Below are 288358 nucleotides of genomic sequence, written 5' to 3'. Positions count from 1 at the left end.
TTCAGTGGGCATTTCCCCTAGTACCAGCAAATGTAGTAAAGGGCTGAATTGGAAAAAGTTAAACTAAAATATCTAGACTGGAAATGTTATATACATATCTGAAAAGCAGCACATTAGACATCGGTGTAAACAAAGGTAGAAGATACTATTTACTCAAGAATTGTTCATGGTTGATCCTGGATAGTGACAATTACTTTATTGAGAGAGGAGATGTTGGCCAAGATACCATCATTCTATGCTATTCTTTACAAACAGAGCCAGGCCCAGCAGAACTTGAGCTTCTATCTGGACAAAGACAAGGAGAAGAGACCTCATTCTAACATTGTCTCTAATACAAGAGTGTTATTAATCTAGGGGGAGTGGTTTATGTACCACCATGTAATTGCTGAAGAACAGTAAGTAATGACAGTGAAGTTTTCCTGCTTGTACCATCAGCAGGGATGGGTGAATTATTCTATTTTATAGAGAGGTTAGCCTTGATAGCGGAAGGAGCTAATTCCATGGCTTAGGAGGTACAACCTGGCTTGGTCAGCCCTACTTTTATGATAAACTTTAAGATGATTACAGCAGTGTATCGAGGTGGGAGAGGTTTTGATTTGTGGTGAGTAAGTGTTGGCTTAGTGTTTTATAAAGTGCTTATTACTGTCGTAGCATAATGCCTGGAGAATAAATGGATTACTGACTTGCTCTAGTACAGTGTTTCTCAACCTTTTTTTTTTTTTTTTAATAAAGTACCCCTTTTTTTAAAAAAAAAATTATAAGTACCCTCAGTACCTATAGTTTTCAGACACACAATTTTTTTTCTACCATTGCAACCCATTTATTTAAACAACTTAATCATAGCCGGCCAGGCAATGACATTTTTGGGTGTAAAAAGTACAAAAATAATAAAGCACTGTAAAACTTAACACAAAAATTCAGTTTTTTCCAATTTCAGTTGTGTTGACATACCCTCCCGCCCCCAGACTTCTCTCAAGTACCCCTAAGGGTACTTGTACCACTGGTTGAGAAACACTGCTGTAGTAGGTCATCACATGAGACAAAAGGGTGTGGCCATTTGAAATCACCTAAGTCCATACTGGCATATTGTTTAATACCCATACAGCCTGGCTCATTTGGCCAAAAAAAAAAAAAAGAGATGTTACTAATTAGTTAAGGAAAAACACTATTCATTGCCAGGCTAGAAAGAACATTGCCACAAATAATATAACAAACTTCTCTTTGAGTGACAGAGGAATTTCAAAGTACTGAATCACTAATCCAGGCAGCCAACAACTGACCTTTCTGCTGGGTTTATGATAATAAATACACTGAACATGTATAGTGTCTCTGCACTGTAGAGCAATAGGGTATGTTCAGTACATTAAAATCTGTCCTTGGAAACTAATTTCTTTTAAAATGTTCCTTTCATGGGACTTGAGTTCTACATTAAAATAATATATTTAGAGTGTCTTGTCCTAAAATCCCCAAATATATCACCAACTATATACCCACAGAACCACTTTAAAGTCTTCATCAAAACAAGCAGAGTAGTCAAAGACTGAAGATTAATACTTCTGTTTTCTAATCCTTGCTGTAACACAGACTGGTTGTGTAGGGATGGCCAAATTACTTAACTCTTCTGGGCCAGATCTTAAATTCAGAGATAAACTGGCAGGAATTTCAAAATCTTCACAGGAACTAAATTTAAGATGTACAAATGCAGATTTTGATACCCAACACACAGGCATATTAATCAGGGGTCAGGAATGTTCTTTATCTGACCATACACAAAAACTCAGCATATCTTAACCAATGATTCTGTCATAAATTAATCACAGGATATTGGTTGTAAATATTGCATAGAGTTAAAAAAGGCAAACAAAATATCAAATGGTTTCTTAATAATGAATAAATCTGAGGAAGTCAAAGGGCTTATTTATAATCTGCTGAATGAATAAATAATTTGCTACAAGTTATTCACTCACTTCCACCTATTAGTGACACAGCATTTTTTTACAGAGATTTGAAATGCTGACAGAATCTGCAGGCATAAATATTGAAGGCAAAGTATTTGACCATTTGCAAAGTGGCTGAATGTGGATCACAGGATGTGTTTTGAAAGACAACATCATGTCTGTCTGTCTGTCTGGTCAGTCACATATCCAGTTTCACATGTTTTGTGGTTTTATTTTCAGGGACAAACAAAAAATCTTAAGGCACCCTCTCCAAGTACACAATTTTGTCAGTTCCTGACAAACGAAGGTAAAAAACTAGCCCTCTGTTATTTGTAGTTTCCAGCTTTTCACACACATAGGCAAAGAAGGTATATAAAGACATTCTAAGAAAGAGATTGCGTTTCATACCCTTTAAACCGTGTCGTAATCCATGTGACTAGAGGAAGTAAACGGCTTAACATTTAACACTGCCACTGGCAGAAATGGGAGAAGTCATGAGATGCCTATAACCTGATGTCTAGTCAGTGTGATACGTGCCGCTTGCAGTGAATAGCTGAATTCCATAAATTTGTGATGCTGCAGCACAACACACATTTAACTATTAGTCTTCTGAATAAGTCACTGATGCAATTATTCCCCCCAGGAAAGAAGTTTTCTGAAAAACCCATCTGAGGCTAAGGCAAGACTTGGCAAAATATAGCCCGTGGGTTGAATGTGGCCTGCTAAGCCACTGGATCCAGCCTGTGGGAAGATGTCAATTTTGATGATTTTTTCCAATTTTTAAATGGAAAATTAAAAAAAAACAATAAAAATATCAGACTATTTTGATTTATCATTTCCAAATAAAAAAAGTTTGGAACTTTTTGCGCTGCAAAAATATTTGCTATAGTAACTCAATACCTCTGCCAGGTATTGTCAGTAGAAAGGAAAGGGATTCAACATCCAGTGAGCCAGTACAGGAGTTGTTTGGAAAATGAAATTTCAGAACAGTAGGAAATTCCAATATTTCAATGTTATTTTTTAGCCCCAAAATAGGAATAAGTTGTAATGATGTAAATCCTGTGTCCTGAAGGCCTAGAAAACTGGGACCTTGCTACTGACTCCATTATGAAGAACAACCCAGAGCTATAGGAGGGATTCCTTTTGAAAAATTAAACACTGATTTGAGCTCCTACCCAGAAACCTGAGAAACTGTATTACACACTCCATTGGTTCAGCTCACTGCCTTCAACCCATCAACTATCTTGAAGTCACCCTTTACAAATTGTTCAGGAGAGTGGAATCAATGGTATCTAGGACCCTTAACATAATTCTTTCTACCGCCAGAGAAAGGATCCCTACAAAAAAAATGAGCCTCTCTCACTGGTTTTTACTTGACCAAGCTCTTGTACCCAACTGTATTTGACTGCAGTCACAGGACAGAGCATATATAGGGTCAATCTTTTGTTTCTTTATTTCCCAACAGGATAAATAAGATTTTATTGCCCCCGAACTCAAAACTAATCTGGATTTTAATCCAAACGCTATACGTAGACACCTAACAAAAATGCAAATGTGCCCTGACTTTGTGCTGGTATGCTTAGCCTTAGGCCACATCTTCACTTGCTGTGCCGGAGATGGATCTTCTGGTGTTTGATTTAGCGGGTATAAGTTAAGACTCGCTAAATCAAATGTTGAAGGTGGTTCCAATCAGCACCAGTGTTCCTGGTAGTCATGAAGAGTAAGGGACGCTGACGGAAGCATTTGTGAAGATGGCACCAATTCAACTTAAGGTAAATTGACTCCAGCTACGTATTTTATGTAGCTAAAGTTAAGCACCTTAATCTGCCCTGCCAGGTCTAATGTAGGCCTGGGCTTACTCTGTGACTAGAGGCCGAGTAGTCCTGATTTCCAACAAACGCTAGCAGAGAGCTCCCTCCTGAGTCCTAGGACAGCTCTTTGCCATTCCTCTCTATTCACCAACAGGTGTCAACCTGGAACTCCTTATTCTCCAGGGCTTCAGGCCAGGGGTTTTCATCATCCGGGCTCTACAAACTGCTGTTTCTACTCGCCCATGGCGAGTAGATTTCAGCCGGTCACTCTGTGTGTCCCATTCACTGGCACTGCGCGCATGCGCAGAGCCAGTCTGGCGCATGCGCGGTGAGGGGCTGGTGAGTAGCTCTCGCCGCAGTTTGTTGAGCTCTGTTCATCACTATGACTTTTCTTCCAAGTTGGGAGATTTAAACCAGATCCTGAAATATTGGAATTTTCCACAGGATGGAAGTTCCATTTTTCTAAACAGCTCTCCTAGTGGGTCACCGTGTTTGTATGTTGAATCCCTTTCCCCACTCCATGCTTGTTTACTCTTTGGGGCAGGGACTGCATATTCCCTTGGTTTTGGAAAACACATCATATAGACTGAATAATACTGTAACATCTTATTAATGATGCTATAATCATGCAGAGGTCCAACTACGATCAGGCCCCTATTACACTAGGCCCAGAACAAACAGAATAACAGACAGTCCCCGCCCCAAGTTGATTACAATCTAAATAGACAGGACAGACAAAAGACGAGAAAAAAGTAGGATTATCTCAATTTTACAGAGAGCTGTGTGCATCTCTCATATATTTGACACTCTTTTCACATGTGGAAGTTGTATTGATGTCCAAGGATTACACACGCTGATTCAACATACAATATATATTACAGATTCCCCAAGGCAGACCTAAGAGGGGAGAGTTTTATCCAGTATGTGTGATTAGCAGTCTTGATTCCAAATTCCATTGGGGAAGTTTACTGAAATCCCCACATTTCTTAAAATAGTCTCTCACTGAGGCCTGTAGGTACTACCTCAATACAAATAATAAAACAACAATTAATAACCCGTGTAAACTGTTCTGTCACTTGTAATACAAGCAGCACAGTCACCTTTTCATATTGCTCCGTGGAATGAATAACTGCGCCCAGCATTGCAGTGATGCGTTCCTTCTCATGTTGAAATCCATCATCACCACCATCCATCATGCATAGTCATGACCCAAAGACAAAGTGTTATTGCAACATGATGCTACAAATAAAAATGAGATTCTTTAATTGGCCTGTAGATTAAGCTTGCAAAGGTGCAAGGATTTCCCAGGAATTTCAGAAGCCTGGCACTAGCAATCTTTTAAGCTACTTGTAATGGGTTGGACTCACCATCGTGGTGCCTCCTGCTGGTCACTCTGGGAATTAACTCAGTCAGTTGAGTGTGCTACCTCTGGCAGCAGCCTCGCATTGCCTCCTTCCCTCCCCTTGCACCTCAGTGTTCTTGGGCCACTACCCTACGACCTTTGCATCTTCTCCACCTTTGTATCAAGGGCGCAGTTCGGCAGACATCAGGCTGGAGCTTCTCCCTGGCTTCCCTGAGCCTGCCCAGCACTGCTCTGTCCATGGTGCTGCTGGTTCCATTACATTCCAGTCTAGACCCTCTCCTACTGGGACCCAGCTCCTGCTCCCTTGCTGGTCAAGCCAAGCATGTGCTCCCCTCAACTCTGCAGCCTTCTATAGGGCCCAGCCTGGCCCTGATTGGCTGACTGCATCTTGTCCTGACTGACCAGGTTTGCACAGACTTCCTATGGCCTGCTTTTTAACCCTCGCCCTGCTGGTGTGCGATACAGCACCACTACACTACTACAGTCAAACAGTCTAATGAAAAGAGTTCACAAGTGCACTTTCATTATGTATTTAACTTTCCAGGTGATTTAAGACTAAAACAAGGGAAGGAATAACTTCCACAAAGAGAACACCGTGGTTACCAGGTGTCAGTTTTGAACATGTGGTTGAAAAGATACCCGGCAGCTCCAGTCTGCATAGCTGACCAGGCCACTAAAAGTCCAATTGGCCACAACAACTGGTTCTTCACAGCTCCTGGAAGTGGCTGACATGTCCCCCTATCTCCTAGCTGTAGGGGTGCCAGGGGGGCTCTGTGCACTGCTCCCACATCGAGTGCTAACTCTGTAGCTCCCATTGGCTGGGAACCCTGGAAAATGGGAGCTGCATGGGTTTTGCCAATGGACAGGGGCAGTGCACAGAGCCCCCTCTCTGCCTCTGCACCTAGAGCTGGAGACACATGCTGGCTGCTTCCAGCAACTGCCTGAAGTAAGCATCGCGCAGAGTCTGTACGATGAACCCACTCCCACTCCCCAATAACCTGCCATAGCTCAGAACCCTCTTCCCCACCCAAACTCCCTTCCAGAGTCTACACCCCACACCTCAATCCTCTCTCTGAGCCCTGAGCCCCTTTCTGAACTCTGAGCCTCTCATCTGTAGTCCCACTCCACAGACCACAGCCCCAACCAGAGCCCTCCCTCCTTCCAACACCCCTACTGCTGCCTCAGCCCAGGATTCCCTCTTGCATCCATACGCCTTCCTGGGACCTGCACGCTGCATCTCCTCCCATACACCCACACCCTGACCCTGCCTGGACCCCTCCCCACCCTGAACCCCTCATTTCTGAACCCACCTTGAAGCCTACACTTCCAGTACAGAGTCACCCCTCCCACTATCTGAAGGCCTCAGCCACACCACCAAGCTGGGGCCCTCTCCTGCACCCCAAGTCCCTCCTCCCTGACCCAATCCCAGAGCCTGAACCCCCAGACAGAGCCCTCACTCCCTCCCCATACCTTAATCCCCTTCCCTAGTATGGTGAAAATAACTGAGTCAGCAAGAGTGGGAGAGAGTAAGTGATGGAGGGAGTGAGGGTGGAGTGAGCCAGAGCAGGGCCTTGGAGAATTGGCAAGGCTTCAGGAAAGGGGCAAGGTAGAGGAAGAGCAGGATGTTTGGTTTTCTGTGATTGGAAAGTTGGCAACCCTAAGTAAAACATGAGTGAGCTCCAAATAGGAAGAAAAATATCACCAGAAAAAAATAGGATATTAAGGGAATGAAGAAAGAGGAACCTGTGTCGTTTCTGTCCATAGAGCTAATAAAACTAGATCAAGAAGATTTAAATCCTCCCAAATCTCTCAAATCCTTTTAGTTCGTCACATTTGTTACTCAAAATTAGCCAATGAATTTTTTGTATCATTTTTATTCTAAATACTGTGAAGTGAGTGTGTTCTATTCTTTTTGCTTGACTGTCAGTCTCAAAAATATCAGCATTCTGAGGATTAATAAAAACGTGCATTTTTGCCTATCTCTAGATAAATACCGGTGTGGGTTCATTGCAAATACTGTAAAATATGACCTTTAATTTCACTACAGTGCTTCCTTCCTCTTGGGGGATAACTGTAATGGTAATGCTCAGTATATTCTGTAACTTTTTTGTGGAATAAAAGACAGCTAGAATTGCTGGGTTCAATGTAATGTGATCTTTTAAAATATCATTTTATATAGGTCAATGGGTTATTAAATATGGGCTTTTTTTCCCTAACATTCAGTCTATACTTTACACCATTCATAGCACATCAGAGCATCGCCCTGGGTAAGTATTAATAACTCTATGCCTTTCCACATCATGTACTTTTGACAGGTTTCCATACACCTGCCACAATATTGCACTAATTAGAACTCCATATTAGATTGTTTCCCTCCCCCCATTTCATCCTGTCCCTTTTTTTGTCTAATTAACCAGCTGTGTGACTCAGGAAGACACTCTAATCCTTTCTATGGTGAGTAGGTTTCACTTTAGGCTATTTGTACATTTATGGCACCTTTCGGCCATTTTAGAATTAAAAAAAAGTCTATTTAATTGATCCTTACTGGAATCATTAAAATAAATAAAGAATGATAGTATGCCTTTTCTTTATTGTCAAGATAAAGAAATGCTTTTTTATGCTGTCATCTTAATCTAAATAAAATCAATTAAATAATTGTACAAAACCACTAGTAGGAATCTAAATAAATAAATAAATGTACAAAGTCTTAGTGACAGAGGAATAAATGAGATGTGTGTTATCTACCACGCATTTTCCATTTTTCAAGAAAACCATTCTTGTGTGTAGTTAGCTCAATTCTAAATAAATTAAGTACACACAAATAGGATTAGTAACAAAGAAATACACAGAAAGAGTTAATTCAACTATATTTAATGATTTTTTTCTTTTTCTTTCATGGGAAATTATTTGTTTATGCAATTAATACAATTCTAAATCATTTAAATTAATGTAATGGCCAAAGGCTGCAAAGCATCAGTGATAGATAAAATATGCCTTAGAGTCACTTATATATGGACAGGTTTCAGTTGTCTAAAAACATTTTTAAAAAGTATAATTAAGGGGGGAAAGTCAGAGAGAAGGGGAACAATGAAGAGTCCTGTGGCATCTTAAAGACTAACAAATGTATTTGGACATAAGCTTTTGTACGTAAAAAATACTTCCTCAGATGCAATGAGAGAGGAGGAAAAGCCACAAGTGTCGTGAGCTAAAGAAATCTTAATTCTGGGAGCCTGGGAAAAAACTGCCTCATTTATTGAACCAGTCAGAAGAGATTCTTTAACCATGTGATCTTTTACAGAATTATACAGCATAAGACTATTTGGATATTAGGAAAAACTATTTTACTAGGCGGGTGGTGAAGCACTGGAATGGGTTACCTAGGGAAGTAGTGGAGTCTCCATCCCTAGAGGTGTTTAAGTCTCAGCTTGACAAAGCCCTGGCCGGATTAATTGAGTTGGAATTGGTCCTGCCTAGAGCAGGGGGCTGGACTTGATGACCTTCTGAGGTCTCTTCCAGTTTTATGGTTCTATGATTAAAATATACCACATTTTCCTGAGCTACTTGGAAGGTTTTCTTTAACTCTATAGCCTTTTATGGAATTATACGCCACAACCAAAGTTCCCTGTAATTCTTTCCACTCATATGCAGAATACATTTTGTTAAGTATGCTGAAAGAAGTGTGGATATGTACCACCAGTAGAAACACATGCGGCTGGCTGTAGGCGCTCTGCTAATCAGCTCGGCATCATTAAAATCTCTCCTGGGTTGCTTCCCAAGCACTCAGCTTATAGGGAACACAGATCATAACCTACTAAGATGCTAATTAAAATTAAAATACCAATCTAAAGGAGTTTATTTTATGAATCTTTTTAATAGAACCTACATAAATGTATCAATTAGCCTTATTTGTTCTTTAATTCTGGACCAGGAATAAAATTTCCTCTTTCTATGCAATCCTTCTAGCAACTGTGTTTAAAAACTGATAGAAAACCCTTACTAATATTACATGCCTAACCTTTATTCCAATGTTATCTGTTCCATTTACTCAAAGAAATTTTTTCTTCATAATGTCTTTTATCTATTAGAAATTAGTATCTGTTAGCTTAAGCTGTATAAGACAGTTCTTAATTTAAGTAAAGTTTTATTTGAATGAATTACCACACATTCTTAGCTTTTAAAAGTTATTTCAGAGAAAGAAAAAAAAGACTCATGATATCGCACCACATACATGCAAAGTTCATAAATACCATTGTAGATGCATTCAGTAGATGAAGATCCACTGCAAAACACTTGCACCTTCTCACACACACACACAGCCTAACAAAGAAAATCTAACTGTGTAAATGTTGCTATTATACCTATGTACAAGACAAAACGCAGGCCTAGTTTCAAATGTTCTATATAAAGGAGTTTGACTTATTGTTTTTCTCTCTACAAGCTATCTCCATTTTTCGAAATGACATTTTGCAAAATTAAAGGTTTTGGAGATTGTTCTAAAATCTAAAGGAGTCACCCATCTCTCATTAAAATCATTTAATGTTTAATTCTTTAGGGAGAATGAACTTTCCAGTTGTGAAACTGACCCAAATCATGAAGCATTTGAGATGTGGAAGGTAGATTGAGGCCAAGATTTCTTGTCCTGCTGCTACTGACACCACTCAGTAGAAGTGGCCAAATCAACCTCTTTGGGCTTCATCATCCTCATTTCTGAAGAAGGTCAATGATTGTTGCTGGTTTACCTACCTCACAATGGTGAGGCAGTGCTTAGTTAATGTTAAGTACTTTGGCTTGTGGAGGAAAAGTGCTATATTATTAAACCTTTGGATGTGTCTATGCACTTAGATTGCTTTTAGTGCTGCTGTGCTCAGTTTTACTGTGTGGCTGGAGTAGTCGTGATTCCTGTTACTGCAATACAAAATGACTTTTCTTTTTAGTGGTTACGCCTCCTCCCCACTCTGAAATTGTAAAACATCTGATATTGGGCAGAATGTTCACACTTGGGAGTCTAAAGGTAGGCCCCCTAAAAATAAGCTGCCTAATGGTCAGAGATATTGAGCATGTACAATTCCATTGACTTTGAGTGGAAATGCATATTCTTGGCCCTTCCTGACATCAGATCATGTATGTAGAGGCTTATGTATGGATTTAGGGGGGGAGAGGTCTTGCTGCAGTGCTTTTCCTTTTAGCATTCTCCCCTCTTATTTGCACTGCCTGTCATTCCTTTTCTGTTAATGTAACGGGCAGAGTGCAAACTGCGCAGATGCTGTTCTATGAAGGCACAGGATTCTTTATTACTTGAGGTAGTACAGGGACCTGTACTGCACAGCAGAGAGTGACTCGGGGGTCTGCATGAAACAGGGCTCAATGAAAATATCTCAAACAGATATTAATATGGCTGAACAAATAAATTCAGTAGCCTTCTGATGGAACATATGAGCCTCACACTGGTGAACTAAGGGTTAAAGAACAGCTCTGGATCCAGAAGGCCCTACCCAGCCGCACCTGCTGGGCATACTCATGTTGGTGGCTGGACACAAAAGGGAGTGGCTCAATTTAGTCTATGTGGACAGAGAAGGGGAACAGTTATGTGTTGCAAACTCCTGAAGAAAAGCTGCTGGGTCCACACCGGCTCCTCACTCCACAGTGGCTGGAAGTGATGGGCTGTGGTTCACAGAGAGAGGCCCTCTGGGGGTGCAATCAAAGAGAACTCTAAGGGAATTCTGAAACAGACCTGGGGCACTGACTGAGGCACTGGTGCAGGGGTAAGAAGTGGCCCATGGAGCAGATATACGGTCGCTTGTCCCTAGGTTGCATATCTGATCTATTATTCACAGGGTCCTGGTTTGGAACCTGGTGGAACTGGGAGGGTTTGGCTTCCCCTATTCCTGGCAGCTGATTCTCACTAGTGGACAATATGGCTGCTGACTCTTGCCATGGGGTGGTGTAGCCACATTCAGACTCCACCTCTCTGAGAAGCCTAACCCTTCCCCCCCCCCCCGCCAAAAAAAAAATCCAATGAGCCCAATGGTCTACGTTTTCTTGCACTTTTACGATGCATAGCGTCCAATGCCTGGCTTAACACACAGAAAAACAACCAAATACAATTTATTTCCTGTAACCACATATTCCTAGTAATTAGAACCACTTTATATTTTGGCAAGAAATATTTGAGAATTCTTCAAAGCACAAACTCATAGCATACACCTGGGTTACAGAGTAGAGACACGCTCGGGGACTTGTATGGAACCGGGGTCAAGGTAAAATATCTGCCCCGCTACTACAACAGCCACAGCCAGTAGTGATAGTGTGTGTGGGAAACACAGAAGGAAGGTGGTTCAAAAAGTTCAACCACTGGGAAAACTTTAGTTATGACTGTAAGATCATAGCACTCCCTTCTGTGTGTTCCTTATGCTCACTGAATAATACATAAAGGTGTGCTGAGGTAGTGATAGATTTAACTCTCCTTTGTGGAGTGTAGCACAGAATGAGAAGCATGCGTAAGAGTCTGCTGAAGGTCAAACTACACATGTTCTCTTCTGCCTGTTCCTCTGACCCTTGTTACGCTGGAGAAAACATTTAAAAAATTGCAAACTCTAGTTCAGTGCCACCAAGGTTAACGATGTTGGAAGCCCTAGGCTACGTCTAGACTGGCATGATTTTCCGCAAATGCTTTTAATGGAAAAGTTTTCCGTTAAAAGCATTTGCGAAAAAGAGCGTCTAGATTGGCACGGACGCTTTTCCGCAAAAGCACTTTTTGTGGAAAAGCATCCGTGCCAATCTAGACGTGCTTTTGCGTAAAAAAGCCCCGATCGCCATTTTCGTGATCGGGGCTTTTTTGCGCAAAACAAATCTGAGCTGTCTACACTGGCCCTTTTGTGCAAAAGCTTTGCGCAAAAGGACTTTTGCCCGAACGGGAGCAGCATAGTATTTCCACAAGAAGCACTGATTTCTTACAGTAGGAAGTCAGTGTTCTTGCAGACAGGGGCGGATATAGGGCAGGGCGAGCGGGGCGGCCGCCCCGGGCCCCACGCTTCAAAAAGCCCCACGCATGCGCCATGGCAAAGGGGGGGCCCTGCGGAATTATGCTGCCCGGGGCCCCACAAAACGGTCATCTGCCCCTGCTTGCAGAAATTCAAGCAGCCAGTGTAGACAGCAGGCAAGTTTTTCCGTAAAAGCAGCTGCTTTTGTGGAAAAAACTTGCCAGTCTAGACACAGCCCTAGTGTTTGGCTCTGCAGTGTCAAAGCTAAGAAGAGGCACACGGGGTAAAGGCTCCGCCGTATCAGCTGTAGTTGCCATCACCATGTGGATTCCTCGGCTGGCTCTCTCCTTCCTTGACCATATCAAGTTCAGTCTTCTTGCCCTCGCCTTCAAGGCCCTTCACATCACTGTCACCCCCACTTGTCTGATTTGGCTGAGATTCAGTGTATAGTACAGAATTCGCAGCCCTGGAGAAAAAGGGATTAAGTCTGTTTTTAGTCACCTTTGTACCTGCTTGATCCTAATTTAGGTAGCCATGGGGACTTGTCCAGGGCTGAAGTGTGGTCTGGAATCACTGCATTGCTACATTCAGTTGCCCCCATTACTGACAGACCTTCTGTACCCAGTACAACCCCAGTATTTGTACAGGTTGAACCTCTCTAGTCTGGCACTCTCTGGTCCGGCAACATCCGTGGTCCAGCATGATTTTAGTTAGCCAGAAGTCCACTTATCATGGGTGTGGCCAAGTTTCCCGTGGTCCCATAAAGTGTGTTTACAGCCTCCAGATGTTTTGTGCTGTTGTTTAGCTCTAATTTACCCTTAAATATCTTCTAAGAGACCAGCAAAGAGTGGAAGTATTGATAATGCTGGTAAACAATATTGACTTCCCATGGTTTGGCAAACTCTCTGGTTCAGCACTTGTCAGGTTTTGAGGGTGCCAGACTAGAGAGGTTCATCCTATATGGGAAGAGTCTTTCTGTGGAGGTGCAAGAGATTTTTAGAGCCCCTTTACATAGTTGCTGTGTATGTAGGTCAATCAGGTGCAGTAACACCTGTTCCAAAAACAGGCAGGGCCACTATTAGAGGGTAGCAAACAGGGAAATTGACTGAGGCCTCATGCCACATACAGCCCCGAAGGGCTCAGGATTTGGCTTCAAACCCACATGAGTCAGTAAAGGAGGTGGAGTGGGAGTCCAATTCTTAGTTTCTGCCTTGGGGCCCAGTGAGTTTAATACCATCCCTGAAGACAGGCTCAATAAGACAGAGTTAGGTTCCTCCCCCACTCTGGGGCAAGGAGTCAAAATGCATCATTAATTGAACAATGAAATAGGATAGTTGTTCTAAGCCAGCACCTAATCCACTGGTGATTCTATCACAATACAAATCAAGTGCAGGCATAAATTATAAGTATTTAAGTGCTAACTACTTGCTGTTGCTTACATAACAAGTAGATGAATAGTCTCACCTGTGTCCACAATCAAATTATGGGAACAGAATTAGAAACCAGACTGATGACTCTTTCAAAAGGTGCTCCTTAGCAGTTAATTATAGGCTAGCTATTTTTACTCGGATCTTCATTTTCTATCATTCTGGGTTTGGTCTGACAATGACATAATATGGGAGGGCTCATTTTTCTACTCCAGCCCCTCTTTTCCCATGTCTAGACTTTCTGCTTGAGCTCAATTCCTCTGCTAAAAGAAATTTAAATAAATAATCATTTTATGGTACATTTTATAGTACCATACTGTGCTCTCATTTCCCATCCCCACTTCCCCATATTTAAAAAAGTCAGTGCAGGCTCATTAAACCCTAGCTTTGTCTTCCTCCTTGTTTTCTTTGTTGCCCAGCCCTGTTATGTTACTTATCGGTATATTGTGCATGGAAAAGGGAATTGCATTGCAGAGGTTTTCTAGAAGTACCCTGCAGAAGCTGCAATCAGAAACGATGGAAATTAGCGTATTGGTTCTCCCTCTGGTGGACTGAGAAAGGAATTCAACTGAGAAGAAATTGAAAGCCTACCTGTGTTGATCACCACCGTTCACCACTTTGATAATATGGTTTAATAGCTACTGGAATTACGGATGCGGGGGTGCTATTGTACCCTGTGGGTTAAAGAGATTTCCATCATACATGGGGTTTACAGTTTGGTTTAATGGCTCTCAGTTCCCCCCATCTCGCACACAAACACATTGTATACAAATTGTTCCAGGACCCTTACATGGTTTATCATTTAAAGCACACACACTGTAGAATACAATGGGGAGGGGAATGTGCAGTCCCAATATTTGAGCTGGTTTGTAGAACAGCAGCCAGTGGGAAGCTTTTGAAACTGTTTAGCCTGCTTATTAAAGATTTGGTTTGATGAGAGTTAAGATCCATTCGACAGGCTGCATTTTCATCACTGTACCAGGATATTGCTTTAAAAAATCTTCTTGCAAAGCTCTGTGGCATTTAAATCAATTCCACAAAAAGATCCTTTGTAAAGGTGGTATTACTCTTAGTCTAATAAATAAATAATCACTCCAAATACTTCAGTGTGGCTAGTGTAAACATAGTTTTGACTAATTACTATAAAGTACTGTTATTTTTTAAAAGGAGTTCAATGGCTGATTTGCTATAATAATTGAATAATACAACTTGCACTTGTGACTGGGTAATATTTACTTATACGTAATTAATTATGATTGATTTTTATCAGCTTTATGTTTAACTCTCATTGTGTATTGAATTAGCCATTTTGGTTGCTATCAGTCTGGTTTGACATAAGTAACTTGCTTCATTTCTTAGTTGGCATGATTAGGAAAAATGGAAAGTTAAATTGTCTTAACATTCTGTATTCTGGAATCAGGATGGCTAGCTAAGATCAGCAAGAACATCCTGGAATTAGCACACAAACTTAAAGGCAAGGTAAAGATCAAATTATGCATGAACAATGTATGGACAGAGCATGCAGTACAGGGATCGGTTCCTACAACATACCCAAGCCAATCTCAAACATGTGATGCTGTGTACAATAAATACAATGTCATGTATAAATCTATATAAAGGAAGAAGTTTTCTGTGTAACTTTGGATGTGTAGAACTTCCTATGTCCACTTGTTACACTTGCGCCTGATCAACTCAATGTGGCTTTGCTGTATGCATATAAAGACAGCTGTGTGACAAAATCTGGAGACAAACTGAGTCCCTCAGAAGCTGAGTAGAAAGATGTTTCAGAAGGAATCCCAACAATTGCTTATAATTGTTCAGTACCCTGACCAGGGGAGGTACTTCTTCACACAACACAGAGTCAACCTATGGAACATGCTGCTGAGGGAAGTTGTGAAGGCCAAAAGTAAGGGTTCAAAAAAGAATTGCTATTAGCCAACATGGATATGGACGCAACCCCATGCGCTGAGTGTCCTTAACCCTTTCAGTGCCAGAAGTGATGACTGGATGACGGGATGGATGGATCACTCGATAATTGCCTGTTCTGTGCATTGCCTCTAAAGAATCTGGCACTGGCTACTGTCAGAAGACAGGATACTGGGCAAACCTGACCAATTAATCTGACCCATCAGTGCCATTCTTGTGGTCTTGAGCACTTTTGTGGAGATTGCTTGATGCTCAGCCTCTGTGGGTTTAGAAGCACATAGGATCTGGGGTTTGGATTCAAACACAGCAGCTTGGAGAGCGTCCAGCAGGGGGAGCTTGAACAGCTGTCTGACAATTCTAAAATCCACACAAGAGATTCTATGTGAGTGAAATTCTTTTCAAAACAGGTATGTCATATCATGTGTGCATCTTTTGGGAACAGTTTTAGTTTTAGTTTTCTAGCTACAACTGATGTACATGCTAAATGAAATCAACAAAACAAAGGGACATTTTAAAGTTGAAAGCACATTGTATTCAGAAAAGCATTTAAATATTGTGTCTCTACAAAGAAAGCTAAATCCTCACCTTTCTCCATGGGCAAATCCAGTTGTTCACACAGGAGTTATGTGTACTGAAGGAGAAGGGTGCAGAAATATAGCTCCTTATTGCAACACTGATTTTAAAAGTTTGTTTGGGGAGTATATCTACCAGACATTTTGGTTATCGTAACATAGCTCTTACCTCACTATTCTCACCCTCTCCCCACTTTCAGTGAAAGATAAAATCTTGTTACTCCTGTTTACAGTAAGATGTAGATGTGAGATCATAATGTCTATTCCACTGCAGTGAACATGAGCTCCGGATGCCTGGGACCAGAAGAGTTCTAGCTAGCCATGTATGAGCCATTTTCCTTTTCATGCACCAAACTAGAGCATGCACATACAAACTAGGAAATACAAACAGGGTGGCGAGCCAAATAAAATGATCTGTCTTCACCTTATTCCTCTGCATTCAGCTGTACCTTCTTCCGCCTCCCAAGGGTCGCCTGTCAGCTAGCAGGATGGCATTGAAGCAGTGAAATGAGGCAGCTTTCTGACAATGCAGGCTGAGGCTCTCAAGGTGTGTCTAGACTATAGGGTTTTTTCTAGAAAAAAAATAGCCTTTTTTCAAAAAAACTTCCTCTGTGTCTAGACTGCAGCCGTGTTCTTTTGAAAGTAAATCGAAAGACCGTGGCAGTTTTTATTGTGGTAAACCTCATCCTATGAGGAATAACGCCTTTTTTTGAAAGTACTCTTTCGAAAACAGGCTCTATTGAATGCAAATGAAGCCATGATTTAAATAATCGTGGCTTCATTTAAATTTAAATGGCTGCCCCGCTCTGCCGATCAGCTTGTAGTCTAGACACTCTCTTTTGAAAGAGGCTTGTAGTCTAGATGTAGCCTCAGGGAGGGCTGGAGTTTCAGCTACTGGAGAAATTAAAACTCCACTTCCAAAGAAAAGAGACCCCTCCCCCCAATCACTGAATCATCAGTGTGAACACATCCTTCATAAAGGATCAGTCCATTCACAGCTTGAGTGGCATCAAAACTGCATGTGAGAGGTGCTGTAAGTGTGGGATATTCCTTACCTAGCTGAAGTTGTGCCCATTCCACTTGGGCCAGAACAGTTTATCTGCCATGCACTGCACTTCACCTACCACTGAGGGTACGTCTAGACTACATGGCTCCGTCGACGGAGCCATGTAGATTTGTTTGTTCGGCAAAAGGAAATGAAGCCGCGATTTAAATAATTATGGCTTCATTTAAATTTAAATGGCTGCCCCGCTCTGCCGATCAGCTGTTTGTCGGCAGATTGGGGCAGTCTGGACGCTCCCCTGTCGACATGAAAGACCTTTATCGACCTCCCCGTTAAACCACATCCTACGAAGCATAACAAGGAGGTCAATAAAGGGCTTTCAGGTCGGTGCGGGAGTGTCCAGACTAGCGCGCTGAGCTTACAAACAACTGTTTGTCGGCTCAGTGCGGCAGCCATTTAAATTTAAATGAAGCCGTGATTATTTAAATTGTGGCTTCATTTCTCTCTGCCGATCAGCCTCATCTACATGGCTCCATCGATGGAGCCATGTAGTTTAGACACAGCCTGAGACTGCTTAAGAGAGGCACCTACTGTTTTGTACTCCTCCTTTCAATTCTGGACATTACAGTACCTCCTGGATGATGGAGGTGTTTGGAGTCTGGATAGGGCCTCAATATCATGGAAGGAGAAGCCCTGGGATCCTTCATGGCCACAGATGGTGAGGACCTTGGATTTTCTAACCCCTTTGTGAGAGGGCACCTCCAACAGCCCTCCCCCCACCCTTTGCTGCCCTGCAGCTTCATTGCCTTAATGCACTAGCTCAGAGAGAGCCATGCCATTAGACTTGTCAGCACCTCAGTTTTCCCCCACCAGAGCCCTGCTCAGTTTATGGGAAAAGACCAGAACACCATCCCAATGCCATAAGGCTGTGGCATAGTTCAGTGCTGTCTAGGCCTCTTAGTGCTCCTCAGGGTGGAAGCTCTCCCGCAGGGCCTCCTGGATACTGACAGCCCCCTGATGGACCTCCCGGATGTCAGCCTGCAGAAAGTGCAGCCAGGCTCGCAGCCACGCGTCCAAGAGAAGCACCAGAGTGCCATGGGGCAGCTCTGGCTCTATGTTGCAGAGTGCTGTGGTGTTCCGAGTGAGGGCAATCAAAGCATGCAGAGACAAAATGCTTTGCTGTACCTCATCGAGGTAGACAAGCAAGCAGGGAAACCTAAGAACTGGCTGTCCGGGGGGGTCCCTTTAAGCACAGACCTCAGATAGCCTCAGGCAGCAGCCCCACACAGTAAGTCCTGACCTGGTGCCCTGCAGGAACTGGTTCCGGCCGACCTTAAATGCGATTCAGAGTCCACTCAGTGTGGACGCGCTATTTCAAAATAGCAAAATGCTATTTCGAAATGGATTTTGTGTGTAGACATGTTATTTCAAAATAAACTATTTTGAAATAACTATTTCGAAATAAGATATTTTGAAATAACACTGTAGTGTAGACATACCCTTTCAAAATATTTTTTTTCAAAAGTTCTCTTCCGGAAATCTTCTAGATTCTGCATTCTAGATGTAGCCTGATTAGGAAAACTCTGGTCCTTTTGTTCTCTTTTAAGACCAAACAAATAAGTCACACACAATCATGTATTTATTTGATCGTACTGCTTCACTGCAATTATTGTCTCTGCGCAGTTCCTGATTCTCTCTAATGTTTCAGTTGTTCTCAAACACTTGGGGTATGTCTACACTACAAAGTTAATTCGAACTAACATATGTTAGTTCGAATTAACTTTGATAGGCGCTACATATGCAAACCGCTAGTTCAAACTTAATTCGAACTAGCGGTGTGCTTAATTCGAACTAGGTAAACCTCATTCTACGAGGACTAACGCCTAGTTCGAATTAGCTAGTTCGAATTAAGGGCTGTGTAGCCACTTAATTTGAACTAGTGGGAGGCTAGCCCTCCCCAGCTTTCCCTGGTGGCCACTCTGGGTACCACCAGGGAAACTCTTCTGCCCCCCTCCCGGCCCCGGAGCCCTGCACCTGGCACGGCTCGAGCCAGCCACCCGCTGCCACTCAGCCCTCCGCCTCTTCCCGGGACCAGGCTGGTGGCTCCCGGGAGCCTGCCCAGGTCCGCAAGAGGCGGGCGCCTGCCTGGTCTACTGCAAACATCATGGACCTCATCCACGACCTCCGCACTAGGCACAGGAAACTGGCTGTCTAGGGCAGGAGAGCTGCCAGCCTGGCCACCCAGGAGCAGGTTGGCATGAAAATCAAGGTGGTCCACTGAGACCCTTGACCCTGAGCTTAGAATGGCTGTACTGGGTCAGACCAAAGGTCCATGTAGCCCAGTAGCCAGTCTCTTTAGCCTCTCTTCATATGGGACCTGTTCCAAACTCCTGATCAGTTTAGTTGCCCTCCCCTCTCCCACCCTCTCTCTTCCCCTCTCCCACCTTCTTTTCCCAGTCTCCCCCAGTTTTGTTCAATAAAGAGAGTTTCTATTTTTGAACACACGTGTCCTTTATTTTGTACATCAGGAAGGGGGGCTAGTGAGGGGTAAGTGGAAGGAGGTGAGGGAGGAATGGGGTACGAGCCCCCAATGGGGAGGACTGGGCTGGCTCTGCGGGCTCCTCAGGGTGGAAACTCTCCTGAAGCCCCTTGATTGACCCCCCCTCCGGATGGCAGGCTGCGGCAAGTGCAGCCGGTCTGATGGCCGAGTGCTGTGATGTGCCCAGTGTGGGCACTCAGGGCACTCCAAGCCAGGACTGCTTTGCAAGCGGGGAACCCCTGAGAACTGTCTGTCCGGGGTGGGGGTCGGGTCCCTTTAAGCACAGCCCTCGGCTAGCCTGAGGCAGCAGCTCCACACTCTAAGTCCTAATCTGATGCCCTGCTGGCACTGCTTCCGGCCAGCCTTAACCTCAGTTCAGGGTCCACTGAGTGTGGACATGCTAGTTCGAATTAGCAAAATGCTAATTCGAACTAGTTTTTAAGTCTAGATGCACTAATTCAAATTAGCTTAGTTCGAATTAACTAATTCAAACTAAGTTAGTTCGAATTAGTGCTGTAGTGTAGACGTACCCTTGCTGAATAATGACTCTGGGCACATTGACTGATCACAATAAAGTACTCTCAAATGAGCTACAGACCAACAATTGTTCAAAGGGGCTGGTTAGGGACAGGACATCAGCCTTACAGGAGATGGGTGTGGTAGTGACATCACAAAGTCCTGTTGCAGAACCTCAGCCCATTGAGGAAAGGTGGTGGGGAAGTGGTGCCCTCACAGAAAGTCTGTGATATCAGCAAGGCCAGACACTCTGCTGAAACTCACCAAATCCTCTGAGATTGGCCCCAGCTGGAGGGTGAGTCTGTCTCTCTCCTTCTTCCCCTTCTCCATTTAGGATCAACCCTCCTCCCCAGGCACCAAGGATACTCCACCCACCCTAGGGAGCCCTGCTATTCTGTGGGGCCAGAGATTCAACCCAATGGTAATGGAAGAACACAGCCACCAAAACCAGACAGGGAAATCAGTCAGTGAGAAGCTGCTAAGGAACAGCTGTCCTAGGGAGATAGAGGGAATGCAAGCAGGTGCTCCTCTTACAATAGGGAGGGAGAGGGTCTGGCACTGGATGTCACAAGAGAGGAAGATGAGCCCATTCCAGAGTGCCAGTTGCCATTAATCCTCCCTGATTCCTGGAGGCATCTAAGTCTCTAACATGCCTTTGTTCTCTTGAGACAGGAGGACATCCGCAACCACTCCATCTGATCCTGTCACCAAGTACCCAAGGCTCTGCAGGGACTATGCCTTTTAGAGTGCCTTGGGTAGGATGTAAAAACCCACACTAGGCCAGGAAGGGTGAGAAAGCAGGAATGGACTGCTGGCCTGGCATCCCACCCCAACACTGCTGCAGAACCCGCTCCAGTTGGAGGCGGTGTTTCAAAGGGAGCCTGTCATGGGATGTATGTTCCCATGCACTAGCTCGGAAACCAAAGGGTTAATCCAGGCACTGCCAGCTACTGCTGATTGGCAGGATAACAGCAGCTGGGAGGATCAAAGGGCAAGGAAGCAGACTGGGGGCTTCTAAAGAGGAGTGAGCGCAGGCAAGACAAAGGAACTCCAGTCAGCGGACTGCTAGAGAGCATTCCAGGCACAGCCCTCTAGCAAGGGACAAAGAGGCCAACAGACCAAAACCCCTGGCAGGCCTGAGAACTAAGTGAATTTCCAGAGTCCACAAGGAGTGGACTGAGAACCACATAGAGCTAAGTGAACTGGGACTACATTCTCCTCCTGTTTGGCTGGGGTCTGCACCTGTGCACTGATGCACCACCTCCCAGAGCCAGATAGCCCCAAAAGGGGAGAGAGAACAGACGCTCTCTGGGGAGATGCTGAGGAAGGGTGCAGCAGGAGTCCTGGCTGAAGGAGAGATTCTGCTAGTAACAGCTGTCCCAGGCCTGAGAGCAGGGGCCAGCCTTTGCCTAAAACTATAGACCACATCACGCTAACATCTGGATGATCCTGGGTGAGGCATGTGGGAGAGGAAGGACCCAGGCTCTCACACTAACCACCCATTTCATGGATGGGATCGAGGCCCCTTTTTTGCTCCATTGGGGAGGAGGAGAGGGGAGAGGCATGATAAGCCCTGAGCCATTCACAGGAACCAGAGGTGGGATGCAGACTCTTTCCTTTGTGGAGTGTTGGACTGTACATTGTGTTGCTCTCTATCTGGAACTCTATTGGTGAACTGCCCCAAGGTCCAAAGCCTCAGATCCCCATCACTCAGCTTGGTGGAGCCCACAGCTCCTCTTATCCCCAATGGAGCTGCTATCTGGAAGGCAGCCCCACAGCATCCTAGATCTCCATAAGACATGGCAGGCTCAGGAACAATCAACGTGGTATAATGCATGGTCTGTCAGAGGGAAAACTTGGAGCCCCAGCAGGCTTCGTTGTGGGAGAACCTGCTGTAATCTCCGGCCAACTGGCAAGGATCGTTCATGGCTACAAACAGGACAAAGGCAGTTGATGAAATCTGCCATCCAGGGAAAAGAAATGAGACAAAGGCTGTCCCATGTGCACCTACTGAAGACTTGAAAAGATGAAGAGAGCCTCCTTCTCATGCCTCGTGATGCTGGAAAGAAAAGAAACAGCAAATACAATGAATTGCAGACCTCCCCGTGGTGTTCCTAGCATCGCCAGAACATTCCAATGGAGACAACCATCCAGTGCAGACCACTGCGGGGAAAGAGGTCCCTATGAATCTGACTATTGCCCTATCACTTTCACAGCTGTGAAAAATGTGTCACTGATTATGAAATCTGCTCTGCACTGTGAAATCTAATCTCCCCATGCTGGTAGGAGCCTGGGACACCCAGCTGATAGTCTGGCCAGGCAGGGGAGGGACAGGAGTTGTCCTTCCTCTACACAGTAACTCTTAGGGAGATCAGAGCCATCATGAGAGGCAGTGCAGAAATGAGGGTGTAACCTACTCTAGCCCTGCCCTGAAGTGACCCACTCCCTACATCAACGTTGCAAACTCCCCCCTCCCCTCCCGCACACACCATGCATGATCTTATTTTGGGTCAGGTCTGTGAAGATGAAGGGCCGCAGAAGGGAAAGTACAATGAGAGGGGAAACATGTAAATGGCTGATGGGTGGGCAGCAGAGGTGACTGGTAACCAGCCACTGCCTGCTCACACTCACCAGCCACTGCAGAGAGCAGCCAGGCTGGCTGGAAATGGGACAGGAGGTGAAGGGGATTGCTGGCCAAAAGGCAGCACTGCAGCAGGGACTGCACTGATGGACCAGCAGGGGGAGTGGCTGGCCCAACACCCTGCAGCTGTGTCCAGACACCAGCCTAGGACTCCCGACTCCATCATCAACCACTGGTCCCCCATCCATCCACCCACACTCACCACTGGTGGGTGACTGGCTGGTGTGGAAGAATGCTGTACTGTTGGGAGGGGAAGAGACAGAAAATACGAGACAATTGGCCCATTTTTTAAAAAAATAGGAACACCTGCAGGAAGGCTTAAATATGGGACTGTCTCTAAAAACAGGACATCTGGCCACCCTGCACTAATGAAAGTAACAAAGACAACCCTATACAATAGGAAACCTGCATTTGCAGAGAACAAGTAGAGAAACAAGAGTGGTCCCCCCCACCCTCATGTGCCTCGGGCTCCCTGGGGCACTGTAGCCCAGCACTTCCTACTCCTCTCCCTCCCAGAACTTTCATAGTGCCATGAATTGGCTGAGTCTCAATCTGCCCCCGCTTCCCCACCCCCAGAGTGTGAACAGCTGAGAACAGAGGTGACAGAGCATGAATCAGTGGATTCATAGTGCTACCAAGTGCTGGGAGGGAGCAGACAGGGCTACACAGGCTGCAGGTGTAACCCCAGTGGGCTGAAGGTTGCCCACCACTGGCATAGGGGGACCAAAAATAGAAAACCCCTTTAGTGGGGAATGAAATGCTGAGCTGTGATGTGATGCACCTTAATAGAGCTAATTGATAAGCCTGATGGCAGCCCAATCAATGCTGCTCACTCAGATGCTGTGGAGAGTCAGTCCTCAGGCATGCAGCAGCAACCTATCAGAAAACAGAACTGGGGTCATTGGGTGGGCCCTGACTTCAGGTGGGCAGGCAGTGAGGGGCCAACTCCCTCCAGCTGGCCTTGGGAAATGGAGGGATAGATATACTGGCCAGAGGCCACAGCCATTTGGCACATGTAGCTTGCCCCACTTTGCGGTGTGAGGTGCTCCGGCTGGGGAGGGAGATCATGGGATTGTCTTGCTACTCCATTCCATGCTCCCAGTGGGGAGGAGGATCAGGGTGCAGGGGCAGACCCTGTTATGCTTGCCACTCCAGGTGCTCTGCGTGGGGTCAGGAAGTGCGAGCTTGCCCTGTGCCAATTGTTGCTTCCCTGCTTTGCCCGCCTACTCTGCTGCTCCCAGCAGGAAGGAGAATTTGGGATGGAGCTTGACTCACTCTGATCACCCCATGCTTCCAGCAGGGATTGGGGTGCTGGGGCATGTCCTGGCTCCAATGCTCCAGTCTAGCAGGATCAGGGGCTTACACTCTCCGAACTCTACTCCCTGGCAGGAACACTGGGCAAGCAAAGCAGGGCTAGCTCCTGACTCCATTCTCCAGCTGTGCTGGAGCACCGGGTAAAGGGAGGCAAGCCCCCATGTCTGGAAATACGTAGAACAGGCCCTTTGTTCAAGGAAGGAAAAACATAGCTTCCAAGCACAGGCGACTTAGTCCTCCTTTTGAGCAGAACAAGGGACACGTTTTTTTGTTGGATGTGAGAAATGGGGACTTCTGCAGGATGGCCCTAGTTCTGGATTATCCCATGCAGAATTTGTGAGTGCAAGTTCCATCTGTAGTCCTGGAAGAAGCACCCTGGTAAGCATATTGGCTGTGAAATTCTGGACTGTGGGAAGATAAATGGCTGAGATCTAAATCTGATGGGCTATATGCCAGTTCTATAATGTAAAAGCTTCAGTGTACAGGGGAGGAGTATATTGCTCTTCCCTGATTGTTATGGAACATTCAAGTCACATTGGGCATTATAAGTCTGATTGATTTGCCCTTGATGAAAAATAGAACTGAAGCCAGGCATTTCTGGCTGCCCTGAGTTCCAACAAATTGAGGTTTCCTGCGGTGAGGATCTGGCCTGAGTTGTGAGTGTATTGACGTGTGCCCCACCCCCAATAGTTATTCAGCCATTGTCAAAGTTATTGTTGGAGCTGGGTGAATGAAGGGGATGCCCACACAGATGCTGCATTGCTCTTTCCACCAATCCGGTGAGTTCTTTCTCTGGAGGGAAACCTGTTTGTCCAAGTGTCTCTGGTAGAGAAATAACTCCTGAATTTTGCATGCTTGTTCACAAAGAGGCAAACTGCCAAATGACCCAGGAGCTACAAACGGTTCCTTATTGTAGCATGAGGGCTTCATTGAATTGTCCTGACTATATTCAACAAAGTTATGAATGTGCTTGTGGAAATGAAGGCCCTGACTGCCAACAAAACCAAATATGCTCTATGAATTGTACTCCCTGTAGAGGTGCTAACTTTGACTTCTTTATATTTAGCTACAGACCCAACTCCTAGAAGAGGGAGAGAGTTGTCTGGATTGATGTTAGTACAACTTAGTAAGATTGGAGGAGCCAGTCATCAAGAAATGGAAAGACTAAAATTGCTTCTCACTGAAGGTAAGCAGCCACTACTGCTAAAACCTTCAGGAGAACCATGGGGGATGACGAAAGGCCGAAGGAAAATACACAGCATTGAAAATGATCCTGGCCCATGGCGAAACAGATGTGTGTGTGTGTGTGTGTGTGTGTGTGTGGACTGTATCGTTATGTGGAAATTGATTTTTGGCTCTCATACTACACACTGCCTATTCCCTGCCTCCTAGAGATGGGATTACACTGCCAGACTCACATCTGGAACTTTTTGTTCAGCTGTCTTGGAGTTAAAATTGGTCTCCGACCTCCATCCATCTTTGGCATGAGAAAATAAAAAATCCTTTCCCTCCGGGACGGGATGGAACCAGTTCTACTGCTCCTGAACAAAAGACAGAGTGTACTTCTTGTCTCACTATAGTCACACACAGACCTGCCAACTTCCTAATGTGCTGGCACCCCATTCTGCCCCAGACTGCACCCCCATTCCACTCCTTTCCATTTTGCCGCCTCCTCCATGCATGCCCCACCCACACTCCTCTCTTCTTCGTCCCCAATATCTCCAGAACGTTCTTAAACAGCTGATCACCGGAGCATGGGAGGTGTGTGGGGCAAAGAAAGACACTGAGGGGCAGGTCCACAGTGGGCAGTAAGCACAAGGGAAGGGGGAAGGAGTGGATCAGGGGTCTGTTAGAGGGTGCTGGGCACCCATGTTTTTTCTTGTGGTCTCATGAAAAGGTCCCTGAAAATGGACAGGAAATGAAGAGTGATGTGAAGTGGATGATGTAGCCTGATAGTATAGCCTCCACAACCCATTTGTCCATTACAATAAGCCATAAGTCCTGTTGGAAATTGAATTGTTCATCTCCAAAAGGAAGCAGCAAGCAAACTGGAGGGGAGGGAGGAATAGGGCTTTTGACAGTGAGGGTGTGTCCAGACTACAGGGTTTTTTCGAAAAAAGTAGCCTTTTTTTTCAAAAAAAAGTCTCCCACGTCTAGACTGCTGCTGTGTTCTTTCGAAAGTAAATTGAAAGAACGTGGCAGTTTTCTTGACCACAGAAAACCTCGTTTTACGAGGAATAACGCCTTTTTTCGAAAGTGCTCTTTCAAAAAAAGGTGCTATGTAATGCAAACTGTGCTTTTTCGAAAGAGAGCATCCAGACTGCCTGCGTGTTCTCTTCTGAAAAAGCGGCTTGCTTTTTCGAAAGTACTGTTTGTAGTCTAGATGCTCTTTTTTTGACAGTATCTTTTGACAAAGCCTCTTTTGAAAGAGGCTTGCAGTCTAGATGTAGCCTGATTGGGTACTACTAGCTGAAAGAGGGTGGGAAGCTCTTTTTCTCTGGAATCTATTTTTCAGTGGGTTTAGTGATTCTGTAAACCCCAGAGAAGTGAGCTGACTGCAATTTCTGCAGTTTGAGACCTGCTAACTCTCCTCTTGTTTGTAGAGGCATCTATACCCAGAGCCTTCAATAGGGCCATGGAAGACTTCCATGTGGGCAGGGACTTGACTGGAGCTCCCCCAAAACAGCTTCTAATAATCAAACAAGAAGTCTTCAGAATACTGAGCCACTTTGTCTAGCAGCCCATCTCCAATTGTGCCAGTCTCTTATCACAATCAGGATTTAAGATTCAGTGGAAGGAGACCAAAAAAAAAAAAAGTGTGTGCAGGCAGCCTGAGATTTTAGGAACATAAATTTTAAATTGAAAGGGACCTTCCCAGTGTTCCTTCTAAGATTTCCCATCTGTAAGCAGAGTGAGTTTTGTCTTGTGTACCTACGTTGATATCATTTGCACTGATTCAGCTGTGTGCCACTGTGACACCCACCAGCTGCTAATACACACAAACATTAAAATTATACAACCCTCTCCCCTAAACAAAGGGATAATTAACAAAGTGCATGACCCTGCGGTACAGGAATCAGGGTAGAGAATGGGAGGGATAGGGAGGATTCAGGCCAGTGGATTCAGGGCAAGGGGTAGCTCAGGATGGAAGACTGAGAGGTTGGGCAGGTGGCAGCTCCGTGCTGGGAGGAGACTAGAGCTGGGATGTCTATTCCTCTGGCAGTCCCTTGCAAGGGGTGGGCCCAAGACTGGGTTGCTTGCCCCCCCCCCCCCCGAAAGCTGCTTACTTGGGGGAGTAAGCAGAGCTGAGTGCTGTCCGACCCCTGGCCAGCCGGCAGCTATTTATGGGAGGAAGGGCTGGGGCTGGACTGGCCAGATCCCTCGACCCATGGGCGAGAAGGGAGTTGGGGCTGCACTGCCCAGCATGCCCAGTTGGTTGACGAACAGCTTCTAGGGTAAGGACCCCAGGGCTGCTGGCTGGCAGCCCTCCACCTGGACAGTGCTGCCACCACCACCCACAATGCAGCAGCTCCAGCTCCAATTCAGGGCCAACCGAACAGCTGCCCCCGCCACATGGTAGCTCTGGTCCTGGCCGGGGCTGCTCAAGCAGCCACCTCTGGCCACGCAGCCCCACCAGCCAGGCCATGGTGTCCTGCCCAGACACCAGAGCCAGTGAAGTTGTCATAGGGCCCCACTCGACTGCCACCACCACCGCTCACCTTCCAGTTCAGCAGGCAAGTGAGGGCTGGGGAGTGCTGCTGTGTGGCTCTGCAGGCAAGGTGGGTGGGTCTAAAATTTGCTGTGCATGGCTGTGCAGATGCACAGGCTTAGATTCCTGGACCCTCCACACTAGTGCAGGCAATCCCATATTTATCAAACTATCTTAAAATTCATTAGTTTGCTTACCCCTTGTACTAACCTGATGCAAGTCATTTTAGCTTGTGAAACCTGACATGCATGAGAAGTTTTAGCTGTTGGCATGTCCGCTCCTGTGCTTTTTTTAATGCTTTGTCTCTAGTAGAACTAGTATTGCCACAGGTAGTTTTTATATTGTGTAGTGTTTATCAACATCAGTCTTGAATTGTGGGCACCAGAACTAGACAATATTGCACAGCAGTTGCACCAGTATCAAATAGAGGTAATCATCTTGAGTAGGACTAGAGAGGTTCTATGTGTTCCCTGCCTCAAAGGAGCCTGAATCAGTTCTGGATGCTAACACACACCCCCTTTCTTCCCCCCCCCCAACACATGGAGTCTTTTTCCCCAGTTGCTTCTCTTTCACTCATTTCTAGTTTCTGTTATTCCTTATCTATATCCCCCCTTCCCTTTATTTCCTCTCTGCTCTTTCCATCCATTCATCTACCCAACTACTTGCTCTTGAAAATGTAGTAAAGCCTCAGCCAGTTTTTATTTATAGTCCTTATCCCTAAAAGTAGTAGCAGAGCACTACTAGTCTCTTCTGTTCTGTTAAGATAATTCAAGCTGTTGGGATATTGTAAGGTCAGAAGTAGTGTAATCCCAGTTTCATCTACAGCAGTGCTTCTTAAACATTCACAATATGGGCCACTGAAGACTAATCCCTTCATAGATCGTAACTGGTCAACAGGATAGAAACTCTGTGGCAACTTATGTGTAGGACTACATGAAAAGTCTTAGTACAGACTATAGCAACACTGAAAACAACTTCACTAATATAGTTCATATACTGGCATAAATTAGTAAAAATGTTTTTCACTTGGATAAATAGTATGGTGCCGTTTTGTTCAACGGTGACTGCTGAAGCTAGGTACATACAAAGACTTTAATTGGTATTTGCCTAGAAGCTTACGTATAGTTCTCTCTACTGGCCTGTGGGGGAATTCGTTTGGTCCCATAATCTTGCTCCATGGCTATTTTAATTCTTTCTCCAATTGACTGAGGCAGGGATGACCACAAAGAATGGGCTGGTTACAACTTTTGCATAAATCTAGTGACTCTAGCCTCTCACTTGAGGTTCAAATTTTGATTGGAACAAGTGAAATAGACTTTTGTATAGTTGTTTGCCCACACTATATACCCAGAAAAGTTTCATATTCTCCAATTTAATATGTATTTGAAAAGTTAGTTACATTTTTGGCAGGGAGAAAGGGAGTGGGGTAAGGGACAGCAGTAAGTGTGGGAAGCTATGACATTTCAGTTCAGAGTGAATGGTTATAACCAAAGTTACATAACCTTGTGAAACAGGGTTTATAACAAAAACATTGGCATAATTCTAACTACAGTGGAACCAGGAGGCATCAGTTAACCTATCTGGATCCTCTTCCATGCTCAATACAAACCAAGTCACATGCTTATTTTATGTTCCATTTCATGATCAGAAACAAACTGCTGCTTTACTGTAATTTTTGTAAGTGATTTACAATATGACAGTGTTATAAAAAGATATATGCGATCTGAAGAAAAACCAGAGTACTTCTCCAAAGTATCCCATTCAGAGTTTAAGACTAATTAGATGTGCTTCAACAAACAACAAAAATGAAGTAGATCACGCAAACAAAACATTAGTACATTGATGTAATAAAATGTATTCTGTCAATCTTTGAAGGTAGAAAGTGTTTTGGAGATGGTTTCTAAATCTTAGTTTTATCAGATCAATACTTTGGATTATCTTTGTTACATCACACCCTGGCTGTTGTGAACAGTCAAGTGTTAATTTTGGTGCTATTATAGTAGAAAAACCTGTGATCATTTCTGTGATGCCGTTGCTACTTTGAAGTACCCGTAAAAACATCATAATCATAATACAGTATTCTCACACAGTGTATTTCAAGCTACTCTAACTTCTATTCATAATATTGAAACAGTATTTTTGAAGGAGGTGAGCTTCACACTTCATGAGGGGACTGTAGAGAAACTGATTACAAGTGCTGTAGCTCCTAATCATCCAAAATATGAGCTAATCATAACCTAAGCAGCCTAAGGTGCATATTAAAATACTGTAATAGATTATGTTGTACTGTCAATGTTCAGTGAGATCAGAATACAATTACATTTAAAACTGCAGTATGAAGGTTCAGGAAGAGGAGATTTAACATTTCCTTTCATTTAAGTGGGCATACACACAAACTTTCCTTTTGTACATATAGCCAGAAGATGAGAAACTTTGTTACCTGTTAACCATACTCAAGTTTCCAGTTCAGCACAAATTATGACTAAGAGTTTTGAGAGGTAAAAAATTAATGTGTCTTATAACTTTCCTCTTTACACATTTTGGATGGTTTAGCTCAGTTGCGGTAATTAATGTCGGGAAAGCAAAAGTAGTCACACAAATCTATTATAAAAGCACCTACCAATAGATATTTCCTTAGCAACACACAAACATTTAATGCCATTTTTGACAGTGGAAAACTTGCATAAAACAGTGATTTTTACTAGATTTGAAAAAACAAGGTCTATTTAGAGATATTTTCATGTTTGGCATAAATTTTTTTCACCTTCTTACATCCTTAGATGTGACAAACTGGAGCTCCCTATATTAATACTATCTGAAAGTATTAATTTGTTCCACCTTTTACTGGTTAAAAAAATGTCATTTTCTGTAATTAATTGTGAATATTCTACTGTTGATAAATGCAAATTAGACACTGATAATTATGGAAAAAACTTTTCATGAACACCACATTCATTAGCCATGCTGCCATTTAATTTATGACTTAGGTACAAAAATACCCTGTAACTCCATTTTGAACACCAAATTTTAGAAAATATTGATATTTTATATAAATCTATATTTGCTAATTAAAGATGCAACTCAATTTTTTAATTTATTCCAATTAAATTATTCAGCTGTTTAGTTAAGTTCCATCAGTCATGGACTGCTTGATGTTTTCATAGCACTGTATAAACATCTCCTGAAGGAGAAAGACTGTGCTGTGGTGAAATCTGATGGGAAGATTTGTTATATGTAATCATAATATGGAAAGCAAGGATTTTCAAGACAATTTTTAAACTTTCAGAAGGTGATAAAACTAGTTAAATATTTTATATAAAGGATCAAGATACATTCTGTAGTTATTCCAACATTCAAAAGGAAACCAAAAAGTCTTATGTAAAACTAAAATTGCTTTTTTTGAAAAATAAAACCAGAGTTTAGCTTAAAAAAAGTGTCAAAAGTACTTTGTTCAATGTATTTTACTAAGCACCTGAAAACTAATGTTGAAATATTAGTCTTTTGTAAATAATCTGAGAGTAGATTAGCTCCAATTGTGAAATACTGAATTAGCCAAATATTTCATAAATAATTACCAAAAACAGCAATTATTTATTTCACTGATACTATTTATTCCACTAATATCCCATCCAATAAGGATTCTACTAAGCTTCAATATTCTGTAGCATTTTCAATTAGACTAGTTTCAGTATTCCAAAAATTTGCATGTGTGAAAACGGTAGGCTTAATATTGAAAGAGAAAGATCAGGGTTAATGTTATTAGACAAATATTTCCTGGTATTAATCAAAATGGGCAATTCTAAAACCATTAGATTTGGCCTGACAACAGGTCTTCCGATAACTGTATCAACATAAAAACAGGTTGTGCAACTAGCAAGCCACTTCTGCATTTCAAGCCATTGTATTCTGCAGAAAAATATGTTCATGGAAGAATGAGGGTCAGCAACACGACCTTCTCTTAAAACTGAAGCTCCCTAAAGATTAGATACATGAAAGAATGTCTTATGAAGAATCAAACATCCAAAAGAATACTGCAGGCATCAATGCACCTTATTTCCAATGACAAACCGTGCTAATTATATTGGCCCTGCCACTCTCCAAACACCTACTTCATAACCTGTTGCCATGGCAAAATAAAATGTTAATACCATACACAAAGTCTAAGAAATATATTAATTTCACATTCTTACTTGGAATGCATTGGCCAAGTATGAATGTTTATAAAGAAACCAAGTATCTTTATACAATATATTATTTATATAATGGCTGAGTATATAAATTCTTATAGTAGATTTAGAAGGCAACATAATTTAAAGTGGTCAAAATGTTGCAAATTTCAATCAATTTAATTTTTTTCCCAGTTTAAAAACTAGTTATATTTTTCACTGTATCAGACAGACAAGCAACATCTCTAAATATTTAAAGACAAATCTCATAGTAAACTGTACAAGGTTTCCATTTAAAATATTTCCCACTCAAAAGGCACTAAGTGGTTTAAGTGTGCAGGTGACTTCTTGGAAGAAACAGTGCTAACAGAGCCAGCTTGACTAGCTCTGCATTTTGTAACGTTCTACAAAGTATTGCTATAAACTGTATGTATGACTGAACGTAATAAAGAGCTGAATGCAGTCAGTCCACAGAATCACATATCTCTTTTACTTTCTGATTGAAGTCTTCGGGTTGATCAGCATATACATAATGACCAGCACCAAGAACAGCCTGAGGGGAGAGGAAGAAAAAGAAAAAAGTCAGAATAAAGAGAATGTTTACAAATCCTGATACGTTATGACATGGGAAAAACATCTAAACCATCACACAAAATCACGAGTCTGTTACTACATAGTGAGACAGACATACTCTCCCTCATGTCTGGTCATACTGTAAGTTCTTTTTATCATCCTGAACAAAAAATGCAATGCCAAAATTTCCAAATAGGTTCCTAAATCAGAGGCCTGATTATCACTTAAAAAATTCTAATCTCCGGTTAAGATGTTTAAATGTAGGTAGAAATGTTTCTATAACTTTAGGTTTCTTTAATTTAAGTCTTGGTGCCAACTCCTGTACATTTGCAATGACAAGTGCTAATAGTAAATCAGACAAATCTAACAAGTGTTAAAATACGCATTAGACAAGAACATTGATTTTAAAAACTGACAGCCTATTGCACTCAATCCATATTGATTCGGCTGTGAGGCTGGCTACTGGCATGAGAAGGTAATAAGCAACTACAAAGGAGGTGTAAACTGAGTGGGGGAAAAAAAAGGAAGAAATTTTGTTCTTTCTATTGAGGAATCATTATTACAAAGGAGTAATCAAAAGAAAACAAAAAAATAAAACAACTGCTTATTCAATAACCTGCTTTATTACCAATAAGGTTTTTGTGAAATTGAGCTTTGAAATTGTGTTTCACAATTTAAGCTTTCTATTAAAATGCAGCTCCAACTTGCCCCTAAAATCTGGACAGTGGTTCTCTGGTGCTCTTCCATCGAAACTAGCAAAATGTAAGAATGTTTTTCAACTCTTTGAAGCGTGTGCTCTGGGAAAGACTGAAATAGTACAGTAGATGATTAAGAACTGAGGGCTTTAATTGCTTGGGATTTTCTAGATTGTGGCAGCAGCTTGTCTGTCATTTCAACCCTCTAAATTAACTGCTATGATAATCAGGGAAAAGTCAAGTCAGATGCTGAAAATCACATTTGCTGGCACACTCCTGAATAGATAATTTTACTAAAAAAATATAACTTAGTTATCTCCATGCCTAGACTGGTAAAGCAGGCCATTTCATAGTATTTTCTGGAAGAGAGACCTGAACTCTTTGCCCTTAATTTTATACTGAGGTCATTATCCTCTTTTGAACCTGCCTTCCCAGAAATTAATTCACTTGCACTTCAGATGGAGAATTATTGTTTGGGACATATCTACCTTTCTAAGAATACAGACAAGTTTTCTAAGAAACTAGGAGGCTGTGTCCCTTGCTCGCTACGCTGGTCTACCCCCCTTCTCTCTGGGAGGAGGCTGCCCCATCTCACCCCAAGCTGCTGGGGAGGGCGAAGCTGAGGCCACAGAAGCCCCAGCTCCCCACCCTGGCTGTCATGGAGCATCGGGCTGAGGCTGTAGCAGCCCCGGCTCTCCCCTCAGCCGCAGGTGGCTTCCTGGCTACATGAGCCCCAGCTGGGGACAGGAAGGAGGCAGCCCTGCAGGCCAACAGGGTAAAGCAGCTTAATCTTAGTGGTGTACTAGGAAGCTACAGAAACAGGCACAAAATAAAATTTAAAATTAGAAATAAAGATCTCCCCTTATATGCTAGAATAAACACTGCACCAAGAACAGGAATAGCAGCTATAGGGAGACATTGGAAGAAGTACTTCTCTCATCCTAAAGAAAGCCTTTCAATGTCCCCATTTTTCTTTCCATGTCCCATTTGCCTTTTAGAACTCACCTTCTGGCTGACAAAATGTTAACCTAAATTAGAATACGACAATAAATCAGCCATCCCTTCCTGTCAGAAAACCCCAAGTAGACTGGCTATACTTGTTTGAACGACTCATGCATGTTCTACCCTTCTACTCCATACTCTCTAACAGTAACTTCTGTTATAGGAAGTCTGCTTGTTAAGCAGTAAGAGACATCTTAACTTTAGAATGTTAGCTTTTAATAAATACTTTTGTTCCCAAACATGTGTCACCATTTTAGGAGGACAAGTTCTCTTTAAAATGATTTGAAATGACACTTACCTAATCCTCCTATACGCTACGGAGCATTATTTATGGCTGAACTACAGAACCAGAAAATTGAGAGAAAAATCTCATTTTGTCCACATTCCCTTTTCCATGTACCCTACTTCATACATGTACATAGTCTTTATAATCTTTTTAACTTAATAGCCTACAATATATTATGTCTAGGGCATGGGTAAGTTTCTGGCCAGTCATATCTGGAAGACTACATAGCAGTAATATCTGATCAACTCACAAAAGTAACTTGTACAAGTTGAACCTCTCTAATCCAGAACTCTCATCTGGAAACATCCGTCATCCAGAATGATTTTAGTTAACCAGATGTCCACTTTTCATGGGTGCGGCCAAGTTTCCTGCAGTCCTATAAAGTTTGTTTATAGCCACCAGTCCTGGCTCTCATTGTTCTGTGCTGTTATTTAGCTCTAATTTACCCCTAAATGTCCTCTCTCAGCCCAGTAAGCAGTGGAAGTGTTGGTAATGCTGCTAGACAATATTGACCTACTGTGGGGTCCAGAAAATTCTCTTGTTCGGAACTGGTCAGGTCCTGAGGTTGCCAGACTAGAGAAGTTCAACTTGTACATCCATATTCATAGAGCCCTGTGTGGATACCAACATTTTTATCCACATCTGTATCCACAAAAATGAGCCGTGAATATCTGCAAATTGGCAGGGCTCTACATATTCAACTGTCAAAGCTGTCTAATATGGTTCTGAATATGAATAAGTAACTACATGAAATGTATTCTTAAGTGTGTCCAGTTTGTGTATAAATATTTGTCTAGGATATAAGCACGCATAGCTTAAAAAACAGCTCTCTTCACATCTATAAATAAAGCTGCACTGGCTGGAAAGACAAAGTTAAGTATTTCTGCCAATAACTCAAATGAAGGCACTTCCAAATCTTCAGCAGAAAATGACTATCACTTACACAATAAAAATGAATGCACTACGTAAAATAACTGAAACATTTATCAAATTGAAAATTCCTTGAATAGTATATAAAATTTAGACTGTAGGTATTTTTTTCTTTACAAAACGTTTCATTAGAACATTCTGAATGTCACAGCAAATTTCCTTTTGATTTTGCTAAGTCACTTCTCTCTTGAGCCGCAATTATTCCATGTGAAAAAATGGAGATAAAACCAGTTACTAACCTTTCCATAATTGTGTTTATTTAAGACGTGCTGTACATGTCCATTCCAATATAGGGATGTGTGCAACCCAAGCACAGCTGTTACAAATTTTTCTTTTACTGGTATCCATTGGGTCAGCTCTAGCACCCTCTGTATGACCTGCTCATAGTTCTGGTATAAGGGACCCTGCTGACCCTACTCTCCTTCAGTTTCTTCTTGTCAACTGCCTCTGAAAAGGGAAGGCAGAGTGGGTTTTGGAATGGATATTTGCAACACATCTCAAAGAACAACATTACAGAAAGGCTTACACATATCCATTCCAATGTAGGTGACCCACAGTTGTCCCAGAGGTAAGTTTGGAGATCAAGTGCAGGCTGACTGGAACTGTCCAGCTGAAATGGGCATTGCACATTGCTGTGCAATGACACAATACATTGTGAAGGTATGAACTGATGACCAGGTTGCCGCCTTGCAGATTTCCTGAATTGGAACCTGTGCTAATAAACAAAGGAAAAGGCTTAAGACTTTGTAGAGCCGAGAACCTTTAATGGTTCTACTGGACTACGCAGTCCCGGCTCGAGCCATCTCCTGGAGCTATACCCACTGCAGCTCTACAGAGCGGACCTTATTGATTAATTGTGTAGTCGATACAAATTGCATCGTCTTCACAATTAGCCAGATAAAAGCAATTTAACAGCCTTACTTTTAAGCCGGCTTCCCCCGAGCACCAGCTCATTTCCCCTCCCCCTGCCGCCTCTGTATCAGAGGCAGCATGAGAGAAGGGTGGGTGGGTGCGTGAAAAACCATGAGAGTTAACCAATAAGCCCATCCCTAGTGGGGACAAGGGCAGTGCTATGCCATTGGGTGTTGAAGAAGGCTGCTTCGGGCACCTTGAGGCTGTCAGTGAAGACATCTGCTACAGTGCTGGCATCGATTCCCTGGTGTTTGGGGGGCACTAATGGTGCCAAGTCCTAACCCTCCAGAGAGCCCAGTATTGGCAGGGTTAGATGATCCCTTGGAGCCATGAAGGTGTCGATGGGACTGCAAAACATCTAGTCTCATGGTGTTGAGTGGGTATCATAGGATGCTGCAAAACCAGGGCTCCAGGCACTCTGAGATGCAGCACCAGTGATTAATAGCAGCCCACCATAGGTCTTGCCTTCTCCATATCTCCTTTGTCCTTTTGCACCAAAGACTAGCTCTTCTTCTGATGCGTGTGGTGTTTCTTAAGTGCCAGTGAAGATGATCAATGCTGAGGAATTCATGCTGATGGAGGAACACACTGCATTCGGGGAGAGGTGACTGGTGCCAAGTCTGAGCATGGCTTTGAGTCTAGTCTTAAGGCTACTCTATGAGAAGGACCTTTGAAAAAGTAGTGCACTCCTTCTGGGTCTGGGACTTGAACTCTTTACAAATTTGGTAGCATTTCTTCCTATGAGCTTCCCCTAAGCACTTGAGACAGCTCGAGTGCAGTTCGCTAACAGGCACAGACTTGCTGCATGACAAACAAGGCTTAAACCCTGGTGAGAAAGGCATATGTTGGAGCTGGGACAAAGGACAACTCTGCTAAAAGAGGATATATCCAATCTATCCAACACTAAGCAAACTACACTAACTACTAAAAATGAGAACTGTTTACACAGAAAGGTTAGAAAAAACATTAAGAGAGGAGGTGGCCTAAACAATGACAGGTTTCAGCAACTGTCATGGGAGGTAAGAAGGAACTGAAGCAGGACAGATTGGCAGGGCCTCTTACACTGAGTAAACACCACCAAAGGGTGCAAGAGCTGACCCAACAGAAACCACTAAGGGAAAAATTTCCAACAACTGCATGGGATGCACACATTCCTACACTGGAATGAACATGTGCAAGAACTCAAAGAATACTTATTTTCTCCCACCCTTTGTTATAGAAATCAGATCAGGTTTCCTAGCCAAAGTTTTAAACCATAAGACTACCAATCCAGAGGTGGCACAAAATAAGGCAACAAATGGACATAATCAACATAAATCCTTAAAGAAAAAAACAATGGCTAAAATAATTCACTTACTATTGTCTTTACATATGAATTTGGTCGTAGAGACTGGATGGTACTACCAGAATTACCATCTATACAAGAACGTGCTCCATAAATCACAGTGACTGGAATATTTTGATGCATATGAGCGATCCGCTGTAACATTGGCCTTTTTGCCCATCCATAAGGAACAGTCATGTTCTTGAAAGCAGTTTCACCACTTAAAATGTCAAATGAAATTCAATATAAGTGCAAAGTAATACACTGGAAACAATCTCAACTATACGTACAAAATGATGGAATCTAAATTATCTGTTACTGCTCAAGAAAGATTGAGTCATTATGGAGTGTTCTCTGAAAAAAAATTACAGTTCAATGTGAAGTAGCACTAAAACAAATAAACAAAAAGCACAAAACAAAACAAAACCAACCTCCCCCCTCCCCCAACTTTAACAACAATAGGTTGAACCTCTCTAATCCAGCCGCCTCAGGACCTGACTTGTGTTGAATCAGAGAATGTCAATGCAGAGTCTTTATAGGTATGGGAAGTGGGAGTGTGGGGGTGCCACAGAACATCCAAACTTTGCCCCTGAAGTCAGGGCTCTGGCTGCCAGTCCCTCACCCTGGTTCCCAGTCATGGTGCTCCACTCCTGGCCCCAGCCAGAGTTCCACAGCTGCTTCCCTCTGTGGTCCCAGTCGGAGCAGTGCGGGGCATGGACCGGGACCCTAGGGGGCAGCTGGGACCTGGGAAGCAGCGGGGCTAGGGGATGCAGCTTGGCATTATATGGGTGCTCCGCACCCACTAATTTTTCCCTCTGAGTGCTCTGGCCCTGGAACATCCATGGATTTACCATCTATGCCAGACCATGGAATTCTGGATTAGAGAGGTTTAATCTGTATTAGGAAAGGGATAGATAATAAAACAGAAAATACTGTAATGCAACTGTAGAAATCTATGGTATATCTATACTTGGAATACTGAATGAAGCTCTGGTTGTCTTACCAGAAAAAGCTAATAGAATTAGAAAAGGTACAAGGAAGGATAAAAAATTATTAGGGGAATGAAACAGATTCCATGCTAGGAGAAATTAAAAAGACTGGCACTGTTCCACATAGAAAAGAGATGACTGGGGATGGTGGGCAAAATCATGAGTGTTGTGGAGAAAAAACAAAGAAGTGTTATTTACCCCAATTAAATTAATAGCCAGTGGGTTTAAAACAAACATAAGGAAGTATATTTTCACTCAATGCACACTGATCTATGAACTCCTTGCCCAGGGATGTTGTGAAGGCCAAAAGTATAACTGGGTTAAAAAAGAATTACGCAAGTTCATGGAAGATAGGTCCATTAATGGCTTTTAGCCAAGACAATCAGGGATGCAACCTCATGCTCCAGATGTCCCTATAAACCTTGGACTGCCACAAGATGCACCTGAATGACAGGAGATAATCATTGAAAATTGCCCTAGTCTGTTCATATCTAAAGCATCTGATACTGGCCACTGTTGGAAGACAAGGTACTAGACTAGATCGGACCCAGTATGATCAGTCTTATATTACAATGAACATCCTTTTGCTCTCTAGTGCTCACCCAGGGTGTTTTTTTTTTATTATTATTATTATTAAAGGGGGACAAGTCAAACTTGGCAGACCTAAAATTGCAATTAGATAAATAAACAAGAAAAGTTCAATATTTTTGCTTTTAAAATTAACACACTCACTGCTAGCAGTCTAACAAACAACCTTACATTAAAAAGTCAGTCTGCACATTACTGGGGACACTGAGGGAGGAGGAGAACAATGACTATTCAATAATGAAAGAGTAATTTCTAAAACACTTGGGCAAACTTATGCTCACCTGGGTGACTGTACGTTGCAGTGGTAGATATATTCAGTGACAGTATTATCATCAAACATAGAGGAATATTTTCGCTTGAAGTCTGGTCTTAATCGCTGTACAAGGCTTAATCCTTTAAAAAAATAGAAATTTAAAAATTAATCATGGGGGAACTGGTAGTGAATCCCTTTATTTAGGTTGCATATCAATTTCTATTACAAAAAGGTCCTAGAGGTTACGGCTCAGTTAACTTTGGAAAAGTCGTCATTTCCCTTCCCATCATTTGCTTTCCTTAGGAAAATTCTGGCACCATGCACAATATCAAAACAAATGGACACACACATTCTAAAAAGAATGGGCACCATACTGCATCAGAGCAGCAGCAGCATCCCACACAACCCATACATACACTGTTATGGGGTAGACCCAAGAGCAGCTGGAGCAGAAAGGGAGTAAAAGGATCAGACAGAGGAACTGGGCTGAGCAAGGCTCCACTAAGCCAACTCTCCAGAGCCAGCACATGGCTCCAACAAACCATTCCCCCTCATGAGGACACCACATGGGGTGGGGACACCCAAAATTCCTGGCAGCAAGATGTACTGGAGTGGACCACCAGGACAGGGTTCTTCCTGCCTGGATCTTGCATTGGCTCATAATCCCCTCTTAGAGGAATAGCCTTCTCCTGTTGCCAGCTGATTTATTTAGGCCTGTAGCTCAAGTAGCAGATGTAAAGTTTTTTTAAAATCCTTTTCTTAAACAAAAATTCTCTAAGAAATTACACACAAAAACTGCATAATAAGAATATTATTTCAATTGCAAAAATCAGTACCTGAAAATTAGGAAATGTCAGAATTAAGGTTGCCCATGCAATCCTCATTCTGTCCTTTTGTACACATTAAGATTGCTCTTAGTTTTCTTTTCCCTTTTAAGTGGTTGACTTTAACCTTAAAAGAATGTTATTTTAACATATTTTGTATCTAATCATATAGCTCAGTGTTGACCTAAATCTACTCTGAATGAAGTCAATAACCACTTTAACAACGAATGGGCTTGCAGCACCTTAGGGTATGTCTACACTTGCACCCTAGTTCGAACTAGGGATGCAAATGTAGGCATTTGAAATAGTCAATGAAGCGGGGATTTAAAAGTAAAAGTAAAAGTGTGCTCCGGGACACGTTAGTTCGAACCGAACCCCTTGGTTTGAAATAATGTTACTCATTTTTTGAGGAGTAACGTTAGTTCAAACCAAGGGGTTTGGGGTTCGAACTAACGTGTCCTGATGCGCACTTTCACTTTCGAAACAGCTGTTGATCAGAGTAACGTGCTGGCAAGATCATGCTAATGAAGCGAGGGATATTTAAATCCCTGCTTCATTGACTATTTTGAGTGCCTACATTTGCATCCCTAGTTCGAACTAGGGTGCAAGTATAGACATACCCTTAGAGACTAACAAAAATATAGATGGTATCACGAGCTTCCGTGGGCACAACCCACTTCTAAGCTCATGATACCATCTACATTTTTGTTAGTCGCTAAGGTAGTGCAGGACCATTTCTTGTTTATGTTTTTTCCGTTACAGACTAACATGGCTACCCTGAGTATTTTACCACTGACTTCAGTAAGAACAGATTTAGGCCAATGCTGAGTTCTTTAGAAAATACTATGCACAATCCACTATTAAATGCCTCGACCAGTATCTGGAGCATAAATGAGGGATTGCTGGCTGAAGGTCAATCCAGATAGACAAAACTGGTGTTATTAAAAGGGGATAACAAATTGAAGACATATCAGAGACTGTATTTTCATCTTTAACTGAAGATGTGACCTCCCAATTTGACTTGGATTTATAATATGGAGATAAGATAAGATACAATACTCATATATTGCTAGACTGTCACAGCAACAGTAGTGATTATAAAGCTGCTTTCCTCCAACTGTTACTGGCCAGAGGGGCTAGCATGATTTATGTCGACCTTGTCACCATGATCCAGGTTGTTATGACCTTGAGATTAGACTACTGTAATAAACTTTATGTGGGAGTACACTTAAAATCCATTCAGAAATGTAATCTAATGCAATAGGTGGCAACTCACTAAGTGGAGCTTTAGGTCATGAGAATGCCACTGAATCTCCATTATTTGCATTGGCTACACATCTTATTCCACTCAAGAGTTTGAAGTGTTGTTTTAGTTTTACAACCCCAAACTGACTTTGGACCGGAGTGTGAGAGACACTGCTTATTTCTGCATATCATCCTGCTACAAATACAGCAGTGACTGCATGTCAATCAAGTGGAAACTACAAGCAAAGCATTTTCTGTGGGTGGCCCAATTTTAGCATGCACTTTCCACTCTGTCATAAGTCCAAGTTTATTGATCTTAATGCCACATTGCCAAATCTTTTTTTCCTGGAATACAGGGAGAAAGAAGGAAGCAAAAGGCTGTGAGCTATTGGTGTGTGCTGAGATCAGTGGTTGGAGTGGGAGGGTCCTCTCCCTTTTTGGTTTTAAGAAGACTGCTTCATTTGCCTTTGTTGATCACATTTTTAACATCTATCAAAGACAACTTGAACCTCTGGATAGTTTTTTCGTGAATGCTATCGAGATCATAATTTTTTTAAATTATGAATACTACCCATTAAATCAAGTAATGGAGTCTATCTAATAGATGGATTTAATTATTCTCATCCCAGGACAAAAATCACAATCTACACTTAATCCACAATATAATAGATATAAAGAAAAGCAATCCCTTATGTGGAAAAAAGTGAATAGATATTTATGAAGATTTACAGCAGAAGCTAGTATTGTTAGGGTTTTTACATCTATAGAATATGATGAATGGTTGCAATTTTAGAGAAAATTTTCATTGGCACAGCAATATATTTTTAAATTAGAATTTCTACATCCCCTGAAAGCAATGGAACATTATTAAGCATAATTGAACTAAATTTTTAAATCAGAGGCATCATTTGTCAGCTTTATTTCTGTGCAACTATTTGATAATCAAATAGTCCCATTAAGTAAATTAGAAAAGCTTCTACTTTAAAGAATAATCTTGTTTGCAAAGTAACAAATTAACATGTCCAAAAAGCAATTATCTTACTCAAGCTTTTAAAAACACACTAAAGCCTCTTTCCAGTTTGCATATTAATAAACAAAGGACAGAAACCCCACTTAAAAAAAAAACCCTCATGATAGATAAGTGATGTGGCTCTAGATACTTTATGAAATAAATGATGGGCCAGAAACTATTTATAAGACGACAATTAGCAATTATAAGAAGTCAACATCTTAATGAAGTATTTTCTCTATATTTACTTGTAAAATAAATACAAATAGTACTTTAACAAATATTAATTGGCACTCACCAAAGGGTCCAGCTAACCTGAGCCCAGCTAATGGATTAAATGGACTCAACATAGCTCCCAATGCTTTAATCCAAATAGGAATTGGTCTTTCTTGTTCAGCATTGTCAGGCCTCTCTGGAAAACCCCATGGCTCCACTAAGATAAGGTGCTTTACCCTGTTGGTAAAAAGGTTTGGGAGATTTAGTGTGTATAAAATGGTTTGAAGTATCTCAAAATTTATTGTGGAATAAAAATCAATAAAGCTTGCTATTTGCAAATTAAACAAACTATGTTATTCATAATCATGGTCATATCCTATGATCTAATTTCTGATCCCTCATTAGCATAAGGAAGTAAAACCAAAGAAAAGCCTGAACACAAAACCAGCTGTTAAGCACTATATTCTGTGATCTAGAAAGATGAGAGATTTGTCCTTGTAAATCAGATAGTGATTACCTCTTCTGTTATACCCTCTATCAGCAAGCACAGATTTACCAAGGACAAATCATGCCAAACCAGCTTGATTTCCTTCTTTCACAGGGTAACTGGCTTGATGGAAAAGGAGAATGAAGTGGACATAATATACCAGGACGTCAGCAAGGCTTAACACAGTTCCACATTCTGATAAATAAGCTAGAGAAATGAAGGCTCAACAGAACTAGCATTAAGTGGATACTTGGTTGGTTAAACAGTCACAAAGAGTAACTTAATGAAATGTCAGATTGGAGGTCTCAAATGTGGTTCCAAAGGGATCTGTGCTGGGTCTGTTGTTCTTTAACATCTTTATTAATAACCTGAACATAGGAATAGAGAATATATTGATCAAGTCTGCACAGGACAAAACTGGGGTGAGGGGAGTGCCAACACTCTCAAGGACAGAGCTAAAATTCAGAGGGATCTTGAATTGGAGAACTGGGTTCTAAACAACAAAACAATTCAAAAAGGAGAAATGTAAGGTGCTACATTTGGGGAAGAAAAAACAAAGGCACAAATACAGTCTGTGGATAAACTAGGCTGGGAGAAGCACTGCTGAAAAGGAGCCGAGAGTTGTGGTGGGCTACAACTTCAAAAGTCAGCAGTGCTATGCTGTTCAAAAAGCAAATGCAATTTTAGGTTTCATTTACAAAGGTATAGCATGCAAATCATGGGAGATGACAATACTGCTCTTCTTAGTACTGGTTAGGCCTAAGCTAGTGTACTGTGACCAGTTTTGGTGACCAGTTTTGGTCACCAGTGTCTAGAAAGGATATAAAGAAATCATCATGGGAGTGTTGGAATGCATATGAACAAAGGCTGAAAGAACTGGGTATGTTTAGTTGGAAAAGAGGAGACTAACCAGGGCACATGATAGCAGTCTTCAAATAGTTGAAAGGCTGCCATAAAAACAATGGAGAAAAGCTGTCCTCTCTCGCCACAGAAGGCGGGACAAAAGGCAATGGGTCCAAACTACAGCACAGCAGAATTGATTACATCTCAGAAAAATCTTCCTAACTCTTATGAGCAGTAGAACAATAGAGCAGCCTATGGACGTTGTGAAGCTCTTTCACTGAAGGTTTTCAAAGGGAGGAAGGATAGCTAGCTGTCTTGGATGATTCAGCCACAACAAATCCTATATTTTGGCAGAGATTAGACTAGATGACCCTTGCAGTCTCTTCTAATCCTATGATTTGGTGATTAAGTGGTTTTATACCATAATGACTTGCCTAGCTTTAAATAAGTCATTTGACAAACCCTGGAAAGACCAGAGATGTTAGCGAAAAACCACAAACCCCCCCCCCCCCCCCCCCCCCCCACAAAACACACTGATCAAAGGAATACTTCAGAAAATAAATCCCACACACAACAAGTGCAGCTTTGGAATAATTTCTGTAGCATTTTTTAAAACAGAACTAGACTCATACATTGAAGCAGGGGCTCTCAATCTTGCCAATCTCTTCTAACCTTTCAGTAGTCTTATTTTTGTTGCATACTCCAAGTTTCACCTCACTTAAAAACTACTTGCTTACAAAACCAGAAATAAAAATACAAGTGCATTACTGAAAATTGCTTACTTTCCTATTTTTTCCATACAACTATAAAATACAACTAAAAAATAAATCAAATGGAACATAAATATTGTACTTGCATTTCATTATATGGAGCAGTATAAACAAGTCAGCATGAAATTTCAGTTTTTACAGGATGGACCTCCCTGGTCTGGCACCCTCAGGACCTGACCAGTTTCAGATGAGGGATTTTTCTGGACCAGGAAAGGTCATTTCTGGCCACCATCCCCTCTTACCAGGTTTCCTGGCTCTCCCTGCTGAGTTGTGTGCTGGGCTTCCCAAATCCCCTCCATCCCCTATGCGTGCCAGGACATACTGATCCTGGAAAAATCTATGGTCCTGCTGGACCACGGATGTTACCTGACCAGAGTTCTGGTTTACAGAAGTGCAACCTGTACTGACCGCTGCATTAGAATGTGGAATCTGTCTTCCTAGATTCATCCCTTCTAAGATCCCTCTTATAAGAGAGAGACACTGATTGGAAGGGTTAACGCATTATTTTTTCATTTCAATATATAGAAATTTCATTTAATCAATATACCTTTATGTTAACCTACCAGGGTGGACAGAAACATAAAAGGACACTTATTTCTTAAACACGACTATTTGATCGTAATGTCACAGTATGATTAAAAACAGAAAAGAAACATATGATACCCTTTACTTATACAAAGAGGAACTGGAGACAGCAATGGACTAAAAGCAGAAAAATCACCAAGAGTTCATTAATTTGTCTGTTCATATTGCCTACTTATGGAAGTTATTAAAGTTTTTATTATGCAAATGCATTTGCAGATGCAATAAAGGTTATTAATAGCATAATATTTAACTCTCACTACACATGCTTCAGGATGGCAGTTTTGCTTTTTGATTCTCATGCATTAGCTGATTCTTCTGTTCAGGTTCACAACACTGCAAGAGGATGTTTAACAAATGGTTGATGGTTACAACAAAACATTTCTATTCATACTGTATTCATATTTTTCTACTCAGAACAAAAACAATAATTTGCAATTTGGGTCTAAAACTAGATGATAGATCTCTAAAATCAAGTCTTGAACTAATTTTTACAACTAAAACTAATTCATAAAGAGAGCTTGATTTTACATTCTGCTGCACTTCAAATGAATGTGTGTGTGTAGTACAAACACTAGTACAACAGAACAGATTTCATTTATCCCTTTATTTTCACATACCTTGATGGGTACTTCAGTGAATAAGCAGCAGCCAGGAATCCACCCAAATTATGTCCAAGTAAAATCATTCTGTCCAACCCTACTTCTTGTCTCCACTCTTCTATAGCTTCTACAAACTGATTTTCTGCTTCTTCTGCATCAGTGCCAAACTGTGGTCTACTACTACGCCCAAATCCCAAGAGGTCAAATGCATAAACGGTCCTATTTTCACAAAGATCTTCAAAATTGAGAGCCCAAAGTCCAACACCTCCTCCAAATCCATGGAGAAGAACAAGTGGAGTTTTATATGAGAGGTCCTGAGAGAATGTTAGCGTCCATATTTTATTTCCATTGGATATGAAGATGTATTGTTTGCTATATGTGCTTGTGATACCTGAAAAATAAAAAAAACCTAGTTCAGATATTTTATATTTTGTTAGTCATATCTAGCAGTCTTTCTGATTAGTGTCAAAGGTGCTAAACAATGGAACACTGAGAATCTATACAACAGTCATGTTTGCTTCATTGCAATGAATTAGATATAGTCACAATAGTTTCTGATGTAAAATTATATAAGATTTAGGTATACTTCTCCATATGTGTAAAAAATACTTACACTTCAGTATTTTCTCTTCGGCTTCTTTCAGATGTGGCAGTGATGTGGGGCACCATGCAGGAAGCCAACTAGATAGCCACCCTGACCTACAGTAGCAGTAAACATAAAACAAAATAAATAGATTTATAACTAAATAGTGAGTGAGTGAATGTGTGAGTGTAAATATTAGCTAAAGCTGTAATGATCTTCAAGCACACAGGTATTCCAGACCATTATATACGAGAACCACAATGAGCATGAGATGGAGTTTCAACCTTTACATTGACCTTATTGATGAGTCAACACAACAGCGCAAGTCTGATGAGAGTGTCTGGTGAAGGTACAAATCAGAAACACACCGAAGAAGTGATTATAGCAGAAAGACAGTCTATCAGGATTCAGCATCTGATAATCAATGTCCATTGCTATTCAATAATAGTTACCTTACCGCAGACACTCTGAATCATGGCCTTTCTGTGTAAAAGTGATCTGCTGAAACCATCAATAAACATATTTAAAAAACAAACACATTATCCACTCAAGTCCTCTGTCAATCAATGAACTGAAGACACTTGGCATCTTGCAAGAGTAAGTTCTTAAGAACATTTTTTAAAATGTTAAAATAAAACACGCATTCCACATCCCTGGTTCCATACAATGGAAGTTCTGAACAGCAGCAACGCGGAAGACTGCAAATCATTGCTAAGGGATCAATCCAATTCTCTTTAAAAGAATCAATGGAAATAAATAGTCTCGTTTATGTAACGAGAGCTGAATCTGACCCCACAACTCTTCCAAAAGCCACTGAAGTTAATGGAAGTCTTTACACTGACTTTTAATGGGACCAGAATCAAGCCATAAGAGAGTATTTGAATACAGTTTGCTTCCCAACTGATTGACAAGTCTAGCTATTTAAAATTTAGACTTTTTAAAAAGAGAAAATTTGGCATCAGCACGCAGCAATTTGGCCAACTAATAATCATCTTGTACCATGAAATTTTTAAAAAGGTTAATGAAAAAAATGATCAATTGCTATCAATATAGTTTTCATTACTTTCTTAAAAACCAATTGTAACAATATGTTGGTATCAGCTGGGTCACTATCTTAAATCAAAATTTCCCTTTTAATGATCTAGGAAGCTGAGAATGTTAGCACATGATCATGAGATGAGCATTTTAACACCCAATTGCTTTTCTTCCCAACTCCTCAAACAAATATTGTGTACATTTCCCAGCAATATCTTGATTAAAGAAAAAAAACCCTTAAAATTTATTTTAAAGGGAAAAAAGATTTTTAGCAATAAAGAAATGTTTCAACTGCTAAAGACAGCTGTAACAACAAAAACAAAAGCCATAACTCACAATCCCCAAAATTTATTTTCCACTCCTTAATAAGCTATATACTGAAGATAAATATTTAGGAATCTGTATATAAGAGGAAGTTGTAAAGTTATAGCTGTCCACTATCTCATCTGGTGGATTTCAGTGTTACTTCCAGCATAGTGTGCCACACATAGTGTGCGTGTGCACGCACACCATTGAGAGATAAATCAGAAAGTGCTCAAATGCCAATGGAAAAATATTCTTTATGGAACTCAGACATGTTGAACCTGGAACATTAAAGGAGTATGAGACAAAAGCAACTGTGTCCATATTTTTCCTTCTAGAGTCTCACTTTCATATTTTTTTTTAAGACAGATTTTTGATCAGTGAATAAATCTTTGATACGACAAACATCTAACTGCAAAGTAGTAAAAGGTGACCCAGATCAAGCAGGCAAATAGCCAGGGCAGCTTTTTCATCTATATACCAAGCTTACATGCTGCCAGAGTTGAGAAGCAATTCACATAAGGCACTTGCCATGTGGAACCTGACCTGTTTTTTTCTGATCAAATAGTTAAATGAATTGCACTCCTACTCTGAAATGAACACTGGTAAGGAAAAGAGAGTGGGGTGAAGGCATAGATGTTACAAAGTGATATCAAGCGAACACAAATGATGGGTGCAGCAACCACTTTAAGGATTTTCAGTGCCTCCTAATGACAATCAGCCATGGCCCTGTGTACACACTTTCCTTTTTCTGAAAATAAACCCATCATGGCTAATACAAGTTCAGCTCCACTAATGTTAGCAGTGATGGATAAAGTGCAGGTGGCCACCAATCTTGTGGCCACTGTAATTCCTTCTTTCTTATCTTTTAAAGAAAAGTGCAAAGCATTTAACTATATTGACAGTTCACACAATCTCCAGGCAAGTGAAGGTTTACCAGCAGCTACCTTAAAACAACTTGATGAAGTCCCTAAGGGCTTGGAAGGCATGACAGCTTTCAAAACTATGTGCAGAGCATGAGTCACAGGAAACTTAACTAGGTTACCCAAAAGCAGGCCCGGGCAAAATATGGCCTGTGGGCCGTATCCAGCCCGCCAAAACCACTGGATCCGGCCTGCGGACCCGGCAAGGAGCCCCAGGCACGTTCACCCTCGCCTCGCCTCACCCCATGCTGCTCAGAAACGTGGCTACAGGGCGGTTTTTCTTTAAAACAGTGAGTCTGAAAAGGAGAGGGAAAGCTTTAGGAGCTGCTCCAACCCCCAGCACAACCCCATTGGCCGGTTTCTGGCAAGAAACTGGCCAACTGGAGCTGCCTTTTTCAATACAGGCAGCCATGAAGCACAAAGGGCTACAGAGCACGTGGCTGCAGCCTGTGCAGGGACAGGGCAGGCAGTAGTGTTCCCTCTAAAGTGCATGGCAGCGCAGCTTCACAGGTGATTAATCAGCCCCATCCAGTCAGAGGCTCAGGGTTCCATGCACAGAGCTGACTGACAGGGCAGGGCTGATTACTCACCTGTGAAGCTGCACTGCCATACAGTTTAGAAGGAACACTGGCAGGCAGGGAGGCTGATTCAGGAATGGCTGAAGGCTGGTAAGTCTCCTGGCCAGAGCCTGCTTCTGGCACCTCAATCCCTCCCTTCCCCGACCCTTTGGCTCCCCCCCCACTCCTACCCCCCCACTCCACATACCCAAATCCTGTGCCCCTCTCCTATACCCATATCTCCTCTCAGATCCGGCACCCCAATCCTCTGCCCCAGATTACAGTCCCCTCCTGACCTAGCTCACACCCAAATCCCTGCACCCCCTCCTGTACCCCAACTCCCTGCACCTCAGTCCAGGGCCCCAGGTCACATCTGCTTCCTTCATCTAAACTCCCTCCTGTATCCAACCTCTATCCCAGACCCTACACCTCCTCCCATTAATATCATAGAAGAGTGCCCTCGTCCACTTTTCAAATTCTTGGAGTGGCCACCCATCAAAAATTGCCCACTCCTGCCCTAAAGAAGCAAACTGAGTGGGTGAAGACCCCAGTAACCACAGCAGAAGTAGGCCCCATTCAAGAGACTACAAGCTTGAACTCTGAGGAAGCTCAAATAACTCCCTTGTCTAGCTCATCTCTAAAGAGAATTGCCAATCCAATCCCTGCTGTAACATCATTTGTGGCATTAAAGCCAATACGTTCGTCATACCATCTAATAAGTCACAAAGGTAGAATCACTTGAGAATAGAGCAATGTGGAAAAAAAAAATCACTGTGTGATTTTAGGTGCAACCTGTCAGTATTCATACTATATGACATAGATAAGCAGTGTTCCCTGTAAGCTGTGCGCTTTTACGGCCACTCAGAAGGGGAGTCAACTACCACCCAGCCGATTAGTAAAACACTCACAGCACGATTTTTTGTTTCTATTGGTGGTGCACATACACATATGCTTTGGTGCATATAAAATTTATTTTGCACATGGATTGACAAGATTAGAAGGAACACTGCAGGTGAGCATGGTAGTCAGAACCTTTTGAAACAGGAGATACCATCCTCAGGTTATGGAAAAGAGGTTATTCCAACAGCTACAAATTTGGAATATGAGGGGTGACAGGATAATCTGGCACTAGCAAGGTTCCTTTAGCTATTTCCCTGGGAATTTTATTTTTTTAATATCAAGAGTATGTGTGTATGGGTAGGTCAGTGGGAACATATAGTCTTGTCAAAGTTACATGGTTGATAGTATTTTTACTCCCAATGCCAAAGGCCCAGTAATAACTATAGCAGTCCCAGTTTGCATTCTGTACATGCAGTGATGCCTGCTGGGAGAGTATCTGAAACAAACTAGCTGAGCTCAACACACCTTGCTGGAGTACAACGTGGTTGAACTGCTCATGCAGGTCAAGATATTCACAATACGAACCATCTGTTCATCAATGAGAGTTCATGTTGTCCAGTGAAGCATCGTGTTGACCTCTTCTGTTATCCCTCAACAGAATGGGTGACTGTTTATCTACACAGAATCATAGAAATGTAGAGCTGGAAGGGACCTCAAAAGTCCTCAAGTCCCCCTTTGTTGAAGAATGGGGCTCTAAACATATACCTTCATGAAGCTAGCTTCCACCAGTCACCAATCAAGAAAGCTAGTACATTTGAGGTTATAGTGAAGAAGGCATAGTTCTGTACCAGAAGACCAGTGAGAAAGGAAAAGACTACCTTGGACTTATTTGGAAGAGTACCCAAGGAACCATACTTAGGCAGTACATCTTGGAAGCTAAAACACGAAAACAATGCTGTGCTGAAAGCTGAGACTACAAATCAGAGAACTGGGTAACCACTGTCCTACAAAAGTCAGGTTAAAAATTAAATTAAAAAAAAAAACTTAAAATTAAAACTTATACCATTTTGAACTGAAGTGAAAAGTAACTAGCTGAAAAGGGAGTGTATTTCAGTCTGTAAATGACTACTTTCTAAACTTGCTTAGTCATGAAAACAATGTAGATTAAGCAAGTACAATTTGACAGAGGTAGCATCATTAGCCATCACATGGCTGATTTATTTAAATATGGATAATATATAAGTTAAAGATAAACAATGAGGTATACCACTTTTTTGAATTTTGGGGAGGAATGGTCAATTAAATTAGTCTGTGCCACTGAATTCACCCATTTGGTTTCCTGCATTTTCCTTAGCATCACTGAGTTCATGTGCCTTCGTGCTGTAAAAGCAGAGATACTGACTATAGCAACACATCTTTTCTGTTCCATGGTGCTTTTTCAAATAAGGCTTTTAAAGGCAACTCTGCTCTGAAAAATGGCATGACATTGTGTAATCCCAAATTTGTGTCTAAAGCACTCCAATAAAAATGTATTCCATTTACAACCATATAAACATCTTAACTCTGTAAACTCAATTTAGGATCTGAGATTCAAGCATTTTTTCTGTCTTATGCATCACAACTACTAAAATTGAGAAGTAAGCAGAACAAATTCTACTTCAGTTACTACATTTTGAGGTTCCTTTTAAGGCTGTAACCCATAATAGGAGAAAAGGAAAGAAACTGTCAAGGCTGACAATTAAGTTATGAAAAAGGACAGACAGCAGCCATAGGTTTACATCAGGCTAATTTATAGAAAAGCTCTTATTATCATCTCATTTGTCATTTTGATAATTTAGTTATTTGAGACAACCTCAAAACTGAACGTAGCTTACAGTTTACATGGGTGGTCATGGCAGGATGTTAAGTTTCCATACTTAAACTATTTGTCAGCCACCTATTAAAAAAAAAAAAACCAACAACCACCACCCACACACAAACAACAAAGCACACTTCTCTTCTGGTCCACTACCATTACCACATACAAATTAAAGGGCTACAATTGCAATGTGCTATAACTGAAATGCGTTAGCAAGATTATTTCTCCATTGACAGTATTTTCTATCTTCAAGTTTCACTGCCATATTAAAACATTTCAATAACTTTCCCTTGACAGTGGGTCTTTCACACAGCATTATCAGAGAAAAATATTGTTAAAAGGATATGAACACATGATTATAAAGCTACAAGAAATTGGAAAGAAAACATGGACAGATACAGTATCGGAAACTACTTAAATATGTTTTCATTTGTAAAATGATTTTGAGTTGCTAACTACGCGAATCAAATCTGATATCATCTTACTGTTTGGGACATAGATCTTTAAAATGCAACTGACTCAAAATGAAGCACAATCCTAAAAAACAGGATATAGTTTTAACAGATGAAAGTTTAATTTTACTAAAGCGTTGGGGTTCTGTTTTCTCCCCTTATTTTCAATAAGCCAACAGAGCTAATAGGTTAATCAGAACACGAAACCTCAAAATCTGTGACTTTTGAAAGCAAAACAAATTTATATTTTATTTTGGGTAGTATTTTAGGCAAAGCTGAAATCTTGCTGTGAAAAGGGGGAAAAAAAGCTGGTGGTGGTGCAGAGGGCTTTCATGTAAGGAAATTCACAAAATCTATCAGGGAGAGGCAGCAAGAGGGGAGAGCAGGAGCCAGTGCTGGGGCTCAGCTCTCCCTCAACACCGTCTCCATGGGAGGCGGTGTAGGGGCACAGCAGAAAACTGGTAGCACTTCTGCCTTTGAAATGTAGCAAGAAGGGGGCTCTTGCTACATTTCAAGAGCAGAAGCACAGCGGGAGCAGGGGGCAAGCGGGGGACTCAAGCAGTCCCCCGCTAGCCCCTCTCTTGCAACATTTAAAAAAAGAGGAAGCACTGCCAGTTCCCTGCTGCATCCCTGACACACACCCCAGAGACAAAGCTTGGAGGAGAGCCAGCTTTTGAGCCAGCTTCCCCCCTCTGCCCCCCCGCACCAGCTCCTGCTCGCTCCCCTTGCTGCCTCTCTGATAGAGGCAGAGAGGGAGGGGAGGAAGCGACTAGCCCTGTACATTTCAAAAGCAGGGCACACCGGGCTCTTGCTATATTTCAAAGGTGGAGGTTCCCTTAACAACTAATTGAATAGTCAATGCAAATTGCATCGACTATTCAATTAGTTGATTAATCTAAATTTAACATCCTTAGTTTGGGTGAAAAGTTTCTTCATACGAACTGGAAGTTAGATATGACAATTTGGATGGGAGATACCAAAAACAGTAGATACGCTCCAGAAATGGGACATGAATGTTAGTAGAATGAAATATAGCTCCTGTTCTATCCCTGCCCTCAGAGACTGCAAATCAAGAGTTTAGACTAGGGCCTTGGATACTACAGTAGGAAGCTTAGAACACAGAGAACCCTGATGATGGTATCCTTTGTAAATACAGGCAGTCCCCGAGTTACGCGGATCCGACTTATGTCGGATCCGCAGTTACGAATGGGGCTTTTCTCGCCCCGGAGGACGGGAGCGGCGGGACGCCCAGATGAGCCGCGGTCCCGCCGCCCGCGTCCTCCAGGGCGAGAAAAGCTGCTCCCCGTCTCCCTGGTCTGCTGGTCAGACCAGGGAGACGGGGAGCAAAGCCTCGGAGGCCGCCCGCAGCGGGACAGCTAGTGCCCCCTCCCCTCCAGCAGACCAGGCTTTTCTGCCCACGACGCCTGGGGTAGAGCAGCTGGGACGCTGTTGGGTTGGTCCCGCAGCGCCCCTCCTCGGCGCTACTGGACCAACCCGGCAGCACCCAAGCTGCTCTGCCCCAGGTGTCCTGATTCAGCCGCTGCTGGTCAGTTTCAGCAGCGGCTGAATCAGGACGCCTGGGGCAGAGCAGCTGGGGTGCTGCTGGGTTGCTCCAGTAGCGCTGAGGAGCGGCGCTACTGGAGAAACCCAGCAGCACCCCAGCTGCTCTGCCCCAGGCATCCCCAAGTCGCTCTGCCCCCGGCTTCCTGGAATCAGCCGCTGATCAGTTTCAGCAGCAGCTGACTTGGGGACGCCTGGGGTTCTTAAGTTGAATCTGTATGTAAGTCAGAACTGGCATCCAGATTCAGCCGCTGTTGAAACTGATCAGTTTCAGCAGCAGCTGAATCTGGACGCCAGTTCGACTTACATACAGATTCAACTTAAGAACAAACCTACAGTCCCTATCTTGTACGTAACCCGGGGACTGCCTGTACTAGGAAAGTGAAAGTGTAACTGTATTTAGAGTTAACTGATGAGCCTGGACTCATTGGTTAACCTTCACCGTTACACACAGGCTCCCAGTATGTGCAGGGAGCAAGCTTAAAAGCTGTCTCTCAGGGAGCCCCTGCCTCCCCACCAGGTGCTGCTGCCTCTCCATTAGACACAGCAGCAAAGGGCTGTGGGGGAAGAACAGACAGGAGCCAGTGTGCATTGGGAGCTGGCTTCAAAACTGGCTCCCTGCATGCACTGGGTCCCAGGAGCAGCCTTCCCCCACCGCCATGTAACTGAATTTTTCAGCAGTCACATGTTTACTTGATTAAGCGCATTTTAATATCCCTAGCAAATACCAGCCTGGCATTTTCCACAAGATCCAACAATTTTATAGTTTCCAAACAGTTAATGTTGGCTTTGTCTATACTTAAAAAGTTTTGAATGCAGCTGCACTCCCGATGCAGTAGCCTCATTTACACTGGTGCTTTACGGTGCTGTAACTCACTGTGCTGAAGGGGATGTTTTTTCACACCCCCAAGCCAGGAAGTCTCAGTACTGTAACGTGCCAGTGTAGACTTAGCCGTTGATGCCAATATTTCCCCTTCCAATTGGGCTGTTGCCCATTATAATAAAGCTGTTTAGAAGAAATTTGAGCCAAAACATTCTGTGATTACTTTAGTGTTGCTGAATTATCCAACTGTTTTGCAACATTTGAAGTACTGCGTAATATTTTGAAAACAACTGCACAATATTTCTAGGAAGTGTGCTGTACATCATACCTCCTGATTTCAACAAGAAGCTCTTGGTAGCTTATTAGAGAATATTGCTACATTAGGTCAGAGGTAAACACGCCTTCCTTATATATCTATCCGTTCTATCATATCTTGAACTTTGTATTTAGAACAGTCAGCACCCACATTTATCAATGTAAAGTTACTAAGAAAAACATTGCATTTTGCCACCTGAAACTGCCTGTTCATATAAACAGCGTATTACATTGCCCCCATCTTACCAAATACTAATAAACATGATAAATTATAAACAATCTCTTCTGATCAGTGAAATGATATTTTAGTATTCCATAATATTATAAATAATTGAAACAAGCTGCATAGTCAGGAGTGAAGATCAACATTATACTTGTACTCTGGGGTCAAGCTTTATGTGCTTTTGCAGTTGAGATGAGTACCACAAGCACAAAATATAAACGAACAGACTGTTGCCTGAGCCTGCACCCCAAAACACTCAGGTTGCTTATACAACTGGCTGCATTAAAGGCTGCCACAAGAGAACATAAGGTCACTACGCATATTATCAGTCATGAGAGAGACATATCTGTAGGGTCTTATTAAAAAAAAATCAGTCAATTTTGGTAAATTTCAATTATAGGATTTTAAAAATTGAAAATATCATTATTTGAGCTATTGAAATCTGATATTTCACTGTGATTATAGGAGTCCTTACCCAAAAAGGAGTTGGGGAAGGTTGTAGAGGGGCTTGCAGTACTGCTACCATTTCTTCTGTTCTACTGCTGGCAGCAGTGCTACCTTCAGAGCTGGGCAGCTGAAAAGCGGCAGCTGCTGGCCAAGAGCCCAGCTCTGAAGACAGAACCACTAGCAGCAGCAGAGAATAAATAAGAATGGCATGCCATACTATTGCACTTCTGCACTGTTTCTGCAGAGATGGGCTCCGAGTCAGCAACCACCACTCTCTGGCCAAGCAGCTGTGAAGGCAGTAGTGCAGCGTTACAGGTGGCATGGTATGGTATTGCCACTCTTACTTTTGCATTGCTTCTGGCAGTGCACTGCCTTCAAAGCTGGGCACCTAGCTAACATATGCCACTGTTTAGCTTCCCAGCTCTGAAGACAGTGCAGAAATAAGGGTAGCAATATTGCATCCTTCCCTTCCCCAATAACTCTGCAACTTCTCCTACAACTCCCTTTTGCATCAGGAACCCCAGTTTCAGGAATGCTGATCTTCCCCATGACATCTGTATAGTATAGGGTAAAGACATACAAAAGACCACATTTTATGGTCTGTTACACATTTCATGGCTGTGAATTTGGTAGGGTCCTACATATCTGGGATCATTCAGCTTTTCCTGATCACCACCACTCTCCTCTGATTGTGTTCCAAATTCCCAGGTAAGCTTTGGTGTCCTTTTCCCCCCCCACCCTCAAGGCTTGTGAAACACTGCCCTATTGCCTCATATTTCATCTAAAAGACATGTCACAAAGTACTACAGAGACATGGAGGATTAATTGATGCTAACAGGTTAGGAAACCAGATTCTTCCTGCTCTGATATTATCAATTATGGAGAAGCAGAAATATACAAGGTTTAAGATTAGACACCTCCCCTTTATGTTTTCTTCCTATTTTGTCTAATAAGACATTATTTTATATTTGGATTTCAACACTGAAATTCAAACAAACCTAACAGGAAACATTAATGAAAAAGTTATACTAGCAAGTAAGAGAAAGAACCTATTATACAGGACCGAATTCTACCCTCTCCTCACTTCTGTAGCCTCATGTTATAGATTTTCCTACTATTTAACCATCAAGGGTTCCTCCTTCTCCTACCCTCGCAATCTCAGTCACCAAGGGTTTTGTCCTTAAAGCCCTCCTCTTTTCCCTTTAATTTTAGCCTCGTGTGTCCTCATCCCTTTACACAGCTTCAATGACTTAAATATACTTCTCTTCCCTGATTTCTCTCTTGATATCAAACTCTCTCATTTGGATCTCCCACTATTAGTTCAACCTCAACATGACAAAAACTGAACTATCCACCTTTCCTTCCCATTCTCCCCTTCTCCCTTGCTGTCAACATTAATGACACCACCAAAAAATCTATGCTAAAGGAATGTCATACTTGCAAAGCCAAGGGCTGAAAAGTTAAGAAATGCCAGAAAACAAGGTTGCAAATGTAACCATAACAAACACTCAGAAGATACTATGGACTATTTTTTATATGGGAAGCTTCTTGATTTATGTTTTCAGTTTTCCACTGTTCAGTTTTCTCACCATAGGCCCTGTATTTTGATGACCCTTTGGGCTCTCAGTGCCTATAGGTCATTGCTCCAGTGCAACAGGGAATGGGACTAGTCTGCAAGAGTAAATACACTACAACAACAAAAGGACCTGAGTCACAATTCCTCCTTCTGATGAAGTGGGTCTTTGCCCACGAAAGCTTATGCTCCAATACATCTGTTAGTTTATAAGGTGCCACAGGACTCCTTGTTGCTTTTGCAGATCCAGACTAACATGGCTACCCTTCTGATACTCAATTCTTCCTTGTGCAGCAATGGGCCTTCTGAGCACAGAATGATGACTGCAGTACCAATGAAAAATTTATATTAGATTGATATTGATAGAAGTCTTCAATTTATCCACAGCACGGGTGGCAGCAGCAGACTTCTCAACAATACCTCCTCAATATCTATTACCCTGTTACTCAAGTCTTACTCAAGATCTTAAATATGATTCAAGAGTAACAGGTGACTATCATCTTTCTCTCCTCACAGTTTATTGAGAAAGAAGGGACTGAAACCCAGATGAACTAGCTAAGAAAGCTGGTGGAGAGCTTCTGCCCCAATTCAGCAGGGACTCATCCAACTAGCTATGGAGCATAGGATCCTCCACCTGATGCAATGGGTAAGACTTCTCTGTAATCTCACCCTGAATGTATAGCTCTGTACAGGTACATATCATGCTGGCAAAGAGGATTAAGTGTGGGATGTATGCAGTGTGTTTGGTTATTAAAGGCATATTCAACTTGGATTTTCTTTGGCAAATTTTTGAAAACATGCATTTTTTTTTACTATTGCATTCACTAGAGAATTGAGAAAGAAGGGCAATCTACTCTATGTCCCCTGCAACCTTGTGATGGCGTCTGCCCTTTGGTCCACTCAGCCCATGATTAGGCTTGAGAAGGGAGAGAGAAGAAAGCCTCCACCCTGGCAGTGTCTCCCTTGAAGCCTTTAAAGGATACATAAGAATAGAATATTTGCTTAAAATTCAAATTGGGCCATGCCCAGCAATTTTTAAACTGGGGTGTTCAAATTACACTCATCACTACAGGGAGGAGGTATTAAGTATTGCCTCCCAATGTGTCACCTACATCCCAAGGAGGAACTGTGATGTGAGGCCTGGAGTTCTTTTAGCCGCTGCTGTCCCTTCCCTCCTATAACTGTTGAGCAATTCAGCTGCTCTGTTGACTACTTCTCTGCAGGGCTATTGATCCTGAAGAACAGCAGGATAGAAGTTTGACTCTACCTGAGCCTAGAAGAACATCTAAGCAAGGATGGCTCCACTCTCCTTTACCACACAGCCACTGAGAGCAGCTCAGGAGAGGGGGGAAAAGAAACCAAGAATCAACTACTCCTTATAGATTCCTTATTTTCTGCCTCAAACCCCACACAGGCTAATGCAGCCTAGGGAATCCCCCACAAACAGAGAATCCCTAACACCAGCCTCAGCAGTATACGGCCTCTGCTAGTCATGTGACTTACAAGAACCTATATAAAAGCTTCAGGGGTTGCTGAGAGTTAGTCTGTAAGAGAAAAACCTTAAACAAGGAATACTCTCACAGCACCTTAAAGACTAATAAAACATGTGAATGATATCATGAACTTCCATGAGCACAACCCACTTCTTTAGGCAGTTAGGGACAGGAGCAGGCAGAAGAGATTAAGGATGTTAAAATGCGATTATTTGGTTAATTGTATAGTTGATACAATTCGTATGAACTATATGATTAATTGATACATGCCTCTCCAGAGTCACAGTGGGGGTAACTCTAGAGGAGCTAGTCGAGCTGGGACTGAGTGGTCCTGGCTCATGATGGCTCCAGAGCTACCCGCGCTGCAGCTCTGTATTTTAAATGTGGTACGAGCCAAGAGCCACTGGGCTCTTACCACATTTAAAATGCAGAGGTGCAGCGATCAGCGCAAGCCAGGACTGCTCAGTCCTGGCTTGCACTGAGTCCAGCAGCCACAGTTCATGGCAGACAGCTGTGTCTGCTGCAAACAAGGGTTGCTTGGTGTCAACAGCCCCTGCAGACAGGGGCTGTTCGCAGCATCCTGTATCAGAGGCAGCAGGGTGGGGACAGAGGCATCCAGGGACGAGGGGAGGGCAGGTGGCACCCTGGAGACGGTGCTAGGGGGAACAGCAGCCCCTGTCCCCTTCTTGATGCTTTTCAGAGGCAGAAAGGGGGGCCAGGGTGCCACAGAGAGCATGGGGCGAGTGGGGACTGCTCACTCTATGCTCCCTGTGGCACTTCTGCTTTTGAAATGTACAAGAGCCCTACAGGGCTCTTGTTCATTTTAAAAGCAAAAGTGCCTGCAGTGGGAACCAGCACATGCAGGGGACTCAAGTAGTCCCCACTCACGCTGATTCCCACTGTGCCTCTGCCTCCCCTGCCAAGATGGTGCTAGGGGGAACCAGGGGCTCCTTCTTTCCTCCCCCTTTGCTGCCTCTCTCTGATAGAGGCGGGGTGTGTATGTGGGCAGAAGTGACTATGGAGTCAACTATCCGATAAGCATTTGCTTAACAGATAGTCGACGAGTCATTTATATCCCTAGAAGAGTCCCTGGATCATGGAAGAGCATACACGCAGAGAGCCCTTTACTATCAGGTAGATAGCTTAAGAGGTAGACATTTTAAAGGAGCAAGAGTTGAGTGGGAAGGGAGTGGAGAAGGCTCACCTGATAAGTGATAATGGAGACAAGGGCTAAGACAAGGCCCTGCAGAGCAGTCACACTGTTTTGAATTAATGTGTCTTGAATCTTCATTTCTAAGCTAAAGAAAAACTGAGCAAAGGGACTATGTGCAGATCTTTTGGAGCATGATTCTTTATCCTCCTACTTATGCTTTATTTTAAAATTTAAGGTGTGGCAGTCAGACAAATCTGCAGTGTCCCTTTAAATTGGGGTGTTAGATGGTGTCTAATTAAATAATCATTTAACCACATCAAATTTTTGCCATTACACAACTATTCAATAGACCCCTGGGGCAGGGTTGGCAGTCAGTATTCTCCTGACCCCTCTCCCGGGAAGCCCCCTGCCACACACGCTGCCTCCTGTGTATCCATAGGTACAGGTGGGGGAAGGGAAAGGAGGGTCCCTGGAGGCAGCAGCACAGCAGGGAGGGAACAGGCGGATCTGGTGCTTGTTGGTATCCGGTTTAAAAGCTGACTCTCCAGGAGCACGGGCTCCTGCCCCACCCCTTGCTGCCTCTGATACAGAGACAGCAGGGAAATAGGGGGGAGAAAGGAGGAGGAATGTGTGTAGTCGACAAAATTAACCGATATGCCCGGGCTTACCAGTTAATCATGTAGTTGTCTACACACTGACATCCCTACTTTAAACATCATGTCAATCACTCTGAATCTTATGCAGTATAGTACCCCAAGTGTCTTACTAGAAGCACCTTATGAATTTAAGCCTACTGAATTCATTACTGAAGATTTTAAAACTACATACATTCATACTGAGATTGTAAAAAGTCTAAGATATCCAACAACATGCCCCAAGAGTTATATCCCAAATTCAGAAATGTCTCAAAAAGACAATAAATAGTTATGAATATTGGAATTGTACTGATTCCTGCAACATATTTCTATATATTATTCCAAGGCACTCTTAAGTTTTAACTAGTTGTTGCTAGCCGTTCCATCTAAATTCACCAAAAAACCCAAAGATATTTTTAGAGAGAGTTATTCCAACTTACCTTAGATGAAGACAAAACATTTTCTACCCTTAAAACTTCTCCCTACATTTAATGCAAACTTAGCAGTAACCAGTCATTTTATATAGAATGCTGTCATACAAGCTACAGTAAACTTCCGATAATCCGGCACCTTTAGGACCCAGGGGGTGCCGGATTATCAGATATGCCGGACTATCGGAAGAGGGGGCTATGAGGGGTCTGGGGTGGGGTGGAGGGGATGCCACCCCAGACCCCTCATAGCCCCCCCTTCCAATAGTCCGGCTCTGCCCCAGGCATCCGCGATTCAGCCGCTGCTGGTCAGTTTCAGCAGTGGCTGACTCAGGGATGCCTGCGGCAGAGCAGCTGGAGTACTGCCGGCTTGGTCCAGTAGCACCACCCTTCGGTGCTGTGAGATCAACCCGGCAGCACCCCAGCTGCTCTTGGGGATGCCTGGGACAGAGCAGCTGGGGTGCTGCTGGGTTGGTCCCGTAGCGCCGCCCCTTGGCAGCACTCCAGCTGCTCTGCCCCAGGTGTCCCCAAGAGCAGCTGGGGTGCTGCCAGGTTAGTCCCGCAGCCCCGAGGGGCTGCGCTACGGGACCAACCCAGCGGCACCCCAGCTGCTCTGCCCCCGGCTTCCCTGATTCAGCTGCTGGTCAGTTTCAGCAGTGGCTGAATCGGAGAAGCTGGGCGCAGAGCAGCTCCAATTGTCCAGCTGCCCGGAGCACTTCCGGGTTCCCGATGGTGCTGGACTATCAGGAATTCCGGAGCATTGGATGCCGGAACAATGGAGTTTTACTGTATTTCTATTTTATTTTATATTGAAGACTATCTTCAGATCAGATTATCTATTACAGCTGTATGGCTTTGCATGTTTTGATTAATGTATTTTGTAGCAATTTTACTGTGCTATCATCACTACTCTCCCATAGAATGCTCATGTTACCAGATGTCAATTAGTTGAACTTGTGGTGTAATAGCTGAGTTACTACTCAATATATTTGGTTTAAAAGAGATTAAACTTCAGTTTTTTCCTTTATATGCACTTGATCTTGCCTGTCATATTGAACTGTACCTAATCTATGATTTTAATAGAATCCACCAAGACAAATAATTTTAAAATTGAAAATTAGTGTTTTATTAGTTCACACAGTTTAATTTTTTTTTTTGGCAGTTAACCAAGCTTGTTCACCTTCAAAAGATGACTAAGCTTTAGGACTGGCTACTATTAAGACAGAGTATTTATATTACTGCAGCTAACTGTTCAAAGCTCAGCCAATTCATCACTATCAATGTACTTTCTGATGTATGAAGAGGAGGCATAAGCTTTCATTTTCAAAAGTGACTAGTGATTTTGGCTTCTGATTTTAAAGACCTTAAAAAGGGCTTGATTTTCAGACAGTGGAGCTGAGCATTTTCTGAAAATCATGCCCCTTTTAAAAAATGCCATGTTGGGCATCAATAATCCCTTATTATGAAAATGTAGACCATTGTTTGTACCCTAAAGATCTTATATTCTAAGAACACAATCCTGCATGGTGCTGATGACAGAAACAGAGCACTCACCACTACCCACCTTAACACCCTTAAAGATCAAGTTAAACAACGAATGCAGTTCAGAACCAATGCACTGAATCAGAAGATAAAGCATAGCTATTTTAAAACTTATTTGGTAAATTATCAACTGGGATCTTCAGAGTGTGTATTTTAAGAAGAATGCTTAAGGGTGTTACAAATGTAGCCATGTTAGTCTGGTGTAGCTAAAACAAAATACAGGACTATGTAGCACTTTAAAGACTAACAAGATGGTTTATTAGATGATGAGCTTTCATGGGCCAGACCCACTTCCTCAGATCAAATAGTGGAAGAAAATAGTCACAGCCATATATATGGTATATATGGTTGTGACAATTTTCTTTCATTATTTGATCTGAGGAAGTGGGTCTGGCCCACGAAAGCTCATCATCTAATAAACCATCTTGTTAGTCTTTAAAGTGCTACATAGTCCTGTATTTTGTTAAGGGTGTTACAGCTGTGTTGATTCCAGGATATGGGAGACACAATGTGGGTGAGGTAATATCTTTATTCACTTAAAAGTTTGTCTCTCTCTCCAACAGACGTTCATCCAATAAAAGTTATTACTTCACCAGACCCACCTTGTCTCTGTAATAGAGAGGGGGGTTTGTTTGGCCCACATACTACAATGGAGGAACAGACAGTTTCAAAAGCATAAGGCACATCATCGCAGAAAGCTGAAGACAACGATTCCTTCTGAAAGCCTGCTGGGGAAGGAAAGGGATAGTAGCAGGAAGATGGGTCGGGCCAATGTGTTTGAAGGGGAGCTGTTCTAAGTTTGTGCGGAAGGGAAGAGGAAGGCAGCGGCGAGATGCAGCGACAGGCGCACCAGAGACAAAAGAGGTTGTTTTTTTAGTAGCAGCAGCAGCTAACACGGGCTGGAGCAGGGGGGAGATGTGAGGCGCCCGCAGGCGGCTGTAACCGCAGCAACAACTATCACAGCGGTGGGCTTGCAGTAAGCACAGGGAGGCAGGGACACAGAGGAGCGAGCCCACAGCGGCTGGGATGCGAGGGTCTGCGATGGGGCGGAGGGGTGTACACGGGCCGAGGGGGGGGGGGTCTCTTCGTCCCCTTGGCCCGCTGCCCCCGCCTGTGGCGCCGTCACCCCACCCCGTCCCGTCCCGGCTCACCCTTCGCTCGACGCCTCCAGGTGCCCGTCCTCGGCCATGGCGGCGGCGCGGCGGCCGAGAGCTGGTGCCGGGGAGGCGGCCGCGAGTGAGAGCGCGAGCGCAGCAGGGCCAGCCATCACGGGACCGGGACCCGCCCACCGCGTCATCCCCGCCGCGTCGACCCGCCCCGCCCCGCCCCAACGCGCGAGGCTAGAGCGTCCCAGGGACCCGCCCCCCTGGGCTGGCGGGGTGACGGGCAGCTCGCGGCGGACGCGCGCCGGGTGCGGAGGCCTTTGGGAGCGCTCTCTCCTAGCGCAGCTCTCCGGGCTGGGCGCATTCAGGCGGGGGTGAGAGGAGGAGAGAAGAAAGGCGCCTTTTGCGTGTGGCCTATTCACAGACGTAATTAATGCTGTGCCAGAGGTCGAGGCCTCAAATGGCCTGGGTGCTAGTGATGTGGAGAGTACACTTAAATGCACCCCAGACCTGTCATGGGCAGTCTGCGCTACTGTGTGGGCTGCATGTGAGTGACCCTCCTTCATCTCAGTGGGGCGCAAGATAGTCGCCCAGGAAAGCTCACTGCACTTGTGTACCTGGAATTTGTGGGGTGTCATGATTGAACCATAGCAGTGCTTTGATTTGATGCAGAGGGAGCACACAACTGTCACAGTCAATGTGTGCAATCGGCACACACCTCACTTTACGTGCCCTTGCTTCACGTGTGTGTCACTTTAGTAATACCAGTAGGGAAAAAATGATGCAAACAGAAACCGGCAGAATCTGGCAACTCTGCGCGTTGGCAACTGGTAAACAAAATGTCTTGCAGGCCACCCATAGAACCCCAACAGCCCACATTCAGCCCTGAGGTTGCCTACTTTGTTTTCCTTTAGGACAGTGAACAGCCAACGCTGGGTCATACCAATAGTTGGTGTAATCCAGTATGCTGTTTTTCCACAGTGGCCAGCAACAGTGCTTCGGGGAAAGAACACAAGTGAATTTCAGTGAATCCTGGTTTCTGACCGGCATAGTGGCTCTCAAAATTACCTAACTACAGTAAACTTCCGATAATCCGGCACCTTTAGGACCCAGGGGGTGCCGGATTATCAGATATGCCGGACTATCGTAAGGGGGGGGCTATGAGGGGTCTGGAGTGGGGTGGGAGAGGATGCCACCCCAGACCCGTCATAGCCCCCCCCCTTACAATAGTCAGGCTCTGCCCCAGAAGTCCCTGATTCAGCCACTGCTGGTCAGTTTCAGCAGCAGCTGAATCGGGGATACCTGCAATAGAGCAGCTGGGGTGCTGCCGGGTTGGTCCCGCAGCACCGAGGGGCGGCGCTACAAGACCAACCCGGCAGCACCCCAGCTGCTCTGCCCCAGGCATCAGGATTCAGCCTGCTAGTTAAACTGACGCTGCTGGTCAGTTTCAGCAGTGGCTGAATCCTGATGCCTGGGGCAAAGCAGCTGGGGTGCTGCCGGGTTGGTCTTGTAGCGCTGCCCCTCGGCACTGCGGGACCAACCCGGCAGGACCTCAGCTGCACTGCCCCAGGGGTCCCTGATTCAGCCGCTGCTGAAACAGATCAGCGGCTGATTCCAGGAAGCCCGTGGCAGTGCAGCTGGGGTCCTGCCGGGTTGGTCCCGCATTGCCGTCCTTTGGCACTGCGGGACCAACCCGGCAGCACTCCAGCTGCTCTGCCCCCAGGCATCCCCAAGAGCAGCTGGGGTGCTGCCGGGTTGGTCCCGCAGCCCCGAGGGGCAGTGCTACCAGACCAACCCGGTAGCACCCCAGCTGCTCTGCTCCCGGCTTCCCCGATTCAGCTGATGGTCAGTTTCAGCAGCAGCTGAATGGGGGAAGCCTGTCCGGCTGCCCCAGCACTTCCGGGTTCCTGATGGTGCATCAGGAGTCCCGGAGCATTGGATGCTGGACTAATAGAGTTTTCCTGTACTATACCCCTTTCAGGACCCTGATTTGTCTTAACTCCAAGTTCCACTTCACTTAAAAACTATATGCTCACAAATCAGACATTAAAATACAGAACTTTCAAACAGTACACTGCTACTGAAAAAATTATCATTTTTACCATATCATAAAATAAATCATTTGAAACAAATATTATACTTTTACATTTTAGTGTATGGTATATGAAGCAGAATAAACAAATCATTGTATGAAATGTCATTTGTATAGACTTTACTGCAGGTTGAACCTCCCTGATCTGGCACCCTCGGGACCTGACCAGTCCCAAAGGAAGGATTTTGTTGAACCGAGGATGGCCTCTCTGCTGGCAAACTCTGGACTCTCTGGTATCTATCAGCAGATTGCCATGCTTACCTGCCTGGGCTCCCAGCTTTGCGACCAGTCTGGGGCTGCTGGGGCTCAGCTGCTCAAGGGTCATTGGGGCTCTGCAGCCCTGGTGGTCAAAGCTGCTGGACTTCACAGCCTTGGGGCCAGAGCTGCCAGGATTCCACAGCTGAGGCTCTCTGGTCCAGCAACATCCAGAGAGTCCAGTACCAGAGAGGTTCAACCCATAGTGCGTTTTTTGTAACCTGTTGTAAAACTAAGCAAATAAGTAGATGAGTTGATGTACTCTCTGGAAGACCTCTGCATATCCGTAAAGGTATGTGTACCCCTGATTGAGAACTCCTGTGTTTGCAAAAACTAGTTCCACACAAGTAGACTATTTTTTGATACACTAACAGTCTTTAATACACCAACAGCTAAAGGAGAGCTCATTGAGGAGTACTCAAATAGTACTAATGAATCTTCTTGAACCTTCTACCAACCCTGTGGCTGATATAGCAACTTCTGGTTTAGGTTTGTTAAGAACCACCATCCATCCCTATACAGCTTCCATTTGGGATCATTAGAAGAAGACCGATGAGGCTTAGTGCCTCATTAAATCAGGAAAAATGTCAAAGATTTTCAGGCAAAACTATTTAAAAGGATTGGTTGCACAAAATGCTGTGGCCATAGTTATGCATTAATGTGTGTGTGTGTGTGTGTGTGTGTAAATATGACACACACATCCACCACAGATGTGCAAGACTGAGGGAATCTCTCAGGAGAGTGGGTCACAAACCATTTAGGGGTTTATAAGTCAAAATACACACCCTTAAGTGCTTATCCAGATGCCCAGCTCAGTAAGGGCATACCTTCACTACCCCTAAGATCGTTGGGCAGTGGTAGAACCCGTGGGGGTCGATTTATCACGTCTAGCTTTCTGAGCACTCTCCTCCAGTCCTCCATCAAAATAAGAAGAGTAAGTGGAGTCGATGAGAGAGTGTCAGCTGTAAATTTACCACAGTGAGAACATCGCTGTAACTTCCACTATGTTCATGAAGATGATGTTGTGTAACGACCCATAGTAGCATAGAGTAAGCCTAAAAGAATTAGTGCTTTCTGCACCAGCTTCTGTTTCCAAATGGTTTTAAATGTAGCAATATATAGGGCATGTTGCAGCACTAGCAGCAGTCTAATTTTAAGACAGCAAAGGCCTGGATAACAGTGACAATGTCTGTGTCTAAAAAGAAGGATTAAGCATTTCTATTTAGACACAGATGGTAAAATCTCAAGTGGGTTACTGTTCAAATATGATCAGCCAGCACTAAAAAGGGGATCTAGAATTATCATTAAGTTGTGAACCCTAGAAACTAATGGTGTAAATACCCCATCAATATGCATACATATGTGTATAATATGTTCACTTGGCTATTATTTATGTTAATTAAATAACAAAGAAGGAAAAGTTTACAGAACAGGAAATATCAGTGAAAAGCTATTAGATCTCTGGATCCCTTGCTCCATTCATCTGAATATGTGGCTAGTGCCCATGAAATATCATGATACTATCTACATCTTTTGTTAGTCTCTAAGGTGCTGCAGGACCATTTGTTTTTTATTTTTTTTTCAGTTAGGGTATATCTACATTGCATGCTTATTTCAAAATAACTTATGTTATTTCAAAATTACAGAGTGCGAGTCTACACATCAAGTCCATTATTTCATTTCAAAATAATGAGCTTCTTACTCCAACTTCTGTAACCCTCATTTCATGAAGAGTAAGGGAAGTCTAAGGAAGAGTGTTCTTCCTTCAATTTCCTGCTGTATAGACAGTGCCTAAAGAAGAGTTAAGCTACTTTGACTTCAGCTACACAACTTCAGCTACATTAAGGCTACGTCTAGACTGGCATGATTTTCCGGAAATGCTTTTAACTGAAAAGTTTTCCATTAAAAGCATTTTCAGAAAAGAGCGTCTAGATTGGCACGGACGTTTTTCTGCAAAAGCATTTTTTGCAGAAAAGTGTCCATGGCCAATCTAGACGTGCTTTTCCGCAAAAAAGCCCTGATCGCCATTTTCGTGATTGGGGCTTTTTTGCGGAAAACAAATCTCAGCTGGCTACACTGGCCCTTTTGCGCAAAACTTTTGCGCAAAAGGGACTTTTGCCCGAACAGGAGCAGCATAGTATTTCCGCAAAAAGCACTGATTTCTTACAGTAGGAAGTCAGTGCTTTTGCGGAAATTCAGGCGGCCAGTGTAGACAGCTGGCAAGTTTTTCCGGAAAAGTGGCTGATTTTCCGGAAAAACTGGCCAGTCTAGACACAGCCTAATTGTGTATCTTGACTCGACTTTGTCCTGCAGTGTAGACGTACCCTTTAAAGACTAACAAGGCTAGCCCTTTGAGACTTATATCCGGAAAAATATTTTCAGGGGAGGCAATAGCACCAGACCGAGGTAGTAATTCCTTCACAAGAAAAAGCATTCTCCAGCATGTTTAATAGAGGCAAGGAGAGGCAACAGCACCTACCTAGCAGCCTAGCATTAAATTTTTGGGCTGTTTTTGTTTTTTTAAAGTAAACCTTGAGAATTATTACATGTGAATTAGAACAGTTTTGAACTTTGACCTTAATAATGATTAACTAGCATTTATATTGTCTTTGCATTTTCAAAGTGCTGCACAAGCATTAATTTAATCCAATTAAAGGGAGAGGATTATAATAGGCATTACAAATCCATGAAAGCAGAACAATAGTCTTTAATATTAAACCTAATTATTAAAGTATAAATGTTGGAATCAAAGTCAGGCAGCATGATTCAGTGAGTGGGAAGCAATGTTCAGAAGTCTTAGCTTCCATTTTCAGCTATTAGATATGGGGCAAGTCTTTGGGTAAGTCTACGCAGCACCCTAAACTCGAAATAAGATACGCACTTTGTGCTATGCAAATTGTGTATCTTATTTTGAATCTATTTCAAAATAGCTTATTTTGAAATTTGGTTCATCAACACAGTGCCAGATTTCAAAATAACATGCTATTTCAAGACATTCCTTAACCCTTGTGGAACGAGGCTTACCGGGATACTGAAATAGCATGCCAGTTATTTCAAAAAATATTTCGAAATAATGGGTGACTTATGTAGACATGAGATAGCTATTTTGGAATACCTCTGGTATTCCGAAATAGCCATGCAGTGTAGATATACCTTTTGTGTTGGAGGAGAACAGGTTATATAAGTTGATATGGTTGTCATTTTAAATTGGAATCACCTTCTTGGAATGGCAAAAGGACTCCCTTTCCTCCATCTTGGTGTTGCTTTTCTTTCAGGTTTTTGATGCCCTTTTCCAGTTTGGCATCAAAATGAAGAGAAAGGTGGAAATGAGACTGTTATGTGGCAGTAAATCTGTCTAGCAATTGGAACGTATATGGGGTTGGAATGTAATAGGATAACTATTTCATGGTTACTGATAAGCCTGGTGGAATCTGGGAACTGGTACATGCTGGGAGCTGGCCTAAAAGCAAGCAGGTCATCCCAGTGAAGGCTAGAGACCTTCCCACAGAGTACCAGACTTGTTTATAAATAGAGCCTGGGGAGATAACATACAGTAAGGCCCCTTTTAGCTTATCTGCACCCACAACATTAGTTAGGTAGCGTCCACATTCCACATGCAGGATGGTGAGTCAAAAATAGACTGAAGACATCAGACCAAGGGAAATCTCCTTACCTGTCTGGAGATTTCTGGAATCCAGCTCCTAGTGCTTCTGTGTTATCACCTGTTTCATCTGAGTGTCTGCAGGACATGGCATAGCCCTTCTCTGTTATTCTGATATCCCATCAATAAGGATTTGGGATCTGAAGTTCATCCCCATTGATTCCTCTGTGATAATATCTGAGCCATTATTGTTATGTTGTAGGGGGTCCCTGTATGTTGTTTTCCATCTAACTTACCTGTGTGTTAACTACACTACAAACCAATGATAGCTGGGGAGGGAGTAGGATACTGCAGATAGCCCATCTTCTGACACATAAATCAAGATCAAACTGTTTCAGGCTAATATTTGTACTTGGTAACAATAGGTAATATATATCTGATCAGGTTATAATAATAACTAATGTTTGCCTAGCACTGTGAAATCCTTGGATGAAAGCAGCTATACAGTGTTATGCTTATAAGAAAGACACCGGATCTTTCTCAGAGGAAAAGGCAATAAGCCACATTTATTGAAAATATAACATGAAAAGCAGCATATGCATTCATTCACACACAGACCACAGGTCCTGAAGATGCTCTTATAGTTACCAGTCTGTTTTAGCTCAAGTCAACCTAAAATGGTCAGTTAAATTGAACGAGTGAGGAGCTGGGCTCTGTTGGTCATGACCCGATACTTTGAGGCTCATCAGGACTGACCCCGGGGAACCATGACAAAACACCCTATCTTTATTTTTGTAAGTTGCCATTGGAGTCTAGGGATTTGGCAATGTCATGTTGCCAATGTTAATCCATAAATGGTATTTAATCTTGGAATTTTTCATATTATCTTTTGATTGTTGTCAGGCTTCCCATCATCTCATTTGTCATCTCACCTTTGGGGATGCCTGCCTTTCTCCAAGATTTGTTAATTCTGCTAATTTGTTTAGCAGTGGGCACAATGGGTTTTCTGATTTTTTTCCTCAAAGTTTCTCACTTCCTTTTGACCATCTGGACATTCATGATGGATTTCACACTTATCCTTAAGTATGCATGCATTCTCCACTCACACCAAACAATTTTACAGAGAAATTTTCAGACAGGATTACATTTGAGAAAGGATATAGTTACTAAGAAATAACAAAAGAGCCTTATACAACTTAGCTTGCAATGCAGATAAGTAGCAAGACTTAATTTGTAATGTTAACAAGAAACAAGAACTTATACCAAATACGGTACCTATTAGCATCGTTATACCCACACAAAAGTAGTACAGTAAAACTTGTGTTATCCGGCATGCTCGGGGACTAGGGTGTTCTGGTTATTTAAAAATTCTGGTTATCTGAGGATCCCATCAACCTAGGAAAAACCAATGGACAATAATAGTAAAACTCATGTTTTTAATATTGGTAGTAGTGTGAGGCAGTTGGTCTCACAATGCTATTTTGAGTTAAAGATGATTAATACTTCTTAAATAAAAAATTAAGCCAATCATGGTAAACCAAGTCAGGCCTGTGTGCCCGAAGATGTGACAGTATCATGGCTGGGGGCAGTGCCGGCTAATGAAGTTTTCTAGTTAGAGTGCTGGATAACAAAGGTGTTACTGTACATTTTGGCTACAACAGCACAAGTGTATAATATACATTTGTTAGCAAATGTAATAGTTAAGGTCATAAAATAGTTTCAGTCAAGGCTTTAATTGGGGTGCCTTACAATGGCTTGGCAAACTAGTACTTTTCTTTGGACAATACCTGCTTGTGCTGTAGAAACTTCTTTTTAAAGAAACCCCTCCCCAATATCTAACCTTTACAATTATGAAGATATGTGAACAGAGTATAAATTGATACAATGATGTCTGCTTGCATCTGCAGACAACCTGAAGTGATAACTTCCCATTGAAATGACAAGGAATAACTCATAGAATGCAAACCTAAGTCTAAAGCAGGGTCAGGAAAAATATGGCCAACGGGCCACCAAGCCACAGGATCCACCCTGGGGGCACAGCAGGAGCCTCTGACAGGCTCTCTGCCTACCCAGCCCCTGCATGCTACTCAAAAAAGCCAGCTGCAGGGCCCTTTTTGTCTGTGTATAGGTGTGAGCCCAGGGGAAGAAGAGGCAGAGGCTTTACAGACTGCCCCTAGCACAGTCTTGCAGCACTCATTCACTTATTTGAAAAACAGGCAGTGCACAAAATACACCTCAACCTACTCTTGGGCTCGCAACTGTTCACAGAAGCACATGGCCTTGCAGTTGGCTGCTTTGAGCAGCCTGCTGGGTAATGGAAGGCAAGGAACCTGCGAGACTGCTGGCTGGGAGTCAACCAGGTAAGCATTTCCTAGCCTAGTGGAATGACTCATGCTTCAAGTCAAGCATACATGTAAGTGTTTGCAGTTTGGAGCCTTAATTGTCAACATTAACTAGAGAGCACCCCTTGCGATATTGTCTGAGCATCTTCCATGTGTTAGTCTCTCCTAAGCTCTGGGGAAAATAGCTTGATTAATTTATAGTTAAGCTTGGCAGAATTCAGTTTTTATTTTTTATAATTTTGACTGATGTTTGTTTATTTTGGGGACATTTTTATGTTAATATATATTTCCGTAATTGCATGAAATTAGGTGGAGTTCAGACAATGGGGCAGGATCAGGATATAATTATTTGAAGACAATAGATGTAGAGATGCTAAATGTTAAAGGTTGGTAACCATGAAAACACAAATTTTCAACATCAGATGTCAAAATGCACAAAGTAAATATTCTTAATGAAGTTCTGTTTTCAGAAAACATTTATTACTTTGCCTATCTCTAAATGTTGATTGTCAATGGAAGTATATGTCAGTTTGCATATGTACAGTGAAATCCAAGTTTATTGACTTTTTCTGATACAAATCTAATCCTTACAAGCCTACTTATAATTTTGGTTGTTTATGAGCTTCTTTGTATTTCTATGGATTGGTGAGTGGGTGTGACCTTAACAGTATCCAAATGCAAGAGGGCAAGGGTTTCACTGGTATCTGATAGTGACTTCCAGCTGGTCTGACCAGTTCAGCATATCCAGTCCATTGATGTCACAAATTGTATCTGATATGTGTCATGAATGGTATAACTAATGGAAAACTAATAACACACTGAACATTAATATTGTTGCATTGTATAGGTAAAGTAAATGCCCAGGGGAATATACAGATATGAAAGAAATGTGGAACTAAAACGTGCTTACCAGACAAGTCTGGGGAGCAAGTAAACAGGTTTCTTTCAGATTAAGGACAAGCTACTGCCTCCAGCAAGGTGTGTCATCAGAATTGATTAGCAATCACATGTCACGTGACTATACATTTGCATTGGAGGGGCAGGTACAGACCAATTTGTATTTTAGCAATCCACCAGTGGGGAAAGAAACCAGCATGGAACTTCTTTCACCATTATATTACATAACAAGCAGTCATGTAACGCTTTAAAGACTAACAAGGTGGTTTATTAGGTGATGAGCTTTCGTGGGGCAGACCCACTTCTTCAGATCATACTCTGAAAGTGAATTGGCATGACCATTATATAACAAAAGGGATACAATGAAAGAGTAAATAAATTATACAGTAACAAATCAGCTACAGAAGGTGAAGGAAGGAAGGAAGAAGAGACAAGGAAGGAGGAAATTGCTTATTGTCAGAGTCAATTAAGTGGCTAATCTGGAGTTACTACGAATATCAAGAGGTGGAGAGGCTGTCTTTTGTAATGTGTAAGGTAATTATCATCTAAATTAAGGCCTATTCCCAGTGTGTCAAATTTTAGTATAAATAAAAGTTCTGAAGTCTTTCTTTGTAATCTGGTGTTAAAGTCTCTTTGAAATAAGAGGCATGTTTTCAGGTTTTTAAGGGAATGGCCAGCTTGATTAAAATGTTGGCTAATAGGTTTTTCTGTATGGAGATGTCTGATGTCTGATTTGTGAGAATTGATTCTCTGGAGAATGCTCTTGTTAGTCTTTAAAGTGCTACACGACTACTTTTTTTTGTTTTACCACAATCAGTCTAACACAGATACCTCTCTGTTACTTTTCATTATACTACATGTCTCCTTCCTCACAACTTAAATGATCTTTATTTATTGGGGTTTAAGGCAAGTTAACCTTCAGAAGAACTAGAACTCCTAGAAAGACAAGAAGAGTCAGCATTCTGTGCTTCTGAACACAGAAGAGAGGTCCTGGTTGAGAGGCAGTCAGCCACACTGGACAAAGAGTGACTCATAAAAGAAACCATTGTAAACAAAGATTTGCACCTTTATTTTTTTCATTTATCACTTAAAAGGGGGGGATTTAATTGCTGCTTCAGTGAACCTGAATAGAAGATGCTATTATGTCCACCAGTTTCACTGAGTTCTATGATGACCCATAGATTAAATACATACCCATCCCAAGTATGTTGGGCGGTGTCCTTTTCCTCTCGTGTTCTTAAGTTCAGCTATTTAAATGTTCCTTTCACGTGGCCGAACTTTCTCTGCATCCTATGCACAGTTGATGCTCTTGGTCAATACAAACCCAGAATTAGGAGGAGCAGTTGCAGAGTTCATCTTCCATTCTAGGTGATGGGAAAGTAAAAAGGCATCTTATTCACTCACTCTGCTGGTCACTTGTTCACTGCTCTCTGCTGCTGCCCTGCTGGCTGCTCATAACACCTCTCTGCCACCGCCACCCAATTAGTTACATTTGTCTCCTGCCACCACTTTGCTGGCTGTCAGTCACCATCCGCTGCCAGCCACTTCTTGGCTGTGATTTCTGCCCACCAGTCTCAAGTGATTCCAGTGCCAAGGTATTTAAACTCTTAGCAAGCAGGGTAGAAGAAACACAGCTCCAACAAAATTAATATACGAAGGAGGCTCCTAATGATGCCTATTTAGCTCTGTTCTTTGAACAGTGTGGGAAACAGGAGGAGGGGAGAACAAGTCAAACCAGGCAGTGGAGGGCATATCATTTCCAAAACCAAATAATTTTCTCACATCCCTCTTCTCTCTTAAGACTGTGAAAGTTGAGCCCCTGCTTAGCAAGGTTCTTTCTGCTATGTACCCTTTTCTTTGAAACAATTTAGCACAGTCTATATTCCCACCAAGTTACAAACATTGGTAAGCATATTTCAGCTATTCCTACATTTAATACAAACGTAGCTGGTGCTGGGTCACAAATTAAGTTGATTACAGTGAGCAAAATACCACTCCATCTGCTGAATATCTTATACATCTAAGCAAAACAGGAACAAACTGTGTTTACATAGATACACCTAAGGCCCTTCCCCACTTCCAGCTAACTGTAAGGGAAGCATTCCTTCAGACCTTGCTTACAATTATCACGGAAAACACAACAGTTAGCATGTGAAAATTGAATCATATATCACTGGAATAGTAATTTCCTCTTGAGTTGTAGTAAGATTCAGATTTGACCTAGCATAATCTCCATGCCATGATAATGAATTTAGATTATATCCTGCTTTGTTACTGGCTTGCTATGTGACTTTGGGCAAATCACTTCAATTATTTGTGCATCGATTTTCTCATCAGTAGAATGTATCATATAGAGTTCTCTTCACATGTCTGTATGAAATGCCAGAAATGTGCTCTCTAGGTTGCAGGAAATTATACAAGAGGTAAATAAAATGGATGCAGCATTTATTACTGTGAATAATCTCACTGACGTCAATGGGTTTTAAATTCTACACTCTTACAGGTTTGCAAGGGTAGTCCGTAAATTAAGACCAGAACATACAGGAGACAACAAAACAAGGAGAGGTAGGATGGAGGGGAGAGAGGGGGAGATTTTGTGGACAGTGTCTCATATATACATTAGAAAGTACAGGTTGAACCTCTGTGGTCTGGGACTCTCTGGTCCAGCAAGATCTGTGGTCCAGAAGGACCACAGATCTTGCTGGACCAGAGAGTCCCAGCCACACAGATTGCCAGCTGAACCTGCAGGGCCAGTGCGCTGGGGGCAGGGAATACAGCCAGCAGTTGGAGCAGGGCCAGGAGGGGAGCCCCACCAGCTGAGAGTGGAGCCCCTGCTGGCTGGAGGCACGGAGCTGCTGTTGGTGCTGCTGGCCAGGGACATAGAAGCCCCTGCGGCCAGAGATATAGAGACACTGCCAGCCGGGGGAAGTGAGCCTCACCGGCCAGAGAGGGGTGGCAGCTGGGAGTGGAGCCCCACCAGCAGCCAGTGGTAGCACACTGGCCAGACTGGTGTTCAGGAAGAAAGCCCTGGGTAAGCCTGAGATTCCCTGGTCCAGTAAACTCCCTCCTTTGGGACCACTCAGGTCCTGAGGATGCCAGACTAAGGAGGTCCAACCTGTAGCTTGTTTTCTTTAACTTATTATTGCACAAGGGATAATGCTGACAGTACAGGAGGCCACCATAGCTACTGCTGCTGGAAGCCGTGAGATCTGAGGAGTGACAGGGTGCAAAGCGGGATACAGTGACAGGCAGAGAGGCATGACAGAAAAGGGTGCATGTGAGCATAGGAAATGGGCACAAAGGGCCATGTAGGTCCCTAATACCCCGGTGGGGAGCAGGCACATAGGAACAATTTGTACAGTGGGGGTACTGATGCCACTGAACCCTGCATATGAAAAAAACACTCCAGGCTAAGGGGCACTGCCACACTCGCACCTGGGGGGAAGTGGGGGGGGGGAGGCTCCTACCTTCCCTTCCCCACACTCACAGGCTGAAGAGTAGCATGGGGCAGCTGGCGGCTGCACACCCCTCCCCCCGCACAGGTACAACTAGCCGCGTGGGCAGCGAGGTAGCCCAGGGGTATGTTGCCTGCCATGAGGGGCTCTCAGAGCCTTCCCCGCTGCACTGCCAGGTTAGGCCAAGCCGGGGTGTGACGGGAAGGGAGAGGTGCTTGAGGCCGAGGAAGCTCGAGCCCCGCCAGAGAGGCCCAACCGCCGCCCAACCGGCTACCGTTCGTGAGACGGGGAGGGGGGAACAACGTTATAGCCCCGCCTCTCGGCTCGCGCAGCCAGCTCGTCTCCTCCGGGCGCGCGCATGCGCTCTCCCTTCCCTTCGTAGCCCAGCTCCCCCGGCGCGCGTCGCCTCAGCGGCCCCGCCTCGCGTCCCTTTCCAAGGGCCCGCCCCTTTGGCGCGAGTGGCCGCACCCCCTCCCCGGCGCACGCGCCCTGTTGTTACGACAGGTCTAACGTTCCCCCAGCTCCCTCCATCCCTCCCTGCCGACGTGGTGGAGTAAAGAGGCAGCGGGTGAGTGCGAGCCCCCTCCTCTCCGTTAGCCCCCCCGCCGCGTCTGCGCCGCCTGGAGAGGAGGAGCCTCCCTTGCCCTTCCCTGAGGCCGCTCACTGCTGAGGCCCCAGAAAACTGGGCAGTGGAGGGGGGAGCTCGGGGGGGTGGAGGTGTTAGGGGTGCAGGAGCACTGGGGCAGGAGACCCCTCGTGTGCGGGTTTCTCTTCCCGTCTAGGACTCTGCAACTCTTCCTACTGCTGATTGCTTAGCCATGACTTACCCCAACTTTGCTTTCTCCTCTGCCTCTCTCAGCGCTGCGGGTGGGGTGGGGCTGGGCTGCCTGGATTGCGCTTTGCAGATTTGCATGGGACGTAGACTGAGAGTTGCTGCCTGCAACATACATTCAATTACTGTCAAGTGCCTTCCCTTCGAAGCAGGCCCTCTGCTTTTTCACCACAAAGGCGGTTTTGCTAATTGGAATTTGAACGTGAACAAGTGAATTAGACTGATTCTAGGATTAGCTAGACTTCGGGATAACCAGAGCGGGGGCCGTAGTAACACTTGTTAATTCCCTGTTTGAATCACTCACAGGTGTGTTGAAGTGTAAAAGATCTACCTTGATGCCCTTCACAGTTGCCTTTTATCTGTCAAATGCCATCTTCTGAATTGCGATACCAAGTATTAATATTTAAATCATTATTTCTCCTTGGACCAAAGGTTATATCTCCTTGTTTGAAAAAACTAAGCATGCTGATAGCACTTTATGAATAAAAACATATAGTGGGTAATGTGGATGTTGTCCTTTTCGAGATAAGTAGGTAGTACCTGAAGAAATAATCATTTTGTCTGAAAATTTTGGATTGCAACTTATTCAATAAAATGCATTACATTAACGAATAAACCAATGACATTAACTTTTTATATATTCCATTTCAAAGTGCCATGAAACATTTGATTTACAACAGGCTGTGTGCACTTTCTGTATACTGACAGCTAAACAGTACTGGCATTGCTACATCTGCTATCCTTGGATTGCTGCCATTTTGACATGTCTAAGTGCATGGGACATACCTTTCTGTGGTATGTCATCTGCATTCCATGCTATTTTCTAGATCCTTCCCTTAGACCAGGGGTGATGAACCCCAGGCCCAGGAGCCAGATGCAGCCCTCAGCTTGCCTGGTCCGGCCCCCAAGGCTCAGGGTCCTTCTGGGCTCTGATGTGCAAGAGGAAAGTGGGGAGTGTCTTTTTTTTTCTTAGTTGGGGGCCACGGTGTGGGGTTTTTCCCCTGCTTCTCACTTGTGTGCGACCTCCAACTTATTTTTCTGTGGGTCAGTGACCCCCAACCCAAAAAATGTTCCCCATCCCTGCCCTAGACTATCAAGGAGTTGATGTAGTAGAGATATTTATTATTTGTAAAATGTTAATTGCTGTACACACACCTAGGTAGACTGAGTGCATTTCTGCCTGGAAGGATAACTATAAAATGGCATAAGGGTATTTGTGTGTCCCTGGTTTCTTGATCAGATATGATGGGTTTCCTCCCCTATTTTGTAAAGGTTCTGCTGGTCATGTTATACTCCATTACATCTGTGTAACCCTATTGCCTTCAGATAACACCCTTGGAGACATTTGTACAACCTCAAACAGGAGCAATTGACTGAAATTTACTAAATTATTTTTTAAAAGTACAAGATGAAATAAAATCTTCACTTGCTTCGTTCTGTAGTCCTACTAGAATTAGGACTAATCATCAGTGCGGAGGGCTAATCATATTGAAAGCTTTTTTAAAAATATTGAGTTATTTTTCGCAACATCCCTTCGGGATAGACAAGTATTACCTCCATTTTAAGAGTAGGAAAACTGAGGCAGAGAGTTGCTGTGTAAAAAATACTGTTGGAGAACCAAGATTAAAATTCCTGGCTTCCTGTCCTATTCTTATTCTTTTAGATCATGGTATTTGTGCAGATTATATTTAAAATATAGATTTAATTTTTTGTGAACATAGCATAATTCATAATATATTAACTTAAACTGTACACAATTTTATTTTACCAGCGTGAACACCAAATGCAACAGGACCTAGTTGTATATGAGAACTAGCAAGTGAAACTGATTGCAAACGCAACTGAAATTGACTAAGACAACATAGGTGATGAGTTATATGTGCCGGGGGCCTTCCTCCATCAAAGTTTGGGGCCGGGTCTCTTTCCCTGGTGCTGCCTGCTGGCCCAAGTGATTTAAAACACCTCAGGGGATCCTGCCACCACCACTGGCAACACAGAGGGGCTAGAGTGGCTTCCAGTCACTTACTTCACACTGCAGCTGGCACGTTCCTGTAACCCCACTGAGATTGTGTATGTGTCTCCCCCTGTGCTGCTCCCAGGACTCAGGAGTAGCACATGGAGATACCCCTCGACTGCCCAGGGGCATAGTGTGAATGGCCAGTAGCCTGTGCTGCTGGTGGTAGCGGCATGTGGGGAGAGGGGGAAACGTGGGAGTGGCAGGTGAGGATGGAGGATGTGTGGGAGGGGGAGAGTGCACAGAGACCCCTGACTCCCCCAGAGTTGCTGCCAGAGCGGTTGCCCTAGATAAGTGCAACATCCCCATCTCTTTGCACCTCTTTGCTCATGCCACTCCCTCCCAGAGCCTGCACCCTCTTCCTTGCGTACTTTCTGCCCCCAAATTCTTGCACCCCCTTCAGGCCCCATACTGCCTCCCAGAACTTGAACTCCTCACCCCCTCTTTCATCCCACAATCCCTGCCCCAGGCCAGAGCATGCATCCAGTAGGGATGTCAATGTGTAGTCGACTAGACACTTAACCAATAAGCCTATACTTACTAGTTAATCTTGTTGACTACATGCATTCGTCCCACCCCTTTGTGTATCAGAGGCAGTGGGGGTGGGAAGAGGCAGGCAGGAGCTGGTGCTGGCAGGAGCCAGCTTAAAACCTGTTCCCCACCAGCACCAGGTCTGTGGTGCTGTCTGCGTTCCCCCCTCGGCCCACGTTGTTGCCTTTATCGGTGGCTGCAGTGCGGAGGACAGGGCTGGGGAAGTTGCAGCAAAGCAGCCTTAGTCCGTGGTGGGCGTGAGCTCCCCATGACAGAGGCTGCTCCATATCCACAGAGCAGCCTCTGTCTATGGAGAGCACGGACCCTCCCACCCCCCTCACAGAGAGGGGCTGCTGCCACCCTGCGCTGCTGTCTCTGTATCAGCATCTGGTCTGCAAGGGGAGCTGGTTTTTCAACTGGCTCCCCTTGCAGACCAGTGCCATCTGTGCTTCTGCCTCTGATACAGAAAAAGCAGTGTGGGGTGGCAGGGGGCTCCCCGGGAGTGGGGCTGGGAGCTCATTGGTTGCTAGCCCCACTCCCAGGGACTATCCAATAATTGTGTAACTGCTAAAATTGCATCCAGTAACATGACTGTTCATTTACCCAATAGCTAACTCCCTAGCACCCAAACCCCCTCTCAGAGCCCCACTCCTCACCCTGCTTGCAGCCCTTTCTACGCCCCAATCTCCTGCCCCAGTGAAGAACCTGTGCCCAGCACCTATACTCTATACCAGAGCCTGGACCCCAGACTCCCTCCGGCACCCAAACTCCTTTCCAGAGCTTGCACCTCCACCCCTGCCCCAGCCCTAGCCCAGAACCTGTACCTAACTCCCTCACAGGGTATATACCTTTCCCCACACAAATTCCTTCCCAAAGCTTTAGGCATGTGAAGGGGTAGGAGTTTGGAAGGGAGAGTGGTGTGGATTTTTTAGCATTCTGGCACCACCAAAATTTCTGCAAACCCACCACCCCTGCAAGCTGATAGATGATAAATTAAATTTTTGAATATGATTTCCATTTTAATAGTTTAAAAAGATAGTGAAGAAATTATTTAAATTGAGCTCTGTTAACTGTATCTCTATGGTTTGTAACCTTACTTACTTCTGAAAATACTGAAAATAACCATTCCTGTACGCTTCATGGAAAAATCCAACAAAACTATTGTGCAAAATGTATCAATGCAATCTTGTTGACTTTGAATAACAGAGCAAAGCAGTATATACTGTCAAAGAGAATGGATGAAATTCTGGTCCCATTAAAATCAATACCAAAACAAAATTTTGTCCAGTGTGGATTCAGTCTGTTGGTTTTTATCTACTGAGCAACCAGATAATCCATTTTTCTTTTGACAGTGACTCCTAAGTTGCTCTGTGAAGCATACAGAAAAATATATATTTATACTTGTAGTACAATTTATCTAAGAGCTTAAGGAATAATGACAACATAAGCCTTCAGTTCAAGTCAGTGAGACTATTATTTGAAGCTATGAACATGCTTAGTTCTTCGCAACCTAGCTTTAAGTTCTTTTCTGTGCCACTGACTTGTGTGACATTAAGCAAGTCTCTTGACCATTGTGCTTTATTTTATCCACCTGTAAAATGGGAATACTATTTACCTACTTACCTAAACAGAAATGCTGTGAAGTTTTAATATTTGTAAAGAAGTCTTACAATACAATGCTTTCATGAAAACTTATCATTGCAGGTCATGGTCTGTTTACTGACCCTTATAGAGAAAATTAAAAATCAAATGATTTTATTCATATGTATGTCAATTTCTCTCAATTGGATAAGGGCAAAATCGATTGTATTACAGAATAAATGCATTAGTATTCTTTTTATTAGCATTTTAATTCCAACATATCTAAAATTAACTTTTTTTGCTCTTATAATGACTCTACATTTAGTAACAATTGTCTCTGATTTTACTGTGCTGGGAAAAGGGAGATGGTCTCAGTGACTTCCCTTATTTTTCCTCTTCCATTTATGTATTTATTGTAATTTTTTTTGTTTTCTCACATCTCACTACTAATGTACTATACAGGGTGGCATGTCATCTTAGATAAAAAGAATGGGATATAGCTTCCACCAAAGACAGGCAATGCTGCACTGAGTCACAATTGGAATTTATTCAAGTGCTACACAGCAGTCCCTCCAACAAGCATGGAACATGCTACCCACAGTATGCCTCTGTTCATATGTGAACTATAAAAATACTGTAACTTACTATAGCAAAGTTTCTTATTCTGCAGATTATATCCTGTAGTACTATTAACATTAGTGTGTTCGTTGTCTTTTGCATTTAGCAAATTGTCAAAGGATGAAAGAAAGCTGGTCTGCATTTGACACATTTGAGCCTCATTTCAGGCCTCTGGTAGTTATTGAGCTTGCAAAAGGCACCAAAGAGGAAACCAAAGAATGGCTCACTCAAAGAATTGTGGACAAGAAGAAAAATGGAGGTGAATACAATGATTCCTTTTCAGGGATTTTGAAATTATATTGGTAGATGTGGTCTGTTGTAAAAATGTGTTGATGCTATGGTAAAGTTAAATTCATAGTGACTTTTGAGAAACAAGTTTAGTAATATATTTGACACTAGAAGATTTACCCAGCGTTGTTCGGGTTCTTAATTCATTTTTGTTTTACGCTCTCAAATATATAGTACATATGTTGCAAGCTTTTGCCAGCAGATGGCTCCCTACTTCTGAAATAAGATCCCCATTGCTCAGGGCCTTAACTCATTTAATTTTTGTTTTTCTTCATTTACATTAGTTCTCTGAGATGGGGATGGGGATTAGGGGTTTAGTATGCCAGCTGTCCCAGAGAGAGAGAACTTCTCAACCGTGTGTTGCAGGCCTTGCAGGTCTGGAGTAGCCCCCTGCCTGCAGCAGGTGGGATGCTGCTCCAGCCCCCAGCAGTTAACCATAACCAGTAAGCCTCACCCAATAAGGATGAGTCTTACTGGTTAATAGGTTAAACATTCACATCCCTAATGGGAAGACACAGCTATACAATATCCCAGTGCCAAGAAGCAGATGCAGTGTAATGTAGGAGAAAAAAAACCCATGCTCTAAAAATCACCTAATGGGGGGTCACGCTAATCCCACACAAATACTCCAGACCAGTGAAGTTAAATGAGGTAGAGACTACAGCACTAGTATTTCAGGGGAATGTCATCTCACTCATCTCAGGAAAGCTTGTGAAGCATGATCATTTGCTACAGGTGAAATGCACGAGGGTAATAAGCATCCATGGGATGGTTATTTTATTTAATACCCTACCATCCCTATAAAAATTGAAGTCCAGAGAAATACTACTATTTCTAGTAGTAGTCCAGAGAAATACTACTAGTTAACAGCGGACATAAATCCCTAAAGTCCCATACCTTGTGCTCATAGGGAAGCATTTCCCAGGATTTTGATATTTACTCTCAGTAGGGGGATTGGAGAAAGGAGTGGAGGGAATGGGGGGCGGGGGGGATGGTGAATCACAGAGGCATCTGCAGAGAGGTTTAATCTGTACAATATACAGAGATTTATTAGAGAAAAACTGACTTCCAGGACAGCCAAAGTGTACTTACCCCAAGACAGGTTCCAGGCGATATCTAGTCTCATTACTTATCATAAAGTAAATTGTTGATAAACAGTAAGATCTTGTAATTGTTGGGTCACATGGCCTCTTGTACTTTTGTGATGCAGCATGCCATGCTACATCTCCATTGCATACAAGTTGTGTTGAACACAGTGTATACCCTGACCATACAAAGTCTGGACATACTTGTGTAAGTTCCACAGACGATTTTCTGCATCCTTAACTGGTGGAAAGACTATTCTTCCTCTTCCAGTGGGAACAATAGTGATAGATGAATCCTTACTGGATTGTGAAATTCATCTGAGTGGTCATTTAGCTCAGGGAAAATGGACTCCAGAAGAATCTTTATTACAGATCTGTGCCCTGGAGCTCAGAGCTGTGTATACTATAAGGCATGCATTTATTTCTTGCTGATGATTCATGATCAGTCTGTTCTGATTATGTCAAGAGAACACAACTGAAGATTTTTACATAAACAAGTAGTGTGGAGTGAGATCGTTCTTTGTGTTGTGCAGAGGCAATATAGATTAGAACAAGACATATTGGATATTTTGTCGAAGCCCAGGTTCCCTGCTAATCCCGTATTCATGTATGCTTCTCCTCGAGTTCTATTTCTTTTGAAGATGTGAAGGAAAAACAGACAAGACAAGGCTAAGATTATAAACTTCTGTGTGACTGAGGCAGTACTGTTCCCACAACTTTTTTACTTGTCCATTCACTCTCCAATCTGATTGCTTCTGATGCTGGATCTTGTGACTCAGAGTTAGGAAATGACTCATCCTGATTTTTCCTCCTTCCATTTAACTGCTTGGATTTTGGATAGATGTCATCACTAGAAAAATCATGTTCTTCGGAGTGCAAATCATCCTGAGTAGCAGTGGAAAAGAGTCTACAAGAAAAATGTACTGTGCAAAGTAAAACAGATTTGCCATCTGGTGTGATCATTGTAAACTGACATCTCTAAAGTCCCAGATACCTGGGTTCCTTGTAAGCTACATGGCATGCAGCTGTCTACTTATTCTCATGCAGGTGCTCAAGGCACCTGTGCAAGGTGCGGAGAAGGGCCACCCACCCCTAGCCTGGCCACTAGTCTGGTGGCTGGGAAAGGGACAGCCTGATCCAGGCACTTCTCCCTGGCCCGAGTGCAACCATGCCCAACCCTGGAGTAGTTTGGCTCAGCAGCAACCTCCCTGCCACAGCCGGAGCAACCTGGGTCTGGACACCCTCCCTACCATGAAGCAGCTTGTACCCACAGCCCCCATGCATGGGTCTAGTCCTGGACCTTCTCTTACACCTCTGCACCGTAGATAGAACCCTGGCAACCTAAACCTCTATCCCAGCCTTGAGCCTCTTATCCCCAGCCCCAAGCCAGAGCTCACACCCCAAACTGGACGAAAAATTAGAGGAAATGCTGCCAGATACATGACAATGTAGACTATATCTTTTAGCAGAAGATTTCAAATCTTGTACTTAGCTCTCTGAGGGTACATCTAGCAGCTGTTAGTGCCTTCCACTCCTCTCTGGATTAAGAGTATTTCCACCTGTAGAAAAACCTTCCCTTATATAGGACCTTAATATTGGCTTGACATATATTCATGAACCCTTGCCTTCATGGCTTTTTCCACATCTGCCCTTGAAAACTTTTTTGTAGCAGTAATTTTTGTGGGAAGAGTGGGAGAGTCAGAGTATCTCATGGCTGATCTCCCCACCATCCCAAACCCCACAGTTTTTTATTGTCGTATTTTCTCTTAGTACCCAAAAGAGGGTTAAAGTTTTACCTCAATTGGATTATACATTTTACTGCTATTTTATCCAACCTTCCCATGTATTATGATGAAGTCAATTTACATACTTTGGATGGGTGCTAACCTACTTCCAGAGAATGAAGCTATTTAGTAGGTCCCCAAAACTACTCATTTTGCTCGTTGAACAAATGAAAGGAGTTTAGCTATCCACACAGAATTGTCAAATTGGGTTGTATTGATGTGAATTAGCTAAATTTAGTTCCTCCAGTCAATAATAATGCTCTTTCAACAAGGGTTCAAATAACAGTCACGACTTTTCTGTAAAGTGTGTCATAAGTGACATCTGTAAAGCTGTCACATGGAGCTCAATATATGCATTCATGAGATACTATGCTTTGATGTAGACATCTACATCACACATTTCTTTTGGTGGGATATTTCATTCTGTCTTAAACAGGACTGCAAACTCCCACTGCCATGGTTAGATGGCAGCTTGAGAATCACTTAGTGCAGAGTACACACAAGAACTCAAAAGAAAATAGGGAATTTACTTGTCTGTACAGTAACCAAAGTTCTTTGAGACACGTTGTCTCAGTGTATATTTCATGACCTGCTTTGCTTACTTTCTCCTTTGGATTCCTGCTATTATCTCTGGGAACTGCAGTAGAGAAGGAACTGGAGTAGTGATAGGTAGGGTTGCCAAGTGTCTGGTATTGACCCAGACAGTCCGGTACTTTCACCTCCTGTTCAGTAAAAAAAATTCAGAAAATACTGGACACCTAAAATGTCCTGTATTTTCTGATTTTTTTTCCCAGCCAGGAGGTGAAAGTACTGGACACCTGGCAACCCTGCGACACACTAGGCAACTGGGCCAAGCCCCTGCCCCCGGAACCCCTGCTTACCTGGTTCCACAGGGAAGCTGCATTCTGGCTCCATGAAGAAAACAAAATGGCTGCTGGCAAAAAGCCTAAAGAACTGAAGCCTTCCCTGGGTCTTAATGCTCAACTTTTCCCCTCTTGCTATCCCTATTCTGGCTCTGCAGGTACTTAATGCTGTTTTATTTTTATTTTTTTGCTTAATAATTCCTTTTTTTGCTCAGTAACTTTGATCTCCCCCTTTTTTCCCCTCCTCAGAATTTTTTCCCCAGTTTTTTTTTGGGGGGGGGGGGGGGGTTCGGTATTTTTGGGTAAACCATCTGGCAACCCTAGTGATTGGTCCCGCATTGCCCTTTATACCAGGGTTAGGAAACCCAAGGCCCGGGGGTTGGATGTGGCCCACGGCTTGCTTGTATCCAGCCCCTGAGGCTCAGGGCTCTCCCTCAGCATTGGGGAGCCTACACTGGTGCTCCAGCTCCCCTGCCACCCACTGCAGGGCTGGAGCACGCAAAATTCACTAGCCTGGGCCCCCTAGGCTCTGGTGTGTGAGGGGAATGTGAGGAGTATCTTTTACCTTCTTAGTCAGGGGCCATGTCAGTGAGGGGTTTTTGTTTTGTTTCTCACTTGTGTGCAGCCCTCGACTGATTTTTTGTGGGTCAGTGGCCCCTGACCTCAAAAAGATTCCCCACCCCTGCTTTATATCTTTGGTAAAGACAAGAATAGTCAGAGCATGTGTGTGTGGACCAAACCAATACTGCTAACAAAAAAAAAATCTCTGATTTGGGCCCATGTACAGCTGTAAGAGGAATACACACAGGGATCATCTTGAAATACTCCAGTGATTGTAATTCTCTTTTTAAAAGAAAGCCCAAACCAAAGAGAAATTAATTCTTAATTAAAAATAAATGTACTGCTGGAGGGGGATTACCTCATCTTTTTCTTGTGGTGACCCTGCTGGTTAGATGGACTTTCTGCCTTTCAAGAGTTCTTGAAGTTTTTATGATATGTCCATCATATTGGTTTATTAACATATCACTTGGGTTAGGGACATAGCTGATCACAGAATCCTCCAAACGCTTCATTTTAGACTACAAAACTTCATTGTAGGACTAAGACAGATAAGATGGATGCTGGTAGCTGTTGGTGGGGTAGTGGGTCATTGAAGAGAAGTGTTAGGGAACAGTATGAATCTGACTGAAGAAGGAGGAATAAAATATTAGGAATGTTAGGTGAGGTTCGCATCTTGATTGTGCAATACAAGTAACCAAGTACTAAGATAACACTCTGACTATAAACAAATATTTTGATTTAACAATTCCTTTTAGCCAGATTAATAGCATGTCGCTTTAAAAATTGAGGATACAAGTATTATTGACAGAGTTCAATATTAGTCTGTTGCTCTTATTTTACACATTAGGAAAATTGGTATCATAAACATATAGTAAACAGGTAGAACAATCTAGTCTGCAATTCAACAAAATGAATATAATTTCAGAACTCAGTGCAAATCTTAGAAAACTTCTTTTAGGACATTTCTTTTTTTGAAACATTTTGTAAGCAATGGATGAAAGTGGTGTATTTTGCAAATAAAAACTACAGAAATAATGTGGGACAAAGTAATTTGCTCTTAAAATTTTATAACTATAATTTAAGCTAGACCTGGATGCTACCGTAATTATTTCCATATCTTTTTTGGAACATTAACTTTTCAATTTCAAAATGGATTTATCAGTAGCATAGTAATATCTCTTTTACAAAGTTATGAGTGGAAAGCATTTGTGTTCGTAGGATTTTAGGTATGGTATGGTATGGCATGGTATGTATTGCTAGAAAAGGTGGTATATATATTTGATTTTCCCAAGCTACTTCTGTCCCATAGTCCATTGTGACTATTTGCTTGGTTATACATAAATGTAACTTTATACCATTTTTATGCTGTTGGATTTCTATTAAATTTATATGGTACAGGGAAAAAAAGATTGGAAATAGGAAACAAGAACTTTATTTAGCTTTTGACACAGGTAGAAAATCAGTCTATCATTAAGATTTGATTTGGTGTTGAATTGTGGCCAAAATCTGGTTTCCAGACTTGTAACATATAGGCAGAAAATGATTGTCAAAAGGCCTGATCCCTCAAGTCTTACTATTTTGAATAGCTTGCTGAAGGCACTGGAACTGTTTGCAGACATAAGGATTACTTATGTTGTAAGTATGTGTTTTATAGGAGTAAACTGAAACTTGGTAACTGTCATGTGCCATGCTATCAATTACAGTGTGTATTCTCTTGCTTGTCCCACTTGATCAGGTGTTTATAGAAACTAAACTAAATCAGGACACAATCCTGCAAAATGATTAGCACCTCTTATGAGCTGCTATGGCTCTTTAGCCTCCACTCTTTAGCCCCTTCATAATGAGCATTGTATGAAATGGTGTAGCTGTGTCAGATGGAAATTTCTACCTGGGTAAAAAGCCAAATGAATTCCCTGTTTCCAAACCTTTCCCCTTGTACCACATGCATTTAATAGAAACCTAATTCCATAAAATTGTTTAAAGTTATATTTATGTGTAGCAGAGCGAATAGTCGCAATGGGCCATGGGTCAAAAGTAGCTTGGGAAAGCCAAATGTTCATGCTACCTTTTTATAGCATGAAAGCTTGTCTTTCACCAACAAAAACTGGTCCAATGAAAGATATTTCCTCACCTACCTTGTCTCTATAATGATAACTGTGGATTGTCAGCACTTCACAAAATCGGGTCTTAGAGGGTGATGTGTATTATGATGATAATGTTTAATATGCATCTTTTATATGTTCTTTATATTATGTTGCCTTTCTTTAAAGGTGCCCAGCTGTTGGTTAAACCTTTGGTAAAAGAAAATGGAGGAAAAATAGATGGAAACCAAAATATATATCTTGTTGGAGCCTCTCACTTAAGGCTGCTGCTGGGAGCTGAAACTGTGGGACTGGTAAAAGAATGTAATGATAGCTCAATGAGAACCTTTACATACAGCAGTAGAAACACCTTCAAAGATTTTGCAGGTGATGTTTTAAAGTGTTTTAGGACTATTCCTGAATTATTTAAAAATGTGGTAAAAAATTATAAGTGCATAAGCACACATCTTAACTAGTCAAATATTTTATCATTTTTCAGTTTGTTGTGTTTGTAAAAGCTAACAAATAGGTAGAATAAACCATTGTCTGTTTAATCCTTTTGACCTTTGAACATTCTCAGATTTTTTTGTAGAAATTATCTGTATTACCTGTCTCTGGGTGAGTCACAATTTTGCAGTGTGCATGTGTTTTTAATTGATGTTTTTTTATGTGATTTATCTATGTTATTGATATGAAAGTTTATAAGAAACTTAGCAAAGACCTTAAAATTTGTTAGTAATTGTACATGATTAGCACTTTCTATTTGAAGTGTTAGTTAATTTTATTGTCCCCTTTTCTGGTTAAAAAAATTGTGAAAAGCAAAATTTTGGGGTTTACTATATCTTAATTAGCTGGAAAAATATGAACTATTTTGCTCCATTATGTTTGTATATAAAGCAATTGGTTACTAGCATGGGAAATTACAGATTTCATGTTTGTATTCTTTAGACATGGGAGTTAATCAGGGATAGGTCCTTTCCTTCCTTTGTGTTTGGACATTGTGGGCACTACCAAAAATAATAATGTAGTACTCTAAGGATACCACCTGCAATGATTCTTTCTTAGGATACATCTAGACTGCGGGTTTTTTCCACTGAGTTCAGGGAACATGTTTGCTATTCTGCTTTTTTTGTGTGGAAGAGCAAACGTGCTCTTTTGGGGAGCTCTGTATACCTCGTTCTACGAGGAATAAGGGCTTCTCCAAAAGAGAAGGCTTTTCCGCCATTTGGCCCAGTCTAGACGGGGTTAAATGGCAGAAAAGCCTCTTTTGAAAAAGCAATCAGAAAAAGCCTATAGTATAGACCAAGCCTTAGAGGTCTTAGCTCCTTAGTACAAGATTGGCAGAACTCCTGTTTTATATGGAATTACCAGAGTTCCATCTTTAACTGGCCTTTTGTCAACATTTTTTCATCTGTCCATTTCAGTGCAGCCCTTCTCTATATTTTCTATGTGAAAAGGCTCTTTGGGTTCTGTTTGGCATGACTGAAGCCCTTAAAACATCAAATAATTTGCTGGACAATGCTGTTACCAAGAAGTTCAAATAATTGTTCCAGTATAGTTGTGATCCAACTGCCATGTGTAGACTTTGCTGGCATGAATTAAAGGATACCTAGTTTGCATTAAGATAAATTAAAAGTGTAGTTGGAATGGTATCTGAAGATAAAGTTATTTGTAATTCTGCTTCTTGGAACATTCAGTACCAATATGATTCTAACTCAGCTCCTTTAGAGGTGTGTTTTTTTTTTTTTTTTTTTTTAAAGATTTCTCATTACAGGTTGAAGCTCTCTTGTCCTGGACTCTGGTCTGGCAATATCTGTGGTCTGGCAGGACCACGGATATTGCTGGACTAGAGAGCTCCTGGACCAGAGGGCTGGGTGGCCATGGGGTTGCAGCAGCCCTTGTGGCCCCAAGGAACGGAGCCCTGGTGGATCCTGAGCAGCGGATCCACAGCAGTTCTGGTGGCTCTGGGATGGTGAAGTGGCAGAAGCCCTGGTGGCCCTATAGATCGGTGCCCTGATGGCTTTGGGGAATGGAGTCGTAGCTGTCACAGCAGATCCAATGCCCTGAGCCCTGGCAGCGCTGGAGCCAGGAAACTGCAGCAGCCTCAGGATAATGGAATTCAGCAGCCCCAGAGCCATAGCATTCCCAGTGCTCCAGAACTGTGGCAGAGTCAGGGCCTGAGAGCCACAGCAGCCCAGTTGTGGTGTCCCTGGGACAGTGGAGTCTCGGCAGTCTCTGGGCATTGGAGCTGTGGCAGCCCTAGGGTGAGTGAAGCCTGATGGCCCCAGGGCAGTAAAGCTGTGGCAGTGGGGACTGGCCAGGGGAGCTAGGAGATAGTGGGCTGGGGGCAAGGGAGCTCCACTAGGTCTGCTAATGGACCCTGGCAGAGCCCAGAGTCCCGTCAGCAGAGGGATGGAATTGACCAGTCAGGTCCTGAGGGTGCCAGACCAGGGAGGTCGAACATGTACTTTGGTCATGATTAATTATTTTAAAATGGTTTACCATTCTGGTACATTCATTTGCTATGCACTTGAAGATAGTATTTATATCCAACAGGGATTTGTGTGAAATGATTGCTATCGGGCCTCTTTTGTGTTGTGACATACTTCTCTCAGAGGTCAAAATTATGTAAGAGCTGAGAATTCCTGCCTATCTTTCATTAAGGTGCTGAAACCTGGGAGTGAGAATATTGTCAGAATTATATCTTCACAGAATCATAGTGGCAAGTGGGTAATATTCTCCATTTTGGTGCTCTCGAGTCACGTAGGTAGTGAGATTAAACATTCAGTAGATGAAATGTATTTCTTATCATTTTAAGCTTTTAGGAAGCAGGAGTTTTCTCTCACAAATGTGTAATTTGAGTAATATTGGTGCAGAATATTTCTTTTCTGAACATGGTTGTCTTTGGTGCCTAATTTTGTCTCCAGTATCTTAAGCAATTATGTCCATTAGATTTTCTTGGTATCCTAAGTCAAAGGCATTATGAACCATTTTTTTTTATTTAGAGGACAATCACGATTTTCTTACAATGGCAGAGCGTCAATACATCATCAAGCATGAACTTGAAAATTTGAGAGCCAGAGATGAAAAAATGATTCCTGGGTATCCTCAGGCAAAGCTATATCCAGGAAAATCAATTAGTAAGTGATTTAGTTTATGGTATCCTTAATTGATTGCTTTGACTAATATTGATGTAACATGTTGCTCATCATGAATATGTAAGATAAAGGGAATGTTCCTAATTTCCTGGACCCTTCAAAAGTTAAAAGATCTTCACTGTATCTTTTTATTTGTCTTCATCTTTAAGAATTGGAGTAGTGTAAAAAAACCCACCTTCAACTAGTGGTCTGCAGAAAAGATAAATGGATATTTAAATACTAGATTATAGAGTTGGGAAGCAAATATTAAATATTGAATTTTCACAACCATCTTCAAAGTATAATGGATTTCTAATGTGGTGGCACTCACCTCTCACAAGCACCTCTTCTGATTGAGTATGTCTGCAGCCTTGCAGTTTATGGTCACCTATGTCAGTGGTTTTTGGTTGAGTCTCACACGCTGTATTTGAAACAGAACCAGAACTCTTCTGACATGCACAGTCTTTAACTTGTCCTGGCCCTGACCACGGCATGGGATAAAGCCCTGGATATCCTCCCTTGGACACTCTTTTTCTTGTGGCCTTCCCAGGGCTTCGTCCTTACTCAGTCCCAGCAGCCAGTCAGGAGTGCCTTCTTTGCTTCTCTGATCTTTTATCACACTGAGCTGTCACTGGTCCTGCTGCTCTTTCACCCATCTAGTAATACAATCCTCTATTCTCCAGTTCCAGGCATGAACTGACAACTTGTAACTTACTGTTTCTGGAAGCAAACTGCAGACACTGTGGACTATATTAATTATCCAGGGAGTAAATCTTGTAAGTTGTTGCTTAGGAATGATTGTGTGATAAAGCGGAGGGTGACCAAAATGATTAGGGGGCTGGAGCGCATGACCTATGAGGAGAGACTGAGGGATTTGGGTTTGTTTAGTCTGCAGAAGAGAAGAGTGAGGAGGGATTTGATAGCAGCCTTCAACTTCCTGAAGGGAGGTTCCAAAGAGGACGGAGAAAGGCTGTTCACAGTAGTGACAGATGGCAGAACAAGGAGCAGTGGTCTCAAGTTACAGTGGGAGAGGTCTAGGTTGGATATGAGGAAAAACTATTTCACTAGGAGAGTGGTGAAGCACTGGAATGGATTACCTAGGGAGGTGGTGGAATCTCCATCACTAGAGGTTTTTAAGTCTCGGCTTGACAAAGTCCTGGATGGGTTGATTTAGTTGGGATTGGTCCTTCCTTGGGCAGGGGGCTGGACTTGATGACCTCCTGAGGTCTCTTCCAGCTCTATGATTTGATTTGGTTCACTTTAGATCAGTGGTCACCCAGTGGTAGATTGATCCTGGAGTCTCTGATAGTTGATTACCACCTGCCTGATCTGCCCCTGTGCTTCTCTTAGAAGTGGCCAGCATATCCCCATGGTCCCAAGGCATGTGGGTTAGGGGTCTCCATATGCTGCTCCTTCCAGCAGGATCTGCCCCTGCAACTGTTATTGGCCAGGAACAGCAGGGAGGGACTGCACACACACCACCTGCAAGGAAGTGCTACCTGCTTCTGGGAGTTGGGCAGGCAGGGAACCTGCCTTAGCTCCATTGTGCTGCCAACTGGAAGCCACTTGAAGTAAGTGCTGCTCAGTTGGAGCCTGCATCTCTGCCCCAGCCCTGTGACATCTCCCAGAGCCTACACCCAGACTCCTTCCTACACCCCAGTCCTCTGCCCCAGCCCTGAGTTCCCTCCTATGTCCAAACTCCCTTCCAGAGCCCACAGCCTGTACCTGTGCTATATCCCAGTGCTCTGTGCCAGCCTGGAGCCCCCTCCTGTACTCAGTCCCTTCCCAGCGCTTGCACCCCTCACCCAGTCCCACACCCCAACCTCCAAGGCTCAGTCTGGAGACCACTCCAACACTTGATATCCCTTGTCCCCAGCCCAGAGCCCATGGTCCAGCATCTTGGAGACCACTGCTTTAAGACAGTAAGCTTGTTTGGTTTGTCTCCTTGTAAAGTAACAGTTTTTCTAAAGCCACTAGTATTACATTACTGAGAAAGGAAGTTTGGTTTCACTTTCAGCTCTTGAAATCTTCAATGGAAGATCATTTTTCCTCTGACTTGAGAGCTCTTTTATTTAATAATAAAGCTGGAACTAGCCCATTGGCGCACAGGTTGTTTTCTAAAAACTGTACTGTGTCTTTTAATATCTGAGGCTTGTTCAAGTTTGGTATTTATATTTCAACATTAATGTAACCAGAATAGAAAAATTTGTGTCTTTTAATATCTCAAGCAATTTGTATATAACTTGACACACTTCCTCTGTTGAGAGAAGGAGTTTTTCAACTGATGTGGGTAATCTACCTCTCAAGAGAGATGGTAGCAAGGTTAATAGAAGAATTCTTTGTCTTCTAATCCATTTTCCAGGCTCATTCTAAAACTCCAACTTCCCTGAGCACCTTACATTGATGTGCACATACATAAATAGTATTTACTTTCTATCATAAAAATTGAATACAAATATATTATGGGATATTATGAGATTATTTATGTTGAAGAGAGCATTCAGATTTAGTTGCTTTGTAATTTAAGATGACATATTTTCTCTATATAAAACAAATTTTCCTGCGGGATGACAGAATGATGTCATCCCATCACTCTGCATCCACAGGAGCCAAACTCCACCCACTCCCAGCCTGGCCCTCCCCAGGGGCCCATGTGGAGAGCTGGGGCTGTCTGTGGCCCCGGCCGGGCCTCCCCTCCCCACTGGCCAGGGGGAGAACCATAGCTCCCACAGCCTCAACCCAACCCTCCCCGGCTGCTGCGGCCTGGGCCCCACACTCCCGGCGGCCAGGGGGAGAGCTGGAACTGGTGTGCCAAGGCCCAGCTCTGCCCAGCCCTGCTTGGTGGCTGGGGGAAGAGCTGGGGCTGACGTTCCACACATGGACTGGCCCTGCCTAGAGGTCCGGCCCTGCCTGGCACCTCGACCCTGCCTGGTGGTCGGGCAGTGGCCAGGAGGGGAGGAAGCTGGGGCTAGCATGGCCCAGCCCTGCTTGGCAGCAGGGAGGGAAGGGAAGAGCCGGGGTGAGGGGAGAAGAGCCAGGGCTGGCTGGGGGGTGGGAGAAAGAGTCAGGGCCAGCCAGGGGATGGGGAGAAAGAGCTGGAGTTGCCATGCTGCAGTTTCTACCTGGCCTTCCCCGGTGGCTGTGGGGAGAGCTGAGGCTACCTCAGTCTGGTGCTCCCCAGTGGCCGGAGGGGAGAGCTAGGGCCGCTCGGCCTGCTGAGACCCTGCACCCCCAACTCCCTCACTCACCCCTTCCACTGAGACCCTATACCCCCAGACCACTCCTGCCTCCTCCCTCCCAGCCACACACCTACTTCCAGTCTGCTTCTGCCCCCTTCCCCCTGGCCAGACACCTACCCCACAGAGAAAGGGGGATTGGCGAGTGTAGCGAGCAGGGAATACAGTCCCCTACTAGTTTTTAAATGTTTTTACTGCTTTTCTTGTAAGAAATGGAATAACAGTAACTAAAACCTATTTCTTTTAGTTTGATTTGATAAGCTTAATTTTAAAAAAATATTCATAGTTTTTGGTGCTCATGAAAATAAATACAAAGTTCATCAGCTAGAACCAGGCACAGTGCCAGGTGCTATTAAAGCTTTGCCACATGGCTGTATGATTCCATTTCAGTTCTGATCTGCTATACTGCTTGCTGTTTAAGCCACAGAGACTGCCAGCTTGTGGGGTAGTTTGTATGATTTATACCAGCTGTCAAGTGTTTCTTGTAGAGAACACTTAAGTCCAGGTCTTTGTAGGGGTGTTAACCAATCTTGCACCCTCTGTATTAGGTAATATGTTATTAATATATATGATTTTTAAATGCACATTTTGTGCATTATAAGGATTTAAGTAGCAATTTTTATTTAATGTAAAAAAAACATATAGGCTTGATAGATATAACATAGCTCAGTGCAAACATTCTAACTCTACTATGCCTTTAAAGGAGCCATGTAAGCATAATTTTTCCTTTTTTTTCTTTTAGTTAGAAGATTACTGACCAATGGTATCCTAGTTCAGATTTTCCCACTTCATGATTCAGAAAAACTGAAGAAACTCCGGTACGCCTGGTATGGCCAGATGAAAATTAGTTATCAACCTTTAGGTATGTTGGCACTTATTTCACGGTAAAAAAATAGAAGGTATTGAAACCAGAAGTGGCTCCAGGAGTGAGAAGCTTTTGACACCCTAGCTTTCCTTATGTAATCCAGAGAGCTGATTCTGAGTACAGACTTCCAATCCTGCAGACTCACTTTATCGAAACTATTTCTCAGAAACTTTTGGATAATTGAGATTACATGGCAGCAGGTTAAGGGAAATTGGAAGTTCGTAAGCCCAGAACAAATCACACTTTTACAAAGGCAATTAGCCAAGGCATCTGAGATTGAACCCCCAGATAACATGTCTTCTAGTTTGTATACCTCTTTAATCCCCCTTCCTTTAAAACAAACTTTGGAAAATTAAATGAAGGAAAGATCACATTTAGTATCGTTTCAAAGTTAAACACGGAAAAGTAAGGACATGGCAGTTAATTATAGCTGAGTTTGAGTAATAACAGTTTGACCTTATTTGAATATGAAGAGAATGTTAAGAGAAAAACATTTTCTTCTTCGAGTAGTGGCCCTGTGGATGCTCTACTCTGGGTGCTGGTGTGTCTTCGTGCCGGTGACTAGAATTTTTTCTAGCAGTGTCTGTCACGCATGCACCGTGGCACCCCCTTGTGCCTTTGGTGTCTGTTAGGCGCATATGCAGCATGGGTCCCTCAGTTCCTTCTCTACTGTGTTTGGCAGCAGACAGAGCTCTTTCTCTTGCCCGTTTCAACAACAATAACAAAAAATAAAAGACAAACCCCCCTGTTAATTTTCCTTTGTTTTCCTCATACTTCCAAGTTTTAAGTCCACCCCCCACCCTACAACCAAAAAACCCCACTTTTTCTTCCGTTGTCATTGGCCTGCCAATTCTCGCCATGCCTAATGTCCGGATCTCCCAGCTTCAGGAAATATGAATCTTTCTGAGATTCTATGCCCATCTCAGATGGGCATTCCTCGTGCATGAAGTGCCTCAGAGAAGCCCTCAGACACAAAAGTGTCCTCACTGTTCTAAATTGACAGCCAGAGCATGCTGCGACTGCGTCAACAAGTTAAAAACCTTTTTGTATGAAAAGTCACTCCAGCCAGCTTCTGAGGACAGATCATCTATCTTAAAATCAACATCTGAGCCGAAAGGTATGGACAAAACTCATTCCGCTACCTCTTCTGGCATATCTATGTCCAAAACCAGGCTGTCCCCGGCCAGACCCTTACCCTTGGTACCGACTTCCACGAGAGTCAGCACCGTGGACAGGCCCAGCACCTCTGGAATGGCACCATCCAAGACACCGGTACTGCATAAGAGGGAGCACTCGGAGCCCAAACAAAAATAGCTGGCACCAACGGCACTGACCACACCATCTAGACTTCACAAGCACCAGTTGGCACTGAAACTGCCACCTCAGCCAGCACCGGTCACGACACCTAAGAGACCCCATTCTGACGTTCTGCCTCCCAAGCAATCGTTGCTGCCTACACTGGCGGCACCGAGTACTATACAAACCTCAGCATTAACACGGGAGCATCTATAGCATACGTCTCTACTAATGAGCCATCTTTCATCAGCACTGTTGTCTCCATTCTCCTCCAAAGAATTGGTGCATTTGTGCAGATCTCCCATTCTGCCAAACTCCCCAAGTAAAGCCGGCACTGAGCTGTGCAGCTGCTTCTTCTCTCAACATTCCGGCCCAACACAGAGAGCTCCATCTTGGGATACTGGTCCTATTACATCAAACCTCAGCAGCCCAAACTTCTACATCCAAACAGCAGATTTGAAGGTTTGGTCGAGAGCCTGAAAGACAGTTTCCTTGCGGTCACACCATTGGACAATTATCCACAGTTCAACTACTGCCAACACCCCTTTTTACAACAACGGGCACAAATAACATCGGACAAATGGGTCTTGGAGCTCATCCACTATGGTTACTCCTTCCCCTTCACTTCCCTTACCCCTACCCATCCTCCCACCCTGACCCTCTCCAGGGACCCCCCCCCCACGAGACCCTCCTTCAGCAAGACGTGCTTCACTTTCTTTGGTTAGGCACCATAGAACTGGTACCAATGGAGTTCCAATGGAAAGTTTTCTAGTCAACTTATTTTCTAAAAGAAAAAGAATGGAGGATGGAGGCCCATTCTAGATTTAAGGAGGCTCAGCAAATACGTCACTTCCAACTATTCAAAATTGTGACTCTAGCAACAATAATTCTAGCATTAGATCAAGGAGATTGGCTTTCGGCTCTCAATCGCCAAGATGCATATTTTCACATAACAATTCATCCTGCCCACAGGCGCTTTCTACGGTTCACAGTTGGTCATCACCATTACCAATACTGAGTGCTCCCTTTCAGCCTTTCAACAGCTCCCAGAGTTTTTCCCAAAACTCTAGCCATCATGGTGACATACCTTCATTGTCAGGGAGTGATGATAATTCCATACTTAGATGACTATCTCATAAAAGGCACATCTTTCTGAGAGACACAAGACATGGTCAAGACCACCACAGACCTCTTGCTCCGGCTTGGATTCCATATAAATTATGAAAATCCACACTCCATCCTATGCAAACCCTAGAATTTATAGGAGCACACATCGATACCGGCACATCCAGAGCAACTCTGCTCATGCACAGATTCGAGATCCTGTGCAACCTAATAGCAGTAGCACGGGTGACCCTTACTATGACAGTTCGCGAATGCCTAAAAATCTTAGGCCATGTGGCTGCTACAACCTATGTCGTCAGGCTGGTGAGGCTCCATATAAGATGTCTGCAGTCTTGGCTCACCACACTCTACACTCCGTCCAGAGACCCGCTCTCCAAGTCAATTACCATTCTGCTAGGGATCCTCAGCTCCTTGGACTGGTGGACAGATCCACACAACAATCTCTAACTGGCATCTCATTCCATCATCTGATCCCGACACTCATCATTATGACTGATGCATCACTCATGAGATAGGGAGCCCATTTAGGAGCCCTCACGGCCCAAGGCAAATGGTCTTTCACCGAGCAAACGCTTCATATCAATCTTTTAGAACTGAGAACGGTACGCATGCCAGCATTTCCTGTGCCATATAGCATGCAAGACAGTCAGCATTATGACGGATGATACGACTTGCATGTATGACATCAATCGGTAAGGCAATGCACAACCTCTGTCCCTATGCATGGAAGCTCTCAAACTATGGAATTGGTGCTTGGCGCACCATATTATCCCTGTTGCCACTTACCTCCCAGGAGTGTTAATGTCATAGCAGTTGCCCTCAGTCGCAAGTTCTATGACCACTACAAATGGGAGATAGACACACAAGTCCTCAGTTACGTATTCTGCCAATGGGGGCAACCAGACATAGACCTTTTCATGACCAGGACCAATTGCAAATGCCACCTTTACTACTGGGGATGCTTTCTCCATCAAATGTGATGCACTGTTACTCTATGCATTCCCACCTCTTCTTATGCTCCACGAGGTTATAATCAAAATCAGAACAGAACGAGTCTGCGTGATTCTCATTGCACCAGTGTGGCCAATACAAACATGGTACCCTTACCTCCACATGATGATGGTAACGGATCCATACACCTTTCTACTTCAATGCAATCTTCTCTCCTAGAGTCATGGCAGAATTCTCCATTCCAAACTACACAAACTCCACCTCCAAGCATGGTTCCTTCATGACTCCAAGATGCTGAAAATACCTGCTCAGAAAGGGTAAACCAAATATTAATCAACAGAAGTAGAGAGTCCACTAGGAAAACTTACCTTTACAAATGGATTAGATTCTCCGAGTGGCTCAAACGTAATCACCCCATGCCCTCTGAAATCTCCCCCGTCTTCCTCTTATTGGACTACTTGCGGCACCTAAGGGAGGCTGGCCTGGCTTTAAATACTATCAAGGTACATGCAGCAGCTATAGCAGGCTTTCATTGCACCACTGACCTCTTTCCTGTCTAACCCAATCACCAAGAGATTCCTCGCTGGCCTACAAAATACCTTTCTGTCTGTTCGCCCTCCAGTTCCTATCTGGGATCTGAATCATGTACTTAAGAGCCTGATGAAGCCACTTTTCGAGCCCTTGTCATCTTGCCCGTGGTCATACCTATCTATGAAGGTCTCTTTTCTAGTCACACTAACCTTGAGTAGGGGAACTCGCCACACTAATGGCAGACCCCCCCTTATACAATTTTCAGCAAGGACAGAGTGTCACTTCGGCTCCACCCTAAATTCCTCCTGAAAGTCCCATCTCCCTTTCACGTCAATGAACCCATACACTTTCCTGCTTTCTTCCCCAAACCGCACATTGACCCATCCCAGGCTGCATGGCATACCTTTGACATCTGCAGAGTGCTCGCATTCTACATTGATCTCATAAGAGCCCAGAGGATATCTCCTCCACTCTTCCTGTTCTTTGCGGAATGATCCAAGGGACAAACTGTTTCAAAGCTAAGGCAAACTATACATTCCAAATCTTGCCCTATACTAAACTTCAGCAATCTCTTTGCTCACCCCCCTCCCTACTAAACTCTGATCACTGTTATAGACCACTCTGTCACCATGCCACTTTCATAAAGACAGTATTTTGCTGAGGTTCTGATCAGTTTTGCATTAACCTTAATTTTGTAATTTCTTTAGTTTTGAATGTCTGTGCATTCTTAACTTTTCAATAACAGTGTATTGCAATCAATTATACTTTAATTGATGTTGGCATTTTGTTTCTACTGTTGTTATAGATGTTAAGATAAGCTATAATTACAGCTCTACTAATTTTTTTCAAATATATCTTTTGGTAGTTTTAGAAGTGGGGTAAGAATTACAGAGAAGTAATGATATTTGGTTGTTTTGTTTGGGAAACTGAAATTTGGGCCATTGCTTACTCTGAAATTTCATTTCATATTACCCTGAGTCCTATGTTGGGAATTGTTCAGTATAATATAAAAGATGACTTGGTGAAGTGGATAAGTTGTTTTACTTAGTATTAATATCTAAAAGGAAATCTTGTCTTCAATGCAACCTGTATAACTTAGGAACCCAATGTTCATTCTTTCTTTTCATATGCTAGTCAGATAACTCTTTTGTTTCTTTAGAATATAATGCTGTTCCTATTGAAGATTTTAGTACTTCTGTCCTAGAATATTTTATAAAACTTTTTTTCTTTGAAAAGAAGTTCTTGTGGTGTTTCCCCTTTGCCTTGGCTTAGGGTTTTCCCCCCTCTCTCCACAGATGAAATCCGCTGCTACTTTGGTGAAACAGTTGCTCTCTATTTTGGCTTCTTGGAATATTTCACATTTGCTTTGGTTCCTATGGCCCTCATTGGGATTCCTTACTATGTATTTGCATGGGAAGACTATGACAAGTATGTGATGTTTGCCTCATTCAATCTGCTTTGGTCGACAGTGATCCTTGAAGTATGGAAGCGCTACTGTGCTACTATGACTTACAGGTGGGGGACACTATTAATGAAGCGGCAGTTTGAGGAACCGAGGCCAGGATTTCATGGGGTTTTGGGAATTAATCCTGTCACTGGCAAGGAGGAGCCAGTATACTCAAGTATTAAAAGACAGATACGAATTTATCTGGTGTCTTTGCCATTTGTGTGCCTTTGCCTCTATTTTTCACTCAATGTCATGATGATTTACTTTGAGTTGGAGACTTGGGCTCTGGATTTCCATGAGGAGAATGAGTCTTGTTTTAGCAACTTAATGCTATTTGTGCCCAGCATCATCTATGCTATTGTGATTGAAATGATGAACCGTGCCTACCGATATGCTGCAGAATTCTTAACATCATGGGGTAAGACTTGCCCTTTTTTTTCTTTTTACTTTTCTTTTACATGAGGAAGTATTTTCAAACCTTTAGAATAATTATATATGAACACATTTATATATGAAATTATATATAAAAGAGATCTAGGGGTCATAGTGGACCACAAGTTGAATATGAGTCAACAGTGTGATGCTGCTGCAAAAAAAGCAAATATGATTCTAGGTTGTATCAACAGGTGTGTTGTAAGCAAAACTCGTGAAGTCATTCTGCCGCTCTACTCTGCACTAGTTAGGCCTCAGCTGGAGTACTGTGTCCAGTTCTGGGCGCCACATTTCAAGAAAGATGTGGAGAAATTGGAAAGGGTACAGAGAAGAATGACAAGAATGATTAAAGGTCTAGAGAACATGACCTATGAAGCCAGGCTTCATGAACTGGGCTTGTTTAGTTTGGAAAAAAGAAGATTAAGGAGGGACATGACAGCGGTTTTCAAATATCTAAAAGGGTGTCACAAGGAGGGAGGAGAAAATTTGTTCCTCTTGGTTTCTGAGGACAGGACAAGGAGTAATGGGCTTAAAGTGCAGCAAGGGAGGTTTAGATTGGACATTAGGAAAAAATTCCTAACTGTCAGGGTGGTCAAATATTGGAATAAATTGCCAAGGAAGGTGGTGGAATCTCCCTCTCTGGAGATATTTAAGAACAGGTTAGATAGACATCTGTCAGGGATGGTGTAGACAGAGCTTGGTCCTGCCTTGAGGGCGGGGGGCTGGACTCGATGACCTCTTGAGGTCCCTTCCAGTCCTATGATTCTATGATTTCCTAGCAAAGAGGGTGTTTCCTAAACTTAGCTGTTGTGTACATAAACAAAACTGTCTGGACAAATTAACTGTTTAGTTGTGCAGAGACATTCCACCCCATTCTGGCAGAAAAGGGATTAAAAGCGGCCTAGGGAAGCTGTGCAGGTAGAAGTCAGTTAGGGCCCTCACAAAAATAGCTGAGCGCCCAGAAGTGGTCACTTCCTGCAAGGACAGAGTGTGGTCTTGAACTAATCCTCAATATGACCAGGAGAAGGTTCTAGTCTGACAATAGGGGCTGAACCTCATAACCAGGATGTTTTCAGGACTTCTCTGAATGTTTAATTTTACATATATGTATGGATGTATATGTATATTAAACACACACACACTCTAGATATAGATAGATATAGTTATAAATATAGATATATAATACCGCATTTCAGTCTTAGTGTGCATTTGTCCCACACATTCGAGATTAAACTTTTGGCTAGAAGTTCCTATTGGATTCCCTTGTGCTCCTGCACTAATGGTCAAAAGGGCAACGGGACCAGTTGCCATTTGGTTCCTTTTCACAACCAGTGGCTTTGACATGGACCTCCCAGTGTCTGTACTGACTCTTCATTTGTTAATGATTTTTTTGAATCAATGTATATATTATGGGGATGTAAACAAGTAGTTGCGTATATGACTAATTGATAAGCCTTGGCTTATTGGTTAATCTTCTCACCTACTTGCATTTCTCCCTCCCCCCTTGCTGCCTGGAGCCAGTCCAGGGGAGGATGTTACAAAACAACCTCAGCAAGGAGCCTGAGACCCGCTGCGGGCATCCTGTGGAACAGCCTCTGTCCTTGGCAAATATGGGCCCACTTAAAGGGTTTTTTTGCGCAAAAAGGAGCCGGCCTCACAGCGCTTTTTTGTGCAAAAACCTCTTGCGCAAAAGGGATCCGAGGAGGAAATGCAAATGAGCACTTCATTTGCATTTCCTCTTGTGGAAGAGGATCGTAGTATAGACGTAGCCTATGTTTCTAGCTAGTTGAATTTTGCTTTGTGCTTTGGCCTTTGTAATTTTATCGCTACAGGCTTATGTAGTTTATTTAAATTCATCTTTTGTAATTTGACCTATTTTCCCCTTTTGGTTAGGAGTCTTTTGAGTTTCAGATCATTGAATAGCTCCTGGTTAAGCCAGGAGGGGTCTTGCCATACTTCCTATCATTTCTATGCTAGGGATAGTTTGCTCTTTCTGGGAGGTTGAATGACTACCCTATTTCTACCTAAGAAATTACTTATATGGGTTTCAGGAGATGTTAGACTATGTTATGAGCTTCTCAAATTAGATCCACCTGTTAGTACTAGAGCTCATTCCACTAGGGTGCAGGCAGCTGCAACTATTTTTTTTTGAAAGGCATACCCATAACTGACATCTGTAAAGCTGCCACCTGGTGATACACCACTTTACTAGATCTAATGACTTAATAGAAGCATCCAAAGCAGATACTTCCTTTGATAGAAGAGTATTGTATACTCTTCTACAGTATACAATAAATTCTGAACACTCACCACTTTATTTAGATCATTTCTTGAGAGTCAGTAAGGGTGGAAAATCTATACACACACACACACACAAACACTTAAAGAAAATGTTATTTATGAGTTTATTTACGATTGTGTCATTCGAGATGTAGTTCTCACATATGTATGCCATGACCCACCCTTGTTGCTCTCTGATTTAGCGTCCTATTTGTGTAATTGGATTCTGTGGTGAGTTGTGGTTTGCCCTACATCACCATCTATGAACTTGGAATGGGCGCATGAGGACATTTGGGAAGCATGCACAAACCCAGCGAATGCAGCTGTACAAAAGACTGATCTCTAGTTCATGGGATGCTTGCACACTAAGAGTGGGATATAGATATAGTTAGATAACATCTCTAGGAACTTTAGTTTCACTACAGATAACGTTTCTTGTTGAGTGGAGCAAGCATATTGTATGTGTTTCAAGTATTTAAGATATTTTTTTGAGGTAGACTTTTACCAATTGTATAGGAAAACAAATCACATATATTAATGTTCTAAAGTTTTAGCTATATAATTTAAACACTTTTAGACTGGTTTATTGGGCTTTTTGTTGGTAGCATGGCCCTAAGAATGAAGTGGGCAGAAACGTTAAAGACCACAACACTTTTCTAAAACAGCATCTTGTACATTGGACTATTTGGTCCAGACCGAGATTCCACTTGTCTATCAGGAGATTCTCTAGAGAACTATCTCCCAGAATGCTAGAGATGCCATTGTTAGAAATGTCAGCTGCCAAGAAATGTTTGGTGTCTTGTTCTAGAATCTTTAAGAGATCGGAAGTTATGGAACTCTTTAAAGGAGTCAAAATATTATAGCAGTGATTCTAGAGAAGGAAAAGAATTCTAGTAGTTTAGTGGTTTAGGGGAAGCATTGCACTGAAAACAGAAAACTTAGAATGTTTTTGGAGAGGGCTTATATTGAATTAAAGGGGCTAGTTAGTGAGCCTGAGAAAAAGCGTCCCGTAGAGGATGAAGTTTGCATTTAGGTGATTAATAAATTGTACCTGATGTTTTGTAATCAGTACTACTAAGTGAAATGTTTTAATTTAGTTTTTCTGACCCTTCTCTTCATGCTCCAGAATTAAGTAATGTATATGTTATATTTATGGAGAATTAATTAAATACATGCAAGAATTTGTGTTCTGGGCATCAGGGAACCTTGCTATCACTTAAAAGTACAAAAATAATTACAAAACCAAAAGAGCAACACATTTTCCCTAAGTACATAATCATGAGACATCAAAAATATTATAAACCACATAAAATCTCCATATTTCTCAAAGGAGTGCTTTCCCTAGCCATCTGAGTCCTCATAAATGCCTGCCAAAAAGACTAAAAATCTTAGTTATGATATTTTCTATAGAGAATATCCATTTTATTACTCTCTGAAAACTATGTGAGCCTGCATAAATCAAATATTTATCGCTTCAGATTTTAAAAAAGCCTTCAGATGATTTACACTTTTTAATTTTAAAGTGAAATTCTGCTCTGAAGAGTTAGTATGTACAAATATATCACCTTATTCAAATATTGCTTAGGCAGGGACAATGAGTATAAAGGAAAGGGGATTGTAAAATGGTTAACAAAACAAAACACAATACTTGAGAAAGTTTAGGCTGTATCTAAAGATTCTAAAGCCTGAATCTTTAAAGGTCCTAGTTCTGTAATGACTTGTGTATATGCTGAGCTTAATATACCACAAGAAATCCCATTTGACATCAAATATCCAAATCCAAAGCCCTATGGAAGTCAGTGAGTGTCTTTCCATTGATTTTATGGGCATCAGAGTCATACCTAGTCATTAGTTTTCATATCTGCTTCACATTGCATTTAATTTAGTATTGTATCTGATTTCAATGGCAGCAAGATCAGCGCTTTGTCAATCACACTAACATTTAGTGCAATTTGCCTACTATTTTTCTATTATAAAATAGATCTAATAAAAGAGATAATTAGAAGTATGTTTCTCATAAGAAAAATATTAATATACTTGTTATGCATCGGGATACTTGAAAATGGGCTAAACGCTGAGGTCGGTATTGCACAGTATAAACTTTTCCTCATAGGCTCTTGCTCAACTATTTTGCTAAATGGAGGCAAAATGTTTGTTTGTAGTGTCTAATATATGTTCAGTGCTTAGTATTGTTTCTCAACTGATTGTTTTTAACATTTTAGAAAATCATAGACTGGAATCGTCCTATCAGAATCATCTAATTCTGAAGGTCTTGGTGGTAGGTATATTTAGAGCAATATTTTATGTAATATGCCAGGATGTAATATGTTAGACACTTGTTTTCACAATGATCAGCTTTCAATTTTCCAATACTGAATTTCTCTTATTCAAGATTCTAGATGTGTGGATTTTTCCCTTTTTCTGTGGATTATCATTGTTGCACCTGGAAACTATTGCTTTCATACATACATTTAAAGTGTATCCTTTTAAAGTATCAAGAGGCTCTTGTTTTTACTGATTCATTCATCCAGGAATATTACCAAATGTTTGCTCTCACAAGCTGTAACAACAGTATAGTATAGTTATTCTTAAGTGTTTGCTACTTCAGCCCCTATTGTAGAACATACTATAGGTGCTAAATTCTTTTACTGTTTGACTCACAATAAATTGTGTATACTTAAAAAAGCAATTAAAATATATACATCTGGTAGCACAAATGATAAATAAATATACAACACGTGGAAGTGGCAGAAGTGTTAAATCTTTTTTTATTTCACATTTCACCAAAAGGTTAGTAGCATTGGCCATTTGACGTGGGGAATGCTAGTGAAAAATGAGGCAGGATAAGAGACTAAAATAGAGACAGAACAAGGAAAAAAATACTTAAACAAATTTGATGTCTTTAGGCGACCGGGGTCTGATAAAATATATCCTAGAATACTCAAGGAGTTGACTGAGGAGATATGAGCCCTTAGCGATTATCTTTGAAAAGTCATGGAAGACAGGAAAGATTCCAGAGGACTCAAAAAAGGCAAATACAGTGCTCATCTATAAAAAAGGAATAAAGGACAACCTGAGAAACCAGTTGTTTATTTGCAGCTTAACGCTGAGTGTCCATCTTGGAAAGAACATATTAACACTACTTTGAATTTCTTAGTAGTTGTTGGTTTAATTGATTTCCTATATATTGCTTCATAGACATTTTTGGGAAGTATTATTTAGAAAACATTCTGTTTGATACAGCTTTATCTGTAGTAAGTGCTGTACTCACGATTGCACCTAATCTTTCAGTAGTCTTTGTTTTCACTAACATATTTCTCAAAGAAATATTCTTTTAGGCTGAAACTTTCCATACTTCTTCTCTGCCCCACACTGAATGATGCTTAAATTGTCATTCAAGATTGTATGCTAAGTCCAGTCAGCCATATTTTGTTTTATATACAAGAATAATAGCACCCCATTCTATTTTTCCGATAGGAATGTTGTGCCAAATACTTTCACCTCCCTGCAAAGTGGCGGAGGGTTTGCCGCTCACCACGCCGTTCCCCGCCTACTCCCCCTCACTGGACGCCTTGCCCCCTCTCCTCCGCCCCTGCTTGCAGGCCGGTGGCTGCGTTTCCCTGGCCGGCCCGTCGCCGGCGGCTGTGCGAGGCTTCCCCTGCCTCCCTGAAAAGCAGCGGAGGGTTTGCCGCTTGCCGTGCCGTTCCCCGGCGACCCTCCCCCCCCTTGCCAGACGTGGTGTGGGTCCCGGCAGACCCGTCACAGGGGCATACTCCTATCCCAATACTCCTCCCCCTCCCCCCTTTCCTTTCCCCTTCCCCAGAGCCAAACACCTCCCTTCGCTGCTGTAACCCAGTCCCCTTTCTCCCCCAATCTTATGTCCTGGTCCCAACAGACACCACCGCTTGAAATGCAACCCCCACCTTTTCCATTATTTTCAGTGGGAAAATTGACCCCGCATAACATGTTTTCACTTAACACGGTCATTTTCTGAAACATATCTATAGTGTTAAATGAGGAATTACTGTATTGCCTTTTTGGATATCTGATTTGAGTACATTAGTTCTTTCCCGTAGAGACTGTCCAGACTGGCCAATATACATTGCAGTGAGGCATTGCTGGCATTTGATGGAATAGATCACATTAGTGGATGTACAGTTAAATGAGTCTTTGATTTGGTTGCTTATGTGGTTGGGTCCAGTGATGAAATCACTAGTGTAGATGTGTGGGCAGAGTTGGCACTGGGGCTGATTGCATGGGTGGGTTCCTGGATGATTATGTTGGAGGTGTGTGTTGTGGTTAATGGCAAGAGTTTGTTTGAGGTTAAGGGGTTGTCTGTAGGTGAGAATTGGCCTTTTCCCCAAGGCCTCTGGGAGTGGGGGTTCATTTTCCAGGATAGGTTGTAGATTGTTGATAATGCATTGGAGGGGTTTAAAATGTGGACTGTAGGTGATGACAAGTGGAATTCTGTTGTTTTCTCTTTTGGGCCTGTCTTGAAGTAGTTCATGTCTTGCTCTGTCAATCTGTTTTTTTACTTCTCCGGGTGAGTATTTCAGTTTTACGAATGCTCTATATAGATTCTGTAGGTGATTGTCTCTATCCGTGGGATCGGAGCAAATCTGGTTGAATCTTAGGGCTTGGCTGTATACAATAGATTGAGATATGTGTCTGGGATGGAAGCTAGAGGCAGGAAGGTAAGTGTAGCAGTTGGTAGGTTTCCGGTATAGGGTTGTGGAAATTTGTCCATAATTTAATTGTAGTGTAGTGTCAAGAAAGTGGATATCTCACGCGGACTGATCCAGGCTTAGTTTTTGTTGTTAAACATTTTTTTTGCTTATTCTTCTTGTCAAGTTATAATATGCTATAATATAGTTCCATCCACAACTAATTGACAGGATTGATTTTGGGTAAAAAATAATCAATGAAGCAGATAATGTTAAAATAAAGTTCCATTTTTTATCTCCTGCAATAAATAAGTAAAGTTAAAAAATCTGGAAGAAGAGAAATAAATATTTATATAAGTATTCAAAATGTATACTTGCATGTTCATTGATCATAGTCTATATTTGTTCTCATTGAGAGCTTCCTTTTTCAATAATACTATTTACATTTTTTCTTTGCAGTTCAACTTTTTAAACTGCTTTGCCTCCCTCTTCTACATTGCTTTTGTCCTTTTTGATATGAAACTTTTGCGACAGGTGAGTTCTGGAAACTGTAAGATATATAAGAAATGCAGGAAATGGCTGAAATAAGAATTCAGAGGGTTCTTATTGCTTTTCTAATACAGGATAAATGTTCACTCTCCTGTTAATGTTTTCTGAAACTTTTCTAGTTATCTGTATTTCAGTGTCTCTAATATATTTGCAAAGTCATAACAATATGAAAGAGGCACAGATAAAACTTAGAAATAAGAAAATATTTTAAAACAATTTGACTTGCAAAGGAGAAAAAGGGTGGCTGGGAAGTTAGCATCTTTTTTATATATAAACAAAGCCTGAAACTTTTTTCCCCTGACTTTTTTTTCCATTAGATATTTCAAATCTCATCTGCATTGTTTTTCCTGAGGGACTCTGTTGATAACTAGAGAACAGTAGGATTATGATGCCATAAAAATAAAGCATTAGAAAGGAATCGAGAGGAAAATCATTTTTAGACACTATTTAATACTTATTTTCTGTTTCTATTTATAGTAATGTATCTTAAATATATGAAAAATAGGTGGAAGAAAAGATTTTTTTTGGTTAAAAAATATGTATTTGATTTAATGCTGATAATCTTTCAGTTAAGTTCTCTGGTCCTCCAAAGACACCTCCAGAAAAAAACAGGAAGGACAACAAGACTTGATATTACAGGCAGTCCCCGGGTTACGTACAAAATAGGGACTGTAGGTTTGTTCTTAAGTTGAATCTGTATGTAAGTCGGAACTGGCATCCAGATTCAGCCGCTGCTGAAACTGACCGCCAGTTCTGACTTACATACAGAATCAACTTAAGAACCCCAAGCGTCCCCAAGTCAGCTGCTGCTGAAACTGATCAGCAGCTGATTCCAGGAAGCCTGGGGCAGAGCAACTCTGCCTCAGGGTTCCTGTAGTCAGCGCTGGTCAGTTTCAGCAGCAGCTGACTTGGGGCCGCCTGGGGCAGAGCAGCTGGGGTGCTGCTGGGTTGCTCCAGTAGCGCCGCTCCTCGGCACTACTGGAGCAACCCAGCAGCACCCCATCTGCTCTGCCCCAGGTGTCCTGATTCAGCCGCTGCTGAAACTGACCAGCAGCGGCTGAATCAGGACCAGAGCAGCTGGGGTGCTGCTGGGTTGCACCAGTAGCGCCCAGAGCGGCGCTGCGGGACCAACCGGCAGCACCCCAGCTGCTCTGCCACAGGCGTCATGGGCAGAAAAGCCTAGTCTGCTGGGGGGAGGGGCGTACTAGCTGCGCCCCCCCCCCCCCCCCCCCAGCAGACCAGGAAGACTCGGGCGGCGGACCGAGATGCACCGAGATGCACCGCGGTCCCGCCGCCTGGGTCCTCCGCGGCTTTGCTCCCCGTCTCCCTGGTCTGCTGGAGACCAGCAGACCAGGGAGATGGGGAGCGCCTCTGAGGACGCCGGCAGCGGAGCAGCCCAGGCGCGCCTGGGGTTCCCCGCTGCCCGAGCCCCCCCCCCTCGGCTTTGCAAAGCGCGGGGAAGCCGGCGGCGGGGCAGTCCAGGCGTGCCTGGGGTGCCTCGCTGCCCGAGCCCCCCCCCCCCCCGCGGCTTTGCAAAGTGCGGGGAAGCCGGCGGGGCAGCCCAGGCGCGCCTGGGGCGCCCCGCTGCCCGAGCCCCCCCCCTCGGCTTTGCAAAGCGCGGGGAAGCCGGCGGCGGCGGGGCAGTCCAGGCGCGCCTGGGGTGCCTCGCTGCCCGAGCCCCCCCCCCGGCTTTGCAAAGCGCGGGGAAGCCGGCGGCGGGGCAGTCCAGGTGAGCTTGGGGTGCCTCGCTGCCCGAACCGCCCTCCCCCCCCCCCGCGGCTTTGCAAAGCGCGGGGAAGCCGGCGGCGGGGCAGTCCAGATGAGCCTGGGGTGCCTCGCTGCCCGAGCCCCCCCCCTCCCCGCTTTGCAAAGTCGCGCGGGGGGGGGGGGGGCTCAGGCAGCGGGGCTGCCCCGCTGCCCGAGCCCCTCCGCGGCTTTGCTCTGCGTCTTCCTGGTCTGCAGACCAGGGAGACGCAGAGCAAAGCCCCAGAGTACACGGGCGGCAGGACCGCGAGGTCCCGCAGTCCGTGTACTCTGGGGTAGCCCCGTTCGTAACTGCGGATCCGACATAAGTCGGATCCGCGTAAGTCGGGGACTGCCTGTACTGATATTTTAAGGAAACTTGGGGGCTGCGTCCCATGCTCACTGTACTTGTCAATCCCCATCTCCGCTGGGGAGAGCCTGGGTCCAAGGCCACCTTCCCCACTCACCACTGGGGAGGATCCAAGGCTGCCGCTGCCTCAGCTCTTCCTTCCTACTCCTGGTTGCTGAGGAGGGCCCAGCCTGAGACCGCCCCCGGCTCTTTGCCCCTCCAGGCAGCCCCAGCTCTTTGCCCCCTCCCACCAGCCGCTGGGCGGGGCTGCAATGAACCTGGCTCATCCCCCAATCACCAAGAGAGGCTGGGCCCAAGCCACGTGGGGCCCTGCTTCCCTCCCCAGCTGCTAGGAGAGGCTAGGCCCAAGCTGCGTCCCTGAGGTTGGGCTGGGCCGAGCACAGGTGAGGTGCGAGGGGGGAGGCCACGTGGCTAAGCGCAGAGGGAGGGTCTGCAGGTGGAGGGAGGGACTGTGGGATGTAGAATGATGCATGACATTACTCTGATAGGAGAGAGAAAAGCAAGTGGAAAAGAAATTAAAACAAAACTAAAATAAATGCATATAAGTGTTCACGTTTTCTTTATACATCACAGTCAAATAAGCACAATTTTTTTTTGTCTTTGTGGTGTGGCAGACCAAAGGCAGCAGGCCGCGGTAGTTTGATGGAGGGCAGGTATTCAAGCAATTGGGTGAGCAGGTTCCTGTTCCTTGAATAGATGCCAGAGACTGCTGCCCAGCAATTAAGACAGGCAGGCATCTGGTACTCATTAAGAGCAGCAGGCTAATGAGACACCTGCAGCCAGTTAGGGCCTGCTGGTCCATTATAGAAGGTTTCCTCTCAGGCAAGGAGATTGAAGGAGAATTGGGATGGACTGGAGCAGAGGCGTAAGCACAGAGTGAGGTGGCAAGCAGGAGAGGTTTTCTTCAAGGTGCCAGGGAGGAGGTACTGTGGAGGTGGTTGGGGAAGTGGCCCAGAGAGAAGCTGCTATTCTGTGGGGACAAGGGCAAGAGCCCCATGAGTGGCCACTACCTAGGATCCTGGGTTGGAACCCAGAGTAAGTGGGCAGGACTGAGTTCACCCCAATTCTTCCCATGCTCAGTGGGCCGCCACCAGAGAAGAAAAGACTTTTTGGACTGCAGAAAGGTTTTTCCTCCAAGCTAGTGGCTGGCCTATGATGAAAATAGCTCATTAAGCAGAGGATCCTTGTCTCTGAGAGAGACGAGGCAATGGGAGGGTCACTGCAAGCCTCTGAGGCATCTTAAAAATCCTCCAGGAAGCACAGGATCCAGGGGGCACCACCAGAGCTCTGCCACTGTGGGTAATTATTTAACAAAATAGAGTGAGCAACAGTTTAAACCTACACATTAGAAAAGGTCTGCAGACAGGTTGAAAACAGAAAGTGAGGAAACAAAAGCTAGTTTTTCTTGGTGTGATGATTTCTGAGCTGCTTGTCTTTTGGAGCTACAAGAATTCCTCCATTTCCCTGTTTATTTTACCAAACTCTAGTTCTTAGTGATTCTTTGTCTCAAAAGACTGTATTTTGACTTGTTTTGGAGCCCATTTAGCCCTGTTGTTTGTTTTGTCAATGGGGTTGTTACACACATTGGCAAGGCATTCATTTTCCCCACAGTGGACTGGGTGTACTGTCTACTCAGCATCTAGTCCCTCACCAGCGTATGGCAATTGGGAATTAGATCCACCTCATGTGTGCTGTGGTATTGCTAGACCACTAGACTGCCCTGAGACATCCTTTTATTGTTATATAAATAACATTTGATAATATTATCTAAATGTACAAAATAATAAATAATTTGAAGATATATCACAATTTTGTTAAATAAATGTTTTATTTAATTTTCTTAAGAGCTTGGCCACTCTGCTGATAACTTCACAGATCCTTAATCAATTTGTAGAAGCCTTACTTCCTTACTGGCTCCAAAAGAGACGACATAAGAAGGTGAAGAAAAGGATGTACTCCTTAAAAATGGATACTGACCTTTCATTATTTGAGCAAGTCAACCTGGAAAAAGAAATGGGCACTTATATTGTAAGTTGAATATATGCTGCTTTAGTACAGCTTCTGAAATTTACTGCTGACAAAAAGAGGCCATATATTAATTTTAGATGAATGTAATATAGAGGCTTGTGAAGATAATTAACTATTTTATTTTAGGCAGGGAATTTCACGCTATCCTGTAAACATTTGGTGCATTAGTCAAGATGTATCCCATACAAACAAGCCACAGAACCATGGAGAAAGCCAAATTGCCAACATGACTGCTTCAACCTGTTCTGTCTCATTATAAAGTAGGATAGTTAAGTTGTTACATCTGAAATATTTGATCACTTAACTTTTTACCAGCACAAGGTAGTCTAAGATGTTTTATGTGAATGAATATTGAAAAAATCATGTTACAATTTTAAATAAACAAGAGATGATACAACTAGATAGATTACACTAAATTCTTATAGGGGTTTTGGTATATAATATCTTTGTGTATCCTATGAGGAATACGAATGTTCTAATTCCTACCACTTCAAAAAAAATCAAAAGATATGTCTAGAGCTGTGGCGTCCAATCAGTTCTGAAGCTCTAGGAAACTAGTCACATTATTCTGAAAATGTAAATAGTTTTGTGAGACTCTCCAAACATACCCATTCTTGTCTTTTAATGTCAACAGAACTCTTCACCTTTGGTTTTAATCAACAGAAATCATCACATTTTGCAGAAATTCAGTCAATGGGACACTTAACAATTTTGTTTCGCTGCTAAACCTCTGAAATCAGGCAAAGACTTTTCACTGACAGGACACCTCAACTCAGCCTCCATATTTTCATTCCGTAACTGTGACTGATACTTCAACAGATGTATCTCCTGACAGGAAATGACGCTTCACAAAGCCATGTTGAACCAAACATGGGAAAAAGTTTGGCAACGCTAGTTTTCAAAATAACAAACTGATTCTGTCGCAAAAGTGCATCCTGCATTGTCAAAACCAATTCATGTTTTTGACTGAATGAGCTGGCTTTGAAGTGTGAGAATATCTTCTTAAAACAAATGTATGTCCATGCCAAGCTAATTCTCAAGACCGTGTCAATTTGCAATGTCAAACTGAAACGGGTTTTTCATGAGTCGAAATGCCAACATGAAGCTTTCAAAATCTGCAGAACGCTGGCTGAATTTCATTGCCAGGTTTTCAAGCCATCTCACGTAATGCTGACAATCGAGGTCATCACACTTAAATTCACTGTCTCTAGCAATATTCTGCAAATTTGGAAAGTGGGTGAATTCTCTTGTCTTAATTTGAATGATGAATAGCTATAGCTTAAAAATGAACTCCTGAATGTGCTGGGCCATATGATAAATCAGCTTCCCCTTTTCTCTGAAGTTTTAGATTGAATTCATTTAAATGACAGGTGATATCAGTCAGGAACCACAAATGAGTGCCACTGCTTATCTTCAATATCAGAAAAACTGTCTAGCTTTCCATTCTTGGCAAGAAAGTGTCTGATTGGAGTAGGCAGTTCGAGGAACTGCTCAAGCACCTTCCCACATCTCAGCCATCGCACATTGACAAAATAGATGATTTCAGAATGCCCAGATTCAATTTCTTTTAAAAATTCCACAAATTGGTGATGGTTCAGAGCATTGCTGCGAATGAAATTTATGATTTTGATCACAGTATCCATAAAGTCTTTCAGAGTATCTTTAGTGGACATCTGAACAGACAGATTTTCTTGATGCACAGTACAGTGGCAGGAAAACAATTTGCTGTTCATTTTATTAAATTGTAAGTGCTCTTTCAGAAGGGAGACAAATCCAGCTGGCACACTGTCAGTTGTAACAGAAGCCAATTTTGCTAAATCCAAGTTGAAATCATTTGAGACATTTTTGGAAGCATCAGATATATGAGATTCATGGGTATGATCTCTCAACCCACACACTGATAGCAGTTCTTCGTGAATCTGGAAATCTTCTGTTCCAAAACAAATCCAGAAGATGAGATGAGCAGGATCACTGATGTCACATGACTCATCCAGTGCCAACGAGTAGGCCAAACACTAATCAAGTTCAGCATGCAACTTGGTTTTGAGATCAATAGACAAATCTTTCAACTGATGTGCAACTGTTTGGTGACTCAGCTGCAAATTTTGAATGCTCTGCAAGGTGTTATTTCATATCTGTTCGTTATGATTTTCAAGCAAGTTTTCTATGACAGAATAATTTCCTTCACCATTTCTCCAAGAATGGCTTCTTGCTGCTTTATAGCTGGCCTAAGTTACCAGTCTATCCTCATCTGAACAAAGCTTCAAAACCTTCTGCTGCTTTTCAAAATCCAATTTCTGCTGACCAATTTTATCAGCTCAGTTTTTGCTTCCAATAGGATATACTGGATGGAAATCACTGTGCTGCCCTTAGAAATGTTTTTTTTTAAAATTTTCAAAAACAGGAATAAAATTCAAACTGTTTTCTTTAAATATGTGCTTGTATACTGGATTTTGTTGTTTGGTATGGCCATAACCAGCAACCCACCCTCCCAAAAAAAACTTTTGAGAGAAAATTTTTTTTGGTCCCTGAACAACCAACATTTGAACTTAATTGTGTGCCCATGAGAAACCTGTGTTTAACCTGCATTTAAATTGAAGGCTTATTGTGGTCAGCAAACTGTTAAGCATCTGAAAAAAGTAACACAGCATGTTAGAACGAATTTCAACATGAATCAATTTCACCACTTTTCTGGGGCAGTGTGATGGGATGTATCAACACTGCACTGAAATCCACCCTAAATAGATTTCAGATTCTTACTATATAAGTAGAAAAAATGGGCCAGAAGAAGTGGCAAAATCAAAGAAAACTCATACCTGCATATTCTGCAATTATCTATTTCTGTTTGTGAAGGAACTGAAAAATAATTTTGAAAAGTTATAATAAATAATGGGTGAGGCAAAAACTATTTTCAAAAGTTTTTGACAACCGATTGTAGCTGTTGCAATCACCAGAATCCAGCACATGAACACTCATTCAGAACAAAAACAGAGATTTCAAAGGTAGCATAATCAGTATAGCACTGTACTTGCACAACGAATGTTTAAAGATACTTGAGAAACACGTTGAAATGCATGCTAGGAGACGACTGACCAGCCTGAAAACTGAACTGCTTCATACAAGAACAAATAATTTCACACAGAGAACTCATAAGTACTTTCAGAAAGGCTTCAACTATAAATACCAGTGGAAAACTAGTACCCGGAAATACCAGCTGCAGCTTACGATGATGCATGATGACTTCTGGCCTAAGTGGCATATTAAAGCTATTCCGTGAACTGGAAGAAGTCTCCATCCAGATGGGTCAAATTAACAGAAAGTGGAATTCAGAAAGATCTTCTGAATTTTCTTTTTTTATTCTCTGAAAATGTTTGTTTGTTGATTAAAAAGTTTTTGAATGCAACGGTTTTTGAGTCTTTATTGTTCAAGCCAAGTATCCACACTCAGCCAGCCAAATAACTGCATGTGGCTAGTGTGTTGGACACCATGGGTCTAGAGAGTATATTCTATCTCATAATTTAACAATTCTTTAACTTTCTATTTATTTCCACCTCTTGTTCTTGTCCCTGGTTATGCTTATTAAAGATGCACTCATTCCTGCCATCAGAGCAGTGCTAAAAATACCCTTGCCGGTGGTTTCCTGCTCATGAGTCTCTTGCATCTAGCAAAAGCTTATGAAGGAAAACCATAGTTAAAATATTCTGAGGTGTAAAGGTGCTTTACACACCCTTTTTTCTAAAGTCCATTTCTTTCTAATTGCTTTTGGTATAGTCTGGCTCACAGCATTTCAATTTTCAGAATTTCTTGGGTCTTCTATATCCTTGTAGGTCAGATTATTAATAACAAATGCCAACTTTCTTGAGTTCTGGTTCCACTTTGGGCATGTATGCACACCATGTGCCAGAGATTGGAGGTGTTTTTTTCAGTAGTGTCTGTTAACAGTTTGCCTCTTTTTACTCCAATTTAAAGTTATACAGGGAGGTGAAGACTGAATAGCTCTCTAGTTTCTTCTCTGCCCCTTCATTATCCAAGATGGAACTTCTCCAGTATCCTCTGAGTCTTTTTCTCTTTGAACCAGTAAACATTGTAAATATTTCATTTTAGGTCAGTTAAATAGTTGTTTTTAGTTTAGTATAGTATTAGAGTTAGATGGTTAGTTAATCTGTGGTAGAGGGCTTTTCCCTCATTCCCTATACTAGGTCTAGTATGTTCCAAATGATGGAACTGGAAGGAACCTCTAGAGGTCATCATGTCCAGTACCCTGCACTCATGACAAGACCACGCACCATCTGGACCATCCCTGACAGGTGTTTGTCTAACATATTCTTAAAAATCTCCAATGAAGGAGATTCCATCACCTCCTTAGGCAATTTATTCCAGTGCTTAACCACCCTGACAGTTTAAGACCATTAATTCTTGTCCTATCATCAGAGATTAAGGACTGCAGGTAGAGAGCACAGCCTCTTGTAACAACCTTTTAGGTACTTAAAAGAATGTTAAAAACTGTGTCTCCTACCCATGGGTGTTTCTAGTTTCAGATGACTAGCAGCAGTTCCTATACTGCCTCAGAGACGTGCAGGTCATTTCAAGTTGTATGTTCACTCCTAATCCAGCTGAGCCGAACAGGCAAAGGCAGACAAAATCAGGAAACATCTTATGGAGCATTCTGTGACGCCGCCATCTAACCCTCCATTTATAGTAGGTAGAAGTGCCAAGAAATGTGCTGCCAAGCTCATATTGGATGTAAAGGCAGGCAGGAGCCAGTGATAAGGACCCTCCCATAAATCTTCAGATTAGAGCAGAAAACTCTTAAAAAGTCGGGGAGACCCCCTGCATTGAAATTATGCCCTTGAGAGAACCTTTTCTCCAGCACCATCTAAGTCAGGAGACGCTTGTAGATCTCTGAACATCTCTAAGAAGGCCTCAGTAGATCTGTAGGTTCCAAAAGAGCAGATGGTACTAATGGCCTCAGTGCTACCACTGACACTGAATGAATATAAGCACTGGACCACAAGACCAAGCAATCAGAAGCACTGTCAAATGCCAGGCATGCTTTGTTGTCTCTGCCACACTTCAGTAAGAAAAATAACATACTAAAACCTCCTGGTAATCTGCTCCTGATGATGCAAAAAGAGAGAAGCCCTCATCATTCTGAAATTAAGGAAAGTTTCATATCACTTGAAGTGTCCTATTATCTCTAACTTGGTCCTTACCAGGGAAATTTTTTACCTCATTGGTTCTGGCTTGGAGTGACAGAAACTATTTTCTTCTTCTTTGAGTGCTTGTTCTTGTGCATTATAATCAAGTGTGTGTGTGTGTGTGTGTGTGTGTGTGTGTGCACATGCACAATAGCTGGAAGATTTTTTTCCAGCTGGCTGTATGGTTGGCCTGAGTGCTCCCTGTGGAGTGGCAGCCTCGTAGCGCAAAATATAGAATCCTGCTGACCTGCCACCTCCTCAGTTCCTTTTTACTACCAGGTATGGTAAGAAACTGGAACTTCCCCTTGCTTGGTTCTTGCTTTTGCAAGTAGATTCTGACAACTCTTGTACATAGTTAGCCATAGTAGATCATTTTTATTGTTAATGGTTCTGTAAGTTTCTGTAACGGGGGGTCCCCCCCTGTTTTTCCCTACTGTTTCCCGGGGACAGGTTTCAAAATCTGTCAATCATGTGTCAAGGACATGCCCAAAGAGTGATCCTCTCTCCTCCTGCTTGCAGTGCCTGGGTGAAGATCACAAGAAAGACTGCTGCAAGATTTGCCAGGAATTCCGACCAAGGACAATTAAAGAAAGAGCAGCAGCTGAAGATTCTTCTTATGTAGGTGGCTCCCTTGTCGCAATTAGACCCCAGTACCTGATACTTGGCCCTTACTACCACCTCCTTTTATGAACATCCCGGCACTGGCATTGAAGGATGCAGTTAGGGAGTATGCAGCCTTTTGGGGGCATTCTGGTCTTCGGCACAAGTCTCAGACACTGGTGCATATTCTGAAACTTGGACTGAGGCTGTATCAACTCATGCTCAGACAAAGCAGTTGAGTATGGGCCTCCTTTGAAGGGAATAATCTCTTCAGCAGCAAGACAGAACGTCTTTGCACTCACAAAAAAAGTCAAAGGCAGTCCTGTGGTCATTAGAAATTTACAGCCAAGGCTGGAAGTTAGACAATCACATCCCACAGATCTCCAGGCAGTGCTCCAATTCCTTCTTCTTTCAGTGGGCCTGTTAGGGGCTTCTGCCAAAAAGGCAAAAGATACAGCATAGTAAACAAATGGCTCCTCCAATGACAACCATAGGTCAACAGATGCCATTCAAACTATCCAAGTCTGCTCTTACATCAGGTACCCATTTGTCTGTTGTGATGGCCCACTATTTCCATACTTGGCAGGCCATTACAGCAGACAAATGGGTATTTGATATAATATAATCAAACTATGCCATTAGATTCCTTTCCCTTCCCCCTCTAAGAGTCCTCTTTTTCTCTTCGAGGATCCCTGTCACAGCAGGATGTTCTCTCAAGAAGCAGTCTCCTTCCTTATTCAAGAAGCTGTAGAACTTCTATAACATAGGTGGAAGGGGTTCTACTCAAATTATTTCCCCATACCAAAGAAGAAAGGGAACTGGAGATCCATTTTAGACCTAAGACAACTCAATATCTTTATTTGCAAGCTAAAATTCAGAATGGTTACTTTTGGTATCTATCATCCTCTCATTGTCTAGAGGTGAATGGCTGACAATAAGAAGAATGCCTGTTTTAATACAGACACCTCTCACATATGGTTCCTTAGGTTCATCATAGGGAATGAACATTTCCTATACAAGTTGCTTCACTTTGGCTTGCCTTGAGTATCAAAGGTAAATTTACCAAAGTTCTCTTTGTTATATAGCGGCTCATTTCCATCATCATGGACTGTTTCATACCTTTGTTGGATTTTTGGAGACATAAATTTCATCATGCAGGTGGTCCAAAATTGGAGAAATAGCAAACAAACAAGACAGATTCAAACTGCAAAATGGAGAGAGTAAAACTGTTAAGTGCTGTTGGGGAAAGAGGAGACAAATACTAATAGTGTAGGTCTTTATGTAAGTTAGAAGATATAAAATTGGAGTGAAGGGGAAGATTGTCCTTCTCAAACTGCTATACCCATTGCACTAAATTTCACCATGTCTCTTTAATACTTATCTTATTTTGCTTTCTTGTAGAGATGATTATTTTTAATTTTCACAAAAAAGGCGTAGAAATAAGATTCAGATGTTGGGAGAGGAGAGAGCCCTGAGATGATTTCTATTTGAACTACTACTATACAGTATAAAGACTTCTGAAAATCTATCATCTTATGCTTAAACATAGTGCTCAGGACTAGGGATGTAAAAGTGTAGTCAATTAACCGGTTAACTGATAAGCAAAAGCTTATAGGTTAATGTTATAGACTATACGCATTCTTCCCCCCCCCCCCCACTTGCTAGTAAATATTTTTAGCAGGCTGGTCAGCAGCTCGGCTCAGTCCTGACTTGCAATGGGTCTGGAACCTACCCCCTCTGCAGCTCTGCATTTAAAGCATATTAGGAGCTGGGCAGGCAGGTAGCCAGCACAGTTCTGGCTCGCGCTGGGTCCAGGAGCTCAGACCAGCCTCTAGAGAGGGTCTGCTGCCACCCTGCACCGCTGCCTCTTTATCAGAGGCAGCAGCACAGGGTAACAGGCAGTGGGTCCACAAGGAGAGCTAGTTTTTAAATTGGCTCCCCTCACTGACTGGCTACCAGCTGGCACCCTGCGCGGCTGTCTCTGATACAGTGGTAGCAGTGCGGAGTGGCAGGGGTCTTCTAAGGAGAGAGGCCGGAGTGCACTAGCTGCTGACCCCACCTCCAGGGGCTATAGAATAGTCATCTAACCAATAAGAATTCATAAGGTTACTCGACTATTCAACTAACTGATATTTAACATCTCTACTCAGGACTAGGAAATGGTAGTGGTGGTCAACTATTCTCTCAAACCCCTGTCCTTCCCGTGCTGCACTGATAGTCTTAAAGGGCATGTCTACATGGCTAACAGTGAGTGGCAGAAGCTGTATTGGCAGGAGATACTCTCCTTGCCATCATAGTGCTGTCTATACTGGTACTTACGTCCATTTAACTTGTATCATTCAGACTGGTGGCTTATTTACGCCACTGACTGACACAAGTTGCACCAATGTAAGCTGTAGTTTAGATTTAGCACCAGTGTGGATGGGTTGGGGGAGCAGCTCCAGGAATAGCTTACAGTAATTAAGAGGAGGAGCTGAAAGGAAGACTTTGTTCACTGCCTGTAGCACTGTTTGAGTGAGCATGACAACAGGGCCAAATGTGTTACTGTCACTCTAGTTGAGTGACACTTGGCAAGTATCCTTAAACACTAAATTTTACTTCATACTTGTTAATGTGAAATATTTCTGAGCATATATCTCAGGGGTTTTAAAGTTTAGCTCTCCTGAGGTCTAATCTGTACATTAAATAGCTTATCAGGAACAGTTATGCTATACTGCTTAACAGTGAGTTTGAGTGGGGAATGCAGCTTAAATGGCTCCTCCTTCCATATCCATATGCTCATCTCTGACTTTGTAGGCTTCTACTGCCTCTTTGTGTTTTGCTGGTGAAAATACATTATATAGTAGATAGATTGAAAGTTGTACTTTCAGAAGACAGCCTGAAAAGTGTTATGTTACTGATACAGGAGCCAACCATGGCTTTCTTCCTTTTTTTCATTATCCTCATTTAATACTTTAAAATACTCTCTCATCTTTGTTTCCCTCTTAAAATGTAATATGCTAAATATGTCTCTCTCTGAGGGAACACTGCATAAGAAATAATTAAAAAGGAATCCATTTACTGGCTTTTAATGGTCAGGAAGCAAACATAACTGTTCTGTTGTGCAATAGACACGTTTAAAAAAAAGATATATAATATTTTGTCCTGCGTTAGATTATTTTTTCTTAAATAGGAATTACATTTTTTGTAGAAACAATTTATAAAATTGCCTATGAAATCTGTCACAAGAACAGGGTTGATTAGCTATCCCAATTTGTGGTTTAAAGGTTAGATGATGGGCATTTTGAAGATGTTCCCAGAACACACCTTTTACATGTACTGTATTTGGTGTTCTGTTCAGTTGCCAGAACTGCTTCTGACTTGTCATGCTGTGATTTCAGTGTTTGTCCTCTCAAGCAGGCTACAGACTACTAACTTTGCCTTTTGATTTTAATATGGTGTTGCTCAGAAATACCAGAAAAACTTTACATGTACATCAGCATACAGTTGCTTTTGTTTATTGTTCACATGTGCAGTCTGAAATTATAACCTTTTTTTTAGCGGGTCAATGTAGGCAAGATAATATTTCTTATTGGACCGCTACAATTTCTGGTGAGGAAAGAGACAAGCTTTTCAATTTGCACAGAACTCTTCTTTTCTCTTTGTACTAAAAGAAGTTAGTCCAGTAAAAGATATTATGTCACACACCTTGTGTCTCTAATATGTGGGATCAACACTATTATATCAACACTGCAATTTCTTTCTTGTTGCTCAGTTCTTTTAAGGGTGCCATACTAGTTTAAAGTAATGACAACATCTTACCTATACTGTGGTTTGCATGTAGCTGTTTACTACTTCACTGAGGTACTGGGAGGATTGATTATCGAAACTTGCTTGAAGTTTCTGGAGTTTTTATGATTTATGCCAATAATAAAAGTATTTATCAGTAATATTGTAGCAAGTCCTTTTGACCAAAAGAACACTCTTGCCTCCATCATGAACAGGATTAGAATAACGAACTCCAGATTAGACCAAAGTTAAGTAATTCAGAGGGTAAGTGCTTTGGGTTCCCCTGCTGCTCCTTCCTAAACAATTATTTTTTGTGGAGAGAGGAAAGCATGTGGTACCATATTGTTAATCTTGCTTTTTATATTACATTTAGATATGGATAAAATGTGATTATTTTGTGTCTGTTTTTCAGGGCACCTTTGATGATTATTTGGAATTGTTCTTGTTGTTTGGCTATGTGAGTCTTTTCTCATGTGTGTATCCTTTAGCAGCTGTCTTTGCAGTGCTAAACAACATCACAGAGATGTATTCTGATGCTTTAAAAATGTGCAGAGTCTTCAAACGTCCATTTTCAGAACTCACAGCAAATATTGGAGTCTGGCAGGTAATCTGATTTTCACTTTATTTGTTTGCACCTGTATGTTTCTATAAGCTTAGGCTGCTTGTTGCTCCATCATTCTAACAGTAATTTTACTAGATACATCACTTCTTTTCAGTGCCTTAGGATGTTATCCATAGTAAAATAGAGTTTTCAACCATCTGTCATTCTGAGTTGCATTCCTTAACCCCACCTTCCTTCTTTTTGGGGGGGGGGGGGGGGGAGAATCACATGTATTGCATTCATATTGCAGTTGAAGTAGCAGCTTCTTCTTTCCTGCAGACTTCCATGCAAGTAATAATTGTTAATTAATTTGAAATAGGTAGTAGGTGGTGTCAAGTGGGAGGTCTGGGTTTGACCCAGTTTTATTTAACATCTTCCCTGTGATGGAGTTTATAATTAGAAGCACTACAATGCCAGAGAACACAACAGATGAAGCTGAACTGCAACTGCATAGTACATACATTTGCAATATGCCTTTAGGGCTACCCACATAGGCTGTGTCCAGACTCAGGGGTTTTTTCGGGAAAAGTAGCCTTTTTCCGAAAAAACTTCCCCTGCGTCCAGACTCAAGCCGCGTTCTTTCGAAATTAAATCGAAAGAACGCGGCTTTTCTTTCGATGGCGGTAAACCTCATTTCACGAGGAAGAACGCCTTCTTTCGAAAGTTCCTCTTTCGAAAGAAGGCGTTCTTCAATGTAAATAGGGCTTCTTCGAAAGAGAGCATCCAGACTCACTGGATGCTTTCTTTCGAAAAAGCAAGCCGCTTTTTCGAAAGTTCAACGTGCAGTCTAGACACTCTCTTTCGAAAGTATCTTTCGAAAGAGGCTTGCAGTCTAGACATAGCCATAGAAGGAGCCACAATCAGCAAAAGTTTTAAAACATTATTGTCTCGTCAGCACTTAGATATTCAGTGTTCCATTCCTCAGCATAAGTGATCTCTTAGAGAAGTCTTGCTGAATTTAATAACTATTTCTTTTTTATTACACTCTTTTTATGTCATTCTTTTCAGCTAATGGTGGAAATGTGTTTAATTTTTTAACTATAATAAAGTAAATTTAGGGCTTTTCATAATCAACTGTGTGTGATGCAGGAATATGGTGTTATATTAGATAAAGGGTATTCTGTGTAAAGAGCATTTGAATTATTATATTGCTCAAGCTGAATCAGTTATTTGTTGTCATAGTAAATATTGTTTCTGCTGATTCCAGTACATTTTGCCAGTCCCCTTTAGTCACAGGGAGATTTCTCATGTATAGGTCAAATTTTATGCATGCTTTTAAGACTGAACTCCTCAGTGCAGGATTCATCTTTTTTGAGAGTGTAGAATGTCCCTACCACATACAAAAATAACATACATATCCATTTATGTGCATGTGAATCAGATACCTGTGAACAAGCACACATAATCAGACAGTCACCTTGCTGGTGTGCATATGTAAATACTAGGTGTACATATGAAAGCATATAATTCTGTGTATGTACACGCTATCATTTTATTTCAACATGTTTTGGCTGCCAGAACCACTTGTTTAAAACTCTTATTTTGAATCACCCCCATGTCTTCATATACTTAATATTCTAATACTTGAAACTGAAGATGCAGTCAGAACCTCAGCATAGAACACCAGAATTTTTTTTTAAAAGTCCAATTTACATGCTAAAATAACTCTGATTAAAACTTTTTTTCTTTAACACTAATTACATTGGAGGTGACTTTTTCGTAGAAACATACTGTACACAATTTATGCTTTTCTGTAAGAGTGTGTATTACCATTTGAATATTCAGGTTTTGGGTCCGATGAAAGTAATACAGTGGGATGCTACTCAGAAGAACTTTTTTTTTCTTTGTGTTAACCCAGATTTGTGGGAGATGATTTTATATCCTTCAAATCCAACTTATGAGATATAATGGTCCCAAAAGAACTTTTAGGGCCTCATCACATTGCGATTAACACTGCCTGAATTCCCTTCCCCCCCCCTTAAAAAAAAAAAAAGAAGAAGAGTCAACCGTAGCTGTAGAAATGCAGTTTGGAGAGTGCCAGTGGTAAGTTTTATGATGGTGTAAATGTTGTTGTGGACTCTGCTTATCCATTTAAGAGATGTTGACAGGTTCCTGGCAGAATCTGTTCAACTTTTCTTCTGGTATAAGTCAAACTTAAAGGAAAAAGGAGGGTAAACATTTTTGGTCTGTCAGAATCTGGTGGATGTGGGAAAAACCTAATCACAAGAGGACAGGGGGGAAGTAGACATGTTGGAGCTAATTATACTCCATTTTTGTTTTATTTCAGTTGGCTTTTGAAACTATGAGCGTTATATCAGTAGTTACTAACTGTGCACTGATTGGATTGTCTCCGCAAGTAAATGCACTTTTTTCCGAGTCAAAGACGGATCTTATTTTGATTGTGGTATTAGTGGAGGTAAGTATGAAATTTAAATATCTGCATTTTTTTTTAAATAACAAATGCCATTTACATCACTTGGAATTTCTAATATCTCATTTATCACATCCTTTTCTCTTATGTACCAGGAAATGGAAATTCTAGCATGAAAATGGATTTATTTATTTATGTATTTATTTTGCTCTTAGATTATATTTTGTATTCTCTGTGCTTTTATCTACTATGAATGTTATCCCTGTGTTCTGCCACATAGTCAAAAGTATTATGAATATGTTGCATTATTTCAAGCAGGATTTCATAGTACTAACGCAAGAATAAACTTAGGGTATGTCTACACTACAAACCTAAGTTGACCTATTTACTTTGAACCTCTTTAATCTGGGTGTCTGTGATCTGGTAATATCTATGGTTCAGACTCCTGTGTGGCTGAAGCGCCAGCACCAGCTCCTTGCTGTGGTGGCAGGGAAACTCCAAATCATCACAGACTGAATTCACCCCACAGACTCTGTCTTGCGTGAGGAGGAGGAAGCAGCTCTGCATGCTGCTGTACCCTTCTCACCCAGCTCTGAGAATGGCAGCACAGCAGAGTGCATGTCTGGAGGCCTTTCCATCACTGCTCTTGATTGGCTGCAAATCATGTCCACAGAAGCATGGACAGTGCCTGGGACCAGCCATAGGAGAGATAAGACATGTGTGTTGCCAGGAGCTGGCCACCAGGTAAGTATCCTATTCCCATCCTCCTCATGCCTATCCGCCATCCCCTTCACACTTCCTTCCTCCCTTCCAGACCCCAACCCCAATAACAGTTTAAATACAGTGCATTAAGGATGTATCTTATATGTTATACATGTACAGTACTCTATAATGGTTTGTATATATAAAAGCTTTAGTAATAGACTTTGTTTACCTTTCATTATGGCGAATAACCATAGTCTAGAAAATTCCATAATTCGTCATAGCCTGTTTCCCAAAGTTGCTGGATTAAAGAGGTTCAAGTGTATTAGGTTGACTTATAGGCACCACAATAATTACTGACAAGAAATGCACCAAACTGAATCTGTCGTAATTAGCAGTGATGTGGTAGCATGTCTGCTCATTGACTGCAAGGAAAAGAAATAGAAAGTGTGATTGATTGACTCACTGATTTTTTTTTTTTTATCAAATACTTCTGAGCTCAGAGGAAAGTTTTTTTTGGGCTGGGAATGAGAGAACATGAGATCAGATCTCACCTTCGCTGTCAGATCTCATCCTTATTGACGAAAACCACGAACTCAACTTCTAAAAATAGTCAAGGAATAGCACCCATCAAATTCACTCTGTAGCAGAAATCTTTAAGGCAACATTAAGGCAGAAAAATGTTCCAAATGTGTCAGATGTGCCTATCCGTTGGTTTAAAAGAGGATCTGAGGTGGTTGTTTTAAGGTTATACGCTTAATGATTGATAAATATATAGCATATATTGCTGTTTGGTATGTATTCCTCTATTGGAGATGGAAGTGAAAGCCTAATGGCATTTGGAGTGTTATTATGAGTGTGTTAGGCAATATGAAAGAGGCAAGGTATGCAAGAGACTTCTCCCTTAATTTGTTATTTCTGTGCTTTTTAGATTTTGAGGTGTCCTGATTCAGCCTTAACTGTCACTAAACAAAGTATGTGTATATGTTGTAAATGAGAATCTGGCCCAATAGTTCTATCTGTATTTGATTAAAATTAAATTAAATTAACTTAAATACATTGTACATTTCAGCTAGAGCCAAGCATCCAGATTTTTTTTCTTTTCTTTTTTCCAAAAGGTGATTTTATTTGAGTAGAATAACAAATATCCTTCAAATTGAAGACATTCGTTTATATAGTAACATTTGTCAGTATTCAATACTAAAGGCAGAGTTGCATACACCCTTCCATGCATTTTGTGCCCCGCCCTTATACATTTGTGAAAAGAGTGTTTTACATTTAAAACCACTATCTGTGCTGCTTTCTGCTGTTTCTATGGGAACAAATGTAGTATCAGCAAAATCAGAGTAAAGGAATTAAAATAACCAATGTTTCCAAAGAGTTGAAACAGTGATTTTAAATCAGCAGATCCATTTTTATCAATCCAACATCTGCTTCCATGGCAACATGATTTGAACTAGCAGCCAGCAGCAGAATTATTCGAAGTCTTTTCTTTCACTTTTGGATAGATGCTGAATGAATGCTGCAAGTGCACTTTTCAAACAAAGGAGTAAAAGTAAATACCTTTAAGCAGCACAGAATCAGTCACTCCTTAACACATCTTTAAAACAGTTTTTACTTATAATAACGGTAGTTCTTCTATATGGACAAAGTGGGTGAGGTAATATCTTTCTAGTCTAAGACATTTGAGAGTTGAAAACTGTTTGTAGTAATCCTCCAAAGACGGAGCCAAGTATGGGAATTATGGTTGCATAAAGGTGTGTCTACAACTCCAAGTAGCATCTCTGAATAATTCATTAATGAAGGTACTATGAAGCCATGTGGTGAAGCATGCCTGAGATCTAAATAAATGTGCCCTAATCTCTATGGACAGGTGAACATCTTCCAGGCTCTAGCAGACACATGTTATGAATCCATTTAGACAGCTTTTGTCTGAAAGATGGACATATCATTGATCTTCTTTCAGGATCACAACAGCCCCAGAGACTTGTAGATGGTTTAGCCATATTAATGTGATATCTAATGAAGTCTGATTTTCCAAGTGCAGGAATGTGGCTTGGGAAAGAATAGAGACACTTAACTAGAGATCAAACTAGCTACAGGCATAAAGGGAAACAAGAAGACCTTTTATAAATACATTAAAAGAAAGAGGAAGACCAAGGACAGGGTAGGCCCACTGCTTAGTGAGGAGGGAGAAGCAGTAACAGGAAACTTGGAAATGGCAGAGATGCTCAATGACTTCTTTGTTTCGGTCTTCACCGAGAAGTCTGGAGGTGTGCCTAACGTAGTGAATACAAGCAGAGAGAGGGTAAGTTTAGAAGATAGGATACACAAAGAACAAGTTAAAAATCACTTAGGAAAGTTAGATGTCAGCAAGTCACCAGGTCCTGATGAAATGCATCCCAGGATACTCAAGGAGCTGATAGAGGAGCTATCTGAGCCTTTAGCTATGATTTTTGAAAAATCATGGCAGACAGGGGAGATTTCAGAAGACTGGAAAAGGGCAAATATTGTGCCCATCTATAAAAAGGGGAATAAGAACAACCCAGGAAACTACAGACCGGTCAGTTTAACGTTGGTCCCAGGGAAGATAATGGAGCAGGTAATTAAGGAAATCATATGCAAACACTTGGAAGGTAATAAAGTGATAGGGAATAGCCAGCATGGGTTTGTGAAGAACAAGTCATGCCAAACTAATCTGATAGCTTTCTTTGATAGGATAACGAGCCTTGTGGATAAGGGAGAAGCAGTGGATGTCATATACCTAGACTTTAGTAAGGCATTTGATACTGTCTCGCATGATATTCTTATTGATAAACTAGGCAAATATAACTTAGATAGGGCCACTATAAGGTGGGTGCATAATTGGCTGGATAACCGTAGTCAGAGAGTTGTTGTTAATGGTGCTAAATCCTGCTGGAAAGGGATAACAAGTGGAGTTCCGCAAGGGTCTGTTTTGGGACCCGTACTGTTCAATATCTTCATCAATGATGTAGATATTGGGATAGAGAGTACGCTTATTAAGTTTGCAGATACCACCAAACTGGGTGGGGTTGCAACTTCTTTGGAGGATAGGGACATAATTCAGAATGACCTTAGCAAGTTAGAGAAATGGTCAGAGGTAAACAGGATGAGGTTTAATAAAGAGAAATGCAAAGTGCTCCACTTAGGAAGGAACAATCAGTTCCATACATACAAGATGGGAAGCGACTGTCTAGGAAGGAGCATGGCGGAAAGGGATCTAGGGGTCATAGTGGACCACAAGTTGAATATAAGTCAACAGTGTGATGCTGTTGCAAAAAAAGCAAATATGATTCTAGGTTGTATCAACAGGTGTGTTGTAAGCAAAACTCGTGAAGTCATTCTGCCGCTCTACTCTGCACTAGTTAGGCCTCAGCTGGAATACTGTGTCCAGTTCTGGGCGCCACATTTCAAGAAAGATGTGGAGAAATTGGAAAGGGTACAGAGAAGAGCGACAAGAATGATTAAAGGTTTAGAGAACATGACCTATGAAGCCAGGCTTCATGAACTGGGCTTGTTTAGTTTGGAAAAAAGAAGATTAAGGGGGGACATGATAGCGGTTTTCAAATATCTAAAAGGGTGTCACAAGGAGGGAGGAGAAAATTTGTTCCTCTTGGTTTCTGAGGACAGGACAAGGAGTAATGGGCTTAAAGTGCAGCAGGGGAGGTTTAGATTGGACATTAGGAAAAAATTCCTAACTGTCAGGGTGGTCAAACATTGGAATAAATTGCCAAGGGAGGTGGTGGAATCTCCCTCTCTGGAGATATTTAAGAACAGGTTAGATAGACATCTGTCAGGGATGGTGTAGACGGAGCTTGGTCCTGCCTTGAGGGCGGGGGGCTGGACTCGATGACCTCTCGAGGTCCCTTCCAGTCCTATTATTCTATGATTCTATGATTAACCATTTGTCTTAATATGAATAGGATGACCAAATGTCCCCTTTTTATAGGGGCAGTCCTATATTTAAGACCTCCTGCAGGGGTCCTGACTTTTTCTTACAAACTGTCTTGTATTTTCTATTCACTGCCCCCTAGTACTGGTGGGGGGTGCAGCTGGCCAAATCCCTGCACATCAGCAGTGAGTCGGGGGAGGGTCCAGTGATTGATGATGGGGATGGATGTGCAAGGCTGTGGCAAGACAAAGATGTAGTGTGCAGGGATGGCCGTTAACCCAGTAGTCAGTCAGTGCAGCTCTCGCTTCGTGCAGGCCTTCATCCTTCTGGGCCCTACCTCCCATCCCATTTCTGGATCGCTTTGGCCACATGCTGTGAGCTATGGTGGCTGGTGAGTATAGTATGGGTAGGTGCCAGAGAGCAGCCAGTTACATGTTGCCTCTGGTGCCCATCCATAAGACCTTTATGTATTCCCCTTCTCACTGTCCCCTCTCTACTTTTCACCTTTGACCCCCCCCCCCAACTCCACTGCTCCTCAAAACCTCTACCCGCGAGGAGCATCTTGCTCTCAGCACTGTGCAGAGAACCAGCTCCTGGTCAGAGCACTCAGCTCAACAGCAGCCTGACAAGCAAGGTCCTTTTTCCCCCCATGCCTCAGGCAAGCACTCTGAGAAAGCCCAAATCCTTTGGCTTGGGGGCAGTGGCAAGGAAGTGCTGAGACTTGTGTGAACCAAAGCCCCACATAGAGTTGGTACCGGGAAGCCTTTCCAATCCTCAGATAAGCTCTGAAGTGGCAGAGGTGGATGGGAAGTGATTTCCAGTTTATTCACACCATGAACTCTACAACATGCAGGCTCTACAACAGCTTCAGAGATGGGCGTGGCATCCTTTTCAACTGTCCTACCCCTAGCAAGCGCAGGGCAGCTTCACCCTGGTCACCCTCCCTTGCAGAGGCACCTTCCTGGGTGACTGGCTGAAGCCCCTGCAGTCAGGTTCCTTGGGCCAAGGTGCACAAAGCATCCTTAGGGCTTAACCACTTCCTGCCAACATAACTTGGTACTGAAACTGATGTAGGTACTTCTCTAGCAGTGACTCCAAATGCTCTTCTTCAAGAAGATCATAGAATCATAAAATACTAGAACTGGAAGGGACCTTGAGAGGTCATCAAGTCCAATCCCCTGCCCTCACGGAAGGACCAAGCAGCTGTAGATCATCTCTGATAGATACCTATCTAACCTGCTCTTAAATATCTCCAGTGATGGAGATTCCACAACCTCCCTAGGCAATTTGTTCCAGTGTTTAATGATCCTGAAAGTTAGGAAGTTTTTCCTAAAGTTCAACCTAAACCTTCCTTGATGCAATTTAAGCCCATTGCTTCTTGTTGCATCATCAGAGATCAAGGAAAAACAATGTTTCTCCCTCCTCCTTGTAACACCCTTTTAGGTACTTGAAAACTGTAATCATGTCCCCTCTCGGTCTTCTCTTTTCCAAACTAAACAAATTCTTTCTGCTTTCCCTCATACATCATGTCTTCTAGATCTTTTTTTTTTCTTTCTCTTCTCTGTACCCTCTCCAATTTCTCTACATCTTTCTTGAGTTGTAGTGCCCAGAACTGGACACAATACTCCAACTGAGGCCTAATCAGTGCAGAGTAGACCAGAGAATTACTTGTCATGTCTTTCTCACAACACTCCTGATAATGCATCCTAGAATAATGTTTGCTTTTTTTTGCAACAGTGTAGGTTGTTGATTTCTTGGGTGTCATTACCCATATTGGTATTCCAAAAGTTGTCATTGATACTGAAATCATCTAGGAGGCATGTACCACTAAAAAAAATTAGTTCCCCATCTCCAAATACTGATGCAATATTTGATTAGTGAAATACCTGATATTTAATATCCTTAATCAATCTGACCCTATCCCTGCCCTCCAGCGTATCTACCTCTTTCCCTAGTTTAGTGTCATCTGCAAACTTGCTGAGAGTATAATCCATCCCCTCATCCAGGTCATTCATAAATATATTGAACAAAACTGACCCTTGGAGCACTCCATGTGATACCGAGTCCAACCAGACATTGAGCCATTGATGACTACCTGTTGAACCTGATGATCTAGCCAGCTTTCTATCCACCTTACAGTTCATTTATCCAATGCATACTACTTTAACTTGGCTGGCAAGAATACCGTGGGAGACCATATCAAAAGCTTTGCTAAAGCCACGGTATATCATGTCTACCACCTTTCCCATATCTACAGAGCCATTTATCTCATCATAGAAGGCAGTCAGGTTGGTCAGGTATGACTTGTCCTTTGTGAATCTGTTTACTATTTCTGATCACTTTCCTGTCTTCCAAGTGCTTCAAAATGGATTCCTTGAGTATCCCCTCCATGATTTTTCCTGGGACTGAGGTTGTCACTGTGACTGACGTAATCTGTCACTAGGTTATCTCCCTCATTCAATAAGGGTCCCACACCTACCCTGGCCACTTTCTTATTGGTAAAATGCCTGTAGAAACCTTTCTTGTTATCTTTCACATTGCTTGCTAGCTGCTATTCCAATAGTGCTTTGGCTTTCCTGATTACACCCCTGCATGCTCAGGCAGTATATTTATACTGCTCCCTAGTCATCTGTCCAAGTTTCCACTTCTTGTAAGTTTCCTTTTTGTGTTTAAACTCTCCAAGGATTTCACAGTTAAGCCAAGCTGGTCGCCTACCATATTTGCTTTTCTTACCACACATTGGGATGGTTTGTTCCTGTGACTGTTAAATGTACAGAGGAAAGATAACAGAAAAAAACTCAGAATCATAGGCCTTTTCACTGCTACTTCAGTTTTACATGTATAATTCTGTTGATGTTAATAATATTATACCAGCACAAAACTGGAGTAATCCAAGGGTGAATAAAGTCCTATATATAAAGCAGGAGCAAAAATTTTCAGCTGTAAATGTGTGCTAACAAGTTGTCAGTCATTTTTTTCAAATAGAAGAACGCACACTTGTCACACACAATTAGGCTGCATCTAGACTAGCATGATTTTGCGCAAATACTTTTAACGGAAAAGTTTTCCATTAAAAGTATTTGCGCAAGAGAGCGTCTATTCTGGCACATGCCTTTGCACAAAAGATTTGCTTTTGCACAAAAGCATCCATGCCAGTGTAGACGCTGTCTTGCGCAAGAAAGCTCCAATGGCCATTTTAACCATCGGGCTTTCTTGCGCAAGAAATTAACGTTGCTGTCTACACTGGCCCTCTTGCACAAGAATACTTGCGCAAGAGGGCTTATCCCTGAGCGAGAGCATCAGCGTATTTGCGTAAGAACTACTGATTTTGTACATTAGAAAGTCAGTGTTCTTGCGCAAATACTCGCGGCTAGTGTAGACAGGCGGCAAGATTTTGCGCAAAAGCAGGCGCTTTTGCACAAAATCATGCCAGGCTAGATGCACCTTTATGGAATTTTCCTTGCTTCTTCCTCTAAATATCAGTACAGGATCTTTCTGTATTATTGCTCTGCCTGCTCCATCATAACTGTGAATGATTGTAACTGAGCATTCCCTTCCAGGGTGCTCTGGCAGCCATTCCTAGTGAACTTCCTTCCGCTTCCTTCTGCCCAGGCCTCTTAGATTTTTGCCTGGCTCTTTAAGGATTAGGCAGAGAGCGCTACATGTCTGCTCTTTCTTCCACTCTTCTGACTGCTTAGGTGCCTTCTCTTATAGGCTGCCTGGAGGTCAGCTGACTAGTACAGATGTCTGTTTCCTCTAAAGGATCAGGGCCACCTTTTGATATGCAGGTTGTGTGTTTCTTGTTTATTTGTTTAAATAATATTAAATGTTTTGGGCCGGGTTTAAATAACTGAAAATTACTAATTTGTCAATTTTCTCACTTAAAAGTAGGAAAAAATTATATATCTCTACAGTTTGCTGGTTCAGTTTGTACCTCATTCTTATTTGTATTAATCTTAATTAATGTGGACTTTAAATAATGACATTACATATGGAAAATGATGTAAAATGAGCAGTTATGTGTTTCCATTGTTTATACTTCTACAATATATTTGATAGAGAGTGTGTGTGTGTGAGAGAGAGTGTGTGTGGGGAGGGAGAGAGGGGGAGGGAGGGAGGGTGGATGAATGTGTCTGTTTATGAGTAAGAGGTAGGCTGCCAAATTCTGTATACCGCTTCCTCTTATTATACCTTCCTTGAAGTTAAGGGTTTGGTTGTGCCAAGAAAATGGAATATGCCTGGAATGTGATTGCTTTTCATAAAACCATATAACAAAGAGACAGAACCACCAGGCAGGTGAAAGGGGTTGGCTGGGGGCACCTTCCCCTTTGTGGGAGTGCCTCACTCTTGAGCCTCTCACCCCCAGGTGCTCTTTAGGGAGGGCAGTCGGGGCTGAAGCGCTCCTCCTCCCAGAGCCCCCTGATTCATACTAGTACATTGCTGGCTGTTCCCCTTCATCAGGGAGCATGGGGAAAGTGCAGTTTGCTGCATTCCTCAGTCTGGCTAGGGAGCGCAGAGGGCAGACTAACCTGGACCTGCCCCAGCTGGGAATGTGCACCCCTTCCCCAGCTGTGCCTGCTGTAGGTGCAGCAGCCATAGAGATACACTTCCAGCCTGGGCCCAAGCTGCTGCCATGAGAGAAGGCTGAGGTAGTTATGTCTCCCTGGGGCAGCCTGCATACTGAACTCTTTATCCCCAGCCCAGCCCCAGAGCAATGAGTCAAAAAAAAGCATGTACATTTTTATTTTATTTTCCAAAAATTAATTAAGGACTGAAGCAATGCTGGGTAAGTCTAATAGTGAATAAACAAGTTTTAGGAAGTTGTAGGATTGACTCTTAGCAGGTATCTGAACCAAGAAACATCTGTGCTTACAAATATAATGAAAGTTATAAAATTTAGCCAGATAAATAAAAAATGTCATTTATGGCAGTGGTGCAATTATATGGTTTAGTGACATACATATGTAAAATAATTCTACAACATTACTCATTCAGAAGCAAGGTTAATCAAAGTCAGTGGTGATTTCAATTAACATATTGTTTCTATTCATGAGTTCCTTCTAATTCAACTGCAAATGTCATTTTCATAAGAAATCAATCCCCAAAGTCCTGTTTTCAGATGCTTTTGCATGGAACAAAACAAAATATTTAAATTTTCATACCCTATTCTGGAAAGTATGACCATTGCAGTGCAGAGTTGTTGTTTTTTTTTGGGGGGGGGGGGGAGGATTCCTCCCCCCAATGGACAATTATGGGAAATAGGAAATATATCTTACTGATGCTAATATTTTTTTCAAAGTGAAATTTTGTTGAATACCATTGGCAAACCATGAGAATTGTGTAATTCTTTTTGAGGGATCTTAATAAAACATTATTTTTGAGATACATTATTTCTGAGAAAAATATTTCCCCCTTTATTTCAAAGGTCAGTACAGTAGAAATAAACCCCTTACATGTTCTTATATATATATGGACTGTCTACTTGAAAAGGCAAAAATAGATTTTTTTTTTTACTTTAAAATGTTAGATTTAGTGTTTAAGGCTTACTGCTTTGTGGTGTTTTTCATTTTTGAGTTAGCACATACATCTAGATCCTGTGCTCATTGAAGTCAATGGCAAAGCTCTCGTTGCTGTGGCCCTGATCACCATCATTCAAGTCAAAAGTTACCAGGCATCACTAGCTGGGAGTAGGGAAGAATTTCTCTCCCCTCCTCCCACATTTTTTTATTATGGAGACAAATAGTAACAGGCAGAGTATGAGGGAAAGAACAGAGACTAAGCAGCCTTTGGGTAACATTAAAATTTAAGAAAATTAAACATTGGTAAAAGGAAAATAGCTTAACTAACTGTGGATTTTATGTAAGATTGTAAAATTGAAAGTGCGACTGTCACTCGTTTATTTTTATTTTTGCTTGAGTGAGTCTTCTAGGTACAACTGCATTATAAAGCTTTAATTATAATAATGAGGACTATTTTAAAATTACTATTTTATAGCATTGGGTGATTCATAGAACCCTGCAAATTCACACATATCCGCCTTATATCCATGGTACCATGGATGCAGATATCCGTGGCTCATGTTTGTGGATATGGATGCAGATACTAATTTTCTATCTAGAACCTTGCAAATTTGTGGATATCCGCTTTATATCCACGGGTTTCCACATCTGCAGATATCAGTGTGTATATCTCCGGCTCATTTTTGTGGATATGGATGTGGATACAAATTTTGTATCCATGCAGGGCTATAGTGATTCAGTTAACATGATGCCAGAACCAAGAATTCATGGGTGTGAATGTACAATGTATATAGTGTTTATGTACTGTACTCAGAACATCTATTAAATCTTGATTTAATATGAATGTATAGAAGTTAGATGATTTAACAATCTTTTTCATATAAAAAGAAGGCAGATTGTTCTGTTCCATTTTTTTAAAATTTTCACCTCAGTAAGAAGTTTGGCATCTTCAAATCTGGGGAAGGTTTATATAGGTGAATCAAAATTGGCATCTGTTAATTTAATTTGATAAACAAAATGTTGTCCTTTGAAGCAAATTTTGGGGGCCATATCACCAAGGGCAATAATGACAATCAAAATAATACTGCTGATTGTTCACTGGGATTATATTGCATTTCTTTGGTGATAAATATATTCAAAGGTGTATCTTAAATCTGTTCACTGCCATCTAGTGTTTCTTTAGAGATATTCATACCAATTTATTTTGGTCTTTTGTTTATTTGAATTTGAATGGTAATGACTGAGGGCACAGGGTTGCCCAGATGAAAAGCGGATTCAGATTTAAAGAATGCAGGGATCAAAGAAGATCTATTTATAGTTTGTAATATCTTTCATTAGACTAGGCAAGCTGAAGTTCTGCTTTGTGATAGGGATGTGAAGGACTAGTCGACTATCTGATAAGCTTGTCAACTAGTAGCTACCCCCCTTTTGCTGCCTCTATCAGAAAGAGGCAACAATGGGGGAGAGAGGGGAGGAGAGGGTACTTCAAAGTGGCAGTACTGCGTGGAGCCTGGGGCAAGACCCTGGGCTCCATGTGGCACTGCTGCTTTGAAATGCCTCTGCAGGAGCTTGGTGTCAGGCTCCTCCTGTCATTTCAAAGTGGCAGCTCTTCATGGAGCCTGGAATCAGCTGGGAACTTCCTAGCTGATCCTGGGCTCTATGTGGTGCTGCCACTTTGAAATGCCACGAGGAGCCTCACTCTGGGCTTCCATCGCGGCGTTTCAAAGCAGCAGTGCCACACGGATCCCGGGATCAGCTGGGGACTCCCTGCTGACCTCAGGCTCTGTGCGGCGCTGCCACTTTGAAATGCTGTGGGAGCCCTGAGTCAGGGCTCTGCCCTTATTTTAAAGCAGCAGTGCTGCTCAGAGCCTGGGGTCAGCTGGGAGTCTCCAGCTGATCCCAGGCTCCACGTGGCACATTTTCCTTTTAAGTATAGCAACAGCCCTAGGACTGTTTCTACACTTCAAAGGTGTAGACCCCTTATCGACTAGTCAAGTAGTCAATGCAAAATGCATCAACTATTTGATTAGTCAATTACCTGCAATTTAACATCCCTACTTTGAGAGTCCAGTATAAAGATTTTTTTTTCAGTCATCAGCTTCTAAACAGCCCTGTGGACATTAACAAAAGTATCACAAGTCATGGAACATCAGTTTAAATATGTGACATCTACTCTTAATAATTCTCTCCTCTGTGCTTTCCTTTTCAATTAAGGCTTCTCCATTTGGTATCATGGATGTTGAGGAATAATTACTTGCTGCAATACAAATATGATTGAGCCATGCCCATACACTGAAGCCTGGAAATCACTGTGATACAAGTAGTCCTGTTTTTGGTTGGGAGAAAATGGTATACTACTGCCTGTTTTTTAGCCACCATGCTTGGGCATGGCAGAGATGGTGGGATTTTTCCTCCAGTGTATTGATGATGTCAGGGACTCGAACCCGGACGGCCTCTGTTCGTTGTCTGACCGCAAAGAGACAGGCAACACCAGCAAGATCCAATCACAAGCTCTTTATTGAATGGTGCGCACTTACAATAGAGAGCGGCCCGTCTCCAAAGTGAACCAGCCCCGATTTCATTTACATGTAGGCTTATATAGACAGTTCCGTCGCGTCATAGACTATTTGCCCAAGCAGCCAACCCCCCTTTATCAGTTAGAAACCTCTAATACCCATGCATACCTGGCCAACTATACATTATGGCCTTAAGCAATTCATAATGCATCAGCAATTTCTTATCAGCCCAAAAGACAGGTACTGGGCAATAAGGAGACAGTTTGTTATGGCCAAAGGAGAACATAAACAGGGAGTTTAGAACAAACGGGGAGAGCAGAAACAGGGAGTCTTCTTATCAGTTCTCAAAACAAACTGTTCCTCATCACAGCAGGTACAAAAATGCAGCTTCTTGCTTATCTCATTTTGCCAACTTGAGCAAGCGTGTAGGGTGCGTCCCTGCTTGAACCTATCTCCAGTTCTACCCAGGGACTACCCAGAAACCTTTGTTACATTTGCTTTAGCATAACTGCACTAGGCCTATTTTTTTAGGGCCTAACAATGAGAACTTCTAGAGGTACTGTCAAATTAATGGGGTATTTATTTGGGAGGTTGGAGGACGTCAGTTACCTTTGCATATAATGAAAATGAAGTCTGATCGGTTGATTGAATATGCACAAGGCCATGTGACCCACAACCTAGACATGCTGTTACGGTAGACTCAGAATGGTTTCGTAACTGCTTTATGCTATCTCCCATGCCACTGAAATGGATGTGTGTTAGGAATGCTGTCATGGAATCTGGAAGTGTCCTTAGAAATTCTGTCTTCTGGTTTAGCACTAAATGTATTTATTCTGAGCCTTTTTATTGTGAAGGGTTAAAAGATGCAAATGAATGCTGTTAGTGACCTGTTGAGGAAATATTCCTCCTATTGATCGCGGTAACAGCAGACTTGTCTTGTTAAATGCAGTGCCACTACAGAAAGATGTTTTGAGAGGACAATTTGGTCTGTTAATAACACAAACAACAGGGCTCTGTACTGGAAATGTGATGTGCTCACTAGAAATCTTAAGTTATTTCCTGTGAGCTGGATGGATTGAATTATGGAAATGTGCATCCTGCTGGTCGAGGGCTATAAACCAGTCCTGCGTATAAAGGGAGATTATTGAGCCAAGGGTTACTGTTTAGAGCTTGAATTGATGAACAAATGTTTTGAGTATTCTCAAATCTGGAGTCTGGTGTCATCCTTCTTTATTCTTGGGAATTAAAGAGTAACTGGAATAAAAATGTTCCCCTCTGTTCTGAAGAACTGCTTTTATTGCTCTGAGAGCAAAAAGGGACTTCATCTACTGCTGTAACAGTCTGTCATGAAAGAGCTCCCTGAAAACAGCTATAGGGAAGGTAACTGGAAGTAGAGAGATCCTGGGACTGTAAAGAATATCTTGCCTTGAATGATTTCCAGATCCCAGAAATCCAAGGTGATATTGCTCAAAGTCTCCATTCCTGAAAATAAAACTGTCCCTAAACAAACAGACGAAAGGCTAGATCCTTGCTCTTTCAAGGCAGCTCTCAATTGAACTGTCAAAGCAGCTTTCTTGAAGTGGTTCTGATAACTTTCTATATTGCAGATAGTTAGAAGCTGGTGATTTGTCTCAAATAGAACTTTTGTATGTTGCCTTCTGGACTGTCGAGTGTGGCCTGACAGTCTTTTAATAAGGTCAGTGTGTCATCAGTCTTGCTGTTAAACAGACCACAAACAGTGAAAGGGAAATCTTCTGTTACAGTCAGTACTTCCCTGGTAATCCCTGAAGACTGCAGGCAGGAAACTTGCCTCATATTTGCTGCTACTGCAGTTGACCTTGCTTGCTGCAGTGTCAGAGCTGTCAATTGAAGACTGCAGAGAGGTCAATGCTACTAGTTGTCTCTTAGAGATTAAAGATCTCAATATCTCTCTGATTCCCTATGGTAACTTGTTGACAAAGTCTGAAACCTCATGCAATCTGAGTTAGTTGTACTTAGAAAAAAAAAAAAGCATGGTAGTTTGGAGTTCTGAGCTAGTGGCTGACAGATGAGTGACAGTTCCTTCCAAAGAGATCCAGGTGCTTAGGATCTTTCGCCTTACTACTGTTGTCTTTTGTCTTGTCTACTTTTGGACAGTAGTGACCACGGATTGAAATGTGTATGTAGGATGAGTATAAAAATACTCAGACCCTGAACAGAATACTTAGCACCGTCTGTTTGCTTTCTTATGAGTCAATGGAATGGATTCTAGTGTCTGCCACAGAACCTGCACTGTCTCCAATAGTTCTTAACTGGCATAGCCAGTCACTCTGGCAATTAAGAGTGCAGGATACCTAAGGATACCTAATGATTTGTGTGATTTCTCCTTCCCTACTTTGACTGGTAGGGCTGACGTCCTGGAAGGACTTTGTCATCAGGATGAGATGGTGGACATGAGACCACACCTTTTGCAGGTGGTGATGATGAAATGGCAGCTGGGCCAAAAATAGTAGAGTGATGCTGTTTTTCATCCAAAGCTTGCAATTGTGGGCATTCAACACAAGACACCTGAGGTTATTGTTGGAGACACCGTGATTCTACCAAGAAAGGTGACCTAACTTTTTAAAGCACAAAGGAGAAGGGCTTTCTTGCATGTTGCAGTCTCCATGCCACTCAGAATGCTCAAGAATGAAAACCCACAAGTAAAGTGCATAGGGGAAGAGGACAAGGCACACCAACTAGATGGGTCTCTATATAATTCCTGTGTCTAGTGTGGTGCTATTGAGCTCTGGAATATCTGTCAAAGGCATAGGGGTCTCTGAGTGAAGTCTTGCTCAGTTTGGTGACATTAGGGGCATATAGAGCTGGGGGAGGAGGGACAGACAGTTTCAGAAGGGCCAGTAAGGGGAAAAATGTCAGGGATCTGAATGGGAGTGCGGGTGCAGGGCCACATGAGGAGCAGGGAGAGGGATGCACACATGGAGATAGAGTGCTGAATGGGTTTGCAGGAATACATGGGGACAGAGGGAGGGTAGGGGAAAAGGGACACATGAGGATGGGTGTTAGATGTGCCTGACTGAGTGAGAGAGGCTAGGGGTTAGCTAGGCCCTGCATAGGTGGAGGCTCCCTAACAATTTCTTCCCAACCAAAACTTCCCTTCTCTTTCCCTGGTTCCATACTTCTCCCACCCATACCCAACATCTCTGCATATGTATTATAGCTTCTTATCAAAGTGAAACAAATGAACTTAATTGCTTTACTTTGATTTTCCCTATAAATTCCAAAGCACTAACTGCGCCATGTTATAAATTAATGACCTGTGAAACTTCAGTTTAAAAAATAATCCCTTTTGATTTATTTAGGTGCCAAGAAACCAATGAAACAATTACAAATAAGACAGACTGCCTTCTGGAGCTTTAAAACTGCTAAACTGCTTTCTCTCTCTCTTTTTTTTTTCAAATTTAATTTTGTTAAACTGGGGTTTGGATTTAGAGAGTACAGTTCAGAATGAATTTTCTAGAAATGATTTTATAAGCTCCGTGAAAAGGGATTTATAAAATAAAGACTGATAGTGTCACAAGTGATACTGTAAAGTAAATGTCAAAAGAAATAGGATATATTTCATTCTGTTTTCATTCTTTACTTAAAGAAAGTGTCAATCCTGAAAGTCACTTCTCTGATCAGAGGAAATTAGTGGAGTGATGTGAATTCTCAAAGGCATTTTTCATTAACTGTAGCAGTGTGCAAGAAACACAGGATATGCAGCTGCTTTCGGTTTGCATACAGTTGGTAGGCCTTTTGAAGCATATAATCAACTGAATCTATATAGTGGATAATACAAAGCAGGCATAGTTAGAAATCTCTGAGCTTCGTATACTGTAATATGTTTGAAGGTTAATATCAATCAGAGAAGTTATCACAAAATATTAAAGAGTGTGTGTGTGTGTGTGTGTGTGTGTGTGTGTGTGTGTGTGTGTGTGTGTGTGTGTGTGTGTGTGTAACTGAAAATAAACCAATACCAAAACCTTGTATTAGATATGGAATATTGTCATTGCACTTATTAGAATTATTATAACTTAAGGTGCATCTTCATTAAATTGATTTTTCAGGATCTTATCACTATTGTTCTGACCTGTACTTTGTTTAAAGCCTTGTGGGGGGGTAGAAGGGGAAGGAATTATGTTGCCATTTTTACAGGGATAGCAAGACAGACAAAACACCTACTGAATTCAGGCAATTCATTATGTTGTTCTAACTTTAAAAAGGCTTCATTTTTTAAAAGATGAGTTTATTAGTGTAGATGAATGGTAGTGGTGAGGATCCTATGTTTCCACATGGAACAGAGGCTTAAGAGAGAGGTGTAACATAATATGGATTAATGCATTTGTGCATCGTGAAGAATAATACATTGGAAGGAGAATAAATCATTGGTAAATATTTCAAATAGTAAAAAGAGCTTGATCACATTTTCTCTGCCATGTTGCTGTGAAAAATACTGTGACAAATAAGAAAAGCTACTAATACAAACATTATGGACAAGGCCTTGTCTACATGCAGTTTGTGTGTCAATTTAAGTAGAGCAGTAGGAAAAGTCAATTCAGTTAAATTGGTACAAAGAGTATATGGACAAGTCTTGGGGGTCAGATCCTTAAATATGTCTAAGGAGCCAATAACACAGCTTGTATCATAGAAATCACCTATGCATGTGAATAATCTTGTGCACACTATGTAGAGCCAGTTTCCAGCTGTAATTAGACCAACCCAAGGACTGCTTGAACTTATACTGACTGCTAATACATTTAAAAGTGAAAGGCACAGCAGGTTATTGTTGTAGGTTAGTGTATCATGGCTATGTCCTATTTCTTCCAGCCATTGTTCCTACTCAGCCAGAAAGAAAGAGGATGGTGTTAGAGACCATTAGACTTTCAGGAGATCGCTCTTAAACAAAGATGATTCTCTTGTGGCTAGGCAATCACAGAATTGTAGGACTGGAAGGAACCTTGAGAGGTCATCTAGTCCAATCCCCTGCAGTCATGGCATGGCTAAGTGTTATCTAGATCGGGGTACTCAAACATCATTGCATCATGACCCTTCTCTGACAATGAAAATTACTATAAAACCCTAGGAGGGGTGACTAAAGCCTGAGCCCTGCTCCCCATGCAGTGGTAGGGCCAAAGCTGAAGTTGAAGGGCTTCAACCCCAGGAGAGAGGCCTGTAACCCGAGCCTTGCCACCAAGGGTTGAAGTCTGTGGGCTTCATCTTCAACTCTGGATGGTGTGACTTGGGTTTTGGCCGCAGGAGCCAGCAAGTCTAACGCAAGGCATGGTGATCCCATGGAGTTTCTCACCAACTGTTGGAGAAATGCTGACCAAGACCATCCCTGAGAGTTGTATGTTTTATGTGCCCTTAAAATCTCTGATGATGATTCCACAATCTCACTAGGCAATTTATTCTAGTGTTTAACTACCTTGCAGTTAGGAAGCTTTCCTTAAGGCTTAATTCCAAGCCATCACGGACCTGATCTTGTGCCTGCAAGCCCACCCGCTCACCATCGTTCACATGTGCCAACGATTGTGGGGCCACATGGCTGCCTGCACTTATATGGTCTGGCGTGCATGGTTCTGCCTTAGGCCCTTGCAGGTGTGGCTGGTGTTGGTCTACGTATCAGGCTTCTGGACCACATACTCTTGTAACTCACATGATAGCAGAATCCTGAATTGGGGGACATCTCGACTATGTTCATCTGTAGAAAGAAGATATGCAAATTTGGAGCTAATTTGCATATCTTCTTCCAATTGCGTTATTGGAAGAGGTTTTTTTCTAAAGTGAAAGCAGTTTAGACAGGGTTTTTTTTTTTTTTTGAAAGAACCCTCCTTTTTTGAAAGAACCTGTCTTCCTTAAAAAATGAGGTATACAGGGTTCTTTCGAAAAAACCCATCTAAATTGTTTTTACTTTTGAAAAAAACCTGTTCCAATAATGCAATTGGAAGATGATATGCAAATTAGCTCTGAATTTGCATATCATCTTTCGATAGACGAACGTAGTCTAGATATACCATTGGTGTTGGAGGTAGTTCCTTTCCTGATACTGTTTCTTTTGTTGACCCATGTCAACTCACAGGGCCCAACAGGGTTGTGGATTCACTTCAAGACAGAGTCGATTAGGGATAGTTGCTTTTATTAATTTCACTACGTCACTACTATTACAGGCTTAAGACTGCTAGATGGTTACACAGCTACTGCAAAGTAATATGCCAATAAGCATAGACAAAGCAATGCATAAAAGAATAATAGGCACTTGGAAATGTTTTCGCTCCTTCAGTCTTCAGGGAGTCCTGTTCCGGTCACCTTGCACGCGGCCGCTGTGGACATGGCTCCAGCTAGGGGGATCCAGGGCACTCTTCAAGGTCTAGGTCCCTGTTGAGATTTAATGGGCACGGGACTTCCTATACTAGTTCTACTACAGTTGTTTACTGGGTGTGCATGTACCTGGCTTAATACCATTCTTGTCACTCTTATGAGCTGAGACAGAGGTCAAACTTGTTTACCGCTTAGTAGTTTCCCAGTTCAAGGCATGGGTTAGAGCTGATAAAGCCCAGCTGCTGTTTGGGCATGCAGGGTCCCAGGCTTGCTAAGCTGCAGGACTGACACATTACTTTTATGTGACAACCCTCATCGTCAATGCCTTGGACATAGGCTGGGGAGTCCATCTGGGAGATCTCAACATGCAAGGTTGTTGGTTGAATCATGATTGTTCCCTACACACATATGTAAAGGAGCTCAGAGCATTTCCTCAATTCTATGTAAACAGGCTTTGCATTTGGGTATAATAGAAAGATTACAGTAATTTCACTGGTTTATGTTGTCCAAATTAAGGTCAAAGGTTAGGTGTGCATGTTAATTTTTTTTAGATGCATCAGTCTTAGTGATGACCATATAATTTTGTTGAATTTGCCCGTTGTCCTCTTGAATAATTCTTCTCTTTCCTTCTGAAAGACTGGCTTCAAACAATTGTTCATCTTTCCTAAGAAATCTGGGCAGTGGTGACATGAGTAGGCTGTTAGAACACAATTCAATTTGTTTAATCAGAGCCGAGTGGTTCTAAACCTGTTGTTTCCCAATGTCTGCCTGCAACTGGGCAGTGCATGAGCATGAGATGTGTGTTGCTTAATCCAATTCAGGGAAAGGTGATATTAGTGAGTTGGGAGAAGGAAATTGAGTGTATAACAAAGGGATATTAACCTCTCTTCATGAAGGTTTTGTACGTTCTTTTTCCAAGAGTTTCACAATTTGGGAGTGTGCCATTGTCTGTTCCTCATTCGTTACTTTGTAACTTCGAGACTGCATTTCTCTAATATACATCTTTGAAGTCCCAAATGGTACATAATGTAGTTTCCCACCTATTAAAATTAATTGCATTTGTTTGACAATCATATCCTTGTCTGGTTGCAAGTCAGAGTGCCAAGTTTGATCTGTATATAGAGCATTTTCTCATTGTTTCCCGATTATCAGAGACACAACCTAATTTCCCATTTCTTCTGTACGCAGGGCCACGTATGGGGAGGAATGGTGTGGGGGGGAGGGGGAAAGGGGAAGAGGAGTAGACAAAGGGGCAGCTGTCCCCTGGCCTGGCAATTTAAAAGGGCTCAGGGCTCCAGCTACTCCTGTGGCAGCAGCAGTGATCCTTTAAATTGCTGCCAGAACTCTGTGCATAGTGGTCTGGCCAGGGTTGGGTAGGGGAAGTTAGCCCCCAGCCCCGCCCCTTCCAGGAGGCCCCATATTCAAGTCCCTCCCTCTCCCTCCCACCTCCCCCCCCCCCCCACCTGCCCAAGGCCCAATGAATTCTGTCACCATCCTGTCTGTACAGCAAATAAAGTTGGCTGGGGAACTTGAACTAAAGCTTTGTCTATATCGAAAAATTGACAGAAATAGTGATTGTGGGATACATTATTCTGGAATAGATCCCTCTGTGGACATACTACTCTGGAATAAAAGTCACCCAATGTTAAGTCCATTTATTCATATCTGAATGCTGGTGACAACAGCAGAATTTGCTGAAGCTTTGATCTATTTCAGCTTTGTACTGTACTCAGTAAATGGCCTCCTAGGGCATGTCTACACAGCAGGGATAAACTTGAAATAAGCTATGCAACTTGAGCTACACTAATTTTGTAGCTTAAGTCAAAATAGTTTATTTCAACTTTTGGCACTGTCTACACAGCAGTTATTTTGAGATAAAGCACTCTTCCTCTGACTAATAACATTAGTTTTTCCAAAATAATGCTTCTGTATAGACATAGCCTTAGTGACCTACCACACATCATCTGTTCATCTTCTCGCTGGCAATTCCCTACTACAATTACCCCCTGCCCCAGCATTTCCCCATGCTAATGTTTTCAACATTATTTCCACTAAAGTAAGCAGCCTTTAACCCAAAGTTTTTGATAGAGGCTCATGGATTTAGCAGATTTCTTTCTTTCTTTAAATGTTTTAAGAGACTATAACTTTAGGCTTTAATATATTCCTTTTAGTAAATTCAGATTTAATTTTAAACAGGTTTATTTTTAAAAGAACCCCCCCCCACACGTTATTCAAGTAACACAATAAAAAATCAGATGTTTTTGATGTTTTCAAAAACGATTTTTTATCCACCCTGCATTTATGCTAAATTAATGTGACATTAATGCATGTATTCCAAGATAGCACCTTCATACTCGTGAAGTCATTTGTATAATCACTCTGTCAGAGTATTTGAAAGGTCTGACCTGGCCAAACATTGTGAGATGTTCTGTTTCCTGGGACTGCTCAATATGTACAAATTAGTCATGTTGCTTCAGAATAGTTGAACTGTGGAAAACAAATTGTGATAAAAGCTGCTCCTGATTAAAACATATTTGTATTAGTCTTTTATGTACGTTCATCCTCTCTGTGCCATTGCTTATATAGCAAGAAGTTGCATGGATACTAGCATGAAGGGCAGGGTATAAATATGTAGAGGGAGGGATATTACTACATAGACTAAAACTATATTTATCCAGTCTTTCTATAGATCACAAAGTTGCATGGGATTTCATCCTAGTCATTCTGATTGTCATTTCAAACTTTTTTTTTAACATAATTTTGGCTCAGAGATCAGATTAGGAACAGCAGCAGGTGTTTCAGGTCTATGGTGTTTTGTCAGAATTCTGTTGTTATAGCATGCATACTGCTTGCCTGCACAAAAGCCAATGCTATAACGTCTACATTTTTAGGCTTTCTGTTCATGCACCAGGACTTAAAAAATAAAAATGGGAGAAATATCTAATGTAAAAGGAGCACATAAACATTATTAAAATTTGGGGAACTTTAAGAGTTTTTATGTAGTGCAGGTAAATGCTTGAATATGTTCATATCTAAGTTTGGGTATTCATTTTCAAAATGTTTTTCAGAATCATTGGAGGAGAGTTCAGTGATATAACTAGTTTGACATGAAATACTGTATGGCTTATTTTTTAATACAGGTTTATTCATAATTTTTCTCCACATTTTGGTTACTGATTTTAATTATTAAGCCATATAACTATGGTTTAAATCAGGTGAAGTATAAACTTGTCAGCTTAGATGGATAGCTTTTAGAAGAGTTAAGTGTGGCATTGGATGGCTGAGTTTCTCTTCTCAAATATTATTAGAAAGCAATTTCTGTCTAGAGAGGAGGTGGGTAGAAATCCTGAGTATATAAACATTAAGGTTACTCTGCCACTAGAGGGCACATGAGTATTTACTTAACTTGTATAACAGTGCATTAGAGAGCTTTTATTTTTACATCCTCTTAATGATTCATAGGATCTAAGAAAAACTTTGAGAAGAATGCCAGCGATGGAAATGAGATAGTAAAAGCATTTGTATCACTAACGTCCCAAATTACCATGTTAAGTGTTTCATAACCTAGTTACCTCATATCACTAGTTTTCTGAATTTTGGGATAACATTTATTTTAGAACAATCCATAGCAGGGGATAGAGTCTTTTAAACAGTGAGGGAATATAGGATAAAATGCAAAAGAGAATATTTCATCAAATTGTTTTTAAAATTTGTCATATTTCTGTTTCAATGAGGGCAGTCTGATGCAGCATATTTAAAATATGTATTTTTATCCCATGTTCAGGTATAATAAATTAGTATCAGTAATAGGGATGTGAACGACTAGTCAACTATCCAATAAGCAAATGGGGCCTCCCCACAGTAAGGTGGTGGTGGTGGGGCAGGTTCCTGCATGGCCTAGCAGATAGGGCACTCACCTGGGGAGGACAGGGTCATAGGCTCAAGTGCCGCCTGCCCAGGGTCGGGTCAGGTCAGGTCCGGACAGGATGAGGGACAGCCAGGCAGCCCAGGGGCAGGCAGGATAAGGGGCTAGTCGACCAGTCTCTTCCCACTCTCCCTTGCTGCCTCTATAAGAAAGAGGCAGCAAGGTATGGGGGGAGTGGTGATGGTGCTGCCGCTTTGAAACACTCTATGCAGCCTGGGGTCAGCTGAGGAGTCCTCCGTTGGCCCCATGCTCCCCGCAGCACCTTTGCTTTGAAGTCTAGCAACTGCCCTGGGGCAGCTGTTACACGTCAGAGGTGGAGGCACCGTTATTGACTAATTGAATAGCTGATGCAATTTGCACCAACTATTCGATTAGCCAGTTAATCAAAATTGTACATCCCTAATCAGTATATTAACCTTGGGAAAGCTATTATAGTTAACAGTTTTCAAGTGCACCACAGCAGAAAGGACACACAAGGCAACTAGTAAATGAAGGAGATATTATGAACAAGTAGACCATTTCATAAGAAACTTTCCTATCTTCATTCCTACAAAATTCTGACCTAGGATGTAAGGCATATTAGAGAGCAAAAGGCTTCAGATAAATTACATTTCACAAGATGTAATAAATCCTCTTCAAACACTGATAACTTCAAGAATTATAAAAAGTATAAGAAAAGTATTGCAAAGCTTATGTGAATATTTTAAATGCAGAAAATTTCTCCAAAAAAATAAGATTAACACATCTGTTCAGCAAACACAGGCACCTGCTTTTTGATTATCTCAAATTATCTTTCCTTCCATGACTTCCCTTTTCTCAAAAGTACACAAGCATCTTGCTTAGTTGGACATACTTTATGGAACATTCTTTTGTATGTCAAGACACTTTCTAATGAATGAGATATAGTAAGAAATATGCCTTGTTTACAATGTTAATTAGAATTCTGGTGTAGTTTTCCTCTCCTTCCTGTTCACAAAGACTTAATGGCAAATGGGAGAGAGAAAATCTTTTTTGGCACTTATTTATTACATTTTTTTAAAACATTTGGTTTTTGACAGTGGCCTGCAATTGGATGGAGATAGGTTTCTTGCCAATTGCTACTGGCTTTAAGCTTTGTATACTTATGCATATAAAATGAAGTAGGTGGAGAAGTGAGGGAATTATTCTTATTCATTGTATTTTTCCCCTGTAGGGATCTTGCAAACATTGCTTAGGCATGTATATCCTGTTGTTTTTCCTAAAATTTCATACCATTGCACCATGAATGGCTTATCTGTTGCAGTGATAACAACAATGGGAGTTCTAGTGTAGCTAAGGCATTGGGGTTTTTACTTCCATGTCATTTAGCTGTGATCAAAACAAGTGTATACAACATAGTAACAAAAATATTGGTGTCTCCAAATTAGATCTTCTACTGTTGCTATCATTGGTGTCAGTGGAATGGCGTAAAGTTCTAAGAAAAGTGTAGATGCAAATATTTTATTTTGAAAGGCAGTTAGGGAACATACACAGCACTCTGAGGCAAAGGGAATGAACTGTATCTGATAGCCTCAAAATAACTATGAAACCAGCAAAAAGGGACACAAAACAGATGCCAGCACTTAAAGGTGGAAGTGACTTCTTGAGTTTAATGTTGTCCCAGAATATTAACTACTGAAAATCAGTTATTATCTTTTCCCAGAAGACTTATGGTTAGTTTCTCCAAGACAGCAGTGTTCTTCACTTGAATCCACTAGCTATTTTTTGGCTCAGGCCTCAGAATAAGGCTTTCTTGTGTCTGTTTAATTAGCTTACCAGTAAGCCTTTAATGCCATTTGACAGAATTGTCTTTCAGCCAACATTCTTATAGCAAGATCTCTTGGATCTAGTGGTACTACCCTTCCGGCTATCTGTGTCATTTGTTTTGTGTACTACTTTTCTTCTGAGATTGAGGCAACTTTCCTTGTAGGGAGACCTGAATATGTTCCAAATTACTCCATAATTGTAAGTTTGCACACAGTCACTTGGTGAGATATGTTTGAATTGCAATGCAGTGACAAAGCCAGTGGTGGCATGTATCCCCCTTCAGCAACTTGGCTCCTGTTGCTGGAGATATAGATTATATATTTCCTTTTTCTTCATTGTAAATGTTTGCAATATTTCAGGCAACACTAAAGCCTCTCTGGAATGTGCCTGACAGCTGCAGAACTCATATGCCAAGATTTAGGTTGCAAAATTGACTTCTTCTTTGGCTTCTTGTTTGGTCTCTTAACTGGCTGCTGTGGCAGCTTCAGAATACCTTACGGAGAAGATACAAAGCTGGCTTATTCAGAATCTGCTTTGTTGTTGGCTCATGGAAAATTCTTGGGACTTATCTTAGAGGGAAGTATTCCAGTGTTTTAACATATTCCGAGAGTAGTATTCTTTAAAAATGAATGTATATGTATAAAGTTTCTTTATTGCAAATGGAAAGTGTTTTGCCTCCTATTTCCATAAGAAGTAAAAAATACTACATTTGGTGTGCATTTATATAAATAATTACATAGAGCAAGTATTCCCTAGCCCTAAACAATTTTATGTTGTATTGGCTTTCTGACTTTTTAAAAAGTCATCACCTCCATTTAAAAAAAATATTCAGCCCACTTAAATGTTTGCAGCAGGAAAGTTTGCCTGAAAAGCAACTAAAGTAATTGAAAATAATGGTGTATTTGTAAAATATGTTCCCTCTTCCTCAACCCACAGTTTAAAATGTTGGAGGTCAGTAGCCACAGTTGTGTGAGTCTTTTAATAGTGACCATAAGATGGATGTATAGGGGAGAAGAGAGGAATAAAGACCCGGATACAGAATAGTGAGGTGGGTAAAGAGCTTCTGAACTTTTAGGCCAATTGAATCTGTGCAAAGGAAGTATATATTAAAATATATATAATATCCTGTTTCAAACAAAGAAAATATTGACCTCCAAAACCTCCGTAGTGTAGTATACTTATTATTAAAACCAGACTTAAACTTGATAGTGTCAGATGAGTTCTAGTGTGCAGAAAGGATGGGGATAGAGGTATTTGAGTACCGTATATACTCGAGTATAAGCCGAGTTTTTCAGCACATTTTTTGTGCTGAATAATGCCCCCCTCGGCTTATACTCGAGTCAGCGTCTCGAGAACAGCGTCTCGGGCGGGCTCAGCGCGTCTCTGCCGCTGGCCGGGTCTAGCCGGGTCTAGCCCCGGAAGTTGGGGCGAGAAAGCCCCGTTCGTAAGCTGCTCCGGTGCCCCTGGTCTGCTGGAGACCGTCTCCAGCAGACATGGGGCACCGGGCGGGTTCCCGCGATTCTGAGGCTTTGCCAGAGCAAAGCCTCAGAGGCGCGGGGAACCGCCGCTGCTGCCGCTTCAATCTGGGTGCCTGTGGTCTGCTGGGGACCGTCCCCAGCAGACCACAGGCTCCCGGACTGAAGCCGCAGCCGCGGGGGGTCCCGCGCCTCTGAGGCTTTGCTCTGGCCCCCGCGGCTGCGGCTTCATTCCGGGAGCCTGTGGTCTGCTGGGGACGGTCCCCAGCAGACCACAGGCACCCAGATTGAAGCGGCAGCAGCGGCGGTTCCCCGCGCCTCTGAGGCTTTGCTCTGGCAAAGCCTCAGAGGCGCGGGACCCCCCCGTGGCTGCGGCTTCAGTCCGGGAGCCTGTGGTCTGCTGGGGACCATCCCCAGCAGACCACAGGCTCCCGGACTGAAGCCGCAGCCGCGGCGGGGTCCGTCCCTCTGAGGCTTTGCCAGAGCAAAGCCTCAGAGGCTCTGCTCCCTGTGTCCCTGGTCTGCTGGGGAGGGGGGGGCGCAGCTAGTGTGCTCCCCCCCCCCCAGCAGACCAGGCTTTTGTTTTGGACTCTGGGGCAGAGCAGCTGGGGCGCTGCCGATTGGTCCTGCAGCGCCTGCTCTGGGCACTACTGGACCAACCCGGCAGCACCCCAGCTGCTCTGCCCCAGGTCCTGATTCAGCCGCTGCTGGTCAGTTTCAGCAGCGGCTGAATCAGGACGCCTGGGGCAGAGCAGATGGGGTGCTGCTAGGTTGGTCCAGTAGCACCCAGGAGCGGAGCTACTGGAGCAACCCAGCAGCACCCCAGCTGCTCTGCCCCAGGCGTCCCCAAGTCAGCTTCTGCTGAAACTGACCAGCGCTGACTACAGGAAGCCCGAGGCAGAGTTGCTCTGCCCCGGGCTTCCTGGAATCAGCTGCTGATCAGTTTCAGCAGCAGCTGACTTGGGGACGCCTGGGGTTCTTAAGTTGATTCTGTATGTAAGTCAGAACTGGCGGTCAGTTTCAGCAGCGGCTGAATCTGGACGCCAGTTCCGACTTACATACAGATTCAACTTAAGAACAAACCTACAGTCCCTATCTTGTACGTAACCCGGGGACTGCCTGTACTGTTTTATTAAAAATATTTAATCTGTCAAACTGCTGAGTAGTTTCATATTAGTACAGTAACTTACGCCAGATTGTTAGTGCACTAAACACAAGAAAGACTGAATACTAGGACAATTGTCTGAAGAAATGTATTTAATACAACTGAATATTGGAAGGTACGTAGGAACAATTAAAGGGTTCTACTTTAAAAGAAATTACTGCCCTTCCCTGGTGGATTTGACTAAATGTTGTAGATAGAAATTCATTATACTCTTGGGTCTCGTTTATATACCAGTTGAATGACAATTGGTTTTGCCAGTATTTCACAATAAACTTTTAAAGAGAATTTATAATCCAGAGCATATTAAAAGTGCTCAGTTCAGTTCCTAAAACTTGTGAAAAGAAATGAAATGCCACATGTAGCTTTATAGGAACTTTTTAAAAAATGATATATTAAAAGGGTATAAAACATTTCTAAGATTAAGTTGGAAGTATTTTACTTAAACTTTCATGTACTTGAATAGCTGCTGTAGATTGGCAATGATGCTACATTAGGTGCTATTTTTACTTGTTGTGGAAGAGGGCAGATTTACTATATTTTTCTTTCAACTTTTTCTACATACTGCATTTTGATGTTCGTAGAGCTGGGACTGCTTCTAAGTGAGTTAAATACATTCCAATATGCTTTCTTAAAAAACTACTCCATAATAGTTTGTCAGTGATGATGACAATGTCTATGCTGATAACCTCACACCAGCTGAAGCTCTGTTTGGACATACAGATGATGAGGAGGAGAACTCCAGTTTTGAAGGATTTTAGCTCTTGTGTGTTAGCTTGGTTGCTGATTGAGCTAAGGTTGTTGTACTTTTAAAGTTACGGTATTTTTGATACCATATTGTTTTTGTTGACCCCCTTTTCCACTTACAGAGCTAGGTTATTGTTTTTCTTGAAATAAATATTCATGTAATTTTATTGGTATCTATCTTCATTTTTTACATTTACCAGTAGCTGCCTCATTTCCTACCCTAGGCTTATACTCGAGTCAATACTTTTTCCCAGTTCTTTGTGGTAAAATTAGGTGCCTCGGCTTATATTCGGGTCGGCTTATACTCGAGTATATACGGTAATTAGGGGAGTAGATTGTCATACTATGTTTGCTACAAATCTAAAGCATCACAGAGAAGGATTAAGATTGTCATCTTTAATTCCTGGCTTTTGTTGAATTAATGTCATAGCGTTGATATTTTAATATAATAATAAATATTGTGATAATTTATTTCTAGAAATAGCTAGTTTTATTGTAATGCTGGGTCCAGACTGCTACAGCTCTGCCTCCCCTCCCAGTTGCCCACTGTGGAGACTGTGCTGGAGGGAACCGACTTTTAAGATGGTTCCTCCCAGCACCATCTCCTGCTCCCTCCTCCCCTTTGCTGCCCCTGATATAAACCTTATACTATAAACCTTAAATGGCATCAAATCTAAAACATAAAATCTCTGTAGGGAACTGCAGTCAGGTGTTTTGGGAGCAGAAAGTTCATCATCTCTATGTTTTACTAGAGCCTCATCTGCCCTGATTTTCCCACTATTGAATAGAAAAGTAGATTAATTCCTGAATGTAATAGCCTCGCATGAAAACTTTTTCTCATATGCCTGCCAAAGAAGAGGCAAGTAGCAAAACAGCTCCTTAGGTGAGCCAGGAACAGAAAATGTGGAACAAGTAAAAGAGAATGTAACTGATCTTGTCTAATTCCAGCTGTAGTCTGCAGCTCGCATAGGAAAAGCTGTTGATTAAGTCAGCCTAGCCGAAAGGGAAAGTGGATTCACAACACTGGGATTTGTTTATTGTGTTGCCGATCTGAGCTAGTGGAAAAGGTGAACCAAATGAGTACAGAATGTAATCCAAGTATGAATCACGTTTAATAGGTTTTTTTCTATAAACAGTCCCCAGTTACCTATGTAACTGTATTATAAGTAGCAGAAGGGAAAACTAAATCAGAATGGGTAATCTCCTGGAATTTTGGGTAGGAATGATTTAAAGACACATCACTTACTCAATATTCCTGTGCATATGCTTTTTTATTCCAGTATTCTTATTCCCTGATGCTTACCAGGGAGCACTTTACAACCATTTCAAAATGGAAGAAATTCTGAATGCATGTGTTTGTAAGTTTAATGCACTCTTCTGCCTCTGTCTTTTTTCATCTGTGCTCATTCAGACCAGGAATAAGCTTGAAGCCATCCTGGCTCTGTGCTGATCTATTTTTATCTAATGATTGGTTTTCTTGCTTTAGGGATTCACACATTTTAAATGAAGATACTGATTGCTTTGTCCCTGGTGATATTTTTGTTTCCTGTGAATTGCCATGTTGTATTTAAAATTGTCATGCTTTGGAATGTTAGCTGCAAACCCTTGGGATGCACAGAAGAATAAATGCAAAAGAATTTAATTCTGAGTTTAATATAGTACATCATACTTTGTGACTGTTTTCCTATATATGTATTTTATTTAGAAGAATCAGCCCTTAGAGGTTTTTGATTTTGTGTGTACACTGCAGGAAAATGTACAATATAGATAATTGAATCTATATGTGTTTATATAAATATTTGTGCTATATACTGATAAAACTTATTAAAGCACTACTAAAATGTCATCACTTTGGGGGTGGAATATAGAATTTATTTTTACCAGAGCTCTGTATTAGCTAACACATTTGCAACTAGTAGGGTTGCAAAAAAATACCGAACATGGCGGGGAAAAAAATTGGTCGAGCAAAAAAAAAAAGGAACCAAACTTGTTGAGCAAAAAGAAAAAAAACTGGACACCTGGCAACCCTAGCAACTAGGAAGTGAGGGGATATGTAGATAAGTGCACATTTTGAAATTTGGTTGTTACTGATGCTAACGTTCTCTGATCACTAATAATCAAGACCTTGATTTTAGTTCACATTTATAAACAATAGAAGTAAAGAGCTTCCTAGCTCCATGCTGGTGAATTTTTGAATTGTGATTTGGTGGGAAGAGTACTACATACTAAACATAAACTATACTAAACCATGTATGTTCTAGCTATGTCTGGAAACTTTTAAGCAAATGTCAGCGTAAATGTCATTTTGAAAATGAGTAAAAATAAAAATTTAATTGTAAAATTGGGAAATTGCTATAAAAAAGTTAGAACAGAGTAAAACCTAAAGATTGATATCAAAACATATTTATCATCATGTGATACGTGTTGCAGGTTCATTTGGATCATGTTCAATAATCAATTACACAAGTACAAAATGCGAAATGTCTGCCTAGGAAGAAGTATAGTAGAAAAGGATATGGGGAGTTGTAGTGAATCACAAACTAAATATGAATCAACAATGTAACAAAAGCAAACATCATTTTAGTATGTGTTAGCAAGATATGAATGGCAATTCTTCCACTCTGCTTTGTACTGAGAAGGCCTCAGATGGCATACAGTATCTAGTTCTGAGTGTCACTCTTTGGGAAGATATGGACAAACTGAAGGGAGTCCAGAGGAGAGCAACAAAGTGGAGTAAAGATCTAGAAAATATGATCTTTGAGGAAAGATTGATTAAAAATTGGATTTGTTTAGTCTGGAGAAGAGAAGACTGATGGAGGTGGGAAGAGAAGGACATAAAAATCAAGTACCTAAATGATTGTTATACAGAGGAGAACAACTTATTCTTAACCACTGAGGACAGGACAAAATGTAATGGGCTTAAATTGAAGCAAGGAACATTTAGGTTAGCCATGAGGAATAATTCCTTTGCTATAAGGGTAGTTAAGCACTGGAACAAATTACTTAGGGAGGCTGTGGAATAATGCTTGCTGGAGGTTTTGAAGAAAAGGTTAGACAAACATCTGTCAGTGCTGTTCTCTAGATAATACTTAGTCCTGCCTCAGTTCAGGGTACTGGATTAGATGACCCATTAAGTTCCCTTCTAGTCCTACATTTTTCTGTTCATGATCATAAAACATGATAAACAGAAAAAGCATAGAGCTTAGGCAGCGAACATAATTATATCATTATGATTAGATCTTGAGAATTAAAGTCCATTTTATTTGCTGTTGGATTTGTGCTGAAACAATTTATTAGAGCTACAATATGTGTTTTCTTTGATTAATTTGCCATTTTCAAACATAGTTTAATTCAGATCTTCTTTTGCAGACTCTATAGAAATATGTTTATCAGAGATGGTAGCTCTGATGCGTAGCCCTGTTTCCCTCTCCCCCCCCCCAATTTGGTGATTTATATTGAAATGTAATTTACTAGCTCCCTCCTTACCCATCCATTACAGAATTAATTTTTGCAAATTCTGAATAAGTCTGATATTTGTTCATGCCAAAACATTCTTCAAGCTTTTCAATAGAATTATACACCAATAAACACATTTGTAAAAGAAATTCTGTACATGAACAAAATTACGATGTGCTGAACAAAACTTTTAAAAACACAGTCCATATTACAGCAATGGTTTTCAAAGTAACTTTTAAAAATGTATCACCTTTATCTGTAATTTTCTATTTAATGCAACCAGCACAATTTTAAAGCTTTGGCTACCCAATGAGAGAGGGCAGTAATTTGATGTTATATCATTGAAACACGCTGTTTCTAGATCGGTATTTTAAAAAAATAACCAGAATTCAACATATCTGTAAGACCGATGCAGAGACACTGTTGAAGCTGATGGTTGATTAGCTAGAGTTAATAAAATGTGCTGGTAATGTGCCTACAGTCTGTTAGCAGAACTGGAAAATTTAGCAAGTGGGAGTGAGGAGTCACTTTATGGGACAGAGCAAATTATGAAAATGGAGTCTGTAATGCGAGAGAGAATTTTACAGTCCATGTGCAAGTCATATGCCTGACTAAGATATAAGATCACAGTATTTTTAATTTTCTGATTCCATGGACTGTTTTTTACTTAATAATTTCTGTGTGGATAATGCAAATGCATTAGTGTATGTAATGCTTTGACTTATTAAGATAAAAGTGATTACTCAACGCAAAATAAATTCTCAGCGTCTGTTAAAGAAAAGAGATGTGAACACATTCAGGATTGCAGTCAGGCAATGTATTCTACTCTGTTGCCAAACAAGAATAATTCCAAGAAAAATGGGATTGAAAAAAACAGGCAATCATTTATTTTTCATAATTTATCATGATATGGAAAAATACCATTCAGAGAAAACGCAAGTTTGAATGTTGCTCCACAATTTTAATTGTTAATGAAAACTTTACGCTGCAATTCATTGATTATATTTTCATCTCTACTATTATAACACATTGAACTTCAACAGAATCTTGCAACCAAGGAGCTCCAAGAGCTCTACAATTACTAATTAAGTCTCTTAACTCCAATGTAAAATAGGTACTTATGAAATGGAAATCATATTTGTAGTTGGAGAAATCTGAGGCCCAGTGAAGTGAAATTACTTGCTTTGTCATACATTTTGTTAGTGGTTGAACCAGAAATAAAACCTATTACACTCTTGTGCTAGGTTTGTCCATCATCTTTGTTTAGCATTTCTTTAATTCTGAATCAAACTTGTGGTAGATCACAATTTTCCCCCTGTAATATTTTTGACACCCTGGAAGTGCTGAAATATTAAACTGAAGTGATTTTAGAGGTTAGTTTTCTAAGTTTCTTATTATATGTCCTTTTAGAATTTTTCTGGCTTTTTGAATATCAATGTCTGATAAGCCAACAATTATTGTATATTCTCAAGGGTTATAGTAGTCAGTAGCCAAAAAGAATATTAAAATGAGCAATCATGAAGATTTTCTTAAACAAATACCATTACTTCCAACATTAGGATTATTTCTGCTTCTAAGGGCTTATGTACATGTAGAAATTAAGCCACAAAACTATATTAGTAAAAATTATACCACTATAAACATAATTCCCTGTGTGGATACTCTAATTCTAGAATAAGAATGGCTTTTCTCTGGTATAGCTTAAATAGTATTCAAAGTTATAGAAGATCATCTGGAAATAATTGCTTTTATTCTGGAGTAAGAATGTCCACACCTCTTCAGTGTTGCTATTCTAGAGGACGTCTAGTTCACCTCACTGTAACTGAGGCATTCATTCTCCCAGCCTTGAGTAGAGAACGTAGATGTTGGACATCTCTAAATATCAGGATGCACTTCACCAGGGCACAAGAAGCATCACCCTCCTGCTTCAGAAAAATGCCAGTCTCTGAAATCTGTAAGTGAAGTGACGCAAGCCACTAGCTTTTGTTAAACATTATGCATATGACATGGCAACTAGGTTGGATGCCAAGTTTGGGGTAGCAGTACTTCAGTCTTTCTCTGAGCCAGCTGAAACTCCTCACTTTCATGATCCAGAGACGATATTGCTTGCCAATCAGCTACCATAGGATCCACAAAGACCCATATTCAGAGAAGAAAGAATTGTTACATACTTTACAGTAATTGTGGTTCCTTGAGATTATGCTGTTTAATCTAACTAGGATTGTGGCTGCCCCACTCTTTATGCCCTTGTGGCACAGGGCACATGCATGGCCATGAGGGACAATACTGATCAAAGAAAATCTAGTCTCTCCTGCATATGCACCTATAGCTGGATCCACACTGACTGCAACATCTTGAAGAGACAAGTAACTTCTTTTTATATTAAAGTGACTTATTTTTTGTCTTATTTTAAAAAAATGATAGCTTTGTAATATGATCAGCCCTCAGATAATGAAGTTATTGGCAGTCATTTGTTTTGTACAGATCATTTTTATGAACAACATCAATGTATCAAACTGGACTTTCAGCTTAGAAATCCCTGTTTAAAAGAATTCTTAGTGATCTGCCACTTGTCTCATAAAGTGTGCACATATGAGATCCATAGTCATTTGCTGTTTAGAAGGTGTTATATGAATGAAATAGATTTTTTTTCTCTTTAGCAGATCTGTAGCAGAAATGTAATCCTTTGGAATTCGCATTAGTTTTTAATCTTATGGATACTTTTAAAAATGCTAAACTTTGTGCTTCTCCTTTTTCTTCATAAGATTTGAGTACAGGCAGTCCCCGGGTTACATACAAGATAGGGACTGTAGGTTTGTTCTTAAGTTGAATTTGTATGTAAGTCGGAACTGATACATATTGTAGGGAAAACTCTAGCCAAACATTTCTCCAGAGCTAAGTTTTATTCTCCCACACCTCACTTCCCTCAGTCCTTTATTCTCAAGCTGAGGTGTCTGCTGAGAAAAGCCGCTCCGCGTCTCCCTGGTCTGCTGGGGGGGGGGGCGCTAGCTTCGCGTCTCCCTGGTCTGCTGGGGGGAAGCAGCTAGTGCGGGGTTGTCTCACCCCGTTTGTAAGTAGGGATCCGATGTAAGTCGGATCCATGTAACCCGGGGACTGCCTGTATTTCCATTTTCACATACCTATGTATTGTGTAAGCAGCTAGGGCTGACTGCCAGTGCACTATGATATTCTGATACATGCTGTTCTGATGGTCGTCCTTTTTTCCATACAAAGCATGCTTGCAGTATATGATGGATCGTGTTAAGAGCATTAATGGACTGCAACATTTTTAGATTAAATACTGAAGCTCATGTGTCAATGGTTTTAAAACATTAAGCAAGACTAAAAGATTATTAATTACCAATGAAAATCTTTGGTATCCTAATAATGAGCAACTAAAAGTCAATTCAATTTGCAAACTACAATATATGTTACCATACACAATATTTGCTACCAAAAAAGTAGTGCTTGCACCAGCCCCCTTCTTTTCAATTAGAAATAATGGCTCCAGCTGAATTTTTTTTAGACTTTTCAATATAAAGAGAAATTAAATGCACTCTTGATATAGTATTTATATTAATTGAGAATTGCTTGTATTTTCTTAACGTTTTGATGAGTAGTAAAATGTAATTTGCAGTGTTAGCGTAATACTGCTACAGCATCACCTACTGCAAGGTTGAGAAGAGAGCTGGAGTGGGTAGTGAAAAAGATTCTATCTGTCCCAGATAGGCCTCCTTATATTACTGTCTTTAAAAACTGAGACTGTGTTTAGAGATGCGCCATGAGATAAGCTTACTCCTGGGACATCCAGCACCAAAAAACTAAAAATTCTGCAGACAAACTTTTAAAATTCTGAAAATTTTATTTGTCAAACGAATGCTGCATATTCACATCAGTTTCAGTTATTTTGATAATTTATTTCAAAATACTTGTCAGCGAGTATGTTACTAACAACACAAACTAACACAAAAATTCTTCTCCCAGGAATAGAGTTAAAGAAGTCCTTATGACAATCCAACTCCTGTTTCTCTGCCCCCTTCCCCTCTACCCAGAGCTCACTCAGGGGGGCTAGACACCCACAAACCCTTCGCTGGCCCAGGTACCCACACCTCCTCACTCCCAGAGCCCAGCCACAGGCCTCCCACCCCACCCCCAACCAACTGTATACCTCCCCCTTCAAAAACCCCAGGGATCCAGAGGAAGGAATAGCCTGGTACCCCATACCAGATTTGCATGGAATTTCCTGTACACCACCTGCTCCCTCCCTCAGGGCATGCTGGGAACTGCAGCAGCCAGGATCTCTCTAGTTCCTCTCCCTCCAACCATCAGTGTCTTCTGTGTTCCCCCTAGTGGCAGCTAGCAGTGCAGCTAATTTCTGTGGAGGAAAGGAAACTAATTTCTGCCAAATTCTGCATTGTGCAGTAGCGCAGAATTCCCCTAAGAGTATAAATTGAGCAAGGGAAAGCACTTCAATGTAGATATTAACAACAGTAATGGGTGGTGTTCTCCCGTTGCTCCAGGTAATTCACCTCCCTGAGAGGCGATACCTAGGTTGATGCAAGAAGTCTTCCATCAACCTAGTGTTGTCTACATTGAAGTTTAAGTGGCTTAACTACATTTCTCAAGAGTATGGATTTTTCACACCTTTGAGAGAAGTAGCTATGAAAATGTATCTTTTCCATTTAGACCAGCTCCAGTCAATAAAAAAAAGTGAAGAATCTTTTCTAATCAAAATAACTGTAATCCCAGATATAAATTTTCAAGTTTAAGAGATTGCTTTGAAGGCAGTGGTAGAGAGAAGTATATCAATAATCTTATTTTGTATAATTTCAATATCACAGATTTTCAAACTGCTGCAAATGCTGACATAAAACTTTATACTGTTGAAACTAATAAACTAATAATTCAGTATAAATGAATGTCCCACTTACTAGTAGCTCCACTTAACAATTGCACCAAAATGGAAACTAAATTTGGTTCAAGCATAAAAAACTTGTTAATGAGTGCATAGAAAATGCTTGTTTGCAATAAAAAAAAATAACAGGTACATTTAACACCTCTTTACAGTTGCATAAGAAAATGAGATCCAACTCAGAACCAGAAATAAAAGTTTAATATGTTATAACTAGTGCATAAGTTTAAGTGGGCTGACTTCTGGAAATGTGTTGTAAAAATTGTTGAACAGATCTGGCTTGCATTTTTGGTATGTTGTTGTTTGGTTATGTGCTATGATTTTAATGTCATTTCATAACTGTATTGTTGAATTCTGGGAGAAGTGTAGACTAGTGTCAATAGCATGGAACTGCCAGTGAGGCACTCTGGTCTGCCCCACACATTTGTTCTAAATCAGGGGTGGACAATAATTTTTGGTCGGGGGGCCACTCCAAGATTTTGGTAAGTGGTCAAGGGCCTCACTTTTCTGTGGAGAGGGTGTGGGTCTAGGTTGGAGGTTGGGTGCAGAAGGGTGCACGGGGCTAGGGACTGTGATGCAGGAGACAGTGTGGGGTCTGAGAGGGTGTTTTGGTAGAGGAGGGGGTTGTGACCTGGGTCAGGGGATTGGGGTGTATGGTCAGGGAGGGAGTGTGGGTGCAGGAAAGGATTCTGGCCTGGGGGAGGAGTGTTGGAGGGCTGTAGGATCTGAGAGGGAGTTGTCACCTGGGGCAGGGAATGCAGAGGGTTTGGATGGTGACCTGGGGGAGGGAGTTGGGGTGCAAGAGGGACTGGGCTGCCAGAGGCAGGCATTGGCTGGGCGGAGTTTACCTAAGTGTCTCCTGGCCAACAAGTTGCAGCCCCAGCCCGCTTGAAAATACAGGCTGCTCCCTCCACTTGGTTCTCAACTCCAGGTGGGGGAAGAGGCTTGCGCTGCTCTACTCTCTCAGGCCAATCTCTCAGCTCTGATTGGCTGACTGTTTCAGCCAATAGGAGCTGAGAGATTGGCTAAGGTTAGTTCTTATTGTCTGGTTGTTTCTGGTCAATAGGAGCTGAGTATTGGGCTGGGGGCGGGGAGATTGCACAAAGCCTCCCACTACCTGCAGAGCAGAGAGCCATAGGGGTTGTGTTTTAAACCACGGCAGCTGCATGTGCTTGAGGGTCCCAGTAGTGTGGTCTGTGGGCCAGATACGGTGGCTTGGTGGGCCAAATCCAGCCCCTGGGCTATATTTTGCCCAGCTCTGTTTATATCCTGGTGTGAGTGATTTGATCTCTGTGTCTGATTTCTTATTGATAAAGCGATCGAGTTATATTTTCCTACTTAATAGGTATATTGTGATACATAATTTGAAATCCTTGGTGAGTCTCAAGAGATTTTGGCAGAGTGTGAACCTGATCTCTATCTGTATTGCTTAATTTTAAGAGGAATGTGATTAGAAGGCTTTCCAGTTTGCAAAGCACAAGTAGTGAAAACTGTGATTCGGTGTTCAGAAGGACCTTACTTTTGTCCATTTGTAAAGGGGATGGATGAATATCACAACTTTATCAGCCTCTCTTAAAAGGAGTCCATTCTATAGTCTTCAGTTCCTCATAGGTAAAGCTGTGGGCGGAGGAGCAAGAAAGTGTCTTGGCCCCATCCCTTCCATCCAAGAACCCCGCCCCTTTTGGCGGCAGTAAGAATATTCTGGGTATTATTTTCTATCCCTTTCTTAATAATTCCTAGCAACCTATTTGCCTTTTTGACCGCCGCTGCACACTGTGTGGAAGTTTTCAGAGAACTATCCACAATAACTCCAAGATCTCTTTCCTGGTTTGTCATAGCCAAATTAGCCCATCATACTGTACATATAGTTGGGGTTATTTTTCCCGATGTGGATTACTTTACACTTATTCACATTAAATTTCATTTGCCATTTTGTTGCCCAATCACTCAGGTTGGTGAGAACTTCTTGGAGTCCCTCACAGTCTGCTTCTGTCTTGACTATCCTAAACAGTTTGGTATCATCTGCAAACTTTACCACCTCACTGCTTACCCCTTTCTCCAGATCATTTATGAATAAGTTGAAAAGGATTGGTCCCAGGACTGACCCTTGGGGGACACCACTAGTTACCCCTCTCCATTCTGAAAATTTACCATTTATTCCTACCCTTTGTTTCCTGTCTTTTAACCAATTCTCAGTCCAAGAAAGGACCTTCCCTCTTATCCCATGGCCATGTAATTTACATAAGAGCCTTTGGTGAGGGACCTTGTCAAAGGCTTTCTGAAAATCTAAGTATACTATATCTACTGGATCCCCCTTGTCCGCATGTTTGTTAACCTCTTCAAAGAACTCTAATATATTAGTAAGGCAGGATTTCCCTTTACAGAAACCATGCTGACTTTTGTCCAACAAATTATGTTCTTCTACGTGCTTCACAATTTTATTCTTTACTATTGTTTCGACTAATTTGCCCAGTACTGAAGTTAGACTTACCGGTCTGTAGTTGCCAGGATCGCCTCTAGAGCCCTTTTAAAATATTGGTGTCATGTTGGCTACCTTCCAGTCATTAGGTATGGAAGCCGATTTAAGGGATAGGTTACAAACCACAGATAATAGCTCAGCAATTTGCCATTTGAGTTCTTTTAGAACCCTTGGATGAATGCCATCTGGTCCCGGAGATTTGTTAACATTAAGTTTTTTTATTTGTTCCAAAACCTTCTCTAATGACACTTCAATCCGGGACAGTTCCTCAGATTCATCACCCACAAAGTACAGTGCAGATTTGGGAATTTCCCCAAACCTATTACTTAGTTCTTTTATAAACTCTGTTATAGTTTTGGTTTCACAGTATCCCCTTTCATGGAGTTCCATAAGTTTTATTTAGTACTTCCTCTTGTTTGTTTAAAATCTGCTGATTGTTAACGTCATTTAGTGACTCTTAGTTCTTGTGCTACACGAAGGAGTAATTAGTATTTCCTTATTAACTCCACACTATTCGTGACTTTATTGACCCCCCCCCCTTAGTTGTCTACCAGACTGAAAAGTCCTTGTCTTTTTAAACTCTCCTCATACTGAAGCTGTTCCATATCCATAATAAAATTTATTTCCTTTCTCTGTACATTTTCCAGTTCAAAAATATCTTTTTTTGAGATGGGGCAACCAGATCAGTAGGCATATAATGGATTTATATAGAGCCATTTTAATAATTTCTGTCTTGTTTTCCCCTTTCTTTATTAATTGGGACAGGCCCTAAAAATAGGGACATTATGGGATTTTATGGACATATAGAAGTGCTGGATTCTACGTTTTGTTTGAATTCTTCTTGTTCCCCAAATGCATACAATGAAAAAGAAGCAAATACAAAAAAATGAAATGGTGCAAAATAGTGATGTCAACATGTATTCGACTATGCAATTAACTGATAAGCCTAGGTGCATTTCCACCCCTCACCCTCCCGCCGTATCAGAGACAGCAAGAGACGGGGGAGCAAGTGATGGTGGCTGGATCTGCCTGCCTCAGAGAGAGAGCCAGCAGTGCAGAGGTGAGCGGGATAGGCTGGAGCAGATATTCACAGGGAGCCGGTTTTCAAACCAGCTCCCTGAACATATTGGCTCCGTAGACCTGTCTGCCTCCCCCTTGCTGCCTCCTACAGAGGTGGGGGGCAGGCAGGAGCCGGTCTTGGGGGGTGCCATCTCCCCCCCCCCCCCATGCTACTGCCTCTGTCAGAGGCTGCAATAAGGATGAGGGAGACGGGAGAGGCTTCTGTAAAGTAGCCTGTCTCCGTGGGGAGCTTGGGCCTCCCGTGGACAGGGGCTGGTGCCATCCTGCACTGCGACTTCTATCAGCATGGGGTACTAGGCAGCAGCACAGGGTAACAGGCAGCTGGTTCATGAGGGGAGCTGGTTTTTAAATTGGCTCCCCTCTCGGACCACCTCTGCCTGCCACCTGGCACTGCTGCCTCTGATACAGAGGCAGCAACGCAAGGTGGCAGGGGGCTCCCAGGTGTGGGGCAGGGAGCACACGAGCTGCCAACTCTGCCCTCGGGGACAATCAAATAGTCATGTAACTGCTAAGATTTCATGCAGTTACACGACTATTTAGTTACATAATATCTAACTTCCCTAGTGCAAAATTGCTTATGTGGCGAGCTCCTTATCTCTGTCCACAGTAACACTGATTTGCCTTAAGAGCTAGTCATAAGATTTCAGGACGCTGTAGTCTAGTTCTCTAATGTGATTCTTCCCTCCATTGGAAGTGTCTGTAACCTGAGTCCACTCGCAGCCCATAATTCTGAGGCAGATCTGGAAAATACTGAGAAATATATCTCAAGAGGGAAAATAATGCTATCTATAGTGGGGCTGATTTACTCCAGGCCTCTGTGCCACAAAAGGGGAAAGCACTGAGTCTGGGTGAGTAAGAGGATTTGCCTTTCCACAGTGGGTAACTATAAAAATCAGCCCATAAAATTTCCAGATAGAAGTCATAACTCAGTTTAATATTTAGCCAGAGGTTATGTCATAGAAAACAATATTCTGTACATAGCTATCTTAATACTGTTGTACATTAGGAAAAGAACTGGAGACAAAATATTTATTCATCCATAATTCATAACAAATACTAATAATTCTAACATTCCTGGCTTGAAAAGCAGTAAAACTTCAGAATGTTCTAATCATGGAATGAGGCTAGGAAATTAATTTCTTGAAATACATCTCAAATTTTTTACATTTTCCAAAATGTTTTACATATTCCATACCCTCGACAAAAAATTAATTTCCCCAAAACGGGTAAATTAAACACAGTTTTTCTGGAACAGAAATGAAAGATGTTGATAAACTAGAGAGGGTTTAGCCATGAAAATTATTAAAGAATTGGAAAACATGTCTTATAGACTCAAGAAACTCAGCCTGTTGGCATAACAAATAGAAGGTTAAGGGATGACTATCACACTATGTAAGTACAGGCTCAACCTCTCTAGCCGGGCAACCTCAGTACCAAACTAGTTACGTTTTTGAATCAGGGCAAGTCAGTGCATAGAGCCAGAAAGTCTCCATAGGTATGGGAAGTATGGGTGTAGAAGATTCTGTAGCACCTCCAGAGCTGGAGCCCAGCATGACTCCACCCACAGGGTCACTGCCACTTGGGGCACCACCACCAGCCCCCTTCCCAGGGTCCTAACTGCTGGGTCTTCTGCAGTAGGATCTCAGCCACTGGATGCTTGGCTCTACTCCTGGACTCTGCTGGAGCTCTGGAGCTGCCCCTGCTATGGTTCCAAGCAATGAGGAGCATGGACGGGGTAAGGGCTGGGACCCCGAGTGGTTGCAGAGGGGCTGGCTGCTGGGAGCTGGAGCCATTACCAGCTCACCTGAATTGCTAACATCTTTGTTCCTATGAAGCTAGCTGCTTTTCCCCTTGTAGGAACACGTACTTTCTTACGGTTACTTTGGGCAAAAAACATAAGGATTTGATTCTTTTGCTTCAAATTATACACTGTAGATGGCTCTATTTTGTAAAACTCACACAAAGCACGTGCTGATGTGCCCTTTTACAATTTCTTCAATTCCATCTTTTGCTGTATTGATATTGGCATATGCTTATGTTTAGCAGCATTACCAACACAGCTACTGCTTGCTGGTCAATTAGAAGACATGTCTGGCGTAAATTACAGTTAAATACAGCACAGAACTCCGAGAGCCAGGACAGGCAGGACTTTGCCTGACCACAGGAAACTAGTCTCCACCCACTACAGACAGACATCCAGCTAACTCCTCATCTGGGGAAGGAGTGGAATGCTCAATCCTCCCTTCCTCTCCAAGCCCTGTCCTCACTCCTCCTGTTTACCCCAAAACCCCACCCTTCCTCTTCCCGCCTCTGTTCTACATTATCCTGCCTCTTCTCAATTCTTCCCCGCCTCCTCCCCTGAGTGAGCCCCTCCCTGTCTAATTTCCCTCCTTCCCTGAGCTTGAACACTGCAAACCAGCTGATTTGCAGTACTCAGGAAGCTCTGACAGGAGGGAGGGGAGGAGATACTGAGTGAGGGAAGGAGTTGCTTCCGGACTGTGTATGTTGCTAGAGGACAAAATTCTGGACTAGAGAGGTATGTCCTGTATGTATACAGGGAACAGAATTTTGATAATGGGCTTTTCAGTGTAGCAGAAAAATATATAACAAAATCCAGTGTCTGAAAGCTGAAGTTAGACAAATTCTGACTGGAAATGAGGTGCACTCCTGTTGACTTCATTTGACATGTGCAGCATCTTTGAAAAACAGGCCAGAGTCAGTTAAGGGGTCTAAATATGAACTTGGGTGCCGGAAGTGTAGGCACCTACATTTGAAAATTTCCATTTCTGTTTGCACTATTGTAAAGTATCTAGGGATGTTCAGCAGCTCAGGTCACTGAACTACATAAACACTATGGCTACGTCTAGACTGGCATGATTTTACGGAAATGCTTTTAACGGAAAAGTTTTCCGTTAAAAGCATTTTCGGAAAAGCACGTCTAGATTGGCATGGACGCTTTTCCACAAAAACACTTTTTGTGGAAAAGCATCTGTGGTCAATCTAGACGCATTTTTGTGCAAAAAAGCCCCGATCGCCATTTTCGCGATCGGGGCTTTTTTGCGCAAAACAAATCTGAGCTGTCTACACTGGCCCTTTTGCGCAAAAGTTTTGCGCAAATGGGACTTTTGCCCGAATGGGCGCAGCATAGTATTTCCGCAAAAAGCACTGATTTCTTACAGTAGGAAGTCAGTGCTTTTTCAGAAATTCAAATGGCCAGTGTAGACAGCTGACAAGTTTTTCCAGAAAAGCGGCTGATTTTCCAGAAAAACTGGCCAGTCTAAACACAACCTATTATATCCTTAGTTTTCCACCCATGACACTCAAGATTATGATTAGAAATAGGAGTGATATTTAAAAAAATAGATAAAATATAGAAATCACATATTTAAGAGCAATCTTGGATAGAGATGCATTCCTGAGTCAGAGTCCACGTGAGCATAGACAGTAGCCTAATGCTTTTCTGGTACCCTCAGTTTCTCTGTAATTTATACTTTAATTTAAAAAAAAAAAAGCATAAGCCTTATTGTTGCAAAATTCCCACCTCTCTGAATGTGAACCAATGTAGTATAAAATATGAGGTATAGTTTCTTTCAGTAGGGAACTCCAGCACTATTTCTAGTAAAAAAAAAAAAAAAAAAATTAGAAAACGAAACCTTGCAAGCTATTGACTACTCATAAACAAGGGCTGAAGATATAGGCCCTTTGAATTTAAGCAACTCAGAGAAATAACCACATATGCTCTCTGCTTCTGAATAGAATGGGGCACAGTGTTAGCACTCAACAACAATTTTATAATAATAAATAGTAATGAATAGAGATTCAGGAAACCTTTAGCCTGTACAAGAAAGTATTAATATTAAGAAAGGCTTGTGATATACCTTCAGGTATAGAAAGGACATTCAAAATAGAAATCAGAAGGAGTATTTGATGGAAGTGTGCTTGATATAACTTGAAACTGAGCACATCAAAATATATATCAATCATTTTAAAATTATTATATTCAATTAGGTGTTAGTGTAGTAGTATCAGATGAGAGAGAAAATTATAATCTTTTTCTTATTTTAAACTTCTGTAGAGGAAAATCGTCATACATAGCTGTCTATCTTCACTGATTAAAAACCCCTTCTTGCTACTGTAAAATAGGCAAAGAAAAATCAGTTTTGAGTTCACAGGTAAGTCATAGTATACAAAATCCAAGCTGCAATTTTTTTACAAAGTAGAAATGCTAATTCCAGACTTTCTGGGTGCTGACAATCCTCAAATGAAAAAATGATATATGTCAGATTATATTGGACTAATGTAGGCCATAAAAAGTGGTCATACATACCCATTCATCAAGGCCTATTGGTATTCCCATGGCCTTTCTCACTGAGATATGTAAAGCTGCCATTTGAGATTTGAGAATATATATTCTCTGAACACTATACTCATGACTCTGTTTCTGATATTATGTTCAGCTTCACTGTGCTTTCTGTTGTACTGGATTTAATTCTGAATCCACCTCCACTTTAGATAATGCTGCTTGGTAGTCAACTAGACCAAAGAACCTATAGGGGCATTACTGAAAGAAGTAACGGTTGCCCTGTGCAGTAACTGTGGTTTTTTGGAGTGTGTGCCTATGGATGCTGTATTACTTGTTCTCCTTCCCTACTACTTTGGAGTTCTCTGCCATGGTAGAAAAGAAATTCACTCTCACAGTGGTATGTAACAGTGAGACGGGACATGCAACAGACTAACCTGCATGCCCTATGCTGAATGGAGATTGCTATGAGAAATCTCCAATCATAGATGCAGGGGGCACTAGCACACCTAGAATGAAGCACCTATAGGGACACACATTTGAAGTAGCACAATTACTGCTGAGGGTGAGTGACCATTTCTTCCCCCAGATGGAACTCCCATATTAAAGACGGAGATGCCTCCATTCTGCTTCAACTTGATGCAAATTAAATCTGTCTGTCCAGATTCTGACAAATTGTCAATGTGATTATTAGATGAGCATATTTGGGCAAACTGATAGAGAGAGAAAGAGATTTTCTAGTTAATTATTAGAGTATCTTGTCAATTACAGTCATAACCATGAAAACTGAGGGCCCAAATCTAAGTTAGATGCTCACCTAAGTGTCTCAAAAGGAAAGCAGAATTGAAGCAAAACGGGCAAGTTTCCAAGATTAGATTCTATTCAAAAACCTCATTTGTTTTTATGTGCAAGAAAGTCCACGTCACTGAATACTTTTTCCTGATCAGAATGACCATGAATAATTTGTTTGCAGTGTCTTTTACTATGTACTATACACATTAATTCATAGATTTCAAGGCCAGATGGGCACAATGATCATCCAGCCTGATCTTCTGTATAATACAGGCCATAGAACTCCTCCCAAATAAGTCACAGAGCATATTTTTTTAACATTAAGATTGGTTGTTTTTCTAAAACTGTCAGTAGTAACTAATAGAGTCCATTATTAAATATTTGTTCCCCATATAGGTATTTATAAAGTGTAATCAAGTTACTACTTAACCTTCTCTTGTTTAAACTAAATAGATTAAGCTTCTTGAGTCTATCACTGTGTCATGTTGTCTAATCCTTTAATCATCCATGTGACTCTTCTCTGAATCCTCTCCAATTTATCATTCTCCCTCTTGAATTGTTGACTCCAGCATCAGTCACAGCAGTGCCAAAGTCAGAGGTAAAATAACCTCTTTATTCCTAATCAAGATTCCCATTTATGTATCGAAGGATTACATTAGCCCTTTTGAGCACAGTATTGTACCAGGAGGACATGTTCAACTGATTATCCAAGTTGACCCTGACATTTTTCAGAGTTATTGCTTATTTGTATTTGGCTGTTGGCATGTTTTTTTTTTTTTAAAGGATTACATTGGAGATTTTCCTTTTCAAATTTAGAATTAATTAGACTGAAGCCAAAACTTTCTTTTAAAAATTAAATATATATGTTAATTTTTAAAAAAGGGTTTATTTGAGACTGCCTATTTCTGCTATGAGAGAGGCTTCAATGGGACTATTCTCAGCCCCAGTTCAGTGGGATACTAAACAGCTTAACTTTTTAAGTACAAAAGGTCCCATTTATATGAGTGGTACCACTTGTGCTTGAAGTGAAGCACATGCTTAACTACTGTACTAAACTGAGATCCTAGTAAAGTGAAGCAAGTGCATGAGACTATACAAGATTGAGGCCTACAATTAAGAAATTCATTCTGGGTTGAAAATTAGTGGAGAAAGTGCTAGATTTTTAATATCGGTTTCAAAATATATTTTAAAATATATATTTCAAAATATTTTTCCAGGTAAACGTATTTTCAGTTTTGTTTAATTTACATTTTTTAGTTTTATAGAATGATGTCCAAGAATTCTAAATTAAAATAGATAACTTGTTACTTCTCATTTCCTGTGAAATGGATTACTTTTGATTTTTCTTTCCGTAATCTGCTACTTAATCTTAGAACTCTCTGCCCATACCATTAGTATAGATAGTTATTCTAACACTGCAGATGTTCTAACACTGCAGCTAACCTCTGATTACAACTCCATCTACAACTCTTGCCTCTGCCCATGACAAACCCAGGCTTGCCATGGACAGATGCTGCTCTGCATCCCATGGAGCAGCCTCTGTCCATAGCAAGCTGGGACCCTCCCTGCACACAGAAGCTGCTTTGCAGCAGTCTCCCCTGCCTGCCCGGCACTGCTTCTTCTGGTAGAGACAGCAGCACAAGAGGGCGGGAGGGCAGGTAGCACTGCAGAGAAGGTGCTAGAGGGAAAACGGGCTTTTAAGCAAGCTCCCCCTATCACTTTTAAACCTCCTCCCCCCATCACTGGCTCCTGCTTCCTCCCCATTGCTGCCTCTGATACAGAGCCTAGGCTTATCAATTAATCATATACATGACTATTTGTTTACATCCCTAGTAGAAACAGCCAAATATGAGCTCCTCGTGCCAGGCAGAGTTGTGTGCCTCACAGTGTGGTGGGAGTTTAGACCTGCCTATAGAACCTGTGTCCCCAGAATCTCCATGCTAATATGCACGGGTCAAGTTGCAGTGCATGTGCTTTGGCCACCCTGAAGTCTGTTGTTTTGGCAGCTGCTTTTCCAAACTCAATAGCTGATGCAGGGGATCTGTACGATGGTTGGGGAGTGTGTTACCTAGGGGGAGTTTGTGGTTCCCTTTCAAAGTGAATCAGTATTGGGCCCTTCCTTCCTTCAGCAGGGGTCCACTGGGCAGTGATTTCCTGGGGAACACCTGCCTTCAGTCAGCTGTCTCCACAAGGAGCTGAAGATCAACAGTCTGCCATCAAGAAGTTTCTCCTTCTTATGGTTTTTACTTCGACCTAGATTTTTTTGTACAGGTACAAAATAATCTTTACATAACCTTGAAGTTTCTACTGGGAAAAAGTTTAATTTTAATTTTCAGCAGTTTTATTGCCAGAAAAAATAAGGTTAAGTTACCAGTCCAAGAACATGCAGCAAATCAAAGGCAGAGTTGAGAAGTTTCTGTTTTCCCAGACTATGCTGCATTTCTGAATACCCAAAGTATGTAATTAGCTTAGAATATTAGTTACAAAGGGTTAAAAGTACCAGAACCCCTACTGATGCCTGGGAATCACTTGTAAGTATTGTTAAAGCATGTATAGATGTTCTTTAAAATGTCCTTGTGGCACAGAAAGAATCTCTCTTTTTTATATAGTTATTTTAAGTTGTACAGGTTAACCAGCTAATAGTGTATTAAATGCATTCAGCTAAATGATGGTATGATAGTCTTTCAGAATTGTGCCAGTAACAGGCGATATTAAATTATCCCGTTCATGCCCCTTGTTTCACCTAAAATTGCAGATCCCCTTAGATCATTTACATAGTTTTCTGAGAGAGAGAGAGAGAGAGAGAGAGAGAGAGAGAGAGAGAGAGAAATTATGAAAATTAAAAAGCGCTTATTGAACTAGGTGGAAAGTAAAAACTCAGTGTATTGCTATGCTGTTTATTATCAGTAAAATTAAATGTTTGGAAGTAACCAAGGAACCATATCAGATTTTCATAATCTATTGAAAAAAGTCATTTACACAAAAAGACCTTTTAATATTATTTAAAGATATTTGTGGCTTTTCTTCTCTCACAACCAACCATTTTTTTCCCTTACTCACTTCTTCACGAAAGCCATAATGCTGAATTAGTGACATGACATTTCCATGGCAATGCACTGAGGTAATAAACACAGGATTAATTCACTGGAAGATCATTTATATAAAAAAGATGGGTTATGAAAGTCTATTCATATCCAAATATTTGAAATAATAGAGAAATTGAGGCAGAGAAATGGCCAAGAAAATTGCTTTTTTTATTATATTCTCCTTGTTCAAGTTTGATATATTGCAAGTCATTTTTAAAATTATTCCTATAAGTACTTGCTTTCTGGAAGCATATGATTACACAGAAAGAAAGAAAATAATGTGGTTGAATAGTAAAAGAAAAAGACTGAAAATTAAGAAGATCTAGGGTCTTGGATCAGCTCTGCAAGTCTCCTTTCATGACTGTGGACAAATAGCCTGTCAATCAATGCCTTGAGAAAGATGAATATAAGGAGTTATAACTGTAAAACAATACAGTGGCAGAAAGGTTTCAGAGAGCAAATAATCCAAAAGGGAAAAACCTAAAAGTTTAGTTTATAAAATTACAACTAAATTTCTTTTTACTCTTAATTTTAATAAACAGTAAGAACTGAATTGCTACTTTAAGTTTAATATTGTCAGCGCATGTGAGAGTGTGAATAGACATGCATGCACAAATATATCAACAATTCATTTAAAAATTCATTTAAGGTGGCAAAGGGCAAACCCAACTCAGGAAATGCAACATAAATACAAAGTATATTTATCATTTTCTCACCTCCCTCCCCATCGTCTGTTCAGAGAGACACAGCATCCCTGATTAGGGATGTAAGCGAGTAGTCGACTATCCGATAAGCATATGCTTATCGGATAGTTGACTCGATTAGTCACTCCTCTCCCCCCCTTGCTGCCTCTATCAGAAAAAGGCAGCAAGGGGGGGAGCGGGAGCTAGGTTAAAAGCCAGTTTCCCTAACAACGTCTCCATGGGGGAGGGGGCAGGGGAGAGCAAGGAACTGGCAGCACTTCCACCTTTTGAAATATAGCAAGTGTGGGGCTCTTGCTACATTTCAAAAGCAGAAGTGCTGCAGGAGCAGGGGGTGAGTGGGAGACTCAAGCAACCACCCGCTGGCCCTGCGCTCCCTGCTTTTGAAACGTACAAGAAAAGCAGAGAGCGCAGGACCGGTGGGGACTGCTTGAGTCTCCTACTGGCCCTACGCTCCCCACGCACGTGCTTTGCTTTTGAAATGTTGCAAGAGCTAGCAGGGCCCTTATCAACTAATCAAATAGTCGATGCAAAAATGATTACTAGGGGTATCCAACAACTAGTGTTCTTAAGGATAATTTTTGTCTGCATAATATATTGTTTCCAAAATAAAATACAGTTCAGTTTTCACTGTTTACTATGAATTAGACATAAAAAGATTCATTTTCCTTTTAGATGGGTCATTGCAAGTGGAATGCATAAACTGTATTCTTTGAAATGAAGTCTGTTATTTGACAATTAAAAAATTAAAATTAGTACAGTTTAATGAAGTATAGAATGTCCATTGAGGGACTGCCAGTTGCTTATAAAGAACAAGTGTAATTTAACAGAGAGGTATTGCAGTTTCTGTAGTTCTTGCTCCCAGTCTTTTTGTTGATTTAGAGAAACAACATATTGATTTTGGATAAAAAATCTGATGAATACTTCTGAGCCTATCGCTGTTCTTTTATGCTTTTGAACAGACAGTCTCATAACATGAGAAAAGAAAGAAAACAGAAAAAAGAAAGCTTCCCCCAAATCTTTAGTGATCATTGTGACTGCTAATCAGTCACAATTAGTCAGTATGCATAGCTTATGGAATCATTATTTTTCTTTCTGTCCTTTCTTGAGATTAAATTCCTTATTGCTTTGTACTGCAAAATAAATGGTACATGATTTTAGCAATGCTTTTTAGCTGCTCCACTGTTATCAATATAATCAGATTCATTTTCAGAATATATGTGTAGCTATAAAGAAGCATTAGTGTACAAAAGTTGTATTAATTTGGAAATAAATAACAATTCTTACGCTGTCTCAGTGGTTTTCAGTAGCAAAATTTGTGTATCTGTTATTCTGAAAATACTGTTAAATTTGTAATGTTATAAGTAGCACTTAAGAATTCATAAAAGCATAAGGTTCTAAATGGTCAGATTAGGAAGTGTTCAGATTAGGGATGTAATAGCGTAGTCGATTAATTGATTAACCAAGCAAAAGTTTATAGGTTAATGCTATAGACTACACTCATCCCTCACCTCACCTCCCGCCCCGCCCTCCCCGGCCAGTACATTTTTTAGCAGGCTGCTTACGCCAGATCCAGGACCTACCCACACTGCAGCTCTGCCTTTAAAGTGTATTAGGAGCCAGGTGGGCTGGCAGCCCAGCTCAGTTCCAATTTGCACCCCACACGTGGGGTGATGGACAGCCGGTGAGGAGTGCTGGCTTTTAAACTGGCTACCCTCACAGACCAGCTCCTGCCTGGTACTTTGTGCTGCTGCTTCTGTATCAGAGGCAGCAGTACAGAGGACTACTCGAGAGTGGGGCTGGAGCACAATGGCTGTCAGCCTCAACCCTGGGGACTATAGAATAATTGAGTAACTGATAAGAATTCATAAGGTTAATTGGCTATTCAATTAACCAGTATTTAACATCCCTAGTTCAGATTGTCTATAAACAAAATGCTGTTGTTGTGTATGTATTATAAGAATAAAAAACATTAGATAAAATGAAAAAGCATTGTCCTAAATAATGTGAAAAACTTCTAACTATCTTATAAAGGAGAATGTTTTTATGTATATAAAGGAGAATGTTTTTATGTTTGTGCTCTAATAACTTGGACACTATAAGACCTACTGCAACCAAACTTTCCATGGGATAACCTTTCCTCCAGGAGAAGGTTTTAAGGTATTGTGGGAGGAAAGAGATGAGAGACCTTCGCCTCTCCCCAGGGCTGCATGGAGCTTGGCAGTGCAGGGAGAAGTGGCTTCCCTGCTATTGCTGGAAGCTTATGGAGGCCCCTCTTCAATACTGCGATTGGCTTGGGGCCCAGCAACCGACCAATATGCGGGCGGGTTGCTGCTGGTGCTCGCTCTAGGCAGAGGGGGTGGGGCTGCTGTTACCGCTCAGCTGCCACTTTGAAAAAAATGTCCGGAAGGAGGCGCATTGGGGACCTGGAGGTGAGAGCGGGGGAAGGGGGAGAGGGCTGGTCTGGGGGGGGGCTGGACTGTTGGGGGCAAGTGGGGGGTAGGGAGGGATTGTGGGGGCTATATTGTTGGGGGGCTGGACCATTGGTAGCGAGTAGGGGGAGGGCAGGATTGTGGGGGGTTGGGGCTAGACCATTCGGGGCAAGTGGGGGGAGGGCAGGATTGTAGGGGGTTAGGGCTGGACCGTTGGAGGCGAGTGAGGGGAGGGGAGGATTGTAGGGGATGAAGGAAGTGTGGCTGGACAATCTTGCAGGGAGTGAGAGAGAAATGAAGCCTATGGGGGGGGGCTCCTTTGAGGGGCACTGGCCCAAGGGGCAGCACTGGATGATGCTGGGTGGGTAAGAAATTAATCCAAGGCCGGGGGGGGGGAAATCCCTCAAATCTGGGCACTGGTCCTGGGTTTGATACTGGATGATCCTGGAGTGGGGGGGGTGAGAGATGCAGTCCATGGGAGGGGCAGCTGGTCAAGAGGGTGGTGCTGGAGGAGGGACTGTAAAGGTGCCAGCAGACTCAGGTAGCTGACTCATAGTTTCATCAAAAAAGATGAGAGAAGAGTTTGAGGTGTCACCTTGAAATCTCTGATTCAGTAGGGCCAGCCTCATTGATTGAGGCATCGCTATACTCAACTCTTGGATGAGAATTTGCAAACCCAGCATGCCTATCCCCTACTTCCCTACCAAAAAAACATTAGCTTCTACAAGGATAATTAGCAAAAATACCATCTGATAAGAAGCAAAACATTGTATTATTGAAGAGGGGCCTCCATGTGCTTCCAGCAATGGTGGGGAAACAAGCCATGGTGATTTGGGAGCTCTCCCTTGCACTGTGCTTTTAATGGCTCCAAGTATCATGACATGGGAAGAAAACAGAGACATAGTTTCTATTGTGACTTTTGTATCTAAGTTTGCCAAGTCAAACAGCTCTGATTCTCAATATTGCAATGCCTCTTTTTTGAGTCAGAGATTTTGCTGTATGCAGCAGTAGAAAAACATGGGAGTCTGCCATAACAGCCAGATGTCAGGCACTGGCAGCTAAGGTGTGGCTGTAGGCTGTTAGAACCAGCTTCTGTTTTTCTAAATTTTGTTCCTCCGGTTTCCCGGGCAACGCTGGGTAAGTCCAGCTAGTAAATATCTAAAAAGGGATAAATATGTTGGATGAAATTTAATAATAATTGTAGTAATAATCTTAGGGTTTGTGTATACAGCAACATTATTTTGAAATAACTAGTGTTATTTCAAAATAACTAAGTTCACGTTTATACAGCAGGCAGTTATTTTGAAATAATGTTGAAATACTGTCAACCTAGAAGACTTCTTACTCCAATTCCTGTAACCCTCATTGTACCAGGAGTAAGGGAAGTCAGAGGAAGAGTGCTCTATTTTGAAATAAATGTTGAGTAGATGCTCCCAATTTCAAAATAAGCTACACAATTGGCATAGCTCAATTTGCATAGCTTATTTTGAGTTAAGCCCTGCTGTTTAGACGCACCCTTTGATGCTAAACCAGCTACTAGTCACTATTATGAAAGGACAAAATCTGTGGTTCCCAACATGTGATTGGTGACAGTACTGCAGGGGCTGGAAAGCTTTAAAATAAGGATCAGGCCCACCGCGGTGGACCTGGTCCTTACTTTTTTTTTTCTTTTTCCTTTCTTACTTTTCTTTTCCTTTTTTTCTTGGTTGGTGAAATTATAATAGATTGAAAAGGTATTCTCAAAAAGGTTGGGAATTGCTGGACTCAACCATTTAGAAAGACTAACAAACTTTTTTTGATCTTTGATCAAGATTCCACCTTGGCTGAGTTATCCACTGGACTTGACAAAAACATTATATCCAGCTTTGCTATGAGGAAAGTGGTGATTTTGTTACTTGATTGTCTCAGGTGTTAGAGGAGTGGTAGCTTCATTGCTAAAAAATGCTATTGTGCCTTTTAAAAAAAAATTGCAGAGGCAGTACATGGTATATGCCTTTCTGAATCTTCTGTGATCTGATTATGGTTTCAAGAGCAGAGGACTGGACTTATTCAAGTATAATATGGTTTCTGTGCCCAGCACCTCAGGGAAATTGTTGCAATCTTGTCTCCAACAAACAGTTGGTGTAATGAAGGGGAAAAAAGGATTACTTAGAAAAGGTGTTTTTTCCCCACCTTCCTCAAATGTGTTGCTTCCCCATCTCTGCTTCAGAAACCAGCTGCATTTCAGATAAGGCTTTTGGAGGTAGTGGACAGCTTAGGGATGGTTATAGGAGTGTTTAGATCTTTGGTCTGTGGATTGTTGGGGTTAAAGGAGGTACATTCATATGCATGCTGGCTGTGACTCAAAAATGGTTCTGAGTACACAGGGCTCAGCCAACATCTGCCTGTAGTGTGCCATTTCAAACCAACTGTAACTCCTTTTTTCAATCCAGAGGTACGGCTACACTGCCGCTTTTTTCGATCCTTTTGTCTGCAGAGGCCCTGTCTAGATTGGGCCAAATGTCGGGGGAAAAAACCCTGTTTTGGAAGCCCCCTTATTCCTCATAGAACATGGAATACAGGGGCTTCTGAAAGAGCACATTTGTTCTTGTGGAAAAACAATGGAAGAGCAAATGCATCCCTGGATGCAGAAGGTATCCCAGAAAAACTCTTGTAATCTAGCTGTACCCTATGAGAACAATACTGAGTAAATTATAAACCTATCAAAATAATTTATCCTGTTAAATATTAGATAAGACCTAGGCAATAATGTTTGTGGCAAAACCAACCTTTATATTCACTATGTACCATCAGTTTTATTTTTTCACAGGCTTATGTACAAATGGCTATAGTTTCAAGAATGCTTGGTGTAGATCTTGTAGGTGTTTGTCTCTGTTTGAAGAGTTGGAGCAAATGCAGTTATACCTTAGTGCTTGGCTGTAAACGATGGATCGTGTGGTGTGTCCTGGATGGAAGCTGGAGGCATGTAGGTAGGCATAGTGATCTGTAGGTTTTCGGCATAGGGTGGTGTTTAGGTGACCATCACTTATTTGCACCATAGTATCCAGGAAGTTGATCTCTTGTGTAGACTGGTCCAGGCTGATGTTGATGGTGGGGTGGGAATTGTTGAAATCATGGTGAAATTCTTCCAGAGCCTTCTTTCCATGGGTCCAGATGATGAAGATGTCATCAATGTAGCGTAAGTAGAGGAGGGGCGCTAGGGGACAAGAGCTGAGGAAGCATTGTTCCAGGTTGGCCATAAAAATGTTGGCATATTGTGGGGCCATGCAGGTGCCCATAGCGGTGCCACTGGTTTGGAGGTATAAATTGTCCCCAAATCTGGAATAGTTGAGTGAGAGGATAAAGTCACAGAGCTCAACCACCAGTTGTGCCATGGCATCGTCAGAGATACTGTTCCTGTCAGCTTGTATTCCATCTACGTGTGGGATGTTAGTGTAGAGAGCCTCTACAGCCATGGTGACTGGAATGGTGTTTTCTGGAAGATCACCAATGCATTGTAGTTTTCTCGAGAAGTCAGTGGTGTCTCGGAGATAGCTGGGAATGCTGGTTGCGTAAGGTATGAGAAGAGAGTCCACATATCCAGAAAGTTCTGCAGTGAGAGTGCCAATGCCCTATATGATGGGGCGTCCAGGACTTCCAGGTTTATGGATCTTGGGTAGTAGATAGAATAACCCTGGTTGGGGCTCTAGAGGTTTGTCTGTGTAGATTTGTTCCTGTGCTTGTGTAGGGAGTGTCTTGAGCAGGCGGTGCAGTTTCTTAGTGAATTCCGCAGTGGGATCTGAGGAAAGTAGCCTGTAGAATGTGGTATTGAAGAGTTGTCTGGCAGCCTCCTTTTGGTAGTTTGACCTATTCATGATGACAATAGCACCTCCTTTGTCAGCTTCTTTGATTATGATGTCAGAGTTGTTTCTGAGGCTGTGGATGGCATTGCGTTCCACATGGCTGAAGTTATGGGTCAAGAGATGCTATTTTTCCACAATCTCTGCTTGTGCATGTCAGAGGAAGCATTCTATGTATAGGTCCAGTCTGTCATTTTGACCCTCAGGAGGAGTCCATGCAGAATTTTTCTTCTTGTACTGTTGGAGGGAGCGTATCTGTCCATCAGTGCGCTGTTCAGTGTTGTGTTGAAAGTATTCCTTGAGTCGGAGATGGCGAAAGTAGGCTTCCAGATCACCGCAGAACTGTATCATGTTGATGTTCATGTTGTATCAACATCAGCTGTTGATGTTGATACTGGCAGATATCCGTGGATTTGCAGAGCTCTCTCCATCAGAAGGACTTGTTTGTCAAAAAAATGCTTCCTAAGAGGGCCTAGAATGTTTACAGGCTTCAGGACTACAGATTGACTACTTGCTGCATCTGAAATTCTTAGCTTTTTTGTTCAATTCTATTAAGGTCCACCTCACAGCAATTTCAGTTTACCATCTTTCTGTATAACTGTGCTCAGTCCTCTCTCATCTGACAGCAATAGGGTCCTAATTTTTCAATGGTTATATGATTACATAATTAAACACATTTTAAAATCCCTACTTTGAACCACTTTTAGTATATTCCATGCATCATCTTGCTGTGAAGACAGTCTCCCAACTTTTGATCGCTTTGTCCGGGAGAATGACTGAGCTTCAAACACTTATTACATATCAAAGGTGTAAAGTGGTGCTAAAAGTTCATGCAAAGTTCATCTCCAAGGTGATTCAGAATTCCACCAGAAGTCAATTAATGTGCATGTTTTCTTTTCAAAACTATATTCTTCGTTGGGAGAGAAGTTGCACACTACTAGAGGTTTCCAGAGTTCTACTGTGTTGACAAGACCAAACCATTAGGTTCTCTTGTATGTTTGTGGCTGTAGCTGACCATTCCAAAGGTCAGGCTGTCAAGCATAAAGAACGATGATTTACTCTGCATATCTTGCTGTGTTACAGGTTGGCTTCCATTGAACTTCAAGTCTTAGGCTGGTCCACACTAGAAACTTAGATCTACATAACTACTTTGCTCAAGGGTGTAATTTAAGTCTACGTAAGTCCCTGTATAGAGGGCTTCCTAGATCAATAGATATAGAATTCTTCCATCAGCCTAGCTACTGACTCTCAGTGAAGTGGATTACCAATGCCAGTGGGAGAGTCCTGCCCATCAGTATATGTAGTGTAGAGGCTGAAGGGCTAGAGCTGTGCAGCTGTCGTGTTTTACGTGTAGCCAAGCCCTCATTCTATCATAGTTTCAGGGACCCTTGGCCTGTTTCAGAAACATATCTGAGATCTGCAAGTCAGTGGTGTGGAGTAACCTACTACTGACTTTTGTCAGGCATTTTATATACTGGGCTACATCTACATTGCCCAGTCTTGCACAAGAACATATGCAAATGAGGTGTGGCGATGAATATCGCCACACCTCATTTGCATATTTAATGAGCCGCCACTTTTGTGCAAGAAGGAGTAGTCTACACTGCTCCTTCTTGAACAAGAGCCATTCTGCTGCTTATTTTTAGGCAGAATGGCTCTTGCACAAGAGGGGGGTTTTACGCAAGAAGGGGAAGTATAGACTGCTCTTTCTTGCGTAAAAGCCCCTTGCCCCAAAATGGCGACTCATTAAGTATGCAAATGAGGCACAGCAATATTCATTGCCACGCCTCATTTGCATATGTTCTTTCACAAGACTGGGCTATGTAGACACAGCCAGGATGTAGCTGCCAGAACAAATGCCCAGTTCAGGAAAGCAGAACTATAATCACTCTTCAGCTAGTGTAGTTGATGTTCCTCATCCCATCATTCAGAGGGAGTACTGCTTTTCATTCATCTGTGTAGAATCCCTGCTGATTTAATAAAATCACTTAGTTTAATAAAATCACTTAGGAAAGTTAGATGTCAGCAAGTCACCAGGTCCTGATGAAATGCATCCCAGGATACTCAAGGAGCTGATAGAGGAGGTATCTGAGCCTTTAGCTATGATCTCTGAAAAATCATGGCAGACAGGGGAGATTCCAGAAGACTGGAAAAGGGCAAATATTGTGCCCATCTATAAAAAGGGGAATAAGAACAACCCAGGAAACTACAGACCGGTCAGTTTAACGTCTGTCCCAGGGAAGATACTGGAGCAGGTAATTAAGGAAATCATATGCAAACACTTGGAAGGTAATAAAGTGATAGGGAATAGCCAGCATGGGTTTATGAAGAACAAGTCATGCCAAACTAATCTGATAGCTTTCTTTGATAGGATAACGAGCCTTGTGGATAAGGGAGAAGCGGTGGATGTCATATACCTAGACTTTAGTAAGGCATTTGATACGGTCTCGCATGATATTCTTATTGATAAACTAGGCAAATATAACTTAGATAGGGCCACGATAAGGTGGGTGCATAATTGGCTGGATAACCGTAGTCAGAGAGTTGTTGTTAACGGTTCTAAATCCTGCTGGAAAGGGATAGCAAGTGGAGTTCCTCAAGGGTCTGTTTTGGGACCCGTACTGTTCAATATCTTCATCAATGATGTAGATATTGGGATAGAGAGTACGCTTATTAAGTTTGCAGATGATACCAAACTGGGTGGGGTTGCAACTTCTTTGGAGGATAGGGACATAATTCAAAATGACCTTAGCAAGTTAGAGAAATGGTCAGAGGTAAACAGGATGAGGTTTAATAAAGAGAAATGCAAAGTGCTCCACTTAGGAAGGAACAATCAGTTCCATACATACAAGATGGGAAGCGACTGTCTAGGAAGGAGCATGGCGGAAAGGGATCTAGGGGTCATAGTGGACCACAAGTTGAATATGAGTCAACAGTGTGATGCTGTTGCAAAAAAAGCAAATATGATTCTAGGTTGTATCAACAGGTGTGTTGTAAGCAAAACTCGTGAAGTCATTCTGCCGCTCTACTCTGCGCTAGTTAGGCCTCAGCTGGAGTACTGTGTCCAGTTCTGGGCGCCACATTTCAAGAAAGATGTGGAGAAATTGGAAAGGGTACAGAGAAGAGCGACAAGAATGATTAAAGGTTTAGAGAACATGACCTATGAAGCCAGGCTTCATGAACTGGGCTTGTTTAGTTTGGAAAAAAGAAGATTAAGGGGGGACATGATAGCGGTTTTCAAATATCTAAAAGGGTGTCACAAGGAGGAAGGAGAAAATTTGTTCTTCTTGGTTTCTGAGGACAGGACAAGGAGTAATGGGCTTAAAGTGCAGCAGGGGAGGTTTAGATTGGACATTAGGAAAAAATTCCTAACTGTCAGGGTGGTCAAATATTGGAATAAATTGCCAAGGGAGGTGGTGGAATCTCCCTCTCTGGAGATATTTAAGAACAGGTTAGATAGACATCTGTCAGGGATGTTGTAGACGGAGCGTGGTCCTGCCTTGAGGGCGGGGGGCTGGACTCGATGACCTCTTGAGGTCCCTTCCAGTCCTATTATTCTATGATTCTATGATACATACATGAAACAAGAGTGGCTATTTCCCTACAGTATTGTAGTTCTTTAAGGGTATGTCTACACAGCAAAGTTATTTTGAAATAATGGCCGTTATTTTGAAATAACTTTACTAGTGTCTACACAGCCAAACCGCTATTTCAAAATTAATTCAAAATAGTGGAATGCTTATTTTGAATTTGGTAAACCTCATTCCATGAGAAATAAAGCCAAATTCGAAATAGCTATTTTGAAATAAGTGCTGTGTAGACACTTACATTGAAATAGGGGGCCTCTAGCCTTCCCAGGGTGCCCTGGTGGCCACTCCAGCCTCAACCAAGAGCACTCCTCTCCCTCCCCCAGCCCCGGATCCCTTAAAGAGGTTGACTCTCACCACAGTGCCTGTGCCAGCTGTAAGCCTGCCAGCCCAGAGCCAGCAGTCACTATCCCTGACCCAGTGGCTCCAAAACATCAGCCAGCCCTCCACCGCTCCCCAGGAGCAGTCTTCTAGCTCCCAGGAGCCTTCCAGGGCCTGGAGAAGGCAGGCACCTTCCTAGTCCAGGGTGGAGATCATGGACCTTATTCAGGTTTGGGGGGGGATGCCCCCAATGTCCATGATCTCTGCACTAGACAGAAGAACGCGGCTGACTATGGCAGGATAGCTGCCAGCCTGGCCATCAGGCTTGCATGAAGCAGGTTTGCATGAAAATTAAGTTGGTCCGGCAATACCCCCACCCTGAGCCCCGAGTTTCCTCTCCCCCTTCTTCCAGCTTCCCCCTTCCAGCTCCCTCCTCCCAAGTTTCTCCCTCCCCTCTTCCACCCTCCTTTCCCCAGTCTCACCAGAGTTTCATTCCCCCCTCCCCAGTTTTGTTAAATAGAGAGAGTTTGTGTTCATGAAAATACATGTATTTTATTTGACATCAGGAAGGGGGGTTAGGGAGGGGTAAGTGAAAGGAATGAGGCACAGGCCCCCAGTAGGGCAGACCAGGGAGCATCTTAGTGCTCCTCAGGGTGGAAGCTCTCCTGCAGGGCCTCCTGGATACCGACAGCCCCCATGATGGACCTCCCAGATGGCAGCATGCAGAAAGTGCCGCCAGTCTCACAGCAACGCATCCACAAGAAGCACCAGAGTGCCCAGAGGCAGCTCTGGCTCCATGTTGCAGAATGCTGTGGTGTCCCAAGTGAGGGCAACCAGAGCGCACAGAGACAAAATGCTTTGCTGTCCCTTATCGAGGTAGGCAAGCAAGCAAGGAAACCTGAGAACTGGCAGTCCTGGGGGGTCCCTTTAAGTACAAGCTTCACATAGCCTCAGACAGCAGCCACACAAAGTAACTCCTGACCTGATGACCTTCTGGACCTGGTTCCGGCCGGCCTTAAATGCGATTCAGCGTCCACTCAGTGTGGACACACTATTTCGAAATAGCAAAACGCTATTTTGAAATGCATTTTGTGTGTAGATGCGTTATTTTGAAATAAGCTATTTTAAAATAACTATTTCGAAATAAGATATTTCGAAATAATGCTGTAGTGTAGACATACCCTAAGATGATGACCATGATTTTGGAGTTTTTCTGTGTGTATGTGTTTGGTTTTTTTAATACAAGCCACAAAAACTGTCATAAAAGACAATTTTTGTTTACTACTTGTATCAGTTTAAAACCACTGATATAGAGGTAAAGAACTTCATATTCCAGTTGCTGATCCCCTGAGTTACCCAGTCATGTTAAATTTTGGAATCTGAACAAACTGAATTCCTTATAGTAGATAACTACACTGAATATTATATTATATTATATTATATTATATTATATTATATTATATTATATTATATTATATTATATTATATTATATTATAATATAATATAATATAATATAATATAATATAATATATTATATATTAAAGTTTTTATGTTGCAAGGCATGTGTTTTGAGAGAGAAGAAGGTTTAAATGTTATAGATTAATAGGCTACAATAAGTATTTTTTCTGATGTGGCGCATTAGAGCATTTCAAAATAAACTGTACCTGTCAGAATAAGATCCAATATGTAATGTTAGTAATCAGCTAAGAGGCACTTTGTGAGCCATGGTATTAATCACAATGTCAAATTCAATTGCATGGGCATGTTTCTATCCACTTTTCACTTAGAATTTATTTCTGAGCATGATCAAAGCTTTACTCTTCTTTAGATTCGGCATTAGCTAATTTGGCTTTTGGCAACCTGTATCTTGGTTCCTATTAAACACCATCCATAAATTTGAGATAAGAATTGTGCCAAAACATTTCAGGATTATAAAATGGTGGTAATATTGTTGGCTGCATTATCAAACTGTATTATAGGCTGCTGTGCTGTAAGATTTACTGCTAACATACTGAAAAGCTTCAAGGATGAAAAATATTCACCTACTGTGCTTTGTTCTTGTGTGTTTTAAATTAGCTGTGCACTGAAGCAAAGTGAAGAAAGTAATATGATCTTAAACTATTTCTAAAGTTCTTGTGTGAATTTCATATATTTTAGACTGTTTAAGAGAACTGTTATTTTACAGATGTGCTGTAGTATGGCGTATTTTTGGCAATATAATGAATACATTATATTGCAAAATAGTATTTTTTAGATTTTGAGTATATATACCTGTGAGTAACTTCGTTGCTAGTTTGCAATTGATTATAAACCTGCATACCTGAGATTTGTATTGAGGGTCTTTTTCTTTATAATTCTTGCTTCTCTGGGTGTTTCCAGAATCTTGCTGAATCTCAGATTTCTGTTTTTAGATCCAAAGAGGCCAACCTGAGTAGGTGAAGGGATAAAGAGCAAGCACAGTCGGGATGGGCAATAATTTTCGTGGGGGGGGGGGGCACTTCACAAATTTTGGTACATGGTGGCAGGCTGGCTCTGGCTCCCTGGGAAGGGCTGGAGCCTTGGGCGGAAGGGATGGGGCTACAGAGACAGAGAAAGAGAGCATGTGAGTGTGACAGAGAGACCCTTTTGTGTGTGAGAGACTATGTCTTTGTGACATAGATTGAGTGTGTGTGATACAGAGACATGAGAGTGTGTGCATCAGTGTGCTTGACAGTGACTGCATGTGTGGCACAGAGAGTGGTACAGACTGAATGTGTGAGACAGTGACACTGTGTGTGTGTGTGTGTGTGTGTGTGTGTGTACTGGCTGCTGCTGAGTAAGCATGTAGCTTCTTTCAGAAACTGTTTCTTTAAGGGAAATCTGTCATGGTCTGTATCTCCCCTATGCCCCCACTCTGCACTCCTCAGGCTTCAGATTGGAGCAGCTCTGCTGACTGTGTCTCCCCTTCTATGACCCCTGCTCTGCAGAGATGGTGTACAGGGGGCTGGGGAACACTTTGATTTCAGCACTCCCTTCTCTCCTCCATCCCTGCTCAGCGCAGCTTGCAGGGGAATCCTGGAAGCAGCTTGGCTACAGGATGGAGCAAGGTGGGGGTAGGGGCAGCTGAACACACTGCTGGCTGTAAGTATGCACCTCTGCTAATCAGCTTGACGGGCTAGATCTGGTCAGTGGGCCTGAGTTTGCCCACTCCTGAAGTACACTAACAATTTTTTATCTGGCATGTTGGGTGAATGGGGGTGCCAGTTAATCAGATATTCTAATTAACAGAATTATACTTACCCATGGAATATTGATTTTCAGAGAATTACAGTGGGGGAGGTCTAGGTTGGATATTAGGAAAAACTATTTCACTAGGAGGGTGGTGAAGCACTGGAATGGGTTATCTAGGGAGGTGGTGGAATCTCCATTCCTAGAGGTTTTTAAGTCTCGTCTTGACAAAGCCCTGGCTGGATTGATTTAGTTGGGATTGGTATTGCCTTGGGCAGGGGGCTGGACTTGATGACTTCCTGAGGTCTCTTCCAGATCTATGATTCTATGAATTAGAATTCAGTTAAATGAATAAAATATAAAATAGTGCCCAGGTACTCACCAATCCAGTAGCAGTACTAACCACTGCAGAGTGGTTGGATTCATGAATTACTTTTCTGTATATAAGGAAAGTTTTCTATGCAGTAGGTTGTCTTATGATGCTGCATATTACTCTGGGCAGCGCATGGCATACACCAGGCCTGGGCTAAATATAGCCTGTGGGCTGGATCCAAACCACCAAATCTAGCCTGCAGATGATGCGGGGAGCCCCAGGCAGGTTCCCTGCTTGTCATGTCCCACCTACATGCTGCTCAGAAAAGTGGCTCCTGGGCCATTTCTCTTTAAAAACTGTGAGCCTGGAGGGGAGGCGGGGGAAGGCTTCAGGTACTGCCCACACCCTCTATCACAATCCCATTGGCTGGTTTCTGGCCAGAAACCGGCCAGTGGGAGCTGCCTATTTGAATAACAGACAGCTCACAAAGCACTGCATCCCACTTCCCTCTGGCTCATAATTATTCACACATGCACATGGATCTGCACCGTGTGTGGGGGGTGGGGCAGACTCCCTGTCTGCCCGAGAAATGTGCTTGGCTGCTGACTGGGAATTACTCAGAGCCTGCTTCTGGCACCCCAGCCCCTCTCTTCCCCAACCCTCTGCCACCCACTCCTGCCCCCCTACTTCACATACTGAAACCCTCTGTCCCCCTCCTACATCCATATATGCAAGAGCTCTCAGTGGGCAGAAATGTGTAGCCTCTTATTTGTCAGCCACTTCTCTTAATTAAAATTACTTTAACTCATCTAATGAGTAGTTGGCCAGTCCAGTGCCCCAGGTCACAACCCCTTCCTTCATCCAAACTCCCTCCCAGACTCCAGTTTCCCTCCTGCACCTCAGTCCCTTACCCCAAGCTCCCTTGTACACCCAACTTCCATCCCAGACCCTGCACTTCCTCCATTAATATCATGGAAGGGTGCAGCCCACGACCACTTTCCTTGGCATGCCCCCCATCAAAAATTATTGCCCACCCTGATAAACAACCAAATCACTAAATACACTTTACGCTAAAACTACACTAAACATAATTTAATCTTTTTTTGATGATTCTTGCAGTGCCTCAGGGTCATAATTATCAATATCAATTATCATTGTAGATATAGAAGGTATTAGAGAGTGGGCTGGATCTGTAATGTCCCTGGAAGCTGCTTTTTTGAATAAATCCCTGATTTCAGCTTTCTTACTTGTCTTCTGCCTCTCTTGCGTAAAAGTTGAGTGCAGAATATGCAATTCCATAACATGCTGGGCAGTATACTATCAGTTTCTAGATTGAAGATTTATATTGGGAGATATCAGAAATGCCAGTTAATAGAGCTTTACAGTTGCTAAAGTGTCAGATAACACAGTTTTTACTGTACTTTCTTTGTGTAATAAATAGCTATTTATAATAATGGAATTCACCTTCTAGTTAACTGCCATTTTGTATTTTGTTTTATTAATGTTTCTTTCCAAAGTGAATCAGAGTTGTTGTCCCTGCTTTGGATATTCTTGGTACCAAGATGAATACATTGTGAATCAGGAGATTCAGTTGTTTCAACTATGACTGGGATTCTTTGAGCATATATATAGTGTTCTGTACTTCTGCACCATATATGATTTTAACTTTCATACCTTAATAAAGTTATCAAATTACTATTGTACCATTGCTGTGGAAAACACAAATTTGTGAATGTTTTGACTTTTGTGTTTAAATTTAATCATGGTGTTTCATAAAGGTGGTCTGTTGCATTTAATTTTTTAAATGAAAGCACAAAGTTGAAGGATTTTGTTCCCTACAACATTGAAGTTTGAATTTAGCATGTTATTGTGGAAATAGCATATTAAAATGAACTTTGTGAGGGGGAATTAAGGTGAGGAATGATTGAGTGGCAGGGTGCTCAGCAAGCCCAGGGCAGTTAAGGGCATAATTTCAAAAAAAGCTTAACACTGTGTTCCTGTGTGTGGTGGTGATGCATGTGTGAATCTCGAGCATTGCAGACTGATACAGCATTTAAAAGTGGTAAAATACATTCTTTGCAGTACGTGATTTTTCTAATACTTGCAATTTCACTATTATTAAAACTTTTACAAATATGTCACTTACTAATAGTTTTTAAAGCCACTTTTCAGTTATTAGAGCAATAAACAAAGTGACGGGGAAAATACCCAGGCTGGTTAAAACAAAACAAACAAGCAACCTTCAGCCTCCGAAACCCATCTCCTTCACCATCACCATCCGTTTGTTGGTCTTGTTGCATATTTCAGCTCAAAATGCATCTAAGGAATTCCATGAAAATCTTGAAAAAATTATCTTGCTGCTGAAAATAAGCATGATAAACTCATGCAAAGAGGAGATTATTATTCTGAACTACTTGGCACTGGTGAAGCTTCAGCTGGAAAACTGTTTCCCATTCTGGGCACCATACTTTAAGAAAGATGTGGTTAGAGTTCAGAGGAGAACAACAAAATGAAAAAAGGTTTAGAAAACATTATTTGTGAGGAATGGTTAAAAATAAGGCAAGTTTAGTTCTGAGAGAGAAAACTGAAGGGAGAACTGGTAACAGCCTTCAATTATGTTGACTGTTATAAAAAGGATGGTGATCAAATATTCTCCATGTCTCTCTGAAGGCAAGAAATGAAGTAATGGCTTTAAATCTGCATGAAGTAAGATTTATGTTTCTAACTATACAAATAGCTAAGAACTTGAACAAGTTACCAACAGAGGTTGTGGCATCCTTTGCATTGGAGATTTTTAAACATAGGTTCATAAACATCAAACATGATTGTTTAAGTATACTTAGGCCTGCCTCAATGTGAGATAGACTAGCTATCCTCTCGCAGTCCCTTCTAGTCCTTCATATTTATGATTCTGTTAAAAAAATCACACTATTATATAGGTCCTGGAAAAATAGGGTCTTACCAAATTTATGATGCACCAAAGGAAATCAGTGGTAAAATACCCATGGACTTCCATGATGAAAGATCAGGCCAGATATGGGATAATTTCTCAACTATAGCTCCAGGAGAAAATCACAGATCACAGCTCCTCACACAAATATTTTAAAAGATTAAAAAAATCCATATTATTACTCCAATTCATGACTGACTGAACATGTCATACAATAACATTTATTTAAACATTTTTCAATTGATTAAAAAACACAAATATTTTAAAGATTTAGATTATGGGTTGTTTTTTGAAGATTCCATCCCAGTAACTATATGCATTATGTAACATAAGATAAAGCAATAATCTTTTCACAGCTGTATTGGTCAGATTATCTGTGCTTTAGACTATACTGACATGCAGTTGATGGAATGCATTTTCACTTAAACATAAATCTGTTAACACTTTATGTAAACTAAATGTTTCCAAATGTTTTCTAAATTTAGTATTAAGTTGCGGAAAAAGTGTTTTCCTGTTTTGGTTTGTTTTTAATAGTCACTTTTAGAGCTTTTTTGATAATAGATACTGGATGCAAAAGTACTTTCTTATGTACAGACAGAAGATCCTCTCTTTTATGAGGCTGATTTTGATGTTTGTTTTTCATTTTAAACATAACTTCTGTTTTTACAGTAACTTTCTAGAAATGTAAACCAGGAACATAAACTAGTTCTTCCCCAAAATATTTTTATCTCATCACTCTTGCACACTGGTTTGTTAACGATGTGGTTACTCAAGTGTTGGGCTGGAACTGATTTAATTGGACTAGTCATAGCCATTTTAAGAACATTTATTACTTGTAAAAATTACCACAGATTGACAGCTTTGGAGACTGAGTCCCAGTCTCTGCTTCAAAATGCTTTGTCATTCTAATTATATCAGTGCCAGCAAATCCTCCTAATGTAGATCACAACTTATATCGGCAACAAAAGTGCTTTTGCTGATATAGTTTACACGTAGGGACATAGGACTAGAAGGAGCCATTTGGTCCAGTCCTTTGTGGCGGGCAACTCTGTCATATAACCTCATTAGCTATTCATAAACCTCTTAAGATCCCTCTTTAAGCAAGTTATTTTGCTCCTCACTAATTCTACTTGAAGGTATTGACAGAACCTCACTCCTCTGATTATTAGAGACCTTTAATTTCCAGCCAGAAGTTAATCATGGACAGAATATATCCATTTGTTCTTGTGACAACATTGCCCTTCAGTTTAAATAGCTTTTCTCCCTCCCTGATATATTTAAATTTATCCCAGATCCCCACTCAAAACTATCATTAATGGCAAAGAGCACTTTTATGGCAGTTATCTGCATTTATTTTAGAGCTTTTGCTGGTACAGAAATGTAATTTAAAAAAAATGAACATAAACCTCATTACTATATTGGCAAAGGTTTTTAGTATAGATCTGGCCTATCATCTCATGTATAATATTGGATTGGGCAGTGAAAATATCATTCTGTTTTTTCTGTGAACTGGTAGAAAAATGATAGATTGTTTAAAACAAGATGAATATTGAAGCTTTTGGTATTAGCCCAAATTATTTCTTTAAGATGAAGAATGCAGATGTGCAGGAAAATTCCATTTTTTTAGAATAGGGATTTGTGGGAATTATTTAGATCTCCAGTTACTCCCTTCTGTAAGCCTATTGGTGATTATTGAATCCTTGCTCATTTTCTTTGTCTCACAACCATATCTTGTGCATAGTACCTGCAGCAGTGTTGGAATATTGTAAAATAGGCGCTGGAACCTATTGATAAGGAAAAAATTCATCCTGTGAGTTTTACATGTAATTAAAAATGTTTGAGAAATAGAGATGGTTGCTGAGAAGGAAGTTCTATCTGCCTCCGTAACACCAATATTCATTTCTTCACTATGGAAGAGTAATTTTATTAAAATTGGAAGGTAATTCACCATGACTTTGCTTTTGCCATTTGGTTTTGTGATTGTGTGAATTGTGTGGTTTCTTGTTATCCATCTAACTATTCAACCTCTTCCTAGGATAGAATCCTATTCTACAAGGTCTGTTGCTACCTCAGTGACTTTTCTCAAGAAATGTTCCCATTACTTTTGGCTTCTGCCCCTGAAGTGGGGTTTTGGTTTTGGCCCTAAGCCTCAGCAAGTTTAATGCCAGCCTTATTGTTACCATTAAAACAGAGGTGTGACCCACCTTGGGGTCCCAACTCAGAGTTTGAGATCTACTGATCTGAAGGATTAGACTTGAAGGATCTCCAACACCCCTTTCTCCTGTTGAGGGTACTACTGCTCAGTAGTTACCTGAAGTGGAGACTCTCCAAGGACAGTACTTGAAGGAAGAGAGCTTACTCACCCTGGGCAATAACTACCTCATTGAGATGTGTGTCCCTATGGGTGTTTCTCTTCCTGTCCTCCTTCCCCTCTGCTTTAGAGTTTCTTTTATTGGATTTTGCAGTGGAGAAGGAACAAAGGTTGGTATGCTCACATACCACAAAGGTTGGTACGTCTAGACTACCGGGTTTTGTTGACAGAAGTTTTGTCGACAGTATCTGTCGACAAAACTTCTGTCGACAAAGAGCGTCCAGACACATTGAGTTCTGTCGACAAAGCAAGCTGCTTTGTCGACAGAACCCTGTAGTCTAGACGCAACCCTACAGGCAATAATACCTTCTGTCGACAGAACTCCGTCGACAGAAGGTGTTATGCCTCGTAAAATGAGGTATACCAGTGTCGACAAAACTGCTGAGTTCTGTCGACGTTATGTCGACAGAACTCAGCGGTAGTGTAGACGCTGGTATAGTTTTGTCGACAAAAGTCCACTTTTGTCGACAAAACTCAGTAGTCTAGACACACCCTTAGTGACTTTGGTGCAGGATATTTGCTGCAAAGAGCAAGTGCATGTCTAGTGGGCACTGCTACCAGAAATTTCCCATTAAAGGTGTCTGGGGCCCATGCACACCCAAAGTGGAGCACCCATTGAATAATTTCTCCTCCTGCATAAGCTGTGATTCTAAAAGCAATAACATAGAATCATTGAACTGGAAGGAACTTCAAGAGGTCATCAAGTTCAGTCCTGTGCACTCATGGCAGGACAAGCACCATCTAACATGGGATTTTACCAACACAGATTGAGTTCACATTGTATAAAAATAATCTCTATTAAAATATAGGAATGTGAGGTTTTTAAAGCAGCATTTATCGCTGAAGATTGTCCTCCATTATTAGAGTCCTTCAGTTGTGATAATTCTATTCAATTAGCAAAACTCTTTAATGACTATAGTTTAAAAACAGGAAGAAAATTTCAGTCATGCTTTCTTTTTATGCATTACAAAAATGTTTTATAATAAATTTTGTTTATTGCTATCTGCTCAAGCAATTAAATGTAATTGAACTTCTGGAGTTTGTAAGTTAAATCTTTGCTTATATTGTACCTTTGACTTAATTTCCTGTTTTAAACAATTACTTTTGTGTTATTTTAAGCTTTTTGCTAGCATTTCAAAATATCAGCCTTTCCTAATATAGTTACGAAAAAGTGGAGTCCAGTCATGAGATTTTTAAAGGCATAGAAAAGGAAGATTCTCTGGTCTGTATCAGTTCTTAGTCCTGATTTTAGTTGAGTTTAACACAGCAAAATAGGGGATCATATAAGATCCTTATATTTACCACATATTCTGCAGTTTGACAGTAAATTGAGCACATTCTGGGTCATTCATTTACAATCCCAAAGATATCTATATACCACAGTATCGAATGTGTAGGGTTCCCAATTAATGACTAACCAATGAATGTCTTTTTCTATCACTCATATGGGTTTTGGAGGTCCAGACTACTGGACTTCTGGTTTTAATGGAATTTGTTGATAAACAGGTACATCTATAACCAATTTTTTATTTAAAACTTAATTAAACACTCAAGATTGGGATTTGCCATGTAATGAGTCTATCAGAAAAGGCTTCTTTTACATATATTTCTTTGTTCAATAGTGGCTAGACTCAGACTGGAATGCAGCATTACTGCAGTCATGCCACTGTAGAAATCAAATGAGCTGTTCAAAATGCCAAAAATTCATCCCTAATTTGCATTTCCTGTTTTAGAAGAGACAAGGTTGGGGACACACTGCTGCAAAACACAGCTGCCATTGAGGCTCATGCCACTAGCTTTTGCAGACTAGAACAGTTCCATTAGCTCTCTGTGCACCTGGCAGTAGACCACACAGAGTTTGATTAGTGCTGCAATTATCAAGGGTGAGAGACACATTGACATTTCTTTCCTCACCCGCTTGGCAGATGGCAGGGTAAGAGAGTACTTCACTGTTGGCACTAGAGAGCATACAGCTTGTGTTACTTGTTATCCTGCTTTTTCATACAAAGACAACTCACTCTGCAATCATTATGTGGGATATGTTTTTGAAAACAACAATTTATTTTAATAGTTTCATTTTAAAATAACAGTTTGGTTTTGTGTTTTTTATTTGTAAACAATTGTGATTATTAGGAAACTACTTAAATGCTTTAAATAGTCTAAAATGTTACTATAGCTCTGCCTAGTTCTGTAGCAGATTTTCATCAAAATATACATTTTCTCTTTTGTTTTTTTTATGGTAGATTCAGATCTCTTATTTGTTTTAATTTTTATCGTTTTAACTGATGAGGGTTCTTGCTGTGTTATATCTGTAACCTGTTACCGTAATCTTGGGACAATGTTTACAAAAGTAGATGTATTTAAGTCAGGATTGTAAAATTATACTAGTTTTGTGTAAGGAAAATTAAAAAGAAAATGGGCTATAAAAAGAATACTTCACCCTATTTTTTTATGTCTGAAAATTTCTAGAAGAATTTTGTTCTTCCTTAGTCAACTGCAGCTCTCTCAGGCTATATCTAGACTACAAGCCTCTTTCAAAAAAGAGCATCTAGACTACAACCAGTACTTTCGAAAAAGCAAGCTGCTTTTTCGAAAGAGAGCACTCAGTCTGGGTGCTCTCTTTTGAAAAAGCACAGTTTGCATTACATAGCACTTTTCGAAAGAGCACTTTCATAGAATACTAGGACTGGAAGGGACCTCGAGAGGTCATCGAGTCCAGTCTTCTGCCCTCATGGCAGGACTAAATACTATCTAGACCACCCCTGATAGGCATTTATCTAACCTACTCTTAAATATCTCCAGAGATGGGGATTCCACAACTTCCCTGGGCAGTTTATTCCAGTGTTTGACTACCCTGACAGTTAGGAACTTTTTCCTCATTTCCAACCTAAACCTCCCTTGCTGCAGTTTAAGCCCATTGCTTCTTGTTCTATCCTCAGAGGCCAAAACGAACAAGTTTTGTTCCCTCCTCCTTATGACACCCTTTTAGATACCTGAAAACGTCTATCATGTCCCCCCTCAATCTTCTCTTTTCTAAACCAAAACAAACCCAATTCTATCAGCCTTCCTTCATAGGTCATGTTCTCTAGACCTTCAATCATTCTTGTTGCTCTTCTCTGGACCCTCTCCAATTTCTCCACATCTTTCTTGAAACGTGGTGCCCAAAACTGGACACAATACTCCAATGAAGGCCTAACCAGCAGAGAGTAGAGCAGAAGAATGACTTCTCGTGTCTTGCTCACAACACACCTGTTAATGCATCCCAGAATCCTGTTTGCTTTTTTTGCAACAGCATCACACTGCTGACTCATATTTGAAAGAAGGCGTTCTTCCTTGTAAAACAAGGTTTTCCGCAGTCAAAAAAACTGCCGTGTTCTTTTGATTTAGAACGCGGCAGCAGTCGACACGGGATGTTTTTTCGAAAAAAGGCCACTTTTTAAAAAAACACCCTGTAATCTAGACACACTCTTAAAGAATTAGACCTTGAAATTAGATACACGCTCTTTTAAAATGTTTTATCTTGGCTCAGACCTATCCACAGTGATGGATTTTGATTAGATTTTTCAGATACATTCCCATATTTTTTACTAACAATGTTTCTGAATATCATATTAGGAAAAGGGGAGAATGCAGTAGGGGGAGTAAGTAACAGTTGCCAATGTAAATGTATTTTGGGGAAGATGTTATAAGTGGAGCTAAACTTCCTGAAATCGTGTTTTAGTAGTCCTTACATGCTTTAAAACATTTCCATTAGATTTTGTAGGGTGGAATTGCAGTTAATTTTGCCACCTTACAGTCCAGTGCAATTTACTGAGTACACAAATTTTTCTGTTTCTTTTAAAAATAATGTATAAAGGACAGTAGTTCACACCATAAATACCTCTTACTTAATTATGTACAGTTGATAAACATTAAAATGTCCTGTTTCTAAGAGGTTATGAATGGAGCAAGCATGGAGACTGAGCTCTTTATAAATTTTGATTTAAATACAGGATTTTTGGGGGGCAAGTACAAAAATCTAACTGTTCAAATGTTAAAAATAAATAGAATATATTATTTAGTGGTTTTCAGAGCTGGCTTTAGCATATTTGAGCATGTCTGCAAAAATATATTTTCCCTTTTCCAATCTTTTCTCTTCACTTCTCCCCCCTCCCTTGAAAAACAAATCAAAACCAAAAGAACAAAGGGGAGGGGCAGTGGAGGCAAAACACCTAACGGGTTTCAAGACCGAACTTGATAAGTTTGTGGAGGGAATGGTATGATGGCACTGCCTAGGAGAACATGTGGCTTCTTGGCAACTGCCAGTAGTAAAAGTCCCCAAAAGTTGGAAATGGGACACTAGATGGAGAAGGCTCTGAGTTACTAGAGAGAACTCTTTCCCAGGTTTCTGCCTGATGCATCTTGCTCACATTTTCAGGGTCTAATTGATCCATATTTGAAGTCAGGAAGAAATATCCCCTTTGAATCAGCTTGGCAGAGACCCTTGGGGGCTTTTACCTTCCACTGAATGTTAGGGGTTTGTTTATAGAAGTCCTTTCTGTCATTAAAATCTGTGAATCTATGACTACTTGCTGCTCATGGTGTGAAATATCCTCTGGTAGTTTGAGCCTAGATACATAAATGCCATGACCTTGCATCTATACCTTCAAGTTAGAGATAGAGATACTGACATTGAAATGCTGAGGGAGATTAGAGAGGCTACCAAAATAAAGAACTCTATAATAATGGGGGATTTTAATTACCCCCATATTGACTGGATACATGTCACCTCAGGAAGAGAAGCGGAGATAAAATTTCTCAATGGCTTCAATGACTGCTTCTTGGAGCAGCTAGTGCAGGCACCCACAAGGGGAGAGGCAATTCTCGATTTAGTCCTGAGTGGAGTGCAGGATCAGGTCCAGGAAATAACCGTTACAGGACCGCTTGGGAATAGTGACCATAATATAATAACATTCAACATTCCTGTGGTGGGAAGAACACCTCGGCAGTCCAGCACCGTGGCATTTAATTTCAAAAAGGGGAATTACACAAAAATGAGGTTAGTTAAACAGAAATTAAAAGGCACAGTGACTAGAGCCAAATCCCTGAAAGCTGCATGGAAACTTTTTAAAGACACCATAATAGAGGCCCAACTTAAATGTATACCCTAAATTAAAAAACATAGCAAGAGACCTAAAAAAGTCACCGTGGCTTAACCACCATGTAAAAAAAGCAGTGAGGGACAAAAAGGTATCTTTTAAGAAGTGGAAGTCCAATCCTAGTGAGATAAATAGAAAGGAACATAAACACTGTAAATCAAGTGTAAATATGTAATAAGAAAAGCGAAAAAAGATTTTGAGGAACAGCTAGCCAAAAACTCAAAAAGATATAACAAAACGTTTTTAAGTACATTAGAAGCAGGAAGCCTGCTAAAAAACCTGTGGGTCCCCTAGATGATCGAGCTATAAAAGGAGCAATCAAGGATGATAAAGCCATTGCGGAGAAACTAAATGATTTCTTTGCTTCAGTCTTCACGGCTGAGGACATTGGGGAGATTCCTGAATCTGCACCGTCCTTTGTGGGTGATGAATCTGAGGAACTGTCCCAGATTGAAGTGTCATTAGAGGAGGTTTTGGAACAAATAGAAAAACTTAATGTTAACAAATCTCCGGGACCGGAGGGCATTCATCTAAGGGTTCTAAAAGAACTCAAATGGGAAATTGCTGAGCTATTATCTGTGGTTTGTAACCTATCCTTTAAATCGGCTTCTGTACCTAATGACTGGAAGGTAGCCAACGTGACACCAATATTTAAAAAGGGCTCTAGAGGCGATCCTGGCAATTACAGACCGGTAAGTCTAACTTCAGTACCGGGCAAATTAGTCGAAACAATAGTAAAGAACAAAATTGTGAAGCACGTAGAAGAACATAATTTGTTGGACAAAAGTCAGCATGGTTTCTGTAAAGGGAAATCCTGCCTTACTAATATATTAGAGTTCTTTGAAGAGGTTAACAAACATGCGGACAAGGGGGATCCAGTAGATACAGTATACTTAGATTTTCAGAAAGCCTTTGACAAGGTCCCTCACCAAAGGCTCTTGTGTAAATTACATGGCCATGGGATAAGAGGGAAGGTCCTTTCTTGGACTGAGAATTGGTTAAAAGACAGGAAACAAAGGGTAGGAATAAATGGTAAATTTTCAGAATGGAGAGGGGTAACTAGTGGTGTCCCCCAAGGGTCAGTCCTGGGACCAGTCCTTTTCAACTTATTCATAAATGATCTGGAGAAAGGGGTAAGCAGTGAGGTGGCAAAGTTTGCAGATGATACCAAACTGTTTAGGATAGTCAAGACCGAAGCAGACTGTGAGGGACTCCAAGAAGTTCTCACCAACCTGAGTGATTGGGCAACAAAATGGCAAATGAAATTTAATGTGGATAAGTGTAAAGTAATGCACATCGGGAAAAATAACCCCAACTATACGTACAGTATGATTGGGGCCAATTTAGCTACGATAAATCAGGAAAGAGATCTTGGAGTTATCGTGGACAGTTCTCTGAAAACGTCCACACAGCGTGCAGCGGCAGTCAAAAAGGCAAATAGGATGCTAGGAATTATTAAGAAAGGGATAGAAAATAAGACCCAGAATATCTTACTGCCCCTGTATAAAACTATGGTACACCCGCATCTTGAATACTGTGTACAGGTGTGGTCTCCTCACCTCAAAAAAGATATTTTGGCCTTGGAAAGGGTTCAGAAAAGGGCAACTAAAATGATTAGGGGTTTGGAACAGGTCCCATATCAGGAGAGGTTAAAGCGACTGGGACTTTTCAGTTTAGAAAAGAGGAGAGTGAGGGGGGATATGATAGAGGTCTACAAAATCATGAGTGGTGTAGAGAGGGCCGATAAAGAAAAGTTATTTATTAGTTCCCTAAATAGAAGAACTAGAGGACACCAAATGAAATTAATGGGTAGCAGGTTTAAAATGAATAAAAGAAAGTTCTTCTTCACACAGTGTGTAGTCAACCTGTGGAACTCCTTGCCAGAGGAGGCTGTGAAGGCTAGGACTATAATAGAGTTTAAAGAGAAGCTAGATAATTTCATGGAGGTTAGGTCCATAAAAGGCTATTAACCAGGGGATAAAATGGTGTCCTTGGCCTCTGTTTGTCAGAGGCTGGAGAGGGATGGCAGGAGACAAATCGCTTGATCATTGTCTTTGGTCCACCCTCTCTGGGGCACCTGGTGCTGGCCACTGTCGGTAGACAGGATACTGGGCTAGATGGACCTTTGGTCTGACCCAGTACGGCCGTTCTTATGTTCTTAAGTTGAAGGAACCACCTGCTGCTGTTTTATTTGCAGCTCTGGGAGCAGCTTGGGTAGACTGTGTGGAGTGTTGGTGGCAGAAAATCCATGGCTGTGAAACTTTTTGTCTTCCTCTACTTTCCTTTACCCCGTTCTCTTCCCCTCCTCTTAAAAAAATAGCCTTCTAGGGTGGTTCATTCCCTCTGATTGGGAAACTCATGAAGTAATCTTATCTTTTAGACTCTCAATATTTTTTTTTTAAGAGAAAAGAAAAATGCTATAAATTCTGAGGCTTGTATTATGCAGGCAGACAGATTAGATTGTCAGTGGTCATCTGTGATTCTATAAATGAAAACAAATCTGAACACAAACTGCTATGCACACTGTGCTATGAAGCTCATATGTTTTATATCACATAAAATAGATAATACTTCAGTTATTAGTAATTTGTCTTCCAGTTTTGAGGAATAACTTTTTTTGCTTCAGGTATGAATTATATAGGTCCTTGTAAAAATACCTTTGTGAAATTTTAGGCTATAAACCCGGTTACATTTATTACAGGATTCATTTGCTTTTTCGTGTTTAAAAATATGGTGAATCAAATTTAGGTATGACTTTTGTAACTATACACTCAATTCTCTAAGTAATGACAGAGAATAGAATTTAGCCGAATGCCGTTAGCTAAATTATTACATATCATGTTTGAATCCTGTTTTCTTTCCCAAGTATGTTTCTTCTTACTGCTATTAAGATTTCAGGTATTTAATTTCTCTGCACTTCCACTGATAATTCTTTTGTTGAAAAGAAAAAAAAGTTTTTAGCTATAACTGTAAGCTGAATTCTCCCCAAATATCTCTTGTCACTTCTAAGTGTTGAGATGGTTTTTATCTTGCTCTGGAGTATTTTATCTCTTAATTCTTGTTCTAGCCTCATCTTCTCCCCCCAATTCATCTGACATTGTCTCTCATTCTTCTTTGTAAATTTGTTAGAAAAAAAATTGATATAATTTTAGCAATATCTGCCTCGTCTGTCAGCAGACCTAAATGTTTACTTGGACTTTCTCAGGAATAAATTCTGTGATGATGTGTGGGAAAGGGGAAAAAAAATCTGTGCATTTAGGGAGAATTTCAGTTTTGACATATCAAAATGGATTTTTTTGTAATGTGGTAATAAGGATAGAATTGCTTATGTTTACTATCAAAGATAGTGGGATCACACAAGTTGAAATTAATAAACATTTCTCCTTCGAGTTGTCCCCATGGGTGCTCCACTGTGGGTGCTGGTGCGTCCTTGTGCCAGCGACCGGAGACTTTTCTAGCAGTTTCCACTGTGCTGTGCACACGCTGCAGCACCCCTTGTGTCATTGGAATTCATTAGGCGTGTGCGCAGCGCGGCTCCTCAGTTCCTTCTCTACCGTCTTTGGCAGCAGACGGAGCCTCTCTTTTCTCTTCGACTTCTGTGAAAATAACAGATAAATACCCAGTTAATTCCTACAGTTACCTCATCATCCAAGTTTTTTCAACCCCATTCTCCATCTCAGTCAAAAGTTTGGGGAAAAAAAATTTTTTTGTTGCGGCTTGCCGCTTTTCCCGGCGCCTCATGCCCCGTTCCCCTGGCTTTAAGAGGTGTGAGACATGCCGTGATGCTATGACCGTTTGTGATAGGCAGTCCAAGTGCATAAAGTGTCTGGGGGAGTCACATCAGACACAAAAGTGCCCCCACTGTTCTAAACTCATGGCAAGAGGGCACTGTGATTGCACTAATAGGCTGAAGGCACTCCTCTACAAGAAGTCCTTTCGACTATCATCAGAGGACTCGTCCGCAGCTCCAAAACCGGCCTCCCAGAGTAAGGGTATGGATAAGGCTCATCCCTCTACCCACTCCGACCTTGTGGCATCAAAAACGGGCCTTTCCTCAGCCAGTTTGCTACCCTCGTCACCGACTGCCACACGGGTCAGCACTGAGGATAGGCCCGGCACGTCTGGTATGGCACCATCGAAGACGTTAACATCGCACAAGAGAGCCCACTCAGAGCCGAAACAGAGACCATCAGCACCTCCCACAACTACGGCACCAGATACACCTACGGCACCAGCCGCACCAGTGGGCCAACATAAGGCCTACTCAACACTGAAGCACTGTACCAAAATGGTGGTATCCGTGCTGAAAAAGCCCTACACTGACATGCCTCTGCCGGATCACTTGGCACCGGTGCTGCATCTGCCACCGACTGAGCCACACACCTTGGCACTGATGGAAGGACGAGAGCATTACTGATCCCCAGTGCGAAGCCACACGCCAAAGGCACCAATTTCAGCAGGTTCTTCCATATAGTCAGTGCGGTCCCGTAGGTCATCCAATGTTTCTCGGTCTCCCAGTGTGGTGGGCACGGAATCAAGGAGTAGGTTTTCTTCCCAACACTCCAGTGTGGCCCACAGACTTCCCTCTTGGCAACCTGGTTCAGTACAATATGCATACCCTCTGCCTCCACCACCATGGTATGCACAACAGTGGGCCTACCTGCCACCACCATACACCACTCAGTGGCAGCCATGCGAGCCACATCCCAAGAAGAGCTACCATCATGCCCCTTCTACCATCTCTAGACCACCACCGGTCTCGCCTTCTATCACTACTTCGGTGACCGAGCCAAATTCTCCAGCTCACTCTGAAATACAGAACTCTTAGAAGGGGAGGATAGATCCCCCTTACACAATTCCTCATCATCTTCCGATGAGGCAGTCACAGCCAAAGTTCCACCATCTGGCAACGATGTGAGAAAATTCCAAAACTTTTTCAAAAGAGTAGCCTTGGCGCAGGAGTGAGACCTTCAAGAGGTGCAAGTAAAGCAATATCAACTCTTACGCACACTGCACCTCCCACTACTTCCAGAATAGCAATCCCCATGAATGAGGCTATTATGGACCCTGTAGATAACATCTGGCAAACTCCTGCATCCATTACCCCAACAAACAGGGCTGACCGCAAATACTTTATCATCCCTAAAGACATGGACTTTCTTTTCACTCATACCCCTCCAAACTCATTAGTTGTGGACTCTGTTCGACATAAGGGAAGACAGCCTAACCTCAGGACCATTCCATAGGACAGAGACCACAAAAAAGTTGACATCATGGGCCGCAAAGTCTACTCTTCCGCCACCTTGCTCCTTAGAGCGGTGAATTATACGCTGATGTTAGCGGACTATGACCATGCCAACTACTCCAAACTGCAAGATCTGATTCAACACCTTCCAGAACACAAGAGACCAACTTTACTCAATATCATGCAGGAGGACCACACCATCTCCCGTACTGCCCTGCAGTCCATGATGGACGTAGCAGACACTGCGGCTTGTATTACAGCATCCGCAATTGTACTCCGAAGAATCTTGTGGCTTCAGGCATCAGGAGTCCTGAGAGACTTAGAGCAGAAAGTCGAAGACTTACCCTTCAACAAGACCAACCTCTTTGCAGCCAAGACGGATGAAGTGTTACATTCTATAAAGGACTCCTGTACTACCCTCAGGACTCTGGGAATGTACACTCCCCTCTTTAAAAGAACGCAGACCCTAACGATAACACCAACAACAGTCCTCCGCAACCCACCCACTTGCAACCAAATAATAGATTTGAAAAATATGTTGAGAGCCAGAAAGCTACTCCACCAACACTTGCACCCAGTCCTTCTCAATTCAGCCATTCTCTCCGGGCCTTTTCCCATTGATGGACCCAAATCACATCAGACAAATGGGTCCTGGAACTGATCCAATACGGTTATGCCATCCCTTTCACTTCCTTGCCTCTTACCCACCCTCCCACCCCGTCTCTCTTCAGGGGCCCATCTCACGAAACCCTTCTCCAACAAGAGGTTTCGCACCTTCTACAACTGGGTGCCATAGAACAAGTGCCACCAGAATTCCAAGGTCGAGGCTTCTATTCAACTTACTTCCTAACCCAGAAAAAAAGTGGAGGATGGCGACCCATATTGGATTTGAGGAGACTCAACAAGTACATTGCCTACCACCGTTTCAAGATGGTGACCTTAGCAACAATCATCCCCATATTGGATCAAGGGGACTGGCTTTTGGCTCTCGACCTCCAGGATGCCTACTTCCACATCACGGTCCATCCTACTCACAGATGTTTTTTATGGTTTACGGTGGGCACCCAACATTGTCAGTACCGAGTGCTCCCCTTTGGCCTCTCAACTGCCCCCATGGTGTTTTTCAAAACTCTGGCGGTAGTAATAGCCTCCCTTCGGCATCAAGGGGTTATGATATTCCTATATTTGGATGACTGCCTCATAAAAGGCTCGTCTCTTCAGGAAACCAAAGACATGACCGACACTACTATGCACCTTCTGATCAACCTGGACTTTCATGTAAACCACGCAAAATCTACACTACTTCCAACCCAAAAATTGGAGTTTATAGGGGCCCTCATTGACATGGTAGCAGCAAAAGCTACTCTGCCCAAACACCATTTGCGACCTTATCATGAGTGTGCAATCAGCTCCCACCATAACGGTACGTGAATGCCTCAAAATCCTTGGATATATGGCCTCTACAATATATGTCGCTAAGTTGGCCAGACTCTACATGAGGGCCTGCAGTCATGGTTGGCCACAACATACAAGCCTTCAAGGGACCAACTCTCCAGGATGCTGAAAATACCTGTTCAGAGCTGGTGAAAGAGATACTGATCTACCAGGAAAACATGCCTATATAAATGGAATAGATTTTCTCACTGGTTTAATCGTTCGCACACAACATGTCTGGAGTCCATCCCCTCCCTATTTTGTTGGACTACTTATTATCCCTGAAATAGTCAGACCTCGCCCCTAGCACCATCTAGGTCCACGCTGCTGCCATAGCAGCTTTTCATCATCCCACTGATCGGATTTCCTTTCTTGCTAATCCGATTAAAAAATGGTTCCTTAAGGGCCTGCAAAACACTTTCTCACCTGTCCACCCTCAGGTCCCTGTCTGGGATCTGAACCATGTTCTAAAAAGCCTGACGAAGCCACTGTTTGAGCCTCTAGCCACCTGCTCTTGGTCTCATCTTTCCATGAAGGTATCCTTCCTGGTCGTGATAACCTCCAGTAGGAGGGTGAGCGAAATTGCCGCATTGATGGCTGACCCCCCATCCATACACAGTGTTCACGAAGGACAGAGTGATACTCCGATACCACCCGAAGTTCCTCCCCAAAGTCCCTTCTCCTTTCCATGTCAACTAACCCATACACTTACCTGCCTTTTTTCCTAAACCGCATGCCGATCCAATTCAGGCCTCATGGCACACTTTCAACGTCTGTAGAGCACTGGCGTTTTATGTGGACTGAACCTGACCCTGGCGAGTCTCACCTAGGCTGTTCTTGTCCTACACTGAACAATCCAAAGGAGAAGCAGTTTCATCTCAGAGGATTTCGAAATGGATCATCTCCTGTATTTGAACATGTTATACATTATATGACAGACTAACCTGAAACCATCATAGCTCATTCCACAACTGCCTTCCTTAGCAACGTTCCTCTTCAAGTCATTTGCAACCCCGCCACCTGGTCATCTGACCACACATTCGTGCAACATTACGCTCGCTCCTCTTTGATTGCATCTTCCATGGCGGTGGGACAAGCAGTATTATCCACAGTGACTACCACATGGCTCCAAACCCACCTCCGTAAGCTGACAACTGCTCTGTAGCCACCCAGAATGGAGCACCCACAGGGACCACTCGAAGGAGAAAAAAGAGTTACTCACCTTGTGCAGTAACTGTGGTTCTTCGAGATGTGTCCCCGTGGGTGCTCCACTACCCTCCCTCCTTCCCATGCTTTGGAGCCTTATGCTCTAATGGGTAGAAAAGGAACAGAGGAGCCGCGCCGTGCATGTGCCTAACAGATTCCAATAATACAAGGGGGCGCTGCGGCGCTTGCGTGATACGTTGGAAACTGCTAGAAAAGTCTCCGGTCACCGGCGTGAGGATGCACCAGGACACAGAGTGGAACACAAGGTGAGTAACTCTTTCCTTCTTTGTCGTCTCTTAGCTGATGTGCTGACTCCTTCATTAATGTTTAACTTTGTATGTACAGTTCTTAATAAATGTTATGTACATTAAATTCTATTTCAGCTTTTCTTTATCCTCTTTAGATTAATTATTATTTCTTACACTGTCAGCTTAATTCCAGAAATGTAGGCACTCTTTATCTGTATTTGATTTTGTATAATTTGTATGTGGCTCATTTTTAACTTTATTCTCTTAATCAGTGCAATTACGTCTTCTAGTTTCTATCAGCATGAGCCTATTTATAGTTAAAGTATGTTTATTGCTACATAGTCTACATGACCATAGTGTGGATTTATATTTTTCCTTTTCTCTGCTGTCCTTTACATCCGTTGCATTATCCAAGGTGATTTATTTCTAGCTCTTACCATCCCACTTCCTGACTCTTGATGTTTAGCATAGTTTGTTCTTTGTGTTGTGCAGCCAATTGCATCAAGATGGAACATTTAATTCTTGGGCTTGTAGTCTAAGAAACTGAGAGTCTGTGCTCTTTTCCATTTTATGACAATTAGAATACTGATTCAGGACAGAATTTGGGCATGCATGTATATAAATACCATGTATAGCGCGCGCGCACACACACACACACACACACACACACACACACACACACAGAGCATTGCTTGGGTCCTGAACTCAAATAAGTTTTGCTTTTCCTTCATTTAAATCATTGTTCGGTAGTGGGACTGGGGACAAGGGATTCAGTATGCAGGTTGCCCCAAAGAGAGAGGACAACCCCAATCCTTTCTCACCTCAGCAGCATCCCCCTACTGGCCCAGTGGCTCCCGATCCCCATCTCTGGCCCCTTGCTTGTCCCCTGTGGTCATTCTATAGTATAACTGGCCCTCCTACCAGTCCCCTCCCTTTCCATTTTTATAAGAAACAGTTACATTCTAAGCACATCCCATTGTCCTGGCATAACCAAACCCTTATTTTCCTTTAAGTTAGGGTAAGAGGAAGCAGTATACCAAATTTGGTGGACCTAGCTCTTACCATTTAGGAAAAGTTCTTGAACAAACAGAAGGACAGACAGATGAACGTTTCTAAAATATATCATAAGAAGAAGGAGTTAAGCATGTGCTTAACTTTGTTTCCCTGTATAGAGATGCTTTCCTGAATCAGAGCAAAGTTGCCGTCTCATGGAATATTGCCAGTCCAGCCCTCAGTAGGGATGTAATAGTGTAGTCAATTAACTGATAAGCAAAAGTGTATAGGTTAATGCTATAGACTACACGTATTCCTCTCCCCATCCCCGCCAGTAAATTTTTTTAACAGGGTGGCCAGCAGCCTCACTCTGTCCCAGCTTGCACCAGGTCTGGCACGTGTCCCTGCTGTGGCTCTGCATTTAAAGTATATTAGGAGCCAGGCAGGGAGGCAGCCTGGCTCAGTTCCAGCTCGTGCCCGGTCCAGGAGCTCTGACTCCCCCCTCCCCGCAGACGTGCTACCGCCTCTGTATCAGAGGCAACAGTGTGGGGCAATAGGCAGCAAGTCTGCAAGGGGAGCTGGTTTTTAAATTGGCTCCCCTTGCAGACCAGCTCCCACCTGGCACCCTGAACTGCTGCCTCTGATACAGAGTGGCAGGGGGCTTCTCAAGAGCGGGGCCAGAGTACACTGACTGCCAGCCACGTCCACGGACTATAGAATAGTCAAGTAAATTATAAGATTTCATGAGGTTAATCGACTATTCAATTAACCAATATTTAACATCCCTAGTCCTCAATAGAGTAAATTTTAAAGGACTGATTTAGATGCTCACTTAAACATCTGTGTAATCCCCACTTCCACCACCACCAAAATAAACAGCTGTCTTGATAGCTTGAAACTTGCTTAGAATAAGCATTAGTGGCTGTACTGCATATTTATGTCAAATACAAAGAGTGGTGAGCAAGGATTAAGTTTAATTTTGGATTTTCTGGTCTTTGTTGGGTTGAATGTTTCTATAATCTTTTACTGCTTAATTTTGGCTAATCTGGCCTATTCCTTCCTCTTCTTCTATTTAGAATGTCCTTTCAGTTAATGTTAGCCAGTTCACTGCATCTGTGTATTATTCCATCTATAAAATCCAGACTTCTGTTGTGTTGTTTTGTAAGGTTTTTAGATTATACACTTTCTGGGGCAGGAACACTGTTTATTTTTGCTTGGTACATTTTAGTATTGTATTATGCCATGTAAATCTGTTGTGACATATACATCTCGTGCTGTCATTATGTACTGATGGTTTGAATTCCAGCCAAATCAGCATCAGTCCTAATAGTTTGAGATTTATGAGGAATCACAAATGTATAAATAAATAAAAATTATAAAGTATATAGTGAAAATATAAGATTATAATAATAACAAACCTAAAGGCAATACATGTTTATTTGCAAAGTATAAATAATTGTTGAGGTGGAAAAGTCAGGAGTAATGTGATATAGTATGCCATCCCTATTACACATACAATTAACAAAAAATAATGAATAGGCACCTTGGAATTAAAATTTGCAAAAGAATGCTTTTGTATTACTCTTCTTTACTTGCCATAAACTATTTAATAGAGTATTTTAATTTGTTTTTTCCCCAGCATATTCTACTGGCATTGAAGTTTGTCATGGCATTTGTAATTCCTGATAAACCACAGGATATTCAATTGAAACTGGCCAGGTTGGAATTTGAATCCCTAGAAGCTCTCAAACAGCAGGTAAGGGCAACTCATTTGGGACAATAAATGTACTGATTTGAGGGTCCAAAATGAAAGGTGTAAATTATGGAAATTGTCAGTACTCTCCTGTTTCAATTACATGCTATTAGATATTAGCATCTTAAAGGGACATACATAACATCAATCTAAAAGGTAAGATCATTTAATTTGTTTTGTTTTAAAAACCCTGTTATTGATGCAAAAGTTTTCAGTGATTTAGTCGATCATTTCAATTAAAACAATTTTGGTTGGAATTTAATTGTCCTGTTTTGTTTGCAACCAAAGTAAAGCAGTGTTTAACAGAAACAAAAGAAAATGCCAATCAATATGAAATTGACCAATATATTTTACTTGTTCATTTAAATTGAAAAACAAATATAAACAGCATTAATTTTGAAAAATAAATGTAAAAAAAACTTCGTTCTAATAATTTCAGTTGTAAATAACATAGATATCAATATTTTTTAACCTGACAGTATCTCTTGAATTTTAAAATAAAACCTACTTTGTTGTTTATTGTGATACTTACTTTCCTTTGTCAAAAGCTTTGAAATGTTTATAATTGTTAGTGAATACTGACATCACATGTAAATAGTGGTTGGCCACTGTATGGATGAATATTGTTATTGTAATCACTCTTGTCATTTTTTAAAAAAATAGTCATTTCAGTATTTGCTTTTGGGGAAGGTTACCAAAGAACTATGTAAACCTTATGTGAAAAAGGTAAACTAGATTATATTTATTGCCATAATCTTAGCATTATTTTTGTTGGTATAATACACCTTTTGGCTGTAAGAAACATGTATCCCTTAGGGAAACAAATGGAGCATGCCTGAATGTCTACCCTCTTCAAGGAAAATAGATAATGAGGGAAATCCTTGACTTAGTGGAAAGAGGAAAAGCTATGTAGAGGAAGTATTGGGTGATTCTCCACAGATTCTAAAAAATTGACTTTGAGGATATTTAGCTGTATAATCTAGTTACAGAAAACAGACTTCCAGGGTCAGGATTAGTATATATTGTAATTAAATAGCTAAAATGTGAAGTATGTGTAGTAGCTGATAACAATAAGCATTATGCACCTATCTGTCTACACTGCATTAAACAATTGTTGCACATCACTCGTGAAAATAACCTTTTCTTTGCTGTTTTTGCTTTATTTATGAACACTGAGATTTCCTTTTTAATCTTTGTAGTTGCCAATATGTAAAAAGGTATATCAAAGGCCAGTTCTCTATAAAAGCAGGAATTTGGGAATACTCTTTCCTCATCCACCAAAAGGCTGCATGTGAATTATGATGAATTTTAGATTTGTTCACATGAGTATTTTAATTGTGGCAGAGGGCTTTCATCTCTTAGTTTTTTCATAGAGAGATCTTGGATGAAATCATGGCCCATGAAAATTAATATAATTTTTACCATTGACTGCTGATTGAGACCAGGATTTCATTCCTCACCTTCTGTCAGACTAAGTAAAAGATTTAAAGCAAAACCAAGTGAGAAAAACACCCTCTCCTACCCCCCACACTTAATCCTAGATTGTTTGTCCCATATATTGGACTGGTTTTGTGCATGAATGGGATAATTTTTCACAAAACCAAGCACAAAAGCATTATAAGTGTAACACCCAAGGAGATTACTTGGATTCCCGGGCCTTGTCTGCTGGCAGCTCAGGGAGAGGCACTCTGAGTTTGCCTTGGCTCCCCCTCCCTACCAGGGCCAGAGTCTGCCTGGCAGCCCATGGGGAGTGAGATGCAGCGACTCCTCTCACCCAGGGAGCTGGAGAGCCAACTCAGCCTGGCTGGGGAAGCCTCCCAGCAAACTCCACAACTGGGAATCAACAGTGGAGACATAAACCCAGCTGAGGGATCCTGCCTTCAGGTCCCTAGAGGCTAGTTCTCAGGGGGAACCCTGCATGCAGGCCTGGGGCATACTAGCTCCCACACAGCCAGTCCTCCACTTGCCAAGGCTGGCTCCAGACTCCCCTCAACAATGGTCTCTCCTTCCCCCTGGGGAGGGGCATCTCACGCCCCATGGGTTGCCGGGCAGACTCTGGCCCTGGTAGGAAGGGGGAGCCAGGGCAAACTCAGAGTGCCTCTCCCTGAGCTGCCAGCAGATAAGGCCCCAGGAATCCAAGTAATCTCCTTGGGGGTTACATAAACATTGCAAAAACATGCCCAAAACCAATGTTGGGAGAACCCCCAAAGTTTCAGAGTTGAAATCTCATTCACCTATAGTTTTTGACACATTCTGACTCTCATCTTTCTTCCCTACCATTTCAGACTCCTTAGATGGTATTTTATATAGTTGAAATGAACTGAAATGCAGTGGGGCAGGAGCACCAAATATACATATCAACACAACAGTAGTGTACACATTATCCCATTGGTCACTGCTGATTTGTTGAGACACTATACTTAAAGTACTCCAATTACTCTGTGGTTTTGTGAAGTTGGAGAATACACTTTAATATCTTCTGTGATATCTGGCAAAATGTTACATTCATTTAATCCAAACTGACTCCTGAAACTTTACAGTGCCATCACTTTTAAATGCACATGGGCTTATGTGTGCATCCCTATCCAGGTCAAGATAGTTTTCCACAATAAAACCATACAAATAAAATCCAAACTGAAATTTAATCTAAAGCGCTACAAGTCAGTTTACAGTTTTCTAATGGAATCACTGTGAAGTTACCAGGAGTTGACAGTGATCTTACATGTCCTCTATGTTATGTAACATTTTGAAGTGCAGGACTGCAGCTCTATTATAGTTGTTCCATTTCTATACTTCCATTTTGTAGACAGGAAAAATTAGTTCAGCCACTGAAACCTTAAGCACAAGTGAATAAAGCCACCTTTGCTTAGACTATAGAAGTTGTAATCTGCTTCTATCTGAATATTTTTGTCAACAGTTAAGAAGTAAACTTTCACTCTCACATCAATGCATTAATTATCATAATACATGCCTGAGTCCCAAGTCTTCAGGGTTTGTTTTATTAGTCCTACTGAGAAAGGGACATGTTGCATGTCAGTAGGAACTAAAATCCTCCAGTTCTTTTCAATCTCCATTTTACAGAAGGAAAAATCCTTGCTAGTTATAGGATATCTATATGCACAAATAACCATCATCACCTTTTAAGATTTGTCTTGGTTGATCCCATGTTGTCTTTTATAGTTGGAACATGTCATGTATTAAGTAGTGTATTAAAATGGAATGATCTTGTGTGGATACTTGCTTTTATTCTTTAATATCATATTAAAGCAGCTTTGATTTTCTGGATATCAGCTGGCAAAATACCTGCAATTCAAAGTAATTCATTGACTACATGAAGAGATACTGTGTCACTTATTTTAAGTATGTTTTCAAATTCTTTCAGCTTCAAATATTCAAGATAATCACAGATGAACTTCCTAGCAATAAGCAGAACAGTAATAGAGATGTATCCGTGTTAGTCTGAACTTGCTGAAATGTAAGAAAGGACTATGTAGCACTTTAAAGACTAACAAAACGGTTGATTAGGTGATGAGCTTTCATGGGCCAGACCCACTTCCTCAGATCAAAGTGGGTCTGGCACACGAAAGTTCATCATCTAATAAACCATCTTGTTAGTCTTTAAAGTGCTGCATAGTCCTTTTTTTTGTTTTAGCAATAATCAATAATAGTAATTTAGTAAACTTAAATAGTAATTAAACTCATTTCAGTTTTGAAATTTTGAAATAGATTTCTCTAACAAAAAAGTTTTTAAGGAAAAAAAAGGAGGGGTTGTTAGATTTATGTCACATGGAAACGTCCTTTTATCCACCGTGGTGATAAATCCATTCCAAATCCCTCTTCTGTCTTAATTCCATGTTTCCCATTTATTTAATGCATGAGTGGTTTTAATGCTTTTTCTGTGCTTGCAGAAGATCTTGATTGATGAATAGCTTTGGGACTTCTGTTCCCTTGAGCCAATAGATAGTAGGTGTACATATCTGGGTGAGGAGGAGGATTCCAGGTTTTCTGTGTTCAAACTTTTGTACTAGCCGATTATATCTGTGATAGTTGTTTTACAGAATATAGTGTCCCATGTTCCTTGCTGGAAGTAGTATTTCAAAACTATCCAGCAGTGAGTAAGAGGAGCTCTGTTTTGTTATGTGGACATAATCTCCATCTGTTATCTTTTAAAAAGGATAAAAGTGGAATAAAGTATGGATTGAGGAAAAAACAATGCAGACAGCTTCCTTATTGAATTGTTTCTCCTTTTTATGACTCATTAGGGTTAACAAGGAAAGACAGATAAGTGCAAGGAAATTATAATAGAAACTCTTCTGCTTCTAGGACACTGGGACTAAACAGAATTACTAAGTAGCCTGTACTTTGTTCCGTTAAATTCAACAGACTATCCGAGTATGTTCAGTGTGTCCATTAGCACAGGAGGAGTGTTTATGTATATAATTGGCACATTGAACAACAGTACAGGCAGTCCCCGACTTACGCGGATCCGACTTATGTCGGATCCGCAGTTACGAACACGGACTGCGGGACCTCGCGGTCCCGCCGCCCGTGTACTCCCGGAGAGAAAAGCTGCTCCACGTCTGCCTAGTCTGCAGACCAGGAAGACATGGAGCAAAGCTGCGGAGGGGCTCCGGCAGCGGAGCAGCCCAGGCACGCCTGAGCTGCCCCCCTGCCGGCTTCCCCTGAGGCTTTGCAAAGCTGCGGAGGGGCTCCGGGGAAGCCGGCAGGGGGGCAGCCCAGGCGCGCCTGGGCTGCTCCGCTGCCCGAGCCCCTCCGTGGCTTTGCAAAGCCTCGGGGGAAGCCGGCAGGGGGGCAGCCCAGGCGCCCTGGGCTGTTCTGCTGCCCGAGCCCCTCCGCGGCTTTACAAAGCCGCGGGGGAAGCCAGCAGCGGGGCAGCCCAGACGCGCCGTGGCTGTCCCGCTGCCGGCGTCCTCAAAGGCTTTGCTCCCCGTCTCCCTGGTCTGCTGGTCTCCAGCAGACCAGGGAGATGGGGAGCAAAGCCGCGGAGGACCCGGGCGTCAAGTCCGCGGTATGTCTCGGTCCGCCACCCGTGTCTTCCTGGCCTGCTGGGGGGGGGGGGGGCACAGCTAGTACGCACCCCTTCCCCCCCCCCAGCAGACTAGGCTTTTCTCCAGTTGCCTGTGGCAGAGCAGCTGGGGCACTGCCGGTTGGTCCCGCAGCGCCGCTCTGGGCGCTACTGGACCAACCCGGCAGCACCCCAGCTGCTCTGCCCCAGGCGTCCTGATTCAGCTGCTACTGGTCAGTTTCAGCAGCGGCTGAATCAGGATGCCTGGGACAGAGCAGATGGGGTGCTGCTGGGTTGGTCCAGTAGCGCCAGAGCGGCGCTACTGGAGCAACCCAGCAGCACCCCAGCTGCTCTGCCCCAGGCGTCCCCAAATCAGCTGCTGCTGAAACTGACCAGCGCTGACTACAGGAAGCCCGAGGCAGAGTTGCTCTGCCCCGGGCTTCCTGGAATCAGCTGCTGATCAGTTTCAGCAGCAGCTGACTTGGGGAGCTTGGGGTTCTTAAGTTGATTCTGTATGTAAGTCGGAACTGGCGGTCAGTTTCAGCAGCGGCTGAATCTGGACGCCAGTTCCGACTTACATACAGATTCAACTTAAGAACAGACCTACAGTCCCTATCTTGTACGTAACCCGGGGAGTGCCTGTACTCCAATTAACACACTTTGCTGCCTATGCTATGTATAAATAATAGGTAGTGTATTGCTGAGCAAACTCTTTCAGCACCTGATAATGGTATTTATTTTATTAGTTTAGAAAACTGCCATGTTGTTTTGTAGCCAAATTACTTCTGAATCTAACCTATCACTCAAAACAGTCACCCGAGCTCAGTATATTACTGGTTCTAACTCCCATGTTGGCATAGATAAAATGTGCATGCAGGTAAGGGTGGAGGGACGTTACGTCTGAGGGTACATCTACACTGCACGGCTGTGTATCCTGAAATAGCTACCTTGTGTCTACTCAAGCCACGAGGGATAAGGTCTGGCTCGAAATAGCACGTTATTTTGAAATTAGGTGCTGTGTAGACGTACAACATTTCAAAATAAGCTGTTTCAAAATAGATATGAAATAAGATATGCAATTTGCATAGCGCAAATTGCGTATCTTATTTCAAGTTCAGGGTACTGTGTAGACACACCCCAACTGAGTATTTCATTATTATTGTCTTGGTTGCTGAAAAGATTCATGATGACATTGGAGTACTGTGCCAAAAAACTAGTTTCCTGATACAGGCAAATGGTGATTATATTATTAAAGTGCAAATTCACATATAGTGTTCAAATAAAATGATTATTAATCATTTTTGTCTGTCAGATTTTTTTTTTTTAAAGAAAGAGCCCACACCTGAAAATTTAACTTGAAAAGACAGTGTTTCCCTAGCAAATAATTTTTTAACCCTGAACATTTTTAATATAAAGATTTTGAGTATAAAGTGATATACTGCTGCTAATATTAATTAGATTTTCATAACATAATTATCATAATTATCTTTTTGTACATTTTTTCAGTAAATGATACCACTCATGTAAGTGAGAGCTTTGTAACCAATTAAAGCGGAAAAAGCAGTGTTCAAACTTGCTCACATATTTCTGCCAATTTACTTTAATTCAGAACATGCGTGGTGCCCTAAAAATGGGCCTTTCTTGACAGCACACATCTGAAGCTGCCAATGTAAATATGTTAGAGAAACCATCCTAAAGAGCTGGTTGGAAGAGTGCAGGATAAAAGCCCAAAATGAATTATGAGATTAATTTCATTAGCCTTTCGCATTTTCTGTGATGTCAATTTCATGATTCTGTATTTCAGATAAAAATTGAACAAGTGAGATGGGACAGAGTCTGTGTGGAATGGAGATAAATTTACAGTTATAATGACTGAATGGATGAGAACTAGTATAAGCATAGAATTTCAAATATGTATATATGTTTTGTGATTGTGATATGCTGTTATCTTGCGGGGAGGAGCTCTTCAGATAATTTAGCTTTTTTTTTTTTTAAACAACCCATTGCCTCTTTTTCTCATTGTTGCGTTTGTTCCTGATGCCACATATTGACAGTAGCTAACCATTCTTGGAAAGAAACCTCAGTTTTACCTTTCTCAGCTTCTGACCTAGATTTCAGGAATGGAATTCAACAAAAGTCAAGTCTCTTTCCTCTGCATCCTCCCAACATCCCAGAGCACTGAACCTCTTTAATTCAGCAACCTTGGGAAAGAGGGCATGCCACATTAAAAAATTTTGCTAGGCCATGGAGGTCACTATGGGGTCTTGACATGAGGGGATGGGTCTGGGACTCTTACCTGACACTCCACTCCCAGGGGCACATATGGATCCATGCTCCCTGCTGCTACCAGACACTGCCCCCCACTGCTATGGAAATGACCGGGAAAAGCCTCAGGGAAAGTGCTCTGTGCACTGCTGTTCTCCCATGCTGAATTAACTTGTTCAGAATCACTTGACAACTTAGTTATGTCCCTTTGTTGTGTTTTTGCTATTCCCCTGAAGCAGGCATCAGTTGCAAATTTAATGATAGTGGAATTTGCTCCAGAGACTAACCTACAAAGTGAACAAATGGACATGAAGTAGTATGATGTAGTGAAGGTGTTTTTGTCTGATTTTTTTTAAGTGTAGTGGATTAAAGAACCTCTGGTAACCCTAAGAATCTTTCTTTGTGTTAATGCTGTCAGGAATAATTACTGACATACACATTTCCATCATGACAGAAACAGCTCTGTAGAACCCACTTGTCATAGATCACAGTTCTTTGTGAACAGAGAACTTCAAAGACATCTTTTTCCCTAAGCAAAAGTCCTTTACTAGGTCTAATAATTCTTTAAAAAATTATGCACCAATGGCCAAATTGATATCTATACTAAGTTTGACTGTGAACTTCAGGAATTTTAAATTTACAACAGGCATAGTTACTTTCTAGGCAACACAAGGTCACTTCCGTAAGGATTGCAGAATACTTCTTTCTCAATCCTCTTAAAGCCAGAAGATTTTTTTTTGTTACCTATTTTAGAAGCCTATAAAAATAAATATTTAATTATTTTCTCTCTAGAATCCAGGCTAAAGCTATTTTGGAGATTTTCCTGCCCTACAAAATAGATCTGAGTTTAAAAAGAAAAAAAATCACTACAGGTTGGATCTCCCTGCTCTGGCATTGTCGGGACCTGACTAGTCCTGAATGAGCGAATTTGCAGGATCAGGGGAGGTCTACTGCCATCAACCCCCAAGTCCATCACCTGCTGCTGGCAGGCTGCCCCAGCAGGCAATCCTGCCTTGCCCTCCCCGCACCCTGGCTGGGCTGCCTGCCCTGGTATTGCTAGCTCCCTGGGCAGCACAGACTCTAGCTGCTGCCGTGGGACTCTAGATCTGAGCAATCAGGAATCCAGTGCCCAGCCTCAGCCCCATGCAGCTGGCTGAAGCCACAGTACTCCAACCCCAGCCCGCTCTAGCCCTACACAGCTCGGGGAAGCCACGGGGCTCCATCTCTGACCCCCACATTCCTGGGGGGTTACCGCGGGGACTCTGTCCTCAGCTCCACACTCCCTGGGGACTGTTGGAGGCTGCTGCGGAGCTCTGGCCCCATCCTGTGCTGTTCCCAGCCAGGCTGCTGACCCTGATGCCCAGCTTGGCTGGCTCTCCTGCCCTTAAGCTCCAGGCTCTCTAGTCTAGGAGCATCCATGGTCCTGCTGGACCAGGGATGTTGCCAGACCAGAGAGTGCTGGATTTTGGAGGTACAACCTGTATTGCCCTTTTATACTGTAGGAGACTTAGGAGTGCTAATGAACAGCAAATTAGACATGTTTGCAATGTGATAGCCCAGCACAGTATAGGACTTCATATTTTGTAGATACCACAACATAAAACAGGAAAGTTTACCTGCTGTGATCCAAGCTGCAATACTGTATTAAATTTTGGGTAGTACTTTTCTAAAGGGATATTGATACATGGAGGGACTTCTGAGAAAAGAAGGGCTGGAAAAACTCCCTATAATAAAAAAAAGACTATTGGAAATGATGGAAAGACTTGATTTAGAAAAGAGAATGATTCAAATCTGCAAATCCAATCTTACTGCGAGAGACGTAAGAAGTTCAATATATTTTATGTATCAAAGAGAAGGTGAAGTAGTGACCTGATCCTGGTTTAAAAGCTCCCATATGGGGAGAAGGTTTCTGTTAGGGAAATGCTCCTTAAAGTAACCTACCAAATCCATAACTTGATCCAATGGCTAGAAGATTGGAAGTAAAGAGTAAAAATTTAATATTGAGGATAATTAAGTATTGGAACAACTTTCTTAGGTTTGTGATGGCTTCTCTATCACTTGGAAGTTTTTTATATCAAGATTGAATATATTTCTTCTAAAAGATATGTTCTAGTTCAACTGGAATAATGAGCATGATGCAAGAATTACTGAATGAAATGCTAAGCATCTGTTATGCAGGTTATAATGATCTCTCCTGGACTTAAAAATCTATGCTCTACAAAAAGTAAATAAATTAATCTTTCATAATGTGACAGAAAGATTAAGGGGAACATGATAAAACCATCCACAGATATTTAAAAGATGTACATACCAAGGATTGAGAGTGGAGGATTCCACAAGAGAGGCCACAAGAAGAGCATTGAAAATAAGAGCATTTAAAATTCATATCAGGTAATCTTTTATTTCTTCTTCGAGGGTACCCGTGGGTGCTCCACTTAGGTGTGTCAGTGCCACTATGCACATGGCCTGGAGAACTTTGCTAGCAATCTCCCCGATTGACAGTTAGACATGCACTGGCCACCGTTCCCTCAGTTCCTTCTCATCCGCCGGCGGCATCGGTCACACTTAGGATGTATCTAGACTACGCGGAATGGTCGAAAGAAGATACGCAGATTCCACTGGAATTTGCATATCATCTTCCAATCACACTTCCAAAAGCGGATCTTACGGAAGTGAACGTAATTAAGACGCAGCTTTTTCAGCGAACCTCCTCCTTTGTTGAAAAGCTGCATAAACTTCCTTTTTTGAGGAAGAGTGGCTTTTCAACAAAGGGGACAGTTCGCGGAAAAAAGCCGCCTCTTAATTACTTTCATTTTCGAAAGCAAAGCTTTCGAAAGTGAGATCAGAAGAAAATATGCAAATTCCCTTTGGCCTTTCCACTGCCCCCAGGGTAGTCTCAAAAGTCCTGATGGTAGTAGCAGCACACCTCCATCGAGAAGGGGTTATCATATTCCCCTATTTAGACAATTGCCTACTGAAAGGTCGTTCTTGCACCGATGTTCTCGGTATTCTCAAGACCACCATGAGAACTTTCCATGTCCTTGGGCTACTCATAAATAACCAAAAGTCCATTTTTCAACTGACGCAGGAGTTGGAATTCATTGGGGCCTTGGAATTCATCGGTGCCTGTATAGATGAGATCACGGCAAGAGTGTACTTACCCGTTCAGAGATTCCAGATTATCCAAGACTTCACAGCAGTTGTTCAAGGCAGTCCATCCATCCAGGTACTTACCTGTCTAAAGCTCATGGGCCACATGGCAGCTACAACTTATGTCGTCTGCTACGCCAGACTACATCTTCACAGCCTTCAGTATTGGTTAGCGACCGTATACAACCACACTAAGTATGACCTCCACAGGTCAGTAACCACTCCACCATCTGTTATCCAATCGCTCCAGTGGTGGATGGACCATGTGAACCTCCTTTTCACGCACAACAGCCATCTCGTCACATAACCACGTACGCCTCCCTTCTGGGCTGGGGAGTGCAAATGGACGACATTTCAATCCAAGGCCACTGGTCACTTTCCAAGACATGGCTCCATATAAACCTTCTGGAGCTTCAGGCAATCTTCAATGCTTGCAGATCTTTCCTCAGTCATATCCGCAATACCACCGTGAGGATCCTCACAGACAATGTCGCTTCAATGTGTTATGTGAACCGCCAAGGTGGAGCTCACTCTCACTTCCTCTGCACGGAAGCGACCCGCTTTTGGAACTGGTGCATTCGCCACGGCATAACATCAGTGGCCTCTTACCTGGTGTCATGAACATTCAGGCAGAATTCCTCAGCAGAAATTTTGCACCGGAGCATGAGAGGGAACTGCATGATAGAGTGCTTCATATTCTCTTCCGACGGTGGGGCACTCCCCTAATAGACCTTTTCGCCACTCATCAAAATACCAAATGTCAGAAGTACTGTTCCAGGGCCAGACTCAGGCCGGACTCCCTTGGCGACATGTTTCTCCTCAACTGGAGCGAACCTCTCCTCTATGCATTCCCATCTACAGTTCTCATTCCCAAAGTCCTGCAGAAGATAAAAACAGACGGCGCCACAGTCATATTAATAGCACCAGCATGGACTCCTCAGCACTGGTTCCCCTTCCTTCGGTGCATGTCACCATGCAGACCATGCCATTTGCCAGCTCTTCCGAACCTTCTCACTCAGAATCAAGGGACATTATGACATCCACAATACATACCTTACGACTCACGGCATGGCTTCTAGTTGGTTGAATCCTGCCGACTCCCTCTGCTCTACTCAGGTTCAATACATACTCATTCACAGTAGATGGCAGACAACGAGAAATACTTACCTCTCACAATGGCGCAGATTCCCTTCCTGGTGTACCTCGCAGCAACTGTTCCCATTTTCCGCTCTACTTCATAGTGTCCTCAATTACTGCTATATCTAAAACACACAGGCCTAGCATTAGCTTCTCTCAGAGTTCACCTAGCGGCGATCTCGGCCTTTAGACAGCCTATCAAGGAAACCTCCTTTCTCACCCACGCAGCTACCAAGAGATTCATGTAAATCTGTTCCCCCAGTATGGAACTTGGACATTGTTTTGAGTGTCCTAACCACATCGCCATTTGAACCATTAGCTACCATACCTTTGCACACCTTAACCATGAAACTAGCTTTCCTCCTTGCAATTACATCAGCACGCAGAGTCAGCGAACTATCAGCACTAATCGCAACACCGCCCTACACTATCTTTAACAAAGACAGGGTAGTCTTAAGGTCTCATCCAGCATTTATACCAAAAGTTTGTTCGTCCTTTCATATCAACGAACCTATTATCCTGCCATCTTTTTATCCTAAGCCTCACTCCTCACCATGTGACATGTCTCTCCATACACTGGACATTCGTAGAGCCCTTGCCTTTTATATAGACTACACGAGATGTTTTAGGAAAACCGACCAGCTAATCTTCTCTCTAGCCGACAAACTAAGGGACAACCGTTATCATCCCAGCGTATTTCTAAACCTATAACCACATGTATAACACATCTCTAAGGGGTTACCACTCCCAACACGACCCCGAGCACATTCCACATGAGTAATGGCAGCGTCAACAGCTTTTCTCAAAAGAGTTTCTCTGAAAGACATTTGCAGAGCAGCCACGTGGTCTTCACATGACACCTTTGTTAAACACTACATTATCTGACAAAAGTGGCTTTCAGACGCTGCGGTGGCATCAGTGGTGCTCTCATCAGCAGACAAACAGGTATCCCACCTTCCAGCTCACAAGGGTACTGCTGTTTTGTCACCTACAGTGGAACTCGTATGGGGACTTCACTCGAAGAAGAAAGCAAAGTTACTCACCTTGGTGCAGTAACTGTTGTTCTTTGAGATGGTCCCCGTGGGTGCTCCACTACCCACCCTCCTCCCTGCTTCGGCGTGTCTATCTCTCTTTCTACTGTTTCACAGATTCCGAGACGGCCTCGAGGAACTGGAGGGGGCCGGATCACGTGAGCACAGAAAAGAGTGCTAATGCCACGAGACGCTGCTGTGCATGTGCAGTCCGGCCGAGTACTGCTATTGAAGAGTCTCCGTTCTGCGGCGCTGGGGCGAGCCCAGCACCTACAGTGGAGCACTCACGGGGACCATCTGGAAGAACGACAGTTACTGCACCAAGGTGAGTAACTTTGCTTTCTCTGTTCTCTTTGACACCAGCATCACAAACATCAGCTAGATTTAGTGATGACGAGGAGGAACAGCCAATGGGCCAGCGCAGAGCCCATCTATATGCGGAATTGCAACAATAGCAAATGTGGAAATGGCAGAAGGTACAGTGGATGCTTTCCCCCTCTCCCCCTCCCCCCATGGGCCTATTGGGACTCTGGGGTGCTGTACCACCCAACAGTTTCAGCACACTATGCTACTGGGGCACAGTCTGGTCATGTGAATACCAGAAGGAAAGCTGACTGGGGCCAATCCTACCGCAACAGCGACTCACCTGTGGAGGATGCAACGCAGGCTCCTCTATTCCCCCTCAATAATTCCTATTCTATGATTGAGGAACAAAGTCTCCTGAGTCACCAGTCAGAGGGGATGATTTTGGAAGGTTCCAAGACTGTTTAGGAGGGTCGCAGAGACACTTGCCATAAAACTCTCTGACGTAATACAGACCGAATACGATCTCACAAGCATACTCAGCTTACCTGAACATACCAGGCTGACTTTACCGATGAACAAAACATTAATGGAGCCAGGTAAGTTAATGTGGAAAACTCCAGCATTGGTGCCACCAATATTGCAAAAGCTAGCTAAGAATATTACGTCGCCTCCACAGAGGTCGAATTCCTCTTCTCACCCTTCCCCTAATTCACTAGTGGTTGAAGCAGCCAACCAGAGGGGGAAGCAACAACAGTACCCAGAATACCAAGCCATGATAAAGAGACAAAAAGGCTGGACGCTATTGGGAAGAAAGCCTACTCCTCAGCCTCCCTCCAGCTGCACATTGTGAATTATGTGGTCCTACTAGCAAAATACTTGCACAACATAGTTGAATCATTCAATTCCTTTATTCAATGTATACCAGAGGATGTGAGGGAACAGTTTGAATCAAATATCAGAGAAGGCTCATTGATTCCCCGAACAGCTCTACAAGCTATGTTAAATGCGGCAGCCAGATTGAAGGCATCCACAGTAGTGAGGAGATGAATCTCATGGTTGCAGCTGTCGGGATTCCCCAGGGAGGTTCAGTCGAACATTGAGGATCTCCCATCCGAGGGTGAGAAGCTCTTTGCAGAGACAACAAAGCTCAGCTCTCCATGCATTGAAGGACTCCAATGCGACTCTCCGCACATTAGGGATACAGCTGCCCAGAGCCAAGAGGAAACAATACAAACAATTTAACCAGAGGTTCAGAACATCAGGGGATACACAACAGCAAAGACCCCATGAGAACAAAAGGCGTATGAGTCAAACTCGATGAAGATAACATCGGCCAGGAGAGTGGGAGAGATAGCAGCACTCGTGGCAGACCCCCATACACCAGATTCCACAAGGACAAGTATTTGTTTCCTTGCAGAAACCTTGCATCAAGGCTGTTTCCCACTCTGGCACTCAGAGTGCAGAAGGTGAGGGCCCGCAAGAGACCTTAAAATACCTTGCCTCTCTATAGGCTTCTGCTTAAAAGCTCCCCAAGATCACAGATTTCCTGGCCTTGGGAGGTAACTGTCACCACCAAGTTAAAAAACCCTTTCTTCTTGAACCCAGGAAAAAGCACTTGGAACTTCTTCCAGAAAGGTACCCTAAGCTCTTTTACCGTAAGAGAGCTTTTTTAAAAAGAGAAAACAAACGGCACTGTCTGATAGCTGATCTCTCAGTCTTAGGCATGCATACACAGACCTCCTATTACTTTCCAGGACACATGAATCAAATTATTGCCTTTAAAAAGGTGATTTTCTTAACAAAACAAAAAGATATATACTTGGTTACTCAGCATTTTAAAGCAACTGAGAAAAGAACAATTTTTAATCACAGAGAAAATTCCATCCCTGGGATACCACTTAAAGTACAGTATATGGTGGGGGCAGGGCCGCATGTATTTAGCACAGAGAAGTTTAACCAAACAACAAAACAAAGAAAATAACCTGATCACGTCTAAATAGACATTCCATTCCCTATCTACTCACAGATCCATGCTTCCAGATCCAGTCCATTTCCATGTCCCGTATTCTTTGTAGGCATGGTAATTCTTCCTGGTTCACTTCATCTTGTTCGCCTAGCTCCTGGCTTAAAACTTACACAAAGAAGAAAAAGCAAACAGGGTTTCTTTCATTTCAAATCCCAACACCTTCCCCCATCGGCTATCCTGGATCCCTGCCAACATCTCCTAGCTATCTGAGTTTAATCCTTTGATTACTGAATGCTGGGATGTTCAGAAAAGGCCAGCCCTCCTCCTATCCATCACACCTTGTGACTTCAATCCCTTATAAACTGGTGAAAGTTTAAGATTATAATATAAATACAAAGTGGTTAAATCCTTGCTTAAAGTGGAATACTCTACATATTTTACCTATGCAGTTGTGACCAGCACCTCCATGATATCACAGAACCGTGGCCACAGTTCCACGGCAGTCCACAATGATCTCAATAAGAGAAACCATTCTATAGTATATGTATGATTTGTACCTACAGTATGTGATTATTTTCATAAAGGTATCTTTTTACTCACAGCAGACAGTTTTTAAAGGCTTAGCTGATTATAAGCATTTACTTTTCCCTGGGGTAATTGTATTTAAAAGTGTATCTCTCAATCTACTGGTGTACTGTGTGTGTAATATTTTTCACTAAACATTCATACTGGATAGCTTTGAGGGCAAAACCGTTGCACTAAGATAAATATTTCTGAGACTGATTTAAAGCTCAAAGGCTCTTAACTTTTAGGTCAAATTATCTCATATCCATTGACTATGTTTGCATGCATGTTAGAACTAAAATGCCACTTTTTTTTTAGTTCAGATCCCATGTGTGTTTTTGTTACCAAGGTTAAAGCTCCAGGTTCAGACATCATAATACATTTAGAATATGATATTGAAACACCTCGATCGATATATATATATATATCTCCTACTTTTGTTAGATTCACAACTACAGTGCAATTTATGCTCTTTCTACTATTGTAACATCAGTTGGATGCTGGTGGAAAAATAAAAAATGGTTTGGCACAATGAAATAAGAGAGATGGTCTTTTCAAATGTTTTATATATAAACATATTTCAGTTCCTATAGAACATGGCATGTATGGGAAATCACTTTCCTGAAAATCTATTTTTTATAAATGAGTATGGAAATAAGTGCTATTTTTAAGATTCAAAGGAATGATTATAATGGAAAATTGCTTTAAAAACAAGAATTACATACCATATAGCTAGTTTACAGTTATTCTTTAAAGCAGAATTTGTTGTCTAAAAGTAATGCACATGGCTGCTATCAATGCAGAAAGTGAAGAGCACTAACGAGATTAAAACAGAAATATTTCCTCAAAGTTATCAAAATCTGTTCCTTAATTGTTGAAAATGTTAGTTACAAAGAATTTCCCCCCACGTCCTTAGCAAATATTTATCATCAGCTAACTATTGCATTGTTAATAAAAGAGGGGAAGAAACATTTTTGGAAATAGGGATTTCTCCTAAAGTTAGCAATTGACTATTCTGTAAGAGCTCCTGCACACATAGGAAGCAGCCAGATATGTTTCCACCTATTTAGTCTATCAGAATCCATCTCTGACCTCAAGCTGTTGAGAGATATACTAGATATATTAGATGAAAAGAAGTGCAAGTGCACAGATATTTAGAAAAATATTTGGTAACATTTCATTAACAAAGGTGCCTCCATTAGTGTACTGATGCCACATAATCCATGGATCTGATTTTTACATCTCATGACCCTGAGTTGGAAGGGGCGGGAGGAGAGATGCATTTTGATGGTCAAAAATGCTGGAGATCATTTGGCTGTAACTCTGTGTGACAGTTATGTAATGTGTAAGTGTATTACATAAGTGTTCTCCAGTGCTACGATCCACTAGCTATTATTTTAAAACTAATTACAGTATTAGAGGAATTTACTGGAAAATGTTCCTAAATTATGCCTACAGTAGTAATAGCAGCAGCTACTTTTGAATGAATGATCATTCTTATGAATATATTAAAATGATTTGGAATAAAGAACAAAGTTGAATGCAGATCAATAACTTAAAAAATTCATTTAGATTGAATTTGAGTTAGAAAATGGAAGATTACAGACTAAAGCTCACAGCTTTAGAATATTTTTATCTCACTGTGTTTGAAATGTTATGTTAAAGTCACTGGAAGGAGGAAATCATTACAGTCTAATTCAGTATCCCTGAATTAATTTGGAATTGGGAAAACAGCAGTTGAGTTTATATAGCCTTGTCTATCATCACTATTAAAATCCTCCAAAGAACTCCAAAGTTCTCCAGTGACATCAGTAACAATTCCCTCCCCTGCCCTTGTAGAAGGGATCCAAGAGCTCCCCCACATATCAGAAATAATAGAGATGTTCTCTTTTTTTCATTTTCCATCTTTATGTAACAAGGAATCATCTCTTGCTAACTTCTTTTCTCCTTCCTGGGTATCACAGTGGACATTAGGGAGGGACTCGAGATTTTTCTTTAAGCAGAAAAAGACATTAACGGGCTCAGTAAACAAGCCCTCTTTGTATCCTTCCCCAAGATCCATCAGTCCTGTATTCATATGCTTATTAACCATGGCCCTACTGTGGCCCCTGAGTATGCTACCCTATTCCCACAAGTCAGCATTCACTATTGAGTCCTAATGGGGTTAGATCTCTTTGCTTAGGAGATCGGGTCAATTGATACAGTCACAATCGGGTCAGTTGGTACAATCACAGATCGTAGGGAAACAAAAGGCAGAGAGTGATGAGGATCAGCATGCCAACATAGAGGAACTATTGATCTCAGGTACCATTTCATTGTTCTTCCTTGATGAGGCAGCAAATTCCTACATGTCTTGTCTGATAGACAATTTTAAGGCATTCCAGGATTTGATGAAACACGTGGCTGAAACCCTTGATATCCCACTGGAAGAAGTTTGCAAGAGAAGTAGAATAAGCTGCTACATTTCCTGCATCCAGTAATGCCTGATAGGCTTCCCGTGTCCATTAATGAGGGATTGTTAGACCTTGCAAAGGAATTGTGGCAAATTTCAGGATCGATATTTACCACATATAAAAGAAAATGGATGTACCAAGTCTCTCCCAAGAGCTTTGAGTACTTTTATTTGTTCCTGGTGCCAAGATTACTTACTGTAGATCCTGCTCAAGGGCAACAGATTGCCTGAACTTCTCTGCAGGCTGCTTTGAATGTGTCTGAGATGACTGTCTGTACTATGGCTACATCTAGGGCAATGTGAAGATCCTTCTGGATCCAGTCATCAGCTGTGGTCATACATAGAAACTCTTGGTTGCAGGTCTCTGCATGTGGTCTGAATGAGAACTATTGCTGCATATAAACATCAGAGAGCAGTACATCTTGCATTTCATTGCAGAGCAATTGCAGAGCAATCCTGACAGACAACACGGCCGCAGTGTTCTATATAACAGATAGGGTGGTGCTCATTACTTTCTGTTCTTCCAGGAAGACCTCCTGCTCTGGGAGGTCTGTATCCAGCGTGCCATCCAGTGGGAGGCCATGTACCTCTTGGGGGACTACTTATATCCTTGCAAACTGCCTCAGTTGGTCATTCCTAGCCTACGAGTGGTCTCTCGCAGAGGATGTAGCCCTTGGCATTTTCTACAAGTGGGTGGTATCTCCATTTAGACCTATTTGCAACATGCAACAACAGGAAGTGCTGCCACTTCTGCTCTTTCCTGAATCACAGTCTAGGCTCCATGGGGGATGCATTTAGGTACCCTTGCTGTCCTACCCTCTAAATACCTTCCCCCGCTTCTCGCTCAATCATAGAGTGCTCATCAGGGTGTGGTGATACAGATTTTCTCTAATCCTGGTGGCACCAGCCTGGATTCACCAGCACTAGTTCACTGCGCTCCTGGAGTTCTCAGTGGAAGAGACTATAGCTCTGCCCATGCTCCCAGACCTAATCACTCAGGACCATGGCCAGCTATGTCTCCCCAATCTCCAGTTCCTCCACCTTGTGGCCTAAAAGATCATGGCCTAAAAGCTTTCATGGTCTTGAAACAGCAATGTTCTGAATATTACAGGAGGTGCTGTTTGGAAGTAAAAACCCTCCACCAGAGACACTTACTTGGAAGCATTTCTCCATTTGGTCCTTCCAGAAGATTTTAGGTCTGATGGAGCTTATACTGGACTACTTATTAGAGCTCAAGACTTAGGGGTTGTCTGTTTCCTGAATCTGAGTCCACCTAGTGGCTATATCTGCTTTCCACCCTGGTAGCCAGAGCAAGTCAGTATTCACTAACCCAGGGGCTGGCAACCTTTCAGAAATGGTGTGCCAAGTTTTAACTTATTCATGGATCTGTATGCTGGGGAGGCGGGGGGAGGGATTGGAGGCAGGCTGGGTGCGGTGACCATATTTTCTGAACCAGCTGCAGCTAGGGAGAACACTTTAATTTAAATTATGAAACAGATTAAGTGTTTTTAACTTTCTCATGTTAGTTTATCAAACTTCATTTTAAATACAGTAAAATATTATGTCGAACACAAAAAGTTTCAATGTTTTCCTTAATTATGGCAGGGGTGAGGAACCTTTTTTGTATCGGAGGTTACTGACCTGCAGAAAAATCAGTTGGGGACCACACAAGTGAGAAGCAAAAAAACCTCCCCCAAAACCCCCCAATCCTCACTGATGTAGCCTCCAACTGAGGCACCTCACTCCTCTGATACACCAGCTTCACGGAGTGAAGAAACAAGGAGGACTGATGTTCCTGGTTTCCCAAATACCAGATTTATTTTTCTGGGGTGCTGGAGTTACTGGATTTTATGGATCCCCTTAGGCTCTGGGACAGGGACAAAAATGAGGGATTCAATGTGCAAGACACAGCTGCCAGTGAGTGGGATAGGGATGGGGTGCAGGATCTGGGAGGAAGGTGGGGTGCAGAAGGGGGAGAGATTGCGAGGTCTGGGTGGGAGGTAGGGTGCAGAAGCAGGATGAAAGTAGGTTGTCTGGCGAGGTGGAGGGAGCAGGAGAAAGGAAGGGTGTGGTGTGTATCTAGGAGGGAGGGAGCAGAAGTAACAGTGGATACAGGAGCAGGGTTGGAGATAGATGTCAGACCAGGCCAGGGGGGAGTATTCAGGAGCAGGATGTGGGTAGGATGTCCAGCCAGGAGGGAGAGTGTGTGTCCAAGAAGGTGGATGGAGGAACAAGGGAGGGTGTCAGAGCAAGCTGGGGGTGCAGGGTCTTGGCGGGGGGGGGAGAGTGAGTGAGGGGGATTGGGGTGTGGGGATCTGGGCATGAGGTGGGATACAACTGCTGTGGCCACATGGTCCTGGGCTGGCCCCCGAGGCACTGCTGCCATGTGATCCAGGGCTGGCCCCAGAGACTAGAGGCCTTGCTGCTGCTGCCACATCGTCAAGGGCTGACCCCGGAGACGCCACTGAGGATTCTTAGTCCCTGTGCTGCCTCCTCCCACCGCAGCCTAACCTGCTGCGGGGAAGAGGGAGCACTATCCAGTGGCTGTGCCAGGGGGAGGGAGGGCTGAGCTTCTGTCCCACGTACCTCTGAAACTCAGCTTACCTCCCACTTACTACATGCATGCCGTAGATTGTCGACCCCTGTGCTAACCCAATGCCTCCCTGAAGGGAGGAGGCAGGCTATACATGCAGGTGTTATAGCCTCTTCCACCATGAAACCTCAGCCTGGTCCTTGCAAGATTCATGGGTCACCTTTTGAACTATTGGTAACATGCTGTCTATAGCACTTGTCATGGAAAGTGACTTTCTTGGTACCATTACATCCGCTAGACAGGTGTCAGAACTCCAAACTTTAACCTTAGAGTCCCCTTACACAGTTTTCTTTAAAGACAAGGTTAATTTACGCCCGCATGCAGTTTTTTTGCCCAAGGTGGTGTTTCAGTTCCATGTAAACCTGGATATTTTCCTACTGGTGTTCTTTACTAAAGCCCATGCAAGTAGTAAAGAACAAGCAACTCTGCCCAAAGCTTGTCTACATCTACATTGTATGCATCTTTTTGTGCAAAGTATCCCTCCCCTCATTGCAGGGATCCACCGTCCAAGTGTTGACAGACAACATTACAGCTGTGCACTATTTCAGCAAACAGGGGAAAGCATAGTCATATTCATTCAGTTTGAGGTACATTGACTTTGGTATATTTGTCTTCAGATTACACCAATGGCATTGTATCTGCCTAGCACTCAGAATTCTCTAGCATAGTGTTTCTGAAAGTGGTCCACAGTGGTCTACCAGGCTGCTCCGGTTTGTTTACTAACCAGCTCTGCGCCCATGGAGCCTTGCAACTCCCATTGACTACAGTTCACTGTTTTCAGCCAAGGGGAGTTGCGGGAAGCAGCATGGCCTGGACCTCTGCTTCTTGCAGCTCCCCTTGGCTGCAAACAATGAACCATGGCCAATGGTAGCTATGAAGCTCCGTGGCTGTGCAGCCGGTAAGCAAACAAACCAGAGTGGCCCAGTAGCAGCTTTCTCAGAGTGGGTCCTCAGACCACTTTGAGAAACACTGCTCCAGCACAATGGAACTCAAATTTCATTGCATTGGAGCCCGGAGTAGAGGGTGGACACAGGTTCCCACTAACACCCACTTCCCCATTTCTACTCAGGGAAAAGACTGTGGAGTTTATACTCCCCTAATACACTGGCCAATGATGAAAAGAGCTCAACAAACAGCAAACTAACACCATAGGTGTAGTGCCTAAAACTGGGGACTGCTGCGAGCCTCTGAGGCAAGCAAATCCACCTGAATGCACAGGACCCACCTATGTATATTGTAGCCCATCAGGGCTCAGGCAGTCTCTAGGCTGGATGCCCCCAGGCTCCGGTGTGTGAGAGGAATGTGGGCAGTGTCTTTTCCTTCTTGGTTGGGGACCATAGTGAGGGGTTTTTTCCCCCCACTTCTCACTTGTGCCCAAAAAAGGTTCCTCACCCCTGGTATAAAGAATATCTTTTGAAAAGCCCCAGTTACTGTAAGGTAAGTAACTGTTCTTTCACGTGCAGCTTGTAGATAAACAAGAGGCAGGGAATTAATTTGATATTTAGCCTTGTATCTGACTCACACTGGACCGTTTCCTTTGATTGAAGACAAAAACAAAGCTAATAACCAGGACTTGATGAACTGCGGTGAAAGCCGCTCGTCAGCCCCACACTGTGCATGTGCAAGAGCCACATTGCGCATGTGCGCGCCTCCGGTAAACGGGGCGCCGGGCTGAAATCTACTCACCATGGGTGAGTAGATTCAATAGATTGTCGAGCCCTGCTAATAACTATAGAGTAAATTTATCCCCTAGGGATTGTTTTTGGAAGAATTTCTTTTAGTTAACCATAGTGAGTAATTATTTATTTGTCCATCTTTTTCGGGTTTTGTATTGGCGACATTTTGTTTTTTATTACATTTTGATACATTTTATTTTTAATATTTTGTTTCATTTTAGTTTTCTTTTGTTTTTGCACTCTACTTTTTGGTGTGTGTTACTCTTATAAATAGCTTCTAACTAAATCAAATCTTTTTAATTCTGTGTTCGTTCTTGCTTGTTTACTTAAACCCTAATATTTATTACTTCCATAGCAGAGATAGTTAGGTTATATGCAGCCAGTTTCACAAATGTAATTTAGTAAATGTAGTGTGTGTGTGATTGCAGTTTACTCTGAACACTGAACAGCTGTTAGGCATTTTAAAATGGCTTTGTATTGTGAGTATTTTGAAAATATTAGTTTACTTGCCATTATAATCTTTTATAGCTCTAAACACAGTGGCAATGGAATTTATTCAGGAAAAGAAGCAGTCTAAAAAAGTCATTTAAGTACCCATGCCAACCTTGTCATATTAGGCGGTTCATTTACATTGATTTTACTGGAACCCAAACAAAAAGCTAAAGTAGGACTGAGTTTATTCTGAATAGCAGTCTCTATTTGAACACAATCTCCTAGTTCCCCAACTAGATTAAATTGTATATAATTTACTCTTATTATACCCCCATTTCAGTATAGCATTCAAAATGCTTGATTCTTAAGAACTGTATTATAGTGAGAACAGACACTGTGATTTTGGAGGAAAGCCTAATGCTAACAAAACTGAATGTTGAAAGCTTCCGAAAATGAAAGCTGAGGAAGGTGGAGGAGTGAAGCTAGAGGCTGTTGCATATGGCACCATCATAAGATAGGCTTTGGCTTTATACTTAATGTTGTCAAAGTTTGGATTGATAAAGTCATGGACTACTGACACCTTTTCAGTTTAATAAACAATCCCTGCTTATACCAGTTATGTTGTTTACATATAAGATGAATGCAAACCCACTCTTCTTTTAGAAACTATATGTGTAGTTTAAAGTACATCTTTATTTTTTACTTTTTAAAACATACTGGTGGGTGTGGGCGGTTAATATTTTATGTCCTTTTTAACAACTGTTTCTTTGGTGCAACTGAATCAATTTACAGATTGAACTAGTGACAATTTTGGTGGCAATTATGATACTAAATAATTTAGCAACTGTCAATAGATATTCTTAAAGGAAGGTCACATAAGTTGACTGGAGTTTTATCAGGATATCTAAACATCTGTAGAAAAAGAGAGCTGATGTGGACTTCAGTTTATACTTACATGCATTTTATCTTGCTTCTTAGGCTATATGTACAAATTACCACTTATATCAGTAAAACACACTGTTGGGTGATATAAGTTATGTCAGCTTAAGTGGGAGTGGGCACAGCATTATATTGGTGGCACAGTTTCTCCTGCCAGTATAACTACCACCACTTGTAGGGGTTGCTTCACTTATGTTGGTGAGAGAGCTCTCTCCTGTTGGCATAAAGCAGTTATATAAGATATATTACAGTGGTGCAGTTGCATTGGTAAAGATGTGCCACTGCACGCTCTCTAGTGTAGACATGGCCTGAAGATTGTGTTCAAGTGTTGACTGTTGAATTCTTATAGGTAACAAATATTTTGTGGGAATGCCAGCTGTATTGTTGTGTTTTCTTTCTTTGGTAACATAGTACCACTACAATTTCTTTACAGATTTAATGTTGTAATTTGAAAGTTTAGCTTTTAGCCAGCTCCTCCCTGCCCCCACCAGCACTGGCCCCTGCCTACCCCCTTGCTACTTCTGTGGGAGGCAGCAAGTGGGAGGCAGGCGGCTCTGCAAAGAGGGCATACATGGAGAGGTGGCTTAAAAGATGGCACCCCATGCATACTGGCTCCTGCCTCACCCTCCCCCATGCTCTGCCCTCTGACAGAGAGAGAGCAACATGGAGGGTGAGGAGGGCAGCGAGAGCCAATATGCACAGGGAAACAGCTTGAAAGCCGGATTCCTGAATGTACAGGTTCCTGCCTTTGCGCTGCTTGTTGCCTCTCTGAGAGGCAGCTGTGTGTGTGTGTGTGTGTGTGTGTGTGTGTGTGTGTGTGTGTGTGTGTGTGTGTGTGTGTGTGTGTGTGTGTGTGTGTGTGTGTGTGTGTGTGGATGGGGGGGTGGGATGCAGGCGGCTCTGCGGGATCCAGTACAGAGGCAGCAAGCGGGGGGAAGGGTCCAGGGTGGTGGTTTGTGCATGTAATTGATATGACTAATTAATCAGGCTTATTGGTTAATTGTTTAGTCGACTACATGTTGACTTCCCTGCTCCCTAATAGATTTCCACTACTACTTCAACAACCACTACACATCCATTAAACTCTCTCTGGAACACTCCCCCATTATCATTAACTTCTACATCCCAAACAGCTTCAACCCTACAGACAACCATGGATAAGAAACACATATATCACCATACCTATTTTCACAGATCCAGTGACCACCCCACACACACAAAGAAATCCATTATCTATAGCCAGGCACTTGTATACAGAAGAGAAAGTCCAGGATATTCACCTTAACACATTTAAAACTGCCTTCACCAAACATGGACACTTCACTAGGGAAGTAGATCACCTTATGAAACAGGCCACCCAAATACCCCCAAGAGAACTTGCTTCAAAACAGAAATAAAACCTGTCTGACCACACACTCCTGATTGGTTCCAGTGTGTGGTAATAGGTTACATTCAGCATTTCATCAGATAGCTACTACTTTTCCTCAATGAATACACCATCCCGAAATAAATCTTTCCTGAACCCCCACTTCTGGCCTTTGAATAGTCCCCCAGCCACTCCAAATTCATCATCAGAAGCAACTTCCCCACAAATATGCTTATCACAGCATGTAGTATGCCTCATCCAGTACACTAAATGTCCCAATAACGAGATGTTGGTGGAACCAAATAATCACCGTGCTCACAAATGAATATAGCCCTGCGTGAATACAAAAATGTAGATCTGCATCCGCCAGGCTCAACTCATCTAATCAGTGATCCATATTGTACTTGTATTGTATTGTATTGTACTTGCACAAGAAATCTGAAGGGAAGTGGGGACAGAGCACCGATGAGCAAGGAGAGGGGGCAGGTTCAGAATTGTGTGTAAGTAGGGGGATTGTCACATTTTTCATTTTATTATTAGTCTCTTTTGAGCACTGCCATTTCTGTTCCTAGATACAGAAAGGGAGTGGGGGGGGGGGGGGAGGGGGAGAGGAGAGATCTGGAGCTACCTGTTGGATTTCCACACTTGTGGAGGCTGCTGTCTTTTTTTACAGTGTGCCAGGGGCTCCACAGATCAGTGTTCTCCAGGCAGGAGGAGGGGTGCCAGGAAGGACTGGAACTCCGCCTGTCCTGCAGGGAGATTTAGGATGCAGTTTCTTGCATCCTTTCCCTGCCGGCAGTTCAGGAGCTTGCCTGGTGGGAGGGGGAGAGCCCTGGGCAGGTATCTGCTCTACTAGCTGCGTTTATCCCTGGATATACAGGGCCCTACAGATGAACTATCATGTGGTGATTCTGTCCTTTTGTCATTTCATTATCACCTTAGGGTGAATACTTTCCAATAAGTAAATCAGTCTCTATTTCATGGGTTCCCAAACTGGGGTGTGTGAAGAAATTCCAGGGCGATGCGAGGTGACCCAGCAAGTTTTGCTGCCCTGCTCAGTTCCTTGTTCCTTTTTAACAACTTGTGCTTCCCTGCTCAGTCCCCCCCCCCCTTTTTTTGATCAAGTTTTTTTTTGGGGGGGGTATGAGGGTTTTTAAAAAATCAGAAAGGGGGGCGTGATGCTGAAAAGTTTGGGAACCATTGTTTGATCTATCAGTCCTCATCCTCAAAGGAAATCTGCACAACACTTGCAAAAGACAGTCCTGGGAGAGTAAACTCACAGAAACTGGACTTATGGTTTATTTGTCACAGTCTGTAACCCACAAACCCCCTCTTTTTTATTTTATGACTGCAGAGGTGTTAATGGGAAATATATTCTGACTACTTATGCTAAACAATCTATTCCACCTTGAATTTTATTGTGATCCTGGTAGTACCTCTCCCAAACCGGAAGAACTCTGTGTAACTGGAAAGCATGTCTCTCTCTCTCCAACAGAAGTTGTACTAATAAAAGATATTATCATACTCACCTTGTGTCTGTAATATGCTGGGAGCTACACAGCTGCACTTACTCCAATTTACATTTGTCAGTTGTTTTAAATTATGCAGTGAAGCAGCATGCAGGGGGTACAGGTGATATTATTCAGTGGGGTTAAAAAAGCCTTTATTATTGAATAGAAGATCAAATGCTAGACAAAGTACAACTAACTATGCAGTTAAATAGTAATGCTCTGGGAAAACTGATTTTGGGTTAAACTCATCAAGGCTAAGTCTGACTTCTTGTTTATATTTAAATGTGTAAAGAAGACACTTGCAATTTATAAACGTTCAATTTTTAGACCTTCCTTGTTATGAACTTTCTGATAGCAATGCTGTCTCCTACCATGGAATTCATATGGTAACCCAATGGAGCAATAAAAATATTAATGGAGAACAGTACAATGTATCTGAAGAACTTTTTGCAGATTATTTTCTGGCATTGTTTTTTTAAATCAGTTAAATATACAAAATGAAAGGCTCCTTTTACGTTAAATTGAATGAGGTTACCCAGAGACAGGATGTAGAGAGGAAGAAGAGGGATAAAAGTCTCTCTAGGCCTCCAGAGACATCTGGAATTGAGGAGGGATGTATCATCCTAACATTGTGAAGGAGCAATTGGAGAGGAAGGAAAAGAACAATCACAAAAATGAGGAATAATAATAAAATAATAGAATTATACATTACTATTTCACAGTAATATTGCACTGTGAAAATAATATTAAAAGGAAGCATTTTATGACTAATTACAATTTTAGGCCTTCCTTCCCCTTCTCTGAGGGTGTGTCTAGACTACAGAGTTTTGTCAACAAAAGTGGACTTTTGTCGACAAAACTATACCTGCGTCTACACTACCGGTGAGTTCTGTCGACGTTAGGTCGACAGAACTCAGCAGTTTTGTCGACGCTGGTAAACCTCATTTTACGAGGCATAATGCCTTTTGTCGACAGAGTTCTGTCGACTGAAGGTGTTATTGCATGTAGGGTTGTGTCTAGACTACAGGGTTTTGTCGACAAAGCAGCTTGCTTTGTCGACAGAACTGAATGTGTCTAGACGCTCTTTGTCGACAGAAGTTTTGTCGACAGATACTGTCGACAAAACTTCTGTCGACAAAAGCCTGTAGTCTAGACGTACCCTGAGAGAGACAGGAACACTGATAAAAGTAAAAAAGTACAAGCAGTGTAATTACTACATAAGAACGGCCGTACTGGGTCAGACCAAAGGTCCATCTAGCCCAGTAGCCTGTCTGCCGACAGTGGCCAGCACCAGGTGCCTCAGAAAGGGTGGACCAAAGACAATGATCAAGCGATTTGTCTCCTGCCATCCTTCTCCAGCCTCTGACAAACAGAGGCCAGGGACACCATTATCCCCTGGCTAATAGCCTTTTATGGACCTAACCTCCATGAAATTATCTAGCTTCTCTTTAAACTCTGTTATAGTCCTAGCCTTCACAGCCTCCTCCGGCAAGGAGTTCCACAGGTTGACTACACGCTGTGTGAAGAAGAATTTTCCTTTATTAGTTTTAAACCTGCTACCCATTAATTTCATTTGGTGTCCTCTAGTTCTTCTATTATAGGAACTAATAAATAACTTTTCTTTATTTGCCCTGCTCAAAATTTAAAAATCTTCAAACTTACAGATATGAATGGTAATTGTTCATTTTATTACGGCTGCTGTTTTGTGTTTTCATAATTTTCATTTTTTCAGGTTTTAAAAAAGTATTCATAATTGCTTTTTTATACATATACAAGTAAGTCCCTGGGTATGCTAACGCTTATGCACATGCATACTCTTACCATATCAATAGTCCCACTGGCTACAGAATACAGATTAGAAGTCTTAGAAAGGTGGGGTCTTAAATTTTAGTCTTGTGATCTGTTCCAGGTGGGAGGCTCCTATATAATCTATGAAACTAGTGGGGCTCCACAAAATTTCAGTAGGTCTATCTGTATGAATCAGCTTGCAGGATCAAGGTGCTAAACAACACTAAAGTAGTACAATAAAGTGCCATATGACTCCTGACATTGTGTAGTTAGAAAGCCAGGCCTCATCTGATACAAATTGGCATAGCTAAATTGAATACAGCATCTGATGATCTGACCCATAGTTCAAATCTGTCCCTCTCCCAAAATAAATACATTTATATTTTGAGTAAATAAGAGACTGAATTAACTCTGGCATATTTGTCTTATTTGTAAATAATTTGTGCCATATGAATTTGATTATCTAAACATTTACAAAAGATATAAGCATTGACTCTATCAAAATACTTTCTGTATAAAATAAGCAGAACAAAAAATGTGAAGGGACACTGTTAGCCGGTGGGCGGGGTAATGCGTGGTCTGTGAGCCCTGTCAAACCCGAGTCTTTACAGAGTCCCTTCACAGCGGGCAACCCTAACGGCCGATGGATGCCCCAAAGATACACCCAAGTTTTTAATACTAGGACAAAGTTCCTTCGCAGCGGTCAGCCAGGGAGGCTTACGGGCACCCCAAGAGTCAGCCGCATGGAGGCGGCATGACTCAACACTCAGCTTTTACTGCGTTTACCCCTGACCACGGCAAGATAGCCAAACCGGCTATGGTTCTTTTGATTGTGTTTGGTTCTGTTACAGCAACAGGAGTCAGGTTAAGACTTAAACAGTTACTACGTTATTGTTACAAGGCAAGCTTAGCTGTTAAATGTTACTGCTGTGTTACAGATAACACAGTCACTACAAAGACAAGACAGAAATACAATAAAAGTCACTTAAAGGTACCATGGAACCCTTTGGTTCTCTGAGCTCTTATTGAATGCGTGCAAAACAGACACCTTGCATGTATATTCTCACCCCTGCGATCCTTACTCCAGCAAAGCCAGTGTTTCTCTCAATCCCAATGGGAAGCAGTCAGTACGAGACGAAGGTGTCCCTAAAGTCTCAGGGGTCCAGGACCGCCTGACCAGCAGGTATATGGTTGGATCTCCAATTAGAGTGGGGCATAGGACCTCGCTTTATATCCCTGTGGTCACATAGACACTTCTCTTGTCATAAAATGCCAATTAAATTGGAACGTCTTTGTGACGCCCGTTCCCACAGGGTGTTGCCAAAGCTTAATTTGCACCTGTGAGGTGGAGGTAACTAAATCATTAGGGCCGGACATTCTTTTCCTGATGGGGCAGCAGATTCCTCTTCTGGGATGGTGTGTAGGCGTATCAATTACTGGTACCAGCCAAGGGCAGCCCGAGGCCCCGATCGTCTGCTGGCCCAACTGCCACTGTTATCTGGTTTCTGTCTAGCATCTAGGGCCATAGTTATTCCGGCACATCTGGAGGCCCTGGAGCCTTGAAGACAGAGTTTCTTTCCCACAGATTCTCCCTCCCAAAGATTTCGGAGGGAGGAGGGGAGAGAGAGAAGAGGGGGGCGGTTTCTGTCTGGCTACAGACACTCACAAACTAAGTAGTTTGTAAATGACTTTTAAAATTTCAGCTTTTTAGTAACATCTTTTCAAAATAGTACTGATTTTTTTAAATTATGTTAAATATGTGTGTGTATCTATGCCTATGTACACACGCGCACACACACACACACTTCTGTTACCTGGATTATTTTATGTAATCTTTTGCCCAGGGTTAAAAACATCATCTTCACTTTCAGTTTTACTTATGTTGCCTTTGGTATCATAGCCAGAGGAGAGAGTGTACATAGCTCCCCACAGAGCAGTGTATGGGTGATGCAGTTGCCCATTTACAAAGCAGTGAAACTAATTATATACAAATGCACACAGTAAAACTGGAAAAATAGAGACAAATATCTCTTTCTGGTCTATTAATCTGAAGTGTTATTTGTAGCTATAATAAATACAGAACCTTTAGCTGGAATGGTGATTTTCAAGCTGACCATGTTCTTTTAACTGAGCTTTACATGGTAATGTTGAGCAGCCTCTGTTAGCATGGAAACAATCAGCTATCATCTTCAGAACATAGAGAATGTTTAAATGGCAAGATTGCCTTCAGAGCGTGTTACTATATTTAACACTAGCTGAAGTTACCCGGCGCTGCTCGGGAAAGTAGAGGAACTGAGGGAAGGGGGAAGGGAGCCGTGCACCTGCCGCTGGCGCCGGAGCCCGCTCTCCACTTCTTTGTCCCTCTGCCGGCCTTAGTGAGTGACTGTCCCCAACACTTTCCCCAGGAAGCCACTTCTCCCCACACTGTCAAGCTCCGTGCAGCCCTGGGGAGATGCGTTGGTGTCTCATCTCTTCCCTCCCACAGTCCCTTAAAACCTCCTGGATGACAGGTTATCCCTCCGCCGGCCTTAGTGAGCGGTTGTCCCCGCTGCTTCCCCTGGGAAGCCGCTTCTCCCCACACTGCCAAACTCTGTGCAGCCCTAGGGAGAAGCGTCAGTCTCTTATCTCTTCCCTCCCACCATACCTTAAAACCTTCTCTTGGATAAAAGGTTATCCCATGCAAAGTTTGATTGCGGTAGCTCTTATAGTGTCCAAGTTATTGGCGCACAAACATACAAACATTCTCCTTTATATATTAGATTTAGGGCCATTCAAAAATATTTGCAGATTCCAAACTTTCACAGCATAGACAATCTGCTGCTGTTTCGTGAGTCTTCAGTCAAACAAATATGAGTGAGAAATCATACCTAAGAATTACAACCCAAAAATACATCACTGCAAAAATATAAAGATCTTTGACATCTTCTGTCCAGTCTACTATACTTTCACTTCATTATGATTATAGGCAGTTCAAATAGTGATTACTATAGTCCAACACTTTCCATTATAGACCCCTTTTCATTATATCTAAAATATAAGCTATAACAGGTGGTCATGTGCAGGATGGGGTAACAAAAATGATCAGATGTTTTAGCACAGACTAGCTGTATGCACAATTCATAGCCTACAAGCAACAGTAATTACCACTCTCAACCTGTCTGTATGTCAGTTTTCTTGAATGCATTGCAGGAGAGGTGAGTTTTGAGGAGGGACTTGGAAGATAAGATGTTAACTTTAAGGATTTTTACTAGAAGCTTTGCACACACATGTGAGGTATCTTGGAAGAAAGAACAAAGATTCTTGTGAGAGAAACACGAGCTAGAAATTGAGGCTGGCTTTTTGACTGACTAAAGGCAGAAGATGACTTTTTAGGAAGATAATGGAACAGATAGGTAGAAGAAGGCTAAATTATGGTGGTCTTTGACAGTTAGAACAGGAAGTTTGTTTGATAAAGTGGAATGGAAGCCAGTAGAAGTACGTAACTTGTGGCATAATGAAGTCAGAGTGACAAGTCCGGAAGAAATTAGCAGCATTTTAGCATGGACTAGAGAGGGAAACAGTTGTTGGTATCAAGGCTAGATAGGAAATTTCAATAATCCAGTTGCAAAATGCTTTTAGAGTTGGATCAAGGTTCACATTTACAAGCAATTCTTTCCTTTATAGTTGCATATTTTAATTTGACAACATGCACTGACTAACCTTCTAGCACACATTGGAGATTAATCTTGCTTATTTTTAAAGATAGCAATACATTTTGGAGATAATGATCCTGATCCAGTGTTATATAGAGATAATATATTGCATACTGGTGAGAGTTTGTCCATCTGTCTGTCTTTCAAGATCTCCTCCTAAGCGGTAAAAGCTAGGATGGAGTGGACAAATACTGGCCTGTGGACCAGATCTGGTCTTTCAAGGTTAGCCCATGGTGGGCCTCCACACCAGCGTATTTACCTGCGCCTCCGCAAGTACGGGGGATCACAGTTACCATTGGCTGTGGATTGCTGTTCCTAGCCAATGGAAGCTATGATATCCCATGCCTGCAGAGGCGCAGGTAAATATAGCGTAAGTGGCCCAGAGGTGCTAGCCTTGGTGAATCACCACAATTTTATTGCCCGCTCTAGGGCTAGGATCACCAAATTTGGTATACAGGTTCCTCTTATCATAACAGGATGTGCCTAGAATGAGATCACTTTAATAAATCTGGGGGGGTGTCCCCCCTTTCAGGACTGCTCCTGCCTGAAGCCATCCTTTAGGGAGTGTGGTGGGAGGGGCTGATGTTACCTTCCCCTGCAGTTCCTATGGGAATATTGCTGGCTGTTCCCCTTCATCAGGGAGTGAGGGGAAAGTGCACATTTTGCTGCATGCCTCAACCCTGCCTGGGAATCATAGGAGGCAGATGAACCTAGACCTGCCCCAGCTGGGGGACATGTACCTCTCTCCTGGCTGTAAGTGCAGGAGCTGCAGTGGTCACAGAGAGGTTCCTCTTATCTTGTCCCAAGCTGCTGTGTGAGAGAGGCTTGGGGTAGATCTTTCTCCTCGGGGAAGCCTGCATACTGAGCCCCTCCCCAGAGCAACAAAGCATGTACATTTTCATTTTATTTTCCAAAACACAAAAATTAATTGAGTTAAGGACCCAAGCAACACTTTGTATTTTCTAGTTTACTAAATACTCTAAGTACTTATGCAAATTCTTAGCAACCAAATTCCTAAATTATTTTTTCTCATTCCTAAAGGAATATTACCTTGAAAGCAGAAACCCCCATTCAATTATTTTTATTCTACACAGAGGAGATTGATGGGTTTTGAAGCAATCAGAAAAAATATATGCTTGGCATCTCAATAAGTTTGAAAACCTCTGTATTTTTCTACAGTAGGCGGACTAAAACCAAATGCAATTTTCTCATTGAGATCTAAGGGTAATGAATTATACAAAGGTATTCCACTTTCATTATTTTTTAGAAGATTCCAAAAACTCAAAAGTCTAGACCTTCAGCTGCAGAATATCAACATAGCTCCATTAGATTCAATGAGCTATGCTGATTTACACCGAAAGAATCGGTCCTACAATTTAATTTACATCTCATGCATGCAACCCCTTAATATCAATACCTAACATTTTGAAGAACTTGATAAGTTTTAAACAGCACTAACTTATTTTCAATACCAAAAAAAAATCTATATTATTTGAATACTAAGGTTGCAAAGTGAAGCATTCAAAAGTGAGGAAATGGCAAAGTTAAGGTTATAGTCAAACCTTAATTCTGTTTTTTTGTGTTTATACATTGTGATGTAGTCTTGAACTGCATCAGGTCATGCCATTATTTCTGCAGGACCTCTGCTTTAGTGAGTGCACAAGCTGAATAATGCACAATGAATGAGGCTCCTGAGTGAGCTCTGCTTTTATTTATTATAAATTTTCAATGACCAAGCTCATACCTATTTTATAGCATATGTTCTAAACTTTCCCTAAATGACAGATCTTCTGAGGCCCTGTTGTATTTACCACACACTCCATTTTATTCAGAATACACTGGCCACCTTGTGCATTGAGGATCCAAATTTGCACTTAAACCAGTCTTAAATTCAAACTAAATACACTGTGGTACTTGCAAATATAATTTGTTCCACATGAGCCATGGACCCACAATATCTGTTTCATTCAATATTTATCGTCTTCATTCACTGCCATTATTTATGCTGTGAACAGAATGAGGAAAGGATTCTGGAGAAACAAAAATATGTCACATAATCAAACACTTTGGATGGGATTTTCTAAAGTGTCTAAGGCTATATCTAGACTACAAAGAAAAGTCAGAAAAGATATGCAAATTGTGAACTGCAATTTGCATATCTTTTTCTGCTTTTCTTTCAGAAGAGGCTTTTCTGAAATTTCACCTGTCTACACAGGGCCAAATTTCAGAAAAACCTCCCTTTTTGACATATCCCTTCTCCCTCATACAATGAGGATTACAGGTATGGCAAAAGAACGCGTCTGCTTTTTTGGAAATTGTTCCGAAAAAGTGGATGCATTTCTTGGACGCAGCATAATTTTTCTGGGATACCTCCGGTATCCCGGAAAAACTCTGCAGCCTAGACATAGCCTTAGTGAGGTAGGCATCCTAACTCGCATTGAAAGTCAATACAAGTTTAAGAGCTAACTCATTTTGATTCCTCTGAAAATCCCACCCTCTATCATAATATATATAAAGGAACAATATTAGGGTTATTTTTGACATTTGCTGACTTTGAGTGCTTTACATTGTGACCTTTATTTTTCTACTATACTTTTTTGTATGGAATTTTTAAATTTTTAAAGGAAAAATAATAACACAGTCATTCTATAATATGTACGTATTTGCTACAGAAGTAAAACCCTGACCCCTGGTCTTAGACAAGGGCACAGTAGTAGTGTAGTGAGAGTAGTTTAATTTTGGTGTGATCCAGCTACCAAATACAGATTCCTTAGATAATCTTTTATCTTATTTTACAGAGAATATCAGTGCTAATTGAGATTATTTTTAACCTGGTTAGTTATTTCTCCTTGATTTCTCTGTGTAGTCCAGGTATCAGTTGCATGATTGCTACCTAATAGATATCTGCTCCTTTAAAATAACAGTTAATCTAACAGTTCTTGAATGTAGCTAGGTTGGGTAAATTCAAAGCCAGAATACATCGCAAACTAGATACAAGTAATTTTGATGCTCATTTCAGAACTAGTATACCTATTGCTCTACTGTATGCAATCCTCCTTATATGAGTATAATCACAGAATCAGAGAAGAAAGATAAAATCTGTTTAGTCAAGAGGCCAAGTATATTACTTATGTACAATTGTTGCTCACAGTAAATTTGTAATGTTTTGTGCAGTTTAGTTTAAATGTCTCAAGCAATGGGCATTGTGCCTCTTTTTCGTGTCTTGTGGCACCTTAAAGTGTAACACATTTATTAGAGCATAAGTTTTCATGGGCTGCAATTCACTTCATCAGATGCATGAAGTGGAAGCTTCGGTTGGTAGAGATTTATACATAGAATCATAGAATGCTAGAACTGTAAGAGACCTCGAGTGGTCACCGAGTCCAGTCCCCTGCCCTCACGGCAGGACCAAGCACCGTCTAGACCATCCCTTATAGATGTCTATCTAACCTGCTCTTAAGTATCTCCAGAGATGGAGATTCCACAACCTCCCTAGGCAATTTATTCCAATGTTTAACCACCCTGACAATTAAGAAGTTTTTCCTAATGTCCAGCCTAAGCCTCCCTTGCTGCAGTTTAAGCCCATTGCTTCTTGTCCTATCCTCAGAGGCTAAGGAGAACCACTTTTATCCCTTCTCCTCCTTGTGGCACTCTTTTAGATACTTAGAAACCACTATCATGTCACTTCTCAGTCTTCTCCTTTCTAAACTAAACATGTCCAGTTCTTTCAGTCTTCTCTCATAGGTCATGTTCTCTAGACCTTTAGTCATTCTTGTTGCTCTTCTCCGGACTCTCTCCAATTTCTCCACATCTTTCTTGAAATGTGGTGCCCAGAACTGGACACAGTACTCCAGTTGAGGGCTGATCAGCGCAGAGTAGAGCAGAAGAATGATTTTTCATGTCTGCTCACAACACTCCTGTTAATGCATCCCAGAATCACATTTGCTTTTTTTGGTACAGTGTCGCACTGTTGACTGATATTTAGCTTGTGGTCCAGTATGACCCCTAGAACTCTTTCTGCCGTACTCCTTTCTAGACAGTTGCTTTCCATTCTGTATATGTGGAACTGATTGTTCCTTCCTCGGTGGAGCACTTGGCATTTGTTCTTATTAAACTTCATCCTATTTACCTCAGACCATTTCTCCAGGTGGTCCAGTTCATTTTGAAATGACCCTATCCTCTAAAGTAGATGAAGCAGTAAAATGCCCAATATACTCTTCTAGTACAGGCAGTCCCCGACTTACGCGGATCTGACTTATGTCGGATCCGCACTTACGAACGGGGCTTTTCTCGCCCCGAAGCTCGCGGGCGGCGGGACCGCCCAGAGCACAGCAGTCCCGCCACCGCGTCCTCCGGGGTGAGAAAAGCTGCTCCGGGTCTCCCTGGTGTGCTGGGGGGGGACTCCCCAGCACAGCAGGGAGACCTGAGCAAAGCCGCACAGGCGGCGGGACCCCGCTTCCCGTGCGGCTTTGCTCCTGTGCACAGCAGGGAGACAGGAGCAAAGCCGCAGAGGCGGGGGACCCCGCCGCCTCTGCGACTTTGCTCCGGGGCAAAGGAGCAAAGCCGCATGGGCAGCGGGGTCCCGCCGCCTGTGCGGCTTTGCTCGGGTCTCCCTGCTGTGCTGCTACAGCAGGGAGACAGGAGCAACGCCGCAGAGGTGAGGGACCCCGCCGCCTGTGCGGCTTTGCTCGGGTCTCCTTGCTGTGCTGGGGGGGACTCCCCCAGCACAGCAGGGAGACAGGAGCAAAGCCACAGAGGCGACGGGACCTCTGCGCTTCCGCGGCTTTGCTCGGGTCTCCCTGGTCTGCTGCGGGGGAGGGGGCGTAGCTAGTGCGCCCCCTCCCCCCCCCCAGCAGACCAGGCTTTTGTTGCGGGATGCCTGCGGTAGAGCAGCTGGGGTGCTGCCAGGTTGGTCCTGCGGGGACCTACCAGGCAGTGCCCCAGCTGTTCTGTCCCAGGAGTCCAGATTCAGCCGCTGTTGAAACTGATCAGCGGCTGATTCCAGGAAGCCGGGGGCAGAGCAACTCTGCCTAGGGCTTCCTGTAGTCAGCCGCTGATCAGTTTCAGCAGCGGCTGAATCTGGAGCCAGTTCCGACTTACATACAAATTCAACTTAAGAACAAACCTATAGTCCCTATCTTGTACGTAACCCGGGGACTGCCTGTACAGTTTTTAAAGATTACATCTATCTTAAATGAGAGTTGTATTGTACTTGCTAGATGCAATCTTTACTGAAAAAGTTGTTTTGATTGTTGTAATTGGGGGCTTATAATTACTGATAGAAGTAGTTCAGTATCACTTGAATCTGATTATGTCTGTGCAAATTATATGTATAAAAGAGAATATGTGAATATAGCGAACAATTTATAACCTATTAGCAGCTGGTGCTTTTGAAATATCTCTGTTTTCGTACTATATATAATATATGAACGTCCAATTGTTTATAGCACTTATCTCAGAGATATCAAAGTTAGATTGAAAAATGCTTTAAAATGGCTTTTAAATACAAATAAGTTTTAAAATAAACCTTGTAAAACTGCACTGGTCTGTTTAACAAAATATCACATTTTTGTAAATATAGTGAGTAAAGAGGATGAAAATGTGTGTTTAATCTGTTTTACATAAATTTGCTGTGAAAGTGCTATTTCAATATAGATAATGTACAATCAGTTCTAAACATCCAGTTGTACTGTAAAGATAATTTGTGGGATACAGTTATGGAACTTAAGTGCTTTTTCATCATTCTGTGTGTAGAATTAATTTTCTCCTAAATACTCATTCAGTAAATGCCAGAAGTCTGCTCTGTTTGGTTGCCATGACTGATATTTATTTTATTTTATAATAGTTTAAACTTTATGTATCTGCAATCTGAGCAAATTAGAACAGTATATTTTTCATTATGAGTACAAAAAAACCAGAGGAAATACTTGAAGCATAATGTCCCATACCAGTAAAATTACTGCATATGTGCATAATGGTCTAATGAAAAAGATAGAATTTTCTGATAAATGCATACATTAAAAGAGTAGTATCTATAAAGAGTTCTTTTCTCATATCCCGGTATGCTCGAAGGACTTTGCATGTACTTATTGTAAAGAAGATTCTGCTGGTTTCAGAAAGGTAGTAAGAAGTTTTCCTATTTGCATGTATTCATATTTTAAAATGTCACAATATATTAAAAACTATCTTTCCTTAGTCTTTATTTAACTTAAATATAAATATGAAATAGCCATATGTAACATTTGGAAATCCAGTTGTGAATCAGTCCCAAATAGGAACAAGAAACTTGAAGAGTAAAAAGCAGTTCGCATTCCTGTACTAATAACTTTGACTGCAACTAAGCTAGTGTCAGGAACCATTTGATTTTATGGATGGGAATTTCATAAGTATTCAACGTTGGCCTACTTCTTATTGACTTCAAAGGAAGAAGAGTTAGAATGCTTTTGAAAAGCTCACAATAACTCTTTTATAATTCTAATAGTTGTCAGTGTGTAAGAATATTTCTTGATTTTGGTTTTCTGAAAGATGTTTATTTGCCTTAACACTATTTATTTTCAAATATTGTAAAAATTTCATTGATATAATGGCTTTCCACAGTAGAGTTTACAATTTTACAGTCTCTACCAGCAGTACACTTGCAATGATATCTTTTTATTCTGGGTTTCAGTAAGAATAAATACCATGTGCTGGTGAAGTCAGAATAGAGAGACTGACTTGCATCCTTCTTAAAATAGTTTTCCTCCTTCTACGTGCATCTCAGACTGTGATTTTTGGTAGTAGTGTCTGTTTGGCCCACACATGCACCTCATGCAGGCTTTTGCCCTGACCATGGCCATAGAGAGCTATGTGGGCAAACCACTCTGTTTCTTCTCAACTGCATTTGTCTCAGTCAGAGTCTCAGCAGCATCTTAGCAGCTGAGTTAATCATAATAATTCTATAAATTAAAAAAGTCCTTTCACCTATTTTTATCTCTATAGGGGAACATAAATATTGAGAAGGCATGCTTGTTCTCCCATTTTTAAATTATGCCTTTTTTATGTCAAGAGGCTTTTCTCAGGTAGTGAGAGGCACTCCCAGTGTGTGCATTGCTTTGGGGACTCATATGTTCCCCAAAAGTGTAATTGCTGCTTGCCACTAAAACTGAGAGGCAGAAAGAACAGGAAACTTAAGCTACCTTTCCTTATGATGAAGAGTTCACTCAAACTGGCCTCTGAACTTGGCTGAGGTACCCCCTGTATAATGGGCTCTAAGCAAGTCAAGTGCTTTGACCTCCTTGGCACAGTGCCCCCCTAGAGCACTGGAAAAAAAACCCTGTAGAAAAAAAAACTCTAGAAAGCAGTCTTCAAACACTCTAGATAGAAAATCTGTATTACAGATGCCTGCTTCAACACCTATCAATCTCTGACTTGCTATCCCTGAGGTTCCTTAGGTACTGTGGGGAACCAGTAAGCCCCAAAACGTTAAGCTTTTTGACTCTAGATGATTGGTATTATCTGGCAATTAAAGCACCAGGAAGATGACCAGCTCTTTAAAATTCCTATCAAGAATGTCTACTGCACCTTTGGTACCCACTGCTTTGGCACCACAGATGACCAATCCATCACTTATTGTCTGTTCACCAACACACATAAGAGCTTTGGTACCATTAGCTCCCTCTGCCACAGTTACTTATACTCAGCCTGCATCATTGGTGCTGTCAATTGTTCCAGTGCTATAAGAGTTTTGATTTTCCCAACATCTGAAGGTAACAGAAACATCATAATCTCTCTATTTGGCACCAACCTTTTCCTAGTCAATGAGGACTTCTCAATCCCTGTATGTTTTCATGATACTAATGAAGTCTTTGCATATGTCTTTGAGTCATCCACTTCTACCAAGTGATGAGGAGGAGAAAGATGATAGGGATCACTCATCAGTTTCCCACATTTCCATCCAGAGTTCTGCCTTCAATTATCAGGAAACCTTCTTTACTGAAATCTTCAGAGAATTAGAATACCTCTGTGAGAAAGATGCTCCATTCTGCTGGTGTGAACATCATTGGCAGCCTTCACCTTTGCCATATTCATCACCTTCTTGTTCATATTTGGACCCCTGGGTAGCAGTTCTCCAGGACCCCAAGTGTTTCTCGCCAGGAGAAGTCCCTCCCCCCCCCCTCCCACCACCACCACCAGTCTCTCTCTTTAAGGTGCTTTTGATCCAGAGGGGGAAACTTTTGAGGAGTAGGAAATGAGAATGGATTAAAAAAAATTGCCCCACTAATATCTTTTCCACATCTCCAGATGAAATCATTATGCCTCCTCTACTATCATTAGCTGACAACTTTAAATAATTTCAGGTCTTTATTGAAGGATAGCAGACTCTTTGCAGATTTCAGTACTCCTAGTACTCCTGCTGAGGCTGGCCGATTTGCTCACCCCCCTCTCTTCCCAGCCGGCCAGTTCTCCCCCACTTCCCCTCCTGATCTTCCCCAGCCAGCCCCCCTGCACTGCCCCCCAGCTCTGTTTCCCGCCGACCCGTCCCTCTTCCTGATCTCCCCCAGCCAGCACCGCTGCACTCCCCCTCCCCCCACCGCCAGCTCTGCTTCCCGCTCCCCCTTCCTCCCGGCCAGCCCCGTGGCCTCCGACCCCCCCCCCCCCCAAGCTCTGCTTCCCACTGGCCCGTTCCTCTTCCTTATCTCCCCCGGCCAGCGCCACGGCCCCCGAACCTGCCAGCTCTGCTTCCCGCCCCCCTTCCTCCCGGACAGCCCTGCCTCCTCCCAGCCGGTCCCCCCTTCCCCGATATCCCGCGGCCAGCCACATTCTGCCCAACCCCGTCCCCCCCCCCATGACCAGCCCTGCTTCCCATTGGCCCCCCCATCTCCCCCGGCCAGCCCCGTTGCCCCCCCATTAGCTGTTTCCAGGTCCCCCCCTTCCCGGCCAGCACCGCTCCCCTCCTGGCTGGTCCTTCTCTCCCCCCTCCCCCATGAAGCGTGTCCATTTTTTTTTAATGATTACCTGGTAACCCCTAGCAGTGATCCTATCCCTCTGACTACCACAGAGATTTAAACTGAGAAGCCACTTGTCTCCCCCCCAGTCCCAGATTCTATGCTCAACAACTTTGGTCCCCCCCCTTTTTTTTCCTTCAACAACATTTTTTCTTGGTGGTTTTTTTTGGGGGGAGTGTGGGGGGGGTGGGCGGTATTTTTGTTTCAACCATCTGGCAATCCTACTGCTTATACTAGCTGCAGACTTGACTTCCAGTCCCATGAGTAGGAAAGGAACATAAAAGAGCTTATGGAATGTAAAAAGTTCTCTTTAATATATATATTAAATGCCCTCATAGAGGGGAGGGAACCTCTTATACAACAAAATATCAGGTCCAGGTTCTTAACATAGAAGTCAGGAACTGATTCCTGAGAGACAGTTTTTAGTGATGATTTATTGTCGTAGGAGCATTTATAGATTTTTACAAGGGGAGGGCTCCATTTTGCTAGGCCCTGTACAAACACACAGTAAATGACAGTTCCTGCCCCAAAGAGTTTGCAGTCTAAGAGTCTACGGTCTGAGATCATATTACCTACAGATAGTTGTACTACATATGCAACCCTCCATGTAGGATTGCCAGATGGTTTAACCAAAAATACCGAACACCTCCCCCCCCCCCCAAACAAAAACCAGGGGAAACATTTTGTTGAAAAAAGGAGGGGGGAGACCAAAGTTGTTGAGCCAAAAAAAAAAAAAAAAGGACCCAGAGAGTTATTAAGCAAAAAAAATTTAAAAATTAAAAAAACAGCATGGCCCCTTTAAGAATACGAGGGGCTGGGCTCTGCCTCTCCTAACAGGCTGCCAGCAGCTGGTGGCCATCTTGCCTCCCTCCCTGCTCTGGGCCAGACAGCTCTCCTGCAGAACCAGGTAAGAGGCGTGTGGGGGGCTGGACCTGATTGTGTCGTAGGGTTGCCAGGTGTCCGATATTGACCCAGACAGTCTGGTATTTTTGGCTGCTGGCTGGGAAAAAATCAGAAAATACCGGACATTTTAAGTGTCCGGTATTTTCTGAATTTTTTTTACCAGACAGGAGCTGAAAATACCGGACTGTCCGGGTCAATACCGGACACCTGGCAACCCTAGCTATAGGTTAACTCTTTACCCCTACAAAGCTGATTTATTGTTAGCACTCTGGGAAAGAGAGATGGGAAAGCATACAGCAGGGCTTAATATCATGAGTTTAAGAAGACATTTGCCTGCTAAGTTTAAGGACAGGACTATCCAGAATAACTGGGAGAGTTCGAAATTTATTGGAGTCTTCTCCATGTTAGGAATATCCATCCTGCTTATCAAGCTCTGAAAAACTGTGGGAGAGACAATTCAGTCCTGTAGGAACACTTTCTTCTCAGCCTATCTACAGAAAGGTTGACTTTTTCCAGAAGATAAGCTATACCTAGAGCAATCAGATTTTTCTCTACTTAAGGACAATAAGTTTGACTTAGAAATAAGTCTGAGCTCTTTGACATTTTCATTGTTGACTGTGAGATGATATCATATTAATTGCCCCTTCAGACCATCTCTGATTTGCAAGACAAAGACTTTGTTTTTATTAAGGAAAAATATGATAGCTGACGCATGGGGAATAAAGCAAAATTCTAGTGACTACAATGCAGTTTGTAGTTTTCATATATGTTAGCAAATTGAAGTTAACAGTAGGGGGAGCCTGGGATTTACTTCAGCCTACAAATGTGTATAAACTACAACTGCTTTATCTTTGGTAGGATTTTACCACTTGTGAGACAGTACATGATAAGAATAAATCTTTTCCTCCCCAAGCATAGACAGACACCAAAATTTCCTGAAAAGAAATAGGACATCTCTTAGTGCTTGCTTACTCACATCAATCAGCATAGGGTTTGCCAGACCCAATCATGCCAGTGAGCCAACTTATTTAGTTTCACTTTCTGAAAGTTTTCAGTTCCAGATACTTAGAAATCCTATAGAGGACAGTTACAGAATAATTTACTCATTTGGACAGTTTCTTCATTTCCCTGTCAATTAGTGGTTGGCTTATGCCCTGAATCAGGAGAGTTTATGGCCCTTATTTTAAATACATTAACTAATAAATACATAGATAATCCTAGCTATTGTGAATATGGATGTTTTTATTATTCATGTAAGTGTCTAATCCTGTTTTGAATCTAGAATGTAACTGTGGAGCTTTAACACGGAATTGGACCATTTTCTCTTCCATTTTTTCCCTGACAAATCAACCATTACCAAAGAGACCTATTGTTATAATGATTTAATAAATATCAGGCAGAGGTCTCCTTTGCTCCACTAGAGTCCTGGAGACACTCTAAAAAGTGAATTTTATTTGCAGAGGGATATTTATCAGTTTGTCCCAGTCCTATTCTAATTTATCTCTGTCTTATAGAAAGAACAATTGCAAGCCCTGAAAACAAGTCCAGGGGACCACTTTGAGGCAATGTACAAGAAGGCCATTCTCTGGTGCATTCTCAAATGCTTTTTCTGGTGAAGAAAACAGCTTAGAACTCCTAGATGATTAATTTTACTTTGGTTGCCTTCTTTGCAGAAAGAAAATCCCCCAAATAAAAAATAATTAATTACATTCATCTGTGTCATACCCATGTAATCAACCTGTTCCCGTATTGCTGTAGTGAAATGTGATTCAGTACTCAGCAAGTTCCACTTGCAGTATACCGCAAACTGAAGTTTACTTCCATTGTTAGTCTTAAAGGGCTATGAGATTCATTAACATTAGTGGGCAACAAAGAAAACCTTTGCTATATTGGATATACTTTTCTGATCTACTTTACATTAAACAAGAAGCAGCAGCTTAATTTCATTGTTAAATTCAAATCGATTACAGTTATGCTTGCAGATTCTGTGGTAATGAGAGTGAACCCCCAAATAATTTTTTTACCACCGGATTAGGGGAAAAGGCAAGAACTGAAATAGTGGAATCAAAAAAAGTAAAAGCTAATTTTCTTATCTAGGAAAGAAAAGGTGAGATTTACTTCTCATTGTTTCAGTTCTATAATTAGCTCATTGTAAATTATGTGACATAAAAACAAATATGATACAAAAAATTAGATCTGCCCATAATTCTAAAATAGCTTTTAATTTCCCCTTTCATCTAACACCATTGTCTGTCTCTTTTTTCAGTTATTTTCTTTGCAGGCTTTAGTTCTTTTCTGACCGTGTGAGACATATAGTGCTATCTATATCTTGTAGAATATCATGGATTGAGGAAAACTGCATATTTCATAAATGCTGTGGGCTATTGCTCAGAAAGGCATGTTATCACAGTAGTAAAGGAGAGCTAAATAGGAAGAGAGGTCATTAGATATTTATATGTTGTATTTGGGAAACCAAACTAAAAGAAACCTGATACCTACAACTTGGTGACAATTATCAGAAAAATAAGTTTGTTACCTGATGACATTAGTTTGCCAGAACATTTTTTATAATATAAGGTAAGTCAAGCAATAAACATATCACTATTGTAGATCATAAGTAGATTCTTATTACTGGTATCAGTGAAATTTTTAGTGAACTCTTCACAGTATTTTAAAACCACCATAGAGGTAGCTCAGTTGACCCAAACTATAAGTATGCTTGACCAAATTCAGTTTTGATTTTTTTATCATTTTGACATACATCAGTGTTTTATTTTTAAGCATTTCTCTCTTTTTTCAATTTAAATTTTAACTTTTGTAGAAAAGAATGGGTTTTAAGTATTTTTTAAAAGTTATCAATTTAAATTTTCACAATTGCAGGAAATTATGGATTGACAAGACAATAATGACAGTAGGCTTTGAGATTTAAAACGTTTAGGTTTATAACCATTAAAGCACAAATTGTGAACATCCCATGTCAAGATATTCTTAAATCAAATGGTAATAAATTCTCAAGTAGTTTGATATTATTGATGGGAATGGTTGGAGTGTGTGTATGCAGTGAAATTGATGTTGACTGACATTTACCAATAGAAATCTAATCATTCCATCTCTGACTATAACTATGGAAGGTTACTGTAGCCAGGAGCTGCCTAAAAAAGTTGATCTAATATTTGATAATACTATGTTTATCTTCATTTAGTTTTATAATCCTTTAATTTTCCACCTTTCTCTCCTCATTCATCACTAATGGGTAATAACTCCCAACTGTGGAATTCAGAGGCCCCTGGCAACTGGGAGTGGAGGGGACCTGAGAGAAGAAAAAAAAAAAGCCTTTGGCATCTGGGGAGAGAAAAAAGGCCCCTGGCAGGCTGGGGTAGGTGGTGGAAAACAGGCCCTTGGTGGGTGAAGGAACCTGTGGGGGGAAAGACCTCTTCCCCAAGCACTTCCTCAACCCCCAACCCTCACTCTCACACACCTCCCAACCGCCTGCGCGTGCACGCACACACGCACGATCCCCAAGGCCTTGCACTGAAAGACCCGGGCAATGCTGAGTATGTCTGCTAGTTAGTGATAAAAGAGGAGAGAAGCTGCTGAAAGAAAATTCAGGAATTTCTCATTCGTAATATTGATAGTGGACACCAAAATGCAAATGTCTCATTTGTTCTCACATTCTTTACATGTCTCCTAGTAGTTGTTTCTTTTGTATGTGAATGTGACAACATTTTCATATTGGTATACTCTAAATCATCACCTGTGACTCCCTTTCTCTTTTGTTTGGTACATTTTTCTTTATTATTTGTTCTTTGCTGTGCTAATTGCTCACTCTGACATCCTAGTAAGAAAGGAAATATTACGCTTTGCTTAAATTACTGAGGAAGTCCAGGCTACCACTACTTTTGTTGCTATTAACTGGCACATTTCAGAGTGTTCCATTGATATTGAAATGATACATGGAATTTTTACTGTTTCCATTATATTTAAACATGCCAAAAGAGGAAGACAGTACGTCAATGATCACATGTACTATCAGGCTCAAAATGCAGAAAATAGATATCCACAGCTTGTTAATATTTTGTAATTATTTGTCTTGTCCCAGATTGCTTATTTGATTTGCCCTGTGGAAATATTCATTCACCCATCTTTTTATAACACCACATAAATTCACAGTGAATTAGCTAAGTGAATCACTGGGTAATATTAACTCACTGTATTGATTCAAGGTCATGTGAAATCTGAAACATCAATTTAAAGTCCACTGACAGCAACCACTGGTATATTTTTAATTTTAGTAGATGCAACCACTCATTTAGATAGGTTTTTCTAACATAATTTACAGGTCAATAACTACTGTATATTTTCTAACACAAATTTGAATAATTCATAAAAGTAATATATTGGTAGGCTGAATAGATTGGTTACAATTAAATATTTGAAACTATCACATATATATATATATATATATATATATATATATATATATATATATATATATATATATATATATTTGTTATAATATTAAGTTTAAAGGTGATGAAAGGGAATAGATCAAGACCAAGATCTGTATACAATGTCCGTGTTTGGAAGTCCATAAAAAATCTTTGAAACCTGAGCTTCATGATCTGGTAACATTAAATTGTTATGGCATTTGAACATTAATACTTCATTGCTCAACCTAAACTGTAACATTAACTCACATCCAAACTAATGTAAATTAAGAAAATAAGTCTCTAGAACACGTTGGATCGACCCAATATATCTGTAGAACCTAAAACTTCTTTCTTTACCCTAGTTTGCTACTCTCTTCAACCTGTGTATCCTCAGGGTGCTCAAACAGTAGAGTAGCAAAAGGTTCTTCTTTGAGTGATGTCCCAGTGGGTGTTTCACTGTTGGTGATGGGGTCGTTCTGGAGCCACAGATTGGAGCTTTTCAAGCAGTTGTCAGTTGGGCCGTGCATGCGCTTTGGTGCCTCATGTGTGGCCTGACAACCCCTTCAGCTCCTCGCTTACCGCCCTCACTTACAGACAGAGCTCATCTAGGGTTGCCAGGTGTCCGGTATTCTATCGGACAGTCCTGTATTCGCGCTCTTTGTCTGGTAAAAAAAAAAAAAAAAACAGAGAATACCGGCCATGTGCAATGTCCAGTATTCTCTGATTTTTTCCGGCTGCGCACCGGACAGAAACCTGGCGTGGGCGGGGGAGTGGCTGGAAGGCGGGGCCACGATCGGCGCTAGGAGCCTGTGATTGCGCAGAAGCCTGGCGGGGGCGGGGGGAGTGGCTGGGACTCACAGCGCCGATGGTGGCCCCGCCTGCCATCCTGGGAGTCCCAGCTGGGAGGCGGGGCCGCAATTGCCGCTCTTGGGTGCTTCAGAAGCCTTTGCGCGGGGAGTAGCTGGGATTCTCAGCCACTCTCCCTGCCCCGGCTAGGCTTCTGAAGTGCCCAGAGCAGCAATTGCGGCCCCGCCTCCCAGCTGGGACTCCCAGGATGGCAGGTGGGGCCGCCAGGCACCGGGAGCCTGTGATTGTGCAGAAGCCTGGCGAGGGTGGGAGGAGTTTCTGGGAGTCCACCCCCACAAGGTTTCTGTGCAATCACAGGCTCCCAGCGCCGATCGTGGCCCCACCTCTGAGCCTGAGAGTCCCAGCTGGGAGATGGGGTTGTGACCACTGCTTATCCCGCATTCCTTTTTTTTTTTTTTTCCCCCCCCTTGGCCAAAAAAATACAGGTTTTCTGGTATTTTTTAGGAGACCATCTGGCAATCGTAAGCTCATCTCTCACCTCAGGCATTTGTTCTCACGTAGATTTTTAGCATAGTTTCATGTTCAGTGTTTCACTAGTTAGGTTTTCTTGTTCCAGTTATCTCATCCTGTGCAGTAACAACTGTTCTTCATGATGTGTGACCCTGTGGGTGCTCCACGACCCTCCAAGCCTCCCCTCTGCTGAGAGTCTTGGCTACTTAGGCGTAAACGAGGAACTGAAGGGGGGGGGGGGGTTGGGCTGCGTGCACAAGGCGTCAAAGTGCAAACGGCACGAGGCGCCTTTTGTGCATGCGCAGCCCAACTGACAACTGCTTGAAAGCTCTGCTATGTGCCTCCAAGACAACCTATCACCAATAGGGGAGCACCCACAGGGGGATACAGGTCGAAGAACAGTCGTTACTGCACAGAGTAACTTCCTTTTTTGGGGGGATTCTTTTTTTAAAATCTTCATTGTACTTTGCTCCACCTTCTCTTCTCACAGCTCCTGAGCAAACAAGCAGAGCAGTGAGAGGAGAAGGGAAAAGTATAACAGTTTTAATTTTTTGAAGTGGAGTAGTGCATAGGCTTCAGGGAGAGTGTTGTTTGTGCTGTAATTATTATAGCGACTCAGCACTTCGCACCACAATTCAAAAGCAAGTGCTGAAACCATTTCAACTTAGTAGGCCTTGTAAACGGTAGCTCTGGTGGGTCATAGTAACTGCTCAAACACTTGGCTCAAACACATAGTAACTGCTCAAACCCCTGAAAAGGTGTTTTACTAGTGCCTGGAAAGAAAATGCAGGTTAAAAATACTCTAGGATACAGTAGCTTAAATACTTACAGGTCAAAGTGATCAACAGCAATTTTTCTATGAGCTCGTGAGGAAGTTTTTTCAGGCCTAATTCCTGGAGTGCCCTCTCCCTGTCCAGGATTTGTTCAAAGCAAATAGGAGCTTTGGGGTTTCCAGACCAGAATCACTTAGGCCAGGTCTACTAGACCTGGAAAGTCAGCTTAAAGTATGCAACTCCAGCTTTGTAGCATACTTTAAGCTGAGCTGGGCGGTGTCCACATAGCAGGAGGTCGACGGGAGCAAATGCTCTGGTTGGCTTCCCTTACTCTTCATGACTGTGAGGAGTACAGGGCGCCACCTGGAGCTGCCTTCAGCATTCAATTTATGGATCTATACTAGATACACTAAATTGAACAGCAGAACATTGATTTCCAGCATGGTGAGTGAAGACATGCCTTTAGTGGGTTAGATTGCGATCCTTCATCCCTGGCATCCTGTCAGATCTCTGCTTCCCCCCATAAGTCTCACACCAACCTTCTTCTGTGTGCATGTCTGACAGACATACACTAATGTCCCTGGCTTCTGCTGCAACTGCTCTGTATGCAGTTTCCTCCAATGCATCTCTCTTCCCTGCAGCTTCTGGACAACCAAGCTGCTGCTGCTTCCCAAAAGTGCTTAGTCACTTCCTTGTTCCATGTCTTTGTGGAGTTTCTCCCCTCTGCCAGGCCAGGAGGAAGATATGTGCATTGAAGAAAAAATATGTGCATAGGTAGGAATCATAGGGTACGTCTAGACTACATGCCTCTGTCGCCAGAGGCATGTAGATTAGGCTACCCGACAGAGTAAAATGAAGCGGCGATTTAAATAATCGCCGCTTCATTTAAATTTACATGGCTGCCGCTTTGAGCCGACAAACAGCTGATCAGCTGTTTGTCGGCTCAGCGCGATAGTCTGGACGCTCCCCTGCCGACATCAAAGGGAGCTGTCGACAACCCAGGTATGCCTCCTGGGATGAGGCATACCTGGGTTGTCGACAGCTCCCTTTGATGTCGGCAGGGGAGCGTCCAGACTATCGCGCTGAGCCGACAAACAGCTGATCAGCTGTTTGTCGGCTCAAAGCGGCAGCCATGTAAATTTAAATGAAGCGGCGATTATTTAAATCGGCGCTTCATTTTACTCTGTCGGGTAGCCTAATCTACATGCCTCTGGCGACAGAGGCATGTAGTCTAGACGTACCCTATATAATGTCCTGCTTAGCACAGCAATAACAATACTTTTCACACCACCAAATTTGACCCTTCCCTACTGCTGCAAGTGGATGCAGATCAGAGCAGTAACAAGGAATAAGGAAGTGCATGCAACTAAAAGGGCAAGGAATCAATCAGGAAATGAACTGTGGAAGCAATCAGGAAAGAGCAGAAGAGGAAGTAAAGAAAATTTAAAAAGACAAGATAGAGATGGGGGAAAGAGAGAATATAAAAAAGAGAAAGAATGGGAGGAAGAGGAAAAGGAGAGGAAAAGTTAAAAAGACAGCAAAAAAAACCCAACCCCCCCTCACCCTATTGTTTGAGAAACATGGTGATCCTTGGGTGTCTAGATAAGTGGTGGGCAACCTGCAGTCCAAGGGTCCAATTGGGGTTCTATGTGCAGCCCATGAGACATTTTCTTTACGGTTGCCCATGCACAGAATTGCCAGATTCTCCTGATTTTCATCAACATCGTTTTTTTTCCTGTCAGTGTTACAAAAGTGACACACATTTAAAGCAAGAGCAAATTAAGTGAGGTGTGTGCTGATTGCTTACAATATTGTGAGAACCATGCACTCCTCCTGCATCCAATTGAAGTGCTGCTACAGTTTAATTGGTGGCCCTCACACATTCTAGGTACAGGCTGTCCCTAGGTTATGTACAAGATAGGGATTGTAGGTTTGTTCTTAAGTCGAATTTGTATGTAAGTCGGAACTGGTACATATTGTCGGGGAAACTCTAGCCAAACATTTCTCCAGAGCTCAGTTTTATTCTCCCACACCTCACTTCCCTCAGTCCTTTATTCTCAAGCTGAGGTGTCTGCTGAGAAAAGCCGCTCCATGTCTCCCTGGTCTGCTGGGGGAGGGGAGCGCTAGCTTCGCGTCTCCCTGGTCTGCTGGGGGGAAGCAGCTAGTGCGGGGTTGCCTCACCCCGTTTGTAAGTAGGGATCCGATGTAAGTTGGATCCATGTAACCCAGGGACTGCCTGTATATAAGTCCAATTAGCAAAACTGTCCTATCCCAAGAGATCATCTTAGTTACAACAATCTTGCATGCCACTGAGATAAGGGAGGGCTACTCATGAGGCCCACTCACTCACCTAGATTGCCCCTCACTGGTGTAGATGGATAGAGGTGAGTGAACGGTATGCATTGGGACTGGCGGCCTAGACAGGGTTATTTAAAAAGGAAAGTATTAATTATGGTATCTTTGCATGCATACAAGTATTGCTGTAATATATGTTCAATTATTATAATTTTAATAATTGATCATTTAAAGCAGTGGGGGAGGGGGAAAGCTAAGCCCGAGGGGCCTGACGTAGTCCCTGTCTTGCCTGCATCTGGCCCCCAGGGCTCAGGGCTCCTTCCTCCCCCCAGCATTGGGGAGCTGGCGCTGGCACTCCAGTCCTCACTGTCCCCCACTGACTGACTTTTCTTGTGGTCAGCAGCCCCCCAAAAAGGCTCCCCACCACTGATTTAAAATAATAAATGGTTAAATGTTACTGAAATTAAATACTCCTCTTTTAAATGCTGTACTTATTAACATTTTCATATGATAGTGATAGAGTTTAGTCTAAATTTCATGTCCTACTGTATGTAAGAAAGGTGGGAAGACCTGATATAGTGGATGTGGCTATGAAATTCTGAAGTAATGGATTTGTTGAGTGATGGATGCAGGAAGAAAAACTTTAAAAGAAAAAAGAAAAGTAGAGTTTAAAAGAGTACTACAGGTTGGATCTGCCTGGTCCGGCCCCTCCACTGCCAGCCTGGCCAGATATCCCCAGACTGGGACTCCCCAGAAGCTGCTGCCCATGCACTAGGGCTCTTTCGTCCAGCAACATCCATGATCCTATTGGACCACAGATGTTGCCAAATCAGAGAGCCCTGGATCTGAGAGGTTGAACCTGTACTTATTTTCCAACCCAGCCCTTTATCTAGATAGAACCTGTTCTCTTTCTGTGAGGTATTCATTGTTTTTTTTTTTTTAAATCACTATTTTTAAAATCACTAAAGCCAACCTCAAAATTTGGAATAAAGTATACACACCAGCATTTCATATAAGTTTCCATAAAAGATGTTACTTTCTATTGCATGTCTTAAATATTCAGCCTAGGGCTACCAGCTTTCTAATCGTGCAAAAATGAACCATTGTCCCACTCCTGCCCCTACTCACTCCATCCCCCACTCCTTCCATTCATTGGTCTCTGACACTCTCACTCCCTTTCCTGCAGGATATTGGGGGGTGAGGGCTCTGGCTGGGGCCAAAATAAGAGGGATTTGGAGTGGGGGGGTGGGAGGGGCTCCAGGCTGGGGTTAAGGTGCTTGGCATATGGGAAGGGGGTTGGGTTAGAGTGCAAGAGAGTGTTTAGGTGCAGGAAGAGGTTCTGACCTGGGCAGGAGAGTAAGAGACCTACATAGTAAGAGACCTAAAAAAGAGTCACCATGGCTTAACAACCATGTAAAAGAAGCAGTGAGAGATAAAAAGGCATATTTTAAGAAGTGGAAGTCCAATCCTAGTGTGGTAAATAGAAAGGAACATAAACACTGCCAAATTAAGTGTAATAATGTGGTAAGAAAAGCCAAAAAAGATTTTGAGGAACAGCTAGCCCAAAACTCAAAAAGTAATAGCAAAATGTATTTTAAGTACATTAGAAGCAGGAAGCCTGCTAAAAAACCAGTGGGGCCCCTGGACGATCGAAATACAAAAGGAGCAATCAAGGACGATAAAGCCATTGTGCAGAGACTAAATGATTTCTTTGCTTCAGTCTTCACGGCTGAGGATGTTAGGGATATTCCCAAACCTGCACCGTCGTTTGTGGGTGATGAATCTGAGGAACTGTCCCGGATTGAAGTGTCATTAGAGGAGGTTTTGGAACAAATTGAAAAACTTAATAGTAACAAATCACCGGAATCATATAGCATTCACCCAAGGGTTCTGAAAGAACTCAAATGGGAAATTGCAGAACTATTAACTGTGGTTTGTAACCTATCCTTTAAATCAGCTTCTGTACCCAAGGACTGGAAGACAGCTAACATAACGCCAATATTTTAAAAGGGCTCTAGAGGCAACCCTGGCAATTACAGACCAGTAAGTCTAACGTCAGTACCTGGCAAATTAGTTGAAACGATAGTAAAGAATAAAATTGTCAGATATGTAGAAGAACATAATTTGTTGGGCAAAAGTCAGCATGGTTTCCCTAAAGGGAAATCATGTCTTACTAATTTATTAGAGTTCTTTGAAGGGGTTAACAAACATGTGGACAAGGGGGATCCAGTAGATATAGTATACTTAGATTTCCAGAAAGCCTTTGACAAGGTTCCTCACCAAAGGCTCTTGTGTAAATTAGGTTGTCATGAGATAAGAGGGAAGATCCTTTCATGGATTGAGAACTGGTTAAAAGACAGGAAACAAAGGGTAGGAGTAAATGGTAAATTTTCAGAATGGAGAGGTATAACTAGTGGTGTTCCCCAAGGGTCAGTCCTAGGACCAGCCCTATTCAACTTATTCATAAACGGTCTAGAGAAAGGGGTAAGCAGTGAGGTGGCAAAGTTTGTGGACGGTACTAAACTATTCAAGATAGTCAAGACCAAAGCAGACTGTGAAGAACTTCAAAAAGATCTCACCAAACTGGTTGATTGGGCAACAAAATGGCAAATGAAATTTAATGTGGATAAGTGTAAAGTAATGCACGTTGGAAAAAATAACCCCAACTATACATACAATATGATGGGAGCTAATTAGCTAGAACTAATCAGGAAAGAGATCTTGGAGTTATCATGGATAGTTCTCTGAAAACGTTCACACAGTGTGCAGTGGCAGTCAAAAAAGCAAATAGGATGCTAGGAATGATTAAAAAAGGGATAGAAAATAAGACAAAGAATATCTTACTGCCCCTATATAAAACTATAGTACGCCCACATATTGAATACTGCATACAGATGTTGTCTCCTCACCTCAAAAAAGATATTTTGGCATTAAAAATGTTCAGAAAAGAGCAAATAAAATGATTAAGGGTTTGGAATGGGTCCCATATGAGGAGAGGCTAAAGAGACTTGGACTTTTCAGTTTACAAAAGAGGAGACTGAGGGGTGGTATCATAGAGGTATGTAAAATCATGAGTGGTATGGAGAGGGTAAATAAAGAAAAGTTATGTACTTGTTCCCATAATATAAGAACTAGAGGACACCAAATGAAATTAATGGGTAGCAGGTTTAAAACTAATAAAAGAAAGTTCTTCACACAGCACACAGTCAACCTGTGGAACTTCTTGCCAGAGGAGGCTGTGAAGGCTAGGACTATAACAGAGTTTAAAAATGAGAGAGATAAATTCATGGAGGTTAGGTCCATAAAAGGGTGTTAGCCAGGGGGTAAGGAATGTTGCCCCTGGCCTCTGTTTGTCAGAGGCTGGAGAAGGATGGCAGGAGACAAATTGCTTGATCATTGTCTTCTGTCCACCCCTTCTGGGGCACCTGGCACTGGCCACTGTCGACAGATAGGATACTGGGCTAAATAGACCTTTGGTCTGACCTAGTATGGCCGTTCTGATGTTCTTATGTTAGTGGATATGGGATATAGACTCTGGGAGTTAGGATGCAGGAAGGGGTTCCAACCTGTGGTAGGCATTTGGAATGTGGAAGCAGGATTGGGGTATGGGCTCCGACCAGGCAGCACTTCCCTCAGGCAGCTCCCAAAAGTGACCAGCATGTCCGCCTCCTAGGCACAGAGACAGCCAGGTGATGCTGCAGACTGCTGTTCCTGGCCAATGGAAGATGTGGAACTGGAATAGAGGGGCGACCCCACGCCTAGGAGCTAGCCACTTCTGGGAGCCACAACCAAGTGAGGACAAGCAGGGAGCCTATCTTAGCCCCTTTGCAGCAGTGACCAGACTTTTAGTGATCCAGTATGCAGTGCTGACCAGAGGCTCCAAGGTCCTTTTTCAACCAGGCATGCCAATCAAAAACCAGTCGCCTGGCAACCTTAGTTCAGCTTGTTCTTCATGTTACACAGTTACTTAAAATGCAAAACCATTCAACATGGGTCAGTAGCTGTTAAAAATCTTTAACTATAACACCAGGGGCTATGGAATAATTTGTGCGATGGGGTGCGGAGAGGCATTGAACCACACTGTAAATCCTGTACAGAATGTCACTATAATGCTGTCTTCCCTAGAACATAATTACACAAGATGCTAAAACTTTGCAGAATAGCTACTAATGCTGAAGAGAGAGAGAGCCTGAAACTTCTGTGTAAGGGGCTATAGTGGCAATGCATAAATAGCACTGAAAGAGGCACATAAAGTAAAAATATTTGAATTTGTACAATATTTGTATTTGGGGCATTCTTTTACTGCTGTCTGTTTTATTCAAGTAACTAACAAACGTACTTTATAGTTCTAGAAAGATTCAGGCAGATAGGAGCTTTACAAATATAAACAAAATACTAAATCCTTTCACTTGCATAGCTTCCAAACAAAAGAAGCAAGCAGCCTGTTGCAAGGGAGGTTTCCCTCTCACCATTTTATTGGAAACCATGCACAAAATGTTTTGTCCTAACATAACCTTTTAAGCAATTAGGGTGAAATTCTGATGGATTTTGCCATTGACTTTAATGGGACCAAGATTTCATCCTTAGACTGGTAATTTTGTATTGTGTTTAAAATTACAGGCTATTTCTTTCAGAAATATTTATTACACTATATTTTAGAACCACATTAGCATCCATAATTTTCACCATTTAAAAGTTTTAAACTAATAAGTTTACATATCAAGTATAAGAGGGGTAGTAGCCATGTTAGTCTGGACCTGTAAAAGCGACAAGGAGTCCTATAGCACCTTATAGGCTAACAGATGTATTGGAGCATAAATCTGCTACCTTAAATCTGCTATTTAAAGGTAGCCACCCTGCAGCAAAAAAAAAGTTCAGGACTAGACTTCAGAAAGAAACTGCTGAGCTGCAGTTCATCTGCAAATTTGACACCATCAGCTCAGGATTAAACAAAGACTGTGAATGGCTAGCCAATTACAAAAGCAGTTTCTCCTCTCTTGGTATTCACACCTCCAGATCAGTTGCTAGAAGTGGCCCTCATCCTCCCTGACTGAATTTACTTCGTTATCTCTAGCCTGATTCTTGCCTGCTTATTTATACCTGCCTCTGGAAATTTCCACTACATGCATCTGATGAAGTGGGTCTTTGCCCACGAAAGCTTATGCTCCAATTTCATGTGCTTTTTAGTCGATATGCTGTATGCCTCTCAGAATAACATTAATATTGGATTGTATGTTTTAAATGAAAAGGGGAAGTTTGGTAACCCACAGATATGTCCCTTGTGTATATGCAGACCACATCATAAAGTTACCACAGCCAATTTGAATAAACTCACAGTATCTCATTAGGATTGAATACCTCAGCATTTAGTTGAGCGAGACTAAATGACCTCTTATCTATGAGGGAATAGTCTTTCCAAATTGAGGATTAGAGTTTTCTTGGCAGGATGGGCATGTACTTTGTAGAAAGTATCCTGGATGAATGGAGGAATAGTGCTTGTTGCACTGTTGTTGATTTGTAAACAGTTGCAGCCATGCCCTGACTGCATTTTATAAATGTTAAGATAAACTTCAGAAAATTTCCAAAAAATCTAACTACTAGAAATTGTCAACGTTTTTCTGATCAAGAGCTATAATGTTGTCAAATATTTCCCAGAGGATATTGTCCCCTTGTAGGCAAATAAAAATAGACTTCAGAAAGTCCTAGAAATTATACTTTGGGGAAAATACAGTATGGGAACAAGCTTGCACAGGGAAGGAGAATGGACTGAATGATGTGACACAAATCTTTTCCACTGCTAATTTGTTATTCCTTGCCTATTGTAACTTTGATAGTATGATATTTCTTTTTCATCAAATAATTTAAAACAAATAAAGTAAATTTCTTTTACTCTATTATGATAAAGCTTTATCTACTGTATATTTGAAAGAGTTTGTCTGTCCGTATGTCTGTCCATCCGTCGATATGTGTGTCCAAGAACTCCTCCTAAACGGTAACAACTAGGACATGTAAATTTGGTATGCAGCTTCTTCTTATAATAATTTAAAGCAAATTAAGGGTTTGGTTGTGCCAGGACAATGGGATATGCCTGGAATGTTGTTATTCTTCATAAAATGGAAAGGGAGGGCTTTGCTAACAGGGAGAATTATACTCTAATTCCTCAATGGGGCAGCAAGGGGCCAGAGATGGGGACTGGTACAGCTATAACCCCATTGTGGCAGCAGGGGGCAGCTGTGGAGAAAGAGACAACTATCTACTATATATTTAAGAGCGTTTGTGTGTCTGTCTGTCCCAGGAATGGGTTTGCTTCTCATAAAACTATACAGAAGAGAGACAGAATCACCAGGCAGGTAAAAGAGGTTGGCTGGGTGCATGCTTCTCCATCCAGGACTGTCCGAGCCTCCCACCCTCGAGCACCCTTTAGGGAAGCTGAGGGGAGGAACTTGAAGCCCCTTCCCTCCCCCCCCCCAAAAATGTATGGGAACTCATAAAAAGATATAGAAACACATTCATATGGGGATGCATAAAACCATACAGAAAAGAGACAGAATCACTAGGAAGGTGGAAGAGGCTGGCTGGGCATCCCCCTCATGTCTGGGACTACCCTCACCATGAGCCTCCTACCCTCCAGGTGCTCATTAGGGAGGAGAGGACTGAAGCTCTTCTCCCTCCCCCAATTCATATATGGACATGACTTTTTCCTCCCCCTTCATCAGGGTATGAAGGGAAAATGCACAGTTTGCTGCATTCATCAATCCGACTGGGGAATGCAGGGTCAGATGACATGGACCCTTCCCTCAGCTGTGTCTGCTGGAGCTGCAGTGGCCATGGAGAGGTGCTTCTCACTTAGCCCTAAGCTGTTGTGGTCAGAAAGGGCTGAGTTAGTCCTCTCTCCCTGGGTCTGCCCTCATCCCCAGCCCCACCTCAGGGAAATGATTAACATGAAGCAAGTACATTTTCATTTTATTTTCCAAAAAACAAAAACTAATTGTTACCACATAACATTAGGTAATCCTCTAGCATTATAAATACTATATCAATTTTAAATTAAAACTACTTTTAATAGTAATGTGGTTTTTTAAAATGACATGCTGTCAAAAGTAAAAGGAGAGTGTTAGGGTGTTATTTTTGTTATATATTTGCTTAGTACGGACAATATTAAATAATACTTTAAAAAATACACTCACCTATCTGAATGTCTCCAGATAATTCGAATATTTTAAAACTTAATTTTACTTTTTTCTATTTATACTAGTTAATGTTTTCATTTTTCTAAAGATACTCTCTGACAAGGTTCTCATTTTTGAGTCTGCTCCCTAGGGCAAGACAGGTGAAAATCCCTGAGATCTTGACATTTTTTTGGCCTCTCTATGCACTAGTGGCAGGATGGAGCACTTACCAGTTTAGGCTGGGCCCAGCCTCTGAGCTTACACGATTATTGCATCATTTATTTTCAGGGCCTAAATTTTTAAAAAACAGGAGCCTGTAATTAGGCTCTTAATTCCATATGAAAATCCTGGATAGATATTCTGATTTTCAAAAGTGCTAAATGTCCAGTAACTTCCTATTAACTCCAGTAGAGCAAGAAGACTTCTCTGATGTCATGTATGTTTCCACTGTAGAGAAGCATGATGATAGTGACTCCAATATATCACATTTTCCCTGATTTTTTTTTTTTTGAAGTTAGCTAAGACACTGGGTTCTGACTTGGTTTATTGATCTAGGAATTTACAAATGTCACCTTTGACTATATATTGCCCCAGAGCTCCTGTCTGGTACCATTTCATAAATTTTTAAGGCCAGAAACAGAACAGTATATCATCTTATATCCTGTTATATCACATTTCATAACTTTTAACCCAGTTACAACTGAGTCCAATTACATGTGTTTGACTGAAGCATAACATCCGGATAGGGAAAGCATAACATCCCCTCTTTGTATATCCAGGGATCACATTAGCCCTTTTTGCTGCACCATTGCTCTAGAAATGCATGTTGAATTGCTTATCCACTGCACATAATTTTCAGAGTCACTTCTTTCCATGATACAATCTCCCATTTTGTAGATATGGTCTGCATTCCTTGTTCCTAGATGCATAACTTTGTACTGTATTTGGCTGTAATAAAATGCCATTTGTTAGAATGGACCCAGTTTACCAAGTGATCCAGGTTACACTGTATGATTGCCTTGTCTTCATCATTATTTACCCTTCCACCATTCTCTGTAAAAATGATTATTCCCCACAGATGACTACTATTTGAGATGTATCATCCAGTTCTTAATGCATTTAACATAAGCTTTATTGATATTGTGGACTGTTGATTTCTTCAATCAAAAGGTGAGGTAGTACTAAATCAAATACCTTACTGAAGTCTTAAGTGTGACATCTGTGCCGTTACCTTTATCCGCCAAATCTGTAGTTTCATTGTAGTACAGATTGAACTTCTCTAAACTGGGACTCTCTGGTCCAGCAACATCCATGGTCCAAAGAGCCCCAGCGGCCAGGAATCTGGTAGCAGAAGGGCTTGTGACTGGGAGCCTGCCAGGCCAACTGGACTGGTGGCAGGGGTCTGGCAATGACCTCCACAGTCCAGCAAACTCTCTACTTCGGGTCTGGTCAGGTCCTGATGGGGCTGGACTAGGGAGGGCAGGTCCAACCTGCAGGAGGCCCTCTCTCCCTTCAGCTTCCTCTCGAGTCCCCTTCTGGTTTTGCTCCTCCTTGGAGCTTTTTTTACTATCACTCTCAGGTGGTATCTTATTAAGTTTCTGCAGTAGCCAAACTTCTTCCATGTAGCTGCTCCTCTCACAAGTCCCAGTTCCATACAGCTCCTGTTTACAGAGCTTCCTCAGTTCCTGTTCTCTCAACCATACACACCCTCTGCATCTTTCTGTTCCTTTTATTATATTGGAATCACCTGAACCCTCACAAATGAGGCTTATCTTGTAATCAGGTCTGGCTGAGCCCTAGGCTCTCCAGTTCACAGGCAAATCAGCCTGTTGTTCTCATAAAGGATTGGAATTAGGTTTGTTTGATAAATCTGTTTTCTGCAAATAGCTTTATTTATATTTTGGTCCTTTAATTCTTTATTAATTGAATCCTATATCAGCTTTTCCCATTATTTTGTCTGGGATTGATGTCAAGTTAACTGGCTTAGAGTAACCTGAATCATCCTACTTTCCCTTTCTGAATATTGGTATTACATGTGCACTCCTCTAGTCTGGAATTTCCCTTTATTTATATATATAGAAACTTTTCTGTGAGATGATAGTGTGATGTCATGTCCTGCAGTCCCTCCCTCTGCCCTCAGCAGTGTGGCCTTCTGCCTCCCCCATGCTCGGGGAGCCGCAAGCCATGCAGCCTCCTCCTTCCCCCGTGCTCAGGGAGTAGAGGGGTGGAAGCTGTGTGGCCCCCAGCCGGGCCTGCTGCACTCCGCAGCTTCATCCCGGCCCAGCCCAACCCTCCAGCAGCTGGGGGAGAAAGCAGCAGCTGCTCAGGCCGGGCGGGGCGGGCGCCTGGTGTGTCTTCGGCCCTGCCTGGCAGCCAGGGGAAAGAGCTAGGGCTGGCATGGCCTCAGCCCTGCCCAGTGGCTGGGGAACAAGAGCTGGGGCTGGTGCAACTTCGGCCCTGTCCAGGGTGCACAGAGGGAGAGCCAGGGCTGGCTAGGTCTGCCATGCCTCGGCCTGGACTTCCGCGGCAGCCAGGGGCAGACCCAGGGCTGCCTACCCCCCGAGAGAGGGAGGTTGGCAAATGTACAGAACAGGGGGTACAGCCCACTAGAGAGAGAGAGAGAGAGGGTGTGTGTGTGTGTGTGTGTGTGTGTGTGTGTGTGTGTGTGTGTGTGTGTGTGTGAGAGAGAGAGAGAGAGAGAGAGAGAGAGAGATGGCCTTCCACGTGTGCTGGTTACTGTGGAGCCATCTCACACCCCCTTGCTGCCTAGGGTCCCGGGTGTCCAGTTTTGAACCGGACAGTCCAGTATTTGAGCTTTCGGTTCAGGAAAAAAATTGAGAAAATACAAATGTCCAGTATTTTCTAAATAAGATGTAATGTAGATTGTGATGTAGTATCAAGTGCGTCCAGTATTTTTGTTGAAACCATCTGGCAACCCTATTGCTGCCTCCCGTGGCAAGGCAGCAGCGTGGGGGGGCAGGTGGGAGCCAGTGCTGCAGGGAACTGGCTTAAATGCTGTCTCCCCATAAGCATTAGCTCCCACAGAGACAGTGTGGTGGGCAGGTGGGAAACGGCACACGCTGTAGCTTCAGGAATAACACAAATCACCACTGTCCTCTTTCCAGATTTTATTTTTACCAGGGAGTAAATTCACCTATTTTAGCTGCATGTTGCCTGGCAAAGAAAAGGAACTGAATAAACTGATGTTTTACTCTCTCTTCCAACAGACTTTGGAAGCCCCCAGTGATATTGATGCACTGAGCTTCATAAAAGCCAGACACTAGAAGTGAATTTTTTTTAAAAGAATTATCTTCAATGTTAGTTTACGGACAAATTTCATTCACCTTTTTTTAAATGGAGCATGTAGTGAAAAAAGAATGTGAATATGTTCTAGTAATTTCCTTTTCCATCCTATCTACTTCATTACAAATCATATTCATGGTCATTATTTTAAATATGTGAAAACACAGCCCAGGAAGAAGTATCACATAACTAGCAAAACAAAAGAAAAAAAATTTTTTTGACTCTGATATGCCAAGTCTGCATATTTGGGTTCCTGAATGTGAGAGATTTCTTCATGAATTAGCATAGTAGCCAGAGAGTAGCTCTGGACCAACATGACATTGGCATGCTCACTGGCCTCTGCTTATAGGATATGATGACTACATAAACAAACAATAGGATCATCAGCCATAATGCATGCAGGCAGTAGCAGAGGTAAAACTCAGGGGGTTCCAACAACAGTGATCGGAATGCTAGGTTACATTGTGTGCTCATTTAGATTGCATTTGGTCATGCCATTAAAATCTCTCTATATATAAATAATTTTTTCCTGTATAACGACAGCATGATGTCATCACTTAATAGCATCCACAGGCTGGGGAGTAGGCTTGGGTGGGTAAAACCCAGCACCGCCTCTTCATCCCTGGAGCTAAGCCCCACCCACTGCTAGCCCAGCCCTCTCCAGTAGCTGCCGGGGTAGAGCCGGGCCTGGTGTGTCACGGCCCGGGTCTAGTTACTAGTTACTTCAGGGAGGGAGGTTCCATGTAGGAGAAAGAAGAAATGCATTTGTGAGAGAAATAGGCTATCAAAGTCAGCATGGAGTCATGATGCAAGGGGCAGGCTTGTTCATGGAAAGGGTAGAACTAGGAGCACAGCGAGGTCTTGTTTGTTGCAGCACTGCTGGCAGCTTAGCATGAATCTTACCAAGGTTCTGAACTACTAGTAGGCAGAGATGCTAGCCTGGCACTTCCAAGAAAACAGTAACTTTAACAAATTAAACTGACAAGCTTTCAAGCAACACAACCTCTTTACTAGACTACGGAAAACAGAACACTGACAAGAAAGCAACAAATCTTGAAAAGTATGGTACACTTGCTGTGCCTAGTTACTGTGTTATTCATCATTTTAACAGTAGAGAATGCCAGAAATACTATGGGTGAAGTAAATATTATGCTGTGGTACATAACAAGGTTGTAATTGTATTTATTATAGAGTTGTGAGCAGGCTGAAATCTTGTGAAGACTAGGACTTTAACAGGGTTCAAAAAAGAGCTAGACAGATTCATGGAGGTTAGGTCCATCAATGACTATTAGCCAGGATGGGTAGGAATCCTTTTAAAAAAAGGGAGAGTTGAGAGAGAGATTATTTTCTTTTAATTAATTAGCTTGATTGGCAAGAGGTTCTATTAGACTGGGGGTGAACAAAATACAGTCCATGTGCTACCTTTGGCCCACCAGGCAACTGGATCTGGACTGCCACCCTCCCAAAGCCTAGCTCAAAGCAGCCAGCTGTGGAAGACATGTGCTCTTTGTGTGCTACACACCTAGGGAGAGCCTTTCTGCGTGCTGTCTGTGCCCTCAGTACCATCTTATACCTCTCACTGGCCAGAAACAGGCCAATGGAAGCTCCCTGGCCATGTTTGCTGCAGAAGCAGCACACAGAGGGCTCTCCACCTTCCAAAGGGCGCACTACACTACATGCAGAGTACCTGGCCTCCACAGCTGTCTGCTTTGAGCAGCATGAGAAGGTGCAGCAGGCAGGGAGCCTACCTTAGGGTCCTTCTGGGCTGCTGGCTGGGAACTACCTGTAGTAAGCACCTCCCGGTCAGAGCCTGCACCTGGCTCTCCACCCCATCCTTCCATCCAACTCCCTCCCCCAAATCATAAACCAAATCTGCATCTCCGCTCCTGCATCTATACCCTCTCCTAGACCTGCACTCCCTCCCACACCTTAATCTCCTGCCCCAGGTCCTAGCCCACACTCCAAAATCCTGCATCCTCTCCTCCACTACCTTCTCCCAGCCCCTGCACCCTCTCCTACACGCCTCTTCCAGATCAGAATCCTCTCCTGCACCCATACCCCTTCCCAGACTCTGCACCCTAATTACTACCCCAAGCTCCCTTTTATCCCCAACCTTCATCCCAGATCCTGTACCTCCTCTATTAATATGACGGAAGATTGGCCCTTGGCCACTTACCAAAATGTGATGTGTCCCCAATCAGAAATTATTGCCCACCCCCTGATTAGACAGTTTCATTTCCCATTTTAATTTTTCAAAGAAAGGCCATAAAATAACACCCTAAAAGGATAATGCATTCTCCAAGAATAAAAACCTCTAAAGTTAAATTATATCTGTTTTAATAGATCTGTGACTTAGCAATACATCCATGAAATACATTTTATAGCAAAGAGAAGTTAATCTATCTGCAATGCTTGTTCAATACATTAGCGAAATTATAAATGGCAGTTACATATTAGAATTGTATTTAATTCCTCACACAGTTCTTTTGAATACATGGCCAGTTATTAAAAGAACTGATTTAATTTGATACACTTTTTCAGTGCTGCAGCTAGGATGTTAATGGTGAACTGGTTAACCAGTAGAGGCTTGAATAGCCTCCTGCTGGGACCTGCTGTGAGTGGCGAGTGCTCTCCCTCCTCCGTTTAATCCGTCAACGTGTTAAACTTAATGTTTAACTGGTTAACCAATTAAAAAGGATTTTACATCCCTACTTGTAACTTGCAGCCTTACTAATCTCCATGTGGTGCCTCTAGAGCTCAGTAACTCCATTTGAAAGTTTGCTTATGTTCATTAGCTGTACAATAAGTGTTATTCTCCATCCAAGCATTTAACATACAAACTGAGCTATCAGTCTGTAAGGGCTTGTCTTCACTACTGGAATAATCTGACCTAAGTTACGCTACTCCAGCTATGTGAGGAATGTTGCTGAAGTTGAAATAGCTTAAGTTGATTTACCACAGTGTCTTCATGGTGCTGCATCTACCTTGCTCTTCTCAGAAGGGTGGAGTACCACTGCCGGTTGATTAATCTCTGCAGCATCAATCCACTGTCTAATGTAGACAAGCCCCCGGAGTCTATTGGCAAGTGATCTGCCATCAATTTGAGGTATTCACTAGATTCACTACATTGAAACCTGCTGCATCAGTTGCAGCAATATTGATCTCTGATCTCCCTGGTAGTGAAGATCAGCCCTAACACTTTTGGTGAGAAAGACAGATGGATGAGGTAATATCTTTTCTTGGGTCAACTTCTCTTAGTGAGAGAAAACACAATTTTAGCCTTATAGGGCACTTCTTCAGATCTGATGAGACCTGTCTTTTGCTGGTAGAATTCATGAATGGTGTAAGTTCAGCATGTTTTCTCTTTATTACAAAGGAATGTTTGATTTAATTTAAAAGTATTTCTTATTCTATACATTATTTAATTAGATTCAAAGTGATACTTTTATCAGTTCTACCTTCAGATTCTGTAGTTTTGCTTCATTTAAACTATGCTGCAACAAGTGTCTTACGCCTTTTTTTCCCCCTTTCACAGCAAATGAAACTTGCAGCCGAGTCGTTGAAGGAGGAAACACACAGAGAAAAGAAGATTAATTGAGTGTTAACATGCATACATTATTTTAAAGTATTTAAAATCTTATGTGTTTGCACTCTACAGTGGATTACTCAATAGGGAGTATCTATTATCTGTACTTGGTCATCAGCACTGATTGCTTGAAAAATTGTTTTCCTGTTCCTTTTCTTCTTCATTTCATATCTAATATGCAACAGTTGTCCAGTGTAACAGAATACAGAGTATCACTCCAGTTTATGCTAGCTCTGGTTGAAATATGTCATCACCAATTGTACATTATATCAAAATTATATGAAACAGATCTTTGAGAATATGTATCCTGATGCTAAATATAGTCTTGATCTGCAGATTTTCAAGAGAGGTATGTCTGGTATATTAGTACTTACTTCTTAGTATACCGTTTCTTATGCTTGTTAACCATTTTTGTCCTTGTAGTAGAAAAGTTAATCATTTCAAAGACCACTTATTATACACTGTTCATAGCATTTACTAGGAAATTAATCTAACTAATGTTTATTATATAGCATGATGTCTGAATTTTTCTATAGGACCAATCAGAAAGCTTGTTATTTGGAAATATATGCTATAAAATGAGATTGTACATTATAATATGTTAATTTTATAAAGAATCCCAATTAGATTATTTTCAAAAGATGCTAAGAAAGCATATTTGGCATGAAACAGGAATTGCTAATTAGTAGTTTATGAAGATGAATGGTGGTTGTGTATTCTTTTCATTCAGCATTAACTCTGATTACTGTTTGGTGGTTCTGCAGAACAATAGTACTGTATTAATGCATCTTTTTGTTAACTGAAATGAATTAACAGTGCTATTAAAATAGACACTCCATAGTTGTGTCTGATACTTTCACACATGTACTGACATATCTGACTGTTTCTTACATATCGTGAAAATGTAATTCTCCTAATTTTAAATTGTTTTTGATGGCATTAAGGTCAAAATCTATACTTCTAGATCATGTGGCCTTCATTCAATTTGTTTTCTATTGCTATACGTCTTTCATCTCTGTGAGAGCCAACTTTTCCCTGGATGTGAAATACTTTTAAGTCAGCTATGCAATCCTATTTGGATAGATCTGTGGTTACATGATGAAGATAACTGCACTGACTTAGATGTCTTTCAAAATTCTACCACAAGGGAACCTGTCACCTGGATACTTCATTACACAACAAACTTTAATATTTGTAAAAAATAGATACTCATGACAAAGGTCACTCTTCCCAGAGTAATACAATGAAGTCAAGGTATTACGTTTTGGGTATAGATTAAAGTTTTGATTTTTCGATCTGTAAAGCCATAAATGACATGAGACCATCCTGCCTGAGAGAACTCTTCTCTCTGTGTGTTTAATTGCCACAACTGTGATCAATGGAAACTGTGGCTCCCTTAGTATATAAGAGAGGGAGCTGCTGGCAGGGTGTTCTCCCTGAAGACCCTTCAGCTTTGGAATTCATCCCCCACTTTGGTAAAAAATAAGCCAAATCTAAGGTTTTTGGTTTTTGCAAAGTCAAGTTCTTCGAATAGACATTTGTAGGAGACTTGAAGATCTAAGGGATAGATCTCTTTTGTGAAAGCTGCTAATGCATAATTTTGTTTTGAAATATGTTTCTGTGAGTGGTGGTTTATTGGTGATTTGTTGTTTATATAAAGAGGGCATGAGGGAGGTCTATAAAATCATGAGTGATGTGGAAAAGTGAAAAACCCCTTCACATTATACAAGAACCTGAGGTCCCCTGTGAAATTAATAGCAGGTTTAAAAAAAACAAAAGGAAACACAACTCATTGCCAGGGGATGTTGTGAAAGCCAAAAGTACAATTGGATTCACAATTGGAGGATAGATCTATCACTACTTTTCAAGGTGGTCGGGGGAAATAATATTTTCTGCCAGATTTTGGAACTGGATAATGAGATGGATGACTTGATAATTCCCCTGTTCTGTTCATATTCCACTTAGGTTTGTGCATGCCCAGTGTGCTGGAGCTTAAGACTTCTGCCTAGCCTTATCCATGGAGAGGTGGCACTCATGCTTCATGGCTGTGGCGACTACCCTGACTTCCCCTTAGTCCTGTTTCACCACTGATGGCTGGAGTCAGAGATCTGTGTAGTTGTAGTCTCAGAACCTCATATTTAATCTCAGCCTAGTTTATTGTGCATATAATTAGTTAGTGTGTATTTGCAGTTAGTGTTCCTGAGTGATGTCCTTGCCAGGGTTCAAATGTCCTTCGAATGAAGGAGTAATATCAAGAGTGATCCCCTTATACTGTGGTTGGTCTGTCTTGGTGAGGCCCATTGTAGAGCATTGTAGATCAAGGAGCATTGTAGGTCATTCAAGAGGTGGATTCAGGTGACGTGGGACTTTCAGCTCAAGCCACACCTGTGTCTAGTACTGAGGTACTTGTTCCAGGACAGGCATCTCTGAGGAGGCAGAAGAACTGTGTTGACATACCACACTGTTGCAGACTTACTCTGTGTTTCCTTTCCATCCTTGCTGTTGGCCCAGAACTTCCTGAGGCCTGTGCCTTTGGCAGTCGCTCAAATGGAGGGTGCCCCATAGCACTGCACCCAGATGTTCCTCTCCATGTGGTGGGGATGAAGCTGGTATCAGAATCAGTATGGGATATCTTGGTACCAGGATCCTCTTGGTCCTGCTGTATTCAAGACTGAAGTTGCTCCAATAGTGGCTTTCACCACTCTCAGTGTTGATGCACTTGGGTGCTCCAGTACCACTGTTTGAAGCAAAAGTGACTTTGCCTGCAGCACCGACATGCTTAATACTAATGCTACCACTTTAATCGTGGCAGTGGATGAATTGGGCCACCTATTGGCTCCCTGGGGCATTGCTCCATCCATGTCGCTAAGGTCCTGGGGCTTTTCTGAGTCAATGTTGTCATTTTCCCACTCCATATCATCTGATGAGTTCCAAGGGCTGCCAATGGACCAGTCTGGCTCCCAGGGTTGGCATGCACCCCATGGTTGGGACAGACGTTTGTGCCTTGGCCCCTACTAACCACCAGTGCCCAACAAATATCTGTGGCCTCCTTGGACTCAATAAGATGCTCCTTGCTTGAGGAGATTCCACTCCTTAACCCCTTCAGAGCTGGAATTGCTCACCAGTTTGACTGTGATGAATGTAAATCAGCCGCAAGCCTAGGCATAAGAGGTCTTCCCTGCAGAGCTGTCAGAGTTTTTCTTTCCAGGTTCATCTTCCCGAGAACAACTTGTGACTCTTCTGTGAGCCTCATCCTCATCACAGAACAATGCAGTGCTGCCTGGTTTATCCTCCATATCTATCCTAGAGGACTATAAAGCATAACAGGATCTTTTACACCATTACCACATTTCTCTGAGTCTAGGAGAACAACTATAAACGGGTAGACATTTTACAGGCTGCCCTCCCTGGGAGAGTGGCCCCTCCAATTAATTGTGTCCCTGTTGAGTACACTGACCTAAGTACCACTGGTGGCTAAGCACATATCTCTGCATCTGAATGAAGACCACCCTTGAGTTTAGTAACTTGGAAATGTTGTCAGCAATTGATCCTCCCATAGCAGTGGAATGCTAGTTCTGGTGCCATCAGACAAGCACAGACTGGTGGTTCCGCATAGTGCTGCAAGTATGAGATGATCAGCAATGGCTGCAAAACTTCCGGATGTGCAAGGCCACTTTCATGGAACTTTTCAAATGGCTTTCCCTTGCTCTGAAGCTCAGGGACACCCAAATGAGACATGCTCTGACAGTGGAGAACTGTGTGACAATTGCCCTGTGGAAGCTTGCAACACCAGAGAGCTACCTGTCAGCTGGGAATCATTTCAGAGTGGGAAAATATACAGTGGGGGCTGCTGTGATACAAGTAGCCAAAGCAATCAATGCCATTCTGCTACAAAGGGTAGTGACTCTGGGAAACGTGTATGCCATAGTGGATGGCTTTGCCACGATGGGGTTCCCTAACTGCAGTGGGGCAATAGACAGAATGTACATCCTCATCTTGGCACCTGGCCACCTTGCCAAGGAGTACATAAACCACAAGGGGTACTTCTCGACTGCTGCAGACACAACAGAGTTCTCAAGGGATCATCTGGACTGATGCAGTTTGGAGGCAGGTATGGGTAAAGGGCCTGCCAGGGCACAATCCTCTGGGTCGGGGGAGGTGGGATGGGGTCCAGTCATACCAATGAGGCAGAGTGGTGGGTCACATGGCTTTCCTCCTCTGGGTCCACCACACCCTGCTTCTCAGGAGAGTGCTACTTTCCCATCCCACAGGTGTCTGTGGATGGGAGGGAAGACGGGATTTGGTCATAACAGTGGGTCATGTGGTTTCCCTCCTCTGTGTCCACAACAGCCCACTTCCCAGGAGAGTGCTACTTTCCCATCCTGCATGAGTCTGTGGGCAGGAAGGAGGATGCCAGAGGCTGACGCCATGATAGCAGCAGAGGCAGGAGCTAATAGCTCTCCTCCCCTCCATCCCAATCTAGGTTGCTCTGCAAGGTATCAGTCTTCTCCAAATCACACAGTGACAGGGAGCTGATGCTGACTAAATGTGGCAAGAAACGTGGGCCTTATGCTGAAATGACACCAGACCACTTACTGGTGGCTTGGTGTGGGAAGGTGTCCTGCAGTGGGGGGTGGAATAAGGCTGGCCTCCCCAGAAACCTTGTGAGAAGGATGAAAGAGTTCCTATCTGAGAGCCTCATGGAGATGTGCAGGGAGGAGTCTTCCTCCATCTCCAGACATGTTAACAAACTGGTCCAGACCCCTGACCCTGTGTTGGCACAGATCAATTGCCTTAACCCTCTTGTAGCAAGAAAAAAAATGGTGAACTCATCAGAAGTGCCCTCCCTGGTGTCAGTGCCCAACTATGAGATATTCTGGGAGGAGGGGATTGTCTCCAAGACTAAAAAGTTCTTAGCTCTTACCACCCACCTTTCTTGTCGTCCTCCTCCTCCACCATCACTACCATGCTGTCCTCCATGCTGCTGCCCTGAGTGTCTTGGGAGGATTCCAGAGTCTGGCTTAGGAAGTCGGTAGTGTCCCCCGCTAGGGTCACATGCAGCTGCTCATAGAAGTGACATGTTTGCGGCAATGCACCAGACCACCCATTTGCCTCCTTTGTCTTGTGGTAGGACTGCCTCTGCTCCTTTATTTTAACACAACATGATGGACATTCCTGACATATCCTTTCTCCACTATGCACTTTGCCATCTTTGCATAGGTATCTGCATTTCTTTTCCTGGTTTGGCGCTCTAATACATTGGATTCCTCTTCCCATGTCTCGGTGAAGTCCAAGATCATCTTCACACTCTATGCTGGTGTTCTTCTGTGCCCCTGAGAAATGGAGCTCGTGGAGCCTGTGGAACTGAAATGCATGGAATTTATGGCAACGTGTTCTGCTGAGGTATGTTGCCTGTGCTAAGGTGTGCTCACAATACTGACCAAATGGGAAATGAAATTCAAACTTTCCTGGGGCTTTTCTTCTTCATCTGGAAAGCAGAAGACGTGCAAGTTCTGGCCAGGGCGGTCACAGTGGGGCACTGTGGGATGCCTCTTAGAGGCCAAGAATGTCGACTTTTGCAACACTGGGCCTACACTACTGTAAATTCGAGCATGCAAGATTGAATTTTGCATTACTCCATGTAAAAGCAGGAGTACTGAATCGACTTCAGCAGCCCTTAAATTCAACAGAATGGGCTTGGTAGTGTGGACTCGTTTAGAAAATCAACCTTCTGTGCAAAATTCAACCTAAACTCCTAGTGTAGACCGGGCCTCAGAAAACTGTTGCTGATAACCATCACATCTGCTAGAAGGATTTGTGGTGTTCAGGCCCTATGGGCTGAGTCACCTTACACCCAATTTGTCAAGGACAGGGTATTACTGAATCCATGTAAGTTTTTATCCAAGTTGGTCTCTGTTTCATCTGAATCAGGCAGTATATTTACCTGTAGTTTTTGGAGGGTTTTTCTAAACCACACTCTTCCTCAAAGGAACAGTGTCTACATAGACAGGACTAAACCATTTTGGCTTCACTTCACCTGTTCATGTTATATGTGGACTGTATGAAGGGCAAGTGATCTCTGCACAGACCACCTCTAGATGGATACCATCCTGAATAAAGCCTGAAGATAAGAAAGCTTTGGCTACACCTTCTCAGCAGATACAGGCTCACTCCACAAGGGTGCAAGCAACATCAGTGGTGTGCCTCAGTGACATTTCCATAATGGATGTTTGCAGGGCAACCATCTGTGCATATGCTTACAGAGCCTTAGGATACTACTGCATCTAGCAAAGCAGATGCAAGTCTTAGAAGGGAGTCCTGTGACCCTTGTTTCATTAGAATTCAAGACCTGCCTCTGGATTGGGGTACTACTTGTGAGTCGCCTAAGTAGAATACACATGTTCATCTATATGAAGAAGAAACAGTTACTTAATGTGATGGGGCGGCACCACTCCTCACTCAAGCCCAAGGAGTCCACCTGGCCCAGGTGGCTGAGGGGGCCCCACCCCCGCAGCCCTGTGACGCATGTTCAGTCTGGGGATATATACCCAGACAAGCAGGCAGACAGGGAGGGGTGTGGCCGAAGAGGCAGGGGCTCAGAGAGGAGCTCCGAAACAACCCAAACCACCGCCTGAACCCAGTCCGCTATTGCTGCAGCCGTAGGAGTCCAACCAGCCCCCACAGGAGCATCGCTCACCGTCCAAGCCGCTGCAGGAGCAGCCGAGGGGTAACTTGCAGAGGGCCCGACCCCGCAAGGGGAGAGGTCGGCATTCCCATCGACCAGGCCGTGAAAATCTTCACTGCCATCAGGCCCCTGGGCTGGGACCCAGTGGAGTGGGAGGGCCCAGGTCCCCCTACCTCCCGCACCTTCCCGCACACCACCTGCAGAGACTGCAGGGGCACTGTACTTTGGGACTGGGCCCGAGGGCCGTATTTCCCCTACGCCAAGTTCATTGTACTTTGGGGGGACTGGGCCAGGGAGGGCTGAAGTTTACCCCAAGCGTGGGCGGCACACCCTGACGCAGGGCCTGCCTCTCGACACTTATCCTAGCCGGTTCTTCAAAATATTATGCAGACATGAATTCCACAGCCATCCACCATCCCCTCTACATTGTAATCTCCCCTTATGGGCTTTTGATGCAGAGGAAGTGGGAGTGGAGGGTCAGGGCAGCACTGCCTCACATAATTAAGGGAGGGACCACAGCCATGGGATAGGAGCACTGCCCCTCTATGGCAGACTACTTTATCCTTTTCGGGAGTCTGATTTGTCTTGTGTACCCAAGTTTCACCTCGCTTAAAATGATTTGCTTACAAAATCAGACAAAAATACAACAGTGTCACTGTCCACTATTATTGAAAAAGTGCTGACTTTTTCCATTATATAATTATAAAATAAATGGATCGGACTATAAATATTGTACTTCCATTTCTTTTGTGATACTTGAACCTGTTTTTCACTTAGCCTTGTTTGAAGCCCAAGCCCTACTGCTGGGCACTGAAGAATGTAACTTAGCTTCATTGGGGCTCCAATGGTGTTGGGCTTTAGGCAGTTGTCCCTAATGCCAGCCCTGCACTTGCAAATACCCTGGGTATAGCAACCCTCAGGTTGAGAAACATTGATCTAGATGAGTTGAGTACCCCCTGGAACACCTTTGCATAGCCCCTGGAGTACGTAAACCCCTGGTCAAGAGCCACTGCTCTGCAAGTATTACTAGGCAAAAAGTCTCTGGCTCCAGCACCCAGGGCACCCGCTCCTTAAGTGGAATACACATCTGCATCACATCTCAAAGAGCCACACTCAAGACTTGTTTCTCATTTTGTTGCCAACAAGTACTCTCCATTCCCAGCCTTTACACTTCCACATGAGCACAAGCCTATTTCCACTGGTTTTAAGTAGTGTAAACTATTTAAGGAATGGGAGAAAAACCAGAACTCTGGCTGAATGAGCTGGACTTCCTGAAAAACACTGGCTTAGATGAGGAGCCACTGAAGCTGGCTACAGGCTTCTGGATTTTCTAATATACATGGGTGGGAAGGAAGTTCTGGGCCTGGCCACCTGGACAACATAACAAAAGTACGCATTGGTGAACTTTTGACTGTTACCCACCTGTCCTTCTGTTCCTTAAAATCCTCCTGCTTATTCTAGCCCACCAGGGGAAGGTGTAGTCTGGAGTTTAAATACATGTTAGGAATAAATCCTAAGGTTCTAATGCATTCTCCCTCTATCTTTGGACAAATCCCTTCACTTCTGCCTCTGTTTCCTCATCTATAAGTGGCTCTTGTTTTCTCAACCTGGGAGTCATGAGTCGGTGTCAAGTGGTTGTGTGTGCAGCCAATAAAAACCTGAAGAAGAGCTGTGTGTAACACAAAAGCTTGTCTCTTTCACCAACAGACATTGATACAATAAAATATATTCATGCATTTTCCATATGATATAGTTATTTTTACCTTCCTCTGAAAAAAAATGAGCAAGAATAATCTTTTCCCACTGTAAAAGATTGATTTTAATCTGTGTTATAAGTGATATAGAATAGAAATACCAGTGAGAGAAAACTACTTTACAAAAAAGGTAGCTTGAGCTTGACACCATGAAACACCTCAAAATGGTGTTTGAAATTCCAGAGCTTTTAGAAGGAGAAATTTAGCAATAGCTACATGGCCAGATGCTAAATGATATAAGGGACAATGGTCTCTATACAGAGAATAGGCACTGGTACACTTCTTACAGATGGAACACCTAATGAAACAGTTTATTATAGAAGTGCTGATGTCATGGATTCTTTTGCTTTTTAACATCAAAAATAGTAACAGTTTGGGCTCCAAGACAGAGGGAGACCAAGATATCCAAAACCAAAAAAGATGTGCCACTGGACAGCCAAATAGGCTGTGTCTACACTGGCCACTTATTCCGGAAAATCAGCCGCTTTTCCGGAATAACTTGCCAGCTGTCTACACTGGCCCCTTGAATTTCCGGAGAGGCACTGACGATCTAATGTAAAATCATCAGTGCTTTTCCGGAAAAACTATGCTGCTCCCGTTTGGGCAAAAGTCGTTTTCCGGAAAACTGTTCTGGAAAAGGGCCAGTGTAGACAGCACAGATTTCTTTTCCGCAAAAAAGCCCCGATCGCGAAAATGACGATCGGGGCTTTTTTGCGGAAAAGCGCGTCTACATTGGCACGGGTGCTTTTCCGGAAAAGCATCCTGCCAATGTAGACGCGCTTTTTCCGGAAATACTTATAACAGAAAACTGTTCCATTTTAAGCATTTCCGGAAAATCATGCCAGTGTAGACGGAACCATAGAGAAAAGGAGAACATGCCATATAGAAAGGTAAGGTGGTAACTTGACTTCAAACACATTTTGTGAATATTTTTGGCTTAACTAGTCACATAGTGAGTCAAAGCAGTGAGATTCAGACTATTTAGTTTGCTTTAATATGATTGTTTTTAATTAAATCTTGTTTAAATAGACTACATGAGAGTCTGAAACTTTACAGGGAGGATGAAACCTACTGCATTGGGGAATCTTGACCAACAGCGCCTGAACTAGGGAGCCCCTCCTGTAAGATGTTAGCAGCTTTTGGTCTGAATGACGTCTCGTGCTCATGGAAAAAAAAAATACAGCTTAAGAAGCTAAAGGTAAAACACGTGAGAAGTTTCCTGTAAGAGCCTGAGGACAGACACTGTAGGGATCTGGTCCTTCCTATTCTACCTGGTGGCTTGTTTGTTGTTTTGTTTTAATTTAATTTAAAGGCACTATTGCTGTGGTGTCCAACAAGTTCTGAAGCAGTAGCCACTACAGTAACTACTACTGCTATAGCAAACTAGCCACACTCAACCAGCCAAGTAGCCACTAGTGACTAGTGCGTTAGACACCACAGCAGCGATTTGGTCATCTGTGCATATATAACACCATGTACTAGTAACAGGATATTTTGCTAAAGTACTATGTATGTTGACTCTACTGGCCCTCTTTACATAACAATGTAATTTGAAATGAATTGAAAAATGTAGCAGCGGCCAAATAGTCATTTATTTCCACCAGTAAGTCCAATTCCAAGTTTTTGTTTGAACCTATGATGTGAAAGTGCCATCTTTGACCAGCATTCTGTTCTGAGAGCCACAGGGAAATCCTGTTTATCTCAGGACAAACATCAACAGTGTTCTGCAGAGGTTACGCTTTGTAGCACTAACGGGGGGGTAGGGCAGAAAAGGCATTTTTAAAAATATTTACGTGTAGCAAATGGCTTTAGCACAGGAGCTGTTTATTTGTATGGTGTGGGGCCAGTAGTAAGGCCAAAACCACTTTGTTAATGTTTGCAAAATTTTTGACGGTGAACAAAATCTACACAATTACCTCTCCTTCACACAATTTCTGCAGTATGTAAAGAGGAGAGTTATTTCATTCACCACTAACACAAGTACAGCTTTGGAGATAGTGGTAGATACTCTGTGCTAACACTCATACAAAATTGTTTTGAGGCTGTGGAGGGGTTATTTGAAGGAAAAAAACTAGTTTAGCTGGAACTACAAGGAACATTTAGGATGGCCCAGTGGAAATGCCACCTTAAGAATTTAATCATGAAAATGGTGTTAAATCATTCTCAGACAAATGAGCAGGATCTCTGTTATATCCTGTCAGCATAGCAACATGCTGTGATGCCAGCCAGCAGTGTCAGCTTTTGAGCCATGAGCTAGGTTATCTCTGAATGCTTATCAGTATAGTGACTAAATCCCACACTACTCAGTTTACAAAAGAATCGTTCATCCTTTTCCTGCAGGATGACAGAGTGATGTGTCTCTGCGTCCCTCAGCCATCCCCCCCCCCCTCCTCTTGCTAAACCCATTTGCTTAGAACCCCTGCTTGCACCACCCTAGCCCTTCTCCATCGCTGGAGGGGGCCAGGAGAACACAGCCTGCACTCAAGTGAAGTGTTATTAGGCCAAATTCCTCCCTAGCGTGATGTTACAGTAAGAATAAGTGTGGCTCGCTGTCACTTACCAAGGATCACAAATCCACTTGAAATGTAACACAGATGTCTGGTAAATCTCTTAAGTGCAAATCATAAAAATGCATGCAAGCCATCATGAGATCTGATCTTGAGTATTTACATTTTTCAGTCATACTCATAAAAGCTTTAGAAAACTGGACCTATAATAAAGGTCTAAAAGTATTCTATATATGTTTAGCCTTGAGACTAGAAGATGGCAGAATGAATGATACAATTTGCAAAATATGTTATAGGCCATTACAAAGATGATGGTACATAGTGATCAGTAGTCTCCAGGTTTGCCAGATGCTAAGCATAGGCAACTTGATTGCCTGTTCATTCCCTCTGGGGCACCTGCATTGGCCACTATCAAAGACAGATTTTGGTCTTAAGTCCTCTGAAAACAGGAGAATAATGAAATGGGAGATTTAAATGAGGTAATTAGGAAAAATTTTAACTATTAGTAGAGTTAAGTACTAGTATAGACTCCAAGGGAGATTATGGAATCCACCATTGTTGCCAGTTGGCCTAACACCTATTAAAGGATGGTCTTAGTATTCTTGCTCCTGCCTCAGTGTGGGAGTGGCATAACTAGATGATCTGTTGAGGGTCTTTCCAGCCCTATGATTAGCTAGCAAAACAAGGGCTTATGTTCCACTGTGTTGACGTTTTTCTGGTACTTGTTGGTTTCAGACCATTTCACCAGTTTTTGTCAAACATTCATGTTGAGAACATCTGAGACTAACATTTATATGTTTTAAGTTCAGATGTTTAAGAGTGAGGTGACATAACTCCTTGAGGGTTTGTCGTCAATCTCAAATACAGTTAAGTTGGTGCTAATCATAGACATTTTAAACACAAAAGAATAGTTGTGGTCTTGACGACGCATCAGAATTACACCAGAGTAACTAAACTAATGCAGCTATATGAGTGGGCACAGTGAAAACAAGGGAGTTACAACTAACCTGTTATAGCCTATGGTGTTCCATTTTAAGTACAGGCAGTCCCCGACTTACGCGGATCCGACTTATGTCAGATCCGCACTTACGAACGGGGCTCTCTCGCCCCGGAAGTCGGGGCGAGAAAGCCCCGTTCGTAAGCTGCTCCGGTGCCCCTGGTCTACTGGAGACCGTCTCCAGCAGACCAGGGGCACCGGGCGGGTTCCCGCACTTCTGAGGCTCTGCCAGAGCAAAGCCTCAGAGGCGCGGGGAACCGCCGCTGCTGCCGCTTCAATCTGGGTGCCTGTGGTCTGCTGGGGACGGTCCCCAGCAGACCACAGGCACCCAGATTGAAGCAGCATCAGCGGCGGTTCCCCGCGCCTCTGAGGCTTTGCTCTGGCAAAGCCTCAGAGGCGCGGGACCCCCCCGCGGCTGCGGCTTCAGTCCAGGATCCTGTGGTCTGCTGGGGACGGTCCCCAGCAGACCACAGGCACCCAGATTGAAGCCGCAGCCACGGCGGGGTCCCTCCCTCTGAGGCTTTGCCAGAGCAAAGCCTCAGAGGCTCTGCTCCCCGTGTCCCTGGTCTGCTGGGAGGGGGGGGGCGCAGCTAGTGTGCTCCCCCCCCCAGCAGACCAGGCTTTTGTTTTGGACTCTGGGGCAGAGCAGCTGGGGCGCTGCCGATTGGTCCTGCAGCGCCCGCTCTGGGCACTACTGGACCAACCCGGCAGCACCCCAGCTGCTCTGCCCCAGGTCCTGATTCAGCCGCTGCTGGTCAGTTTCAGCAGCGGCTGAATCAGGACCCTGGGGCAGAGCAGATGGGGTGCTGCTAGGTTGGTCCAGTAGCACCCAGGAGCGGCGCTACTGGAGCAACCCAGCAGCACCCCAGCTGCTCTGCCCCAGGCTCCCCAAGTCAGCTTCTGCTGAAACTGACCAGCGCTGACTACAGGAAGCCCCAGGCAGAGTTGCTCTGCCCCGGGCTTCCTGGAATCAGCTGCTGATCAGTTTCAGCAGAAGCTGACTTGGGGACGCCTGGGGTTCTTAAGTTGAATCTGTATGTAAGTCAGAACTGGCGGTCAGTTTCAGCAGTGTCTGAATCTGGACGCCAGTTCCGACTTACATACAGATTCAACTTAAGAACAAACCTACAGTCCCTATCTTGTACGTAACCCGGGGACTGCCTGTATACAGAAGTACAATGTGCAACTCACTGAGTGCCCTGCTACACACTGGAATTCACAAAACCAAGATAATCACCCAGACTCACTATGCATTGTACAGGAAGAGAGACATAAGATAGACAACGCCCCTTCAGCTTATGAATGCCTACACTAGCCAGTAAGAAATGCCAAAGGCCTAACTCCAAATGGGAGGGAGATGCCTTCCTTTGGTCAGAATTCTGATACCAACCCTCATGTGGAATTAGGCACTTAAGTCAGTTCAGCTGTGGGCAAGGAAGAGCACAAGGAGAAGGAAACCTATCCTCTTTGTAGCCCAGTGGTTAGGGTACTCTCCTGTAACATGGAAGACACGTTTTTAAATCTCTGCTCTGCCTGATTTGAAGCAGGGGCTTGAACCCAGGTCTCCCACATTCTAGGAGAGTGCCCCTCTGAATCTCTTCCACTTTGTAAAAATGAATGTTTATTGGTTCAGAAAATGCAAGAGAGTGCTAGTCCAGGGTCAGGCCACCTGTTTTGGCTGTAGGATAAGTGGGGTTCAAATTCATGCTATAAATCAGGACTTCAAACTTGGGATGAGGAAGACCCACAGTAATCTAGCCATCAGCCAGACCCAAAACTTCCCAGTCTGCTTGTAGCCTCTTGTGCAGGTTAGCCATGCCCTGAGCACATCTATGGAAGTAGGCCCTGCCTTAGCAAGAGAATCCTGTCAGGGCTTAGGCAT

At 42.3% G+C, this 288358-nt stretch overlaps 2 protein-coding genes, 1 long non-coding RNA gene and 1 pseudogene across 6 annotated transcripts; 1 reads left to right on the top strand and 3 right to left on the bottom strand.

Annotated features, from left to right (window-relative positions):
* Positions 1-29094: 29094 nt before the first annotated feature.
* On the bottom strand, positions 29095-64084 carry ABHD5 (abhydrolase domain containing 5, lysophosphatidic acid acyltransferase). Its single transcript, XM_006125612.4, has 7 exons — positions 63929-64084; positions 46648-46733; positions 46053-46425; positions 42833-42987; positions 39485-39596; positions 37660-37846; positions 29095-32457 (listed from the first exon to the last, which is right to left on the bottom strand). Exons 1-7 carry the CDS (start codon positions 64072-64074, stop codon positions 32368-32370), a joined length of 1149 nt encoding a protein of 382 aa, XP_006125674.2. The 5' UTR covers positions 64075-64084; the 3' UTR covers positions 29095-32367.
* Positions 64085-70148: 6064 nt separating this feature from the next.
* On the bottom strand, positions 70149-76787 carry LOC112546214 (uncharacterized). Its single transcript, XR_003089854.3, has 3 exons — positions 76535-76787; positions 74262-74431; positions 70149-71223 (listed from the first exon to the last, which is right to left on the bottom strand). It is a non-coding gene; the product is annotated as an uncharacterized LOC112546214 (long non-coding RNA).
* Positions 76788-76931: 144 nt separating this feature from the next.
* Positions 76932-282959, top strand: ANO10 (anoctamin 10). Of its 4 annotated transcripts, none has more exons than XM_075921961.2 (14): positions 76932-77090; positions 82205-82357; positions 88950-89147; positions 91766-91900; positions 95876-95995; positions 101197-101766; positions 106283-106338; positions 109184-109258; positions 113232-113414; positions 119132-119230; positions 123393-123584; positions 125869-125997; positions 209766-209882; positions 274483-282959. In XM_075921961.2, the coding sequence occupies exons 2-14, from the start codon at positions 82219-82221 to the stop codon at positions 274543-274545; spliced, it is 2076 nt and encodes a 691-aa protein (XP_075778076.1). In that variant the 5' UTR covers positions 76932-77090; positions 82205-82218; the 3' UTR covers positions 274546-282959. The 4 variants fall into 4 exon arrangements, with proteins under 4 accessions (XP_075778076.1, XP_075778075.2, XP_006125626.1 ...); XM_075921960.2 differs by lacking the exon at positions 274483-282959 and adding an exon at positions 252069-252319; XM_006125564.5 differs by lacking the exon at positions 119132-119230.
* On the bottom strand, positions 180099-181127 carry LOC149525408 (uncharacterized; annotated as a pseudogene).
* Positions 282960-288358: the final 5399 nt, after the last annotated feature.

Source organism: Pelodiscus sinensis, chromosome 2, assembly GCF_052426305.1.
Source record: "Pelodiscus sinensis isolate ZL-2025 chromosome 2, ASM5242630v1, whole genome shotgun sequence".
Classification (NCBI taxonomy): domain Eukaryota; kingdom Metazoa; phylum Chordata; order Testudines; family Trionychidae; genus Pelodiscus; species Pelodiscus sinensis.
The sequence above is the reverse complement of the archived record's forward strand: the minus strand, read 5'-3'. Positions and strand labels throughout refer to the sequence as shown.

Bases quoted from the DNA above. Each gene is read 5' to 3' on its own strand.
- ABHD5 (XM_006125612.4), bottom strand. From the start codon at position 64,074: ATGACGCGGTGGGCGGGTCCCGGTCCCGTGATGGCTGGCCCTGCTGCG. The intron at 46,426-46,647 runs GTAAGTATTTTT...TTTATTTTTCAG, and splicing joins CGAAGAGAAAATACTGAAGT to GTATCACAAGCACATATAGC. The intron at 37,847-39,484 runs GTGAGCATAAGT...TGACATTTTAAG, and splicing joins TGCAACGTACAGTCACCCAG to TGGTGAAACTGCTTTCAAGA.
- ANO10 (XM_075921960.2), top strand. From the start codon at position 82,219: ATGAAAGAAAGCTGGTCTGCATTTGACACATTTGAGCCTCATTTCAGG. The intron at 91,901-95,875 runs GTAAGTGATTTA...TTTTTCTTTTAG, and splicing joins ATATCCAGGAAAATCAATTA to TTAGAAGATTACTGACCAAT. The intron at 101,767-106,282 runs GTAAGACTTGCC...TTAACATTTTAG, and splicing joins AGAATTCTTAACATCATGGG to AAAATCATAGACTGGAATCG.